Source organism: Odocoileus virginianus, chromosome 23, assembly GCF_023699985.2.
Source record: "Odocoileus virginianus isolate 20LAN1187 ecotype Illinois chromosome 23, Ovbor_1.2, whole genome shotgun sequence".
Lineage (NCBI taxonomy): Eukaryota > Metazoa > Chordata > Mammalia > Artiodactyla > Cervidae > Odocoileus > Odocoileus virginianus.
Window position 1 is genome coordinate 45,884,135 of NC_069696.1, and position 230,971 is coordinate 46,115,105.

The 230,971-nt window shown below is 40.6% G+C and overlaps 3 protein-coding genes, 1 long non-coding RNA gene, 3 other non-coding genes and 1 pseudogene across 14 annotated transcripts; 6 read left to right on the top strand and 2 right to left on the bottom strand.

Annotated features, from left to right (window-relative positions):
- Positions 1-4,525: 4,525 nt before the first annotated feature.
- LOC110145311 (large ribosomal subunit protein uL6-like) lies at positions 4,526-53,480 on the bottom strand (annotated as a pseudogene).
- Positions 5,552-5,623, top strand: TRNAA-UGC (transfer RNA alanine (anticodon UGC)). Its single transcript has one exon. It is a non-coding gene; the product is annotated as a tRNA-Ala (tRNA).
- LOC139030734 (U6 spliceosomal RNA) lies at positions 29,114-29,220 on the top strand. The gene has a single exon (XR_011483137.1). It is a non-coding gene; the product is annotated as a U6 spliceosomal RNA (small nuclear RNA).
- On the top strand, positions 49,531-49,637 carry LOC139030742 (U6 spliceosomal RNA). Its single transcript, XR_011483144.1, has one exon. It is a non-coding gene; the product is annotated as a U6 spliceosomal RNA (small nuclear RNA).
- A 23,194-nt stretch (positions 53,481-76,674) lies between the features above and the next one.
- Positions 76,675-93,178, top strand: LOC139030639 (uncharacterized). 2 transcript variants are annotated; one of them, XR_011483041.1, is made up of 4 exons: positions 76,675-76,816; positions 79,536-79,977; positions 80,390-80,509; positions 80,805-81,996. It is a non-coding gene; the product is annotated as an uncharacterized lncRNA (long non-coding RNA). The 2 variants fall into 2 exon arrangements; XR_011483040.1 differs by lacking the exon at positions 80,805-81,996 and adding an exon at positions 92,779-93,178 and having other exon boundaries at positions 76,676-76,816.
- A 12,041-nt stretch (positions 93,179-105,219) lies between these two features.
- Positions 105,220-122,307, top strand: NFYB (nuclear transcription factor Y subunit beta). Of its 3 annotated transcripts, none has more exons than XM_070454034.1 (7): positions 105,220-105,353; positions 114,707-114,800; positions 116,184-116,314; positions 118,261-118,458; positions 119,700-119,781; positions 120,482-120,561; positions 121,172-122,307. In XM_070454034.1, the coding sequence occupies exons 2-7, from the start codon at positions 114,707-114,709 to the stop codon at positions 121,202-121,204; spliced, it is 618 nt and encodes a 205-aa protein (XP_070310135.1). In that variant the 5' UTR covers positions 105,220-105,353; the 3' UTR covers positions 121,205-122,307. The 3 variants fall into 3 exon arrangements, with proteins under 3 accessions (XP_070310135.1, XP_020761197.1, XP_020761200.1); XM_020905538.2 differs by lacking the exon at positions 105,220-105,353 and adding an exon at positions 107,942-108,029; XM_020905541.2 differs by lacking the exon at positions 105,220-105,353 and adding an exon at positions 107,942-108,029 and having other exon boundaries at positions 120,736-121,201.
- HCFC2 (host cell factor C2) lies at positions 110,617-178,722 on the bottom strand. Of its 4 annotated transcripts, none has more exons than XM_020905536.2 (16): positions 178,523-178,722; positions 176,674-176,822; positions 175,135-175,295; positions 163,554-163,762; positions 162,736-162,820; positions 160,565-160,671; positions 160,268-160,456; positions 153,846-154,013; positions 153,246-153,298; positions 147,233-147,410; positions 144,297-144,500; positions 143,677-143,750; positions 141,663-141,800; positions 139,975-140,160; positions 137,247-137,532; positions 110,617-111,043 (listed from the first exon to the last, which is right to left on the bottom strand). In XM_020905536.2, exons 1-16 carry the CDS (start codon positions 178,683-178,685, stop codon positions 111,027-111,029), a joined length of 2,367 nt encoding a protein of 788 aa, XP_020761195.1. In that variant the 5' UTR covers positions 178,686-178,722; the 3' UTR covers positions 110,617-111,026. The 4 variants fall into 4 exon arrangements, with proteins under 4 accessions (XP_020761195.1, XP_020761193.1, XP_070310133.1 ...); XM_020905534.2 differs by lacking the exon at positions 110,617-111,043 and adding an exon at positions 122,362-123,167; XM_070454032.1 differs by lacking the exons at positions 110,617-111,043; positions 178,523-178,722 and adding exons at positions 122,362-123,167; positions 177,774-178,194.
- A 145-nt stretch (positions 178,723-178,867) lies between these two features.
- GLT8D2 (glycosyltransferase 8 domain containing 2) lies at positions 178,868-229,532 on the top strand. Of its 2 annotated transcripts, none has more exons than XM_020905529.2 (10): positions 178,868-179,480; positions 212,081-212,127; positions 213,430-213,522; positions 216,689-216,860; positions 221,417-221,534; positions 222,923-223,007; positions 223,602-223,714; positions 225,980-226,146; positions 227,135-227,247; positions 228,936-229,532. In XM_020905529.2, the coding sequence occupies exons 2-10, from the start codon at positions 212,109-212,111 to the stop codon at positions 229,106-229,108; spliced, it is 1,053 nt and encodes a 350-aa protein (XP_020761188.1). In that variant the 5' UTR covers positions 178,868-179,480; positions 212,081-212,108; the 3' UTR covers positions 229,109-229,532. The 2 variants fall into 2 exon arrangements, with proteins under 2 accessions (XP_020761188.1, XP_020761187.1); XM_020905528.2 differs by lacking the exon at positions 178,868-179,480 and adding an exon at positions 194,020-194,638.
- Positions 229,533-230,971: the final 1,439 nt, after the last annotated feature.

Sequence of the window (230,971 nt, forward strand, 5' to 3'; positions counted from 1 at the left end):
CTCTCTAGGAACCTCCAAATAAGGTCCAAAGTCCTCAATTGTACTGACTTGGCAAGGGCCACCCTTGTTAAATCTAGATATCCACATACTCTGTACCCTACTTAACCAGAAAACACAGCTGAAGAAAACAAAGAAATTAAAAGTAATTCCACTTTAAAGTCAAGGCCACTAATCTCAATGTGTCTCCAAAGCTGCCCAGCAGTCCTTTGTATCACTGATATATTTGTTTTCCCAATTTCCAGAGTGACTCTTTCATACCAAACCTATAACACACTGTGAACAAAGGAAAATAAAGAGCATTACTCAAGTTGGGGCCCAGGTTACGCCACCCCAAAATGTGCCTCAACACTGATTTTTTTTTAACTAATTACTTAAGAAATGGCCCCAGGATTTCCCTGGTGGTCCAGTGGTTAAGAATTTGCCTGTCAATGCAAGGGACACGGGTTCAGTCCTTGATCTGGGAAAATCCCACATGCTTTGGGGCAACTAAGCTCATGAGCTGCAACTACTGAAGCCCACGCACCCTTGAGCCTGTGCTCTGCAACAAGAGAAACCACTGCAAGAAGAAACCCGCGCACCACTAGAGTAGCCCCTGCTCACTGAAACTAGAGAAAGCCTGTGCAGAGCAAAGAAGACACAGCACAGCAAAAATAAAGAAGTGGCCCCAGTGCAAGAAGGACACTCTGACCCTCCTTTCTGTCTCTCTGAGAGCAAGAAATAAGTCACTCCTGCACCTGCAGGCAGAAGGACACCCTTATCACCAAAGATAGGGAATGTGGGGCCAGGACACCTATAGAAGCAAACCTGTTTGGGCATCACCGACTCATGGACATGAGTTTGAGCAAGTTCCAAGAGTTGGTGATGGACAGGGAGGCCTGGTGTCCTGCAGTCCATGGGGTCACAAAGACTTGGACACGACTGAGCGACTGAACTGAACTGAACTGAATATACCCCAAGACCACGCTCTGTTTGTATTTGCCACTAATTGGGCACCGAGAACCTCAGTTTCTTTGTCTTATCAGTTCCTCACAAATGTACTGTTTCTTTGTCTAAAAAATATAAAAGCTGCCTCCTTTGGCCACTTCATGGATTCCATTTCTATGGGTGCTCCATGGACATGAATTAAAATTTGTTTCTTTTTCTCCTGTTAATCTGTCTTGTGTCAATTTTATTATTAGTCCAGCCACAAAGACTCAAGAGAGTCAGACTGGGACATTTCCCCCTCCTCAACACTCAACACCCAGTTCTGTAAGGATTAAGTTGCAACCCAATTCAACTGCCCACAACGTGAGAGGAATTCAGGATGGAAGCAGGATGAAGCATTCTATGCTTTGAATAAACAGGTCCTTAAACAGTTAGAGGCATGTCTCAGGAAGAATTTCAATGACCCCAGATTTTTGCATCTTCCCATACTCATTAAGTTGAGATAGCTGTCCTTTGTGATTAGCAGTAATCTTTTATCAAGATGTATGCTTGACTTCCTCGGCTTTCCTGGTGGCTCCCACCTACAATGCAGGAGACCTGGGTTCAGTTCCTGGATTGGGAAGATCCCCTGGAAAAGGGCATGGCAACCCACTCCTGTCTTCCTGCCTGGAGAATTCCATGGACAGAGGAACTTGGCAGGCTACAATCCATGGGGTCGCAAAGAGTCGGACACGACTGAGCGACTAAGCACACACACACATGCTTGACTTCCTAGCCGAAAGGAAAAAAAAAAAAAAAATCATGAGCACTGTCTCTGGGCTATAGTTCTCAATAAGATCCTGAATAAAACTTAATAAACTCCACCTCTTGTGTTTTTCTTTAAGTCAACAACACCTACACTTTGCCATTGTTTCATGACCTGCTTTTTACTTTAAGAAAATAGTATAACCAGAAAGAACCCCCACCTATTTCCAACACAACCACCACGCTGGCATATTCCCTGCCTTCATCCTTGTTTTAATGAAGGCCAACCTCTCCACTTGTGTTCAGATTTTCATGTTTTCTTGACTTCTCAATCTTCGATAATTTCACTCCTCAAATTAGCCTTCTTCTCTGGCATCATCAGCTTTTTGTTCCCACCTGATCATTCCCATCATCACAGAAACACACTGTAATGTTCCCATTTTTAAAAATCTCCCATGACCCCATTTGCCCAATCCCTGCAGTTACCAGCCTAACTTCACTGCTTCCCTCACAGGAGGGGAAAAAATAAACAACTTTTTGGAAAGAATTCTTTGTACCCTGAGAATAAAGTAGGGTAGAGAGGTCAGGAAAGATCTAAATATTCGGCACTTGGGCAGAGACCAGAATGAAATGAAGGAGCAAGCCTTAAGAGAGAAATCTTTCTAAGCAGAGGACACAGGGTATGCTAAACTCCTAAATGGGGAGACTGCCTGATTTGCCTGCAGATCTGCAAAGGAACCAGTGTGAGTGAGGGAGAAAGTGGTAGGGAGGGAGGTCAGAGAAGTAGCCAGGGGTCGGATCCCAAAGGCCATAGTCAGGACTTTGGACTTCATTCTTAATGTCATAAGAAGCCAAAGTGTCACAAGAGAGGAGAGAGAAATGATCTAATTTGCACCCTTACAGGATTGCTCTGCTGTGTGGAGAACAGACTAAGATAGAGGCTCAAGAGTGGAGGAACGAAGGCCAGTCAGGAAATTGTGGTGCTACAAGCTGAGATGACAAAGGTTTGCATTAGTGAGGTGAGACTGTGTTATCTGAAGATAATGCTAATTAGTTTTACAAATGGATGGAATGAGGAATGTAAAAGAAAGAAAAAAAAATCAATGATGACTCCAGGGTTTTGACCTCGGCTGGTAGATGTGGGTACTCCTTAATTAAAAGCGGGGACGCTCAGGAGGAGGAGAAAAGATGGGCGAGATGGAAAGCAACAGTTCTGGACAAATCCATGGTGTGGTTTGAGACCTACTGCTATTCACATAGAGAGTTCTGAGTAGGCAGTTGTTACGCAAATCTGGAATTCAAGGGAGAAGTCAGGGTTAGAAATAAAAAGTGGAAGTCAAATATAAAAGATATTTAAAGCCATGGATATAGAATTGTATATAATGTCGGATTCTCCAGAGAAACAAAAGCAACAGAGACAGAGAGAGATGTATTTGGCTCACAGGATGTCGGAGTTGGCAAGTCTGAAACCTATAGAACAGGCCAGCAGGCTGGAAACTCCAGCAGTCTTAATGTTGCCGTCTTGAGCATGAAGGCTCAATTTTTTTTCCTCTGCAGGAGACCTCAATCTTTTCTTGGAGGGTGTTCAGCTGATTATAGGAAGCTTTCTTACTTTATGGAGAGTAATCTGCTTTACTCAAAGTCTATTGATTTTGATGTTAATCACGTCAAAAAAAAAAAAAAAAACACCTTCACAGCAACATCTAGACTGGTATCAGTCTGATCAAACAACTGGGTACCATAAAATCAGCCATCATGGGACTACATGAAATTACCTAGTAAGTTAATGTATTTGGAGAAATGAAGACAGTCTAGGACTGAGCCCTGGCAAAGTGCAAAGGAGACGTGTCCAGCAAAGGAGGCCGAGAAGGAGCTGGAGGGCAGTGAAGGAAAACCAAGAGAATGTGGTAAATCGAAAGCCAAGGAAGACGTGCTCCAAAAAGGAGGAAAATCAGTTATATCAGGTGTTGCTAAGAAATCCTGCAAGACAAGCATTGAGTCAGCAAAGTCACTGCTGACTTTATTGAAAATGATAAGGATGTGTGAGGGAGAGGAAAGCCTAAGTAGAGGAGGTTCAACAAGAAACAGAAAAAAAACAAAAGAGGACATGGAGGTAACGCATGTGTACTCAGTCATGCTGGCAACCCCATGGACTGCAGCCCACACCAGGCTCCTTTGTCTATGGGATTTCCCAGGCAAGAGTACTGAAGTGGACTGCCATTTTCTCCTCCAGGAGATCTTCCTGACCCAGGAATTGAAACTGAGTCACCTGCATCTCCTACACAGGCAGGCACATTCTTTACCACTTGAGCTACCTGGAGGTAATAAGTACAGCCAACTCTTTCAAGGAGTTTTGTTGTAAAAACAGAAGAAGGAAAAAAAAAAATGGGAAAGTGGCTAAAGAGGGATATAGGAAGGTTTTTTGGGGTTTGTTTTGTCTAAGAAGCAAATTATTATAGCATATTTTTTGCTGAAGAAATAATCTAGGGAAATTTGGTGATTTCCAAAGAGGAAAGTAGCAAGATGAGATCTGTAAGTTACAGAGGTAAAGTCCTTTGAATATACCTCCATTATGCAGCACAGACTTAAGTCAAATCTGGGTTCTATCACTGATTAGAGTCAAGTTACTAAGCCTCTCAGCTTTCTCACCCTTTTTCTACAGGGTCTTCTGTGGTCCTTCTACCTCTTTAGAGAGTCACCCAAATCTCTCCATCTCTATACCCTAGTCATTAGCCTTCTTTTAAATCTCTTTCCCGCCCCTCAATCAAAAGAGCTTTTATTGCATCTTTAAATATCACAAATGAGTCGGAAAAACCATCTGGCATCTTGCTGTTTCTGTAGCCAGACCACTCAGATCTTATTCATCAGCTTGCTGAACTGTTCCTTTTCAGAAACATAGATCCCATTCAAATATTTTCTGATATCCTTGTTTGTTTAAAATAATAATTTTTTTTTTTTACTGTGCTGGGTCTTAGTTGAGACATGGGGGTGTCTAGTTCCACGACCAGGGATCAAACCCAGGCCCCCTGTATTGGGAGCAGGGATTCCTAGCCACTAGACCACCAGGGAAGTCCCTAATATCCTTGTTTTCACCTGTTATCATTTGCTGAATGCTTTGAAACAAGCTTAGTGTTGTTTCCTTCAAGAATCAACTCATCTTTCTGGGCTTGAGATACTGAACAAGCAACACCTTGTTTCATCTGAACCCCAAGGGGATGTATTTTTAACCTTCCCAAATTTGGATTTCAACATGAGAAACATTCTTGACATAGATAGAGAAGCGAGCACACACAGACCTCATCATGTAACAGAAGTCCAGTGTTACACACTTGATCATGTTCCGTACATGATTGCAAGTAGTGCAAACAGTCGCCAATTCTTTTCTATTTCCCCACCATCTATCAACCTGGAGCCCGTTCTTTTTCTTTCCAGGGAGAATGAGCTCTACATGGATGTGATTGAAGTCCCCCCACAGGGTGCCTTTAGGACTCTTCACAATAACTGTGCGTCCCTTCAAAGTAACATTGGCATTTTCTGGAATAGTCTGATTGCTGAGAATGGTTCATTCCCACAGTAGATGTAGCAAAGAAAGTTCAATCTCTTTAATTAATCTAACTATAGGCTTTGCTAACTCACTCAACAAATCTTAGTTCAAACATGTCTTGACAAATTGCCCTCTGAAATGCTATGTCACCATGTATTCTTTCTGATTGGTACTTAACCACAGTTGCAGTTATATTTTCATGTATGGATATTTGATCAATGTCAGCTCTGAAATAGCTCAGTTCAATAGAACTTTCTGTGATGATGCAAATATTCTGTATCAGCGCTGTCCAACTACCACATGTAGTTACTGAGCAAATAAAACACAACTAGAGCACTTGGGGATGTAGCTCAGTGGTAGAGCACATGCTTTGCATGTATGAGGTCCTGGGTTCAATTCCCAGCATCTCCATTTGATTTCTCCCTGTTTAATGCTCAGAAAATATGACAAGTACAGATGTGAGTTTTAAATTTCACTTATTTTTATTCATTTTTATTTTATTTATTTATTTATTTATTTAATTCATTTATTTTTAATTAATTTAAATGTAAATAGCCACATGTGGCAGAGATTATTTATGTCCCCCCCAGTCTTCCCAGCACTTAATTCAGTGCCCACACGTAGTAACTACTCCATAAATATTTGTTGAATGATTTCCCTGGTGGTCCAGTGGCCAAAACTCAGTTCTCCCAGTGCAGAGGGCCCAGGGAACTAGAGCCCACATGCTGCAGCTAAAGATCCCATGTGCCCAACTAAGATCCAGTGCAGCCAAATAAATAAATTAATATTTAAAAATAATTATTTGTTGAAAGATTCAATCTGTACAATAGGGATATGACCAGTTAACTTGTAAATTCAATCTTTTTCTAAGAGGAAAAGGGGACTGGGGAGTCTGTACATGACAGGGTCAGCTATCAAAGATTCTCAGTCCTCCTATAAAGGTGAATTTGACCTTTGAAAATTTGATCAACCCCAGAGGGTGGCTGGGATAGTAAATAAGAACATATGGGGTGATCTGGATAAAATAACACCTGCAAAATGCCTAGAAAGTGTACCTGGAACATGTGGTGGTCCATCAACTTCACAGAGGGCAAGTGAATGAAGGTGTAGGGAAATTGAAGAAGACTTCACAAAGCAGGTGATATTTGAATCATACCTGGAGGAATAATACAGGTGGTAGGAATGGGAGTGGGATGAAGTCCTGAGAGGTTTTCAGTGCTTACCATGTACCAGGCATAGACTTGGGTTTTTATATGTCTAATTTAATCCTCACAATAATCTGATGAGTGAGATACCATTATTTTTCCCATTTTACAGACAACTGAAAAAACTGAGGCATAGAGACAAAAATCAACTTCCCATGGTCACCTCGCTAACGAATGGCAGAGCTGAGGCTGATACCTAGCCCTTGGCTCTCACCATGATGCTCTTCTACCTCATGAACTGAATTTTTCTTGGCAGAGGGAATCACGTATAAAGACACAGTAGTAGAAAAGAAATGGCGTGTTTTTGCATGAGATACAGAAATGTAAGGGGAGACGAAACAAAAAATAAATGCTAGGGTCAGTCTGGGGCTCCCAAGGCAGTTCAGTATATGGCTCTGCCCCCTACATTCTCAGTTAATCCTCACAATAATCCAAGTATTACACCATATTACAAAATAAGAAACAGAAAGTCCAGGAAGTTAAGAATCTTGCCAAAGGTCACAAAGCAGTTATGCTGAAGTTGGGACATAAATCTAGGTGTGCCTATTTCTAAGTCTACTGTTTGTCTTACTATTCAGTAATGTATCGTGAGGTTTAGGCTGAAAAAGAGGCCAAAGGAACATGCTCTAGGGATAAAAGAATGGATGAGTTTTCTGACAAGAATCAGGTCAGAATTCATCCATGAAAGATCTACCTTGAAAACTCTGAAATCCTGGTTGGGGGACCATAATCTCTGTGAAGCCTTCTCTGATCAAACACGGCATTAGTCGCTCCATCTTTATTTCTTACGTCACTACATTAACACTTTCTGTTTATGTAGCTGCCACTCTCAGAACTGTCGCTTACTGAGCACCTCTCTGGCGGGAGCTTCACATGTCATGTTCTCATTAATCATCTTAATAACCTTCTGGGAGATGTATCATCACCTCCATTTGCAGATGAGTAAACCAAGGATAAGTGAGTGGCCAAAGGTCTGATAGCTAGTCCAGGACACATGCCCCGTGTTCTTCTCTCCCCACCACAGTCTTTTTCACTCCGGGGCTGGTTTTTGCACCCCTACTACCTGGCTCAGTGCCTCCCCCATAGCAGGCAGGCATTCACTCGAGGTTTGAATTCACCTGGTAGGATGGCAGGCTTTCAAATGTTAGTGAAGTAGAGAAAAGAGTCTAAGGTGTCCTGGGAAACCAGCTTTGGATGGTAGTGGGGGGAAGCCCTCATTTGGAGCATTTGCTAATTTCCATGGTATAAAAACCCCCACTTAGGCTGATTTCAAGCTACCGACTTGCTTGCAAAATTCCTGGGTGTTTAACCGTGGTTCTCTTGACCTAGTAAGAGCCAGTTCCAGCACACACCTGAATGTTCAAGGTCTTCAGGTACAAAGTACTTTCCCTCCTACAGCTCCTCTGCACAGCAGCTCTCTATATCCAGACTTCTTTCCAATCTCAGAAGGGTAGAGATTTAACAGTAAAGCTCACCTTTACCACAGCCCCATGACCTATTCTAATTCCAAATGGTCCAGGGAACACAACATCCCTTAAACATCGCCTCCTTCTCTTGTATCCAGGACTATTTAATATTTAAGCACTTTCGCCTTCAAATGTGCCTCGGTCTCCTCTTCAGTGAATATCTGAGCTGGTCCCGTAGCCTCAGACAGCTTTCTACCGACAAGCAGTACAGAGCAATAGCTATGAGAGCCTCCTCTGACGCCACACAACCTGGCATTTCTGCTGACAAGTGACATGCCCTTAGGAAGGTTCCATCACCTTTGTGTGCCTCAGTTTACTGATCTGTAAATGGTGATTTTTTTAAAAAAAAGAAACAGTACCTGCAGTTTATGTCACAGTTGTGGAAATTAGATGAGTAAGTAGACGTAAAGGGCTCAGCATGTGGTGAAGTGAATGAAGTAAGTGAAGTCAAGTCGCTCAGTCGTGTCCGACTCTTTGCGACCCCATAGACTGTAGCCTGCCAGGCTTCTCCCATGGGATTTTCCAGGCAAGAGTACTGGAGTGGGTTGCCATTTCCTTCTCTACAGAATGTGGTATAGATATTCAATATTTGAGTTGTTTTTATCATCATTATGTCCTTTAGGCATGGCACAAATCTAGGAAGGTCTCAGTGTTAGGATTTTCCCACAGTAACTGTTTAAAATGTGTTACACTAAAATAAACAAATAAATAAAATGTGTTACACTAGACTCTGTATAAAACTTAATTCAAGGGGGTAACCTATTCATCATTCTTTTAATTAGCAGTATAAAGTTAAGCATGTCATTTTTCATAGTCATCATGGCTCAGAGCTTGTTTTTTCCCTGGTAGAAGAAAAACATAATTTTCTCAACCAACTTAGTAAAAGAAATGAAAAGACATGAGGAACTTAAAAAAAAATAATAAAAATAGTACACGCATTTTGTATTACATGGACATACATGCATACTGTACAGACACTAGAACAAGCACAAACATTCCCTTCCTACACCCCATTTGTTTTAGGTCTTATGGTGTCCCATTTCAATTCTAGAGGAAAGAAAACATTTTTAACCTAGAAAACAACTGGCCAGCAGAACCTCAGGAGGAACAGGCTTTACTGAAGTCAAGTCTCAGATGTCTCATTTTTTTTTTTTTTTTTTTTTTTGACTGCATAGCATGTGGGATCTTAGTTTCCCAATCAGGGTGTGAACCTCCCCCACTGTACTGGCAGCACAGAGTCTGAATCAGTGCACCACCAGGGAAGTCCCTCATACGTTTCATCTTGTAAGACTAGAGATCAGTCACCCTCACCACCAGCCAAGGGGTCATGTGTTAATTAACAGTTGTAAACAGCTTTTAGATCTTACAGATCAAATAAGTACTATACACTTTATTATCATTATTAATCCCAAGACAGTTGATGACCAGTCATTGGTGGAGGTGTGTGGTCACCCATAAAGCAGCCTTGAATCTTCCTGATTGGCAAATGATACTCCAGAGCCTGATTTGAATTAAAAGTGACCTACATCTCATTTATAACCTCAGATGTATTAAGACCAACTTTTCCATTTTAAGGATAGACCAAAGTATTTCTGAACTCTTTTATCTACAGGTTTACAATTGTCAGCTAATCTTTCAATAATCTCAGCAACTCTCTTGAGGCTGTGTTGCAATAAAGGAAGCTAGATGACCTACTCATCTTGACAGGGTTCAACGTTAACCATTAAGTGAGTTTACTAGGCCTCAAGTTCAATGTTTGGTCATTGGCCTTTCTAAGAAGACGAAGTATTTTCCACTTGACCTCAGTATGGTGCCTCATGATTGAAGTAGGAGATTAATGTATATTTTATATGGAAATTATTGTACTAATTCCTTCAGACAAACAACCTCAGCTTTTCCACAGGCAAAACCTAGATGTTACTAGTATCACTAACTAGATTCTTGATTTTTAGCTCCCCAAAATAACGATTTCATTTCCCCATCTTCTTTCAACAAATATATGAGTAAGTGACTATGTTATGGCCTATAGGATGTAAGTGAACTGTCAGGAGCAAGATTCAGAAATCGTTCTCAAACGGAAAGGACATGTCGTCCTTCAACTCTTCTTCCAACTGATGACTGGAGTTGGGGCACTCATCTCGGGACGTGAGATAGAAGACAAACACTCAGGTCTGTGGAACACAAAGACAGGAGGACTCGGTATTGTCTCCAACACGATAGAGTACCACCTAAGCCCTGGACGTACTGCTTCTATCTAAACTTCTCTTAGGCGACAGAGAAATAGGCTTGGATATACTTTAAGCCACTGTTGTTTTAGGTCTGCTGTCACGTGTGGCCAAACCTTATTCTAATCAAAATACATTTGCATTATAGGAAACACACTGACATGGTAGGAATTTTTAAAATGAATAAAGCAAAGGAAGAAAACAAAATTATTCGAAATTTCACCGTCTGTAATCAAAACCTAACTGTCATGTCACTTTGCAAACTTTCCCTGAGTGTCTGCATCTATCCTCACAGCCTCAAACCTCACCTGGCGAGTAAGCCTTCCCTGTCTCTATCTCCTCCTCATCTAGACTCACACACCCACGAGCCTATATACATCCACGCTGTACAATCACAATGCGTCCAAAACAAAAGTCATCATGTTCGCTAGTCTAAAGTCCGTCCCCTTTCTCGGTGACCGATACCACTGTCCCCTCTCTTCACGGCAGAGGTCAAGGCAGCTTGCCTGATTTCTCCCTGTCCTTCAGCCGACACTGGACTGTGATCATCTGTCTCCCCTACGAAAAGGTTCCCCCAGAATAAATAAAATGTTCCCCTAAGAAGAATCAGCACTTATTCAGCTGTGTTCCCTCAGTACCTTGAGCATGGCAAGATAGATGCACAAATATTTGAGTGATTATTCCCATTTTGTGAATTTCTTTCTAGTCTTTTCCTATACTTTTTGAAGCAGGATGTGACTATTCTATAAACACTACTTTAAACTCTATTTTTTCATTAATCATTATAGTACAGAAAATTTTCCCTTACTATTATTAAAAACTCTATGTGAGTTATCTTTAATGGCTGCGTAATATTATATGAACTAGCAGCTACTACTAAGCACTGACTATGTGTCAGGAACAGTATCGGCATTTTACATACAATCTCACTACATCCTCACTTCATAGATGAAGAAACAAAAGCTCAGAGAGGCAGAGTCCTCTACTTATGATGACTGATGACCCACAACAGACCATGAGCCCACGAAAGGCAGAACTTACATCTTTTATGTACAAGAGCAGGCCCTCCAACATTTGTTGAAAGAATTAAAAGAATCAACTATTAAAAAAAAAAGAATCAACTATTTACAAGAATGTATATCTGGCAATTAAAAAGAGATTTACTTGCCTTATAAAAAGCTTAATCTATCCTTTTCATATCTCAGCACATTAAGAAGAGGACATTAATTAAACACCATGTTAGATGCATTACAAACATCCTATTTAATTCTAACAACTCAGAGGAGTAACACCATGATAGGAACCCAGGCTTGCATAACACAAAGATATATTTTCTACTTCCTACTTAAAGAGAAATTCTTTTTTATAAACTGTGTACATTGTTTTCTTAAATGGATAGTCAGCTTCCCTACTTGCATTCATTCCAAGACAGAAATTTACTTGAATAGAAGTTATATAGGTATGCATTCTGATGTGAGTTCTATACAACCATCAGTCTCCATCCTTTGGTCCATTTATATAAAAGCAGAGCACACATAAACAGCCCAATCAAAGCAGTGGTTATTTCCGAAAATAGTGCTAATACAGGAGTAAAAACTGCCCTGGTGTGTGAGATGTGCATGAGTGTGTGTGTGTGTGTGCATGCGTGTGCATAGAAGTGAGTGGGAGAACCATGACCAATAAAAGTGTAAGCACAGGTTAGATCAGAGAGCACATCAGCAAGGCCTGGCCTTTGGAGACCTTCCCTAGTGTCAAGTTCCAGCTCTATCACTTGCTGTTTGTATGACGTTGAGCAAGTTCTCTAACGTCTTCGTGTCTTAACTCCTTAGCTGTGAAATGGAGATAACAGTAATATTTATCTCACAGAACAACAAGACTAAATTAGTTAACGCCTGAAGTGCTTACAGAAGTGGCTCATAGAAATTGCCACATAAGGGTTTCCTGAGAAATATCAGCAGACAATTCAGATAATATAATAAAACACATGGAGAATTTTTTGCCACATTAATAATCAAAGAAATACAGATTGAAATAAAGACATATTTCTATCCCTCAAATTGGCAAAAACAAATTTTTTGAAGGTAAAGTGACATATTTATTACAGTGAATACTACTGCTCCCTCACCACCTATCTGTAACAACTTATCTCTAAGCACAACACTTTCAGCCGAGCTTTTGATTCAATTTTAAATCAAAACCAGTATTACAATTTCAGCATATCAGAGATATTAAGCCAATTTTCTTTACACATATACTACAGTTACAAGTCAATAGGAAAAGACCAATAATTCAGTTAAATAAAAATGGCAAAGAATATGAAAGACTTACAAAAAAGGAACTACAAGATAGCTCACATACGTAAGAGATATTCAATATAATATCATCACTATGTTACTGCAACAAAAAAAGAATTTTAAAGAAACTATTAATATTATTTCTTAATACCAAGTACAGGGAAAACTCATTGAACTTGTGGTTCATTTCAGTTCAATTCAGTTCAGTCGCTCAGTCGTGTCCGACTCCTTGCAACCCCATGAACCGCAGCACACTAGGCCTCCCTGTCCATCACCAACCCCTGGAGTCCACCCAAACCCAGGTCCATTGAGTCGGTGATGCCATACAACCATCTCATCTTCTGTCATCCCCTTCTCCTACTGCCCTCAATCTTTCCCAGCATCAGGGTCTTTTCAAATGAGTCAGCTCTTCGCATCAGGTGGCCAAAGTATTGGAGTTTCAGCTTCAGTATCAGTCCTTCCAATGAATATTCAGGACTGATTTCCTTTAGGATGGACTGACTGAATTTCCTTGCAGTCCAAGTGACCCTCAAGAGTCTTCTCCAACACTACAGTTCAAAAGCATCAATTCTTTGGCGCTCAGCTTTCTTTATAGTCCAACTCACACATCCATACATGACTACTGGAAAAACCACAGCCTTGACTAGACGGACCTTTGTTGGCAGAGTAATGTCTCTGCTTTTTAATATGCTGTCTAGGTTGGCCATAACTTTCCTTCCAAGGAACAAGCATCTTTTAGTTTCATGGCTGCAATCACCATCTGCAGTGATTTTGGAGCCCAAAAAAATTAAGTCTGTTACTGTTTCCACTGTCTCCCCATATATTTGCTGTGAAGTGATGGGACCGGATGCCATGATCTTACTTTTCTGAATGTTGAGCCTCAAGCCAACTTTTTTACTCTCCTCTTTCACTTTCATCACAAGGCTCTTTAGTTCTTCTTCACTTTCTGCCATAAGGGTGGTGTCATCTGCATATCTGAGGTTATTGATATCTCTCCTGGCAATCTTGATTCCAGCTTGAGCTTCCTCCAGCCCAGCATTTCTCATGATGTACTCTGCATGGAAGTTAAATAAGCAAGGTGACAATATACAGCCTTGACATACTCCTTTTCCGATTTGGAACCAGTCTGTTGTTCCATATCCAGTTCTAACTGTTGCCTCCTGACCTGCATACAGGTTTCTCAAGAAGCAAGTCAGGTGGTCTGGTATTCCCATCTCTTGAAGAATTTTCCACAGTTTATTGTGATCCACACAGTCAAAGGCTTTGGCATAGTCAATAAAGCAGAACTAGATGTTTTTCTGGAACTCTCTTGCTTTTTTGATGATCCAGCAGATGTTGGCAATTTGATCTCTGGTTCCTCTGCCTTTTCTAAACCAGCTTGAACATCTGGAAGTTCATGGTTCACATGTTGCTGAAGCCTGGCTTGGAGAATTTTGAGCATTATTTTACTAGTGTGTGAGATGAGTGCAATTGTGCGGTAGTTTGAGCATTCTTTGGCATTGCCTTTCTCTGGGATTGGAATGAAAACAGACCTTTTCCAGTCCTGTGGCCACTGTTGAGTTTTCCAAATTTGCTGGCATATTGAGTGCAACACTTTCACAGCATCATCTTCCAGGATTTGAAATAACTCAACCGGAATTCCATCACCTCCACTAGCTTTGTTCGTAGTGATGCTTCCTAAGGCCCACTTGAACTTGTGGAGTTACTAATTAATACACATTATTTAAAAAACTCTAGAACTTTAGAAATGTTCATACTCTGACCCTGAAATTAATTACAATAATCTATCCTAAGAAACTAATTCTAAATATTCAGCAAAAATTTTATGCCTGAAGAAAAATATTTTCTAACCTATTATTCCATAATAGCAAAAAACTGGCAACAGAAAATGTCCAACCACAGTGGAATGGCTAAATAAAAATATTACATGGAATATAACAATGGAGAAATTATTAAGAACTTGTAATAACATGCCAAATACTTTAATAACAAAACAGTACACAGGATACATAAGAGATACACAAAAAATGTTAATAGTGGTTATCTCTGGATATAACTAAATGTAATTTTTGTATTTTATTATACCACAGTCTCTTAAATTTTCTAAAATGAACATTTCTGCAGATAAAATTTAAGCCTCATTCATAAAAAAACAAAACAACTTTGCATAGATCCCCACTTCCTGTATGATAAAGTCTCTTTACTTTTACACTTTAATCTCTCATCATTCTCTCCATCAGACCCTCCTTAGTATAGTCACTCTAAATGAACAAGTCATGATGTTTTCTGACTTGTTTTTGTTTATGGTCTTGAATTTCTTCCTATTTTTTTCTACCAGGAGAACACCTATCCAACACCCTATCACAGGTACTCTGTGATTCCACAGCCTTCAGAAAGAAGACAGAAACCAATGAGAAGAATGACCTTAAAGAACAACACTGTGGGACTTCCCTGGGTGGTCCAGGGGTTAAGAATCTGTCTGCCAATGCAGGTGACAGGGGTTGGAGTCCCGATCCGGGAAGATCCCACGTGCCGAAGAGCAACTTTGCCAGTGGGCCACAACTGCTGAAGCCCGTGTGCTCTAGGGCCCAGGAGCTGCAACTACTGAGCCCAGCGCCTAGAACCTGTCCTCTGCAACAAGACAAGCCCCCAAAATGGTAGGCCTGCAAACCACAACAGAGGATGCCCCAATCACTGCAATCAGAGAAAGCCTGCATGCAGCAATGAAGACCCAGCGCAGCCAAGAATAAACATAAATAAATAAATGTTAAAAAAAAGATTACAAGAGACAAAGAAGGATGTTATAAATTTTTTAAAAAAAGAACAATATTGTGTCTCATTCTCTCCTCTCCTGCCAGGGCTTGGCACGTAAACAGGTGCCTGAAACACATCTACTGAACAAATAAGCATCAGGACCAAAGTGGTGAGACCTGAACTAGCCTGGGCACCTCTGCCTGTAAGGGGCTGGCTTTATTTTTGTTTGTTTTTGGCAGCATGTGGGATGTTAGTTCTTCAGCCAGGGATCAAACCCACACCACCTGCATTGGAAGCGTTGAGTCTTAGCCACTGGACCACCAGGAAAGTCCCTGTAAGGGGTTTTTACTTGTTAAAGGAAAGCCATCTCTGAAGCAGTGCATGAGGAAGCAGACAGGCCTAGGCTTGACATGGCAATGGTGAGCAAGCTACTAAAATGCTGAGCAGCTGCTTCCTCACTTGCAAAACAGAATTAAACCAGCAGACTCACAAGGGCATTGTGAGGATTCAGTGAGAGAGATGCGAAACACTGGCATGAAAAGGGAATGCTAATTCATCGATACAACTCAAATGCTAGTTCCTCTCCCTTCTGCTGAAGGCATTAAAGCCATGCTTCCTGTAAGCAGCCTGCGGACAAGGGTGAGGCATCTCAGGACCCCTGGGCTAGTAACATACAGCGTCGAGACCCACACTTGTGGCAAACTGTCACTCATGTTCTCAGGCTTTCTATCTGCTTTCTACATGGATAGCTAAAAAACGGCAGCGGCTGCCAGAGCAAATTAAGAGGATTACTTTGACGCTGTCTGCTACACAGATCAGAGCCGCTGGGCAGACACCCAAGACCAAGATGTAAGACTGAGATCAGTGAGCCCTGCTCCCACACAGGAAGAGCCAAGGTACGGCTGTCACGGTGGCAGGCCGCACAACCTCCGGTTACAACAGCGCCTTCACATCTAGGAACGCCTATCATGATATCCGTACTATGAACACCACGCACAAGGCAGGGAGCGCGAGTCACGAGAGGTTCTGAGGAGGGAGGCAGAGGAAGCAGACGGGAGGGGTCAGGAATTACCAATGTGTCAACTAGCAAGTCAGCTGTCCTCTCTATCAATACTTTTCTGTGCTTGGCTTCCTCTTCATATGAAGGTGGTACCACTGCCCACCTCACAGACAGTATTCTGAGGATGAAACAGGAGAGCATGCACGAGCCTCTGGCACAGGGAGGGTGGTATTTGTGACCATCCCCACGGCCCACACACAGAGGTCAATGTCGTGCCTGCCCATGCTGAGCACCTCTCTCCAATACCAATCCTGATAGATCTGAGTTCACCTTGACAGCTGTTCCCAAGTAACACCCTTAATTCATCTAAAAAAAAGTGAAAGTGTTAGTCTCATGGCAGGTTCTTTTCAACACCAGACACTGTAGCCCACCAGGCTCCTCTGTCCATGGGATTTCCCAGGCAAGAATACTGGAGAGGATTGCCATTCCCTTCTCCAGGGGATCCTCCCTGCTAGCACAGCCTCCGTTCTTGATTGTCTTTGAGAGCTGATAGTACTGCAAACACCAGAACTCACTCTATTACCAATCCAGTTAGACGGTACACAGCACTGGCTGCCACAGGCCCTCAATTCTAAAGGAAGATTAAGGGCGTTTTCTGGGGAAAATAAAAATAAGTAAATTTCATAAGAACAGATAACACACCTGCCTGGTTCCCTACTGTATTCCCAGCGCTTAGTATAGAGTCTGGCATGGCAAGCATTCAGGAAACAAGCTGGATGAATAATGCACCCATCTGATTCTATACCAAATACCCCGACTACCAACTGGCCCTCTAATTATTTGAGAATCTACTCTTAATTCAGGCACTCAGGGGTTAGGGAGCCAAGGCCAGTGTGAAAGGCATGCCTATGGCTCTTAGTGGGGTCAAGTAGAAACAGATAAGCTGTATCTTTTGAAACCAGCACTTAATAGATCACATCAGCAATTTCAGCTCCATAATCACAAGCTTCTCAAAGACATGAACGAGATCACATAACTCTCCCGTGTGACTGGTTCTGAGCCCATCCCTTCCCAACATGTTGGACCGTGTTCCTCCTATGCTGCAGACAAGTAAATCTCACAGAATCCAGACTGACTGACTGGATTAACACTCACAATTCCTCCTTGCCTTGGAACACATGACCTTAAACTCTGGGCGTCAATACCCCTTTACTTTCTTAAATAATTGTTGAGGATCCCAAAGAATTTTTGTTTATATAGGTTACATTTATCAATATCTACTCGATTTAGAAATTAAAACATTTAAAAAATATTTATTCTCTTAAAATTAATAATAACAAACCCATTACATCTTAACATATTTTAATTTAAAATAACTATATTTTCTTAAATATAATGAGAAGATTGGCATTATTTTACATTTTCTGCTATTTTTTTAAGTGTCTGGTTTAAAAAAAGATGATTCTCATATCTGCTTCTTCATTCACTACATTGTGATATCTGTTGTTTTGGTAGAAGTGTATGAAGAAAATCCAACCTCACAAAGACAAGTAGTTGGAAAAATGAGAAATATTTAACACATATATTTTTTAGATAATTGTGGATATTCTTTTTTGATATTACATCAAAACTCAATGAATGGCGACTGATTAAAGGTTAGTTGCAAGGTGGAATCAGAAACTGTGTGGATGATGTCTTTATCACATTTAAACCCATTGGTCTTACACTTTGAAAGGCTCTGTTACCCATGAGTGACTTTGTACGGTCATATATTGATCATTAAGAAAATATTCATTCACTAAGTTACACAAATCTTCCAGATGTTGGCATATTTCAACACAGAATATTTTTTTAATAATTATATTCATAAATAGTACCACTAACCTCATCAGGAAAGTCTTTTTTAAAACTTTTTCTTTTGTCTTGGGGTATAGCCAATCAATGATGTCATAGTTTCAGGTGAACTTCAAAGTTTCAGCCACACATACACATGTATCCATTCTCCCCCAGACTTCCTTCCCATCCAGGCTGCCACATAACATTGAGCAGAGTTCCCTATTACACTTTTTTTGGGTTTTTTTGGCCAAGCTGCATACAGTATCTTAGTTCCCTGACCAGGCATAGAGTCCCTGAAGTGGACGTGCACGGTCTTAACCGCTGGACCACCAGTAAGTCCCAGAAAAATCTTTAAGTATTAAAAAGCTACTGAGTTCATATGGCAGATACAACTTCCCAAATTCTAATATTCATGTGAAAGCTCAGTTTTACCATTGGCAACAAACACTGTCAATTGTTATCCTTGAAGAGACAGACTCATTTTATTCATTTTGGGGCCAATGTCTGCCAAGTACTCAGGTCTGATAACCATAGTTTGACTGTCAGTTATTTTTTCAAGTATATATTGTGTTCCATGAAAAAAGCTGCTAGTTCAGTTTGCAACTCAAACTACTAATCGCATAAGTGGCTTCTCCTTGAGAAAATCATCATACTTCATGTAGCAGAATATGCATACTTTCCCCATCACACAGAATATTGAAAAGATCTATGCTCAAAGGGTTGAGATTTAATAAAGTTAATAATGTTTATGACTCCATCAAGGCTAGTCTTAAGTAAAATTGACATTTCTTTCACTGTGTGTGTGGTAGTGGTGAAGAATATGATATAAACTAGTACAGTTTGATATCCCTAGTTTGATTCACGCTAAACCATCAGCAGTTTTACCCACTATTGCTTTGCACTATCAATGAAAATGTCAAAACATAAAAATGGTAAATAATCTCAACATTACTATGAAAAAAGTTTTGACCTTGAGGACCACCAGAGTTCACAGGTACCAACAGAGGTCTGCAGACCACATTTTAAGAATTGCTGACTTTACAAATTCTGATTAGTTCCTGCAAGCTGCCCAGACTGTGAAAAAGAGAAGGACGATAGCTTCTTAATGTGTGACAAATTAACAAGTGAGGACACAGAACACCATCCAGTAAGAGGTTCCCATTCTTAAATTACAGTTTCAACATATCCCAATTCACATACTTCAGATTTTCTCAGACAGGACTTTAGCAAGGGGTGAGTGGGAACTCCCAGCAGGGATCTAGAGATCTATTGCCACTTATACAACAAAAGAAAAGAGCTTCTGTCTGATTAGTGGCTCCAGAATTAAAATTTCAGAGTAGTTGAAGCTTGCCTTAACTGATCCCCATCCACCTTTTCGCACGCTCGCCAATCTCCCTGCCTTCCAACTCCTGCCCCCTAACCACTTGGTACATCCAGCCTGCCCATCCACTTTCAGTGTTACCTCCCTTCTTTTCCCATCCTTAATTAATGTGTTCATTTGCTTTATCTTGTTGGTGTAATTACTTTTTTCTAATTCACACCAAGCTGCAACTGACTTAACTTTTCCAGAAAACTTTTATTTTTATTTTTTATTTATTTTTTTTTACTTTTTTTTTTTTTATTAGTTGGAGGCTAATTACTTTACAGCATTGCAGTGGTTTTTGTCATACATTGAATTAGCCATGGATTTACATGTATTCCCCATCCTGGTCCCCCCTCCCACCTCCCTCTCCACCCCATCCCTCCGGGTCTTCCCAGTGCACCAGGCCTGAGCACTTGTCTCATGCATCCAACCTGGGCTGGTGATCTGTTTCACCCTAGATATACATGTTTCGATGCTGTTCTCTTGAAACATCCCACCCCCGCGTTCTCCCATAGAGTCCACAAGTCTGTTCTATACATCTGAGTCTCTTTTTCTTTTTTTGCATATAGGGTTATCGTTACCATCTTTCTAAATTCCATATATATGTGTTAGTATACTGTAATGGTCGTTATCTTTCTGGCTTACTTCGCTCTGTATAATGGGCTCCAGTTTCACCCATCTCATTAGAACTGATTCAAATGAATTCTTTTTAACAGCTGAGTAATATTCCATGGTGTATATGTACCACAGCTTCCTCATCCATTCATCTGCTGATGGGCATCTAGGTTGCTTCCATGTCCTGGCAAAACTTTTATTTTTAAAAGGCTACTTTGGGGGCTTCCCTGGTGGTCCAGTGGCTAAGAATGCAGAGGACACGGGGTTGGATCTCTGAGCAGAGAAAATCCCACACACCATGAAGCAAGTGAGCCAGTGCCCCACAACTACTGAGCCCGTACATTAGAGCCACGAGCCCCGACTGCTGAAGCCCCCGTGCCTACAGCCCCTGCTCCGCAACAAGAGAAACCACTGCAGTGGGAAACCTGTGCACCACAACAAAGAGTAGCTCCCGCTCGCCTCAACCAGAGGAGGCACACATACATCATTGAAGACCCGGCATAGAAATAAAGAAATTAAAAAAAAAAAAAAGGCTACTTTTTGGCAAAAATGAAATTTTAATTACTGAGGTTTCCTTTCATATACTATGGAGTGTTTAGGGGCAAGAGTCTTCCCTGATGGAGGAACAGAAAGTCATGCCAGGAGAGACAGACAACATGGTATTACGGAAAGAACATAGACTTTGGAATTACACAGACCTGTGTCCAAGTTACAGATCTACTTTTATGATCTGGGGGAAGTTACTTGACCTCCCTGGGACTCAACTTCCTCATGTGTGAAATGTAATGTAATAACGTCCTTGCAGAGTTCCTGTATCAGTGACTTTGTGTATGAACCCAGCAGTCTCTGTGAGACAGCAGGCACTCAGTAAGTGACAGCTATTTTATCTGGTTCTGTGTTAGGGAATTTGTCTTTAGAAGCATCAGGTAATAGTGTTCTGCCCCACCACTACCTCCTGACCCTAGAAATGAGCTCTCTATCCTAATTACCATGTCTCTCTCTAGCTGAGTCCCTTCTCTGCCATTTTATTCCTTTGGAGACTGGCCTGAGACTATAAATACCTAGGACTGCTTCCCCAAGCTACTAGGAATGAACGTTACCTACGTACACTTCCTGACCTGGAGGAATCCCCATTTTACAACAGAAATGGTGATGCTGTGCACTTGATCAGATTCTTCATAATGCTTGACTGCTGAGTCTTTGGGATTTTCTGACCCATAAACAAAAAACTGAGCACCATGGTCCTGGGAAGAGGCTACTTTACTCTACCTTTCTTTCCTTGGGATTTCTAGCCATATGCAACTATTTTCCAACGGCCCCTTTCATGGATCTTTATCATTAATGGTCTTTACATGTTCTTACCACAGTTTCTGAATACATCTCAATTTATATTCAGTTAAAAATATTATTTGGTATGACTTTCCAGGAAGGAGGCAAATTTGCAAAAATAATAAAGTTACCATAAAACTAGCATATACTGTACTTGTAACTAGACTCCAGGTTAGTAGAAATAATGATTCCAACAATAGGAAACTCAGAGTAATACCTAAACAATAATAAACTAAAGACTAAAGGTAAATAGGATTGGTCCTTGTGGAAAGCCCTGGCTAAATGAAACTAAAAGGTAAGAGGAATCAACTGGTAAGAGATTACTGAACAACAAAAACTTCAAGGAAGAAAAATAAAAGCCAGATAACAATAGATTACATGAAATGTACAGTCAGCAGATATAATTTACATATTAAACAGAATCTTACCTACCTGACCAAGTTCAAGCAAAAAAATAAGGAAGAGATATAGATTTAAATAACTTCTTTACCTGGAAGAAGTTGAAAAACAAGGGGGAAAATGTTAAAAAAAAAAGTTCTAACCAACAGTAGAGTCTCTTATCTTCTTTGTTACTTTCCTTCTCAAGCAGCCTTCTCCTTTGAACACTTTTCAGTCTTTTTTATGTAACCAACAAGATTCTCCCTGTTGACAGTGAGATATTTAAGAGTATTTGAAGTCTGTTCATTCTATTCTGTCCTCAGTGATTCACCTGTGTGCCTTCATAAAACATATTCTGTATATTTAGTGACTCAGTCTACTCCACAATAAAATGGGCTTAGTACTAACCATGTTTAAAAAGGCACTGGAATATTTCATGTTTCCAAAACATTATGTGCAAACCTGAGGAAACAACACATCCTACTATGGTCAAAGTATTCTTTATTTTTTGGTCAAGTAACTTAACCAGCAAATCTGTTACAAAAGTCATATGAGCAAGATTACATAAATTACAATGGCAAAAACTTAAAATTTTACATGAAGAATAAGAGTTACATGTGCCAAATTTATAATGCTAAATAACTTTGGGGGGCATTTTATTAGTTATTTTAATTCTTTAAATAGTGCCATAAAATTGGTGTCACTGTTGCAATTTTACAGATAAAAATTATGAGCACTTGTCCAAACAATGTTAACAGAGTCTGGAATCAAGTTCAGAGCTTGCTGTTTCCAAGGTGCTTACATTTCACTAGGATTTAAAATTACCGCTAAATAACTTTGAAATTACTGAATAAAAGAGAGTTTAAAATTACATTTACATACAAGTTACAAATAGCCTGTTATTAATACTTCAGACAAGTGTAGAACCACATTCCTCCAGCGCATACAGTAAAATGAAAAAGGCCGGCACTTCTGCCTGGAGTTCATAGAAATCATCAAGGAAGAGAACATCTTAAATTAGAGATGTTTCCGGCTGCTGGAACAACCAGAGCACAAAGCACGCGGTCCGTCCGAGGCTGGCTTCAGTGCACGTGTACATTTAGGCTAAGAATGACTAAGCAAAACCCTGCCTCTGCCTCGGCAGGCAGTCCTAGTGGGAGCTGCAAAGGGCGCTTCTGTGAGTTTGAACACTTTCCTGAAACTGATGGGGGATGAAGGGTGAAGAGGCAAGGACATTCACATGAGACCACAGGTAAAGACAGCAGCTGAGAGGCTCTTATGGCCCAGGTAAGGCAATGTAAGGGTTTGGAGAAGAGGACTTGTTTTTTAGATACTATCTGTCAGTCTCCATTTTTGACCATTTTTTCCAATATAAAAAAATAAACTGACCTACTAAAAAAAAGAGAGAATGTCTTCTTGTCCCATTCTCACTTAACTACTAAAACAGTAGGCTTTCTGTTATACATTTAAAGATGTCTATTTAAAATGAATTTTAAATGAAGTACATTAAAATGAATTTCAAATGAATTAAATGAAGTAATTTAAAGATGTCTATCACTTCTATAGGACCAAATACATCATTTTGATAAAAATGAGAGAATGAGTTCGTTCACACAACCTCAGTGGCCTTTCTCGTACACTTCCCTGGACAGCACCTGTGCCCCAGTCTGAATCCGGCTTCTCTGGCAGCATACATTTAAAAAGACAAAAATCCTTTCAAAGAATGATGGGGTGTATAAAGAGGGACTTAAAAGAAAGGGCAAGGAAAGCTATAGCTGGAAGACTGACTGGACAAAAGTTAATTCATACTCTAATGCTCATTTTCTAAGACTAAAAATAAAAAGTTTATTACATAAAAGTACAGACTCTTAAGACTTCCTTATGTGCTTGGTTTTAGAAGTAAACCATTTACAGTTTGTTACAAAAACAACAACAAAAAGTTTTCCAGATTTAGAAAGCAAGTTCTAAAAGTAAATTATCAAAATTCTAAAATTATCAAAACATGATATGCGAGATTATAGAATACATACTCTCTAAATTTCAGAGTACACATGACCCCACTTCAAGAAACTATTTTGGGACTTCCCTGGTGGCACGGTGGATAAGAATCCACCTGCTAATGCAGGGACACAAGTTCAAGCCCTGATCCAGGAAAATTCCACATGCCATAGAGCAACTAAGCCTGTGCCCCACGACTACTGAGCCCAAGCTCTAGGGCCCCATGAGCCTGTATGCCACAACTACTGAAGCCCGCGTACCTAAAGCCTATGGTCTGCAACAAGAGAAACCACCATAATGAGAAGCCCTTGTATTGCAATGAACAGTAGCCCCCACTTACCCCAACTAGAGAAAGCCTGTGCGTAGAAAAGACTCAGGGCATCCAAAAATAAAGAAAGAAATTTTTTTAAAAAGAAACTATTTTGTAAGTTATTTTAACCCTGACTAAACTTAAGCATTGTTCCTCAGTATAAGATTAAAGATTTGTATTGAATATCAGAAGTGCCAGTTTCTAGGGTATTCTTATTAATAAAAGTAGAAAATGATAAAATTTTGTCTGTAAAATAACCACATGGGAAAATGGGAGTGAATCTAGACAGCAAGCAGTGGATAAATTATAATGAAACATCATTTGCTAATTCCAACTGCATACTTCTGACTCCCCACTGAAACAAAAATCACATTTTCTAAAAAGGTTGGGGGGGCAGTGTATCTATAAAACCCACACTTCACAGTAGGATTACAGTAAGGATGTGTTTGCAACAAGCAGGAAATGAACTTCTACATAACTTCATGTAGAATTTAATTTCCTTGTGGGTATTTCCCCATTTGAATTAATGCAAATTACATTACTCACCCTAGAGAGAAATATGAATCAATCAGGCCAAGTACAAATATAAAAATGAAGTTTCTCCACTCTGACTCACTCACATCACAACTGTCAAATGAGATGATAAAAATAAAAACTGAAGAAAATAACCTGGGGAAATACTATTGCAAGGCAAACGTTTTTAAAATAAATGTGAACAGCCAAGTATATAAGTTGTACCCCCCTCAAAAGAAAGTCACTGTTTTTACCAGGAGAGGTACACAACCATCCTTCACGGCCAAAGACGTTGAAAATTAATTTCCATATTAATTGGTGTGAATATGAAAACAGTTTATATATTATATATATTCTAAAAAGCTAAGGAACTGGTATTTGTCAAGGTAAAACCAGAAGGTATTTGTCCAGAAGGCCTGCTATACTCAGAAATTATTCAGATAATGACACTAATAAGTATTTCCACACTTATTAAAATGTATAATTTTATTTAGGGCTTCCTAATAAAAACATACTTGGTAGGTTTCCAGGTACTTTTACATAGACTTGAAATTATCCGGGCCTCAGAATGAAGCCGTGTATTTTACGGGCAGAGTAGATAAGGTGGCACTGCCATCATCACCCTGTTGTCGAGGAAACTGAGATTTACAGAAAGAGAACCGAGGTGTTTTTCACCCAGCTGTTGCTTCTGCTGTACCAGCATGAAGATGGAGCTATGAAGGGAGAGGCTAGATTAGAATAAGAAACCAGTTTTTAATAGGGTCAGTTGTGCTTGGAGTAGAGACTGATATTTGTTGATTGCCATCTTCCTAAGATTCAGAATTGACCAAAGCAAGATCACCATCCCAGGTCTTAAGTCTTGACAGGAAAACAGGAAGAGCAAATAGTTCTCTGGTAGCTCAGATGATAAAGAATCGGCCTGCACTGCAGGATACCCAGGTTTGAATCCTGGGCTGGGACAACCCTCTGAAGAAGGCAATGACTACCCACAGTATTCTTGCCTGGAGAATCCCGTGGACAGAGGCGCCTGGTGGGCTACAGTCCATGGGGTCAGAAAGAGTGAGCGACTGAGCAACTAACACTCTCTTATTTAACCAGACTTAACCAGATTTATTTAACTATGTGACACACACATAGTGTGTCAGGCATGTCCTATGGCTTTTACAAATATTTATTAATTTAACCCTCACAACGAACTTCTGAGATAGTACTTATTATTACCCATATTTTACAGATGAGGAAACTAAAGCACAATAGGTAAATAACTTATCCAAGGTCACATGGCTAATAGGATATAGAACCAAGAACCAAACTCTGACTTCAGAGTTCAGGCTCTTGACCATTATTTGGTAACACAAAAGGTTAGACAACCCCGTCACCTCATAACTAAAAATCATCTTGATCATCAACTAGTCTCAGCTCTTCATTTTAAAGGTTAAACAAGGGAGAAGAATCTCAAAAGATCACCAGAGCTTGATAACTGAGCCTCCAGAGGGCAGGAATCATACAACAGATTTCTAAGACCCGGTCATTTTTAAAATTCTCTACCATTTACTGCCTATACTAATCATTTAGAATGCATTAATAGCATGGATTATCTTAGATCATCTTTCTTTCTAAGCCTATGTTCTGCCTTCTCAGTTTGAATAAACCCTCTAGGAATGGGACCTATGCCTCCTACCTCTGGGCAACCCTACTCCCGATATATGTCCCACACAAAGGGCATCAGATGGCATCAGTAGGGATGAAGCCTCAGGTGACAATGAAGCAGACTAAGGTGAAGAACAAAGATGAAAGGTTCTGCCTACTTTAAATGTGTCCACTGCTTGCCCTCCTTCCCTTTGTTTTTGTTTGGAAAAAGAGAACACACACACAATCAAAGAAGCCTGTCTCTACATAAGGCTTCCAGAATAGAAAGAGTTCTGAATTCAATCTCTCTGAGAAGTGGAAAATAAGTCAAGAGATAGATAAGATGAGGGAAAACTGAACTTAATAAATTACCCGCACAGATGGCCAGTTACCTTTACTTAAGAGCCCACTGTATCTAATCTCAGAGCTACCCTGAGTATAATTTAAAGCTAAACTGCAGTGATATTTAAATGCCCTCAACCTTCCTGTTAAGCACCTGACCAAGTCTGTCTTTAAATTATCAACTTCAATCTTGGTTAAATTGAGGAGGATTAAACCAATCCTCCCCATGGCTGTGATCACTGACCTTTTCTAATAATCTAAGATCATGAACCAAATAGGAAGCACAGTTCATTCTTTGTCCATAAAAAACCAGAGCATAAAGAGATATTTATCCAAATTAGGAGTACCTTCAATAACAATTCCATAGGAAATATTCCCTACGACAAGCCTAAAAGGGCAGCAAATGACCCAGTTTGGTTAACTCCCCCACCTTATGCTCCCTGACCTCGACTACCTGACACCACCTAGGATTTTGCAAGAGCTAAGAAAAAGATTACTGAAGCAATATTTTGTTCTCAAACCAACACTCTCCAAGTACTCTGAAGCAAGTTACACCTACACATACCCGCTTCCTAAGGTGAAATCCAATTTTTACACCTGAGCTCAAATGTCTGTTGAATTTCTCTCATTCAACAACCTGTCACCACCCTCTGAGGTTAACGTCTTACCTCAGTCTAGCATCTGTACGTGGACCTGCTGAAGATGACCACAGGGTGGCTGTGGATACAGGCCCGTGCCTGGGCTCTGGGGTCCTCGAGGGCCGTGCTGGCGGACCCTGGGGGGGGCCACTCACCACGACGGCTGAGCTTTTTGGCAAGATTTGACTAGAGAGATGATCCTTAGCTACAAGTAATAGAAGCAAAGATGGTAATTATCGGAAAGAAAAACACGATGATGCAGCTTCTAATATTAGGTTTACTCTACAAGCCTTACAATTTTAGCCCCAGGAGCCAAAATAAGGACTCTAAGGAAGGACTCTACCATGGATTACATCTTTAGTTCTGTCATCTGACTGGAGACTTCCGTCAGTTCATTCAGTATTCCCCACTCATCTCACCATATTCAGAGTTAGTTCTCAGGGGATCCTGACAAATGATAGCAAGAGCCTGAACCATCCCTGGAAGGTAGAAGAGTTAGTAAGAGGCTCTGGACACTGAGAGCCACGTGTACCCGACCCTCACTCGCGCTGTGTTTGGCACACAGAGGCCCCAAATCAGACATCATGTCCCCTTCTCACACAACTTGCTCGGGGACACAGGCACAGCCAGCTCAAACCAAGCCTTTCTCCTTTCCCTCCAGCTACATCTTGGATGAGCAGACACAGGATCTTTAGGACACAGAAGCAGCCAATTTAAAAAAACAACAACAACAACTTTTTTTCAGCATCTCTGTTTCCTCCCCAGACTTCGCTGGGGCCCAATCTGGCACCATAACCAACATGATTCAGCTGAATGGTATGTGATCCCCACACAACAGCTCTGTCATCACGTGCAGCATCACCAGCCAAACCCACTGAGAGATTGCTACCTCCAGCTTGTAAATGTCTAAACGAGCCGTCTTCTCCAGGGCTCACACACAGACCAAACTCAACCCTGCCCTTACTATGAATACTTGCTCTGCGAATTACTTCTTCTCATTTCTGCTTGTCTGAGACCTAACTGTTCTCCAATCTCTTCATCATCTTCATAGTTCATATTCATGTTTACTAGAGAGGGAGTGAATATCTAGATGCATCATCTCATTTAGTGTTTACAAGGATACCATTAGGCAGACTCTGCTATCTCATCACCCCTATTTTGCAAATAAGGAAACATTCAGAGGTGGAGCAAACTTCCCAAGGTTGCACAGCTTACAGTAAGTGATGGAGTTAAAATTCAAATCAGGGCTATAGTTCTCTAGAACTATACTTCGGCAAAATTATAATAAGCTCTGGTTTTCATCTTGTCTTTTCCATTTTGCTTATTTTAGAAGGCAAAGTGGATACAAGGATTCTTAGTGGTAAAATCCTCATAGAAAGAGAATCACAGGATATGAGCATGGGAAAGACATTTGGGACCCCTAAGCTAACTGATTCATTCTACTGATAAAGAAACTGAGGTACAGACAGGTAATTAATCGGCGTTGGAGTCAGGGCTACCACACACGCTTCCTATCCCATTATGCCTTACTGCCTCTCTTGACTTCATGGGATGACTGATTCTAAAAGAAGGTGACAATTCCTTACTTAACATCTATGCTAAAGGCCCCACCCTCCTATTAAGCTCAGATATTTGTCAATACACAGAATACAGTACTAAGTGCCATGGATAGGAAAGGAATATCTTCCATAATCAAAAAAGCTGCAGTCTTACTGGGGAAAGACTATTCACCACAAATAAAAATAAAACAAACAAATAGATGGGTAGGTAAATAAATAAATATCAAGAGATTGCCCAAATAAACATAATCATCAGAATTTTTCCTTAAATTCCACCTCTAACAAAGGCAAATACAATTTATTCATTTTATCATTTATTTTCAAAATTTCCCTGTCAATTTTGAAATAAAATTTGAAGCAGCACTGAAAGAAATATATTAAGTAAATGTTGCAAGAACTACACAGAACCAGGTGGTCAGAAAAACCCACATAAAATAATGTTTCTTTGTGCTTGCTTCGGCAGTACATATACTAAAATTGGAACGATACAGAGAAGATTAGCATGGCCCCTGCACAAGGATGACACGCAAATTCGTGAAGCATTCCATATTTTTAAGAAATTTAAAAAAAAATTAATAATGTTTCTTCTATTTTGCCCCAACTCTTCTGCCTGAGATCAATTCATAATATTTTGATCCATCATGTATCTACTATCCACGTACAAAAACTCTAAAGCGTAATAAAAAAAATACTCCATACTTAAACATCTATAAGAATTATTAACATCAGTAAAAGAGATTGGATAGCCCAGAAACAGACAAATATGGAATAATTTATAATAAAATATATCACAAGACAACAAAGGGAGAATGTATTTTTTATACAATATAGCAAAGACGACTTGATAATTTGGAAAAAAGTTTTTTCCCTTATCTCTTACTATATGACAAAGCATGTTAAATGGAACTTTACCAGATCTCTGAGGCAATAACTTCCTAAGCTTAGAAGTAAATACAAATGAAAAGAGCAACAGATTATACTGCAAAATAATAGTAATAACAGCAGGGTTTTTAAGGCAAAAGAGTAGCTTAGAGAAAATATTTACATTTAAAACAAAGCAAAATAAAAAAACAACCAGCAAGTTGGTGAGAAAACAGCACTACCATAATGATACAATGAATAAAGAACAGAAATTCTTTAATTTCTTAGAAATAAAAGAGCAAACCTAGAATAAAAAGTGTCTATTTATTTTATTTCATAATCAGAAATTCAAATTAAAACAATGAAGAATCATTTCTTACATGTTAAAAATGGAAATTCCCATTGGGGGTAATTGTGCACTGAGGACAGTCCATGGAATATGAGGGGGTATGTAAATAAACTATTTACATATATATATTTTAAACATACATAGTTTTATATATTTTGTATTTTATTTTATATTATGTATAATTTATATTTTATATTTATTATTTTTATATAATTTTATAATATATAAAATTATATAATTTATATAATTTATATTTGTTATATATTTATATTTTATTTAATATAAAATATTATATTATATATATATTTTAACCCAGCATTCTCACCTGGGTTATTATCTTAAAAGAAATCTAAAATAATGAAAATATTACACTGTATTCACAAAAATGATCCCACTTACTAGTCTCATAAAAGCTTTCTGTAGATTTTATTAATATAACTAGCATCACCTAGTAAATGGAAAACTTCCCTTTTCAGTACAAGTTCTATAAATTCAGGAGTAATCATGATCAGTTCAGTTCAGTCACTCAGTTGTGTCCAACTCTTTGCGACACCATGGACTGCTGCACACTTGGTTTCCCTGTCCAGCACCAACTCCTGGAGCCTACTCAAACTCATTTCCTTTGAGTCAGTGTCATCCAACCATCTCATCCTCTGTCGTCCCCTTCTCCTGCCTTCAATCTTTCCCAGCATCAGTCTTTTCCAAGGAGTCAGTTCTTCCCATCAGGTGGCCAAAGTATTGGAATTTCACGTTCATCATCAATCCTTCCAATGAACACTCAGGACTGATCTTTACAACGGACTGGTTGGATCTCCTTTCAGTCCAAGAGTCTTCACCAACACCACAGTTCAAAAGTGTCAATTCTTTTGGCACTCAAGTTTGTTATGGGCCAACTCTCACATCCATATATGACTACTGGAAAAACCATAGCTTTGACTAGATGGACCTTTCTTGGCAAAGTAATGTCTCTCTTTTTTAATATACTGTTTAGGTTGGTCATAGCTTTTCTTCCAAGGAGTAAGCGTCTTTTAATTTCATGGCTGCAGTCACCATCTGCAGTCATTTTGGAGCCCAAAAAAACAAAGTCTGTCATTTGTTTCCATTGTTTCCCCATCTGTTTGCCATGAAGTGATGGGACTGGATGCCAAGATCTTAGTTTTCTGAATGTTGAGCTTTAAGCGAAATTTTTCACTCTCCTATTTCACTTTCATCAAGAGGCTCTTTAGCTCCTCTTCACTTTCTGCCATAAGGGTGGTGTCATCTGCATATCTAAGGTTACTGATATTTCTCCTGGCAATCTTGATTCCAGCTTGTGCTTCATCCAGCCTGGCATTTCACATGATGTACTCTGCACAGAAGTTAAATAAGCAGGGTGACAATATACAGCCTTGACGTACTCCTTTCCTGATTTGGAAGCAGTCCATTATTCCATGTCCAGTTCTAACTGTTGCTTCCTGACCTGCAAACAGGTTTCTCAGAAGGCAGGTAAGGTGGCCTGGTATTCCCATCTCTTGAAGAATCTTCCAGTTTGCCGTGATCCACACAGTCAAACGCTTTGGTGTAGTCAATAGACCAGAAGCAGATGTTTTTCTGGAATTCTGTTGCTTTTTCAATGATCCAATTAATGTTGGCAATTTGATCTTTGGTTCCTCTTCCTTTTATAAATCCAGCTTTAACATCTAAAAGTTCACGGTTCACATACTGTTGAAGCCTGGCTTGGAGAATTTTGAGAATTCCTTTACTAGCTTGTGAAATGAGTGCAATTGTGCAGTAGTTTGAACATTCCTTGGCACTGCCTTTCTCTGGGATTGGAATGAAAATGGACCTTTTCCAGTCCTGTGGCCACTGCTGAGTTTTCCAAATTTGCTGGCATATTGAGTGCAGCACTTTCACAGCATCATCTTTTAGGATTTGAAACAGCTCAACTGGAATTCCATCACCTCCACTAGCTTTGTTCGTAGTGATGCTTCCTAAAGCCCACTTGACTTCACACTCCAGGATGTCTGACTCTAGGTGAGTGATCACACCATCATGGTTACCTGGATCATGAAGATCTTTTTTGTATAGTTCTTCTGTGTATTCTTGCCATCTCGTCTTAATATCTTTTGCTTCTGTTAGGTCCATACTATTTCTGTCCTTTATTGAGCCTATCTTTGCATGAAATGTTCCCTTGGTATCTTTAATTTTCTTGAAGAGATCTCTAGTCTTTCCCATTCTATTGTTTTCCTCTATTTCTTTGTACTGATCACTGAAGAAGGCTTTCTTATTTTTCTTGGGGATGGTCTTAATCGCAGCCTCCTATACAATGTCAGAAATCTCCATAGTTTTTCAAGCACTCTGTTTATCAAATTTAATCATAGTTTGGCCTCAGGCCAAACAATAGGGAGGGAACACAGCCCCACCCATCAACAGGAAATTGGATTAAAGTTTTACTGAGCATGGCCCCACCCATCAGAATAAGACCCAGTTTCCCCTAAACTCAGTCTTTCCCATCAGGAAGCTTCCATAAGCCTCTTATCCTTATCCATCACAGGGCAGACAGAATAAAAAACCTCAATCACAGAAAACTAACCAAACTGATCAGGTGGACCACAGCCTGAACTCTATGAAACTATGAGCCATGCCATGCAAGGCAGTCCAAGACGTATAGGTTATAGTGAAGAGTTCTGACAGAATGGGGTCCACTGGACAAGGGAATGGGAAACCACCTCAGTATTCTTGACTTGAGAACCCCATGAACAGTATGAAAGGCAAAAAGATATGACAGTGAAAGATGAACTCCCGAGGTTGGTAGGTGCCCAATATGCTTTTGGAGATCAGTGGAGAAATAACTCCAAAAAGAATTGTCAATTACAAATTGGCACTTACCAAGGGCATTGACAAGGAGTGAACAATAAAGGCATTTGCCATCTGCCTCTATGGAGATGGGAAATGGCAACCCACTCCAGTACTCTTGCCTGGAAAATCCCATGGCCGGAGAGGCCTGGTAGGCTACAGTCCATGGGGTTGCCAAGAATTGGACACGACGGAGTGACTTCACTTCACTTTCTATGGAGATTGAACCCCATGCTGCTATAGCTGTTGATCTTCAACAACCCTGGAGGGAGTTTAGGGTGGAGTGAGGCAATCTGTGCTCCAGGGAATCTGGTGGGACAGGTCTTTAGATAGTTTGGTATTTGTAGGAGCAAATTTTATGATCTTAATCCATGCATCTTGTCATATCTAGAGAAGCACTAAATCCCTTCATGGTGACATCAGATCCTCATGACTGACAAAAAACCTTTTGTAAAATGAGTGCTTCATGGTATTGAATTCCCCCTTCACCAAAACCTTATATATTGACCTTCCACACTGAATGGCAAACCACTTCAGTATTCCTGCCTTGAGAATCCCATGAAAAGTATGAAAAGGCAAAAAGATAGGACACTGAAAGAGGAAATCCCCAGGTCTGCAGGTGCCCAATATGCTACTGGAGATCAGTGGAGAAATAACTCCAGAAAGAATGAAGAGACAGCCAAAGCAAAAACAACACCCAGTTGTGGGCGTGACTGGTGATAAAGCAAGGTCCGATGCTATAAAGAGCAAGACTGCATAGGAACCTGGAATGTTAGGTCCACGAATCAAGGCAAATTGGAAGTGGTCAAACAGGATATGGCAAGAGTGAACATTGACATTTTAGGAATCAGCAAGCTAAAATGGACTGTAATGGGTGAATTTAATTCAGATGACCATTATATCTACATTATATATATATCTACCATTATATCTATTGTGGGTAAGAATCAGTTAGAAGAAATGGAGTAGGCATCATAGTCAACAGAAGAGTCCGAAATGCAGTACTTGGATGCAATCTCAAAAATGATAGAATGATCTCTGTTCATTTCCAAGGCAAACCATTCAATATGACAGTAATCCAAGTCTATGCCCCGACCAGTAATGCTGAAGAAGCTGAAGTTGAATGGTTCTATGAAGACCTACAAAACCTCTTAGAACTAACACCCAAAAAAGATGTCCTTTTCATTATGGGGGACTGGAATGCAAAAGTAGGAAGTCAAGAAACACCTGGAGTAACAAGTAAATTTGGCCTTGGAGTACAGAATGAAGCAGGGCAAAGGCTCATAGCGTTCTGCCAAGAGAATGCACTGCTCATAGCAAACACCCTCTTCCAACAACATGAGAAGACTCTACACATGGACATCACCAGATGGCCAACACTGAAATCAAATTGATTATATTCTTTGCAGCCAAAGATGAGAAGCTCTATACAGGCAGCAAAAAGAAGACCAGGAGCTGACTGTGGCTCAGATCATGAACGCCTTATTGCCAAATTCAGACTTAAATTGAAGAAAGTAGGGAAAACCACTAGACCATTCAGGTATGACCTAAATCAAATTCCTTATGATTATACAGTGGAAGTGAGAAATAGATTTAAGGGGCTAGATCTGATAGACAGAATGCCTGATGAACTATGGATTAGCGGTCTGTGACACTGTACAGGAGACAGGGATCAAGACCATCCCCAAGAAAAAGAAATGTAAAGAAGCAAAATGGCTCTTTGAGGAAGTTTTATAAGTAGCTGAGAAGAGAAGACAAGCAAAAAGCAAAGGATAAAAGGAAAGATATACCCATCTCAATGCAGAGTTCCAAAGAATAACAAGGAGAGATAAGAAAGCCTTCCTCAATGATCAGTACAAAGAAATAAAGAAAAACAATAGAATGGGAAAGACTAGAGATCTCTTCAAGAAAATTAAAGATACCAAGGGAACATTTCATGCAAAGATGGGCTCAATAAAGGACAGAAATGGTATGGACCTAACAGAAGCAGAAGATATTAAGAAGAGGTGGCAAGAATACACAGAAGTACTGTACAAAAAAAGATCTTCATGATCCAGATAACCATGATGGTGTGATCACACCTCAAGCCAGACATCCTAGAGTGTGAAGTCAAGTGAGCCTTAGAAAGCATCACTATGAACAAAGCTAGTGGAGGTGATGGAATTCCAGTTGAGCTATTTCAAATCCTAAAAGATGATGCTGTGAAAGTGCTGCACTCAATATACCAGCAAATTTGGAAAACTCAGCAGTGGCCACAGGACTGGAAAAGGTCCATTTTCATTCCAATCCCAGAGAAAGGCAATGCCAAAGAATGCTCAAACTACTGCATAATGGCACTCATCCTACGTCCTAGTAAAATAATGCTCAAAATTCTCCAAGCCAGGCTTCAACAATACCTGAACCGTGAACTTCCAGATGTTCAAGCTGCTTTTAGTAAAGGCAGAGGAACCAGAGATCAAATTGCCAACATCTGCTGGATCATAGAAAAAGCAAGAGAATTTTTAAAAAAAAACCTCTATTTCTGCTTTATTGACTATGCCAAAGCCTTTGACTGTGTAGATCACAAATGTGGAAAATTCTGAAAGAGATGGAATACCAGACCACCAGACCTGCCTTGTGAGAAATCTGTATGCCGTTCAGGAAGCAACAGTTAGAACTGGACATGGAACAACAGACTGGTTCCAAATAGGGAAAGGAGTATGTCAAGGCTGTATATTGTCACCCTGCTTATTTAACATATCTGATGGGTTCAATCCAGGTCACTCGCTCAGTCGTATCCGACTCTTTGTGACTCCATGAACCACAGCATGCCAGGTCTCCCTGTCCATCACCAACTCCCAGAGTCCACCCAAACCCAGGTCCATTGAATTGGTGATGCCATACAACCATCTCGTCCTCTGTCGTCCCCTTCTCTTCCTGCCCTCAATCTTGCCCAGCATGAGGGTCTTTTCAAATGAGTCAGCTCTCTGAATCAGGTAACCAAAGTATTGGAGTTTCAGTTTCAGCATCAGTCCCTCCAATGAACACCCAGGACTGATCTCCTTTAGGATGGACTGGTTGGATCTCCTTGCAGTCCAAGGGACTCTCAAGAGTCTTCTCCAACACCACAGTTCAAAAGCATCAATTCTTCAGCACTCAGCTTTCTTTATAGTCGAACTCTCATATCCATACATGACTACTGGAAAAACCATAGCCTTGACTAGACGGACCTTTGTTGGAAAAGTAATGCCTCTGCTTTTTAATATGCTGTTTATGTTGGTCATAGCTTTTCTTCCAAGCAGTAAGCGCCTTTTAATCTCATGGCTGCAGTCACCATCTGCAGTGATTTTGGAGCCCAGAAAAATAAAGTCAGCCACTGTTTGCACTGTCTCCCCATCTATTTGCCATGAAGTGGTGGGACCAGATGCCATGATCTTAGTTTTCCGAGTGTTGAGCCTTAAGCAAACTTTTTCACTCTCCTCTTTCACTTTCATCAAGAGGCTCTTTAGTTCTTCTTCACTTTCTGCCATAAGGGTGGTGTCATCTGCATACCTGAGGTTATTGATATTTCTCCCAGCAATCTTGATTCCAGCTTGAGCTTCCTCCAGCCCAGCGTTTCTCATGATGTACTCTGCATAGAAGTTAAGTGAGCAGGGTGACAATATACAGCCTTGACATACTCCTTTCCCGATTTGGAACCAGTCTGTTGTTCTATGTCCAGTTCTAACTGTTTCTTCCTGACCTGCAAACAGGTTTCTCAGAAGGCAGGTCAGGTGGTCTGGTATTCCCATCTCTTTCAGAATTTTCCAGAGTTTATTGTGATCCACACAGTCAAAGGCTTTGGCATAGTCAATAAAGCAGAACTAGATGTTTTTCTGGAACTCTCTTGCTTTTTCGATGATCCAGCAGATGTTGGCAATTTGATCTCTGGTTCCTCTGCCTTTTCTAAAACCAGCTTGAACATCTGGAAGTTCATGGTTCACGATTTGCTAATGCCTGACTTGGAGAATTTTGAGCATTACTTTACTAGCGTGTGAGGTGAGTGCAACTGTGTGGTAGTTTGAGCATTCTTTGGCATTGCCTTTCTCTGGGATTGGAATGAAAACGGACCTTTTCCAGTCCTGTGGCCACTGCTGAGTTTTCCAAATTTGCTGGCATATTGAGTGCAGCACTTTCACAGCATCATCTTTTAGGATTTGAAACAGCTCAACTGGAATTCCATCACCTCCACTAGCTTTGTTCGTAGTGATGCTTTCTAAGGCCCACTTGATTTCACACTCTAGGATGTCTGACTAGGTGAGTGATCACACGATCATGATTATCTGGGTTGTGAAGATCTTTTTTGTATAGTTCTTCTGTGTATTCTTGCCACCTCTTCTTAATATCTTCTGCTTCTGTTAGGTCCATACCATTTCTGTCCTTTATTGAGCCCATCTTTGCATGAAATGTTCCCATGGTATCTTTAATTTTCTTGAAGAGATCTCTAGTCTTTCCCATTCTATTGTTTTTCTCTATTTCTTTGTACTGATCACTGAGGAAGGCTTTCTTATCTCTCCTCGGCTATTCTTTGGAACTCTGCATTCAAATGGGAATATCTTTCTTTTTCTTCTTTGCTTCTCGGTTCCCTTCTTTTCACAGCTATTTGTAAGGCCTCCTCAGACAACCATTTTGCTTTTTTGCATTTCTTTTTATTGGGATAGTCTTGATTCCTATCTCCTGTACATTGTCACGAACTTCCACCCATAGTTGATCAGGCACTCTGTCTAACAGATCTAGTCCCTTAAATCTATTTCTTACTTCCACTGTATAGTCATAAGAGATTTGATTTAGGTCATACCTGAATGGTCTAGTGGTTTTCCCTACTTTCTTCAATTTAAGTCTGAATTTGGCAATAAGAAGTTCTTGAACCGAGCCACAGTCAGCTCCCGGTCTTGTTTTTGCTGCCTGTATAGAGCTTCTCCATCTTTGACTGCAAGGAATATAATCAATCTGATTTCAGTGTTGACCATCTAGAGATGTCCATGTGTAGAGTCTTCTCATGTTGTTGGAAGAGGCTGTTTGCGATGACCAGTGGTTCTCTTGGCAGAACTCTATTAGCCTTTGCCCTGCTTCACTCTGTACTCCAAAGCCAAATTTGCCTGTTACTCCAGGTGTTTCTTGACTTCCTACTTTTGCATTCCAGTTCCCAAAATGAAAAGGACATCGTTTTAGGGTGTTAGTTCTAAAAAGTCTTGTAGGTGTTCATAGCACCATTCAAATTCAGCTTCTTCAGAGTTATTGGTCAGGGCATAGACTTGGATTACCATGATATTGAATGTTTTGCCTTGGAAACGAACAGAGATCATTCTGTCATTCTTGAGATTGCATCCAAGTACTGCATTTCAGACTCTTTGGTTGACTATGATAGTTACTCCATTTCTTCTAAGGGATTCCTGCCCACAGTAGTAGATATAATGGTCATCTGATTTAAATTCACCCATTCTAGTCCATCTTAGTTCACTGATTCCTAGAATGTCAATGTTCACTCTTGTCATCTCCTGTTTGACCACTTCCAATTTGCCTTGATTCATGGACTTAACATTCCAGGTTCCTATGCAATATTGCTCTTTATAGCATTGAACCTTGCTTCTATCACCAGTCCCATTCACAACTGGGTGTTGTTTTTGGTTCGGCTCCAACACTTCATTGTTTCTGGAGTTATTTCTCCACTGATCTCCAGTAGCATATTGGGCACCTACTGACTGGGGAGTTCCTCTTTCAGTGTCCTATCTTTTTGCCTTTTCATACTTTTCATGGGATTCTCAAGGCAGGAATACTGAAGTGGCTTGCCATTCCCTTCTCCAGTGGACCACACTCTGTCCGACGTCTCCACCATGACCCGACATGGCATGGCTTCGTTTCATTGAGTTAGACAAGCTGTGGTCCATGTGATCAGATTGGCCAGCTGTCTGTGATTGTCGTTTCAGTCTCTCTGCCCTCTGATCCCATCTCCGTGCCTACCGTCTTACTTGGGTTTCACTTACCTTAGACACGGGGTGACTCTTCACGGCTGCTCCAGCAAAGCGCAGCCACTACTCCTTACCTCGGATGAGGGGTAGCTCCTCTCAGCTGCCGCTCCTGACCTCAGGCTCGGGGTAGCTTCTCTCAGCCACTGCCCCTGACCTCGGGTGCAGGGTAGTTCCTCTCGGCTGCCGCCCCTGACCTCGGGCGCGGGGTATGCCAGGCTGGATGAAGCACAAGCTGGAATCAAGATTGCCGGGAGAAATATCAATAACCTCAGATATGCAGATAACACCATTCTTATGGCAGAAAGTGAAGAAGAACTAAAGAGCCTCTTGATGAAAGTGAAAGAGGAGAGTGAAAAAGTTGGCTTAAAGCTCAACATTTAGGAAACTAAGATCATGGCATCCAGTCCCATCAGTTCATGGCAAATAGATGGGGAAACAGTGGAGACAGTGGCTGACTTTATTTTTGGGGCTCCAAAATCACTGCAGATGGTGACTGCAGCCATGAAATTAAAAGACATGTGCTCCTTGGAAGGAAAGTTATGACCAACCTAGACAGTATATTAAAAAGCAGAAACATTACTTTGCCAACAAAGGTCCATCTAGTCAAGGCTATGGTTTTTCCAGTAGTCATTTATGGATGTGAGAGTTGTACTATAAAGAAAGCTGAGGGCCAAAGTATTAAAGCTTTTGAACTGTGGTGTTGGAGAGACTCTTGAGAGTCAAGTCCTGAGTGTTCACTGAAAGGACTGATGTTGAAGATGAAACTCCAATACTATGGCCACCTGATGCGAAGAACTGACTCGTCTGAAAAGAACCTGATGCTGGGAAAGATTGAAGACAGGAGGAGAACGGGACAACAGAGGATGAGATGATTGGATGGTATGATCGACTCAATGGACATGAGTTTGGGTAAACTCTGGGAGTTGGTGATGAACAGGGAGGCCTGGCATGCTGGTTGCCAGGGGTTGCAAAGAGTAGGATATGACTGAGCGACTGAACTGAACTGAACTACCACTTTGGAGCAGTCTCTCAGAGCTATCTGAGATGCTGCCTCCTGGGCTACAGTCCTCATTTTGCCCCAAAGAAAACTTAACTCACACAACTCTCAAGTTGTACATCTTTTTTAGTCGACAGAATGAAGAGATGGAGCCAAAGTGAAAACAATGGCCTTGTGGATGTGACTGATGATGGAAGTAAAGTCCTTTGCTATAAAGAACAATATTGCATAGGAACCTGGAATATTAGGTCTATGAATCAGGGTAAATTGGAAGTGGTCAACAGGAGATGGCAAGAGTGAACATTAACATTTCAGGAATCAGTGACCCAGGAGGGATGGGTCACAGTGGAGAATTTTGACAAAACATGGTCCACTGGAGAAGTGAATGGCAAACCACTTCAGTATTCTTGCCTTGAGAACCCAATGAACAGTATGAAAAGTAATCATGATAACTTCCTGTAAAATCCAACGGGAACAAAATAGGCCATTGACCTAACTAACTCTCTTTCACTCCCTACCTCCTGAATATTTATATCACCTTTCTAGAGACAGAGACAAAGTTATATCTTGTTTCAGCTGCCTTTCTCCCTCCAAAGGCTATATTACAAAGATTCTCTCCCTGCTCTCTAGCCTACTTCACTTCTTTCTACTCCCAGTCTCAATTCCCCTCTTTTTGTCTAACTATTCCCAACAGTTTAATCACAGTATAAACAATATACTATACAGTTAAGTTTTAAAAAAGTAGAAATAACAGATGTCTTACACTAGCACAATGGCTAAATTACAGCAGCTCTCTTGTTCTTCAATAATTTTAATGGCTGCATACTATTTAAGACTCAAAACAATATGGAAATGGTTTGACCTAATGGTAACTGAAAAGAAACGGTATACCAAATCCTATGTACTGTAGTTTTGCAATTATGTAAAACTCTGCCTGTAGATTTTTTATAGTCTGAGCCACCAGGGAAGCCCTAACTATTGATTGGAAGGACTGATGCTGAAGTTGCAATACTGTGGCCACCTGATTCGAAGAGCCAATTCCTTGGAAAAGACATTCTGGGGAAGACTGAAGGTAGGAGGAGAAGGGGTCAACAGAGGATGAGATGGTTGGATGGCATCATCGACTCAGTGGACATGAGTTTGAGCAAACTCCAGGAGATGGTGAAGGACAGGGAAGTCTGGCATGCTGCAGTCCATGGGGTTGCAATGGATCGGACACAACTGAGCAACTGAACAACAGGGGCCTATATAAATCGTGAAAATGAATCTGTAAAATGGTCATGTAAGTTGTTCTGGCATGATAGGATTAGGCATGGCTTTTTCTCTCTTGTATTTCTCAAACTTAAAACTTTTTTTTTTTTTTTTGCAAAGCATAACTGGCCACAAATTGCTACATATAATCCTTAAACAGAGCCTGGAGTCAAAGACACTGAGGAAATTTTACTACGGACTTGTGCTGGATGATATTATCATATCAACATTAAGCCCAATGGGTTTCTGTAGAAGAGTACTTCTTCTTTAGAGACATATCCTGATATACTTAGAGTGAAAAGTCATAAGGCCTGCAACATCCCAAATGGTTCAGGAAAAAAGTGTGTGTGTGTGTGTGTGTGTGTGTGTGTGTGTGTAACGAAGGAAAAGAAAACAAATGAAGTGAAATATGAATCTCGTGAATGGAATATGGGTAGTTATATTATTCTTTCAACTTCACTGTTGACCGGGGTGAATTGTTAAGATTGCTGGGTTAGTAGTTTTTAAAATTTTTGTATAGAGTGCACAATAGTATATTTCTGTTTGGATTTGTGAGGAAAGTCTGGCTATTCATCTTCATCCCATCACCTTCAATGTTGTCCCATCACTAAGGGTGGCCTGCATTTGAAAAACTCAGGAAATTTCAAGTCAGCTAACCCTAGAGAAATTAAGAAGCTGAGAAGCAATCCCTGGGACTGATTTCTTGATTTCCTTTGTTCAGAAAGAATCCCAACAACTTCTCTGGTGTAAAATAAACATCTCTAAACAGTGGCCCTCAACATGTGGTAGGCACACTTTTAGAGGTCTCTTCACCTTTTTAGAGGTGAAACTATATTAATAATAAGATATATTTGTCTTTTTCACTTTTGGGGTCCTTAATAATGTTTAAGAGTAAAGACCTGAGACCAAATTTTTGAAAACTACCAACCTTGACATTTTGAAAAGCTTGAAAGAAAGAATATGTGAAAAGTGGAGTTTCATCAGGACCCCAAATTTTAATCTAGTATTGTAAAACAAACAAACAAGTTCTTCTCTTAAACCTAAGAGAACACAGGGTGGTTTCTCTTTCAAAGCCCCTAAAACTAACTGGAATAAGGCAGTCCTCTAGGCCTCTTTTTTAAAAATTGTTGTTGGTGTTGTTCTTTTGTTACGAGCTCTAATTCCAGGACACTTAAAACGAAGAAGGGGGAGGAGAATAAGGACAAGGGGAAGGAAGAGGAGGGGAGGCAGGGGTGGAGAGGGGAGGGGAAAAGGAAGTGCAAGAGAAGAAGTAGAAGCAGCAGAAACAGCCAGACTGTAAGGAAGAGGTCCTCCGCTTTTCTGGACCCTTAATCATTGCATGAAGGCGCAAAGGCCTGTGTTTCTACCTCGTGTTCATAGCAACTAACAGAAAACCAGCTGCTCATTGGGAGAGCTGACTGATCAGAATTTTGAAGGGACCAGATCAAGGTCAAGAGGTTTATACCAATCAGAGAATAAGAGAAGTAAGCTAAGAACTTCAAAGCAGGGAAACATGGGGGAGGGCACAGAAGAGCCCAACAAAGAAAGCAAAATGGCAAGGTTAAACACAGGCTGGAACTGCCACTTGTTAGAACTTGAATTTTTGCCATTAATTAGCAACATGATCACTTCAAATGTGATGATAAAAATTTTACAGCTTTCCACTTTGCCTGCTGTCATCACTTTCTGGTTTGTGGGTTTCTCACATGAGTGTTTTTAACCTGTTGCCTGTGGTTAAAAGCATCTGGATGGAAGAGCTCTAAAGAAGTCAACGATTTCTGCAGATCCCATAGCTTAACAAAACTTTTTATTCAGTTCATGTGCAAAGACCACAAATACACCACCACCATCAGATTTTTTAAAAATAAATATATAATTTTAATAGTATTTTACTCAAACAACTTTTATTCAAAGAAACATGGAATATCATTACACTTGGGTAACAGGAAGGAAGCTTAAAGGGGAAGCATATATGATCTACAAAATGAAGAAGACAAGATAATTATACTTGTTTTTTAAAGTCTGCAGGGTATGAGACATGCTAGAAAACTAAAACACAAGTATTTGTGGAAACACAAGGAAGACTAGAAACTCTTTAATGGAACATGCTGATGACTCTCTGATGCTGAACGTAATACTGAGTCAGCCAAAGAGTTCATTCAAGTTTTCCATAAAATCATCAGAAAAACCCAAATGATCTTTTTGGCTAACCCAATACAGCTTAGTTTTTAGTACTAGTTATTTACCAACTTGGAAAGAAAAAAAAAACACTTGGATGATTTTCAGCTTTAAAGGGAGATTTTAGTTCTTACAAAGAATTTGCCATATGAAATACTAATTATTTTAGAAGCAAGCTGTTACACAAAGGCAGATGACATCCTGGACATAGCTCCTCTTGTGTGTCCTTCAAAGGAATCTTATTAGGAGGTTAAAATTAAACCTGGGTTGTGGTGTGGTTCCTTGCCTAGAAGGAATTTCCCATTTGCCTCACTCCACAACTGTATTTGAATAATATGCATGTCCAGGATTCAATGGCTATATGAACCTGAGAATATACATTTTGAAAAGAAATATCTCTTCCCCAAAGGACTGGTTTATGATAAGAAAAATAATGTCAGAAGATCAAGAATGTTGTTACTGCAGCAGACTGCGTGGGGGCGGGAGTAAGGTTGGTCTTGGTTTACCAAATCACTCAGCCCAAAGATTATCCTGTCAGGGCTAGGATTTACCACAGGGGACTTGGAAGGGTTGTTTAAGAGCTCCCTAGTGGCTCAGATGGTCAAGCATCTGCCTGTAGTGCGGGAGATCTGGGTTCGATCCCTGGGTTGGGAAGATCCCCTGGAGAAGGAAATGGCAACCCACTCCGGTACTCTTGCCTGGAAAATCCCATGGACTGAGGAGCCTGGTAGGCTACAGTCCATGGGGTCACAAAGAGTTGGACACGACTGAGCAACTTCACAGGCCAGGCTAAAGAAAAAAAATATCCAACTTTCTCCTAGTTGGTAAATTTCATACTGATACTGTTAATAAGAGAAGAAAATCACTTTGAGGGCAATACTATAGAACTCCTTATGTATCTGAAATATAAACACTTAAAAATATTACATGAAAGAATAAAAGTTTAAAGTGTTTCCTAGTATATTTTCTAAATGATTTAAGAAATCAGATTTTTCTCATCTATGATGGATATATCCTTGACTTAATAATGCCCTCTAGACCTTAATTTCTTCATCTGTGAGATAACAGTTGGTCTAGATATGTGCAAAATTTCTGCAAATATGTCTTTTCTGAACATAAAGCATATACATGGAAGAAAGTGTAGGCGCTGCCTTTGTACAACACACCCACTACAAAATCTGAATTACAATCATTAAGATCATGAACTCCTTATTGCCAAATTTAGACTTAAATTGAAGAGAGTGGGGAAAACCACTAGACCATTCAGGTATGACCTAAATCAAATCCCTTATGACTACACAGTGGAAGTGAGAAATAGATTTAAGGGACTAGATCTGGTAGAGTGCCTGATCAACTATGGATGGAGGTTTGTGACATTATGCAGGAGACAGGGAGCAAGACCATCCCCAATAAAAAGAAATGCAAAAAAGCAAAATGGTTGTCTAAGGAGGCCTTACAAATAGCTGTGAAAAGAAGAGAGGTGACGATGGTGAAAAATTGAAAGCATTTCCCCTGAAATCAGGAACAAGACAAGGGTGCCCACTCTCACCACTACTATTCAACATAGTTTTGGAAGTTTTGGCCACAGCAATCAGGGCAGAAAAAGAAGTAAAAGGAATCCAGATAGGAAAAGAAGAAGTGAAACTCTCGCTGTTTGCAGATGACATGATCCTCTACATAGAAAACCCTAAAGACTCTACCAGAAAAATTACTAGAGCTAATCAATGAATACAGTAAAGTTGCAGGATATAAAATTAACACACAGAAATCTCTTGCATTCCTATACACTAACAACGAGAAAACAGAAAGAGAAATTAAGGAAACAATACCATTCACCATTGCAACAAAAAGAATAAAATACTTAGGAGTATATCTACCTAAAGAAACAAAAGACCTATACATAGAAAACTATAAAACACTGATGAAAGAAATCAAAGAGGACACAAACAGGTGGAGAAATATACCGTGTTCATGGATTGGAAGAATCAATATTGTCAAAATGGCTATACTACCCAAAGCAATCTATAGATTCAATGCAATCCCTATCAAACTACCAACGGTATTTTTCACAGAACTAGAACAAATAATTTCACAATTTGTATGGAAATACAAAAAACCTCGAATAGCCAAAGTAATCCTGAGAAAGAAGAATGGAACTGGAGGAATCAATCTGCCTGACTTCAGACTCTACTACAAAGCCACAGTCATCAAGACAGTATGGTACTGGCACAAAGACAGAAATATAGGTCAATGGAACAGAATAGAAAGCCCAGAGATAAATCCACGAACCTATGGTCACCTTATCTTCGACAAAGGAGGCAAGGATATACAATGGAAAAAAGACAACCTCTTTAACAAGTAGTGCTGGGAAAACTGGTCAACCACCTGTAAAAGAATGAAACTAGATCACTTTCTAACACCATACACAAAAATAAACTCAAAATGGGTTAAAGATCTAAATGTAAGACCAGAAACTATAAAACTCCTAGAGGAGAACATAGGCAAAACACTCTCCGACATAAATCACAGCAGGATCCTCTATGACCCACATCCCAGAATTTTAGAAATAAAAGCAAAAATAAACAAATGGGACCTAATGAAACTTAAAAGCTTTTGCACAACAAAGGAAACTATAAGCAAGGTGAAAAGACAGCCCTCAGATTGGGAGAAAATAATAGCAAACGAAGCAACAGACAAAGGATTAATCTCAAAAATATACAAGCAACTCCTCGAGCTCAATTCCAGAAAAATAAATGACCCAATCAAAAAATGGGCCAAAGAACTCAACAGACATTTCTCCAAGGAAGACATACAGATGGCTAACAAACACATGAAAAGATGCTCAACATCACTCATTATCAGAGAAATGCAAATCAAAACCACAATGAGGTACCATTATACGCCAGTCAGGATGGCTGCTATCCAAAAGTCTACAAGCAATAAATGCTGGAGAGGGTGTGGAGAAAAGGGAACCCTCTTACACTGTTGGTGGGAATGCAAATTAGTACAGCCACTATGGAAAACAGTGTGGAGATTTCTTAAAAAGCTGGAAATAGAACTGCCATATGACCCAGCAATCCCACTTCTGGGCATACACACCAAGGAAACCAGATCTGAAAGAGACACGTGCACCCCAATGTTCATCGCAGCACTGTTTATAATAGCCAGGACATGGAAGCAACCTAGATGACCATCAGCAGATGAATGGATGAGGAAGCTGTGGGACATATACACCATGGAATATTACTCAGACATTAAAAAGAATTCATTTGAATCAGTTCTAATGAGATGGATGAAACTGGAGCCCATTATACAGAGCAAAGTAAGCCAGAAAGATAAAGACCATCACAGTATACTAACACATATATATGGAATTTAGAAAGATGGTAATGATAACCCTATATGCAAAACAGAAAAAGAGACTCAGATGTATAGAACAGACTTGTGGACTCTGGGAGAAGGCGAGGGTGGGATGTTTCAAGAGAACAGCATCGAAACATGTATATTATCTAGGGTGAGGCAGATCACCAGCCCAGGTTGGGTGCATGAGACAAGTGCTCAGGCCTGGTGCACTGGGAAGACCCAGAAGGATCGGGTGGAGAGGGAGGTGGGAGGGGGGACTGGGATGGGGAATACATGTAAATCCATGGCTAATTCATTTCAATGTATGACAAAAACTACTGTAATGATGTAAAGTAATTAGCCTCCAACTAATAAAAATAAATGGGAAAAAAAAAAGAAGTAAAATACTGACATACACTAAGAAAAAAAAAAAAAAGAAGAGAGGTGAAAGGCAAAGGAGAAAAGGAAAGATATTCCCATTTGAATGCAGAGTTCCAAAGAATAGCAAGGAGAGATAAGAAATCTTATCTCTGAGGATCACTGAGATCCTCAGTGATCAATGCAAAGAAATAGAGGGAAAAAATAGAATGGGAAAGGCTAGAGATCTCTTCAAGAAAATTAAAGATACCAAGGGAACATTTCATGCAAAGATGGGCTCAATAAAGGACAGAAATGGTATGGACCTAAGAGAAGCAGAAGATGTTAAGAAGAGGTGGCAAGAATACACAGAACTATACAAAAAAGATCTTCACGACCCAGATGATCACAAAGGTGTGATCACTCATACTCACCTAGAGCCAGACATCCTGGAATGTGGGCCTTAGAAAGCATCACTACGAAAAAGCTAGTGGAGGTGATGGAATTCCAGTTGAACTATTTAAATCCTGGAAGATGATGCTGTGAAAATGCTGCACTCAATATGCCAGCAAATTTGGAAAACTCAGCAGGGGCCACAGGACTGGAAAAGGTCTGTTTTCATTCCAATCCCAGAGAAAGGCAATGCCAAAGAATGCTCAAACTACCGCACAATTGCACTCATCTCACACGCTTGTAAAGTAATGCTCAAAATTCTCCAAGCCAGGCTTCAGCACTATGTGAACCATGAACTTCCAGATGTTCAAGCTGGTTTTAGAAAAAGCAGAGGAACCTGAGATCAAATTGCCAACATCTGCTGGATCATCGAAAAAGCAAGAGAGTTCCAGAAAAACATCTAGTTCTGCTTTATTGACTATGCCAAAGCCTTTGACTATGTGGATCACAATAAACTGTGTAAAGTTCTGAAAGAGATGGGAATACCAGACCACCTGACCTGCCTCTTGAGAAACCTGTATGCAGGTCAGGAACCAACAGTTAGAATTGGACATGGAACAACAGACTGTTCCAAATAGGAAAAGGAGTACATCAAGGCTGTGTATTGTCACCCTGCTTACTTAACTTCTATGCAGAGTACATCATGAGAAACGCTGGGCTGGAGGAAGCTCAAGCTGGAATCAAGATTGCCGGGAGAAATATCAATAACCTCAGATATGCAGATGACACCACCCTTATGGCAGAAAGTGAAGAACTAAAGAGCCTCTTGATGAAAGTGAAAGAGGAGAGTGAAAAAGTTGGCTTAAAGCTCAACATTCAGGAAACTAAGATCATGGCATCTGGTCCCACCACTTCATGGCAAATAGATGGGGAGACAGTGCAAACAGTGGCTGACTTTATTTTTCTGGGCTCCAAAATCACTGCAGATGGTGATTTGCAGCCATGAAATTAAAAGATGCTTACTCCTTGGAAGGAAAGTTATGACCAACTTAGACAGCATATTAAAAAGCAGAGACATTACTTTGCCAACAAAGATCCATCTAGTCAAGGCTATGGTTTTTCCAGTAGTCATGTATGGATATGAGAGTTCGACTATAAAGAAAGCTGAGTGCTGAAGAATTGATGCTTTTGAACTGTGGTGTTGGAGAAGACTCTTGAGAGTCCCTTGGACTGCAAGGAGATCCAACCAGTCCATCCTAAAGGAGATCAGTCCTTGGTGTTCATTGGAGGGACTGATGTTGAAGCTGAAACTCCAATACTTTGGCCACCTGATCCGGAAAGCTGACTCATTTTAAAAGACCCTCATGCTGGGAAAGATTGATGGCAGGAGGAAAAGGGGATGACAGAGGATGAGATGGTTGTATAGCATCACCGACACAATGGAAATGGGTTTGGGTGGACTCCGGGAGTTGGTGATGGACAGGGAGTCCTGGCGTGCTGCGGTTCATTGGGTCACAAAGAGTCAGACATGACTGAGTGACTGAACTGAACTGAACTGAAGATACAAAAGGGATCTGTGGAAATGATTAAACTGATCCCTCACACACACCTACTAAATACCACTTAAAACCTAACTAAAAGAAGTTCTCTGTCCTACACTAGACCATTCATTCACAGGATTTCACTAAACATGCTTCAAATGTACGTATATATACAATACATACGGAAAATATTTCACATTTCTCATATCCTTTATGTTACCTAATGAGTATTAAAAATAGCCAAAAAATGGAAAAATAATAGTACACTAAAATGTTTAGCCAATATAACCAACATTAGACCTTTAAAGAAAGTCTCAATCTTTCCAGTTCTCTCATAAGGTTTAGAAATAAGAGATAAGGTTGCATTGTGTTTGAACAGACTTTCTTTCAGGGGCTTAAGAGAAAACTGTAGAAAGCAGGAGTATTTAGAAGTTCCTCTGATTCAGCAACATTTTCACATGTGTAGAATATCAGGAGAAAAAAAATTAATAAATATACCAATCTACACAAGATACCAATTTACACAATCTTGTTCAGAAAATACAAGAGGAGGAACCATTTTCCAACCCATTTTGTGAAACCAGTATTACCCTGATAGTCAAACTAGACAAAGCCAGCACAAGTAAACCGTAGACCAATATGCCTCATAAACAAAGACAATTCCTAAACAAAATAATGGCAAATTAAATCCAACGATAAATAATTATATACCATGAGCTAGTGGGGTTTATCTTGAGAATGCACGGTTGGTTCAACATTAAAGAAATCAATTGGTGCTCGCTTCGGCAGCACATATACTAAAATTGGAATGATACAGAGAAGATTAGCATGGCCCCTGCACAAGGATGACATGCAAATTCGTGAAGCGTTCCATATTTAAAAAAAAAAAAAAGAAATCAATTGATGTAATCTGCCATAATAATAGTTAAAAACAAAAACCACATGATCAATCATATGCCAACCAATTAGATACCCAACATGAAACTGAAAAATTCTGAGAAAGACATGACTACCCAAACTGACTTTTGAACAAATGAAAATCTGAACAGACCTATAACAAATAGAATTAGTACTCAAATCTCCTACAAAGAAAACCTCAGGCTCAGGTGCCCTCACCAGTGAATTCTACCAAACATCTACAGCAAAATTAATATCAATTTTTCACAAACTCTTCAAAAAATAGAAGAGAGAATAGTTCCCAACTGATTTTATAAAACCATTACTGCCCTGATATCAAAACCAGACAAGGACATCACAAGAAAAGAAAACCACAGACCAGGGAATTCCCTAGTGGTCCAGTGGTTAGGACCCCAGGCTTTCACTGCTGAGGCCCAAGTTCAATCTCTGGATGGAGAAGAAAGATCCCACAAGCTGCACAGTGTGGCCAAGAAAGAAAAAAAGAAAAACCACAGACTAATATCTCCTATAACTTTCTGGATAGAAACTTATATCGTATAACTTTTGGATAGAAAATCCAAAAATCCTCTACAAAATATGAGAAAACCAAATTCAGCAACATTATACAACATATACACAAAGAAGTAAAGAATTTATCCTTGGATAAACTTTACACAGGTTGATTTAATATATGAAAAACCAATCAATGTAGTATCTCATGTTAACAGAATAAGGGACAAAAACTACATGATAATCTCAATAAATTCAGAAAAAACATCCGCCCAAAAATCCAACACCCTTTAATGATAAAAACACTCAACAAACTAGAAATTGAAGGGAACTCTACTAACCTGATTGGAGAAGGAAATGGCAACCCACTCCAGTATTCTTGCCTGGAGAATTCCTTGGACAGAGGAGCCTGGTAGGCCACAGTCCAGAGGGTCGCAAAGAGTCGGACATGACTGAAGCGACTTAGCACTGCTACCCTGATAAAGTCTACTATGAAAAAGTCACAGCTACCATCATACTTAATGGTGAAAGACTGACTGCTTTCCCCCTAAGATCAGGAACAAGTTAAAGATGTCTGGTCTTGCCACTTCTGTTCAACACTGAACTGGAGGTTTTATCTAGGACAATTAGGCAGTAAATAAAAGTAAAGTTATCCAAATTTGAAAGGAAGTAGTAAGACTAAGTGTTCACAGATAGCACAATACTGTATGTAGAAAATCCTTAGGAATACACATACATACATACAGCCCTCTTAGAATGAATGAGAAAATTCAGCAAGTTATAAGATACAAGGTTAATATACAAAAATCAATTATATTTCTGTACACTAGCAATGAGCCATCTGCAAATTAAATTAGACAAGCATTTTCATTAACAGTAGCATAAAAAAGAACAAAATACTTAGGAAAAGGTTTAACAGAAGCAGTGCAAGACCTATACATTGAAAACTACAGATTATTAAAAGAAAGAACTAAATAAATGGAAAGACATCTCAAATTCATTGACCGGAAGACATAATATTGTTAAGATGGTAGTATTTCCCAAATTAATCTACAGATTTGATACAATCCCTATCAAAATCCTAGGCTGTCTTTTTGCACAAATTGACAAGCTGATCCTAAAGTTCACATGGAAATTCAAAGGACCCAAAATTGCCAAAACCTGAAAAAACAGAACAAAGTAGGACTCACACTTCTTAATTTTCCAACTCACTACAAATCAACAGTAATCAAGACAGTGTGTTACTAGCATATGCACAGACAACAGACTGATGCAATAGAATTGAGACTCCAGAAAGAAACCAGTATATTGATTTTTGACAAGGGTGTCAAGACAACTCAAAGTGCAAAAGTAGTCTTTTCAACAAACGGTTAACAATTGTATATCTACCTACAAAAGAATGAATTTGGACCCCTTCCTCATACCATATGCAAAGATTAACTCAAAATACATCATGGAACTAAATGAAAGAATAAAAACTATAAAATTCTTCCAAAAAAATAGAAGTAAATATTTGTGACCTTGGATAGTTTCTTGGATATGACAGCAAACTAGATATCACATGCCACAACTAAGAGTTCACTACTGAAACTAAAGGTCCTGCATGCTACAAGGAAGAACAAAGCAGCCAAATAAATAAATATATATTTTTTAAAAACCTATAAAACTACAGATGCATGAGACAAGTGCTCAGGGCTGGTGCACTGGGAAGACCCAGAGGGATGGGATGGAGAGGGAGGCGGGAGGGGGGATCGGGAAGGGGAACACATGTAAATCCACGGCTGATTCATGTCAATGTATGGCAAAAACCACTACAATATTGTAAAGCAATTAGCCTCCAACTAATAAAATGGGAAAAAAATAAATAAATAAAAAAATTTAAAACCTATAAAACTGACAACTAAAATGTCAGTTTTACTTATGGATTAATTTTTTTCCATTTATTTTTATTAGTAGATTATTTTTTTAAATAATATTTTAAAAGAGATCTCAAAAGATATACTCATTTACTAGGTACTTGTCATTACAAAAAAAGAAAACAAGACTGCAGCAGAGATCATACACACAGAACAGGGACATGAGATAAAGGATCATTCCTTTCAGAGAACCGCTTCCAGAAATGTACTCGGATTTATGCAAATCTCTCTACTCAAATCTTTTCCAAATGCAATTAAGACATTATTTTGGATTTTATACAGTTGGATTTTAATACAGTTATTATTTTAAAGCAAGTTCTTTCCTGCTATCTCAGGAGTTGCTGACTTGTTCACATAAAATGAAGTGAATGAGTTAAAATCTTAGTAGTTATTCAGGTATGCATTCCAGGAGCCAAGACAGGAAAACAGACATGTCTGAGATAATATATGTGAAATTACCTTGCATATTGTGGAATCCTATAAAATGCTAGGTATTTTTGTATGAAATTACTACATGTTCTATGCATTTACTTTTTTTTGGCCATGCTGCGAGGCTTGTGGGATCTTAGTTCCCCCACCAGGTATTGGACCTCGGCCCTCTGCAGTAGAAGCATGGAGTCCTAACAACTGGACCACCAAGCATGTCCCTACGCTTTTTTCTAGGAGACAGATCCTCAGAATTTTAAGAGCTGGAAAGGATTTAAGGTTTATCCATTCACTTTCTTTTGCAAATGAGGAAATCAAGGCCCAGAAGTGCCATGGAACTTGTCTCAAATCACACAGTTCATTGATGGTAAAACAGAACTAGAACTCCTCTCAGCTCTGGTTCTCCTTCCACTTCCCCTCAAGTGATTTGTGGAGCCACAGTCTAAATAAGTACCTGTCAAATATAACAAGAGCTCTCTGTAATGATGGTTCTATACTGAGATCAACCTTAGAAGCTAAGTGTTATTTATCAGGATCTTCCGATTCAAGTATATGTTCCAGGGACCCAACTGACCTTGTGGATGTGAAGTGATGAAGGGACTATACTCTGCTTTGCAGGCAGGATCGGTGAGCTCACACGCATTCAGCATTCACCACCTAAGCGGGACATTTTTAATCGTATTCAAGATTTCTATGACTCATTTTTAGTCTACCTGTCCTTAAACATAAGGTTAAACTGTCCTGAATATGCTCCTCTTCCCCTTCCAGGTACTGGCAATCCTCCAGAAAGTTTTAATTCAACTGCTTGTTTTCATGGGAACAAAATATTTCACTTTCAACTCTTATGAGGGGATGAACGACGGAGGTTCTCATTAGGTTAAACCTGGCTCATCAATCTGCTGAGTGGGCGAGAGATCACCAGCTGCCCCCTGGCCCCACGGCCTGCTGGCTGTGTGCCCTGTACGCCTCTCCATGCCCGTCTTCATCTGGTTGTTGCGATAACTGAATGGGTTAGCACATGTAAAGCACTCAGCACAGTGCCCGGCTCAGAATGGGCATTCACAAATACCACTACTTTTCATAAAAAGTCTCAGACGCTACATATCACTTCAGCAAACAACCTCATATGCGCACATTTGCTCATATTCCCAGCCCTGACAATAAGGCCTAACATCTAGAAGATGGTGAGTAGGTGTTAAGTGAGTAGATACAACCCAACTTACAAGATTACCTTAGGAGCTGTGTGTGTGTGTGTGTTAGTTGCTCACTCGTTTCCAACTCTTTGCGACCCCGATGGACTATAGCCCACTAGGCTCCTCTGTCCTTGGAATTCTCCAGGCAAGAGAATACTGGAGTTGGTTGCCATTCCCTTCCCCAGGGTATCTTCCCAATCCAGGGATTGAACCCAGGTCTCCCACATTACAGGCAGATTCCTTACCATCTGAGCCACCAGGGAAGCCCACCTTAGGCGTTACCCTCGCTTTCAAAAAACTACACTATTTGGAACTACAATATCCCATATGGAATGCTGGAAAAACCACTCCTTTTCCCTCATGACAAGGCCAGTTTTACCTGTCTGAGCTGTCTCATTTGTAAGATTCCAAAGAGTCAGAAGCAAGAGAACTAGATAAAAGAGGTTTCCAAGGGGGGAAAGTGATTCTTCAATTAAGCAAAGGTGGGGGAGAAAATTAGACAGGAGAGAAAACCTTGACTCACTTTATTCAAACATTTACTGAGCACCAACTATGTGCCATGCACTATCCCAAACAGGAAATTTAACTCTGAACCAGATAGTCTTGCCCCGAGAACTCAGTCTAGTAGAATATAGTACACAATACACTATATGTCCTACAACAGAAATGCGAAGGGGCCTGGGTGTTCACAAAAGGCAATACTAACTCTATTTGGGGAATCACAAAACTGTCACTTGGACTTGGTCTTGATGCGTAAGGAGAGTTTGCCCAAAAAAGAGAAGAACGAAGCATATTCCAGGCAGAATAAATCAAACATTCAAGAATAAAAGAAGTGAGGGTGTCAAGGTCAAGGAACAGAAAAAACAAAACAAAAAAACCCCAGAAAAACAAAACTCTGTCAAATGCAAGACAGGAGGGCTTTAAAAGAGTCCTAAACCTGTCAAAAGTTCTTAGCTCTTAAAAAAAAAAAAATTCACCTGGAGTTTCAGCATTGACCTTATCCAGTATGACTGATCATTAATTAATCAGTGCCCAGGCAAAAAGAAAAGGACTTCCCTGGTGGTCAAGTCGTTAAGAATCTGCCTTTCAACGCAGGGGATGTGGGTTCGATCCCTGGTCAGGGAAACTAAGAGAGCCCTTGTGCTGCGACTAACGAAAGCCCACGCAGCAGCAACAGAGACCCAGAGCAGCCAAAGAAAGAAAAGATCTCACATGCAAATTCCTTTAAAATCTACCACCTCCCCTTCCCATACTTCTCTGCTCACACCCAGAGCCAGAGAAGTGGACTGGGTTTTGTTTTGTTGTCGTTTAATACAAGTAACACTACTTAGCAAGCCTGCCCCAACGGCTGTCCCCTAAAACAAGCTGCCAGACACACACCTGCTCAGGCTTCCCTCCTGCTTGCCCCTACCTTCAGCTGCCTCTTAGCTTAAACCCTGTGCTTGACTGAAGGCCCAGTCCCAGTTCACTTTCCCTCACATTCTGCTTTGACCTGGATTTCCCTCTCTCCCAGCCAGATCAGCCTAGCCAAATCCTGAGAATTACCAGTCCAGCAGATAAAACCATACCCTGGAAGATACCACAGAGCCCTGCTTGCGGCAGATGGGTACAAGGAAACAAACCATGCTTCCTGCTCTCCCAACACCAGGACTGTTTAGCCCAGTATTATATTTCCGACAAGCTTGCCTCAGGGGCTGCTTATTGAGTTTCAATAAGTAGGAGAGGTGCTTATTGAGTTTCAGTTCCTTCTACCCCCACTTTCTTCCTTGATCTCACTGCATACATAAAGGAAAAAAAAAAAATCTAGCCTCTTGCTCAATTAGGTAAGATTATTTCTGTAAACCTAAAACAAACATGATGAATAAACGTGATGACCAATAGTGCTGTGCCCACCTCAAAACAGATCTTTGTGATAAAGCACTCAATGGATCAATTATTAACTGGATATGCGGGGCGGGGCGGGGTTGGGGGTGAAGCCTTCAATATGCTTACAGTGGATACACCTCTTCAGGGTGCTGGACACACTCGAAAAAGTAGTCGAATAAGGGCAGCACAATTTGAGAAGAAATGCAAAGAAATAGACGAAAGCAATAGAATGGGAAAGACTAGAGATCTCTTCAAGAAAATTAGAGATACCAAGGGAACATTTCATGCAAAGATGGGCTCAATAAAGGACAGAAATGGTATGGACCTAAGAGAAGCAGAAGATATTAAGAAGAGGTGGCAAGAATACACAGAAGAACTGTACAAAAAAGATCTTCATGACCCAGATGATCACAATGGTGTGATCACTCAACTAGAGCCAGACATCCTGGAATGTGAAGTCAAGTGGGCTTTAGGAAGCATCACTACGAAAAAGCTAGTGGAGGTGATGGAATTCCAACTGAGCTATTTCAAATCCTAAAAGATGATGCTGTGAAAGTGCTACAGTCAATATGCCAGCAAATTTGGAAAACTCAGCAGTGGCCACAGGACTGGAAAAGATCTGTTTTCATTCCAATCCCAGAGAAAGGAAATGCCAAAGAATGCTCAAACTACTGCACAATTGCACTCATCTCACACCCTAGTAAAATAATGCTCAAAATTCTCCAAGCCAGGCTTCAGCACTATGTGAACCGTGAACTTCCAGATGTTCAAGCTGGATTTAGAAAAGGCAGAGGAACCAGAGATCAAATTGCCAACATCTGCTGGATCATCAAAAAAACAAGAGAGTTCCAGAAAAACATCTAGTTCTGCTTTATTGACTATGCCAAAGCCTTTGACTGTGTGGATCACAATAAACTGTGGAAAATTCTTCAAGAGATGGGAATACCAGACCACCTGACCTGCCTCCTGAGAAATCTGTATGCAGGTCAGGAAGCAACAGTTAGAACTGGACATGGAACAACAGACTGGTTCCAAATAGGAAAAGGAGTATGTCAAGGCTGTATATTGTCACCCTGCTTATTCAACTTCTATGCAGAGTACACCATGAGAAACGCTGGGCTGGAGGAAACACAAGCTGGAATCAAGATTGCCAGGAGAGATATCAATAACCTCAGATATGCAGATGACACCACCCTTATGGCAGAAAGTGAAGAAGAATGAAAGAGCCTCATGATGAAAGTGAAAGAGAGTGAAAAAGTTTGCTTAAGGCTCAACATTCAGAAAACTAAGATCATGGCATCTGGTCCCATCACTTCATGGCAAATAGATGGGGAGACAGTGCAAACAGTGGCAGACTTTGGTTTTTTTTGGACTCCAAAATCACCACAGATAGTGACTGCAGCCATGAAATTAAAAGACACTTCCTCCTTGGAAGGAAAGTTATGACCAACCTAGACAGCATATTAAAAAGCAGAGACATTACTCTGCCAACAAAGGTCCGTCTAGTCAAGGCTATGGTTTTCCAGTAGTCATGTATGGATGTGAGAGTTGGACTATAAAGAAAGCTGAGCGTCAAAGAATTGACGCTTTTGAACTGTGGTGGGGGAGAAGACTCTTGAGAGTCCCTTGGACTGCAAGGAGGTCCAGCCAGTCCATCCTAAAGGGTATCAGTCCTGAGTGTTCATTGGAAGGACTGATGCTGAAGCTGAAACTCCAATACTTTGGCCACCTGATGTGAAGAACTGACTCATGTGAAAAGACCCTGATGCTGGGAAACATTGAAGGCAGGAAGAGAAGGGGACGACAGAGGATGAGATGGTTGGATGGCATCACAGACTCAATGGACATGAATTTGGGTGGACTCCGGGAGTTAGTGATGGACAGGGAGGCCTAGTGTGCTGCAGTCCATGGGGTTACAAGCAGTCAGACATGACTGAGCAACTGAACTGAACTGAAAACAGCTTAAAATACCACTAAATAAGTGAACAATAATTTTGAGGTAGTCATAAATAAGGTATAACATAACGATCTTAAGAAAACATATCCAAAACTTGGAAATAAATGAAGGGATGACCATGTTCTTTCAATGTCATCCTGAGGCATTGTTTAAAAAACCCACTCAAGGCTCATTTAACAGTCTAAGAGAATGTACCTGTACAATTTACTATTTATTAGAGTCTAAGAATAGATGTTTCATATTAACTTGTACATTTCTGTCCAATAATACCAAAGGTTACAGTTTTATTGACCAGTTTATTGACCTGTAGAACATTAATCAGTTTTGTTATCATTAGCAAAATCCATTCAGCAATTCTTTGATTATGTAGGTCTCTATTCCTTGAATTCTCCTTTAAATCAGCTTTGCTACCTTATTGATTCCTTCATTAATTGATGCATTCAATATATTTTTATATGGGTTCATATTATCTGTGTTTTTAACTTTTTGAAGATCATATTTTGATAACAGTCATTACACTGCTCAGTCATTTCTCTGCATTGTATTCTATCTAAGAAAAATTACTTTCTGCCCTGGCCATGCCTTTTCATATATTCAAAAGACACATTTTTCTTTCAATGTGTGCCAACTTGACATTATTTTACACAATCACAGGCCATAATTACCTGCAGTCATACAACCATAACTTGTTTGGCACTTATTTAACTGTTTTTGTTTTGTTTTGTTTAACTCAGTTATTGCTGACATTTACAAACTGGGAGTCACAAAAATAATAAATATGGATTTCTAGTTTCGAGAAGTCAGAAGTTCTGGCAACACTATTCTCATCTTGGCACCCAATGGAAGGGTATCTGACATTGGGTAGACACTGCCCCCTTTAGAGCAATCTCCCCTCAATCTGCTGCAGTCCCCACCACTCCCTATTGGTTACCACCTGCCTGCTTCATTCATTTGTGTTACTTGCTGTCCCTATAGATATTTGGGTCTTAAACCTCTCAACCTGGCCTTTTAATTCTTCTCATAATAAGTTATTTCTCCATCTATACCACTTCCCACCACCTGCTGAGTTCAGTTTTTCATCTAGCGGACACTTGACATCTGAAGTGCACTGGTCTGCATGTATGTATATACAGCTTACACACACATGGGTGCACACACACACGGGCACACATACACTGAACTATAGCAAAAAATAATTTTTACATATTGATCAACAGTTGGTAGCACACCCATGTGAAAGTTTCAACACACTTGAAAGCTGAAACCCACTGAACTATCACTTGATCCAATAGGTAACAAAGAGCTCATTTCTAAAAACAAAGGGTGATTTTGATGGTGATTTATAGCTGTACACATGTGGTCTAGTTTCTCCAAGCTACAGAACTGAAAACCAAGATATAAGGCACATCCATGAAATACTCAGAGATGTTCTATGAAGGTTGACAAGGTGGGGACATACAGATTAAGGTCTTCTGTCAAGAACTTAATCCACGACTTCCCTGGTGGTACAGTGGTTTAGAATCCACCTGTCAATGTAGGGGACACGGGTTCAATTCCTGGTCTGGGAACATGTCACATGTCTCAAACCCACTAAGCCCCTGCGCCACAATTACTGAGCCCGTTCTCTAGAGCCCAGGAGCCACAACTACTGAAGCCTGTGCACCCAGACCTGTGCTCTACATCAAGAGAAGCCCCACACCGCAACCAGGAGCAGCCCCTGCTCTCCACAACTAGAGAAAGGCCCCGTGCAGCAACAAAGACCCAGTGCCCGAAAAATACAAAAGAGCTTCAGCCAACTCTAAGTCCAAAATTCACATTTTAAAAACGACTCAACAATTTAAAAGCTTTCAATACTCAGTACACATGAGTACAAAGAAGTGAATATTCAAGTGTGAAGATCCAAATAATGGGCAAAGGTTTTATTCAAATTATCTGGCTGAGACTTTTCAGGTGGTCCAGTGGTTAAGACTCTGTGCTTCCTATTAGGGGGCACAGGTTCAACCTCCGGTCCAGGAACTAGAACTACACAGGCTTCAAGGCACGGACGAAAAATAAACAAATTTTTAAAAATTATCTGGCTAATGTAGGTGAAAAACAAGTTTTCTGTTCAATTATCTAGTAAATCAGGCAACATTAGCTTCTAATTGCAGATTCCTAGCATGTCAGCCAAGATGATCGTTGGCTCACAGCTTTCAGTTTCCTCTTCCTCCTTCTGACTCACTCTATCAGCCTCAGTGATTTGCAGAGGCTGCCTTCACCCACATCTAGCCCCACTGCTGAGGACAAGAACCTATTTCAGGAAAAGATGGTCTGACTCTGGCCCAGACACCTCACTGCTGCATTCTCAGGCCTTGGTTCTAACAGAATCAAGCCTCCAAAAGTGACGATTCCTGGCCTGATACCCTGAGACTGATTTAGTAGGCCCAGGGTGGAGACCAGGAAAAGGCGCTTTTAATCTCCACATCCCTTATGTGTATTAATTCTCTTGCAGGTGGTTGTAGGATAACACTTGGAGAAACACTGCCTCACGTAACTAATTCTTACACACTTAATTCCCTCGCAGGTGGTCTTAGGACCACAGAAACTCTTGTCTCCATGCCTCTCTGAAGAAGCTGGTCAGCATGAGTAATACCGGCTTATGAAAAATTCCTCACTTAAAAAAAAAATTTCCCCTGGGCTTCCCTGGTGGCCATGTGGTAAAGAACCTGCCTGCCAACGCAGGAGACACGGTTTTGATCCCCGATCCTGGAAGATGCCAAATGCCGAAGAGCAAATAAACCCGTGTGCCACAGCTCGAGAGACTGTGCTCCAGGGCCCACAAGCTGCAACTACTGAAGTCTGCAGCACCCGAGAGCCCACTCTCTGCAACAAGAGGAGCCACGGCAACGAGGAGCCTGCGCATCCCAACCAGAGTAACCGCTGCTCACCACAACTAAAGAAAAGTCCACCAACACAGCCCCTCACTCCCACCCCACCAAAAAATAAAAATAAAAACATTAAATAAATACATCCTTTTAAAAATTGCCCTTTGCCATATGGACACATTTACTGACTCCCAGCTATCTTTAAGGTGCAATGCCAAGGACTGCAGGAAGTGCAATAATGAACAAAATATGTTTCAGATCCTCAAATATCCAGCAGGAAAAAGAAATGTTTACAAGTTAACTAAAATAGAATCAACTATGTGTCATGGCAGAAATACAGATTAAAATGCAAGCTCCCAAAAGTTAAGTCTTTCCACCATTTTTCTCAAGTGTCTTGTACCCATCCACTTTTATGATTACACATGATGACATAGCATTTTTCTGCATTACTCCTCTGCACTAGACCGCAGGTTCAAGGGCTGAGATCATGCCTTATTTACTCTGCTTTCCCGAGTGCCTGATAAGAAATAGATGTCTGCCTGAAGAGTCATCCAACCCAGACATTCTTCATCATTACAACTTGGGCAACTCACGACTGTGAGATGCTTCACTTTAGATTCTGGCTGCTCATTTAAGAAATCAGTTTCTTGAAACCTAGCCATATAATTTTATAGTGGGAGGGAACTTCAAGAACATATGATCTAACATTTCACTAAATTTGCAGATCACTGGTGAGGCTCAAGAAAGGTAACTTCAAAAAAGAGAGAAAGGTAACTTCTAGAATGATTATAGCTGATACATGGGAGAACATTTTTAAAGTTCAACAGGATGCATATATGTATGTGTATAGAAAAATGTGGGCTTCCCTGATAGCTCTTCCCTGATAGAAAAATGTGTAGAACAAAGCAGTGCTTCCATAGATTAATGCTTAAAAAATGCTAAACTTGTTTTGAAAAATAAATGCAAAGGTGAAATTTTTATGCTATTAGAAATAAACAAAGGGAATTCTCTGGCGGTCCAGTGGTTAGGACTCCATGCTTCCACTGCTGACAGTCTCGCTTTAATCTCTGGTGGCAGAACTAAGATCCCTCAAGCCTTAAGGTGGGGCAAAAAAAAAAAAAGAAATCAGCAAAGTGGTTGCCCTTGGTGTGGTGGCATGAGAGTAAGAGGCATGAGGGGGTTTCTGAGGTACTGGAAAGCTTGTTTCTTTAGCTGGGTGCTGGCTGGATAGGGTCGATCAGTTTGCAAAAATAATTGCACTTTTCTGTACGTACGGTATACTTCAATTAAAAAGCATTTCAGAAGGTGACATAATTAAAGAAAAACAGATCATAGTACATGAATATGGGGAAAAATTCTGAAACTGGTACACGGAAAGCAAATTTGGGACACACGGACTCAAACTCCTTCATTGTGTGGATGAGAAGAAACTCCAATGGTCACCTAAACCTAACTAACACTACCCCTAACCCTAACCTGTGTGGCCTTGAGCAGCTACTGCCACCACTCCACCTTCTCTCACTCTTCCTTCCCCCAATTCAAGTCTTTAGCACCTCCAGACTGGTCTTATCAGCAGCTCCCAGAGCAAGAACAGTCTTTCTCTGTGAGATATCCCCGCCAAATCCTTACTCTTAAGGGAGTTGCCGTCCCCACTTGGCTGTTTCTACCAGTCCTCGTAGACCTTCACCACATGCTGCCCTAACTAAAAGTGAAGTCTCTGAAAGAGGCAGACCCTACAGCATTTAACAACTCCACCGGCTGGGCAGGTTACAATTCACACAACATTGTAAATCAACGACATCTTGGTTTAAAAAAAAATTTTTTTTTTTTAAAAATCAGGCAAGTTACTTTTGTGGGTCTCACTTTTTACACTTGTGAAAATCAGAGGTGAGAGGTGGAGTACAATGGTGAAGACCTGGGCTTTGGAACCAAATTGCCTCAGCCATGTTCTACCACTCATCAGTTGTGGAACTTTGGGCGGGTTTTGTAACCTCTGGGTACCTCAGTTTCTGTATCTGTAAAACGAGGGGCGGGGGGATGTATCGCTGGTAAAATGACCCAAGATTGTCCATGTCAAGTGTTTGAAACAGTGCTTAGCAACTGTTAGCCATTATGGCCATTACCTGCAAAGTTGAGGAAATACCAGTACCTTTCTCACCTCAAAGAGTAAGTGAAAGGATAAAGCGGGGTGATGCACCAGAAACGTGCCGAAGACTCAAGGGAGTGGGGGCAAGGGGTACGATCTGTCTGATAAGATCGGGGATAGATGTCAAGAGGGTGTGGGGGCCCGAGGGTACATGCGCCTCACACAAGACCTACCCAATCAGAATCTCCAGTTAAAACTGGTGTAAAATTCCCTCTGGCGCTTTGAGTCTGTCACTCTCAACCCAGGGTCCTGGATTCCTGAGTAAGTAAGTGTTCGTCGCTCAATCAAGCCCAACTCTTTGTGACCCCATGGACTGCAGCCCACCAGCTCCTCTGTCCATGAGATTTTCCAGGAAAGGACACTGCAGTGGGTTGCCATTTCCTTCTCCAGGGGATCTTCCCTACCCAGGGATCGAACCCCGGGCTCCTGCACTGCAGGTATATTCCTCACCGACTGAGCTACAAGGGAAGCCCTGAGAGGGGAGGGTAATTACCGGGGGTAGTAAGTTCCCCTCCTTCTTTGGGAACGCGGTGCTTGTAACAAGGGTGCACCTTCCACACCCCGCGAGCCAAAAAGAAAAAAAAAAGGCCAGTAATTCTCCATAAGTGGACTCTGAACACTCTTCGCAGGCCCGGTCTGCCGGCACCTGCCTCCGACCCCCTTGAAAGCTACAAGCCGGGCGGCCCCCCGCCAGCTGCCACCTCCGAGTCTTTCGGTGACCGGGTGTGTGTAGGGGGCTGGGGGTCGGGGGGTGGCCTTTCACCGCTGCGGGGCGTCGCCGGCGCCCGCAGCCGGGCAGGCCTCGCCCGTTCTGGATTCTCCAGCTTGGCGCCCGTCGGGCCCGCGACGACTGCCAAAGGCAACCCGGTCGAGGAGCCTGGAGCACGGGGCCCCAACCACAGAGGGCCAGCGCCGGCCGTCTGGAGGGTCCCGGGGCCGCGCCTCCGCCCTCGGTCGTACCTGCCATGCGACCGCCCGGGTCACTCTTGCCCTTGGCCTTCCGCTTGGCCGCCCGCGCCTCCTTGCTCTTGGCGCAGCCCATGGCGCGCGGGGCCCTGTGGGAACTCGAGGCCGAGCGACGCCGAGCGGGGGGCGCGCGCCCCCTGCCGGCCGCCGCCGGAGGGACCTCTTTCAGTGTTTAACATTAAAATAACGCTCGCCGAGGATGATTAGGAAAATGCAAAGCGGAAAGAAGATGAAAAAGCATCATCCAAAATCTTCCCTTACAAACTACTTTTGCTGCATTTATTACTTCTTCTGAAGACCTTGATAGTCCCTTGGACTGCAAGGAGATCCAACCAGTTCATCCTAAAGGAAATCAGTCCTGAATATTCGTTGGGAGGACTGATGCTGAAGCCGAAACTCCAATACTTTGGCCACCTGATGCGAAGAACTGACTCATTTGAAAAGACCCTGATGCTTGCAAAGATTGAAGGCTGGAGGAGAAGGGGACAACAGAGGATGAGATGGTTGGATGGTATCACTGACTCAAATGGACATGAGTTTGAGTAAAATCCGGGAGTTGGTGATGGACAGGGAGGCCTGGCGTGCTGCAGTCCATGGGGTCGCAAAGAATCGGACAAGACTGAGCGACTGAACTGAACTGATTACTTCTTTTCAGCTTTCCCCTCCCACACATACACAATGCATAGTTTTGCATCCAGCTTTTCACTTAATATTAGCATTTTCCCTCTTACTACGCTGTCCACCTGATAAATCCCTGGCTTCCATCGACACTTAAGAGTTTGCCAAAGAATGAGTCTTATACTGCCATTGTATTTTACACAGAAGCCTGTTCAGACCACCCTCACCCCTTACCTTATTCTTTTGTTTGTGTAGCCTGACAGCCTTATAACTTGCCCTATTTTCTCCGTCTCAGGCTATCTCCTCTCTCCTCCTAAAATGTACTGTTGTTGTTGCATAGTCCCTTGGTCTTGTTCTCTCTTTGCGACCCTGCTGTAGCCAGCCAGGCTCCTCTGTCCATGGGTTTCTCCAGCCAAAATTACTGGAGTAGGTTGTCATTCCCATCTTCCCAACCCAGGGATCAAACCCATGTCTCCTGCATTAACAGGCAAAGTCTTTACCACTCTGCCACTAAGGAAGCCCTAAAATGTATAACCCAGCAGAATAACTTCTTAGCATGTTTTCTTCCCCTTTGTTATACCCTAACAGTCCAGAACAGTGCCCAGGACATTACAGAAATTCAATATCAAGAGGTGTAAGAGAGGAAACATATCTTTAATAATCAGCAGCATAATAGTGCTTCCAGTAAAGCTAAAGTACTAGGCCTCCTCGGTTCTCTTCATTAGACATTTATTTTCTTGCTTATTTTAAAATATGAATAATGTTGCCATGAATATCTTTGTGTTTACAGCCTTAAGGCTCTCCTTACACATGGCCAAATTGCTTTCCCAGAAAAGCAGTCCTTGTTTGTACTCCCAGGAGTAATGAATGAAAGTTTCATACTCCCTGAGAGTGGTTTTTTAAACGCCAAACCCACATTGTACCACATCAAGTTGGGGGCGGGGAGAGGGGGCTCACTGTTCTCAGTGTATGCTTTATTTTCCTTTCTTCTGGTTGATTACCATCTGTGAAGCATCCAGCCCATATCTGACTCTGTTCTAGAGTTACAGGGTGTCTAATACAAGTTTCCTGCTCTTGAGGAACTTCCATCCCAGCTAGATTCAGGGAACTTGTCTGGTCACCAGATGTGTGACAAAGCTGCAGGCTCTTGTTTTTTACCTGGGTTTGTGGGCAAGCTTGTTACCTGCTTTTCTGGGAAGCAACCCAGAATTAAAATGCTCTTGGAAAACACTGGGTATTAAAAATAGGCACTGCCCCAAGCCAAAGTGAATCCTAATTAACCTCATGTTTGCAGTCCATCACAATAGTAACTAAATACAACTAAGCCCGCAACCTTCTAAAGGCAAAGGAAAGCTCCCTCCCTCTGTGAACCAAGTTTATTTCCTTTGTTCAGATGGAGTGATTGTTTCAGAGATTTTTTAAAAAAATTATGCTTGTTCAACTTATGCTAAAACTATTTTGTCAGCAAAATTCCAATTGTGGTTGTCTTTCTCTTTCTGTATTTAAACCACACATTTAACTAAAATGAGTTGTTCAGTCACTCAGTTTTGTCCAACTCTTTGTGACCCCGTGGACTGCAGCACGCCAGGCTTCCCTGTCCTTCACTATCTTCTGAAGTTTGCTCAAACTCCCGTCCACTGAGTCAGTGATGCCATCTCACCATCTCATTCTGTCACCCTCTTCTCCTTCTGCTCTCAATCTTTCCCAGAACCAGCGTCTTTTCCATGGCTTTCCCATTAAAAAAATAAATAAATGAAAGCTAGCAGAAGTAGCTGACAGTCTTATGCTTGAGTCATCCTATCATATATCAACAATTTCTTGGGCATCCAGCTTAGTCTTTTTCACACAGTACCTCAATGTTATCTGCATGAGAGCCTCACATGGTAGGGACTATTATTCTTCCTATTCTATAGATGAGAACCCTAATGCCAATCTAGTTCTCCTAGCTCCCAGGCCTCTGCTCTTACCCACTCATCTCTCTAATCATTGTGATAGTGCAATCCACTCAGCCCTATGCATGAAAAGGACTCTTCCCTGGGAAATATTTTGAGCTTGTCCTCACCACTCCGCATGCAGAACTTCCCTGACTAGGGATGAAAATGGTTCCCCCTGCAGGGAAAGTGCGGAGTCCTCACCTCTGGACCACCAGCAAAGTCCTTCCTTCATTTTTAAGCTTTCCATGAATAAAACTCTTCAGAGTAACATGAATCAGCATTTCATCAAAGTGAAGCTAATGTTTTAAAATCTTTAATTTTATCCCAATGGTTATTGACAATTTTTATTCATATTCCAGGTGGCGTTTATATATTTTAATGAAATGTCATGCTCATTAGTGAGTGAAAGTTGCTCAGTCGTGTCTGACTCTTTGCAGCACCATGGACTGTAGCCTGCCAGGCTCCTAGATCCATGGAATTCTCCAGGCAAGAATAGTGAAGTGGGATGCCATTCCCTTCTCCAGGGGATCTTCTCGACCCAGGGATTGAACCTGGGTCTCCTGCATTGCAGGATTCTTTACCAGCTGAGCTACCAGGGAAGCCCATTCTTATTATGATGACTTATAAAATATCCCCTCAGTTTTCTTATGCACCAAAATGTTCCTCTATTTATAGTAATGGACAAACTCACGGTTCCTAAAAAGTGAATTAATCATCATAGATATATTTATTTCAGCCTGCCTGAGTCAGTGTTGCTATGTATAAAAGGCTGCATTGGCACATGTTGCAAAAACTGCAAGCCTATCTCAAGAAATTCTCCCAGTGGAGCTGGTAGCAGAGGGAGCTTTGGGCAAATGAGTTAGCATCTGGCCCCTGCCTGTTTTGTTTTATAGCTTTCTTCCAGTTTTATTGAGATATAGCTGATGTACAGAACTGTATAAGTTCAAGATGTATGGCCTAATAATTTATATACATAGATCATGAGATGATCACAATATGTTTAGTGAACATCTGTCGTCTCATACAGAACCAAAATTCAAGTAAAATTTTCCTTGTGATGAGAACTCAGAATTTACTAATCTCTTAAAAACTTTCATATAAAACACCCAGCAGTGTTAATTATATTTATGTTATACATCTCATTCCTGGGCTTTCCTGGTGGCTCAGATGGTAAAGAATCCGCCTGCAATGCAGGAGACCAGAGTTCAATCCCTGGGTCGAGAAGATTCCCCTGGAGAAGGGAATGGCAACCCACTCCAGTATTCTTGCCTGGAGAATCTCATGGACAGAGGAGCCTGGTGGGGTACAGTTCATGGGGTCACAAAGAGTCGGCCACAACTGATTGATCAAGCTCACACACACACACACACACATTACATCTCTAGTACTTATTTATCTTATAACTGGAAGTCTGGAAGTTTGTACTTTTTGATTGTCTTCATCAATTCCCCTCTCTGTCAACCCCCCACCCCTCTGTCTCTGGTAAATACAAATCTGACAAATTTGATCTTTTTCTTCCCCCAGTCACTCCACATATCATGTGGGATCTTAGTTCTCTGACCAGGGATCACACCCACACCCCCTGCACTGGAAATATGGAGTCTTAAACATTGGAACACCAGGGAAGTACCCTGATCTCTTTTTCAATGAGTTTGTTTGGTTTTGAAGTATAATTGATCTACAGCATTCTGTTAGTTCCTGTTACACAATCTGTTACACATGTGTGTGCATGATAAGTCGCTTCAGTTGTGTCTGACTCTTTTGCGACCCCATAGACTGTAGCCTGCCAGGCTCCTCTGTCCATGGGATTCTCCAGGCAAGAATACTGGAGTGGGTTTCCATACCCTCCTCCAGGGGATCTTCCTGACCCAGGAATTGAACCTGCAACTCCTGTGACTCCTGCCTTGCAGGCAGATTCTTTACTGCTAAGCCACCGGGGAAGCCCATAGTTATTCAATATTTCTATACATTTCAAAATGATCACCAAGATGAGTCTGATTATGTTATGTTACCACTCAGAGATATTACATTATTATTGACTATATTCTCCACACTGTACATTTCATATATGTGACTCATTTATTTTGCAACTAAAAGTTTGTGCCTCAGTCTCCCTCACCTATTTTCCTTCTCCCTCCCTCTGGCAATTACCTGTTTGTTCCCCACCTCTGTGATGCTGTTTCTACTTTGTTGTTTGCACACTTGTTATTTTTTAGATTATATATTTAAGTTAAATCATACAGCATTTGTCTTTTCCTGTCTGACTTAAGCTCACTTAGCATACTATCCTCTAGGTTGATCACAAATAATAAGATTTCATTCCTTTTTATGGCTGAGTAATATTCTTCTTTGGGCTTCTGTGATGGCTCAGTGATAAAAGATTTTATCTGCCATTGCAGGAGACGCAGGTTTGATACCTGGGTCGGGAAGATCTCTGGAGAAGGAAATGGCAACCCACTCCAGCATTCTTGCCTGGGAAATCCCATGGACAGAAGAGTCTAGAGGGCTTCATAGTACATGGGGTTGCAAAAGAGTCAGACACAGCTTAGTGACTGAACAACAGCAACAATATTCTTCTTTATCTATTCACCTATCAATGGACATTTAAGTCACTTCCATATCTCGGCTATTGTAAAGAATGCTGCAATAACATAGGAATGCATATATCTTTTCTAATTAGTGTTTTCTTTGGATAAAATCCAGGAGTGAAATTGCTGGAACTTATGGTAGTTCTATTTTTAATTTTTTGAGGAAACTTCATACTGTTTTCCATAGTGGCTGCACAGTCATTCGATTTTTATCATTTTCTTTGAGTCTCCAGGGAACCCAGTGAGGTTCAGAGAGGTAAGGTGACTCACTCAAGAGCATGTAGCTGATGTGAGGCAGGTTGGAGACTTCAACCTCCATCTTCTGCCTGCACATCCAGTGCCCTTTCCCTCTGACATGTCTGCAAGGGCTAGAGATGAGGACCTAAATCCTTGAATAAACTCTTCAATTGCTGAAGACTGATAAAATGCTGGGACTCCACATCTGTGTTCATAGAAGCATTATTCACAAGAGCCAAAAGGTGGGCCAATCCAGGTGTTCACTGATGGGTAAATGGAGGAACAAAATGTGGTCTATACCTGCCCTGGGGCATGGACTGCATGCTAAGTGGCTCAGTCGTGCCCAGCTCTTTGCGACGCTATGGGTTGTAACCTGCCAAGCTTCTCTGTCCATGGGATTCTCCAGGCAAGAATACTAGATGTCTCCTGCATTAACAGGCAGATTCTTTACCACTAGTGCCACCTGGGAAGCCTGCAATGGGACATTATTCAGCCTTAAAAGGAAGGAAATTCTGACACACACTACAACATAGATGAACTGCGAGGACATTGTGCTAAGCGAAATAAGTCAGACATGAAAGAACAAATATGCATGATTCCATTATATGAGATATTTAAAGCAGGCAAATTCATGGAGACACAGAGTAGAATGGTGGTTACCAGAGACTGTGGCGGGGAGAAATGGGGAGTTAGTGTTCAATGGGCCCAGAGTTTCGGTTTGAGGAAACAAAGAGAGTTCTGTGGATGTGTGATGGTGGTGGTTGCACAACAATGTGAATGTACCTAATTCCGCTAAGATGGACACTTGAAAATGGTTAAAATGGTGAATTTTTTGTTCTGTGTCTTTTACTTTTGTTTTTCTTTGACTGCACCAAGAGGCAGATAGGATTTTAATTCCCCATCTAAGGCCTGAACCTGTGCCCCCTACAATGGAAGTGAGGAGTCTTAACCACCAGCCTGCCAGTAATTTCCCAGATCACAATTTTTAAAAATTAAAACGAAGGAAAATGCTGACTCCTTTAACTGACTTCATGAATATGAGGTAAATTAGTATTAACTCAGGTCAGAGGGCAATGCCTTTGTTGGAGTATGCTCACCTTGACACTTTCTGAGTTAACGTGGTATGTACTGTGGACATCTGGCCACATGTGACTACCTAGCATCCCATCCCTTCCCCTGGGAAACAGAATCCATCTTTTTTTGGTAGAGTAACACATGCCGTGAAGTTCAAGGAGACCCAGACCAGACCAGTCACATACTTCGTCACTTTGGGCACTGGCATTTGAGCAAACAGAACTTTATGTCATTTGAGCACACAAACGCTTAGAGAAATTAAGTGGTTTTTATTAGAGTGTCTTCCTACTTCAGTTTGAATGCAGAGTGATTTTACAGCATGTTTACAAATTTTTTAACACTAGTTCCTTCAAAAGGTGGAGACTAATATCCCTGAGTATGAACAGGACTCAGTGACTCACTTCTAACAAAGAGGATGCTGCATAAATATGAGTCATCTGTGGCCAAGTCATAAATGACCTGTGCTTCTCACGAGGGTGGGATGGCTGGTTCTGGGGGACACTGGCTGCCATGTTATGGCAATGCTCAAGCAGCCCTCGGGAGAGGTTCACGTGGTGAGAAGTTAAGGCTTCCTGCCAACAAGCAGTGTGAACCCAAGGCCTCCAGCCAGCAGCCATGTGAGTCACACGGAAGGATCTTGGAAGCAGATTGTCCAACCCCAGTTAAGCCTTCAGATGCCTGTGATGACTGCAGCCCCAGCCAACATCTGACTGCAGCTTTATGAGACCTTGAGCCAGAATCACCCAGCTAAGTCGCTCCTAAATCTCTTTTTTTGGAGGGCCACACTGCAGCATTTGGGATCTAAATTTCCCAACCAGGACTCAAACCTGTGCCCCCTGTAGTGGAAACACAGAGTCTTAACCACTGGACCATCAGGAAGTCTCATGCTCCTAAATTTGACTCACAGAAATAGTGAGACAACAAAAGGTTGTTTTTTAAGTGATGTAATTTACTTTTTAATTGCAGTAAAACACACATAATATTTACCATTTTTTATGTGTATAGTTTGGTGGTGTCAAGTACATGCATATTGTTGTGCAACCATCTAGCTTCAGAACATTTTCGTTTTTGAAAAAATTCAGACTTCACCTGCATCGTCAGCAATTCTGGGTCTTGAGACTGCTCATCCACACAGCTGATTTTGGACTTACCAGCCTCCATAACCATGTGAGCCAGCTCCTTATAAATTTCTTAAATCTTTTTCTGTATACAAGCATACACATTCTGTTGGTTCTGTCTCTCTGGAGAACTCTGACTAACACAACACTGTATGTGAATGTGCATTCAAAACCAGTCTGGAAGTGCCTGTAGTCTTAGAAACGCTCGGTCTGCAGCCTCACATGTCACCCCATTTAAGAATCCTGTAGGCAAATTCATCCCAATCCTTTGTGCTTTTGTGACACCTCTCCATCAAGTGTTAGTCCCTCAGTCGTGTCTGACTCTGCAACTCCATGAACTGTAGCTTGCCAGGCTCCTCTGTCCATGGAATTCTCCAAGCAAGAATGCTGGAGTGGGTTGCCATTTCCTTCTCCAGGGGATCCTCCTGACCCAGGGATCGAACCCAGGTCTCCCACATTACATGCAGATTTTTACCTTGTGAGCCACCATTGAAGCCTCTCCCTGACTGGCTGGAATGGCAGCATGATTGTAACTTCATTTCCTCACAGTTGTAAAGAAGAAAGAACCGAAAATCAAAATTCTTGACATGTCCCAATGTGCATCTTTAATGTTCACATTATCAGCTTACTGAATAACACATTTGTAAAAGCATTCAATTTCTTCTAGATTGCTCTATATTGTTGAGTGTTTGAAAAAGCCATTGTACTGCGGGGTGTACATGTGAATATGGTCTGTTGTTTAGCTCCTAAGTTGTGTCCGACCCTTTGCAACCCCATGGACTGTAGCCCGCCAGGCTCCTCTGTCCATGGCATTTCCCAGGCATGAATACTGGAGTGGGTTGCCATTTCCTTTTGTGTGATATTGTGTAAAAAAAGATACCGATAGATCAATCAACTGATCTAACATCTGTTTATCTATCTGTTCATATATGTCCATGTTTGCATATTCATGAACCTTCTCTGGCAATTCACAAATGAAACTGATAACATTGGCTGTGTCCTGGGACAGGAACCATAAGATAGTAGGGGGGAAATGTATGGAGAGTTGATTTAAAAATGACATGAATGTATTCCTCACATTTCTGGAGGCTGGAACTCCAAGATCAAGGCACCAATAAATTTGGTGTTGCATGTAAGCACACTTCCTTGTTCATAGAGGGCCATCTTCTTGCTGTGTCCTCACCTGGTAGAAGGGGAGAGGGATCTTTGTGGAGTCTTGTAAACACATCTTAATCTTTATAAACACATTAATCCCATTCAGGAGGGCTCTTGAGACTGCCGATAAGCAGTGTGAACCCAAGGCCTCCAGCCAGCAGCCATGTGAGTCACACGGAAGGATCTAATCACCACTCAGAGGCCTGGTTCCTAATACCATCACACTGGGCATTAGGATGTAACATGAATTTGGGAGAAATACAAACATTCAGTATATAGCATCCAGCAAGAGGGGACCATTTAAATAAATTATATTGTTGCTTAGTTGCTTAGTCATGTCCAACTCTTTTTCAACTCCCTCTAGACTGTAGCCCACCAGGCTCCTCTGTCCATGGGATTTCCCAAGGCAAGAATACTGCAGTGGGCTGCTGTTTCCTTCTCCTAGGGATCTTCCCAACCCAGGGACTGAACCTACGTCTCCTGCATTGCAAACAGATTCTTTACTGCTGAACCACAGGGGAAGTCCAAATAAATTACGACACATCCATAAAATGAAATGCTTGGCCTCCATAAAAAGAATGAGAAAGCTTTTATGTGCTAATATGCACAGTCTCCAAAATAATTTTTAAGTAAAATAAGCTAGAGCAAGGTATATAGCCACATGAATAGCATACTACCATTCTGTTTTTTGTTTCAAAAAAAGAAAAGAGAAAAAGAATCTATACACATACTTGCTTGTAAGTACAGATTCTATCTCCGTAAGGATTTACAAAGTAGTAACTATAGTTGTTTCCAGTGAGGGACTAGGGAAGTGGAGGCAGAGGTGGGTGTGACTTCGGCTGCATATATCTTTTGGTATCTCTTGAATTTTGAATCATGAATGCAAACCATATTTAAAAAGAAACTCCTTTTAAAAAGTTAAGGGGACTTCCCTGGTGGTCCGGTGGCTAAGAATCTGCCTTCCAGTGCAGGGACTGTGGGTTCAGTGCCTGGTTGGGGAGATAAGATCCCACGTGCTGCATAGTAGAAAAGCTCAGCAACAGCTGAGCCCCTGGGACACAGCTAGAGTCCGTGTGCCACTATGCACCACAGCGAAGGATCCCGCATGAAGAGAGCAAGATCCGACGCAGCAACATAAAGAAATACATAATTCTTTTTAAATGTGTTAATTTAAAAACAGAAAAGTGAATTTGGAAGCAGGTTTTTCTATTGATCCTTCAGATGAGAACTCAGCCTGGCTTATCCCTGGGTACTAGTCTGTGAGGTGGTATACAGCACATGGTTGTAAGCTGCCAAGTTTGTGTATTGCTTCATAAGCATGGACCCAAGGTAAGTTTCAGGGAGATTACTGCCAGCCTTGTTTATTTTTTTATTTTGGCTGCACTGTGTGGCATGCAGGATCTTAGTTCCCCCACCAGATTGAACCCACGAACCCTGCATTGGAAGCGAGGAGTCTTAACCACTGGACTGCCAAGGAAGTCTCCTAGCATGTTTATCAATAGCTATGAGATGGAAGGTTTGCACCTGATCTCAACGAGAACCTCTTGAAGGGGCTCACCCGGCAGTGATCTCAAGGTTACTACACAATAAAAGAAAAGAAGGTCAATGAGCAAGCCACATATAGCTTGTGTTCCTGGCCTCCTGTACACTCCTTTCTACTACCAGCTTTTCATGGACCCTTTTAGACAAGCTGTCCTCCAGTGAAAGAGTCCAGCTGGTTGTATTTGGCAGGCATGTCACCTGTGCTCCTTTCTCAGCAAACCGCCCCCCATCCAGGGGTCCAGAGGCCTCTTTTGAACTGCCAAGAACAGTTTAAAAGCAGATTTTTGTACTAGTTGAGTTTTGTCACTCCTGCCTCTTTTACAGTTTCTCTTTCCAAAAATGGCCCATAATTTTACTAAGAACCTCTAAAGAAGGATTCTCCATTTGGAAGAAAAAACAAAACCCTTTGAAGCTCTGTAATGTGGAGAGATCTTAAAGTAGGAAATGGCAACCCACTCCAGTATTCTTGTCTGGAAAATTCCAAGGACAGAGGAGCCTGGCAGGCTGCAGTCCATGGGATTCCAGAGTCTGACACAACTGAGCCACTGAGCATGCACCCACAAGCACCAACTGGTTCCCCCAAAATGTGTGAGGGCTTTCTCAAGCTTCCTATTATTTCTATTCAGCAGCCGTGATACACCTTCTGTGCTTGAGATGGACTTTGACAGAGGATCTAGGAGTAAGTGCTCATTTTAGATTTTTTTGAACATTAATAAGAACAAACTTCATGGCTTGTGAAAATCACTGGGAGCAGGGGGAACAAGGAGGAAAGGCCCATGGCTTTAGCACTTGGAGAAGGAACATCAGGTTTCTTATTCTTCTTTTAATCTACTTACTTGGCAGTGCTGTTTCAGGATCTTTAGTTGTGGCATGTGAACTCTTGGTTGCAGCATGTGGGATCTAGTCCCCTGACCAGGAATCCAACCTTAGCACCCTTCACTGGGAACTCAGAATCTTAGCCACTGGTTCACCAGGGAAATACCAAGCACCAGGCTTCTTAACGCAGACATTTTAAAGTGGCCATACGGATAGTATCTGCAACAGTAAGAATGTTAACCATCCAATAGAGAACTAAGCCAAAAAAAGCTAAACTTGGGCAAAGGAATGAATTTTGGTATTTACATTTGGAAATGGGTTTGCCTGATTTCTTGCACAACCAGACAAGAATGAAGCTGCTCTGACCCAAGACTCTGCTCTGACTCACAGAAACTGACCCACGAGAGGCTAGAGAGACCCATAGTTTCCTCACCCAAAGATTCTGCCTCCTACTGATGTTGTGAGAGCAGTGCCTTACTTTTCATGTTTAATCCACACTTTCTCTGAGCAAAGGTGAGATAATAATGAAGCATTTTTATTCAAAAAATAAAGTAATTGGGGACTCTTCCAGGTGCAATTGGCATAAACACCAAAGTAACTAGATTAAATGAAAAGACAACTCATTAACGCATAGGAAGGAAAAGCTGTTGGCTTCAGGCACATCTTGATTTAGGAGCTCAAATGATGTTATCAGGACTCCCTTTCTGCTAAACAGGGCTTCTTTTCTGGAGAATATAATGATCACTGGCAGCTCCAACTTACATCCTACCCACTTAGTCTCCTCAGAGGCAGGAGAGCATTTCCCCAAACCCCATTGGCAGAAAAGTCTCAAGGAAGATTTTTTTTTTTTCAAGGAGGATTTTGAATGGTATCATTTGGGTCATGTGCCCAATCCTGAGCCATTCATTATGTCTGCGGACATAGAGGCCCTTGGGAGCTGGATATGAGCAAAACCATGGTGGCTCAGTTGGGAGAAGAATCTGCCTGCAACGCAGGTGACCCGGGTTCAACCCCTGGGTTGAGAAGATCCCCTGAAGAAGAGAACAGCTACCCACTCCAGCATTCTTGCCTGGAGAATTCAATGGAGAGAGGAGTCTGGTGGGCTACAGTCCATGGTGTCACAAAAGTCGGACACAACTAAGCCATTCACACACACACACACACACACACACACACACACACTCTTACAGTAGATGGGCAGGTTTTCCTACAAGGAAGAAGGATGCTGTTTCCAGAAGAGGGAAGGGATGTCAGGCAGAGAATTACAACAGATATTCTCCACAAAAGGCCTCCCAGAGTAACTTATCCAGCCTAAATAGAGAGGCAGAAGGAAGAAAGAGGTCAAGGATGGGATGCCAACTGTGGAACACACTTTTTTTTTTTCCCCTTGTCTAATTTCTTGTTTTCCTCCTTCCTTCAATCATTTTATTCAACGAATCTCCTTACTTGCTGGAAACAGTAGAAACTGGGATTGCAGACTTACAACATCACATTCGAGGGTTTTAATAGAGACGTGAACAGTGGAGGCTGGACAGACTTCCTGAGAATTTAATTCTGAGTCAGGTCGGAGCAGTGATAAAGGAGATCATTAGGTGGGGGAGGAGAGGTGAAGAAATGCCAGGTCAAGGAGACAGCTGGCATCAAGTTACGGCCATTCTGCCAGGGTAGGCACATTTATTCAACACTGGAACATTCCCCATGGCTGGGGCAGGCATGGGAGGAAGGAGGGCCGATGATGTGCGAGGAGCCAGGAGAGGGACCTCAGGACAGACTGTGAAGCACCTTGAACCTCACGCCAAAGCGTTCGGACTTGATCTTATCTCTAGGTTTGGGGGAGGCTTTCACCCGATAATTAATTTTTCAAGTATTTTTATGATGACGTCTCTGGCGGCTGACAAGGAGGTGAGGTGGGATTGGGCAAGACGGCTGGCAAGGAGCCCAGCTTGGAGGCTAAGTTGGGAATCCTGATCAGAAGTGACAAAGCCCCCAAAGGCAATGGTAGAAGGGAGGGTGGGAGGCAGCGCTCAGGTTGAGCTCAGGTAGAATCCACGGACTTGGTTCTGCCACAGTTCAGAGAACTGGCTCACAGAAGAGGTAGAGGGAGACCAGAGTTTAAAGTAAGGAGCTACTGCCCTCCCCTGGCAAATTATTGACAGGATGAATCATCCATTAAGAGATGGGAAAGGTCACTGTAGTTTCAGAACAGAAGATGCTTTTTTCTGGGACACATCAGGAGGTATGTGCTGCATTCGTGTGGATTTTCATTTCATTCGCTTTTCAAAATTTTTTAAATATACTTATTTATTTACTTTTGGCTGTGCTGAGTCTCTGTTGCTGCACATGGACTTTCTCTAGTTTGGAGAGCAGGGGCCCCTCTCCATTGTGGAGAGCAGGCTTCAGTAGTTCTGGCCTGTGGGCTCCGTAGTGGTGGCGCATGGCCTTCGTTGCTCCTGCGCGTGTCGGATCTTCCTGGACAAGGGATCACACTTGTGTCTCCTGAGTTGGCAGGCAGATTCTTACCCACTCTACTACCGGAGAAGTTCCCCAAACTTGTACATGTCTTTGTTTTTATTCTTGGCCGTGCTGCATCTCAGTCGCTTTGCGCAGGCTTTCTCTAGTTGTGATGAGCAGGGGCTACTCTTCGTTGCAGTGCATGGTTTCTCACTGAAGTGGCTTCTCTTGCCGCAGGGCACAGGCTTTCAGACGCATGGGTTCGCTCATGGGCTCAGTAGCTGCAGCTCACAAGCTCTAGAAAGCGGCTCAGGCATTGTAGTGCATGGGCTAAGCTGCTTCGTGGCATGTGGAATCTTCCCGGACCATGGATCGGACCCTTGTCCTCTGCACTGGCAGGTAGATCCCTACTCACTGTACCATCAGGGAAGTCCATCATTTCATTCACTTCTCAAGAAACATTTATTAGGTCCTGTTATATGCCAAGTCCCACGCTAGATGCTGGGTACAAATTAGGAGTGAAACAGACATCGTTCTTGTCATCATGGAGCTTTCTATACACTGTACTAGAGGAAAGGACGATAAACAAGTGTATTATAGTTAAAACGTACAAACTCTTTTAAATGTATGAAGACAATTGATTTCAGGTGCAACGAAAAGAAATGAAGGGAGCAGAGAAGCTCCTAAGATGGGTGGTCAAGATGAGACTAGATTCTGAATGGGACTGTCCACATCACCTTTCATCTGAGGAGGGTGTTTCTAGCCAAGCAGATGTCAAACTAATGACAATTTTGCTATATTAATAAATTTCATTTTGAGTTCAAAACCACTCTTTTCTCCAAGTATTGTGCAGTTTTAAAAGTACTTTGAGTAACTTGCTTTACTTACCCTCAAGTTTTATGACTATAACTCATTTAGAATTTAGAATCTGCAATGATTCTCTGCATTTGCTGACTGATTTATGTGCTGTTCCTTGGGCAGATTGTTACAATAAGGGCTCCCACTCCATCACCGTTTCCCAGATCCAGTCTCTTGGGTAGACCCCTCCCACACTGACATGTGTTATAGTCATGGGACTTGCTTTGACCAATGGAATATTAGGAGACGTGATACAAGCAGGGGCTTCCCAGGTGGCTCAGTGGTAAAAAAAAAAAAAAAAAATGCACCCGTCAATGCAAGAGACACAGGAGACGTGGGTTCAATCCCTGAGTCAGGAAGATCCCCTGGAAAAGGAAATGGCAACCCACTCCAGTATTCTTGCCTGGAGAATCCCATGGACAGAGGAGCCTGGCAGGCAGCAGTCCATGGGGTCGAAAAGAGTCGGAGTATGCACGCACAACTCGGCACATGATACAAGCAGAGAATTAAAAGTGCTTGAATACCGGGCTTGCCCTTTCTTACTCCCTGAGGATGACATGTGAGGAAGCCTGAGCTAGCCTCCTGGAGGATGAGTATCCCAGCTGAGGCCTCAGAGATCAGTCAGCTCTCAACCAGATGACTGTCACCACAGGAGTGAGCCTAGATAACCAGCAGAAAATCCATCTACTTGAGCTCAGTCTAAATGAATAACCCAAAGAATTGTTGAGGAAATTAAAGAATTGTTGTTTTAAGTCTTTTTTGTTGTTGTTTTAAGTCATTAAATTTCAGGGACTTTTTATGCAGCAATAGACAACTGATATGGTGAAATCTTTAAACAGCTTAGTTATTTTTTAAACAAGAAAACTAAAAAACAGCAAAGGCAAATGATCCTACTAAGATTGCATCAGAGTTTGGGGGTGTATCTGAATTCTTACTTTACATCCTAAAGACCACTTCATTTCTGCAAGACCCAGTATCTTTTGGAAAATATCTAAACCTAAACCCACTAATAAATCAAGATTCACCAGCTTCCTTGTTTTCTTAGCATATCTTAAAGTGATATTAAGATACTGGGCTTTCATATAATTTTAAATGACTAAGAGCCAAGATTATATTTAACTGTATGACTAAACAGAACGAAACTGATCATTTTCAAAACAGCCACCGAACTTCATAATCAAAGTTTATAACCTTCTGAGAAATACATTATTCTATCTATCATTCTAAACAGCAAACAAATTGAAAGGAACTAGAAGGACCTTTTACTCAGCTTTTTAAAAATAAATCATTGTGACTTTTTTCCTTTGTGCTTATAGAAGAAATGTATTTTTCCAGTTCTTTGAAATATTAAAACAATAACTAAACCTAAAGTGGTATATAACATATATTTCTGAATCTTTAGATATGGAATAATTTATTTCCTAGGACAAAAGAGAAACCTATATCTGTTTAATGTAGTCTACATTTTTTAAAATGTGACAATCACTTTCAACTTTTTAATAATAATGACCTGAAGATGTTAAGTTACTTGCCCAAGACTGCAGATTATAAGTCACAAAAATGGAATCAAATATTTTTCTTTTTGATGCTAAATCCTACTCTATCATTATACAAGTAATACGTGCTCACTTTCTTCTTCCTAACAGAAAGAATATTTTTGCAGTTTCCCGTCTTCCACCCAACAGACATGCTTCTGGGGAGATGAGCACTTGACCATCTTGAAGGCATGGTCTTTATTGGTCTATCTTTATCAATCATAGCGGTCTCAGCTGGTTTACACACGGACATGTGATCCATGTAACACATAGGGAAAGTCTGTTGGGGCATTTATTCCTAAAAAGAGAGAATGCTTTTTCAGCTCTCCAGCTACAGGGACCCTAACTGACTGACAGTCTCTGAGCACCTGAGGCTTTGCTTCCCAAGGCGGCTTCCAGCCAGTGATGAGTACGGCAGGGATGCTAAGACAGACATGCTCCTGGGAGACTCCCCTGACAGGTGAAGTTTGATCAAAGGTGACTTTCACTTGGTGACTTTGGCCTCCTCTGCTGAGGATTCAAAGTATGGATGCTTCTCCTGAGACTGCTGCAGGTAAGCCCCTTGAGGGGGAGCTGCCTGAGAACAAAGCCTGCTCCCAGAGAATGGCAAGGCAGAGAGATGGAAAGAACCTAGGTCTCCAGTGGCGTTCTGACCTGCTGAACCGATCAACCCCAGGGTCCCCCTTCCCATGAACTTCTTGTTTCGAAGGCAATATATTTCCTTATTGTGTGAGTCACTAAGGTGAGGTTTTCTTTACTTGCAGCAGAAAGCGTTGTCCAGGATAGAATTATTCTCCAACCTCACTTCCTAGAAGAAATCTCTGATAACATTACTAGGAACTTTTCCAATACATTTACAAACATGCGCAGCATTTTGCAACTTGATTTATTTTGTAGTCATCAATATGCTATACACATTCTTCCATATAGGCACCAATAGATCTATCTGTCTTTCTTTTTCACAGCCACACAGAATTCTACGTGGGTATATGCCCTCATCAAGGTGCTTCTGTGTACGATCATTCATGCCTGCCCTTCTTCTGAGTCAAGAGACTTGAGAATCCCCGGCGGAGCCTTCTTTAGAGGTCAGATTACTATGTTCCTCCTCTTTCCATCCCAGCAACGGGGCCGCTGTCAATGCAGGGGAAAATACACTTTCTAATGGACACCAAAGTTAGTCTGAGCAAACAAGTCAGACGTAGGAACCAGAGAGGGCAGACGTTGAGTGTAATAGAAGACAGACCTCCCAGCGAGACCTGGCCACAGAGATGCAGCCTGAGACTGTGCGGAAGAGAGGACGAGTATTTCAGATTATTCTAGACATTTTTCGCTCCTTCACTCCGCCGGCCTCTCTTCTTTCTCGGCTGCCTTGTACGCCAGGTTCCGGGGGCCGCGAGAGAGAAGAGGAGTGACGGGGCTTAGACGGACGAATCATCCCGCGGGAAGAGCCTGGGCTGCTCAGGCTGAGCTCGGTAGGCTAGCAGACACCCACCGCAAGCCCCCCAGCCTCGACAGCTTTCCACCGCCCTCGCCCGGCGGGAGCCCGACCACGCCCCCTAAACAGTCAGACCCCGCCCCAGCCCCACCCACAACTCACCTGCGGCCCCGCCCCGCCCCGCCCCCTGCTGGCCGATGGGCTTCTGGGTCTAGAGTCCACCGCTCCCGATAAAAGGGGATGTTTTGAGCCGCAAACTACAAACCAAAACAGCACAGAAAGTGTTCAGGCTAAGGTGCTGTTTTTGTGAGTCTCATTCCCAGGTGCTGTATTTGTTAAGAGTCAAACAGCTAATGCGGTCCACCTAATGAGATCTTTTATCTTACCTTCTGAAAGCCCAAGCCCTACACAAAGGTCTGGTGTTGAGGACAGAACTCTGCACCGAGATCCTTTCCACGAAGCTTCCCACGTTCAGCCGGCTGGTTTCAATTACTCTATGCACCTCAAGCTGGCCTGGTTTAGAGATGGATCTTATCTGGTTGGAAAGATAAAAGCAGCGGTCTTTTTTTGTTTTTTTTTTAAAGCTTTTGTAGGCCTGCTTGCTTATTATAGCAAACATTAAAATAGCACCACAGCATATATTAAATATACTTTTTAAATTTTTGCTGTGTTATTTGCTCAAGATAGAGAAAAGAGGGTTTAACATGCCGATGTTTATCTAAAAAGAGGGAGATACAAATCTTTATGTATATTTACTTATTTGGTAGAGAAAAGGACAATGGGAAAATATACCATTAAAATGAACAGTTACCTATAGGGAGAAAAAGAAACTGATTGGAAAGAATAGAAATAAAAGCTAATCGTTGAATGTACCTTGTTTTGCAGATTCAAGGGATCATATGATAGTTTATATAATTAGAAAAATAATGTTAAAATAATGTTAAATTAAAAAATAATATTTAACAGTGAAAGCGAATTTTTAAAAAAGAAAGACGTTAACTGTATATTTAATTGTAATATAACCATACTGTGAAGAAATAACTGTGACCAAAATAGCAAACAACCCTCTACTGGAAGATGCTGGAGAACTAAGTCATTGTTCTGAAAACTATTAATAAAGAGAAAGAATCAAACATTTACCTTGCCTCTTTTATAAAATTATGCTTTGGGGTAACTAATTAATTGATGAAGGAACATTTCTTTTTTATAGTATTCCAATTATTAAAAGAAGGAATGATAAAATTAGAATAGGCAATAGAAAACATAAAAAGATCTGCACATAGTCAGCTTCAAACTGTAGTGGTAAAGAAGACTCTTGAGAGTTGCTTAGACAACAAGGAAGTCAAACCACTCAATCCTAAAGGAAATCAACCCTGACTATTCATTGGAAGGACTGATGCTGAAGCTGAAGCTCAAAGAGTTTGGCCTTCTGATGTGAAGGGCCAACTCACTGGAAAAGACACTGTTGCCAGGAAAGATTGAGGGCAGAAGGGAGCAGCAGAGGATGAGATGGTTGGATGACATCACTGACTCAATGGTCATGAGTCTGAGCAAACTCCAGGAGACAGTGAAGGACAGGGAAGCCTGGGGTGCTGCAGTCCATGGGGTAGCAGAGAGTTAGACATGACTTAGTGACTGAGCAACAACAGCCTATGAAGTTCTCCAATACTGGATCCTCTGACACTGTTTTATTTGACACTGTTTATGGGACCTTGGGATCCCTCATGCTCTCAGTCATCTTGTTGTGCATCTTATTTTTCCACTTGTGTCTGTTCTTTGCATTTATTTTAATATCACTTAATCTGCCATAAATGTTTGGTGCTGGGAGGAAGGAACAGAGTGTAATTTGTCCTGGGCCCTCACCTGCTAGAGAACTACTAGCTATGAACCCTCCCTAAAGATAACTTTGAACACAGGATAAGCATGCATTCCAAGCATGATTTAATAAGTCTGCAATGTATCAAAAAATATAAGGATAAGCATAGACTGACTCAAAGATCAAAAAAGCAGTAGAACTTTGAACTTATAAATCAATTTTTCCTTCAAAGCATATGTTTAAAAACATTTATTGGCAGCAAACCTGAAGGATTTTGGTTTTGTGGTCTCATAGAAAAGCAGACAGTTCAGTTCAGTTCAGTTGCTCAGTCATGTCCGACTCTTTGCAACCCCATGGACTGCAGCACACCAGGCCTCCCTGTCCATCACCAACTCCCAGAGGCTACTCAAACTCATGCCCATTGAGTCGGTGATGCCATCCAACCATCTCATCCTCTGTCATCCCCTTCTCCCGCCTTCAATCTTTCCCAGCATCAGGGTCTTTTCAAATGAGTCAACTCTTCGCATCAGGTGGCCAAAGTACTGGAATTTCAGCTTCAACATCAGTCCTTCCAATGAACTAGTCCAGAACTGTGCTAGGCAAGAGGTTTCTAAGCAGGGTGGTGGTGTGGGATGGTGAGGATTTGTTGAAATGGAGAACAAGGTATGACAGGTGTATGGAGTGAGTCACCATGTTGTACAACGACAGAGGACACAGTTCATTATAGACCAAGTCAACCGTGTCTCTGGCATTGGTCCGTGTGCCCTCGGGATCTAGGAGAGTAGGGGAGCCATTACCTCACTAGTCCAGCCGAGTGATGCCTTGGCAAACAGGCTGATAGTCCTTTCCTATTTGTCTAACCAGTGAGTAACGGCTTCTTCACTTTTCAGAATCTGTTTCATTGTCTGCATCCTCTCTGAGGGTTTCCTAACACTATATCCTGCCCTGAGAGAGATATTCCATCTCTCCCCCAAACACAATTTCTTCACTGCACATTCCACCCTGAAATCATAAGAATTAGGTGCCATCTCCCTTGCTGGATCACTTTTTGAAGACAAGAAACATTGTCTGTTTTGTTCATGTTTGTAATCCTAATGCCTGGTACATAGTAGGCACTCAACAAATATTTATTGAACTACGCCAAAAGCAAAGGGTGGTTTCCTCATCTCTTAAATTCTAATCTAGAGACCCAACAAACATTTCCTGAGGTGTGGACCCCAGCACAGAAGTCCCAGAAAAAAAGCTTTTCCAAAGAGGGTGAACATGGCAACCAAACCGTCTCCTCATGAAAATCACAGTGCATATTACACAGTACAAGCTTTACAAAGTCCTGAAATTAAAAAAAAAAAACAAACACATTTTAACTTCATTTTGAATGCAAAATTTCCAAATTCATTTGAGCATAGGATCCTTTCCCTTCCTTTGTGGTAGCATAGCATTTCTACGGACACTTAAGAAACACTACTAGGGTATTTTAATGTCCATTAACCAAGTTGTATTGACAATTTGCAAATCCAACCTGCCTTTTTAATTCACCCATGGGAAAAAAAACTCATTTTATTTATTTATTCATTTGTGTATTCACTTAAACTAACATATATGAAGTGTTTATGGCTCATATGCCAAGGATAACAAAAGACGTCTTAGCCTGCCAAAAATTCATAGCCAAGACAAGAAGACAGCTAAACAGATTGTTGCAATACATACAACTCAATGTTTGTCTGAAAGAAATAGCCCCTGCTTCACACCACACTGGGCTGTTATTCACCTTGAAATTTAGATCAACTGGGAGGAGGTGGAGTGAATTCACCTGCCAGGGTGTCTCAAGCTCTTTGGGGTGAAGAACCAGTTGGTTTTGTGATATTGTGATTTACAGTAAGAAAGACATTTGGTCTTCTGAAAGTTCTTAGAATTTCCTATTAAGGGGATAAAGGTATCTTCATATTTATAATAAACTCTTTTCAACTACACCTGAGTTTATGTCAGTGAAGCAATTTTCAGAAAGCTCCTAAGGATGGGGGGTGGTTGCCAAGGGAACCAACCAGGTGTTTAGAGAGTTGGAACTCTCGGTCCTCCCTGCTCCTCCCCTCCACCTGCCAAGAGAACAGAGGCGCTAGAGATTGAGTTCAATCACCAGTGGCCAATGATTCAATCAATTGTGCCTATGTAATGAAGCATCCATTAAAACCTGAAAGGATAGGGTTCAAAGAGTTTCCAGCGGAGGAGCACTTTGAGATTTGGGGAGACTGATACACACGAAAGGGCATGGGAGGTCCAAGCTCCTCTCCACGTACCTTACCCTATGCGTCTCTTCATGTGGCTGTTCATCCATTTCCTTTATGATACCCCTAGTGATAAACTGGCAAACATAAGGAAATATTTCTATTTCTGAGTTCTGTGAGTCACTCCAGCAAATTAACTGAACCTGAGGAGGGTGTTGTAGGACCCTCTAATCTTTAGCCAGTGGTTGGAAGCACAGGTGACAGCTGTCTTGAAGTGGGATGCAGGGAGTGTATCCTGTAGGTGTGAGCCCTTCTCCCACGGGAACTGACACTATTTCCAGGTAGATATTGTCAGAATTGAATTGAATTATAGGACACTTAGCTGGTGCTGGGAAAGATTGAAGGCAAAAGGAGAACGGGATGACAGGATGAGATGGTTGGATGGCATCACCAACTCAATGGACATGAGTTTGAGCAAGCTCTGGGAGACAGTGAAGGACAGGGAAGCCTGTGTATGCTGCAGTCCATGGGGTCACAGAGAGTCGGACACAACTGAGCGACTGAACAACAACAGCTGATGTTGGCACATTTCCTTTTGGTGATGGGGGAAAAAACCCAACAACAAAGTTTTTCTTTTTCAGTCCATTGTGATTTGATACCTTTGCAAAATACATTTAAAATGTATTACTAAGGTAGTGTAATACTGGCATTAAGAAAGACAGATAGATCAACAGTAGAGATACAAACCCTTAGATTTATGGTCAGTTAATTTTTAACAAAGGTGCCAAGACTTTTGCTGAAAATCAATTAATTTAATGGGGAAATAGTACTCTTCTCTTTTCAACAAATGGTGCTGAAAAAACTAAATATCCATATGGATATTTAAGAGAATAGAACTGGATTCCTTCCTTACATGGTGCACAAAAATGAACTCAAAATTGATCACAGACCTAAATGTAAAACTTATAAGAAAACATAAGAGCAAACTTTTGGAATCTTGGGTTAGGCAAAGCCTTCTTAAAGGATATAACACGAAAAAAAAAAAAAAAAAAAGGATATAACACCAAAACACTAGAGAAAAAGAATAAATATAGAATAATTTTAATAATATTAAAACAAAAAACTTCTGTGCTTCAAAGGACACCATCAAGAAAATGAAAAGAATGAGAGATAATATTTGCAAAACATACACATCTAGTAAGAGGCTTATAACCAGAGTAGACAAAGAACTATTGCAATGCAATAATAAACAAGATAAATAACCCAACTGTAAAATGGGCAAAGGGTCTCAATAGACATTTCTCCAAAGAAGATATACAATGGCCAAAGATGTGAGCAGGATTTGTAAATCAATAGGAGACACTGTGGGTCCCCCAGGGTTAGCAAGACCAGGACATCATGAGAAATGAAGGAGCAATGGGAGGGAATAGCTTCCGAATCTATGGAGAAGGATGCCCCTGGTGGTGTAGTGGTTAAGAATCAGACTGACAACGCAGGGGAAATGAGTTCGATCCCTGGCCCGAGAAGATCCCACACGCTGGGGAGGAACTAAACCGGTGTGCCACAGCTGCTGAGCCTGTCCTCCAGGGCCTGTAGCAACTACTGAAGGCTGAGCACAGCAACGAAGTCCCGGCACAGCCAAAATAAATGAATTAAAAAAAGAATCTATGGAGAGGAGTGGAAGGGAGAGGGCTGCCCAGACAGGACTGTGGCCTTTGGTAGAGAGACACAGCAAATCCACTGCTTCCAGCAAGAAAGTAGTCAGGAAAATAAACACCCCAAACCCACTCTCTTCCTGCCTTTGATTTCCTTCCCCATTGGCCAAACTCAGGAGTAGAGCTTGCATCCCCCAGGTGGAACCCCAGTGGAATTAGGGTGAGTATAGAATAGGAAGAGGAAATAGAGCTGTGTATGTAACTTAGGGAATAGAAGACAGAGGGGAAATTTATGCATGGGAAGGAAAGTCAAAATGAAAGAAAAACCACGGTGAGTATCAGGGCAGGAACAAGGAAGGTGGGGTGGGAACAGTATATACTGTGGATTTAGATGTGATTAGGCTGCCTGTGGAGTGTCAGGATGTCCTCTAAGGGGTAGAACCCAGGGGCAGTTGGGCTTGCAGCAGAAGTGACCTAAAAACTATTGTTTCCTCACTTCTGTTTGGAGCATTGTCCTGGGCCAGAGGTGGTTTTTCTCAAAGGGCCAGATGGTAACTTTTGTTTTGCATCACAGTTACTCAACTGCCATTGCAGTGAGAAAGTAGCCTCAGGCAATACATAAATGAGTTGTTTGGTTGTGTTCCAAGATAACTTTATAAACTACAGAGCTTTACAATCTGCGGGGCTTCCCTTTAGCTCAGACACTTAAGAATCCACCTGCAATGTAGGAGACCTGGGTTTGATCCCCAGTTCAGGAAGATCCCCTGCAGAAGGGAATGGCAACCCACTCCAGGGAGAATCCCAAGGCCAGAGGAGCCTGGTAGTCTAGAGTCCATGGGAAAACAAATCGGACACGACTGAGCGACTGACACTCCACACTTATTTCTAAACACAGCAAGCCTGAAAGCTATAAACTCTTAAGAATTTTTTTTTATCATTTTGCCTTCAGGTAGACTTGCGGTGTATCTGTTCAAATGATCTTTCCCAGTTCCGGCTTCTGACAGACAACAATCTGGACTTCTTTTAGTATACCAGGAATGAATGAGTCAGTAGATTTTGCCTTAATTCCTATAGATGTCTAAGAAAGGAAGCATGATTATCTGACTAACCACTAACAAGGGATGTGTAGCAGAAATTTCCAGTGTCCAGTCTCCAATGTCTTCATTTCAAATATTTTCCTACAAATAGGTGAGACTAAAGGAAGGAACTCTGGGAGATAGTGAAGGACAGGGAAGCCTGGCCGTACTGCAGTTCATGGGGTCGCAAAGAGCTGGACGTGACTTAGCGACTGAACAACAAAAGGAAGGTTTGCTTTTCATGCCAGGAACATACTCTAGTCTGGAGAAATGAAGATGAAACTTGGAAATCACACAGACCTGAGTTTAAAGCCAGTCACTTACTGGTTGTTTGACCTTGCTGAGCCAGCTTTCTCATCTGTAGAATGGAGATAATCCTTACCTCATAGGTAGCAATAGCTGTTATTATTATAAGGAGCCACAAAATATTGGGTTGGCCAAAAATTTCCTTTTGGATTTTCCACATCATCTGATGGAAAATCTGAACGAACTTTTTGGCCAACCAAATATATTCCTGTTTAGAGCTTTTTTCTCTCTTACTCTTTTCTACTGCCCTCTTGAAGACTATTGGTTCTGAAAGTTTGTTCCTAATCTACAGGCTTTTCTCTTAGGTTCTCTGATGCTCCCTGGGCAAATAAAAAATAGGTCTCAGGCAATTTATAAACTGATGGAGATCCTTTGTTTTGTTATTTTTTATCTTATTTTTTCATGGAAAGGCATTTTATTTTCAATATAAGCGTTGTGTACAAGTCAATCCCAAACTCCCAATTTATCTTTTCACCCCCTGCCCCTGCAACCGTAAGTTTGTTCTCTAAGTCTGTGAGTCTGTTGAAGATTCTTTGATTATAGCAATGGAAACTGAATTCAAACTAATGTAAGGAGAAAAAAAAAGAAAGGTGGGGTAATTTATTGGATCCTGGAGTAGTTCTCCAAATTGAAGCATAACTATTCAGCCTCAGGAAAGCATGGATTTTAGGAACTGAACTCATATTCTCTCTATTTTCTCTGCGTTTCTTATGTGGATGAGTATTTTCTATAACTTCAAGAGAGGTGCCTGCTGAGAACTCTGAGTCAGGTCACAGCTTCACCACCTATGAGGAAAGGAGAGTTCTTTGCCTCTTCTTCCCCCACAGCTGTATTTCAAAGCCCCATGAAGGGTCCGGCCTGTCCTGACTTGGGTTGGCACCCACTCCCCGAGCTCCTCGCTCTGGCTCTGGAGGTGAGGCCCTATGACCTGCTGAGCTTGTGGCCAGCATCCACAGCACCTGGCTGGCCACACCCACTCAGACCACATGGTCAGAGTGGGGGACAAGCGCTTGTCACTAAAGGAGGTGATGTTACCTGAAGGAGGATGGGGAGGTGAGCTCAGCAGAGAGATGCGTGCTATATTCACAGGCCACATCTGCTCTATTCAGCATGTCGACGCAGCGAGTTTTCCAAGTGCCTGCCACGATTACAGTGCTAAGATCCTTAGAATAATCTATAGGACAAAGATGAGCACATGATTCCTGCTCCGTTGTTGGTGGAGTGGTGGGGGGTAGTTGTCAGATGAGAGAGCTGTGAATAGGACATCTAGGATCAATTTAGTGTAAGATAGAAGGTGAGAGATTGTATTGACTAGTTTTCCAAATGATCACACTAGACCCATTAAAGTTCAACTCTAGTGCCGTAAATTTTTTTTCAGTTGAAAACTTGAAAAATGAAAGTCCAGTTCCCAGTGTTTCTCTTTTTTGATTCCTCTGGCTGTTTCTTTTTTTTTTAGTTCTACCACTTTATTGCTACCAACCCATCTCCCTCCACCCTCCTGCACACATGCTCAGTCATGTAACCCCATGCACTGCAGCCCGCCAGGCTCCTCTGTCCGTGGACTTTACCAGCCAAGAATACTGGGGTGCGTTGCCATTTCCTTCTCCACCTCTGGCTGTTTCTTTCTCTGTACTTGCCCTGTCCCATGGCTCTCTCCTGGATACGATGCCTCCCTAATTATGAGCTTTGTGATGATTTCTTTTGCATTACATATCACCTGGGGTGGTAGAGAGGTGACTGTATATATTAACTCAGATGAAAGGAGCTGGCAGGCAGTATTACAAAGAACAAAATCAACATCCCTCTGTGGTTATTACCTCTGAGACCATACTAGACACAGGGTGTGTTCCTCAGGACTTAACTTCAAGGGACAAAAAGCGGCTAGTACTAAGTGAAGTAAGTCAAACAGAGACAGACAAATATTATACGATATCATGTATATGAGGAATCTGGGCTTCCCAGGTGTCTGGGCTTCCCAGTGATAAAGAATCTGCCTGCCAATGCAGGAGACACAAGAGACGCGGGTTCGATCCCTGGGTTGGGAAGATCCCCTGCAGTAGGGAATGGTAGCACACTCCAGTATTCTTGCCCGGAAGATTCCATGGAGAGCCTGATGGGCTACCGTCCATGGGGTCACAAAGACTCAGACACGACTGAACACACACACAGGAATCTAAAAATTTGTATGAATGAACTTATTTGCAAAACAGACTCACAGACATAGAAAACAAACTTATGGCTATCACAGGGGAAGGAGCGGCGGAGGGATAAGTCGGGAGTATGAGATGAACAGATACACACTACCGTACACAAAACAGACAAACAACAAGCACAGAGAACTACACTCAATATCTTGGAATAAACTATAATGGAAAGAATCAGAAAAAAAAGAATGTACATATATACACATGTGTGTATAATCGAATCACTTTCCTGTATACCTGAAACACAATATTGTAAATCAACTATACTTCAATGAAAAAAAAGAAATAAAGAGAAAAAATAAGAAAAAAAAAGAACCAGCTAGTACTAAGCTGATGACGCGTACTAAGTTGGCAAAAAGTTAGACAAATTGGTGAACCAGAAACTAGAACCCAGCTGAGACCTTCCTTGGCTTCTGTGTTTGTGTATGTTGGCTGTCTCCACGGGGCTGGGGGTCAGGCAGTTGCCAGGCCAGTTCCTCCCAGCTTTGACACCAGACAGAGGTAGACATTTGCTCTCCTTAATGTCAAGCATTCTTACTCGGGATAGGTTGAAGGTTGAAGGTTGAACTAGCATCAATTACTGATACCAAGACCTGTCCTCAGAGGTCAGGCAGGTCACAAAAGGTAAGGAATAGTCTGGTAGAAGCCAGGACTTGGTGGGGCCTGGGGCACGTGAAAGAAGCCATAGTTCCCAAATGACTTAAATTTTTCCCTCCCCGCTCCAAGCTCCAAATCGTGTACCAGTCAGTCAGTCGTGTTGGACTCTTTGAGACCCCATGGACTGCGGCACACCAGGCCTCCCTGTCCATGACCAACTCCTGGAGTTTACTCAAACTCATGTCCATTGAGTTGGTGATGCCATCCAACCATCTCATCCTCTGTCATCCCCTCTCCTCCCGCCTTCAATCTTTCCCAGCATCAGGGGCTTTTCAAATGAGTCAGTTCTTCGAATCAGGTGTTTAAGTGACATAAAAGTATGTGTGCTGCCTCCAGAGACCACACTGGCCGGGTAGGAGTTTGCAATCTTGGAGCTAGAAGGCATTAAGAATGTCTTCACAATTGTGCAAATGAATCTGTAAGTTTGATTATCAGCAAACACAAGTGGGAGGAGTCTTTGCAGCCAGGAAAACCCTATGTCCCAGAAGAATAATGAAGATAGGGGAGGTGCCAAGTTGGGAGGAGCCGCTAAGCATCCTTCCCTTTACATTTCATAAAACTCGGTGATTTCCCAGAGGGTAGTCACAAATGCCTTAAAAAAAAAAAAAAAAAAAACCCTTATCTAGGTTCAGAAAATTTAGTTACGTTGGTTCAGTCTTAGCTCATAATTGTGTATCCTTTGACTGAGTTGGGTTCTCCCTGGACTGGGTCAGAGTCAAGTCAAAGGCATGGTGGTGGAAGGGTCTCTGACTCTGAGGCAGGAGAATTTCAAGGGTCCTGGAGTCCCATCAGAGTAACCTGCACAGAGCTGGCCTGTTAGCTTTGTCCAGGGGCTTGTTAGCGGTGAGGGAGTTTGGGGAGGGGGGAGGTGGTGAGGTCACTCATTAGATAATCTGTTCATTTAGTAAACTTCCATTCAGCTTTGAGCCAGGCACTGTCATAGGGTGCAGAGATGAACAAGGTGGACGTGGTCGGGCTCTCGCAGAATCTACATTCACAGGAGGTATATTTAGATGAATATAATTCTAAGGCTTGGACTTGCAGGATCAGGAAGGTTTCCTAGAGGGGGTGATATCTACACTAAACTCTGGAAGATATGCAAGCAGTAGCCAGGCAAATGTCAATGGGTGAGAGGTCAGTGGGCTATCTTGGTGGCTCAGTGGTAAAGAATCTGCTTGCCAATGCAGGAACCAAGGTTGGATCCCTCGGTAGGGAAAATCCTCTGGAGGAGGAAATAACAACCCACTCCAGTATTCATGCCTGGAGAACCCCATGGACAGAGGAGCCTGGCAGGCTAGAATCCATGGGGTTACAGAGAGTCAGACACGACTGAGCATGCATGCAGGGGAGGTCTGTAGCCCAAACTTCCCAGGTGGAATGAACCATTATGCATACCGAGAACGTGCTTAAGGACCAGCAAAACAAGGATATCAGAAAATGAAGGGAAATATTTTTTGGAAAGAGTTTAATATTGAAAAACATCCCAGAGTGCCCATTTGGGAGAAAGCTAAAACTCTGTGGGATTTCTATCCATGTATTTTGCAATAAAGTCTCCTTTTCATTTTGAATTAGATGTGAGAAACAGGGCATCATAATCTTTTCGATGCTTAGGGCCACTGAAAATCCTCGGGAGCTGTCCTGCACCAAGAGGAGGGTGGGAGGTCTGTGGTTCCCCATTTTCTCCCCCTCAGGGTACCTCCCCCAGCAGGTCCTTCCCCTCCAGGGCCCAGCCGGCTTCATCACACCTCTCCTGTAGGCCCACTCCCTAACATGCCTATTAAAATTCACCGCCCTTTTAGTCCTTCGCCCAAGCACCTCGAATTTACAGAGACATGGGTGTTAGTGATCACACAGCATATAAATTACTCCCATAACTGAGAAGACTAGATAACATTTAAAGATGGCCACTGTAAAAGAAAACATTAATAACTGTCGATTATACTATGTACTCATAGTTATTCTTAATTTTGATTTCTTTCTCAGTCATCCCCATCTCAATAATTGTAACAACAATGACTGGGCTTCCCTGGTGTCTCAGGGGTAAAGAATCTGCCTGCCAACGCAGGAGACACGAGTTTGATCCCTGGCCAGGAGGATCCCACATGGCCCGGAGCAGCTAAGCCAGCGTGCCACGACTACTGAGCCTGTGCTCTGGAGCCTGGGAACTGGCACTATTGAGTCCACGTGCCACAACTATTGAAACCCTAGTTTCAGTGGGTCCTACAGCCTGCGTGCTGCAACAGGAGACGCCACTGCAATAAGCCCGCGCCCTGCAACGAACATTAGACCCTGATCACTGCAACTAGAGAAAAGCCCTTGTAGCATCGAAGACCCAGCACAGCCAAAAATAAAGAAATAAAATAATAATGGCTAATGATGTTGACCAATCTTCATGTCAGGCTTTGTTCTAAGTTCTTTATACTAACTCATGCCCCCCAACTCAATCTAAGAGTTAGATTGCTATCTCTAAAATGGAGAGAAAGACATCACTCTGCAGATAAGGAGACTGGGGCACACAGAGGTTATGTAGCCTGTGCCTCCAAGGTCACTCAACTGGTGGTTATTACACCACGATTGCATACCAAGCAGTCCTGCTCCAGAATCCTCCCCTGCTACCCAGGCCAGCCACCCAAGAGAAAATTCTACTTCTTCATATACATTTTTGGCACCAAAATGTTTTATTCCTAAAATGTATCTGACAATCTATCCACTACTCTCTTTCTCTCTATCTCTAGCATAGAAGAAACCTACATGAGCTGTCTCATCAAGCATGTTTCAGGAGAGCAGTGACTTGGTCTTGTTCCCTACGAGGGCAAGATGTTCTCAGGGCTGGCGGGCAAACTGTGATATTCAGTAGAAATGAACTGAATGAATGATTCCCTAACTGAAATCCACATGCATGTGAGGAACAACTATTCTGTTTCTCAGAGAAAACTGTTGACTGTTAACATATTCGCTTGCAGGTTTTCCCTGTAAGTGTTCATGCAAATATAGACTTTCCAATTTGGAATCATACTGTATATCTTTTTGGAGTTTATTTCTCAACATTGTATTCTGAACATCTTCCTGTGTTACTAAAAATTCTTTAACAGATGTTTAACAGCAGTGTAACATACTATTTCACCTACTTTAAGCACTTTCAGCCTGTTAGACAATGAGGCTGTATGAGTTATCTATTACTGTGTAACAAATTAATACCCTACAAGTCAATGGCATAAAACAGCAAACATTTTCTATCTCACAGTTTCTATGGGGTGGAAATCTGACAGTGGCTTTGGCTCAGGGTTCCCAAGGTGGCTGGAGAAGGAAATGGCAACCCACTCCAGTACTCTTGCCTGGAAAATTCCATGGATGGAGGAGCCTGGTGGGCTACAGTCCATGGGGTTGCAAAGAGTCAGACACGACTGAGCGACTTCACTCACTCATTCACTCTCAAGGTGGCAACCAAGACAGCTGGTGGGCTTCAGTCATCTCAGACCTCACCTGAGGAAAGACCCACTTCCGAGCTTACAGAGCCAACGGCAGAATTCAGTTTCTTGCTGGCTGTCAGCTATAGACATCAGTTTTCTTTCTCTCTCTAGGTAGATAAATATAGCTATAGATATTGATATACAATGGGCTTCCCTGGTGGTTCAGACGATAAAGAATGTGCCTGCAATGCAGGAGACCCAAGTTCAATCTGTGGGTCAGGAAGACCCCCTGGAGAAGGAAATGGCAACCCACTTCAGTATTCTTGCCTGGAGAATTCCACGGACAGAGGAACCTGGTGGGCTGCAGTCCATGGGATCACAGAGTCAGACATGACCAAGTGACTAACACTTCCACTATTACTTTTCATCTATATACAAACCTCTCTATATTTACTATTTATATGTTTATCTATGTATCTCTGTATGTATTAGAAAGAGAGAAAGAGTGGAAATCAGTCTTTTTGTAATCTAATTTTATCTGTTGTACTCTATTCACTGGAAGCGAATCAATAAATCCAGCCTACAATCTAGGGGAGGTTAATTTTTAAATTTTTTGGCTGCACGTGGGATCCTAGGTCCCTATCCAGGGATCAATATTTGTCCCCTGCACTGGAAGCTTGGAGTCTTAATCACTGGACCATCAGTGAAGTAAACAGGGGAGCGAATTTTGCACAAAGGTGTGAATACCAGGAGGTAGGGATCATTGCAGGCCATTTTATGTCTTATTCTTTTGTACTATAATTTATCACTAAAGATTGAATCTAGTTCCCTATGCTATACAGTAGGATGGGGGCCACTTTAGAGTCTGCCTACCACATAGCTTTTCCCCAATTTTTTCTACTACTGACAGAGCTCTTCTGAATCTCTTACTACCTAATTATTATATTAGATAATAGAATATAACCTGCATTACAAAATTATTATACTAGGTAATATACTATTACTTGCATTATGAATTATTTCCTTATGATTCATTTATTGACTAGAAGGGTAAAAGCATCTTAAAGTCTGCTAATGCACACTCACTAATTGCTTTCTAGAAAGTTTCCTATCATCAGTGTATGGGAACACTCATCTCATCACATCTTCATCTTTGTTGTACAATTCTTAGCTTATTTGATTGTTGTTCAGTCACTCAGTCGTGTCCGACTCTTTGAGACCCCAAGGACTGCAGCACACCAGGTTTTCCCTGGCCTTTCCCAACTCCTGGAGTGCGCTCAAACTCATGTCCATTGAGTCAGTGATGCCATCCAACCATCTCATCCTCTGTCATCCCCTTCTTCTCCTGACTTCAATCTTTCCCAGCATCAGGGTGCTTTCTAATGAGTCTGCTCTTCGTATCAGGTGGCCAAAGTATTGGAGCTTTGGCTTCAGCATCAATCCTTCCAATGAATATTCAGGACTGATTTCCTTTAGGATTGACTGGTTTGATCTCCTCGCAGCCCAAGGGACTCTCAAGAGTCTTCTCCAACACCACAGTTCAAAAAGCATGAATTCTTTGGTGCTTAGCCTTCTTTATGGTCCAACTCTCACATTCATACATGACTACTGGAAAAACCATAGCTTTGACTAGACGGACCTTTGTTGGCAAAGTAAAGTCTCTGCTTTTTAATATGCCGTCTAGGTTTATCATAGCTTTTCTTCCAAGGAGCAAGTGTCTTTTAATTTCATGGCTACAGTCACTATTTGCAGTGATTTTGGAGCCCAAGAAAATAAAGTCTGTCACTGTTTCTATTGTTTTCCCATCTATTTGCCATGAAGTGATGGGACCAGATGCCATGATCTTAGTTTTTCAAATGTGGAGTATTAAGCCAGCTTTTTCACTTCTTCTTTTGATTTGAGGGGAAACTCCCCTCCCCCAAGCACCATATGTTTATTAGCCATTTGTATTTCTCTTTTGCGAGTTTTCTATTTTATGTCCTTTGCTTGTTTTTCTGTTGGAGATATGTGTTTTTCTTATCAATCTGTATGTACTTCACACACAAAGATATTAACAGTGGGTAGGATTTTTTAAAATAACAGTTTTATTGGGATGCTGTTTACCTACCATACTATTTAACCATTTAAAGTGTACAATTCAATGGTTTTCAGTATACTGACAGATTTGTGCAACTATCACTGCAATCAATTTTAGAATATTTTCATCACCCCAAAAGAAACCTCATGTCTTGTAACTGTCACCCCTTACTCTCCCATCTCCTCCTGGAGTTCTAAACAACCAGCTGACTTTCTGTCTCTATGGATTTGCCTCTTCTGTACATTTACTATAAATGAAATCACATACTCTATGGTCTTTTGGGTCTGCCTTGTTCAGCATAGATGTTTCCAAGGCTCATCCATGTTGTAGCATGTGTCAGAACTTTATTCCTTTGTATGGCTGAATAATATTCATATACCTCATCTGTTTATCCATTTATCAGTTGATGAACATTTGAGTTATCTCCACATTTTGGCTATATGAATAATACTGCTATGAAGCTTCAGGTACAAGTTTTTGTGTAGATTTTTTTTTCTTTGCATTTTTCTTAGGTATATACTTAGGAGTGAGGTTGATTGTTGGGTCAAATGTTAACTCTATGTTTAACTGTTTGAGGGACGGTCAGACTGTGTTCCCACCATAGCTGCACCTTTTGCATGCCCACCAGCAGTGTATGAGGGCTCTGATTTCCCCACATCCTCAGCATTTGTCATTAGCTCTATTTTATGATAGCCAAACCAATGGTTGTGAGGTAGAATCACACTGTGGTTTTCATTTGCATTTCCTTTATAATTAATGGTGCTGCACATCTTCTCACGTGCTTACTGGCCATTGAAACATCTTCATAGAGGAACGTTTATGCAGATCTTCTAAACAGGATTTTTATGAGAGATTGGGGACAGAATGAACTTGCAAAGGGGTGAGACTAAGAGGACGTCTTAGACTTGGCTCCCCCACTTACTAGCTGTGTCATCTCTGGGTTTCTTAAACTCTGAGCCTGCTTTCAATTCTTTTAAATGGGAATAATACTTACTTCAGAAGGTCATGGTGTGACTAAAATGAGAAAACATGTGTGAATGACTAGAGTACCCAATATGCAGTAAACATGCTGTAAGTGGGAACTATTGTCATGATTTTTAAAAGGTAATAACATGGTAATACTTGGGTTACAGGAAGATTAATCTGAACCTGTCATAGTAAATAGATCAAAAAGAGACTGTAGACAGGGTCACTCATTCAGAGAAGACAACAATTTAAGCGTAAGCAAACAAAATGAGAAAAAGTTGTTCTCTGGCTTTCTTTTCTATCAAAGACAATTTTTCACTGGTTCTTGGCCTGGGCAGCCCTAGAACAGAGAAAGATCTTGTTGCTTTTTTAGATGGATCTAGGATGTTTTAATCATCTTCATATATTAATTCATCTAATCCTTACAGAACTAGTGATGAATATGTTTTGAATATTTGATGAACACTTCATAGTAACTTGAGAAATTTTAAATATGATTATTAGCTTTGTTTCTCTGGAGATAAATGATACATACGACTTTGGTAATTTCAGGGTCATTTATATTATCAATTAAAATGCAGATCTTCCTTGATTTATATGGGGTTACATCATTACATCCAGATAAATCCATAGGAAGCTGAAAATATTGTAAGTTGAAGTGCATTTAATACACCTTACCTACTGAACACCACAGCTTAGCCTAACCTACATTAAACATGCCCAGAACATTACATCAGCCTTCGTGCGTGTATGATAGATTGCTTCATTGGTGTCCGACTCTTTGTGACGCTATGAACTGTGTAGCCCACCAGGCTCCTCTGTCCATGGGATTCTCCAGACAAGAATACTGGAGTGGGTTGCCATGCCCTCCTTCAGGGGATCTTCCTGACCCAGGGATTGAACCCATGTCTCCTACGGCGCCTGCTTTGGCAGGTGGGATCTTACCACCAGCACACCTGGTGAAGAGCACCCGGGGAGCCCTTACGTCAGCCTGTAGCTGGGAAAAACCATCTAACACAAAGCCCATGTCACGATAAAGTGTTAAATATCCCATGTAATTTATTGAATACTGTACTGAAAGTGAAAAGCAGAATGGCTGTGTGGGGACAGAAGGGTTGTGAATGTACCGGTTTTTACCCTCATGATCTTGTGGTTGACTGGAAGCTGTGGCTCACTGCCACTGCCCAGCATCCTGAGAATATGAATATCATCAGTCTGGAAAATGATCAAAACTCAACATTTGGTGGATTCCCTGGTAGTCCAGTGGTTTGAGATCCATGCTTCCATTGCAGGGGGCATGGGTTTGATCCCTGGTCAGGGAACTAAGATCCTGAAAGCTGCACAGCCAAAACAAAAGTCTCAAAATTTAAAGAACAATTTTTTATAGACTGTATATTGCTTTTGCATCATTGCAAAGCTGAAGAACAAAAAATCGAATCATTTTAGGTTGGGGGCCATCCATGTAGTGTTATCCAATGTCTGCTCATTCACTCATCCCATACATATCTCTGGAGCACCTCCTATGTGCAGACACTCTTCCAGACCCTGACTATACAGCAGTAAACACAAGGTCTTTGCACTCAAGGAGTCTATATTGTAATACAGTGAAACATTAAAAATCCATTCACTCAATAAGTATTTTTGAACACCTACTATGTGCTTGGGATGCATAAAATAAGCAAAACTTCTTGTCCTGGTAGAGGTTACATTCTAGCAGGAAGAGACAGACAAAACACAAACAAAATAAATAAGGAAGCTCTATAGTATAAGGAAGCTCACCTCTTTATCAGAGGTGATAAAGTGTTGCTGAAAAAAAAAATAGAGCAGTTAAGAGAGAGTGGGGGAAGGGAACTGGAATTGCATTTTTAATATTTATTTATTTTAGCTGCATCCCCAGGGCATGTGGGATCTTGGTTCCCTGACGTAGGATCGAACCCATGCCTCTTACATTGGAAGTGCAGAGTCTTAAACACTGGACCTCCAGGGAAGGTCCTGGTATTTTTAGATAAGAGAACAGGCTGGTGTCACTAAGAAATGGAAGGACGTGAGAGAGTGAGCTGTGTGGTTATCAGAGGGAAGCACGTGCTAGGCAGATGGAATAGCAAATGCAAAGGCCCTGAGGTAGGAGTGTTCCTGCCATAAATAAAGATAAAAGGAAGTGGAGTGAGCAAAGGAGAAAATAGGATATGAAAGTTAGAGGGGGAATAGAGAGGAAATCTGGTCCAATCTTCATGAAAAGTGAAAGTGAAAGTCACTCTGTCGTGTCCGACTCTTTGCAACCCCATGGACTATGGAATTCTCCAGGCCAGAATACTGGAGTGGTTAGCCTATCCCTTCTCCAGGGGATCTTCCCATTCCAGGGATCGAACCCAGGTCTCCCACATTTCAGGCAGATTCTTTACCAGCTAAGCCATAAGGGAAGTCCAAGAATACTGGAGTGGGTAGCCTTTCCCTTCTCCAGGGGAACTTCCCAACACAGGAATTGAACTGGGGTCTTCTGAATTACAGGTGGATTCTTTACCAACTGAGCTATCAGGGAAGCCTGATCTTCACATCTGACAAATAAAAAGTGATGAATATATTTCTGGCTAAGCAAAGGACAGCTGTATTATAAGGCAGAGCATCTTTGAACAGAGAAGTCTATGGTCTTATACAGTGCTCAGGAAGTGCAGGGTTCAGAGACTGGAACTTTTAGAAGCCACACTGATCAGAGATGAACTGGCCTCCAGCTGAAGAAGGAAGAGGATTAGTGGAGTGTGCCTGTTGCCGACTGGCTAACTTTCCGATGTTAGCAGCAGCCATGACTGGGAGGTTCTCACTGATTGATTTAGAAAGATTCTGGGTGTTGCTTGTTTAACGGCCAAAGAACAATTAGTCTTTCCCTTTGTTCAACTTGAAATGTACAAACTTGTCACTCTCTGCTTGCAAGGCCACTGTAGAGTCTTTTGTCTTTTACTCTGGGGAAAATAGGGGGTACTGGAGGATTTTTGAGCAGAGGAGGGACAGAATCTGACTCCCACTCGGGTGGGATCACCCCGGTCGCTGTGTAAGGCAGAGCAGAAGCAGGAGACAAATCAGGAGCTCACTGTAGCTGCCTCGGTGAGAGGAGGCGGGGAGAGGCATCCCCAGCTTGGGTATACTGGCAGACAGCAACCAACCAAGGCAATCCAATGAGGCTAAGCATATTGGAATGGAAGTAATATTGTTATGATATGACGGGGTGACTCTGTGATTATAGAGAGTAACTGAGCGGGGTTTTAAAAGAGGTCGATGGTGAGGGAAAACCCTGAAGAGATGAAGCCTCAAAGATGAGAAGGAGCCAGTTAACACCTCAAGGCTAGAGCCTGTGAGTGTGTGTGAGTGTGTGTGTCCGTATGAGTGTGAGTGTGTGCGTGTGTCTGTGTGAGAGTGCGTATGAGTGTGTGTGGTGTGTGTGCACGTGTGTGTGTGTGAGTGTGAGTATGAGTGTGTCTGTGTGTGTGCGTGTGTCTGTGTGTCTGTGAGTGTGTGTGAGTGCATGAGTGTGTGTGTGAGTGGTGTGTCTATGAGTGTGTGTGTGTGTGCACGTGTGAGTGTGAGAGTGTGAGTGAGTGTGTATGGGTGTGTCTCTGTGTGTGAGTGTGTCTGTGAGTGTGTGAGTGCATATGAGTGTGTGTGAGTGGTGTGTGAGTGTGACATGTGTGTGAGTGTGTGCATGTGTGTGTGTGTGCACGTGTGTCTATGAGTGTGTGGGTGTGTATGAGTGTGTGTGAGTGTGTATGAGTGTGTGAGTGTGTGTATGAGTGTATGTGTGTGTGCACGTGTGTGTGAGACTGTGTGTATGAGTGTGTCTCTGTGTGTGCGTGTCTGTGTGAGTGTGTCTGAGTGTGTGTGTGAGTGCATGAGTGTGTGTGTGAGTGGTGTGTGTGACTGTGTGCGTGTGTGCATGTGTGTATGTGTGTGCACGTGTGTGTGTGAGTGTATATGAGTGTGTCTGTGTGTGCGTGTGTCTGTGTGAGTGCATGAGTGTGTGTGACCATGTGCGTGTGAGTGTGTGCATGTGTGCATGTGTGTGTGTGTGCATGTGTGTATATGAGTGTGTATGAGTGTGTGTGGGTGTGTGTGTGAGTGTGAGAGTGTGTGTATGAGTGTCTGTGTGTGTGAGTGCATGAGTGTGTGAGTGGTGTGTGAGTGTGACTGTGCGTGTGTGCATGTGTGCACGTGTGTGTGAGTGTGTATGAGTGTGTCTGTGTGTGTGTGTGAGTGCATATGTGTGTGTGACCGTGTGCGTGTGTGTACATGTGTATGTGTGTGCACGTGTGTATGAGTGTGTGGGTGTGTCTATGAGTGTGTGTGCACGTGTGTGAGTGTGAGTGTGTGTGTATGAGTGTGTCTCTGTGTGAGTGCATGAGTGTGTGTGAGTGGTGTGTGACTGTGTGCATGTGTGTGTGTGTGCACGTGTGTGTGAGTGTGTATGAGTGTGTCTGTGTGTGCGTGTCTGTGTGTGTGAGTGCATGAGTGTGTGAGTGTGACCATGTGTGTGTGTGTGCATGTGTATGTGCGTGTGCACGTGTGTGTATGAGTGTGTGGGTGTGTCTTTGAGTGTATGTGCGTGTGTGTGAGTGTGTGTGTGAGTGTGTGTGAGTGTGTGTGAGTGCATGAGTGTATGAGTGGTGTGTGAGTGTGACTGCGTGTGTGCATGTGTGTGTGCACGTGTGTGTGAGTGTGTATGAGTGTGTCTGTGTGTGTGCGTGAGTGCATGAGTGTGTGTGACCGTGTGCATGTGAGTGTGTACATGTGTATGTGTGTGCACGTGTGTATGAGTGTGTGGGGGCGTGAGTGTCTATGAGTGTGTGTGTGTGTGAGTGTGTGTGTATGAGTGTGTCTGTGTGAGTGCATATGAGTGTGTGTGAGTGGTGTGAGTGTGACTGCATGTGTGCATGTGTGTATGTGTGTGCACGTGTGTGTGAGTGTGAGTGTGTATGAGTGTGTCTGTGTGTGCGTGTCTGTGTGTGAGTGCATGAATGTGTCACCATGTGTGTGTGAGTGTGTGCATGTGTATGTGCGTGTGCACGTGTGTGTATGAGTGTGTGGGTGTGTCTGAGTGTGTATGTGCGTGTGTGTGAGTGTGTGTGTGAGGGTGTGTGAGTGTGTCTGTGTGTGCACGTGTGTCTGAGTGTGTCTGTGAGTGCATATGAGTGTGTGTGTGACCGTGTGCATGTGTGCATGTGTGCACGTGTGTGTGCACGTGTGTGTATGAGTGTGTGGGTGTCTATGAGTGTGTGTATGAGTGTGTGTGTGTGTGTCTGTCTGTGAGTGTGAGTGCATATGAGTGTGAGTGGTGTGTGTGACTGTGCGTGTGTGTGCATGTGTGTATGTGTGTGTGCACGTGCACGTGCGCACGTGTGTGTGTGTGTGTGTGGGTGTGTCTGTGTGTGCGCATGTGTCTGTGTGAGTGTGTATGAGTGTGAGTGTGTGTGTGTGTGAGAGAGTGTGTGTGTGTGTAGCAGAGCTGAGGCCAGTGTGTTTAGAAGGTGATGAGGTGGGAGTGGGCCTAGAGGGACATCAGAGGTGGGAGACGGAAGCGGAAGCTAGACCCTTCCAGGCCGTCAGCGCTAATAATGGATGGAGAGGATGGGGCAAGAGTAGACCGGGAAGCTGAGAACAGAGACTACAGTAGTAATACAATAGATACTGTCATCATGGGGATTTATGAGGTCTCATTAAAGCAATAAAGTAAAATCCAACTGAGGAGTCTTCATTGAGCCAGGGATTCTGTTTTAATGTTTGCCGAATTATGACTCATATATGGTGGGATAAATAAGGGGCAGCTGTGGTACGGACTAGGAAAGTACGTGCACGCTTAGTCGCTCGGTCGTGTCTGACTCTTTGCGACCCCTTGGACTGTAGCCCACCAGGCCCCTCTGTTCAAGTGGATCTCCAGGCAAGAATATTGGAGTGGATTGCCATGCCCTCCTCCAGGGGATCTTCCCAAGCCAGGGATCGAAGCCAGGTCTCCTGCATCGCAGGCGGATTCGTTCCCGTCTAAGCCACTAGGGAAGCCCCTGGACTAGAAGAGGAACGAAGTGAAACTACCTGTCCTTTGGCCTGCAGTACAAAGTCAAGATTAGCCCAGAGGTCTTTTCCCAGGCATTCAATTGTGATCCACATCCTCTCTTTCACCGTGTGATCATGAAACATGGTGGGTGTTCATCGGAGGCTTCTGGAACACAGGTTTTAGAGGCACAGAGAACACAGGTCGTTAGGCTGGGTAACTAGTTGGCCTTCAACTGCAGAGGGGGTGTGGCCTGGGTCTCCTGTCTCCCAATGGTAGCTCCCAGGGAAAGACAGTGCTTTATTCACCTTTGTAGCCCCCACACTCCTAGCACAGTGCTTGTGGACAGTAGGAGCTGGACAGTCTGTTGACTCTGAATTAAGTATGTAGATTATATCAGTGGCACTGAAATAACACCATAGGAATTCAGGGAAAGTAGTCAGTCATCTTTGCATCTTTTGAGTCATCATCCAGTGTGTGGATTCATCATACTTCCAGTTCTATTCTTCCTTTTTTATATTTTCTACCTTTGAGTACATGATTTCACTCCTAAAACTCCACTTTATGGAAATCATAAAGGGAGGAGATAAAACATAGGCCAACTTTACTCCTTTTTAGCAAATAACAGTTTAAAAAAATTTAATGGAGGGGACTTCCATTGTGGTTCAATAGTTGGGACTTCACCTTTCAATGCAAATGGTGTGGTTTTGATCCCTGGTAAGGAAGCTAAGATCCCATATGCCTCAGGGCCAAAAACCCAAACATAAAACAGAATCAATATTAAGAAATTTGGCCAGGATCACATGCCAGTAAGAGGGGGAGTTGGAATTCAAACCAGATTGTCTGATCCCAGGGTGGTATTGCTTACTTACTTCTCTTGGAATAATTTGGAGGCTTTCATTTGTCTTTGCTTCCTTATTTGCTCCAGAAATGTGAAAATATGCAGCCCAACAGTAGGAGCTTTATAAATAAAACATAGCTATATATTTTTAAATGATTAAAGCTGGAAAGTTTAATGTGGCACGGAGCCACTTGTTTAGTGGAAGTAAAGAGAACGCGATTCCCGGCCCTGGTTGCAAAACCCTGCGCGCTTTGCAGCGAGTGGTGTCTGGCTCGCCGCCCATCTGTGATGGTGGCGGTCCACGGAAGACCGGTCCAGACTGCACTCAGGGAAAGACAGCGAGGGAGCTTGCACCGAAGCAAGAACGGGCCATGGATTCTTGCAGCCCAAATGTCATCTGGTTGGGAAAAGCCACACATTGGTGGTGCAGTATTTTAAGGGATATGCAATATTTTAAGCTGGGGTGAAGGCTCACTAGCCTGACAACTTGTTAAACATGAAGGAGAGGATTGTATCTTTAGATGGAATCTGAAAAACTAACACCGGAGCTCGGTGGTCGACTGAGAAGGACCGCTGTGCTTGTAGCAACATTTACAGCGACACAAGGCGAACACGAGTTACTCTCAGCACCAGGAGGCAATCGCCGCACAGATCCACCTTGTAGCTCGGATGTCGCCCTGCCCGCGGCTTCTAACCTTGGTTTACCCTTCTTAAAAATCGAGGCGCAGGCAGGCTGCACTCAGGTGGGTGAGACGCTTCCACGTGGGGGAGGGAGGGGATTAAAAAGAGGGCGGGCTGAGAAATCACCCTTCTCAAAGCCTGGGGGAAACACCGCGGGAAGCAACTCCGCAAAGACCTCAGCAGCAGCTCGCTCGAGCCCTAGTCCCTGGAAGCCTCAGCCGAACGAGGAGGCCACTGGCCGGCTCGGGCAGCCCCGCAGGACCTGCCCGCCGCAGCCTGCAGCCGGCTCTGCAGGCTGGCGGAGCTCCGGCTGCCGGGCGCGCGGGGCGGGGTCGGAGGCGGGGCCGGGGCCGGGGCGTGGCCGTGCCGGGAGGGCGCGCGGGAGGCGCGGAGGGAGGGTGTCGCGCCGAGGGAAGCGGCCCGCGGCGGAGGGAGGGGAGGCCGAGTCCTGGAAGCGGAGCTCCGCGCTGGGACTGGTTCCTTCGCAGCCATTTTCTGTCCAACCAAACAGCCGATTGGAGACGGGAGCCAACCAGGGCTGCATTGGAGGTTTGTGTCTCGCTTCGGCCAATGATCGCTCCTAAACCGACTCCACTTTAGCTCGAATGAAATGTCCGTCTCCTCCCGGCGCCGTCCCCGCCGCCAACGCCGCCGCGGCCGGGGGCACTCGCCTCCCTTCTGCCCGCCCGCCCTCCCGCCTGGGCCGGGGCCGGGGCCGGGCGGGCGCCTGCGAGGCCTGTCCCGCTGCGGGCCCGGTCGGGGAGCGGGCGCGGGGCCGCTCCTCGGCTCTTTGTGCTCCGGGCCGAGGAGCGGCGGGACGCGGGCCAGGCCGCCTCCTGCTAGCCGCCGCCGAGCTCCGGGCCCGAAGCCGAGGAGGGGGCACCGGGTCACCATCGGGCCCGCTCTCGGCGGCGTCCCGAGCGGCTCCATTTTGTGCGGAGAGCCGGCCGTGGGGGCGGGGGACGCGGCCCGGACCCCCGGCCCCGATCCTGCCCCCACCCCCGATCTGGCCCCCTCGCGGGGGTTCCCGGGGGCGCCCCTCTTCCGCCTGTCCGCCCGCCCGCGGGGGCACGGCGGGGCCGGGCCGCTTTGTCTGCTGCCCCGGCACCCCGGGCGCCGCGCGGCGGGCAGGCGGCGGGCGTTGGGCGCGGGCCCGGGCCTGGGCCGGGCGAGTCGGGGGGATGCGCGCCAGGGTAGCCCGCGCGGCGCGGGCGGGACTGACAGGTCGGACGGGCGGGCCGGGGGGCCGGGGCCAGCCCGCTCACCTTCGTAGGGGAGGAAGCCAGGTCCCCGGGAGGAAGGAATGGATTTGGTTTCCCCGCAGTCTGGTTTACGCGTAAAGAATGCAGCCATCTGGCGGCTTGCGGTCCCTGGACTTGCCCCGAAGGTGGGAAGGAAGCTTTCCGGATTGGGCTAAGGTTTTAATCTTGGGTGGGAGGCAGGGAGGATGTGCCGGGCCTTAGGAGTAGTAGTCTCCGAGAACAAAGAATTACGGAGCACCCACAAGTCGTAATCTTGCCCAGAGTACTTTAATGAGATGATTTAAGCAAGGTTAGGTAATGTATGACTTAAAAAAAAAAAAAAAAGAATAGCATCCCGCTTAACCTGCATGGACTCTACCGTTCGTGCCACGAATTGCTGGGAAGGTTTCCGCTCTCTGATACGGAAACTAATCAACAATATGAAGTGATGAGGTAACCTGATCAATGTAAGTGGCATTAACAAATAGGAATTTTATTTGTAAAGTAAAAAGTTTAACCCCAATACCTCAAAAGGCAATTATTCCTTCTTCACACTGCTCCTTTAGTTTAATTTAGGGATTGCATTGATGCAAAACTCGGGTCTTGATGCCAGAGACTGGAGGGTGGAGGAAGAGTCTGCTGCTTTTCTTGGATACAAATTTGCATTTCTTTAAACATTAAACAGATGTATGCATTCCCTTGAGCTTTCACATATATCATAACCTGGCTTTAAGAAAATATATACCATATGCGGTCATAGTGTTTTTAATATACCAAGTCTAAATATATACTGACAACTATTTGGGTGAGCGATTGTAGTGAGGTGTGCACCCCCTCCCCCAGCAAAATACATAAATGCATACAGCTCCTACATTTTAAGTATTCTGAAGATTCTCCCCCGCCCCCCCCAACCCCCTCCAGACACCCTTTGAAAAATAACACTTAAAGCTACAAGGAAGGAATTTTCTGGGCAACTATGGGTTAGAAAGAGGACGTTACCTGAAAAGAAATTAGAAATTGATTTTAAGATGATAGCAGAGTAGACAGTGCCAGCCAGTCTTGCTGCCTAGACCCTTGTAATGGCATTTTAAAATTCAATTCAGTGGTTTACAATTTTTTCTGCTATTTACTAGATTTCCTGCTTGAATGCATATCCATATTTTTTAATCCTTTAAAAATTAACACTGAAAGGGTATATTTTTGTTCCCCCTACTCTCCATTTAGTTGTTTTACTTGAGAAAAGGAGATTGTAACATTGTAATTGATGCCAGTTTATTCAGCTATTTATGCCTTACAGTGAGAATGAAGTGCTTTCCAGATGCAATTTTAGTCCAACATGGTGGTATCTTAAAATGATAAATAAAGGTCTTAATTGATTTTGCTGTTCTCTGGGCAACATTCGTCTTCTCACTATAATATGAGATGTTTAAAAGCATTACATTCTGAGATAAATTTGTTTCCCCTTTGAAAAGGTTTTGGACCCTAACTCTCACTCTAAAACAAAGAAAACCCTTACCAAAAAATTAAGTTGATAAGTCTGGGTGTTGGTATTTTAAATAGTTTAGATACGTGATGTGATTTTTTTTTTTTGTCTCTTGCATATTATATAATTTGGTGTGTTGTGATGAATATTTATGATGAACATGACTAAATATATGTTGGAAAAGCAATATCTCTCCCCAGTGGCATTAACTTTTTTGTAAGTTTTCCAAAATATATCTTCCAATTTAACAAACATTTATTGGGTGCTTGCATTTTGCATCATTTTATTGCTGTATATTACATTAAATAATGGCAGGTAAAATTATACATGCCTCTAAAAATTTTACTAGAAGGAAAGCCTATGGGCTATGCCCTTTTTTTTTTTTAAACTACTAATAGATGTTTATGTTCTAGGTTGAAATTGGGCAGAGATTAGACACCTTTTTTAGGCAGGTGTTCTTAAGTACCACTGACAACACGGTTCTCAGCGTATTTCATGACAGTAAGTATGTTTTATCATTCTGGTTGTTAATTAGATTTGAACTGTAATTAACTGAAAACAAAATTATAACTGGTTTATACTGTGGAGAAGCTAATGGCAACCCCACTCTTGCCTGGAAAATCCCATGGACTGAGGAGCCTGGCAGGGTGCAGTCCATGGGGTCGCTACAAGTCAGACACGACTGAGCGACTTCACTTTCACTTTGCACTTGCATGCACTGGAGAAGGAAATGGCAACCCACTCCAGTGTTCTTGCCTGGAGAATCCCAGGGACGGGGGAGCCTGGTGGGCTGCCGTCTGTGGGGTCGCACAGAGTCAGATGTGACTGAAGCGACTTAGCAGCAGCAGTATACTGGAGATTCCTGCTAAAATGAGTGCCTTTCCAGGCCAGATAGTACCTCTCCCCATTCCTTTGTTCCTTCTTCTCAGTGACCTGCACGTATTAAGTATTTCCTCTGGGCTGCAGGTTTGAAAGCTGTCCCATCTCAGGTGGCTGGCTGTTTAGCTGGCAGGGCTTTAGGCAGACTGAATACTGAGAGGCAAGTTATGTGTGGAGCAGAAAATGCTGGTTCTCAGGGTAGCACAGTGAAAAGAGGAGAGGTGTGGTGGGCTGGGTAGTTGGGAATGTGACAGAAGGAGCTTGTGGGGCGGGATCTGAGCCTTGGAGGGCGAGTAGGGGTGGATACTGTCACCAGAAGTTGAACCCTGAAGGCAGGGCTGCGTGACCTCTGTTGGTGGCAGGGAAGTGGGTCTGCATGGTGCCACTGGGGACCTCACAGGGTAAACTAGTGAGGAGATGCCACTTGGCCTGTCTGAATACTTTACTTTTGAATCAGATACTACGATGTCTGTGACATGAGGCATGTCACAACTTCCTTGAGACAGGATTACCTCACTCCTTAAACAAAAGAACTGTACCTGGTGATCCCTAAATAAGGTTTTTTAGCCCTGAAGAGAGTTGAAAACCAGTTTTCAACTGGTTTAGTTTAGTTAGGTTTAACAATGTAATCACTCATGCAAAGCCATGAAAACTAGGTTTGGATTTGATGTGGAAGACTTTTAGAACCATCATAGGTTCAAGAGTTATAAAAGCAATGTTTCAGCAAGATTAGTCTTAAAACATTATGTACCCAAGTAGGTTGGATTGTCATCTAGTGGAAGGAGAAAAGGAAGGGCATATCCAGGAAACATTTAAAAAGAGGTCGCTGGTTAGGTAGAGCTTGGGGGAGATGGAAGAACCTAAGATGACGCTGTACAATTAGCCTGGAGGAGCAGAGAGATGGCATTGTTCTTAATGGAACAGTTCAAAAGGAGCTCCCCTCCACTACCTCCCTACAAGGGATGGGGAAGGTGAATTTCCATTTTCCAGTATCTTAAGTTTCCAGTGGCGGGATAATCAAACATATCCTACAGGCCTGGCTTGCATGAGTGGCAGTCACAATATGGTTGTAGATGTAGGATTTATGAGCATAGAAGTGATATGTAATGAGTTTATTAAGAAAGTAAGGGAAGAAAGAGAAAATGATTGTTGGTTAAAACTAACAGTTAAGCGGGATGGGGTGTGGGGGGAAGAATACTGCTTTGGAAATGAAGGGAGAATTCCAAGCATAAATTTGGGATTAGCAGAGGCCAGCACTATAAAGAATAGTCAAGTAGGTTGAAGGCAAAATCTCTGACAACTTTTGTGAGCAGTTTCAGTATCCTGTTGGAATGGAAACGCACATGTTATGGAGTTTCAGTTGGAATGAAGAGGGTGTGTAAGGACTGTCAGCATGAGAATGAACCAGAGTGTGTAACAGAATTAAGGCTGTAGGTGTCTGTGTCCTTCAATGTGTTTAATGAGGGAGATTAAGAATGTTTAAAGAAGAATGAAGAAGCTGGTATCAGAGATGAGGAATCATTGTATTATTCCTTATCTACAAAGAGATAAGGAATTGATCCAGAAAACCAGTGAAAGGGGTTGTGTGAAAGAGAAAAGACTTACGCCTGGGAAGAAGATGAGAACTGTATTTGAAGAGACAGTAATAGTACTAGGTTACATTTGTTGAGTTCTTACTGTGTATCATGCATTTTGCTAAGTGCTTTTTATACAGTACTTCACTTTTCATAGTAACTTCCTTTTGAAAATGGGAAAGTTAATATTGTCTTTGCTTGAGGAGTATCTTTGAATGTTTTCAGTATACAGTCAGTAGACTCAGAATTTAGAGGGGGCAAATTAAAGATACAGGCTTAAGGACTATTTGAAAACCTATCAAACTAAATAAATACATGAAAGAACAAGTAATAAAAAGACCTTCTAATAAAAAAAATTAAAAAAAAAGAAAACCTATCAAGAACAAATAACTGTACAGTACTTGGCATATGAGACTCCAGACTTCACGCCCATTTAGGGTGCCACCTTTGGCAAGTCATTAGCCTCATATAACCTGTTTTCTCACCTGTTTCATTGGGTCATGAACATTGCATAAGATATTTAGAAAGTGTTCAGTAAGTGTTAAATGTATTAAAAAGGGCACTATTTATGCATTTGTGCAACAGATTATTAGTATAGTTAAAATACTGCCACATCAAAAAATTACAGAATAAAATTTACTACTTAATCAGCTGGCCATTTATTGCACTTAATATTTTAGAGAACAATATTAACAGTTCAACTAAATACTTTTAGGATACTTAATTTAATGGGATTTAACTCCTTGTTGGTATTTCCCAGTTCCCTTGGATCTAATGATTGATCATTCTTACCAGTAGCCCTTGTGTTCTTTCCTGTTTGCTGTCTGGATGGAATCCACCACTTTAGCTTCTCTGTTCTTACCAGGCTTGTAAGTATCACAGCTGGACCTATCGGCTCCACTAGACGTGCCTGGCCACCAGCCTCAGCTGGGCTCTCGGCATCACCCAGCTCTCCCCTCTCCTTGTGCATTCTCCAGGGAAAGCCATCTGTCTCGCCAGCTGTAGGAATCCCAGCGTTATCCTTGGTCTTTGCTCCAGCTCTTCATCAGTCAGCCACCGAGTCTGTTGATTTTACCAATGAGAAAGCTTTACAGTCTCTGCTGCTGCTCCCCAGCGCTGCTTCCTCATCTTGCCTGAACTCTTGCCCTAAATGCAGCAAATGGTTCTTACGGGTCTTCTGACCCCATTCTTGCTCCTCTTCCAGTTAACTGTCTACGGGACTATAACCAGAGTGATCTTTTTAAAAGAAATTGGGCTGGCATTCTTCTGTTAAAACTCGACTTTGATTTACTCTTGTCCCCAAGGCACTGCTTGACCTAGCCACTACTTAGCTCATTCCAGGCCACCAGGACTGTGCCTCAGTTTCCTTTGCCTGGAACATTCTTGTCCTGTCTTTGTCTGCCTGATTGCTGTTCCTCTTTCAGTCTCGGTGTAAATGTCATCTTCTTAAGATGCCCTTCCTTGATTGAGGTCCCTTATGGAGTCAGCTGCAAAAGTGTATCATAAAACATCTTTGTTTTCCTTAGCATTGGGCGCTAGCAATTAGTTAATGATTTATAATTATTTAATAGCTATATATAACATTTACTGAGTACTCATTGTACTATGCTCATCCCACTTGCCAGTTATTAGCAGGGAATTCAAATCAGATGATCTGATTCCAGAGCCTGTGCCTTGGAAATGCTAATGGGCTGCGCTCCCCACCCCTTCCCCTTGCCCCCAGTTTATGTAATATTTGTCTTCTCTACAAGACAGGACAGAGACCTTGTCTTTGTTATTGATCTGTGAGGTCGTCAGCACACGGTACAGACTTGATAAATACTAGGTGCTTACTTGGTAAATATTTATTCACTGACTGACTTATGCTGTACAAACTATTTTGAAATTTTGATAGGAAGTTTTAGAACTGGAAAAAACTTTTGAGATGTATCTAGCAAGTTACCCCCCTCATTTTTTATATGTATAAGTAAGAGAATAGCTAGCATATTATAGGCATCAAAGAAGAGGCTAATATGTGGAATTTTCGAGCCTTGGGGATTCCAAGATGGAACACTAATTTCTGGCTTACAGAATAGGGAATAGGGTAAATCATATTCAGGAAGATGGATGAACGCTGGGATTAAAGTTATCAGGCAGGATTTTAATGGTAGAAAAATAGAGGAGAGAAAGACAGGAGTGGTGAAGTGACAGAAAAGCTAAGGCTTGCAGAACCAAAGCCACGCACAGCTAAGCGGCTGACGTGTGGCTCATCTTCAAAGGAGGGACAGTGAGACCTGACGTCTCCTAAGTACACTATGTGCCAAGGTCCATCCTCAGCAGGCTTCTGTTCTTTTTGTAATTCTAACAACTCTGTGAAATACTTGTAGGAATATTTTTTAGAAGACTGAGGTTTAGAAGCTAATGCTATTAGTTCCAGTGATAATCTTGCTCCTAATTCCAGTTCAGGACAAGATAATGTGACTTAAACTTCTTGACTTTAATACTTTTTTACATTGTATTTGAAAATTAATTAATCTCCTAGACCATCATTATTTCAACAGTCTTGCTCATCAGCTAATTAAAAAACCCAGGCTATCTTGTAGACATTGACTTAGCAAAAGATTTGTTACTGCTTCATCCCCCCACCTTCCTAAAAAAACAAACTGGATTTGTTTCCAGTTGTACACTCTTAAACAACCACTTTGATCCTGTCTCTGGTACCCTGATCTCCCCTCAGTTCAGTTCAGTCGCTCAGTCGTGTCCGACTCTTTGCAACCCCATGAATTGCAGCACGCCAGGCCTCCCTGTCCATCACAAACTCCCAGAGTTTACTCAAACTCATGCCCATCAAGTTGGTGATGCCATCCAGCCATCTCATCCTCTGTCATCCCCTTCTCCTCCTGCCCCCAGTCCCTCCCATCATCAGGGTCTTTTCCAATGATCTCCCCTAGGGCATTGTAAAAACCAGTCAATTCACAGCTATCCTAATTGAACTTTTTCATGAGTAATAAATCCATCATCATAACTATTAAAGGCTATTCTCGTAGTATCTTTTTAGCACTTTAGGATCAAAATAGCATTTTATATTTGGGTAATATTTCAGGCATATATTAGCTGTCTTAAGATGGGGAAGGTGAAATTATTTCCATTTTATATAGAAATACATTTAACAGGTAAGGATGCTTGTTTTTGGGGATCAGTGAGAGTCTCAACCCAAGCTCACTGACCGTTGTTTACCTCCTCTTAGAGGGCACTAAGAAGCATCATAAATAGGTACCCTGCACTTCTACAAATTATTAAAAGTAGCTGAATTCTTTTCTCTGCCCCTCATCAGATGCATCAAATGCCATGTTGTTGAAGGCTTGGAAACTAGCCTGGTGTTTTAGTAGTATTTAATAGATAAAAATCCAACAGAGATGGAAAAGAGGTATTGCATAAGGGCTCGAATATTGCAGTTAATAACATCAAGTTTGTGCTAGGTCATGGACCTTGATAAACATTTAGGAATTTTTTATTCAGATAATACATTCAAAAAATTTCTACCCACAAATAGCCAGTCCCTTATTGTTTTCAATAGTATTATTTGCAAAGCAGAAAGACTTCCAGGATTTGCCATGTTGGAATAGAGACAGTTCAGGGCTTATGGTTTTCATTTTTTTTTTTTTTCCAGATTCTCCTTCTTTTACTTCTGAGCAAAGTTAAGCAGGGTTCTTTTTTATTTTGTCTTGTTTGAACGTTTTATTTTGAACTGGGATGTAGCCAGTCAAGTGTTGTGGTAGTTTCAGGTGAGCAGCAGAGGGACTCAGCTGTGCGTATAAATAAGCAGGGTTCTTTTAGCTTTATTTTGCTACACTGCATGGCTTGACGAATCTCAGTTCCCTGACCAGGGACTGAACCAGGGCCATAGCAGTGAAAGCGCTAAATCCTAACCACTAGACCACCAGGGAACTCCCAGGGTTCTTTTAAATACTCATTTTAACACTCATTTTTGTCTGTGGTTGTAACACTTTCATATTTTTATATGCAGATCTCCAATCTCCCCGACCCCTCTTTTTGTTTTTCTCTGTACAAGTCAAAAGTCGGGAGTAGGGGTGGGGGTGGAGAAAATTAACCTTTCAGTTAGAGGTGATGAGCTTGTTCAAAATGTGGGTGTGCTTTTGGGCTGCATGGGCACAGAATTGTGCAAGGAATCCATGTTTCTTATACCAGACAATAGTTTGAGCCAGGGCATTGTCTCTGTGGAACTTCTGAGATAGCAAAGAAAGTCTGCAGCAAGAGCAAAGATGCTTGTGTAGGAGTATGCCTGGCTTTAGCAGGAGAGCTGAACATGCTGGATATAGGTGACTTCCAGGCGACTTACTGACAAGCTGATTGTGGCTCTTGTTATTCCAGGGATAAATTAGGTTGTAAGTCAGGCTTGCCTGTATGGTATTTGAGGATTATGCAATTGAAAAGAAAGACGTGTGTTTTAGATTCATTTCCTTGTAGGCTTATCACTTACGGAGGGTAGGTAGGAGAATCTTGAATCATTGGCAAATTATTAAAACATCTCCAAAACAAGAAGTGGAAATGTTTTCTTTTAGTAAACATTTTAGTAAATGTTTCTTTTAGTAAACATTCCATAGCTTAGAGCTATGGAAAATGTAACTGACTCATCCTATAACAGTTTATGAGCACTGAATCTATTAATGTAGTTTTTCAGACAAGTTTTGTTGAAGATTATTGAAAAGCTTTTTTTCCTTGTAGATGGATGGTGACAGTTCTACCACAGATGCTTCTCAACTAGGGATTTCTGCAGACTATATTGGAGGGAGTCATTATGTTATACAGCCTCATGATGGTAAGAAAGCCACAATTAGAAACACATTCACAAGTAGGAAAAAATGAGAAAGTGGAAATTTTGTTGATGTGATGTTCTAGGTTACTTTTGTCTTTACAGGAAAATTTGAAATCTTTTGTCACAGTTGAGTGTTCGTCTAAGAGATGTACTTGCCTATTTTTATTAGAAATTAGTTTTCAAAAGAATGATGGGTTTTAGAAAAGAATTTTGTAAATGCATGCCTTTTTAAAGCTGGTACAGTTTCTTTATAATTTGTTACTGATTCCCTACTTAAGTATTATATATGGAAAATTCTTATTCAATTGGTAGAATAAACTAGTTCTTTAGTGGGTGGGTGCTAGCTGTTATATTTCCAGTACTTATGAACAGATGTAGTTTTATTTTTTATTCAATATCAAGTATTAACTTTGTATTAGAATGGCAGCATTATGTTGGCCTGTCAGAAATAATTTGCTTTTGTGCTTTTGATGAGTAGAATTAAAAAATACTAAGATGAAGGTAGTTGAGGGTGGGTAATTGATTATCTACTTCATTTTTAAACAATTCAAACAAGTTAATTTTGATAACATCATTTTAAACACATAAAAATATAAACTGAATCAACTTAAGTACCTTTCTTATGTAACATATATAAAAGAATGGGAAGTTTACTTTCAGGATACTGCATTTAATCATAAAAGGATACTTGTACTGTGAACGCTTCAGTTATATCTAAATCTATATAATTTGAAAATTTACTTTTTGTAAGAACATTACCGCTATAGCTTTGTTCAAAAAACATTACTACCTTAGTAATACTGCAATTGGGTCAGTAATATTCAAGTCCAGTTTTTTCTGTTCTATGTAAACTTGGCTTTGAATAAACATACATCCTCTTAATCTAGCTATATGCATGGAGCCATAGGTCAGTCTCTTATGTTTTATAGCTAAGTTATGTAACAAATATTTATTTGTTCAACAACCTGCTCTGTTGAAGCTGCTATACCAAATGGAAGAACATAAAGCTGATCCCTGGCCTCAGCCAAAAGCTAAGAGGAGAATGAGAAATAAGAATTACAAAATGTGTTAAAGAAGAGACAAAGAAGCACATGTGATATTTTGTGAAAGAGAAATCGCTTCTGAAAGTGCAGGAGAGACGTATTTGAGCTTTTGGGAGAGTTAGTAGGCAGAGTTGAGGATAAAAGTATTCTAGGCAGTGGATTTGAAATTAATGAGGACATTCAGTTATGGCCCTGGGAAACTTAAGTAAAGACCTGCCATTTTAATCCTGAAAAATTATTAGGAGATGAATCAGAATGTCACTTATCCTAGATTGTTTCAGGTAGTCTTCTCTATCTTAAAGTAAAAATTATGAGAACCTATAAACCTGTTGTTTTCCTTTAGATACTGAGGACAGCATGAATGATCATGAAGACACGAACGGTTCAAAAGAAAGTTTTAGAGAACAAGATATATACCTTCCAATTGCAAACGTTGCAAGGATAATGAAAAATGCCATACCGCAAACGGGAAAGGTAATGCAGAGGAGAGATTTAAATAAGTTTTATTTTTCAGGGGTGAAGAGGGGGAAAGTAAAACCACATGTACACATAGTGCATGAATGTAGTTAGCTATTGATTTCAGTCATTCAGCCTTTCAGCAGAATACTTAGTTCAGTGGCACACACTTGGTTACTGAGCAGTGTTCCAATCTCAGTTCTCTTATATCCCCCAAAGCTCCCCTACCCCACTTGCTGGAAGGAGATAAAACAGAATTAAGAATTGTTTTAAAAATAGGTACATTGCTTGGGGCCTGTGAAGTTGTAACTTCTAAAATGTTGTATCAGAACTGGATCATGTTGGACTAATGGATATTCCACCCAAGTCTATATATCTGGAAACTCTGTCTGTAATTGTAAATGTTAATATACATTTAAATTCAGCTGGCATGATATTTTTACATTTTTATTTATTTTTGATCATGCCCCATGGCATGTGAGATCTTAGTTCCCCACCAGGGTTTGAACTCATGTCCCCTGTGGTAGAAGCCTAGAGTCTGAACCACTGGACCACCAGGGAAGTCCTTGGCATGATGTTTCTAAGTTGTTTTGTCTCATAGAGAAACAACCATATAAATAGTTAACCTATAACAGCTTTAAAAACTTATTGTCACTCTGCTTATCACTTGGTCTGAAGTCCACACTTTTTATATTGTTTTACGTTGCATAATAAGTTCCCTCTCATTTTATTATAGCTTAGAAAATACTTATGAAAGTAATAAAGCTAACAAGGAAGTATATTATTAAAATATATCATTAAGCCTAGATGTTGCAGTTTGAACGGTCCTCCTGTGTTAGGGGGAAGAGGCACACTGCTGCTCACTGCTGTCTGGGCAGGCCTGCGCCGCCGGCTGTGGCGGCCACTAGCCACCTGTGGTCACTGAGCACTTGAAATGTTGGCTGGTCTGACTTGAGATGTGCTGTAAATATAAAACATGCCCCAGATTTGGAGGGCATAGTTTGAAAAAAAAGGATAAAGATATCTCAATTTTTAAAATGTTTTTTATTGAGGTATACTTCAACTTTTAAATGGATTCTATGTTTAAATGATAATATTTTGGATTTATTAGTTTAAACAAAATATATTAAAATTAATTTCATCTTTTTTTTTTTTAGTGTAGCTGCTAGAAAATCTAAAGTCCTGTATACAGCTCACATTATATTATCTTGCTTGACTGCATTTATGCAGTAACTCTTGTTACTTTTCTCCAGGATGTAAAATAGGCATGGAGGTGAAAGTGTGTTTCAGCAAGGATTTGGTCATTCCTGTTAGACGTGACTTTGGAATTGCATGGTTTACTCTGTTACAGTTTCACTTTGAAACCCTAGATCATTGAGTGAAGAATTGTTTTTATAATGGGATGACAGGTGTGTGCTTCTTTTGGTAGGCTTTTTCATAAACTCAAAACCCATTCCTGACAAAGTGTGTCTTTATTAATAAAAATGTCACTCGATGTCATTATTTCACTCCCTTGTAAGCCTTACACAAACTTATTTGTTTTTAAAATCTTTCTGGTGTCCTCACTGGTGGAAGTGCCAGGGCAGAGAAGCGGGACTTGAGTCTAGCCCACAATACACTCCAGACATAAGAGGATTGATTTTCTTGGGCACTTGGTTAGTAAGAATTTTCATCTTTATTGGGTAATAGAGTCATCTAGTGGTTGTTTTTATACCTAAATTCTGTTTTCTGTGAATAGCTGTCAAAGCCTCTCTCCTTGTATTTGAGTTTTCAGTCTCACTCTGGGGGTTCGAATTTTGATAGCATACATTATTCAGTGTTATCAGCAGATATTTTTAAATATTAAAGGTTAACAGTCATTAACTGAAATTTATATTCTTCTGAATAGCCTTTTATTTTTTTCAGTTTGTTAGGAAAGTGGTGATTATATTCCCTGCAGATTTACCTTCGATTTTTCTCCTCAGATTGCAAAAGATGCCAAAGAATGTGTTCAAGAATGTGTAAGCGAGTTCATCAGCTTTATAACATCTGAAGCAAGTGAAAGATGCCATCAAGAGAAACGGAAGACAATCAATGGAGAAGATATTCTTTTTGCCATGTCTACCTTAGGCTTCGACAGTTATGTAGAACCTTTGAAATTATACCTTCAAAAGTTCAGAGAGGTAAGTGTCTCCCATTATGCTTTTAAGAAAATATGGTACACTATTTGCTTTAACTTCTTAAACATATGAATCATTTCTCAGAAGTATGTAATCACTTATATTACTGAACTTAAATAGTAAGTCCTTTCTTCTTCCCTTTGTTTATTACTAATGGCAGCATAGTTATGTAATGACTAAAAGAGCATGGACTCTGGATTTACACCACCTGGATGCTGAACTCCGTGACCCTGGGCAGACTATTTAAGTACTTTAGGCCTTGGTTTCCTGATCTGTAAAGTGAGGCTAATAATAGGACCTACCTCACAGAGTTACTGAGAAGATAAAGTAAAACAATCCATGTACAACCCTTGGCCTAGCACATACTGAGTGGTCAATAATGTCATTAATCGCACATGCTGTTGTTACTAATTTAAAAGAGGTGGTATCTCAGAGCTTGGGGCCGCTTCGATAAAAAGATAGGGAACTACAACTATATCCTTTTCTTACATTAATTAAATTTTTCTACATTTCGTTTGGTTTTTCTTTGCCTATGATATGAATTTGTGAAAATGAATTAAGATCAGCATACTTTTAAATTCTATTCTCTAACTTGGGTGTCAGATTCATACTACTTTCAAAATATTTCTTAATGTCTTCAGTGTTAGAATCCCATTAACTTTGTGATATCTGTACAAAATGACTGGAGTAGGAAGAGAATGTGTTAATTCTTTACAGGACTTTTCCAGATCTTCAGCATCATTAGATTACTAGAACCTGAGTGTTGACAGACATTGAAGCGGTCTTTGATCCAAACTGTAGTCCTGATTTAGGAATTTTAAACTCCCAACTGTCTGCCTCAGTGCTGCCCAGTTGGCCAAGAGATGTGTATATAGTTAAATGATACTGGGATCATTTTGTAGTAGATTTGCAAGCTGAGTATTTATAATATTTTGCAGACTACTTCATCTGTAATTAGACTTTTCTTTTCCTTTTGACATAGTGTCGAATTAGAATAACTTTTTACTTATAAATATTTTACATTTTATAGGTCATTACTGTCTTGTGATGACCACTGCATATATAACAGTTAGCATTTTGAAGGACCTCCCCGTATGTTATTAACCAGAAGTGTTAATAGTTTTATAGTAATAGGAGCCTCTAATTCTAGGAACGAAGCAAGCATTCTCATTTAGGAAGCAGGTTTTTGTCGCTGCTGCTGCTGTTTTGAGTGCCAGTGATGACTGTTTCGTTTCCTTCCCCAGGCTATGAAAGGAGAGAAGGGGATCGGTGGAGCAGTCACAGCTACAGATGGACTAAGCGAGGAGCTCACAGAGGAGGCGTTTAGTAAGCGGTGTTACCATACATTTGTGCAGCTCAGTTGTTGGCAGTGATTAGCAGGATATGTCTTTAGTGGAACTTTTGGAATATTAGCACTGTGTGTTTTGACATAGCACTGTTTTGAATAGCTCTTACTAGTTCGTGCCCTTATATTTGAAGTCTGTGAGGGATAAGTGTATAAATTTTAATTCTGCAGAGATTATAATCTTTTACCAATAGTTCTGATTTCCATAGTCCCTAATTTATTATTTAAGATTCATGAGATAGGAATATTGAGAATTGTTTATAATATTAAATCTTGTGATTTAAATAAATTTGAACTGAAGGTTTCTTAAAAATTGAGACATTAGGCATTTGTGAAATAAAAGGTCTATGGTGACTATATTTCTCATATAAAATTTATATGTATATATTTTATATTTCTCATATTTAAAATACATCTGCTTAGTTATGTAAGTGTTGTTCTCAGCCAAGCCTAAGCCTAGAGTTTAGGTGTATTTATGAATCAGAAACTTAACCCATCTTTTATGCACATGGGCAGTTAGCGAAAGTACACTTCAGAAAATTGAAAAAATGCTATAGGAAAAAATGTGCTTTTGGGGAAACTTTTTTTAAATGGAAAATCACCCAGCCTTAAGATTCAGGTCAAGAAAGCAGATGCACTTCTTTACCTACTTGAGCATTTGTTTGTTTGTTTGTCTTCTAGCTAACCAGTTACCAGCTGGCTTAATAACTGCAGATGGTCAGCAACAAAATGTTATGGTTTACACAACATCATATCAACAGGTACCGTACTTTCTCTGTATTTTAAATTACTTAAATTATATTCATTGATTTTTTTTTTTTTTAAATCACAGGTAGTTAACGTCAACATAATTATTAAAAACTGGATAAAGAGGGTTGTTAAAAATTGTTTTCTCAAAATATATAACTGTGTATAGTATTCTCTTATGGTTACAGATATGTACACAGATGTTCATTTAGCCTGTCCTTCATATCCACGGGTTCCACACCATGGATTCAACCAGCTGTGGATCATATGCCGTCTCCAGTCCGTCATTGCTTGAATCCGCAGATGGAATTTGCAGGTGCAGAACCCATGGATACTGAAAGCTGACTAAAGGACTTGAGCATCTGTGCGTTTTGGCATCCACAGGGCATTCTGGAACCAGTCCACTGTGGATATTGAGGGAATGTGTGTATTCACATAGATTTCTGTAAAGATATACAAGAGATTATTGAAGTAGCTCCCTTAAGTAGAGAGAATGGAAATTTGGGGTGGGAACTAGTCTTACGTTTCATTGCCTTCTGTTTTTATTCTTTGAATGTTATAGTATACATGCTACTTTTAAACTTTTTTCTTTAATTATGCCCAATTTAAATGTTCAAATCTTAGATTTCTGGCGTTCAACAAATTCAGTTTTCATGATCTGAAGAAATGATGGAACGGAGAGTATAGAGAACCAAGTCTGTATACAGATTCTGGAACAGAGACATTAGAAGGAACTGACTGGTGAAAAGATGTCTCTTTGTATATTAAATAGCTGTAATGTAGCTTCCCAATGCTTGACTAATTGAGGTGTTAATCCTGACTTGAGAATCTTTTTCATGAATGATTTTAAAGAAAAATTTGGATTTTAAAGGTATTAAAATATTTTTGTTTTGTACGAGAGTTTGTTGCTCTGTATGACTCCTGTATGCATTGTATATTGCAATTTATTACTGTCAGAGATTTGTAGACAGTTTCTTATTTTCATATTGAATCATGTTACTTTTGTAATTCAAGTAAGCAGCTGGGTTAATTCATGATGTTTGCCCTTTTAATAAAATATAAGGGTAGAGTTCATTTTGAATGCAAGTTGCCTTTATTATAAATTTGAGTTTGTCTTGGTTATATAATATCTTGCATGATAACCTAGCTAGATTTTTAGCATTTGCCCTATTTATTAAAAATTAACTTTTTTTGTAAAACATTCATAGCTTAAACAGTACCATTTTTTTTTAGAAGTAATTGAGAGATTAAGTGTGAATGCAGAAGCAAATATTGTCTGCCCTATTCAACTTGGTGCCCATTAACAGTGTTTACACTGTTCCTTGTGCCTGGTAAGATAGTTTTAGTTTATCGGAGCTTTTGGTAAGACAAGATTTGTTTCCAAGTTACATTATTATGAGTGTTGGGATTCATAAGTTTACTGTAGTCCTAGTGCTCTTGAAACGGTGCCCCTTTCATTTTGTGTATGATTTTTCCAAAGCGTATCTTCAAATACTACATAATACCCTCTTCCAGAAGAGGAATTTTAGTCTGATGGTAAATGTCCTCATTTTACCTTTTTAATTGAAATGTCAAGTTTCCTGTTATACTGTGGGAACCAAGAAATGTCAGACATCATTGTGTGTGTACAGACCTTTTTTGCACGGGTGAGTGAATGAAATGAAGAGCAGAGTGAGTGCTGCCAATGGTATGAAAGAGAAGCTGCCAACTTCTAGTGTGCTGTCTTGATCTTTGCAATAAACTAAATTTAGATAATGTAACTTTGTATAATTTAATAGCACTGCACTTGGGTTGTTGCTTTTTTAAAGTGAGGAGATTTGTATTTTCTCACCTGTTCTTTTTGGTGATAATTTTTTAATCAACAATTGCTCTTGTATAGTTTGCCTAAAAGACACTTTGAGTGACTGTCATCTTGGAAAGACACTCAGATTTACAAGGGAGAAGCAATTTCCCAGATATGGGCTGGAGAGAAACATTTTCTTTGCCAGAAGGAGCTTCTGAGGGCACAGCTGGGATAATCTGAAGTTAATAACTCCCTCTTTACCTTCCCATTTAAAGAATAATCTTCATTACAGAAAATTCAAATAGGCAAAAAAGTGTGGCTAAGCAAAATCAACCATCATCCTACAATGTTAAAAGTAACCAGTGTTAATATTTTGGTAAATATTTGTCCTTTTACTTTGCTAAATATGTATATTTTTATAAAATGGGCTCATACTTGCATACTGTTTTGTAACATGCTTTTTTCACTTAACAATATATTGTGAACATCTTTCCCAGGTCATTACGTAAATCTTCTACTTTAATTTCTTTATTATTCTGTTGTATAGCTGAAACATAATTTATTTAATCTTCTGTTGGACATTTTGACTATATACATCTTTTCAGTTATAAACAACACTTCACTGAATCTTGTGTACATCCATGACTGTTTTCTTCAAGTTAATTCTTTTAGCAGAATTGTTGGTTTAATAGATATGCAAAATTAAGGCTTTTGATGCATATATAATTGTATTTTTGAAATATCTTCTATTTGATCCAGGCAGTATGTCATTATATAACTGATAAAAGCACTTGATCTTTGGTTATCAGCTTCCTTCTCTAAAGTTTAAAGATTGGGCTGTTTAAGAATCAAGATAAAAAAGGAATTAAACAACTTTAAAATTTACATCAATATATACCAAATTTAATAATTCTAAATTTAATATTCTAAATTTAATAATTCACTATTAGTACCGAAACTTGAAGAGGTAAAATTGGTCAACTTTTGGTTATATGGGCTTCAGACTCTGAAAGAACGTTGGCCATCTACATGTGTCAGGTCCATAGTCCCCTCTGCTGCATGTGAGAGACAGTATTGCCTGCTCATCTGGCTATGTTGCATGTAATTGAATGTCATGTTTTCTCCCTCCCTGGAACTTCTGAAATATATAATAAGCTCCTTCTCCAGGGGATTTTCCCAACCCAGTGACTGAACCCCAGTCTCCTGCACTGCAGGCAGATTCTTGACTGCCTGAACCACCAGGGGAGCCCACAGAAGCTCTTCCATTAACCTAAGTAAGTGTGTACATACTGCTTTATGAGTGTCTGAGAGACATGGGTATCATGACTCAGTCATAGAAGAAAAGACTTAAGTAGCTTCTATATACCCTCACTACCTCACAATGGAGATGCTCTGGAGTTTTTTTTAATGCTACCTTCCTAGTGTCATATGCTTGGGTATGATGATGTTTTAAGTTATTTGTATTTCTTTTCCTCTTACTGTATACTGCCTATGCAGTATTTTCCTTTCTTCAAGTTTTCTGGATTGCCTTACTGGGTCACAGGAATACCACTTAACCTTTAATAATGCTAACTGAACACACCTATTATGAAGGCCCATCTAAAAGGATTTCACAGCAGTATCAAATAGGCATGAAAATTTTTTAAAAAGTGTTTTTAAATAGTTTCTACCATTCACCAAGAATGAAATCTTACAGTGTAAAATTTTCTTGGAAAATATATTTTCTCTTAGGGAAACCTGTTATCAGCTGTCTAAAACAAGACAATTATTTGTTGATTTATGTAGTAAATTATGCTTCTGAGTCACTTAAATGTTATTGGATGAGATTTCTACCAAAAGCCTAGTCTATTTTACTGAAAAAAAAATTTTTTTTAATTTATTTTATTTTTGGCCACACACACGGCTTGCAGGATCTTAGTTTCCCAACCAGGCCCCCCTGGCAGTGAAAGCACCAAGTCCTAAACACTGCCAGGGAATTCCCAAAGCCAGTCAATTTTAAATGTATATTTTTGGTCTCTCTGAATTTGACTATTTATATATTAGTTTATGTAATAATTTACATATACATATATAGCATTAAACTTATAAGTCATACAGTGTGCTCTTGAGTAAAAAATAGAACTCTACTTTGTTTCTCAAAGGGCTGTACTATACTGTCTAAAAAATACTCAGTTTTAATTGACGCTTTCTTTCAGAGCTGGAAATGTTACTTTGCTTAATTTCACCAAGCTGAGCTTCCTCTTGCCTCATTCTCTTCTGCCATTCTGGCCCGCTGACTCCTTGTGCCCTGTTCCTTGATCCTTCCCACCACCCTGCCATGGCTTTAAATACATCAACTTCCCTCTGTCTAGAACATTCTTTCTCTTCCTCTGCCTAAGGCCTACTCATCCTTCAGATCTTAGTTTAAACTTCATCAGGAAAGCCTTTAAAACTTTTGTAAAAACTGTACTAATCATCACAGAAAATAGCACCACCCAAGACTGGATTGTAATAGCCGATATGCTGGCTGCTATAGACTCCTGAATGTTTCTTTCAAGACTATGCTGCTTTATATACCTGATTTTAAGAATTTTAAAACCAGAAGACAGAATCCTTTCAAATCATGGACCACAGACGGCACTAGGATAGATTCATATCGCTGGCTTCTGGGTGTCACATTTTGAGATATAAGCTTGCCTATTAATATAGTTACAGCTTTCCCTGACCTTACTCCAAAGACAGTTTCCTTTTGCACTGCATATCAAATAGGCACCAGTGCAAGGCAGTGTACTGGAAGAACTCCTTTGCCAAGTTTAATGCCACCAAGCATGCCAAATAAAGTCAGTCAAGTAAGTGCTGGGTGTGTCTATAGAGACCTAATGGCTATGTATTGGTTTTAGGGGCAGAAATTACAAGTTAATAGGTAATGCTCCATCTTCCAAAAAAAATAAAATAGATTAAAAAAACTCTGACACTACAGCATAAGTTTTTGCCTCTTTTAAAAAGGCATAATTTAGGTCTTCCTTTAGTGTACCCTTAAGTGCAAATGGTAACAATTTTGTGTCTTACTTTTACACCTCTTTTCCAGGGCTCAATTTCAAAGCACATCTGAAAAGACAGTCCTGAACCTTTAAGCATTGGGTAATCGGTGGCTCAGTGGTAAAGAATCCGCATGCCAAGAAGGAAATGCAGATTTGATCCCTGGGTCGGAAAGATCCCCTGGAGAAGGAAATGGAAATCCATTCCAGTATTCTTGCCTAGGAAATCCCATGTACAGAGAAGCCTCCTGGGCTATAGTCCAGAGGGTCACAAAAAGAATTGGATACACCTTAGCTACTAAACAATAAATTGGTTGAAAACAAGTTGCTAGGAACAGACAAGTCATAACAGATAGTGCCTTTCAGCCAGGACAGGTATGTCAAAGGCCCATTCATGCATATATAATGCCCATTATTAGTTTTATAAGAAACCGAATCCTTTTTTCCAGACCAAAGCAATCACTAATCAACAAAGTAATATTGGGGCTAATAGCCATTTAAGGAACTGGCAGAGCCATTCTTTTTTTTTTTTTTCCAGAGCCATTCTTTACTGTGGAGGTAGAGTATGACTAAAACAATAGTTTTCTATACAATTCTATACCATAAAAGTGCTATCTCACAGGACAGTACAATGGAGAGAACAAAGCATCCTGTAGTTCTGAATAGACTACAACCTATTATATTTCCTACTTATATTACAGCAAAGGAAAGCAAATTTTAATTTCTACTTCCTTTCTGAGAGTAAGGCAGTCTAGATACCTTCAATAACCCCTGCTTTAAAAAACCAAATGCTGAAAAAAATGTAAGAAACAATCTAAAGTAGTATTAAATAATATATTTAAAAAAAATGTTTTATCACTGACTTGGCATGAAAGTAGAAGGCATCTGCAAAATGCCAAAACTGAAGTGCAAACAGGAAACCTGTAAGGGAAGCTAGCACAGAAGCCCGCCGTTGCCATGATAGCTCTGTTGAACTCTGGAGACTGGAAGCTAGCAGTAGCTAGGGGACTAGCTGTAAAGCCTGAGGCTCACTCAGGCCAGAATCTGGCTGAGCTACAACTTGAGAAGTGGGCAGGAGGAACCTGGCTGTTTGGTGCTGGTGGCAGGGGGCTAAGTCACTACCACCCTCCAATTCATCATCACTGGTGAGCCCTCAAGGTCTGTGAGCTGAAATCACAGAACCTTCAAGGCCATAATTGAAATTGGTCTCAGTGGCCCCTAGGTGTTTGGCAGAACAGACAAATTCTCTTGAAGATCTCAATTTCAGTCCATATTTCTTGTAATTCCTATTTTTCCCAAGGAAAACAAGTTTCGGATATCACAAAACAAGGGTAAATGGCACCATAGATGAAAAATGACAATTTATACAACAGACAGTACACTCACCCACAATGAATATTGGTATCAACACAAGAAAAATGAATGATGTATTGATATAAAGGAATAGAAGCATGGAAAATAAGAATAAGGAGCAAAAGATTATACAGAAAAAGAACAAGTACATTTGTAAAACAAATAGAACTCATAAAAATATAATAATTAAAAAACAGGAGGGGGAAAAAATGAAAGATAAGGAGAAGTAGACAAAAATTTTAAAAAGATGATATGAGAACACAAAAATAGAAATCATAGAAATAAATTCAAATTATATTTGTAATCACAGTAGATGTAAATGTATCAAACTATTTGAAGTTTTCTGTGGTCTTGTGTATCAAAATGTGAGGCTAAAGAAATATCTAAGATACTCAGATAAACACTAACCAAAATATTGCTATAGTAAGTAAAGGTAACCAAAAAAAGATGAAAGCAACAGCATTCACAGAGTTGCTACATAATTATAAAAAATTCAATTCACCAGGGAGATGGAAAAGGTCTAAGTTGGCCTTCCCAGTTGGCACTAGTGGTAAAGAAACTGCTTGCCAATGCAGGAGACATAAGAGATGTGGGTTCAATCCCTGGGTTAGGAAGATCCCCTGGAGAAAGGAATGGCAAGCCACTCCAGTATTCTTGCCTGGAGAACCCCATGGACAGAGGAGCCTGGTGGGCTATAGTCCATGGGGTTGCAAAGAGTCAGATACGACTGAGTGACTAAGCACTCATGCATGCATCTAAAAATAAATCCCAAAGAAAAAGCAAACACAGCTTCAAGAGAAACTGAGAAATCTGCTAATAATGAAATCTTGAGAATCTTCAGTAAATAAACCAAGTATAAGATAAATCAGTAAAGAAAATCTGCACAGCACAACTAACAGATTTGATCTAATGGACACTATATTCAACTGAGGAATATACACTCATCAATGTACACATGGGACATGTATAAAGACTGATCATAAATCATAAAGTTAGTCTCAAATTTCAGATCTTATAGCTCATATTCTCTGGCAAAATGACATTAGATATAAAAACTAAGACAACTATAACCCACCCAAGCATTTGGAAATACATTTTTAAAATGACTAGTGGGTTAACCAGTCAAACCTCTCAAGGATTAATGATGAAAAAAAAAACGAGAAGGCATAAATTAACAGGAATGAAAAACAGTCATAACTACATATGCTGTGGAAACTTAAAAAGACAATATGGATAACAATATCAAGAAGTTTTAAACTATGATGAAATGGAGAAATCACTAGAAGAATTTAAATAAATTTAATAAAACTGAATTGAAAATAGTAAGTCTTAATGATGTTATAACCCTCAAAGAAACAAATCAACAGTTTACATGCTCTTAATGACCACTGGCTTTTAAGACTAGTTCCAATCTTAAACTCTTCCAGACTGTTGAAAAACTCATTTAGTAAGATTGGTATAACCTTAACACCAAAACAGACAATGCAGGACATAAAAGGAGAATTATAAGCTGATTTCACTCATGAAAGCAGAGGCAAAAATCCTAAAGAAAATATTTGCAAGTTGAGTCCAACAATGTATTAACACACATACACACCAGGACCAAATTGGGTTTATCCTAGGAGTTAGAGATGGGTTCAATATTAAAAAATCAACCATCAATTTAATGCAGTAACATTGAAACAATTCATCCCTTTAAATAAATTAGAAAAAAGCATTCAATAAGATCCAACATTCATTCGTATTAAACTATTAGCAGGGGACCTCTCTGATTTAAGAATCCACCTTGCAATGCAGGGGATGCAAGTTTGATCCCTGACTGGGGAACTAAGACCCCACATGCCACAGAGCAATTAAGCCCACACACCACAAATACAGAGTCTGTGCCGCAAAAGATCTTGGACGAGGCGAGGAAGATCCTGCAAGCTGCAACAGAGACTTGACGAAGGTAAATCAATAAATATTTTAAAAAATAAAACTATTAGCAAACTAGAAATAGAAAAGATCTCCTTAATCTGAGGACAGGTCATTCGTGGGAAAAAAAAAAAACATACTCAACTGAAATGTTAAAAGCATTCACTTTAAACTGGGACTGAGACAAGGATGTTCATCATCAGTTCAACATTGTACTACAGGTCCTAGCAAGTACAGAATATAATAAAATTTTTTAAAGGGAGAAAGTTCAAGAAAAGGAAGAAAACTGCCACCATTTCAGATGATGTGATTATATAAAAGATATCTAATTACATTATAATTACATTATAAGAACTAATAAAAATTTAGCATGGTTGCTGAATGCAAAATCAACACATAGCTACAATATATCTATAATCAGTAAGAACCACTTAGATTAGAAAGTGTAATTTTAAGAAATTTACCACAGCATTAAAAAATACATAAAACTCTAGAAAGAAAACTAATATAAGACGTGAAGGCCTTTATGGAGAAAAATAGTTAAAGTTTATTGAGAGTTTTTTTTAAAAAATGAAGAAATACACATTTTTTTTGGATGGGAAGACATTATTGAAAAGACACCAATTTTCTCCAAGCTAATCAGTAAGTTCAATACAATTACAAAAGATAATACATATACTGGGAGAAAATACATACAACATATTAAATGACAAAGGACGGGGATTCAGAATATATAAAGAAATTGTATAAATCAATGAAATAAAAGACATCAACAGAAAAATGGGTAAAAGACATGAACAGATATTTCACAAAGAGGAAACACGTTTATATATGAAAAAACATTCAATTTCATTAGTAATCAGGGAAACACAAATTAAACCCACTGTAAGATACTATATAATCGCCACCCAACTGGCAAATATAAAAGACAGTCAAGATTAAGTGTTTGCTAAGATCTAAACGTTTGCAATGACACTCAACCACTGCCAGTGGGAGCATAACTGGTACAAATGCTGCAGAAAACAGTTCAGCATGACTAAGTAAAACCTGCTTTCTGGAGCATCAGTTCTCAAATTTTTACTCCAGAACCTCTATACAGCCTTAAAAATTATTGAGGACCTCAAAGAGCTTGTTGTTCATGTGGCTTATACTTATCAAAATTTACCATATTAGAAGTTAAAACAGACATTTTCAAAACAAAAATATACAGGTACACCCTTGATAAGCTGTCAGAGTGATGTCATCACATACCTGGAAAACATTTAAATGTGAAAAATGAGAGTGAAGCAGACAAATAATGTTTTAGCACTCTTATGAAAATCTTTTTGCCTTCACAGACTCCCCTCTGAAGGGGTGTCAGGGTCCTCAAGAGTCCCTGGACCATATCTGAAAACAACTGCCCTAAAGAACTCTTGCACATGTACACCAGGTGACATGTACAAGAATTCACTCATTCCTCAGATATTTATTAAGCATCCAGACATTGTGAACGTGTTAGACAAAATCAGATGAAACGAGACAAAACCCCTGCCCACATGGAGCTTACACTGTAATTGGCAGAATGCTCATAGCAGTGTCATTCAGAATAGCCAAAACTGAAAACAATCCAAACCTCCATGAATAGGGGAACAGATAAATAAATTGTGTCACAGTCATACAATGGAACACTATACAGTAGTGAAAACAAATGAAATACACTTACATGCATAAACATGGATAGGAATCTCAAAAACAATGTCAGAAAAAGTCACAGAAGAATATATAAAGCATGATACCATTTACATGTAAGTAAATCTAAATAACATATTATTAGGGATACATAACATAGAATGCAAAGCATAAATAAAAACATGAGAGTTGTTACCAGATAACCCAGAATGATGTTCGCTTCGTGTGGTGTGTGTGGAAGGAAGGCAAAGTAGAGGAGCTGTATGCATCTGAGGGTATTCTAGTTCCTAAGCTGGAGATGTGTGATCGTTTTATTCTCAACAAACATTTCAAAAGAAAAAAAAGGTTATGTGATACAATTTCACCAACAAAGAGAGGGGACATCTGATATTTCAGCCACTGTTCTGCATTGCAAATTAGCCAATTATTGTAACTGGTGGGGAAGAAGTACACAGTAATAGGAAGAAAGGAAGAAAGGAATAAATATGCACTATTCTTCACAGAAGTTAATTATGTTCCCAGAGAGTCGGAAGCTAATGAGATGGCAGTATTACAGTTCTGCTCTGCCAAGTTGGTTCAGCCACTGGCATGATTCTGGTTAACCGGTTACTTTGTTCACTGGTTATAATTATTTGTATAAGTGGAGAATAAAATGATAAGTGATGCAAATCCCAAAATAAACTGAGAAAGACACTGACTCTCCTGAATTCTGTTGACTTTCAAAAGTACAAATTCCCTTTGGCATATTCTCCTAATAGTGCATTTATGTATTAAGCAATTGAAAAATAAAGTGCATGGTAGCTACTGGCTGTTTCTCCACACTGGTCAATAATAGGTGCCCGAGTTGGTCACAAGTGTCATAACAACTTTGCAATCACGTCTCTGCCAGGGTCATCACCAGCAGTGCCATTTTGCAAATTAAACAAGGCACAGTTAGAGTGCAATTTAATCTGATTGAGGGGATTAACTATACATTTTGGTATTCAATCTAGAAATCTGAAAGAAAAAAAATCTTGAAACACTGGATCTATGCCTTGTACCCAATAACACAGGCCAAAGTTATTATCTTGGGTTAGGGAGTTGGTACAAGAGGTGAACTAGGCCTGAAAGCAAACAGCTGGAAATGGAGAGCAGACAAGAGTATCCTTTAGGTCCTATTTCCCCAACCAGGTTCCAGTCATTCAGAAAGTTACAGACATCACTATGCTATTTTTAAAATCCTAGGCTGCTTGCTGCAAGACCCAAAATCTTACCCATATGTGAACCATATGTGAACTGGAATGGACATTGCCACCAGGAAGTGCTAAACTGCAACTGGCAGCAGGATGATTTTGGACCAAGCAGTTGACAAGACCTCCAGGGTCTCACCCACTCTCTTCTATGCTATGCTGCCTTAAGTGGCACACCCACACCTTTGTTAAACCAGATGTAATTATTATACCTGTAGCTTTGCCCTCCTCTTTCAATAAGAAACAGAGAAATAGGGAGGGGACTTTCCTCAAGCTCTTAAGGAACTTCCACTCTGTCTTTTCAGAGAGGAGGAGGAATGGATAATTCCCTAGGTCAGAGCTGGACAGACATTTGCTGGACCATGAATTGCTAGTGGACAGATTACTCTTTGTTCAAAATAAACATTAGCTGCTGCCCTATACAGTTACAGAAATAGAAGATACAGAAATCTATTTTGAATGAGACTGGTATAGCTTTTTCTTTCATCGTTCAGTTTTTAGAATTAATTTTTCCTCCCCAGAATGTTGTAGTTCATGTTTTCCCAGGCTTGATTTTTAAAAAGTCTTTTCTGAATTACAGAAATGCATAACTATATGAGAACTCCCAAGTATAACTGGGAAAGCTGGGAGGAAGGTGTGCCCCTGTCATCTTATTTTCAAGTAAAACCCTCTGTCCTGTGAGCTCAGAGGTGACAGCAGTGACCGTACAGACTCCAGTGCGGCACTAATGCTGGTGCTGTGTCCTTCGGCAGCTCCCCGTGCTTACATATTAAATAGGCAGGTAGCTGTTTCTGGACAATTGCCCACGGCTTTCCTGTGTGGAAATCAGAGAGACTGACTTTGGAAATATTTTTAGCTCATTTTCCTTATCATCCCAAATCAACAGAAATCCTGATCATTAAAAATCATTATCCAGTAATGCACATATCCAGTAATGACAGATTTCACTAAATGCTCAGATCTTTCTAGATCAAAGAATCCCTCTTGATATCTATACACACCCCTATTAAATCCTTTTTAGCCTAATAAGTAAGATATCTCTTCCTTGCCTCTTACTTCCCTTAGGAGCCTAAGTGACAGCAGGGTAGAGTAAGACAAAGGTGGCGCTTGTGTTTCCTCCAGAAGCTTATTAAACCTGCTAAAATCTCTTCACCTTTGAAAGCCTCCCATGCACTTTGATGCAATTTGAGAAGAGGAGGGGGAGTAGGGAAAGAGACATAAAGGTGACAATTTTCTTTAATCATTTGTTAAAATATTTAAGTACCAGCTAAATGGCTGATATGGAAGAGAGATAAAGACCCAGTCTCTGCCCTAAAGACCACCACCTGGCAGAAGGAGAGGAACAATGCTGACAAGTAAGGGCACAACAGCTTTTAGGCTGCTACGACAGAAGACTGGACGAAGGGCAGTGGGGGCACAAGAAAAAGGAGTCAAATCTTCCTAGAAATAAATTACATCAGGAAAAGCTTCATCAGATTGGCAACATTTACGTGAATCTCTGGAGACAGGTGGAAGTAGAAGAGAGGACTGCAGACAAAGGAGGTACATAAGATGACAGAGGGCACAGTTTGAAAGAAGCTTAAAAAAGGTGAAAGTGTCAAGTTTAAAGCATTAAAGTTTCAAATGATAAGATTAAGTACAATGAAATAATTCACTGGGTTTGGGAAATAAGATGTTATCCCTGACCTTTGCTACACCCATTTTGATGGAGCAGCCTGGACAGGAGACGGGCTGCTATGAATTAAAATGAAAAGCACAAAGAAAAAAATATTAAAAGTAAACAAGACCAAAAAAAAAAGAAAAGAAATGTGACAACTAGGTTAATCTGTTTCTTTGAGCCATTTGCTTTTTCACTTTCAAGCATACTAGTTTAGCTACAATAAAGGTTAGAGAAGCTTTATATTTATATCAGAAAATGACTCCCATACACAATCCACTAACTCATAAACAAGTTTTTAGACACATTTCATTCTTTATGTGCGAAAAAACTGATGCTTTTGAATTGTGGTGCTGGAGAAGACTCTTGAGAGTCCCTTGGACAGCAAGACCAAACCAGTCAATCCTAAAGGAAATCAACCCTGAATATTCACTGGAAGGATGCTGATGCTGAAGTTCCAATACTTTGGCTGCCTGATGCAAAAAGCTGCCTCACTGGAAAAGACCCTGATGCTGGGAAAGATTGAGGGCAGAAGGAGAAGGGGACGACAGAGGATAACATGGTTGGATGGCATCATCAACAGAATGGACATGAGTTGGAGCAAACTCAGGGAGATAGTGCAGGAAAAGGTGTGCTGCAGTCCGTGGGGTCGCAAAGAGTTGGACACGACTTAGCGACTGAACAACTAACAGCAACATTATTTACAAGATTGCCTATATCGTTTTAAGTGATTTATACAAAATCAACATTTCTACAGATTTACTACGCCATCACTAATTTTTCTCCCATGTAATTCAAAATAAATAACACCTGTAACTGGTTACAGTAGAGAAGGTGCTTTATTTTACATGTCACTGGTACACAGTACATAAAACTGTCTAAAATTAGTCTTGGAAAACATAACTGTCAGTTACTTATACCTTCAATGGTCAAGGACCAAGTCTATTTTGTAACCTACTTCATTTAAGATCAGACGACTACAATACTTTTAAATATGAACAATCTCTTCATATCCAATGTGACAAGTTATTTTTATGCTACAAGTGCTGCAATTTAAAAAAATATCTCCAGTTATACAGACCATATCTCTGCAACAAACTCTGCTAGTCTACAAGTCTTTGAAATAATGGATCAACAGTTTGACCTTCTTACAGATGATTATATTTATGTGATTGGGTTAGAGGGAGCAGGGGCTCATACATGCAATCAGATTATTTCTGTTGTTTGTTTTTTTAATGTGGATAAAAGTGAGTTTATAATACCCTACTTCTAGTTAAGTTGCCAAAAAGTTTACTAAACTAAAATGAAGTCAGTACAATACTTTAGAAAACATAATTCTAAGAGCGTGCTACAGAAAAATCTTTTTACTACTATGTGAACCAAAGCTGCAGAGTCCAGGAGGACTGTGGCACAAAGACTTGTACGTCTGAATGGCTTATTCAGCTAGGAGGAGTAAAGAAAGTAATTTACCTCAGTGTAAATCCTCTTACGAGAGATATTTGTATGTTATAACCCATTGCAACACCAGAGGATCTTCACTTAGAAAATGTGCAAATCATAAGCAGCTAAATGCACTTCTATTATTTATCCCCATCCATTCTCTTCATAAACATACAGCTCAATGATCTCTTATTAACTATTAATGTCAAAGCCACAGAGATTCCTCTATGGCATCTTTCAGTCACCAACCATTTATCAAAGGGATAAATGTGACTAGAAGTTAATGTACAATTTTAACAAAATGTTAAGAATTTGGGCTAATTCTCAAAGTAAATCCCTTGGTATACAAAGACTCCCTTTCTCTCTAGAAAATAAGACATATTTTAGAACCACAGGTTCATATTCACCTGCTAGTCTGGAACAGAAGAGGCATTTAAGCAAAGTAAACTAAAAAACAAAATACTAAATAGATAGAAATGTACACACTCAAATATTCTGTTCTTTGCTTAAAGTCAACTTATTCCTTGTCATTAAGAGAAGTGCTTCAAGATGCAAACTGTTAATGAAGAGAATAAGGGGTAAAAGCCAGACTTTTTCCTAATAAAGCAAGTAGATTATAAAATGGGCTTGAAATATATACTTACTGTAACTTTCCATTCTTACTCTCTTTATAACTAAACACACACACATACACAACAAACCCTAGCATTTAATATGTGCAAAATTGCTTACCATTTATTTTAACTTTGGTTAAGTACTTCTTTAGCCTATATCAGACATATTATGGAAGCTATACAAATGATTACAAACAAAATAATGAGGTAAGTTAAAATTCTACTAGTGCAAAAAGCAAGCATATGCCAAAAGCAATGCATATGAGTTAAACAAATGCAGAATGAAGCTCTCACCAAGGCAGGTGCTGGGCTAACAAACCAGAGCAGCCCTTGTAAACACTGTTTGTAAAGTACACGTTTAGAGATCAAGGATTCATATAGCCACAAAAAGGGATGCTAACAACACCACAGTAGTGCATTTATTTTACCTTTAGAGTTTGGGAATCTCTCAATACGTGTCTAACAGTTTGCATATTTTCTTCAAGAGAAACTTAATTAGTGAAGACACATTAATTACAAATACTGTAGTATAAAAATCCCAGTTCTTTACAAAAATTATATATTAAAATATTCTATACACTTTAAATTAGTAACTGGAACATACATACATATCAGTTCTGCACAATTAAGTCCATCTTTGCTGGGAGTATTATACATGAAGTCTGAGGACACAGCTACTCAGTTAGCCGAAACTGGCAAAAGGTTACACAGTATAAAAAGGACAGACCTGTCCTCCTGCAGCTACTGCAGCTTGGTCTGAAATGTCTTTTCTGCAATTATTGCTCTATATATTTATTCTGGATTCGAATAGGCAGTGGAACCATGAAATTCCTAAAAGGTTTAAAATAAGTCACCTGTATATGTATATGAATATAATATAATGCCTATATGTTATCTTTAAGGTTATAATGGAACCTGAGGAAGCTGTCTAATGCTTATATTTCAGTTGTAAAAAAGTTTATACAATTTCAAGGTAAAAACAATGCAAAAATAAAACATTTAGAGCATTTACAAAAATCTTACAAATGTTTAAAACACTATTTCAAAACTCATGTCCTGTTAAGGTGCTTCTTTTTTTCTGTGATAAGGAGGACATAAAACTCTGAATTTTAAATTATGAACATTTTAATTTCAGCAAAAGCAAAATTAGATCCATTAAGACAGATGTTAAAATATTTAGGGATAAACTTCACTTCTAATAAACATACTGAATTTAAGTGCTGAAAGGGACCTTAAAGGTAAACTTTTTTTTAACTCCCTCATCTATTAATCAGGAAACTGAGGGCCAGGTAAGTGCTTTGGCCAAAAATATATTCCAATATATTAACCCGGTATGAATCAAGAAAACCCATTAATCTTTTTGTATGTTGCCATGATTCTTGGAAAATGATAAAAATTCCAAAGCAGAGTTTCTGAACTTGCTTCTTTTTTTAATGTCTTAAGCTCTGTGCTAACTGTAGATAAACAAAGAAATGAATCAAATGGCTACTAAAATCAGTATTACAAATATTATCCAGTAGAAGATAGTTGCTAGAGGACCACTGCTCATATAGAATAAAGTGAGAGGGAGTACTCCAAGACCGGACCTTTTCAGGGTAGGGAACATTTACCATATAAGACAGCACAGTGTACAACAGCCAGTTACTAGAATCATCTCAATAACTCTAGGATGACTGAGTTACATGGCCTTTGTAAAAGATATTGGGGTAATAAAACTTTCTAGCTTTTATCTTAATTTTACTATTTTTCTTTATAATAGAGCTATAACTGTAGGGAAGAATTCATATACTGATTTTCAGAGAGGCTTTGCTTCTTTTCTACTTTTATTTGGATCTAGAATTGAGCAAATACATTTTAAGAACAACTTACAAACTCAAATTCATAACTGCTAGAAATACAGTCAGAGAATACTCTTTTAAATGACAAATCTCCAAAACCAGTTACTAATAAATAATCATCACAATAGCTTCAGTAAAAAAAAAGAAAGAAAGAAAATCAATTTAAAGGTGCTTTTTTATTGTTACCTTGAAGCCATCGAACTTGTGTAGCTGGTCCATATCCCTTTTCATTCTTTGCTGATATCCTGAACACAATGGCAGGCCTGGATGTATAATCAATATGTGCATTTGCAAGCTGCCCAGCAGTTACTATACATGATGTCTTAAGACCACAATAAATCCTCATAAACACAAGTTGACTTGGATTATCTTGTATTTGTGCTGTGCGGATAGCCAAGTAGGCTGAATATTCCAAAATATTTCCAGAAGGTGAAGTTGGAGGTTCCCAGGAAAGATGGATGCCCTCGACATTCTTGAAGAGAGCAGAAAAACAAAAACAGATAAAGGTTCTGAAGTTTTCTCTAATAGCACTTATTATGTTATCTTTAGAACACAAGATGCTTTTCACTAAAGTAACTGTATCAAATGTTACAACTTTTGTTGCTGATTTTTAAAACTTTACCTTACCTGGATCTGTAACATTTAATTTATGCCCTTTTAAAAAACATAACTAGGCTTAAATGTCTGCCTGTAAACCCAAAGAAAGAGATCTTTCTTATCTGAAAGCAGAGCTTTTCTTCTCTAAACAGAGGTATGATCTTAGGATAAAATATAATCCAATTAAATGCCAGGTGGCACAATGGTGAAAATCTGCCTGCCAATAGCAGAGACGCAAGAGACACAAGATCAGTCCTTGAGGTAGGAAGATCCCCTTCCCAACTAGGAAGGATAGGAAATGGCAACTGACTCCAATATTCATGCCTGGGAAAGTTCAGGCATGGACAGGGGAGCCTAGCAGGCTACAGGCCATGGGGTGGCAGAGAGTCACACATGAATGAGCGACTGAACATACACATTAAAATTCTCTAGCATAATACTTTTCATTTCTATAACAAGAACAAAATTAATATAAGGAGCATACACAGATCTCCCTGACTTTCCAAAATTTGGATGCTGTAATTCTGCTTGAAATTTGGGTCCTTAAAGATACCATGCCCAGTAGTGGAATTGCTGGATCACATAGTAGTTTTATTCCTAGCTTTTTAAGAAATCTCCATGTTGTTCTCCAAGAGGCTGTATAAATTTACATTCCAACCACAAGTGCAAGAGGGTTCCCTTTTCTGCACATCCTCTCCAGCATTTATTATTTGTAGATTTTTTGATGATGGCCATTCTGACCAGTGTGAGGTGATACACCATTGTGGTTTTGATTTGCATTTTTCTAATAATAAGCAATGTTGAGCATTTTTTTAATTCCACTACTGGGCATATACCCTGAGAAAATCGTAATTGAAAAAGACACATATACCCTAATGTTCACTGCAGCACTACTGACAACAGCCAGGACACGGAAGCAACCTAGATGTTGTTCATCGACAGATGAATGGATAAAAGAAGTTATGGTATATGTGTACAATGGAATATTATTAAGCCATAAAAACGAATGAATCTGAGTCAGTTTTAGTGAGGTAGATAAATCTAGAGCCTGTTATACAGAGTGAAGTCAGAAACAGAGAAACAAATGTCATATATTAACACATATCTAAAAGAAATCAGTCCTGAACATTCATTGAAGGACTGATGCTGAAGCTGAAACTCCAATACTTTGGCCACCTGATGCGAAGAACTGACTCACTGGAAAAGATCCTGATGCTGGGTAAGACTGAAGGTGGGAGGAGAAGGGGACAACAGAGGACGAGATGGTTGGATGGCATCACCAACTCGATGGACATGAGTTTGAGTAGGCTCCAGGAGTTGGTGATGGACAGGGAGGTCTGGTGTGCTACAATCTATGGGGTCACAAAGAGTCAGACACGACTGAGTGACTGAACTGAACTGATGGAATATAGAAAAATGGTACTGATGAACCTATTTGTAGGGCAGGAGGAGAGACTCAGACATAGAAAACAGACTATGGACAGAGCAGAGGAAGGAGAGTGTGGGACTAATTGAGAAAGCAGCACTGAAATATATACATTACCATGTGTAAATCCAATAGCTACTGGAAAGTTACAGGGAAATCAGCATGGAGCTCTGTGATAATCCAGAGGGGTGGGATGGGGTGGGCAGTGGAGAGAAGTTCAGGAGGGAGGGGACATGTGTATACCTATGGCTGATTCTTGATGATGTATAGCAGATACCAACACGACAATGTAAAGCAATTATCCTCCAATTAAAAATAAATAAATTTTAAAAATATCATGAATGAGGACTTCTCTGATAGCCCAGTGGCTAAGACTCTATACTCCCAATGCAGGGGGCCCAGGTTGATCCCTGGTCAGGGAACTAGATCCCACATATTGCAACTAAGACTCAGCAACACAACTACTGAGCCAGCACTCTAGAGCCCACGAGCCGAAACTACTGAGCCCATGTGCCACAATTACTGAAGACCCTGGGCCCTAGAGCCCATGCTCCACAATAAGAGAAGCGATCACAATGAGAAGCCCGCTCACGGTAATGGGAGAGTAGCCCCCACTCACCATAAATAACAGAAAAGCCCATGCAGCAACAAAGACCCAGCACAGCCAAAAATAAATAATTTTAAAAAAAGACTCAGCACAGCCAAATAAATTGTTTTAAATAAATATATATCATGAGTGATTAGCAAAAAATATTAAAAAAATTTTTAATCCACCCCTTTTAGATATCTCTCATTTCATTAGACACTAAAAGGAATCTCTAAACTGATAGTTTTACTTCATGTACAAAGTTTCACTAATTTAAATCATTAAGTCTTGACCTGATGTCTCACCTTTGAAATTCTGACTGCAGAAGGAGCTCCAGGAAAACCGGGAATACAAGTTTTAAATTCACTGATTTTGCTGAAAGGGCCTATTCCACAACCATTGATGGCAGCAACCCTGAATCTGTATCCTGTGCCTGGAACAAGATCTTGTTTCTTAAGTAAACTGTAGTCAGGTACGTCTGCATTTCCTATCTAAAATGTAATATATGCAAAAGTCAAAGAAAAGATGCAATTAATTATTTTTCATTGAATAACAAAACTTTTAAAGAATGAATTAAGTTTTAGGGTTGTAGTGCACATTATTTATTTTCTTCTTTCATACATGGAATGAACCCCCTCAAAACAAAAGTAAATAAGCCCATAAATTGGTGATTCTCATCCAGAGGAAAAGTGCCTTTCCAGTTGAGAGTCACTGGTTATAAAAAGAAATATAAAGGTATTCTGCACATCAAGAATACAGAGAAAAGAGAAAAAAACTAACCACTATTAACAAACTAACAACTAGCTCCATGTAAATTTAACTTGGAGTAGAAATCTCAGAAGATTTACTGTCAGTCTAGCCAGGAACGACACCTTTTGGACATAGGCAAGCAAGCTTGATAGAAAAGGAACAACTAGCATGCAGCACAGAGCATTTTAAAAATTAATATTCAGCAGATACTGAATAAATATTAAATTAAATAACCAGATTGCATACTCCAGGTGGGAAGCTCATAACACCTACAACTTTCAGTTTTTACACCACTACATCACTGTGCCAAAGTTTCATCCCATTTTTAAGGGAGTTACTCCATTTCACAGATGAGGAAACTGAGTCTCAGTGAGGTTAAACAAGTGATTTGTCCAAGGTCACACTGTCAAGTGCTGAAACTGATGAGTCAAACTCAAGTTTACTAGCTCTAAATTTTATGTTTCCTTCTTTTGGGAAAGACAGATAGCTACCAGGCCCTTAGATACAGATATTTCCATATATATGAAATCAAACTACAGTCAGAAATTTTGTTAGATATAATACTAACACAATATTAACCAGGATGTCTATTTTTGTTAGGAATTGGAAGATTCAATATGTAAAAGTGGGACACCAGAAAATAGTATTAGAGAAACTAAAATATAAAGATAAATTTCGAGACATTTCGAGATCTTTGGGAGATTCAAACCTGAATATCCATTTTGTTGGCAATTCCCCCTCTGCAATTCCCATTCCAGAAAAAAATTAGTTCAGTATGCTTTGGAGCTGTTATCTATTTCATAATTCTTAGAAGGTTAATGTCTCATCTATATATATAAGGTCCTAACTGTATTCAATAGTGTTAAGGGCTTTACATTTCTTAAATTATGAAATTGGGACTAACAAAAGTTCTAAGTAAAAAAAAAAAAAGTTCCGTTCTAAACACTCCAGGTTACAACATTAGAGATACTTCAAGAAATCTTTATCTGTACTGGCCAGACTGTATCATTTATGACTCAAAAATCCAACCCAATGAGTGTATAAGACTTCTTAAAATAACCTGCTTGTGATATATTCTATAAACAGAGCCTTAAAAAAGAATAACTATATATATATATAACTCTCAATTATAGGTAGTAAACAGATCCCAATTTCACTCATTCAAATGTCCTGAATCAGGATTACTTAAAGTTCCATGTTTAAGGCTTATAACTAACAGTGTAGAAAACACATCAATAGCTACCTTTGAAATGCTTTGCTTCCCTTTTGGCAGCAAATAAAACTGGCTCACCAAAGCTGTATTATTTTTAAAAATTCCTACGTCACACCACTGTCGTTCTCCTGCTTTCACCATGGCCACTGGATTTGAAGGAGTCTCTTTCTAATTTCAGAGAAAGAAAAATTTATTAAGACTCTTACTGAATATACAAGAAATGCCAAGATTTAATAACTCCATGCAGTGATCTACAAGTAGGTATATGGTAAACACCACAACATTAATAGATCATAAGTAAATAAACTCTTAACAGATGAGGTCAACTGACAGTGAGACAGGGATGCCAATTCAAACACAGGGAGTGACAGGCATTCTCCAAATCAGTAGCTCTGTGCTATCAACCTAGCTGGAGTTAGCATGCTTTCCAATCAGTGATACATTAAAATGCCAGTTATTTTATAGAACATTGTCATTTCAGAGACTCTCTCAGAAAATGTAATAATCCCTTTAGTGTGACATTACAACTCGCTCCAAAAGGAGCAAATAAGGAAAAATTCATGGCAAGCTGGCTTATTTCTAGATTCAAAAACAACTAGCAGAAGTTCAGTGATCTTTGCACTTGAAATACCTGTGATTCTCCAAACCTAAAAGGAGAAAAAATGTTCAAACTAAAATGCAATTTAAATATAATTTAGCATACACTAAAGAGGAGCAGATTAAACAGTTGACATTTTTATTTTGCTTTAACAAATAAACTTCCTGTACCTTAAACTACTTTTAGTGATAAGTGAATTATACTTATCCTTTTTAAGCCATCTTCTTTATAAACGAGACACTGTTTCCAGAAGCTCTAAACAAATATGTACTTCAGTTATTTATTTCTGTCTTAAATATATAATAGCAGAGGTACATGCTTATAATTCACAGTACTTGTTATTGAGGCTATCATACATGACAAAGTGAGCTAACCAGAGAGTCTTTAAGGTTTTTAAAAGAGAAATAGCTTTAAACTTGTTAAAACGGTCTTCAACAACTTTTATAAAACAACTGGCTCCAAGTGCAACTACAGATACCATTCCAATTGATGCACTGTAAAACAGATTTAAGAGAAAAAAATCATTTTGATAATTCTTCTTTGAGAAGAGTTATTAGACCACTAGCGCTTAACATTCTGGAAAGGTGAAAGCTGATGAAGGTAAAGATATGATCAAAATCCACAGAATCATGACTGAAAGAAAACTGAAACTACAGACTATTCTTGAAGGTTCTAAATGGTAAATGTTAGGCTAAATAAAAACTCTTGCTCATAGCAATAAAGTTGAAATGACAGATAATTTAAAAATATACAAAACCACATATATGTATTATCCTCCTGTTCATCCACTTGAGACAATCTTATATTTGTGAGGCATATTCCTGGCATTTAAGTTTGGTACCAGGCAGACTAATTCTGACCTTCCACCAAAAAGTCCAATGTTAGAGATTATTAGGATATGCTACAGGTATGTCTGACTCAAAATTGCAATATTCTGTTGCTCTCCTATTAAGCAGCCAGCAATAAAACCATTTAAGTTTTATGTTCTATAACATGTCCTTTTATTCTTTAAATTGTTAAGTAATTTACATATATACATATATCTCTGTATATACACACATTTCCAATTATGAAAGTTAACATTATAGAAAAATACTGAAAACATAAAGAAGAAGTAAAAATTATCTTTGGCCCCACAACCTGAAGAAAATCATCTAGCACTGTAGTGTAGATTTGTGTGGACTCATGTGAGAGTGTGAATGTATGTACTGTGTGTTTTTAACAAAATTGGGAATGCACTATATATATTATTTCTTTATCCAACTTTTTCCACTTAAGATTATACTGTGAACAGTTTTCTCTTTAACCCTCCATTTTTCAATCTGTGTCAAGTAATTACTAAGAGGATACCCAAGAGCCTTTTCCTGAACTTAGGTTGAAGTTGCTCAGCATTTAAAGCATATTCAGTCATCAGTAAGCAATCTCATCTGCAGGGCACATACTTACAGAAAACGGCACCATGGCAGCATGTGCCTCCACACGGCTTATCTTAGTTGCAGGCAGTGCACACGTTTCATCAACTAAAAATCAAACAATTCATCAGATAAGACTTATATAGTCACTGAGCAAACAGATACATTAAAATGTAACTTATAAATATGCAAAAACAGCCAGAGAGAGAAAAAAAAATCACAACAATTAGAAATACGGACCCTCTAACTTGAACTAATTCACAAAGCTCAGTTTTCAAGGATTTGATGACTAGCTGGAACTTCAGAGAATGTTTGTCAAACATGAAATACAATTCCTGTTGCAAAATCATAAAATAAGAATTTACAAAATCAGAAATTGATCAAGCTATAAGAACTGTTAGGCCATAGCATAGAACTAATCTTTTCTAAGGAAAAAAAATTTTGCTGAATAAACTCATGGTAGGAAAGATAAAGTCTGACTGTATTACAGTGCAGCAGAGAATATATTATATAATGATTTTAAATGAAATGCCTTTATCTTTTTATATTCAATTCAATCCAAGATGAAATGCAATTCCCATCTAAAACAAATACATTTGCTGAATTTCTATACAAAAATGGCTCAAAATACAGTATGTGAAACACATTTCAAACCTTCAGCTTTGGTACTGAATGTTGTTAGTGAAGTTTCATCTTTAACAACTGCCCCATTTGTACTGGATGATTCAGTTTTAATGGTCTGCTGGGTTACCATAGTTTGTGCGCTGGAAACAGTACTGGATACAGAAGTTTCAGGGATTACTGTTCTTAAGTCCAGGCAACTACTTAGAACACCTATATCTGCTGAAGTGTGAGGACCTAAAATTAAAGGGAAAAGATTAACTATTAACAAATGAATATCTGCAAGAAATTGCTGTATCTTAGAGTTCTTGTCACCCAATTCGAGGCATTTTCAATTTTAAAATCACTAAACGTGAACACCACAAATGTCAGCCATATGACTTAACCATTAGGCATAAAATATCAAGATTTAGAAAAATAAAATGCATCATATCCATGGATGTCCAACTTTTCAGCTCCTTCATCCATTCTAAACCCTGAACCACTGCTCTTAAACTCTGCTCAACCATAGATCAAATGGCTGTCCTAAACCAGAAATGTATTTATGACTCTGCCCAGTCCCTCTGTCTTCTCCTGCATTCCAGAAGATGACCTCTCTCCTAAGGTAAGTTTAATCTATTCTCTTGTGCTCTTGGACCCACTCCTTCCCCTGTATTTTGGGATCCTCTCTTATCAATCATTCCTTTCTCTTCAGGGTTATTTTCAAATTCTTCTGCAGAAGTTTTGGCCCTCAGTCTATACATATTATCAAGTCTTCTCCAGTCACCATCTTCCCTCGCTACTTTCCTTCAGAGCAGTCTACTTTCTTGACCACCCCAATCTGATTGAGCACACCACTCTAAGGAAATGGCTCTGACAAATGTCCAGGGATACTTAGCTCTAAGGGATACTGATCAATTTTCATTTACTTGACCGCTCTGAAATATAAATAATGCTGACATACTTTTTTTGAAGTTGTTTCTGTCTATGACTTGTATTCACTCATGTATGCATCATAAATGTATAGTTATAAACGGTAATACCTACTACAGAGGTAAAAAAAATATGATACCAATTTTTTTGTTTCTTTGCCTAACCTTCTTGGGAAGCCTTTTCAATCTCTTTAGCTGACTTTTCTTGTTCAAATGACTCTTTAAATGCAGGTATTTTCCAAGCCCTATCTTGTCTCCCTTTGCATATTTCCCTGGTGCTCTAGCTACCATTTACGTCTCTCAACTATGTATGCCCAAGGCACAGTGTCAGGTCCTGAGAATACAGCAGTGAACAAGTCAGAGAAGGTCCTTGTTCTTGTGGATGTTAGATATTGTTAACTCTGAAATTTATATTTCCAGCCAAGAACTGCCTTCTAGACTCCAGACCTAAGTATCCAACTGCCCATTAGAAATCTTTACCAACATGTTCCTTAAGTGCCTCAAAAACAGCAAGTTCAAGGTTGAACCTACCTTATTCCCAAATCTGTTCTTGCTTCTGTAGTTCTTATCCTAATGAAGGGTATCATCATCCACTGAATGTTCAACCCAGAAAACTGGGAGTCATGTTTGACTTGTTTTCATTTCTCATATACAGCCAGTTTCCTAGTCTAATAGGTGCCACTTTCTAAAAGTCTCTGAACTAATATATTCTCTCCTCTCCATCTCACCCACTGCTTTAGTCTCTATGCATCTCTTTAAGTCCTAAAAGAACCTTCTAACAAGTCTCCCAAACATCTCCTATAATAGCTCTTCCTGATGGTGAGGCTAGAATGTCCTTTCCAAAATAAAAAACAAAAACTAATCATGCCACTCTTTCACTTTTGAAAAATACCAGCTACTCCAACCTACAGAGGAAAAGTCCAATCTCCTCTTGTTAACCTGAGACTAGCTAGCCATTCATTCACATATTTGAATATCTACGATGTGCCAGATACTGTCATTGTATAATCACTCGTTTCCCCATTTGCCTAATATTAATTTTATCCAAACTGCCTTATAAGTAGGATTTAGAGTACATTAGGACCCTAAAATCTCAAAGGTCATATTTGTTTTCAAGAGTGTAAACTTCTTTACATGATGGCCATAGAAAATCACTATAAAAATTTAAACTGATATCTAGTACCAAGCTTTTATAATTCTGACCAAATGATTCCCTTACATCAGCAAATCAACAAAACAAAGTCTCTCCTCTCCCACAAGTAATGAAATCAGAAAAACTATAGGAAACTATTTTTCTTGAATATTTTTATCTACCATGGGTTCTTAAAGAAAAATGGAAATCAAAAGAATATGTCTTGTTATTTACCAAAGAGGGATTAGCTTTTTATTAACTGTCACAATTTTTTCAAATTAAAAATGAAGCCACATATTACTATGCCAGGGATATATCAGAATAAGATTTATAAAGTAATTTTAGATACTGAAATCACAGGTAACATTTAATATATCACAAATGATATCAGAATATTCAAATTAAAATCTTTTAAATATAAGAGCCATCAAATTATAAGCTGTTCCATGCATTCAACAGGCTAATCAAGAGTTCTCATAAATTAACTATCCTTCTAAGGATAATACAGTTATTTGCTAAACAAATATTTATTTATTTATTAAGTGACTACGATTTGCCAAGCATGGATCTGGGTGCTGGGGAAATATATGTGAATAAGACAGACAAAATCCTGACCCAAAATAAATAATTACAGATAGTTATAGGACAACAGAATAATGGAAGAGTGACATTGAACACACTGGCCAACCTCAAATGGCATACAAGAGCTTGCCTCATTTAAATTCTGTAGTTAATAACTAATCATCACTATTTAGGTGAGTTCTTGCTTGGTATCCTGACATCATTTTAATTAGGGTCAATATGGTAAGTATATATCATATTTTGAAACTAGATCCAAACTATGTAACATTTACTTTTTCAAAGACTCTAAAATTCTCTATCATTATAAAAAGCTTTAGCTTTATTTTAAAATGCCATCTTTATACCTTCATTTTTCCTTAGCATATCCACCACACAACTATTATGATTAGAAGCATTAGCTGCCAAAGATGAATGTGAAGAGGCATTAGAATCAGTTGATGCTTTGAGATCTGGTTTGTTTTTCACTGAAGTTCCTTTCATGGCTGTATGTTCAGATTTTACACTGTTCACTATTTCACTGATCTACAAGAAAGAAAATAATTTATTGCAGCAAGTAATGTCCAATTATATAGACATATATGTAAAAATGAGCAAAATAATTTACAACTTAAAGGCTTTTGAAAATAAATTCTCCAAAATATAAAACAGCTTATAGTCTTATTTTGTATAGTATTATTCTTTAAATTTTATAATAGCTTAAGAAAACAATTTCTTTCCACTTAATATCCATTCTCAAAAGATTAGTTCTGAAGGGAAAAGGAACAGTAAATTTTGAGGGAATAAAATTTATATTTTATAAGTGGTAGCTAGTATTCAAGTAAATATGGACAAGCTAGACCAACCTAGACAGCACATTAAAAAGCAGAGACACTACTTTGCAGACAAAGGTCCCTCTAGTCAAAGCTATGATTTTTCCAGTAGTCATGTATGGATGTGAGAGTTGGACCATAAAGAAGGCTGAGCACCAAAGAACTGATACTTTTGAACTGCGGTGTTGGAGAAGACTCTTGAGAGTCCCTTGGACTGCAAGGAGATCAAACCAGTCCATCTTAAAAGAAATCAGTGCTGAATATTCTTTGGAAGGACTGATGTTGAAGCTGAAACTCCAATACTTTGGCCATTGGATGCAAAGCACTGACTCCTTGGAAAAGACACTGATGCTGGGAAAGATTGAAAGTAGGAGGAGAAGGGGACGACAGATGATGAGATGGTTGGATGGCATCACCAACTTGATGGACATGAGTTTGAATAAGCTCTGGGAGTTGGTGATGGACAGGGAGGCCTGGAGTGCTGCAGTCCGTGGGGTCTCAAAGAGTCGGACATGACTGAGTGACTGAGCTGAACTGAATAGGTGACAACACCCAAGGTACTGAGTTTAACATTCTGGTCAAATTTTCTTCTTTTTTTCAAATTTTCTTAACAAGATTAGACATGTATACTAAAGATGTTATGTGTGTGCTAAGTCACTCCAGTCATTGCCAACTCTTTGCAACCCCATGGACTGTACCCTGCCAGGCTCCCCTGTCCACGGGATTCTCCAGGCAAGAATACTGGAGTGGGTTGCCATGCTCTCCTCCAGGGGATCTTCCCTACCTAGGGATCAGTATCTCTTACGTCTCCTGCACTGGCAAGCAGATTCTTCACAACTATAGCATCCCCTGGGAAGCTCTTACTAAAGATCTTATGACTCCTAAAAGAAAAATCTGTTACGTGAAACCTTCAAGCATACAAATTATTTTGTATGACTGTTTTCCATATAGGCATCAAGATTTAATACACACACATATCAATATTCTTCACCATTAAACATTTTAGATAGCAATCTTCCTAATAACCTGTTTATTTTCTTAAAGATACTATAATAAACACATTTAAACCTTTCGATAATTCAAATCACCAATTTACACTGGTGATATCAGTTCAGTTCAGTTCAGTTCAGTTGCTCAGTCGTGTCCGACTCTTTGCAACCCCATGAACTGCAGCACGCCAGGCCTCCCTGTCTATCACCAACTCCCGGAGCCCACCCAAACCCATGTCCATCGAGTCGGTGATGCCATCCAACCATCTCATCCTCTGTCATCCCCTTCTCCTCCTGCCCTGAATCTTTCCCAGCATCAGGGTCTTTTCAAATGAATCAGCTCTTTGCATCAGGTGGCCAGAGTATTGGAGTTTCTATAGCAATAACTATAGGTCTACTGAACCATAAAAGTGATCTGGCTTCATTCAAATACCCCAATATCACCTGCCTCTTTTTAGTTACCTGTTTTTTGTTACTTTTCTGTCTCCATCTTTAATGTCAATTAGAACTATATTGTCAATTACAATTTCTCATGGCTCAAAGGATACTTGTTCATAATACGCCCTCTGTGCAGTGCTCAGTCACTCAGCCATGTCTGACTCTTTGCAACCTCATGGACTGTAGCCCGCCAGGCCCCTCTGTGCAAGGGGATTCTCCAGGCAAGAATATTGGAGTGAGTAGATATTCCTTTCTCCAGGGGATCTTCCCGACCCACAAATCGAGCCCAGGGTCTCCTGCTTTGCAGGCAGATTCTTTACCAGCTGAGCTACCAGGGAAGCCCAATACACACACTACCTCCATTCTAATTGAGGGTGATTATGCTATTGTTAATAAATGATGATGATGATATCCACAACCATTAAGGACCATTATACTACCTGATAGGCCCCATGATACATATTTATAAAGTCTGAATCTCACTTAATTTTCACAAGAATTCTATAAATTGGATATCACCCTAGCTTATAGATGGAAAATAACAAGACTCAGAGATCTTAGATAACATACCCATGGTCAAGTAGCCAGCAAGCAGCAAAACGAGAATTTGACCTCAAGTTTATTTCTCTATGAACTTCCCATGTCATACTATCTGAGAGCATAGTACAGTGAAGTGCAAAAAATGAGGCATGCCTTTATAAAGCAGAAAAGGCTGAAGCTAAGAGCCTGTAGGTGTAAAGTCATGGACAGGTGAACCATTTTTGCTAAAGAGCCCAGAAAGGCTTGGAAATTGGAGGCATCAGGTTCTTTGGAGGCTGAAGTACAGAGTGCAAATAAACACCAGAGGACCATCATATGGAACACTATATAAAAAGTGGTTGTATGGGGAGGGAGGTGGGAGAGAGATTCAAGAGGGAGGTGACATATGTATACCTATGGCTGATTCATGTTGATCGTTGGGAGAAACCAACACAATTCTATAAAGCAATTATCCTTCAGTTAAAAAATAAATAAATTTAAAACTAAAAAGTGGTTGTAGCCCCAGCTCTGCTCTTCCAGTATACAAAGGCAAACAAATGCCACACCTCGATTCTAACTGAAGAAGGGAGGTAGGTACAAAGATTCAAATGGGAGGCTCTGGACTGTGGTACAGTATCTCTCTGGAGAGGATGGAGAACAGGCAACCTACTGAAAATGGGGATTAAGTGAAAGTCTGTACACTGAACAGAGAGATACCACTTACCCTGCATTAAGCCCTAGGCTTAAAACCCATAAGCAAGAGGTTGGAGAAGGAAACCAGGGAAAACCCATTGGTCCAAGAGAAAAGATACTAGTATTTGTGGAGTCTCACCCAGAAACCCTCATTAAGGTCTACTAATAAAACACGTCCATATGCATAGAGCCACTATGGTCTGAATATTTGTGTCCTCCGCAATTACATGTTGAAATCTAACCCCCAAGGTAATGGTATAAGAAAGCAGCACCTTTGAGCTGTGACTAGTGCCCTTATAAAAGTGGCCAAGAAAGATCAGTTGTTCTTCCATCATGTGAGGAGGATACAATGAGAAGTTAGCAGTCTATAACCCTGCAGAGGTTCCTCACCAAAACTTGACCATACAGGCGCCCTGATCTTGGACTTCCAGACTCCAGAAATGCAGGAAATAAATTTCCCTTGTTTATAAGCCATCTAGGCTGTGGTATTTTGCTAGAGCAGGCCAAATGGACTAAGACAGCTTCCAAGCTCCTTTTTAATGCCTCACTTTAACACATGAAAGGATACCAAGCATCACCAGACATTTGTTGATAGGCTCTAATATGGAAGTCTAAGATCAATTTTTTTTAAAGGAGCTTGAAAAAAAGAAATAATGCTGACAGCAGAATATAAGTCCACTCTTTTATTAAAAAAAAAGCAAAATTCTTGAAGAGATAAGAGAGATATTATATTTTTGAAGCAAAAATAAAATGCCATAAAGGAAAGAAAGAGTAGGATCAGGTTTTTAGAGAGTAACTATGTGGCTGAATATATTTAAAAATTGAATAAAAGATTTATTCAAATGAAGAAACTGTTCAGAAAGCAGACCAGACAGAAGAAAAGATAGAAAATGAAAAGTTAAATCAGAGGATTAGTTCAGGAGGACCATCATTCAATAACAGGAGTAACAAAGAAAAGAATGTGGAATATAAGAAATAGTCAATAATGAAAGCCATTAGTTCCCAGAATGACACAGTCCACTGAATGGACAGCACAGTGAATGAAGCAAGGACATACACTGTAAGGTACATCCTTGTTGAAATTTCTGAGAACTGAGGATTAAAATGAAACAATTAGGTCTCATGTAAATGATCAGGAATCCAAGTGGCATCCGACTTCTTAACAGCATCACTGAATGCTACAAGACAGTAGGAAAATGCCTTTCAGTTTCTCAGGAAAACACTTCTAATATAAAATTCTATAACCCAGCCAAACTACCAACCAAATGTAACAGAGGAGAGGCATTTTCAGACATGGAAGATCTTAAAAAGTTTACCTTTCATACTCCCTTTTTCAGGAAATTATTGGAGAATATCAAAAAAAGAGAATGACATGAGATCAAGAAACACAGGCTCTAACACAGAAAAGAGATAAAAGCAGCTTACAATAAAAAACCAGTGGGGACTTCCCTGGTAGCCCAGTGGTTAAGAGGTGTCTGCAGGGGACACGGATTTGATCTCTGGTCTGGGCAGACCCCACATGCTGTGGAGTAACTAAGCCCATGTGCCGCAGTGACGGCGGCGGCTGCTCTTGCTGAGAAGCACTGGCCCTAGGGAGCACAGGCTTTGGTAGCTGTGGTGCGCAGCCTTAACTGCCCTGCAGCACGTGGAATCTTCCCAGGCCAGGGGTTGAACCCACGTCCCCTGCATTGGCAGGCAAATTCTGTATGACTAATTCACACAGTTGTACAGCAGAAACCAACACAACATTGGAAAGAAACTTTCCTCCAACTACAAAATAAAATAAGAAAAAAGGGGAGGGGGAAAAACAGTCCATGCACCACAACTACAGAGCAGCCCTTAATAGCCACAACTAGAGAAAGGCTACATGCAGCAAAGAAGACCCAGCACAGCCAAAAAAATAAAATTTCTTTTTTAAAAAAGAAACAAATGGAAATTTTAAGAGTACAGCTGAGTAGCAGGCTTAGAGAAGAACTAGTACAAAGGAGAGCATAGGACAGAGGTTTCAGGAGGGATGGTTACTGGGGCAGGGGTCGTGCAGAAAGAAGAAAGAAACTATATGTTTGAACATTTTGAGAGTTTTATTATTTTATTGGAAAATCAGAGTACGAATTAATGATAGGCAAGAAGAAAATAAAGCGAATGAAAAAGTAAGGCAGTTAACAATGCCAAGAAAAACAAAAAATTACATGAAAAAGGAACAGTGTTCATAGCACATTACAGGGCTCAGCTCTGAGTATGTCATCATCACAATGTAAATATCACATAATGATTCAACTAAAAATACTATAAGTGCCTGGGAAGGGAAAGAGGAGGAAACAGCAATATTTTAAGAGACAAAAAAAGCTTCATCATCTTCCATTATTGAAGAAACTGATCTAAAACTAGAAAGTCAAGAAGTGGCAGCACAAGGATTTTATTTATAGGCACAAAGGTAGATATAGAAGAAAGATAAAATATTAGAAAGTAGTAGTTTCTAGAGAGGCAGGATCAAGAGCAAATAGGAACAGAGTAGGGAACTGTTACTCTTCATTATAAACCTTGTAGTACCACCTAAATTTATTTTTTTAAATATATATGGTGTGTATGCTTGTGTGTATATTAGCCTCTGATACTATGTGCAATGAGACTTCAATCTCCTAGCCAAGGGTTCTTAATTCAGGCTACTGTCACAATGATATGCAGAACTTTCCTTAAAAACAGTTACCTGGTCATCATCTTAAAGATTCTGCGTCACTGGATCTGGGGAAAGGCATGGGAACCTGTGTGTGTTTGTTTTTAATCTCAGAAGTGAATGTGATGTACAGCCATGGTTGAGACTCCCTATCCTAAGGTAATATGAAATATTAATAAAAACTGGCACTATAACCATAAACATTCATTTACCATTTTACATTTTTTCAACTTACACTGTTAGGAATGATGCTATTACTGCCTTGTCTGTGAGGATCCATCCTGACTCCTGTAGGAATAGGAAAGTTCAGACTGATATGCTATAAATAAACTTCAAGAAAATATATTACAGTCAAATATTTTTAAAAGTTACATATTAAAGGTTTAAAAAGTAGTATCTTTATCAAAGTTTATCTGTTTTCTTAATAGTCTGCTAAATAGTTGATTTAAATCCTTTTTGGAAGAATATGTAAAATTAAATTTGCTTTTACTTTCCTACTGCCTGTTAGTTAAAAATATTTTTGAAAGCTGAAATATTTACAGAAACTAATTAAACAAGTCAAGTATCATGTCAAATTAAGAAAGCATATCAAAATGAACTACAAAAAAAAAATTCTACCCTACATATCTATGTGTTGTATGATGGTATAAGTCATGATACCACGATGGTAATACAGTCAAGTTTCAGAGTTGAAACACAACATATTTGATTTACCAGGAAGGAAACATCATAGCATAACATTTCTTAAACCAGGCCTAATCACAGGCTTTTCTATAGCATCCTTTTTCCGTAAAGCACACGTGCATACACACTCTGAGTGTGAAAATTACGCTACCTTGCATGTTTGGTGATGCCGAGGAATCTGATGATGCGGCTTGGTATGGCAAGTCCGTGTTCAGCTGCAAAAGGTAGCCCTCGACTGTCGGCACTTCATCCCACTTGACATGGAAAGAGTTGGTGGTGGCTTTGATCAACTGTACTTGTGATGGTGCTGGTGGTTTCTCTAAAGAACAAAATGGGTATTAAGTATTTAAGTTTCGCATGTATCAACAGTTTCTCTATATAGTTTGTGCAGATCTGGAATTCCGAAAACATTAGCAATGAACATTTCATCTGTTTACTAAGGGAAACAATTTACTCAGATAAGCAAAGCTATAGCAGGTCAAATGAAAATAATTTAGAGTTCTGATTCTATGTATTTACCTAATTACTTATGGAAATAAAACTACAAACAAAATAATCCAGGTCTAAACTGAGTCACCAAATTAAAAAAAAATTTAATTCTAGAAGAGGGGGGAAAACCAAGTACTTGACAGTTACAGCTACACCATTTTACCTTCTTCAGGAGCTTTTAATTTTATGAGCCAATTTTAAGCCAGGAGAACACATGTTAGAAATACTGTTAATGTTAGCAAATATGATTTAGAGCTGATATTTTGGAAAAACATAACTTCTTTGAAGTTAATACCTTCTTATCAAAACTTGTACTACTCAAAACAGGTAATTATTTGGCATAAAATATTACCAACATTTCTAAAACAAGTAACAATCATAGACTCTTAGAACTGGAAAAAAGTACCTAATATTATTTCTACAATATCCCAGTTTTCTTTTTGCTTACCTACCAAATTAGGGAACGCACAAATCCCAGGGCAGTATATTCTATCTCTAGACAGTTACATAAGGAAAATCTATTCTTCATGTGAGCTGAAATTCCCTGGTGGCTCAGATGGCAAAGAATCTGCCTGCAGATTCTTCCTGCAGTGGAAGACCCACGTTTGATCCCTGGGTTGGGAAGATCCCCTGGAGAAGGAAATGGCAACCCACTCCAGTATTCTTGCCTGGAGAATTCCATGGCCAGAGAAGCCTGGTGGGCTACAGTTCATGTGGTCACAAAGAGTTGGACACGACTGAGTGCCTAACAGTTTCAGTTCAGTGAGCTGAAATCTGTAAGTTATAATTTAATCTTTATATAACAAGTCTAATATCTATCTCTTTTTATCTTTTAGAATAGGGGTCAGCAAAAGCAAACTATGACTCATAGGCCAGATCCAGTTTGTGCCTACTTTTGAAAATAAAGTTTTACTGAAATACACCTATGTTCATTTGTTTATGCATTGTCTATGAGTCCAGTTTTTGGGCTTCCCTGTGGATTTGAAGGGAAGGGAAGGGAAAGGGTAGGGAAGATCCCCTGGAGAAGGAAATGACAGTTCACTCCAGTATTCTTGCCTGGGAAATCCCATGGACAGAGGAGACAGGAGGGCTACAGTCCATTGGGTTGCAAAAGAGTCAGACAGGATGAAACAACTAAACAGCAACGTGACTCCTTTTATGCTACACCAGTAGAGTCGAGGAGCTGTAACAGAGATCACATGGCCCACAAAACGTACAATATCTACCCTCTGGGTCTTTACCAAAAAAGTCTTATAACCCTATTTTAGAGGATAATTAAGCCAAGTTCCTATGTAAATTCCTCCATGATCCTATTCACAACTCAGTTTATTTATGCTTCTCAAAGTAAGGCAACCCATACCTGAGAAAAAGCAGACAAATAGAAAGACAAGTCCAGAAGATACACCACCCACATAACAGAAGTTACATGAAGAAAAATAGAGAAAACAGCAGGGTGTAAATCAGTGAAATAAATCAAGAAAATCCCTACAACTGAAGAACATGAGCTTCCAGACTGAATGGGCTCACTGAGTACTCAACACAAGGAATTAAAAAAAGACACACAACACACATCATAAAATTCAAGAACAGCAGAGACAAGGAAACAATCCTAAAAGCTATTAAGCATGAGGGGAAGTTCACATTTAAAAGGACCAAAAATCAGAAGTGGTTTAGATTTCTAAGCAAAAACACCCGAAGTCTGAATACAATATGACACCTTTCAAAAAATATTTTCTCCAGCTTCCAAACTTCTGAAGGATAATGACTTCCGATACACAAATCGGTTTCCTCTCAAACTGCCAATTTGGTGGGGAGGAATGCTGAATGTATTTTCAAGCAATGCAAAATCTCAAAATAAATATATCACCTATGCACCCTTTTCCTGGGATGCGTTCTACAAAAAACGAGGAAGTAAACTAAGAAAGGGGAAAATAAGAGATCCAGGAAGCAGGGAATCCAGCACAGGTGAGAGGCCAAAGACACCCTCAGGAAGAAGACGAAGGGAGACTCTAAGAGGATAGGTGTGCTCAATTTGTAGAAGGCAGAGTTCCAATATACCCTTTACATCCCAGATTGGAGGAGGAGAAATTTCTTCAAGGTGAGGAAATCTGATAGAATATCTGATGCATCTAACCATAACGAGAGAAGATTTAAACAAGAAAGCATAGATTGAATTAGTGGTAAATATATACCAATCTAAAACAAGGTGACCATTACTAATCCATAGCAAATAAAGAAGTTGTACAAGAGAGATAATCACCTCTCTAGATATTCTACATAGCTCACCTGTGAATATGTGTATATAGTTAAAGGTCGGTCTGGTCAAGGCTATGGTTTTCCCAGTGGTCATATATGGATGTGAGAGTTGGACTGTGAAGAAAGCTGAGTGCAGAGAATTGATGCTTTTAAACTGTGGTGTTGGAGAAGACTCTCCAGAGTCCCTTGGACTGCAAGGAGATCCAACCAGTCCATCCTAAAGGAGATCAGTCCTGGGTGTTCATTGGAAGGACTGATGTTGAAGCTGAAACTCCAATATTTTGACCACCTAATGCAAAGAGCTGACTCATTTGAAAAGACCCTGATGCTGGGAAAGATTGAGGGCAGGAGGAGAAGGGGACGACAGAGGATGAGACGGTTGGATGGCATCACCGACTCAATGGACATAGGTTTGGATGGACTCCGGGAGTTGGTGATGGACAGGGAGGCCTGGTTGTGCTGCGGTTCATGGGGTTGCAAACAGTCGGACACGACTGAGAGACCGAACTGAACTGAATGTAAAACACTGAACTCTCGTCTAACAAAATGATGGTGTAATCATAATCAGTCAGACAGAGAGTAGGGGTTAGAGAAGGTGGTGCATAGGAGAGAGGTAAGGAGTGCTGGAAAGAAGTGAGAAATCCTTGACTTCCATGACCTCCACAATCTGAAAAATGAGCATGTTATGACTAAATTGAAAAAAAGAGTAATATATTCATGTTATATGGAGATATGAAGGTAAATACCATAGGAACTGTCTAACAGAGCTGAAAGCACATGCTTGTGAAACAAGGAAGATGGGAGGAAAGTGGGAGCAAAAGACTGCTGTTTTTCATTTTTTAAAAAGACTTATAGAAGTATACTAATCTTTATATGTTCTCAAGTGAACAAAACTTAACTAAAAGTTTTCAAAAAAGGCAAGATGAAGAACCTTTATATCCTTCCCAACCCAAACTGATGCCAAGTTAGCAAGAGAAAAAGCAAAATCTAAATTTTATCTTCATGATAGTTGCCATGATTACTTTTAGATAGATATTCCTGTCTATAGCCTTTTATGGAAAGGTTTATGAAAAACTGGACATTCAGAGACAGTGATTTCTAATCTTTTAAAAGTCTCATCTCTTGGAGAATCTTGTTAAAGTAACATAGTTGCCACTGGAAAAAATTTATATGTGCACATTTTTCTTCTAATCTTAAGAGACTGATTAGAATCTCATCCTTAGACTTCAGCTCATAATTCCCAACTTTAAAGATGAATCACTACGTTCAATTTTTTGTATTTTTTTTCCTACCTCCTAGCCTAATACACTCATTTTTCTACTTTTTGCATAGAAAGCATTTAGTCTCTAACTTAATTGTTCCATTTATTACTTTTTCAAGTATCTTGAAAAATTTTTTAATCTTAATTTTAAAATTAAACTTTCTACATTATAAAAGCAACACATGTTATTGTAGAAAATACAAATAAGAGAGAAAATCTTTTTTAAAAATATATAATCTCACCTCTTAGCTATTATTACTTTGGTATACAGTATATCCTTCCAGATTTTCCTGTTTATACACTTAAAAGAAAAACTAGAATCATAGGTATGTTTTATAACTGCTTTTCAAATAAAACAACATATATTATGTCTCCAGATCTGATTTCTCTACTGCCTTCCAGATTTCTTTATTCCCTCAACTGCTTAACTGATCTCCTTATTTCAAACTTAGCAAGGTTTAAATGGAACTTTTCTTTTTCTCCACAAGCCTGTTTACTCCACAATCTTTCCCATCTCAGTAAATGGAAATAACACCATATTATTCAAGGTAAAAACTTCATCCTTCTTTTCTCTGTCAACTGCCACACCCAACTCATCAGTCAGTTCTGTTAACAAGAACTGCAAAATACATTCCAAACTTACCCACTTTCTCCACCGCTAGAGTTGAAGATTTCTTTCACAACTGCAAAAGCCTCTTTTTGTCTCTGTGTGTCTACTTTTGCCCCCTACAATTTATTTTCCACACAAGTTCACTGACAATTCCAAAATACACATCAGATCATGACACATCTCTCCTCCAAACTAATAAATCACTCTACCACTGTATTTTAAAAACAATGTAATCTTTACCATGATGTTCCAGGTCCTACATGATCTGTCCTGTGGTCATTGCTCTAATCGCCATGCCTACACTCTTTCACTCAGCTCAGATCTGTTGCCAAATGTGCCAAGTGTTCCCATCTCAGGGCCCTCATACTTGCTTTTCATTCTTCCTGCAGTGTCCCCTCCCTGCCCCACCCCCTGGCTTTTTACATGGATAGCACCCTCTCATCATTTGGTGCTGTGCTGTGCTAAGTCGCTTGAGTCGAGTCTGAATATTCGCGACCCTATGGACTGTAGACTGCCAGGCTCCTCTGTCCATGGAATTCTCCAGGCAAGAATACTGGAATGGGTTGTCATACCCTCTTCATTTGGATTACATCTCAAATGCCAGTTCACCCTTTCCTGACTACCCATTCTCAAGTAGCCACCCCACTTCACCCCATTCCTAGTACCTCCCATTACTATCTTATTGTTCTATTTTACAGTCTTCAGATACTTACCCAAAGCTAAATTTATTTTATTTCTCTGATTACTGGCCATCAAACTTCTGTCCTCACACTCTCTTATAGAATATAAGTTCTTTGACAGGACAGACGTTATCAGTCTTATTCACTGAAGTATTCTCAGCATTTAGAACAGTTCCTACTCACAGCTGTCAACCAATAATTCAATAAATATTTACTGAAAAATGGATGTGAGTTCTATACTAAAAATTGTTTTTTATTATAATATTTCTTAAAATATATATATAATATATATATATTAAACTATATATATAAACTATATATAATAAACTAAATATATATAAAAAAACTTTTATTTTGGAATAATTTTAGATTTATAGAAGAATTGCAGAGTTCCCATATACCTTTTACTCAGTATTTCCAAACGCTAACACACTTGTTAAAACTATTAACTCTGGAATAATAGTATTTATCAAGGCTTCCCTGGTGGTTCAGTGGTAAAGAACCCACTTGCCAATGCATAACGCACGGGTTCAATCCCTGGGTCAGGAAGATACCCTGGAGAAGGAAATGGCATCCCACTCCAGTATTCTTGCCTGGGAAATCCCACAGACGGAAAGAGCTGGACATAACTGAGCAACTAAACAACAACACTATTTATTAACCAAACTACAGACTATTCAGATTTTACCTGGTTTTTGTTCCAGGATAACCTTACATTTAGTCATCATATCTCCTTAGTCTCCTCCAACCTGTGACTATTTATTTCTTAATCTTTCCTTGTTTTTCATCACTTTAAACTTTTGAAGAATACTGTTCACATATCCTGTAAAACATCTACAATATCCCTCAGTTTGGATTTGTCTGACATGTTCTCATATTTAGAATGGTATTATGCATTCTGGGGGAAAGTCCCACAGAGGGGAAGTATCTTCTTATCACATGACGGGAGGCAGGGACTATCTGATGCCAACGCAACTTATCACTAGTGATACTGACCTTGACTACCTAAGGTGACGCTTGCCAGGTTTCTACACTGCAAAGCCACTAGTTTTCCCTTTGCATACTCTATCCTTCGAAGAGAGTCACTAAATCCATTCTAAACTCAAGGAGAGGGAAATTAAGAAACTCCTCTAGGATGGAAAATATCTACACATATCATTTCTTCCATTCATTTTTCATTATGAAAAAGAGAGGCAGTGACATGACAGAAAGCTCAAAAGATAGATATTACTTGATTATTTATCTAAAGAAAAACTTTGTTAAGTACTCTTACCTACCAGTATCAAGATACCAAAGATCCTTGCAGCAAACTTGACTATTCAGTGCTTTTTTGTAGCCATCTCTTCCACTCCAAAAATATAATCGAGTGCCAATTGCAACAGCACAGTGTCCAGCTCTTGGTCTTGGTCTTGAATTTTTTTTATCTTCCTGAGAATCTGATACTAGAGTGGTCCATTCTGCTGTATCTAAACATAGAAATATCCATGACTGATCAACTTCTCTTAAATTATAAAATAATAAAAATTATTTTATTAATAAATTTTATTTTAGTAAATAATTCTTAAAAGACTCACCAAGATTCAGGTAAGAAAATGAACTGGTACACCTCCATTCACAATCATGAGGTGAAGTCTCAATATTCTCCCCCTTATGTGGAACCCATCCACCAAATACATACATCCTGAACAATAACAAAAGGAAAACATAAAGCAGTTGGTTTTCTTCTTAAAATCACTTATCACTGTCAAGGAAATGCAAATACGATAATGAATAAAGTGGTCTTCATTCTAGAGTTTATAATTTTATGAAGCCATACAGAATCAAAATTATTTCTCTCTGGTCAGTTATTTAAAGTAGGAAACATTTCAATTATAACACATTTGAAAATCAATATTATATGCAATATACTAAGGGGTACCTCAGCCAGAAGCATGACATTCAAAGTCAAATTCAGAATTGATGTGTATAGTAACCAAAGAGAATTCAGTTTCATATAACTTTGGTCACTGATATCATCAAATAAAAAACATTAAACTATGTTCCTCAGAGCCCTAAAGGTTCTTGAGACATGCCCAGTGGTTACTGAAGAGGTAAGACTCATCAGGCAGAGCTTAGGCCATGTAGCCTCACGCCAACCAGAGTTCTATTTTTTAAAATCTGTTTTCTATATTACAGTTCCAGTAGAAAACCACACTTTATAAAAGAGTTCTGCTGTTTAAAAAAATGAGTATCTTATTAGATTTTGCTTATGGTTACTTTCTGAGAACTAATGAGGTTCTAAATTACAACTGTTGTCTCCTAAAAGATTACCTTTTAAGATCAAGTCTCTACAGAGATAAGTACTTACTTAAATTCTACTTAAAACAATATTCCTAATCCTGGCTCAGTGATGCATAAAAAAGGGAACTTGTTGATGACAGTTAACCTTGAGGGAGTGCTCTTTATGTACCAGGCACTGTTGGAAGCATTTTGTATGTACTGATTCATTCGGTTCTCATGGGAGCCTTATGAAGGAGGTTTTATTGTCATCCCCATTTTATACTCGAGTTGGTTTAAAACTCAACATGCAGGAAACAAAGATCATGGCATCCAGTCCCATCACTTCATGGCAAATAGATGAGGAAACAGTGGAAACAGTGGCTGATTTTATTTTGGGGGGCTCCAAAATCACTGCAGATGGTGACTGCAGCCATGAAATTAAAAGATGCTTACTCCTTGGAAGAAAAGTTATGACCAACCTAGACAGTATATTGAAAAGCAGAGACATTATTTTGCCAACAAAGGTCTGTCTAGTCAAGACTATGGTTTTTCCAGTAGTCATGTATGGATGTGACAGTTGGACTATAAAGAAAGCTGAGCACTGAAGAACTGATGCTTTGAACTATGGTGTTGGAGAAGACTCTTGAGAATCCCTTGGACAGCAAGGAGATCCAACCAGTCCATCCTAAAAGAAATCAGTCCTGAATATTCACTGGAAGGACTGATACTGAAGCTGAAACTCCAATACTTTGGCCACCTGATGCGAAGAGCTGACTCATCTGAAAAGACCCTGATGCTGGGAAAAATTGAAGGTGGGAGGAGAAGGGGAAAACAGAAGATGAGATGGTTGGATGGCATCATGACTCAATGGACATGAGTTTGAGTAAACTCTGTGAGTTGGTGATGGACAGGGAGGCCTGGCATGCTGTAGTCCATGGGGTCACAAAGAGTTGGACACAACTGAGCGACTGAACTGAACTGACTGATACTCGAGTAATCTGAAGTACAGAGAGATTAAGTTTCCTTGCCACTGAACAGACAGTACAAGTATCCAAGCTGAGATCTAAATTCAGGTAATCTGGTTACAGAGTCCTCCTTCTATCCATAATGCCATCCAAAGTACAATCACTGAACACAGAAGCTAAATATACACCTGAGTATGAATCAAGCACTATCAAAAACGTGTAAGAAGAAACAACGTGTGTCAAATCTATTGATGGAGGATAGATAAGTTTGACATCACTCTGCCTTACCCTTATGTAATACCTACTCTGTGCATGACGTAAGGAATGCAAAGAAGCAGAAGGGGGAGTATGACAAGAAAATGCTGATATTTTAGCTCCTGTGCACGTATTATTTTGGTTTCAGTAAGTGCAATCAAGCATTATCAAATCATCTTCAAGAAACTAGCAGCATCACTCTTCATTGTACATATCTTAAGTTTGTTAAAAAGAAAAAAGGACCAAAAGACAAAGTAACACCGTACTTATTTCCTATAACACTGGCTGTATGAAGGCTTCGTGGAAGCGGCACTGTCCCTTTAGTTTCTGGTTTTGACCATGACATAGTTTCTAAAAATAAAAACAAGTATATTAGCAACTGAATCTAATAATAGCGAATTACCTCAACTTCCAGAACTTTTTTAAAAAAGGGACCTACCAAAATGAAGCTAAAATGTTTCAAAACCATTATTTGAATTTCATCTTAAACATTTCCAGCTGACACAAATTATCAATCACAGAAATCTATTTATAGTGAATGTTAGTATTTGCAATGGAGAGGTGTATTTAGAGTGCAAACAATTTTGAATTAAGACCAGATTAAGGTTTTTAACATTTTAAGTAAGAGCACACTGTGCAGAAGACAGTCAGAAGTGACAGCACATGTATCTTCCAAATATTCATTCCTATGGTCCCTTAAAATAGCTATGCAGGGTTTTTTTTTTTATCGACCAGCTGTAACATTACTAATGTCACAATTACTGTAGACAGGGTAACCACATAAATTCAATCATCCTCAACCGGGCCACTTCACAGAGTGAGAGGAGGTACTGCTGATAATTACATGGGACAATAAGCATAAAACAGGACCATTAAAGGCAAACCAGAACATATGGTGACCCTACTTACAGGGAGCCCAGGAGTGTTACTATCATAAATCAAACATTCATTTGTTCAACTCGACTCATCAGCAACCATTCATATTAAATCTAAGTACAACTCAATACTGTAATAAAAATATTTTTCAAGGCAATTTTTATATTTGCCTTTATCAATTTCTGAGCCTGAATCAACATAAGCTTACCTAAGTCAAGCTGCCATAGATCATCCAGGCGAGCACCACACATTCCACCAAAAACATACATTTTAGGACTTCCAGAATCTCTTTTACAATATATAACAGCTGTGTGGGATTCTCTTGGCGAAGGCACAATCCCTTTAGTCACTGGAATGCTCCAACCCACAACACCAGAACCATGCTGTAGCTCCAACTCATAGAAGTCATTTAAATATCTAGGATATAATGAAAGAAATTAAAACATTAATATAATATATACCTTTCATTTGCTTTTTATTTCTATTTATAAAAATAATATATGCTTACTGTGAAAAAGTCATACAGTACAGAAAAATATTAGGAGAGCAGAAAGCCCATGACTCATTCATTCAATGCTATTTATCAAACATTACTGTGTACCAGGCACTCTTGTGGGGATCACCAGTGAACAGAAGAGATTCAAAAAACCTGCCACCATACAGCCAACACGCATGTCCATGACAATACTGTGATGGTTTCAAAACACAGCCTCAAATTCCCTGACCTTCTTCCCTACAGGAAGTAGGTTTTATGTCCGCTCCCCTTGGTGCTGCGTAGGTTGTGACTGCTTTAACTAATAGAGGACAGTGAAATGACACTATGTGACTTCTGGGGCTGAGACACAGAAGACCAATGCAGCTTCACCAGTGACACCTGCATTCAGAATCCTGAACCTCCATGAAAGTTCAACTGTCACAAAACCACCATTTGAACAGGACACATGTAGGCACACAGGATGACAGTCATAGTTGAGTACATCCTTCAGCCATCCCAGCTGAGGCATCAGACATGGGAGTGACCATTCAAGCCTTCCCATCTGAGGGCCTAGCCAGCACTGCTGTGTCCCGTATGAATTTTCAAAGGACAGAATCCAAGGACACAATAAAACGGCTGCTATTTCCCATCACTAACTTTTGGGGCAATTTATTATATGGTACTAGATAACCGGCACAATCACTACTGACACTAATCAGTAAACACCCCTCAGACCTCTGTCTCTATGGACAGCTACATACGTATGAGCGAGGCATACTACAAATGCTGCTTTGCAACTTTTTTTTCTTTATAAATTTTCACTCTATGATGTTATAGCAATGTCCTACATAGCTTTTTCACTCTAGAAATTAGCATTAGACTTCTCATCTATGACACGGATGTTTTCTATGTTTGCAGCAAAATGACTTTCATAGGAATCTATTTCTCTGAGTAATCAAATTATTACTCAAGTATGAAGGCAAAATTAAACATCTCAGAACATATAAAACTTCAAAGTTTAGCCATATAATTTGTTTTGTGAAAAAATGATTCTAGATCATCCAGGAAAAATAAAAAGAAATCCAAGAAGGAATACACTGAATAAAAGAAATGATTGTACAAATAAAGTAGTAATTTATAATTAAATTTAAATTGATGTTGATAACTGTGGTTGTGAGGGCTAAATAATCACTGAGAAAGACTAATCAAAAACTTAATTTCTTAACATTATTGTCATTTGGAATAAGATTCACAATTCTACACAACAGAAAAAAAGGGAGTAAGCAAAAAAAGGCTACAGATAAAGATAATCTATTTCCAAAGATGAAAAGGCATCTTTGGTTTAAATGTGTGGGATAATTTCCAAGCAACAAAAGGAGGCACAGAAATAGCATGTATAATTTTCAAATCATTTGAAGGAAAGAATGAATCAGAGAAAAACAATAAATCAAGAAAAATGAAGATAGAAAAAAAACAAAGCATAATCTATAGAGATAGGATAGGAAAAAAAACAACTATGAACAGTGTCAAAAGAGAAAAGAAAAACTGAAAACCATTTAGTATACATCACAGAAAATAAATCAAATTTTCTTAATATAAAGACCTATAAAATCAAGAAACCAAGATAATGACCAATCACACAATAGACATAGGTAAAAGGTATAAATAGGCAGTTCACAGAACAGGAAATAAAAATTATATAAATACACAAATATTCACCCTCATCACAACTTTTACAAATCTAGCAAAGGAAGAGAAAGGGGTATGGAGAAGCAACAACAAGCCAAGTTTATGGAAGACAAAATTACATGGGCAGGAAAAAACTTCCCTATTATAAGACTAAGTCTCTTCAAGGTAGGGTGTGTGTAGGGGAATCAAAAGAACCCCAAATCCAGCTCTAAGTTATTAACAACAAGTGCAAGTGAAAGCTGCTCAGTCGTGTCCAACTCTTTGTGACCCCAAGGACTATACAGTCCATTAAATTCTCCAGGCCAGAATATTGGAGTGGGTAGCCTTTCCCTTCTCCAGCGGATCTTCCCAACCCAGGGATCAAATCCAGGTCTCCCACATTGCAGGCGGATTCTTTACCAGCTAAGCCACAAGGAAAGCATAGCAAGGATGATAATAAAACTATTTAACAACTGATATGGCACAGATTTAAACAGGTCAGAAGAATGCTAGCCAGTACGCTCTAACAGTTCATACTAATTAACTGTTAGTCCTATTTACCAAAGGTAAGTCTGTAACAAAATAATATACACAGGTTGAAATTATATATAAGGAACAAAACACAAATTCACAATCACACTGGGAGATTTTAACATGTCATTCAGAAGTTGATATGACCAAAATCTACAGCATAAAACAGTTTTGAATAATAATTTAAGACACTGATTTAATAAAGAACCTTTTACAGTCAAGAACTCATGATCTTATGAACAACTATGGAATAGTTACAAAAAATGACTGTGAAATGGACCACAAAAATAATCACTAAAAAGAAGGAACTCCATAGACCATATTTTTTGAATTCAGCATAATAAAACTAGATATTAGTGAAAATAGAAAAAACTTTCCATTTGAAAAATTTTAAAAATTATGCTCAGCATACACTTTTGGTTAAAAAGAGAAAAAAAATGAATTATCAAACTACAGATTTAAGAAAACTTCCTTATATATAGGAAATTAAAAAAATACAACAAACTACTAAGTATAACAAAAAAGAATCAGACTCACAGATATAAAGGACAAAGTAATGGTTACCAGCAGAGAGAGGGAAGGGAGGAGGCATAGAGGGAGGGGATGAAGAGGTACAAACTATTAGGTATAAAATAAGCTACAAGAACATATTGTACAACACAGCGAATATAGCCAATATTCTATAATAACTATAAATGGAGTATAACCTCAAAAAATTGTGAATCACTATATTGTACACCTAAAACTTAGATAATACTATACAACTATACTTCGTAATCCCATCCACAGAGGAGCCTGGCAGGTCACAGTCTGTGGGGTCAGAGGCGGACACTACTGAGCACAAGGCACATGACATGATATTTCACAAAGAAGTATGGAACTGGACATGATTCAGTGACTGAACAACAACATACTTCATATGTATATGTATATTTAATTTTTTTAAAAAAGCTCCCTTAATCTGACCAAAGGCATATAATGGAAACTTGAAGCAAACATCACTTAATGATAGGTAAATATTAAGTATATTAATGAAACAGAAGAGTTTAGAATAAAAGCTGATAATATTTTTCTATAAAGAGCTAGACAGTAAATATTTTAGGCTTTATATGTCATAAGTTCAATTCTACTCTGTTCTTTTAATAAGAAAGCAGCCAGAGACAACATGTATATAAACAGGAATGGCTGTGTTCCAATGAAACTTACTAGCAAAAACAGGCAGTAAGCTAAATTTTACATACAAAGAGTAGTTTGTAACCCCTGGGGTGGAGATACTAGAAAAAGACCCATTTCTAGGAGAATTAAGATATGATAGAGATGAGACTTCAAAACAGTGGGGAGGTGGAAGAAGATTGGCTTATTTAACAAATGGTTGTGGGAGAACCGAAAATTCATTCAGAAGAAAAAGTAAAAAGCTACAAAAATATATTGCAAGTGCATTAATATTTTCAACATAAAAAGAAAGCTGTGAACATACTAGAAAAAAATGATAGAAAAATTACTTTTATAGTTTTGGGATAGGAAAGTCTTCTTAATAAGCAGGACAGAAAGCCAGAAAGCCATTAAAAAAATATATATCATCATACTTGATAAAGGAAAAAGGAAAACTCTTAAAAGGGGGGGAGCAAACAAAAGACTTGGAAAATATTATTTAGAAAATATAAATATTCAGAACATATAAAAAACAGTAATAAAAACTGTAATCCAAGAAAATATGATTAGAATAATAAAATCTTGTCACTGGATGCAAGATTAATATACTGGTTAAGATCAATAGAGAGAGACCAACTTTATTTCTATATGTTAGCAATGAACAATCCAAAAATGAAATTAAGAAGCCAAATCTAGTCACAATGTCATCAAAAAGAATAAAAAATTTAAAATAAATTTAACAAAACAAGAGCAAGATTAGTACACTGAAAATCTGAAAACATTGCTGACTAACAAACTAAAGAAGATCTAAATAAATGTAGAGACATTCCAAGTTTATAGACTAGAAGACTCAATGCTAATAAGATAGAAACTTCAAATATTGATATATCCAGTCAACACATTCCCTATCAAAATCTTAGAAGAACTTTTTGTGGAAACTGGCAAGACGATCCTAAAATTTACACAGAAATGCAAAGGATTCAGAATAGTGAAAACACTCTTCAAAAAAGAATAAAATTTGAGAACTTAGTAAATCATTTCAAAACTTACTACAAAGCTACAGTAATTAAGACAGTGTGGTACTGGCATAAGACCAGAAATATAGATCAGTGGAACAGAATTAAAAGTCTAAAAATAAACTCTTACATTTATGGTCAATTGATAGTCGACAAAGATGCCAAAACAATATAATGAGAAAAGGATAATCTTTACAACGAATAGTGTTGGGAAAATTGAATACCCAAATGTAAAAGGATGAATTTACTCAGTTACTTTAGGCATTAAAAATTACCTCAAAAAGAACCATAGATATAAATGTAAAGGATAAAACTACAGAACTTTTAGAACAAAATAGAGGAACATACCTTTATAACCTTGAGATAGGCAAACAGTTCTTAAAAAGGATGCTAAAAGCATAATTCATATTAGCAAATCATATATTTCATTTTTTTAAAAACAAACTTGTATCTATAATACATAAAGTCTTACAACTCAATAATAAGAATACAAGCAACTAAATTTTGTTTTTTAATTTATTTTATTGAATATAGTTGATTTACAATGTTACATTAACTTCTGCTGTACAGCAGAGTGGCTCAGTTACACACATCTACATACATTCTTTTTTATATTCCTTTCTATTATGGTTTATCACAGGATATTGAATATAGTTCCCTGTGCTACACAGAACCTTGTTTACCCAGCTCTATATGATAGTTTGCATCTGCTAATCTGAAACTTTCAATCCATCCCTCACCCATGGCAACCACAAGTCTGTTCTCTGTGTCTGTGAGTCGATTTCTGTTTCATAAATAAACTTGTATAATATATTAGATTCCACATATAAGTGATAAATGGTATTTGTCTTTCTCTTTTTGACTTACTTCACTGAGTATGATCACTTCTAGGTCTACCCGGGTTATTGCAAACAGCAGTATTCCATTCTTTCTATGGCCTAGCAGTATTCCATTATATATACTCACCACATCTTCTTTATCCATCTGTCAGTCTATGGACATTTAGGTTGTCTCCATGCCTTGGGTATTGGGAACTGTGCTGCTATGAACATAGGTGTGCAATGTATCTTTTTGAATTACAATTTTTTTCTGGAAAAATGCCCAGGAGTGGGATTGTTGGATCATATGACAATGTTTAGTAGTTTGAGAAACTTCCACACTATTTCCCACAGTGGCTATATCAATTCGTATTCCCATCAACATTGTAGGAGAGTTTCCTTTTCTCCATAACCTCTCGAGCATTTGTTATTTGTATACTTTTTAATGATGGCCATTCTGACCAGTGTGAGGTGGTACCTGATTGTTATTCTGATTTGCATTTCTCTAATAATTAACAAGGTTCAGCACCTTTCCTTGTGCCTGTTGGCCATCTATCTCAAACAATTTAATTTTAAAATGAACAAAGATTTGAATAGAAATTTCACCAAAGAAGATATATAAATGGCTAAAAAGCTCATGAAAAGAAACTCAACATCATTGGTCAATAGGGAAATGCAAACCAAAACCATAATAAGACATGACCTTATACCCACTAGGTTGGTTACAGTCAAAAAGACAGACAGAAACGAATGTTAGCAAGGATGTGGAAAATGGAACCCTTATACACTGCTGGTGGGAAGGTAAAATGGTAGTCACTGGAAAACAGTCTGGTAGTGCTTAAAAAGTTAAATACAAATTTCTCACATGACTCATCAGTTCTATTACTAGGTATCTAATCAAGAGCAATGAATACATATCCATAGAAAGACTTGTAGGCAAATGATAACAGCATTATTATAAAAGGCCCAAACTGGAAACAATCCAAATGTCTATCAACCGATGACAGATAAATAAAATGTAACGTATCAATACAGTGGAGTTTTATTAAATAATAAAAAGCAAAAAACATTTGATACATGCTAGTATGGTGAAACCTCATTACGCTAAGTGAAAGAAGATAAATGCACAAAATCACACATATATGAAATGTTCAGAAAAAGCTAATCTACAGAGACAGTCTGGTAGTTACATGGGTATTGGTATGGGAATGAGGACTGACTGCAAATGAATAAGAAGTTTCTTATAGTAACTCATATATATGGAATCTAGGAAAGGAGTACTGGTAAACCTATTTACAGAGAAGAAATGGAAATGCAGATATATAGAATGGACTTGTGGACACAGAGAGGGGAGGAAAGGCTAGGAGAAACTGAGAAAGTAGCATTGACATAGGTACACTATCATGTGTAAAACAGGTAACTAGTGGGAAACTGGTAAATAACAAAGAGAGAGCCCAGTCTGGCCTCTGTGATGACCTAGACGAGTGGAATGTGGGGCAAGGGAGGCTACAGAGTGAGGGGATATATGTATATATATGTATATATATAATTATGACTGATTCGAGCTGATATACAGCAGAGACCACCGTCTGAACCACCTGGGAAGCCCATAGAGACTACCACAACACTGTAAAGCAATTATCCTCCAATAAAAAAAAGTTTCTTTTTGGAATGATGGAAATATTCTAGAATTGGATTGTGGTGATGGTTACACAACACTATAAATTACTAAAAATCTATGAACTATACATATAAAAAGGATGAATTTTATGGTATATTATCAATTTTTAAACAAAAATAAACATGGACCTAAACAATTTCAGAGAAGGAATTGTAAATATTCAATAAGCACTCTTAATGAAGCTCATTTCTAGTTTAAAATTAAATCAAAATAAACCTATGAAATATATTTCACCAATTAAATTGGCAAAAATTACAAAGAGTGAGATGATTCAGTATTGCCAGGCATGTAAGGCACTTTTATATGCTGCCATTAGGAATATAAAATTGTTCCAGCTCTTTGGAGGTTGATTCAGGAGTACCTAACTAGAACTAACACCCAAAAAAGATGTCCTTTTCATTATAGGGGACTGGCATGCAAAAGTAGGAAGTCAAGAAACACCTGGAGTAACAGGCAAATGTGGCCTTGAAGTACAGAATGAAGCAGGGCAAAGGCTAACAGAATTTTGCTAAGAGAACACACTGGTCATAGCAACACTCTCTTCCAACAACACAAGAGAAGACTCTACACATGGACATCACCAAATGGTCAACACCGAAATCGGACTGATTATATTCTTTGCAGCCAAAGATGGAGAAGCTTTGTAGTCAGCAAAAACAAGACCGGGAGCTGACTGTGGCTCAGATCATGAACTCCTTATTGCTAAATTCAGACTTAAATTGAAGAAAGTAGGGAAAACCATGAAACCATTCAGGTATGACCTAAATCAAATCCCTTATGATTATACAGTGGAAGTGAGAAATAGATTTAAGGGACTAGATCTGATAGAGTTCCTGAGGAACTATGGACGGAGGTTCATGACACTGTACAGAAGACAGGGATCAAGACCATCCCCAAGAAAAAGAAATGCAAAAAAGCAAAATGGCTGTCTGAGGAGGCCTTACAAATAGCTGTGAAAAGAAGGGAAGCTAAAAGCAAAGGAGAAAAGGAAAGATATACCCATTTGAATGCAGAGTTCCAAAGAATAGCCAAGATAGATAAGAAAGCCTTCCTCAGTGATCAGTGCAAAGAAATAGAGGAAAACAATAGAATGGGAGAGACTAGAGATCTCTTCAAGAAAATTAAAGATACCATGGGAACATTTCATGCAAAGATGGGCTCAATAAAGGACAGAAATGGTATGGACCTAACAGAAGCAGAAGGTATTAAGAACAGGAGGCAAGAATACACAGAAGAACTATGAAAAAAGATCTTCACGACCCAGATAATCATGAGGGTGCGATCACTCACCTAGAGCTAGACATCCTGGAATGTGAAGTCAAGTGGGCCTTAGGAAGCATCACTACGAATAAAGCTAGTGGAAGTGATGGAATTCCAGTTGAGCTATTTCAAATCCTGAAAGATGATGTTGTGAAAGTGCTGCACTCAACATGTCAGCAAATTTGGAGAACTCAGCAGTGTCCACAGGACTGAAAAAAGTCAGTTTTCATTCCAATCCCAAAGAAAGGCGATGTCAAAGAATGCTCAATACTACTGCACAATTGCATTCATCTCACATGCTAGTAAAGTAATTCTCAAAATTCTCCAAGCCAGGCTTCAACAATCTGTGAACCGTGAACTTATTCCAGATGTCCAAGATGGTTTTAGAAAAGGCAGAGGAACCAGAGATCAAATTGTCAACATTCGCTGGATCACCGAAAAAGCAAAAGAGTTCCAGAAAAACATCTATTTCTGCTTTATTGACTATGCCAAAGCCTGTGACTGTAGTGGATCACAATAAGCTGTGGAAAATTCTTCAAGAGATGGGAATACCAGACCACCTGACCTGCCTCTTGAGAAACCTATATGCAGGTCAGTAAGCAACAGTTAGAACTGGACATGGAAGAGACTGGTTCCAAATAGGAAAAGGAGTACGTCAAGGCTGTATATTGTCACTCTGCTTATTTAACTCATATGCAGAGTACATCATGAGAAACACTGGGCTGGATGAAGCACAAACTGGAATCAAGATGGCCGGGAGAAATACCAATAACCTCAAATATGCAGATGACATCACCCCTATGGCAGAAAGTGAAGAAGAACTAAAGAGCCTCGTGATGAAAGTGAAAGAGAGTGAAAAAGTTGGCTTAAAGTTCAACATTCAGAAAACTAAGATCATGGCATCTGGTCCCATCACTTCATGGCAAACAGAAGGGAAAACAGTGGAAAACAGTGGCTGACTTTATATTTTTGGGCTCCAAAATCACTGCAGATGGTGATTGCAGCCATGGAACTAAAAGACTGCTTACTCCTTGGAAGGAAAGTTATGACCAACCTAGACAGCGTATTAAAAAGCAGAGACGTTACTTTGTCAACAAAGGTCCGTCTAGTCAAGGCTATAGTTTTTCCAGTAGTCATGTATGGATGTGAGAATTGGACTATAAAGAAAGCTGAGTGCAAAGAATTGATGCTTTTGAACTGTGGTGTTGGAGAAGACTCTTGAGAGTCCCTTGGACTGCAAGGAGGTCCAACCGGTCCATCCTAAAGGAAATCAGTCCTGGGTGTTCATTGGAAGGATTGATGCTGAAGCTGAAACTCCAATATTTTGGCCACCTGATGCAAAAAGCTGACTCATTTGAAAAGACCCTGATGGTGGAAAAGATTGAAGGCGGGAGGAGAAGGGGACAACAGAGGATGAGATGGTTGGATGGCATCACCAAGTCAATGGACGTGAGTTTGGGTAAACTCCGAGAGTTGGTGATGGATAGGGAGGCCTGGCGTGCGGCAGTTCATGGAGTCGCAAAGAGTCAGACACGACTCAGCAACTGAACTGAACAAACTTTTTTTTTTTATCTGAACAAACTTAAGATGTATCCTTTGGTCACCACCATCTCCTTCCCAATTCCATTTATAAGTATCAATCCTACAAAAAAATTCATATTATGCAAAAACTATAATAGCAAATGGAAATATTTAAGTGCCCATCTGTAGGGGAATGGTTAGATAATTTGCAAAATTCAGGCTACTTTTCCACGGTTAAAAATAGGCCAATCCATGTCTACTGCCAGGTAAAGATATATTATTAAAGGTAAAAAAACAAACAAAAAACCGAAAGAAATAAACACCCAAAGTCATGAAACAAGAGGAAAGTTCTCACTTATATTTAAAAAAAAAATGAGTAGAATCAGATTAATATTCCCACGTCCCTTCTCCCAGAAAGCAGAACATGTATCCTTGCATCACCCACTCAGGTCTTGGCCTTACAACTTGCTTTGAACAATGGAATGTCAACAGAAATTAATGTGCTGGCTTTAATAAGCATCACATGTATCTAGTTATTCTCTCAACCAGCATAAACTTGAGAAACTTACCTTTAACACAACAAAAACTGACTAATACAATGTGTTATATGAAAAAGTTCCCAAAACATACACATCAAATTGAATTATGTGTGGCTGCCTATGTTGGGGAACAGGGATCCTGTGAGAAGAAACTTTGTAAATTGTCTAATTCCTTGAATTTCACAAGTCAGTATCTCAAAAGAAATCTGTTTAATGGAAAATGAAAAAAGACATGTACTAAAAGTATCTGGATTAGTGTGGGGGATACATTTTTTTCCTCTTTTTCTCTAGTTTCCAAATTTTCTATGTAGTTTTAGCATGTTATTTTTTTAACATAGGGGAGAAAAATGGTAAGGCTCTAAAATCAACCTAATATAGGTAAAAAGATACATTATAATGGTGACGGCAACTATTGATATTGCTGATGGCAACTGGAAAGTGCTTTGAAAATTATGCCAATAATCTTATTTAGTAATCACAATGACCCTGGAAGGTAGGTAATTAATCACTCCCATTTCACAGTGAAGGAAAACAGGCTTAGATTACTTCCACTAAAGGACACATACATGGTTAAGCAGTGAATCAGAAAACAGTCTTATGGACTCTAAACCTCCAAATTCTGAATGCTATCATGACCATGTGATCAAAACATTATGCAAAAAGAAAAGAGGCAGTGATTAATTGTTTGAAAAAAGAAGAGGATTGGTTCTAAAGGTATTTGCTTGTGTGAACCACTCAGCTTCCTATGTGAAAAATGGAAATGATGGCCTTCATTTGATATTCAGATTTTTGTCACCAAATTCCCAGAGAAATATAATTTGTAAATAACCATGTTACTTTTCATTATCACTTACAACATTATGGCTCAACATATACAATATAACTGCCACAAGCAGTTATATTAATACCAATTTAGTAAGATGATTTGATTTAAAAAGGCACAGTTTTTAAAATTGATATACTCCAGGGACTAAGGAAAAATCACAAATGGACACAAATTTTTTCACTGTTAGGTTCAAATGCAAAGGGATAAGCTTCATTGCTTTTAATAATTAAAGATGGAAGAAATTATATGTTCTTAATCTAAATCATAAAATAAACATTTGATCTGAAAAAGTGTTGGCATACCTGGGAACATTATTGTTTGAATCTTCACTTTCATTTGCCAGTCCACCAAATAAATAGCATTTGTTACCATATAAAGAGAAGCTATGTCCCAGCCGAGGACAAGGAGGTGAACCAGAAGAAGGGGGATGGGGTTTCACTTTTTTCCATAACCAACGACTTGCCTAAAAAAAGAGCATAAATACACTTAGACAAAATCATGAAATATTCCTGTTAAAATACTAAAATATCATACCAATACATTTTAATCTGAATCCAATCAGAAGGCTTCAATAAACTACTTTGGGGATAAATGACAAATAACCAGATAAATTCTGAAATTAAAATGAGTGTTCCAACAGAAAATCAGTCTTGTCTTCCATATTCACAGCTTTCCACAATGGCAAACTAAGCTAATAATCATTAACACTAGTAATCATAAAACACTGGGTTGGCAAAAAAGTTTGAGTTTTTCAGCAACACATCATGGGGAAACTCAAACGAACTTTTGGCCAACCCAATATTTTCCAATTGAAGAATTCAAAATTATTTACAACTTTAAGATTACATGTAATTTATGCACTCTCACCTTTTGAAATTAGTTAATCCATGAATGGTATATATTTTAATCTTTAAATAAACATAAAGATCATAAAAACCAATTTTTTTTTTCTTGGCCACACCACAGGGCATGTGGGATCTTAGTTCCCCAACCAGGGATAGAACCTGTGCTCCCTGCCATGGAAGTGCAGAGTCTTAACCACTGGCCTGCTAGGGAAGTCCAATGTAAAGATCATTTAACAAACCAAACTCCAAAACTTACTCTCTAGTCATGGATTGAAATTTTTTGAAAAGAACTGCTTATAAACAGGCATAATCCATCTATATCTGCCAACTACCAAATACGCTCATGATCACAGCCTTAGGAATATAAGCACAGTTTAGGAATCAAAATTAGTCAGGGCTGTCACCATGAGCTCTGAGTCCGGTTCATTGGAGAGTCAAATTTGGAAGGCTATCTGAAACTGTTACCTCTTTTGTATGTATTGCCAGCAGTGGAGGGGGGGGTGGGGTGGTGATAGTGAGTGTTAGAGGAACAATTTTTATAACTAAGGCAGATGTTTTCCAAAAGGTATAGTCTGGGGATCAGCAGCAGGTGTGAATTTAGTAGGAATGCAAATTCTCTGTAGACAATACTGATTAAGAAACTCTGAGGGCGAGGCTCAGCAATCTGTTTTCACAAACCCGCCCCCTGCTTCTGTTGCAGGTTAAAGCTTAAGAAAGACTGCACTAAAATACAAAAGCCCAAATATAACTTGTACAACTGATGCTAAGTAACAGATATCTTAATGTTACAAATGTTGCACTGGGTATTGGAAAAAGAATTACATTAGAAACTTTGGCTTTGTAGTGAAGTGGAAACGTTTTCCTTGAAGTTATAAAATGTGGAGCTCACACTTATCTTCAGCATGTTAATGAAATATTTTGCAATCTTTCAAAGAATTAAGAGCAATATCATTATTAATATTTCAGTCTGAGATAATAAATTTGAAATACACTTACTTGTAACTCATATAACTCATTGCTGTATCTTCCATACTCAACCATTCCCCCAAACACTAATATTCTGGTGCCATCACAGACAAATCCATGGGCGGCGCAGCCTGGCGGGATGTCTCCTCTAACAGCTGGTAGAAACCACTGATTTGTAACTAGTTGCCAAAATAAAATGAAAACCAATTATAACAAACAGTTATCATAAACTATGAGTATGTACTTTTATAAAGATCGTTTATATCAGTGGTTCTTAACTGGAAATGATTTTGCCCGGTCAGGGACAAATAAAAAATTTTTAGCTGTCCTAAGCGGAAGGGCGGGAGTACTCCTAGCAGCCAGTGGGTAGAGGACTAGGACTGCCAAACATCTTACAATGCACAGTATTCGTGGGCTTAGTCGCTCAGTCGTGTCTGACTCTGCGACACCACGGACTGTAGCCCGCCAGGCTCCTCTGTGCCTGGGGATTCTCCAGGCAAGAATACTGGTGTGGGTTGCCATGCCTTCCTCCGGGGGACCTTCCCAACTCAGTGACCATCCCAGGTTAGGGTTAGCTCCGCATTGCAGGCCAATTCTTTATCGTGAGCCACCAGGAAGTCCAATGCACAGTGCAGCCCCCTAAAACCAAAAATTATCCGGTTCAAATATCAATAGACATGCTGCTGAAAAACCTTGATCTATATATCATTTAACTTCTCAACAAAAACCCTACTTGGGGAGTATCATGCTCTCCATTTTACAAGTGAAAAATCTGACACTTAGGTTTACTTGACTTTAGCGCTGATCCTAAGCAACTGGCAGAGCAAAATTCAAACTGGGTCTGACAACTTCAAAGCCAAGGTTTTCATATTCTACCCAAGTACTGACTAACCTTTCTAACTTTTTAGGCTGGGGTGCCAGAAGGAGGAGAAGGTGAGAAAATAAAAAATTTCTCCTACTCCACCATTTTATTCATTTCTAAATGACCACTACGGTTAAGCTATTCGGCCAGAGAAAAGTTATGGATCGCGACGTTGATCTGAAACTCATTAATTAACGTTACACCAAGAAAACAGCTTCCTTATGACAGCTGGCGCATTTACAAGTGGGAAAAAAAATGAAATTCCAACCTCCCTTATATTCCACAGAGGTACTCAAGGGCAAGGGCCTCCGCGGCCCGAGGCATTTCTCATCCGCAGCGGTGCTGAAGCCGACGGCCCTCCCCGATCGAGCGCCGAACGGCTGAGCTTGGGCACACACACCCAACTGCGCAGACCCAGGCGCCGGTCTCACCCACGAACCACTTCCCCGCCAATTAAGAGCACTGAGAACGGGGTAAAAATCCCGACTGCCACCTGCCAGATACGGGGCTCAGATGGGGGTGAAAGTACCAGAAGGCCTTTTCCTTTTCCCTCCTCATTTCCCCTATATTCTCTTCCTACGAAGGAAGGAAAGCAAAGACAAGAAAGGCCCCGAGGAGCGCTCGTTTGGAGTTGAGTTTTGACAGGGAGGGATCTCGGGGCACCGGAGTGGGCGAGACTTCGGGAAGAGGCCCAGGCGGGTGGAAACAGTCTCTCTCGCCTACGTCCGCCAGCAGCGTTGGCGCGGGCCGGGGGGGAGGGGGGGTCCACGACCGTCTGCCAGAGGGCCGGCTCGCCCCGCTCCGGGGCCGGTTCCGCCCCAGCGGAACCGGGGAAAACGGAGCTACGGCCCGGGACGCTGCGGGAGCGGGCCAACCGGCCGAGCCGCACTCCCCGCCGCCGGTCGGAGAAGACAGTGACCCGGCGGTGACAGCTGTCAGGGCCGCGGCCGCCGCCTCGCCTCCCCTCCCCCTCCGCGGCTCCCGCAGGCGGGGCCGAAGAACCGCCGCAGAGCCTACCGGTGTTGTAGACGTGCAGCTCGTCCGCGATGCCCTCGTTGCCCCCGCCAAAGATGATCATCAGCTCCCGGATGGCCACCGCTCGGTGTCCGTGCCGGGCGCGGGGAACCGGCCCCGTGAAGGAGGAAACCCGCCTCCAGTTCAGGAGGCTGGGAGCCGCCATCTTCCCAACCCCCGCCCCTCTGCCCACAATGCACCGCGCCCGCTCCGGCGCCGCTGCTCCCGGGGGAGGGCGGGGACCTGCCTCCAGCTGTGCGCTTGGGGCGGGGCGGGGGGGGGGTACCCCAAGGTGGGGATGCTGGTCACGTGACCGTGGGGTCCAGGGCGAGGCTGGAAGGCTGTGAGAAGCGGCGCGGGACGGGGGGGGGAGGGGCCGGGGGGTGGGTGGAGGTCCTGAAGGGAGTCCGGCCCCTACCCCCGGGCGACGTGGCTGGTCTTGGCACTCGGGGCAACGGATTTTAGGATGCAAGGAAATTTCCTGCTGACCAGTCTCCCCTCCCCACCCAGTACCTCCAGTTCTGTGTTTGCAGGAGAAGAGAGAGCGTTTCCCTTTACGGTCACTTTAATTGAGCATCTAGGATGTGCAGGCGAGTCAGACCCTTTAAACAATGACAGCACACCAAGAGAAAAGCTCGCTTGGAGGTTTTGAAGTGCCGGGAGCCGGGCGAGAGGAGAGGGAAGTCGGTCTCCGCAGAGGGCGTGACACATGTGCCCAGGCGCCTCGAGGGCGGCGAGGATGCCCGCGAAGGCGGGAGCATGGGGGGAGCCGGGCGTGGGTGATCGGGCGCGGGGAGTGGGAGGAGCCGGTCTGCGGGCGGGAGGGAATCTGGACCGCGACCGAGCGTCTGCGAGCGCCGCGTGCCCGCTGCAGCTAACTCTGGAGGGAAGACCGGAGCTAAGCTTGCCAAGACAAATCAGATCAGATTTGAAGGGTGCCATGCCAAGGAGTTTAGGAACGGTGAGCCGCGAAAGTTGTTTTGTTTAAACAGGTGGGAGGTTATGTATAGATTTCTGTTTTATTGTTGTCTGACGTTTGAGGGTGTTTCATTGACAAGCACTGTCCTCCTTGCCTTGTATGTGTTAACTCATGATTCTCCCAACAATCCAGTGAAGTGGGTACTGTTTTCTCCCTTTAGTGAATGGAGAAATGAGGCACAGAAAAGTAATATTCTCGTGGGCCCACAGCAGAGAAGAATTAGGGCCAGGATTCAAAGGCAAAACTTCTGATTCCAGAGTCCCAACCCCTAACCACTATAACATACTTCCTCTGAATGCAGTCATAAGTAACCCTTTAAAGTCTGGGCTGCCTTGTGATCTGGTCCTACAAAGAATCACACTCAAAGTCTGGGGTGAGGGGGAAGTGTTAGGGGGTTGGGGGGGGGAACTAAAGCAATTTAAATCCCTACCTCACACTCTTAAGGTATCAAAGAGGGAATGCACATAGTGTAGACCAAATTTCCTAAAATTTCATTTTCCTCATCTTATTGTTTTCAGTTTCTTTCGTGCCTAGCTCATCTCCTGTCCCCAGCTTTCTCAAATCTAGCATGCCTTTCCCACCTTCTCATTCATCTAAACTTCCTTTTGAGAGGTCATTCTCTTCCTTTTAAGAAGGAATTCTTACTATTCTTTACAGCTCCTGCTTCTCAAGTTTTTACTCTCGCTGATTAATGCCTGAACTTCATAAATGGTCAAAGAGATCTTGGAATAGGAAGATGGCTGGAAACAAAGAAAGAAACCTATGAATGTTTATGTACTCATTTCTTTTTTGGTTACTTTCATACCATGGGCTTTTAACTGTTTTGGTTATATATTTTTTATCTGAAACAATACTGGAAAAGTTGGGATAGAGCAATGACTTTTTCATAAAACATTAAATATTTCATTTAAAGAACTATACTTTATTCTGAGAGTTTAGTGTTAAAATGCCCTAGCTTTTATAAATGATGCTTGTTAGTGAATGGTAGTTTGTTTTTGTTTTGTTTTAATGTCCTTATAGCAAAAGACTAAGGGTAAAATTAAAATTTGCAAACCCAGTGTTGATACTCAGATTTTAAAAAATCCAAACTGGTGTATGATATTTGAAAGTCTGAAAATCTCTGAACTAAGGGAAAGATGAAGGCAAAATGTTAAGACAGAAGAGATTACAAGTGATAGCCACTTGCTTAGGTAAGGAGCTTCTTCAGGATGGTGGGGCAGGTCTGTATTAGTTTCCTAAGACTGCTGTAATGAAGTACCACAAACCATGGGGATTAAAACCACAGAAAGTTACTGTCTCACAGTTCTAAGGTCTAGAAATTGAAAATCAAGGTATCAGCAGGGACATGATCCCTCTGAAACCTGTAGGGAAGAATGCTTCCTTGCCTCTTTCTAACTTCTGGTGGTGACTGTCAATCACAGACCTTCCTTGGTTTTAGCTGCATCACTGCATCTTCTGCCTCCATCCTCATATTGTGTCCTCCCTGTGTCTGTGTCTCTTTTCCTTTTCTTAGAAGTTCATTAGTCATATCGCTTTAGGGCCCTCCTGCTGACCTCATCTTAACCTGTTTACAGCTGCAAAGACCTTGTGTTCAAATAATGTCACAATCATAGCTCTTGGGCATTAGAACTTCAGCATACCTTGTTGGGGGACACAGTTCAATACATGACAAGATGCTTAATCCACTATGAAAGATATTTTAACAGAGTTCCTATGACTCAGCTCTGCTTAAGTGAGAAGTCTAGAATAGGTCCCCATTTCTCAAGAAAGCTACCTTCCATCTTTGAAACTTTAAGAATGCAAGTTGCGGACAGACTCTGCCAGACCCTGCAAACACCCTCATCTGGTCATTCTCTCTCTCTCTCTCTCTCTCTCTCTCTCTCTCTCGCCGACTCCGTTCATCCTGCGTTATCCCCTGGATCCTGCCGAGGCTGGACCCCAGCAAGTGGCACCACGAACAGGGAACCCGAAGGTAATCCCCCCCCATTGTTCAGTCTTCGGGACGGCTAGGACCCCACTAGGGCGCCGCGGGCCCCCCTGCATAAGATAGGTAGGGTAAGGAAAGTGGGTAGGCTTCAGGTTTTAGAACCCCACTAGGGCGCTACAGGCCCCCCTACATAAGAAAGGTAGGGTAAGAAAGGTGGGTACGTTTCAGGTTCTTTCCTTCTCTAAATTAAGCCTCTTCCTTTTTTCTCTTTTTTTTTCTTCTAATTAGTAACAAAAATGGGTAACAGTGAGTCAAAAGAAAGACAGCTTTTTATTGGAATCATAATGCAACTCCTTAACCACAGAGGAATTAAAGTTAAAAAGACCTTTTTTCAGTCCTTTTCTACCTTTGTCCAAGAGCAATGTCCTTGTTTTTCAGAAGAGAGCAGTTCTCCTGGGTTCCCTTCCCCTCCTGCTCTCCACCCCGTGCTCTTTCCAAAAAAGAAAAAGAAAAAAAAAAGAATGCCAGTTGCCATCTACTAGAAGAGTGTAGAAAGGGAAGAGAAGAGTGAGGCAGAATAGCACCCTAAAGAAACCAACTTCTAAGTGGTAAAGACAGAAGGAGGCTCTCATGAACGAAATGGGGAACAAATAGCCAGAGAAGTCAAAAGAGAACTGGGTGAGGGCGATGTCAAGGAAGCCGCAGGCAAAGGGGCTTTCACAGAGCGGAAGTGGTTATCAAAGCCAAGAGCCGTAGAGAGGTCAGATAAGAGAAAGACCAAGAAGCAGCGTCTGCTGAATTTGCAGACTAAGAGGTTATTAATGGCCTAGATTAAAATACTCAGTGGAGTGGGAGGAGGGAAGCCACAGAAGATCGAAGAATGAATAACAAGTGAGGCTGCACAGATAGCATGTATACTTCTCACACAGACTTGCCCCTGAAAGGAAAGAAAAAACAATGGCTGGAGGGGAAAAATGGCTGGGTACAGAGCAAGCTGTTCTTATTCTTTTCCAGGGATGAAACTTGAACATGATTGTGGTCCTGAGGAAGAATAAAGATGAAAAGGTTAGAGATGTCTTAGTCGGTTTAGGCTACTATAGCACTACACTACAGGCTGGATGGTTTCTAAACAACCCATTTTATTTCTCACAGTTCTTGAGGCTGGAAGATCTAGGTGCGAGCATGGTCAGATTCTGATGAAGACTCTCTTGCAAGTTTCACATTGCTGACCTCTCACTCTTTCCTATCTGGTGAAAGGCATGAGGGACCTTTCTGGGATCTCTTATAAGGGCATTAATTCCATTCATGAGGGCCCCACTTTCATGACCTTAGATCAAGAACAGAGGTTCTACATCCTAGCACCATCACTTTGGGGTGTGAGGATTTCAACATTTGAATTTGGACAGGGATACAAACATTTCAGTTCAGTTCAGTCGCTCAGTTGTATCAGACTCTTTGTGACCCCATGGACTGCAGTACGCCAGGCTTCCCTGTCCATCACCAACTCCCAGAGCTTGCTCAAACTCATGTCCATCGAGTTGGTGATGTCATCCAACCATCTCATCCTTTATTTCCCCCTTCTCCTCCTGCCTTCAATCTTTCCCAGCGTCAGGGTCTTTTCCAGTGAGTCAGTTCTTTGCATCTGGTGGCCAAAGTATTGGAGCTTCAGCTTCAGCACCCATCCTTCCAATGAATATTTAGGACTGAACTCCCTTAGGATTGACTGGTTGGATCTCTTTGCAGTCCAAGGGACTCTCAAGAGCCTTCTCCAACACCACAGTTCAAAAGCATCAATTCTTTTGTGCTCAGCTTTCTTTATGGTTCAACTCTCACATCCATACATCAGTTCAGTTCAGTTCAGTTGCTCAGTCATGTCTGACTCTTTGCAACCCCATGGACTGCAGCACTCCAGGCCTCCCTGTCCATCACCAACAAATATCAGCATTTTCTTGTCATACTCCCTCTTCTGCTTCTTTGCATTCCTTACATCATACACAGAGTAGGTATTACATAAGGGTAAGGCACAGTGATGTCAAACTTATCTGTCCTCCATCAATAGATTTGACACACATAACTCATTGTTAGTTCTTACACATTTTTGATAGTGGTTGATTCATAGTCAGGTGTATATTTAGCTGCTGTGTTCAATGATTATACTTTGGATGGCATTATGGATAGAAGGTGGACTTTGTAACCAGATTACCTGAATTTAGGTCTCAGCTTGGATACTTGTACTGTCTGTTCAGGGCCAGGGAAACTTAATCTGTCTGTATTTCAGATTACTCGAGTATCAGTCTGTTCAGTTCAGTAGCTCAGTCGTGTCCAACTCTTTGTGACCCCATGGACTACAGCATGCCAGGCTTCCCTGTCCATCACCAACTGCCAGATTTACTCAAACTCAGTCCATTGAGTCAGTGATGCCATCCAACCATCTCATCCTGTGTTCCCCTTCTCCTCCCACCTTCAATCTTTCCCAGCATCAAAGTCTTTTCAAATGAGTCATTTCTTCACATCAGATGGCCAAAGTATTGGAGTTTCAGCTTCAACATCAGTCCTTCTAATGAACACCCAGGACTGATTTCCTTTAGGATGGATTGGTTGGATCTCCTTGTAGTCCAAGGGACTCTCAAAGGTCTTCTCCAACACCACAGTTCAAAAGCATCAATTCTTCTGTGCTCAACTTTCTTTATAGTCCAAATCTCACATCCATACATGACTACTGGAAAGACCATAGCCTTGACTAGATGGACGTTTGTTGGCAGAGTAATGTCTCTGCTTTTCAATATGCTGTCTAGGTTGGTCGTAACTTTTCTTCCAAGGAGTAAGCGTCTTTTAATTTCATGGCTACAGTCACCATCTGCAGTGATTTTGGAGTCCAAAAAAATAGTCTGTCACTGTTCCTTCTATTTGCCATGAAGTGATGGGACCAGACGCCATGATCTTAGTTTTCTGAATGTTGAGCTTTAAGCCAACTTTTTCACTCTCCTTTTTCACTTTTATCAAGAGGCTCTTTAGTTCTTCACTTTCTGCCATAAGGGTGGTGTCATCTGCATATCTGAGGTTATTGATATTTCTCCAGGCAATCTTGATTCCAGCTTGTGCTTCATCCAGCCCAGCATTATAGCCTTGACGTTCTGCTTTCCTTATTTGGAACCAGTCTGTTGTTCCATGTCCAGTTCTAACTTTTCTTCCTGACCTCCATGCAGATTTCTCAAGAGGCAGATCAGGTGGTCTGGTATTCCCATCTCTTTCAGAATTGTCCACAGCTTATTGTGATCCACTATAGTCAAAGGCTTTGGCATAGTCAATAAAGCAGAAATAGATTTTTTTTAATTCTCTTGCTTTTTTGATAATCCAACAGATGTTGGCAATTTGATCTCTGGTTCCTCTGCCTTTTCTTAAACCAGCTTGAACATCTGGAAGCTCATTGTTCATGTAGTGTTGAAGCCTGGCTTGGAGAATTTTGAGCATTACTTTACTAGCATGTGAGATGAGTGCAGTTGTGCAGTAGTTTGAACATTCTTTGGCATTGCCTTTCTTTGGGATTGGAATGAAAACAGATCTTTTACAGTCCTGTGGCCACTGCTGAGTTTTCCAAATTTGCTGACATATTGAGTGCAACACTTTCACAGCATCATCTTTTAGGATTTGAAATAGCTCAGCTGGAATTCCATCACCTCCACTAGCTTTGTTTGTAGTAATGCTTCCTAAGGCCCACTTGACTTCACATTCCAGGATGTTTGGCTCTGGGTGAATGATCGTACCATCATGATTACCTGGGTCGTGAAGATCTTTTTTGTACAGTTTTTCTGTATATTCTTGCCACTTCTTCTTAATATCTTCTGCTTCTCTTAGGTCCATACCATTTCTGTCCTTTATTGAGCCCATCTTTGCATGAAATGCTCCCTAGAAAAATGAAAGCTTTGACTGCATGGACCTTTGTTGGCAAATTAATGTCTCTGCTTTGTAATATGCCGTCTAGGTTTGTAATAGCTTTTTCTTCCAAGAAGCAAGTGTCTTTTAATATCATGGCTGCAGTCACCATCTGCAGTGAATTTGGAGCCTTTTGAACACAAGTGTTTAAATCATAGCAAAAGAGTATGTCATTTGGAAATGCTGTCTGTTACAGGTAGCATAATATCCAACACAGTGTGGCTAAATGATATGACAATTATCTTGCGCAAGAAATCTGGGGTAGGTAAGTCTAAGGTTAGTTTAGCAGTTCCACAGTGTTACAGTTCCAGGTAGCATCTCTGAGTTTCTCTCAATCTTTCCTTTGTGGTTAAAAGAAGGTTGTTGTAGCTTTGGACATTGTATCCCCACACAACCAATGCCCAAAGGCATGAAATAGGACAACATCCAGGACAAGGGACTAGAACTCTCATTTTACAAGGAGGAAAAGCATCTTACTCAGAAACCACCCAGCACACCTGCCCTTAGGTTTCATTGGCCAGAACTAGGGCATTTGGTATATTAACATTACATTAGCTGGGGACTTCCCTCGTGGTCCAGTGGTTAAGAATCTGCCTGCCAGTGCAGGGCACACAGGTTCAGTCCTGGTCTGGGGAGATTCCACATGCCACAACTACGCTGGTAAACCATAACTACTGATCCCTGGTGCTGCAATAGAGCCTGGTCTACAGTAAGAGACGCCCAAGCTCCACAGTGGAGAATAGCCCCTGATCACCAGACCTAGAGAAGGCCCGAGCGCAGCGATGAAGACCCAGCACAACATCATCAAAGTGCAAAAAGAATTAAGTCTATACATTTGGAATTCTAAAAAGACTTTAAGAGTCAAAGAATAATAATAATAGCTATGTGGTCTCAGTCGAATTATTTTCTTTGAGCTTCAGATTCTTTGTCTATAAAATGGGGGTGATGATAGCATCTATTTCTTAAGGTTATTTTGAAGATCAAATGAGATAATACATGTAAAAGTACAGGCTGTTCTTGCTCGGTAGGAGAGTGTAGTTCAGTGAAAATGACCACGGAAGTTGAAACCCTGCAAAGAGATCTTAGGCCTTCCCAGCGACTCGGACAGTAAAGAATCTGCCTGCAACCAGGAGGCCAGTGTCCAGCCAGGAGACCCAGGTTGGATCTGGGGGTCAGGAAGATCCTCTGGAGAAGGGAAGGGCTACCCACTCCAGTATTCTTGCCTGTAGAATTCCATAGACAGAGGAACCTGGCGGGCTACAGTCCATGAGTAGCAAATAGTTGTGATGTGTTGGGGCTGCTCTCCAGTTGGGGTGTGTGGGCTTCTCGTTGCGGGGCACAGGTTGTAGGTGGGCGGCTCAGTAGCTGTGGCTTGCAGGCTCTGGAGTGCTGGTTCAGTAGTTGTCTTGCACAGTGTGGCATAGGGGCCTGGTTGCCCCGAAGCATGCAGAATATTAGTGCCCAGACGAGGGATCGAACCTGCGTCCCTTGCATTGGCAGGTGAATTCTTAACCCCTGGACCACCAGGGAAGTCCCCATTTTTGTCTCCTTTGCTAACTTTTTTGTTGGCCAATTCTGTTATCTGTTTTTGCAGATGTCACATGAGTTTATTACTGGGAATTAAGGAAGCAATACAACTACATGCTTTACTATCTGTACATAAACTGAATAACCACAGTCCAGTGACCAATCACTTATAGACTGTAAGAGAAGTAACATGATTGATCACTGATCATGCTGTTATCAACATAATAATTTTGTGGACTGAAAAGCTAGTGGAAAAGTTTATACTTATCCAGTTACTCACAGTTGATATACTGTGGTAATAGTTTTGAACTGTGTTGTAGGGGGACTGATGTTATTAAACTACACTGAAATGTGTAGTTTTTGTATATGGTGCCTGAAATGTGGGCGACACCGTGCACAAGGAAAGTGCTGTGTGTAAGCAGTGCCTGGCATGTGGTTAGCACATAGTACATAATAGATTGTTTTGTTTCTATCATTTTCATTACATTACTACTGTTTCTACTCGGCCTGAGCAATAGGCCACTGCAGAGACAGCCTAAGAGGGAGGGGCTGATGCTGAGAGGTGGCAGACAGTGCAGTATTTTCAGTTAAGAGTGTAAAATTGCCATGTCCAAGGGACACCTCAATCTCAGTCGAGGACTCAGGCCAAGGGCTTACTGGCAGCAGTCTGAGCAGGGTTTTGAGGAGCACCAGCAGGTGGGCAGAGCTCAACAGCAGAGAGTGTGGGCAGGCGCTGTTCCCACCATGAAGGAGGCAGATGGTGTTTGAGAGGTGTGCCTCCAGATCACAGGACTCCAGCCGTGGCTAGAGCAGCAGCCAAGGCATGGAGACGGAGGGCACTGGCAGGATCAACACAGGGCTCCAGGCTGGGCAGAGCCTACACCAATGACCGAGTGAGAATCTGAAACAGGAGCCCGGGAGGAAAAGCGGTCATCTCATGGGGGAGAAGGGGACCCCAGCGTGCTAAGAGTCAAGCATCGGCGTGATTGCTGCAGCTTAGGGAGTAGCAGAGAAGAGACAGAGCGTCTGAGCTCCAGACGAGGATATGACCCATCCCTGAGCCCCCGTCAGCCAGGGAGACGGAATTGAAGCCCTCAGAGTCGTATTCCTGCCCCCATGCAGTTGATCTTGGAGCCCAGCCCCGGGAGACCGAGGCAATAAATAGAGCTCGTGAGCCTGTCCCAGGGCAGCAAGTCACTGCTACTGCCCAATGCCGCTCCCTTTCCTTCCAGCCATGTTTATCAGCTTTTATAGACTTTATCTTACCTACTTATATACAAAGTAAAACATTCAGCCAAGGCAGGCTCATTGGGTAAAAAACGATAAACATTTGGCTTTCAACCAATAAGAAATAAACATGGAATAATAATAAGTCAGATAATTGGAGTTGTGTTGACTAATGACGGCACAAATCGAAAATGCACATAGATTGCATAGGGCTGCATTCAAGCAAGTAACTGAAACCTGACCAGAGCAACTTAACTGGATCCAGGTTTGTCTTCCTCACATGGTTATGTGCTCCCTAAATAGTCAGCTCAGGCTGCTGTGGTGACTCCCAGAGCCGCCAGCACTGAGGCTGCTCCTGTGTTCCTTCTTGTTCTCTTGTTCTTGTTTAGTCGCTAAGTCATGTCCAACCCTTTGCAGAACCTGTAGACTGTAGCCTCCCTGGCTTCTCGGTCCATGGGGTTTCCCATGCAAGAATACTGGAGTGGGCAGCCCTTTCCTTCTCCAGGGATCTTTCCAACCCAGGAATTGATCCCATGTCTCCCAAGTCTCCTGCATTGGTAGGTGGATTCTTTACTGCTAAGCCACCAGGGAAGCCCCATTCTTGCTCAGTTCGATTCAGTTCAGTTCATCAGTCGTGTCTGACTCTTTGCAACCCCATGGACTGCAGCACACCAGGCTTCCCTGTCCATCACCAACTCCCAGAGTTTGCTCAAGCTCATGTCCACTGAGTCAGTGATGCCATCCAACCATCTCATCCTCTGTCGACCCCTTCTCCTGCCTTCAATCTTTCCCAGCATCAGGGTCTTTCCAGTGAGTCAGTTCTTTGCTTCAGGTGACCAAAGTATTGGAGATTCAACTTCAGCATCAGTCCTTCCAGTAGGTATTTAGGATTGATTTTCTTTAGGATTGACTGACTGGATCTCCTTGCAGCCCAAGGGACTCTCAAGAGCCTTCTCCAGCACCATGGTTCAAAAGCATCAACTCTTCAGTGCTCAGCCTTCTTTATGGTCCAGCTGTCACATCCATACACTCTTGCTGTCCTTCTTAATTACCATGTTCAGGACCACTGAATCACACAGTGCCAGGTCACAGATATGTTCCATTTGCTCATTTGGATCTATACTCCTCTTTAACTTGCTCAGTGCCCTGAGATTATCCTAAATGTATTGCATCACCTCAGCTTTCCAGGTCTCTGGCTTCCAGTTGGGTTTGGCCAATGGAAGGCACTACCCACAGAAAATTGTAAGCTTGGGGTAATGAACCTCCTCATCCCTTTCTTGGGGTGAACAGAGGCTGCTCCTCTCAGGCAGCCCTTCCCCGCAGCTGTTTTCTCTAGTGGTCCTGGGAACCACTCCCTTCTCCTGCCCACAGGACTGGAAATGCTCCTTGCATCGCCAACCCCAGGCTACAGCCTTGACTCTTAACAATGTTTCCTAACACCGACTGCACCTTTGCAAACAATACCTGTTTTCCAAGTCTCCACCAGCAGCTGTTTGGAGTGAGCCTTGTGTGTCCTGTTGGGACCCTGGCTGATTCAACATCGCGGTCTCTGCGCAAGCCAGCAGGCCCATAGGCAGCAGCACACGGTGGTCCTTTCAGCCACAGGGTGTTGAGATGGCTACTCCACCTCCAGGCTCCAAGGTTGGATCTCAGACAGGAGGAAAGGGCAAAAGGCACCAAACAGCTCTTTGCCAGGAAAACAGTAGCTTTCCAGGAAGTCCCAGACAGCCAACTTCAGCTCACATGCTGCTCTGGCTGCAGGACCTTGGAGGAGGTGTGAGTACTTTTCACTGGACAATCGCCACTTCAAATGAGTGTTTCTATTAGCTGGCCAAAAAGTTCCTTCAGTTTTTAAGTAAAAATAAAAGACACATTTTTCATTTTCCCCAAGAACTTTATTGAACAACATATTCCATGTAGGTTCATTCCACTCCCTTGTACCATTTTTCAGGCAAGTTCATAATTCTATCTTCCCAAAACTTTTTATATTTGAAGGGAAGAAGCATAGGTTAGTAAGTAGTACCAGGCTACCAGTATTGGCAATAGCATATAACTCAAGTGGACTTTAAAACAAAAAGTCTCCAATCACTCACTGTTACAATGTCTTTCTTTTGTTCATACTTTGAGGTGTCTTCCTGCAACAACACTAATAATAGCTTACATCCTAGCCCTTGCCCTTAGTGATGTTTTTTAACCCTCACAAGAAGCTTCTTCACCTTATAGATGAGGAAACTGAAAGTGGGCTTTTTAGGAATGTGTAACACCTGAGCTGACATCCAGATCTCTGTCTGTCTCCAGAGCCCAGGCTGGTAACCACTGCGCTTCTCAGGGTGCTCCTATATCCTGCATCTCTTTCTATTCTCATTTCTCCTGCAGGGGAGAATCTGTGCATCCAGTGTGGAAATCCAGGTCATAGATAATAAGCCTCTTGCATCCTCAGAACATGGCCCATCAGAAATAAAGGAGACTCTGCCGTTGAAGGCGGTAAGGGATCAGGGAGAAAGTGTACCAGGAACAATGACAGAGAGATTTGGGTCCATATGGAGGTTAGTATGATCAGCAAGCAGGGTCTATGAAACAACATAATCATTATTTTGTTTCTGAGTCCCCTTCTTGGGAGCTTTGTTCTCATACTCTCTGAACCTCCTTATTCACCACCTCTTCCACTGGGTCAGGCATTTTGCTAAGTGGATGAGAGATGGGAAGGAGAGAAAAACTCAGCCTTTGGAGAAAACTGGACTGGGTAGGTGTGGAGCTTGGAGCTTCTGAAATGGCAGTGGCCAGCCCTGAGCCCGGAAATATTGGTATTTTGTTCAGGTAGTTGCAGTGAGGGTTGGAGCAAGAGTACTTAGCCCACAGCACCCCAAGTTATCACCCGGAACCTTCTGACTTCCGGCAGGTGATCAATATATAAAATGTATCTTTACTGCAACCAAAGATAAATACCTTACAACTACACCTGTTAGCTGAAACATTGAGGAGAGTTGTGGTTTAAAACAGGTTCCTGGAAGTAAAGAGAGAAGAGGAATAGCGTAAAGTCGAGTCTGCGCCAAAGAAAGCTGACACAGTTGCAGATGGTATAAAGGCTCTCTGTTGTTGTTTACTGACTAACTCCTGTCTGGCTCCTTTGTAACCTCATGGACTGTAGCCCACCAGGCTCCTCAGTGCATGGAATTTTCCAGGCAAGAATACTAGAGCAGATTGCCATTTTCTACTCCAGGGGATCATCCGAACCCAGGGATCAAAACTGGGTCCTGTGTTTCCTGCATTGGCAGGCAGATTCTTTGCTGCTGAGCCGCCAGGGAGGCCCTAGGATAGGGAATACAAGAGAATGACACAGGGCTGCCATCATTCTCTGCAGTGCTTCTGAAGGGTGACCTTGTTGGCTGTTTTTTGTGTTTTGTTTGTTTTTTTAAAATTTTTGGCCATGCCATGCTGCCTGCAGGATCTTAGTTCCCTGGGCCTTCGGCAGTGAAAATGCTGAGTTGCAACTACTGGACTGCCCGGTAATTCACTTGAAGGATGACCAAGTGAAGAAATAATTATGGATACAGTTTAACCGCAGAGTTATAAAGAAAGCTGAGCACCGAAGAATTGATGCTTTTGAACTGTGGTGTTGGAGAAGACTCTTGAGAGTCCCTTGGACTGCAAGGAGATCCAACCAGTCCATCCTAAAGGAGATCAGTCCTGAGTGTTCACTGGAAGGACTGATGTTGAAGCTGAAACTCCAATACTTTGGCTACCTGATGCGAAGAGCTGACTCATTTGAAAAGACCCTCATGCTGGGAAAGATTGAGGGCAGGAGAAGGGGATGACAGAGAATGAGATGGTTGGATGACATCACCGACTCGATGGACATGGGTTTGGGTGGACTCTGGCAGTTGATGATGGACAGGGAGGCCTGGCGTGCTGTGGTTCATGGGGTCACAAAGAGTCGGACACAACTGAGTGACTGAACTGAACTGAACTGAACTACTGCCCCAAAGCCTAGTATTTGAAACACTCCTCAAGTAAGAAACAGTTGCAAAGTGCTGAACAGAAATTCCAGTCCCTGCTTCATTACTATATTGCTGTGGGAACTTGGACTTTAACTAGCTCAAAGGCTCAGCTTGCTTATCTGCCGACTGGGGCAAAAAACATCTGTTCAACTTACCTAAGAAGAATGTTATGCAGATAAAACAAAATAGAAGATACGAAGATGCTTTGTTAGTGTTCGAAGTTCTATACAAATGGAAGCTGGTCTAGATACTCTGACTCTGCAAGTTCAAGTCTGAAACCAGTCCCCACTAAATCTTTCAGAGCCACAGTGTTCATTACAGTAGCCACTGGCAACACTGGCTAGTGAACTTAAAATGCGACTATTGCCACTGAGGAACTGAATTTTAAATCGTTCCCAGTCTTAATCAATTTCACTTGAAAAACTGATTCATGATCCAGTTACTGGAAAAGTTTGAAGTGTGTTGGGAGCAACCTGAGCACGCAAACCTGTTTTTTAAATCGTAAATTTTACAAAATCTAAATCCATGTCAGTTGTTTCTGATGAAATTTAGTGTTGGAATTGAGACGTGTTGCAAATGTAAAAGACACACCAGATTTTCAAGGCTTCACACAAAGCAAAAAGTGTAAAATGTCTTGTTAAGAAGTCTTATGCCACTTAAATGTTGAAATAATATTTTTAATATATTGAGTTAAATAAAATGTATCATTAGAATTAATTTGACCTCTTTGTGTTTTTCTTTTTTGTGAAGGATTTTTTTTAACGCTTTATTTTTAAATGGCAGGATAACTGCATTACAGTGTTATGTTCGTTTCTGCTTTGCAACAGTGCAAATCAGCTATACGTACACATAGATCCCCTCCCTCTTAGACCTCGCTCCCACTCCCCCGTCACACGCCACGGCTCTAGGTCATCATAGAGCGCCAGGCTGAACTCCCTATGCAATGTGGCAGCTTCCACCAGCTGTCTATTTCACACATGGTAGTGCCTCTGTGTCAGTGCTATTCTCTCAGTTCATCCCACCCTTTCCTTCCCCCGCTGTGTCCACAAGTCCGTTCTCTACGTCGGCATCTCTATTCCTGTGCTGCAAATAGGTCCATCAGTGCCATTTTTCCAGATTCCACATATATGCGTTGTTATACAACATTTGTTTTTCTCTGACTTACTTCACTATACTTTTTTAAACTAAGAGCTTTTGTTTTTTGATTTACTTTTAGTTGGAAGATCATGGCTTTGCAATATTGTGTTAGTTTCTGCTTTACATCAACATGAATCAGCCATCAGTATACGTATGTCCCCTCCCTCTTGGACATCCTTCCCACCTCCCATCCTACCCCACCCCTCTAGGCTGTCACAGAGTACCAGGTTTAATACAGCAAATTCCCCTTGGCTATCTATTTTACATGTGGTAATGTATATTTTTCGTTCTTACTCTTTCCATTTGTCCCTCCTCCACCTTCCCCCACTGTATTAGCGCACATACATGGAATCTGGAAAGATGGTACTGATGAACCTTTTTGCAGGACAGAAGTGGAGACGCCGCTGACATAGAGAACAGACTTGTGGACACAATATTTTTCTTAAAGCGACTACTGGAAAATTTTAAATGGCAATGTGGCTTGCGTTACATTTCTGTTGGGCAATATCATTTTAGACAGAGGCAGTGAGCAGAGCAGAGACAGACTCATTTCCTTGTAGGAACTAGGGAGAGAAGCCACTGCCGAATACATTCCATGATCCCAGGCAAAGCGCTGGCACGGTTTCCTGGGTTTCTGAGAATAAATGGCAGGAACGCAGGACAGCACAGAACTGGGTGGGGTTGACGCACTGCCTGATTCCTCTCCATGTTCAGGCGCAAAACACGCCATCTAGAAACTTTCTGTCACCATCATTGCCTTGGCAGAGGAGACCACAGTTGTTATCTGGGTTTTGACTTGGAGACGAAAGCATTCTAATGACGAGGGCATTTCAGGCGAAGCTAGTGGTCGTGAAAACAGTCTTAAAATTGGTATGCACTTAACTTCTTCACTTCTGCTCTCTCAACATTTACCTGAGACCCGATGTATGGTGGAAATTCACCCTCCAAGCTTCTGCTTTTCTCCAGTTTTGCATCTTTACCTCCATAGCAGCCTTGTTTTCAAAATGATTTGCGGGCTGCCGGAGGAGGCTGCAAAAGGAAGTCTGGCCCATCGGAGCCAGCCAGCCAAGCACATCTGGAAGTGGTTTCAGGGGCCTCCTCACTCGGCCAGCACAGCGCCTGGATTCCCAGCTGCTTGGAGCAGGGGTGGAAGAAACCCGACCCGCTCCAAAGTCGACGCAAGCAAGGGAGGTGCAGTGGGGGAGCAGGACTCTCTTGGAAACGGAATATTGGCCTCGAGGCTCTCCAGCCCTGTGAGATTTCCAATGGGATCTTAGAAGCAGCTGAAGCACGATGAAGGGCAGTACCCTGGGGCCAGCCACGATTTGAACGCCCTGCCCTGCAGCTCTTTGGACGGAAGAACCCAGAACCCTGCCCTCACTGCTCACCAGGTAAACAGAAATTTACAACAGGGGGACAGCCTGTCTATTTCACTCTGGCCTGCTGGCAGCTATCCTTTATTTTGCTGTAGATGCGAGAAAGTAGATCTGAGGTGGACTGTCCCATGCAAACCGCCTTCAGGCACCCCCAGCTGATGTTTGTAGCATGCCAGCGGAATCTTCATTTTTTTGCCATCGCCGCAAATCCAAAATAGTGTGCAAGTTTTTCACATCCTGCATTGCTTTTCCAGACCTGGATTTATCTCCATCTCCCTATCTGCCAAAAAGTGTTGATTTACTGTTTTCCTCATATTTTCAGTGTAGAATCAGCTAGCTAATCATCGGTTAGCTAGGACTTGATAAATGCTAGCATTTAAGGCAGGTATGTTTTTGAGCCACAAAAGATTTAATTGAGTTATGAATCATGTTTTCGGAATCCGTCCTAGGAAGCTGTTCTGAGGGCCCCACGCCGCCCCCCCCCCTTCCCCACAAAGTACTAGTAATCATATGAAATCTAAATAAGTCTTGTTGTAAATACAGTAGTCATAGTGTTCAGGCTGAAAAATGCTTTTTAATGTTCAAAAAATGTCGTCTTATGTTCACTTTATGAGCAAGAATAATACATTGGCTAAGCCTGATAAAGACTGATATGTAACTTATGACATAAGTTAAGAAGGGATACTTAATATAAGAGGAAAAAGAGAAGATGAAAATATGGTATGCAAACATCTGCATGTGCTGTGGAAGAGGCAGTCCCTAGCTGTTTGGGCCTGTGCAGCCAAATATCCCAAGCGGCACTGGTTTGTTTTTCTTTTCCTCCGAATGTTTTGGTGTTGCATCCATACACGGAATGCTTTTGCATGCTGCATGATGGAATTCTGGGTCTCCCTCTCACTCAGAGCTGTGCAGGGCAGTGGTGAGAACATGGCTCTGGGGTCTGACTCACAGAGACGAGTCTGCACTGCCGCTTACAAGCTTTGACTCTGGGCAGCTCTTCCTATTTGTAAAAGAGGAATTAAGCGACATCGTGTGCGTGAAGGTGTTGTGTGCTCCGTCTCTCAGTTGTGTCCAATTCTTTGTGGCCCCACACGCTGTCCATGTTCCTCTGTGTGTAGACTTTTCCAGGCAAGAATATATTCCAGGGCATCTTCCTGACCTGGGGATTGAACCCATGTCTCCAGAGTCTCCTGCACTGGCAGTCGCTCAGTCATGTCTGACTCTGCGACTTCATGGACTGTAGCCCGCCAGGCTACTCTGTCCATGGGGTTCTCCAGGCAAGAATACTGCAGTTGGTAGTCATTCGCTTCTCCAGGGGGTCTTCCCAACCGAGGGATCAAACCCAGGTCTCCTGCATTGCAGGCAGAGTCTTTACCAGCTGAGCCAGCAGGGAAGCACCAGAGCTTTGTCGAGTGACAAGTGACTAACACTTCTACTTTCGTGTGTCTGGAAGGACAGAATGCGGGATCCGCAGAGTAGTGAGCCCTCGGGGGTGGATGGAAGCTTCTCTAGTGGTGCTGATGATGATGCTGAGGGTGGTGAAAGTGACCACACATCCTGCACTGGGCCATAGCCCCGCTTTGGATACACGGTTCCCCCCAGTAGTCCAGTCGCCAGGTGTTCCTCACATCCACCCAAGTTGTCTCTCCAGGGCCCAGCATTCTTCCTTCTCTTCGAACACCTCTCCTTCTTTCTTCCACTCGGCCTGTCTTTAGTTCTCCTGCCTCTTCCCTCACTGAGAGAAAGACATGCTCATCAAGCCACAGCCCTCACCGTTTCATTCCTAGTTCCCAGGGTGCTTGATTCTAAAGACGTCTTTTATTTCAGCATCTGCCAAAGAATGTTCCAAAGAAGATAGTCCCATGAGGAAAATATGTCCTGTGAGCCATATCCTTCTTTCAGCACGCTCAAGTCATGATGGCATTTTAAAAGTCCTAAGAAGCTCCGCAGAAATCTGCTTGTTTGTTTAACACTGTACTTCCCAGTTGATGCTGAGCCATTTTATCACATCACATAGCTTAACATGTTATTTCTCTGCAATATACTATTTTTTAATTTATTTTTTTATTTTGGGGCCATGCCACATGGCATGTGGGATCTTAGTTCCTCGACCAGGTATTGAACCTGTGTCCCCTGCAATGGACACATGGAGCGTTAACCCCTGGACTTCCAGGGAAGCCTTGCAATATCCTCTTCTGCCCACACCTGTTTTTATCTCGCTTCCTTTTATGGATGTCCTACTTCCTACCTCCCCTGGCGAACACCCAGGATGATTGGTCATACCTGACATATGGATATGTACAAAGTCTGGCCTAAGATGGGCAGCAGGAATCAGCAAATGTTCATTGCAAAGGGCCATATAAGGGGCTTCGCAGGCCAGGTGGTCTCCATCACGATGGCTCTGTTCTGCGGAAGTAGTGTGGAATCGGCCATGGAAAAAACATCAAACATCAACATCAAAGAATAAGCCTGACTATGTTCCCACAAAACGTTATTTAAAAAAAAAAAAAAAAAACAGTGATGGGCAGGATCAGTCCTCTGCAAAATGAAGACTTCCCTACCCAGTGTATTTTGGTGGATCTGGAGTAAGACCTTCATGCTCCAGCAAAATGTAAAAAGGTCAGAGGTGTCTTGTTGAAGGTCAAATTCCTGAGTCCTGGTTTTGTCCTTTTTCTCTTCAAGTGAACCCATGCCCCTGTCCTGTTGATGACTCTGAGCCTGCCTGGTTTAAGCTGAATTTTCCTACCGACTGTGTTTTATGCACCTGTGAACTTCAGAGTCGAGTCTTACAGAATTCCGTGAAATCACAGATCTTCTTGGCAGGTCTCTTAACCTCTCTGAGATTCAGTTTTCTGGGATAAACTGGGAAGAATAAACTTATAAGGTTGTTGTGGGAATCAAATTAATTTATTTACATGCAAAGGTCTTAGAGCAATGTCTGGCTCATGGAAATTACTATGTAAGTGTTTCCTATTATCTTTGTAATGCATTATTTCATCTAATCTGCAAAACAGTCCCATTTCACAGATTGGGTTTTGTAAATTGCCCAAGATTACACAGTAAGAAATGAGGCAGAACCAGGATTCAAAGTCACAAAGCCTGTGTTGTTTCCACTCAGGTATATACTCTGCTGGATTTAAGTCATTCAAAAGTACATTTTAGGAGCCCTCACTTTTATCTTCCTTTTGATTCCCAGGTCCTTTCCCATTGCTCTTTACCTAAACCCATGTCAGACATGATTAATCAATTACAGTGCTCTCTTTTTCTTTCTTTCTTTCTTTCTTCCTTCTTTCCTCTCTCTCTCTTTCTTTCTTTTTCTGAGTCTGGTGATGGCTTTAGACGCCATCTCCATTTATCAATTCTGAAAGCTCCTACCAACTGATTAGAGTTGGCATGTAAAATAAAACTTTTGGGCTCTGATTTTTGGAATACTTTTCTGGAGTCCTTCCCAGTTTTGCCTTTTCTTCCAAGGCAGAGCTAATCCCCTTAGCAACTGCCAGGTCTCAAAACATTCTTTCCAGATTTGGCCGCAGCCCCAAACTCTGGCATCTGGTAAACAACTCCCCATGCAAGATCCTCCTTGCCACCATTCGGGGCCTTTTCTAGAGATTCCCTCCTTCCAACACTGGCAGTGAGGTGACAGCTGCCTCTTTCTTGCCATCCTATAGTCAGGCCTATGGGCTCTGAATGCTCAAGGCTTGACTAGTACTATAGGGAAACCACAACACAGAAGTCCCTCAGTCTAGGAAAGCTCACAGAGGTGCAGAGGATAAAGTTCTGGGTGTCCTTGTTGTGAAGGTAAGAGAAAGGCCGAGCCTAAAAGCAGAGGGCTTGGGTCTTCTTCTTGGCCTTTCTCTTATTTTTCTTAGGTGTGATAATGGCATTGTGATTATACAGGAGGATGTCCTTGTCCTTAAGAGATGCATGATGAAGTATTTAGGGCTGAAGAGCTGTGTGTGTGTGTGTGTGTGTGTGTGTGTGTGTAAGGACGGAGGCAGGAAGTGGGGAGAAAGAGAGAAAGGAAATATGGTAACATGTTACCAATTGGTAAATCTGGTGTAGGGTATTTGAAAATTCATTCTTTCTGCTTTTTGTAGACTTGAAATGTTTCAAGTGATAAAGAAAAGTAAAACCAAACTACTAAAGCTGAGTGTATGCTTCCAATTAATTTGATATAATTATTAAACAATAAAAATAGTCACTGACAGCTGTACCAGGGATGGATTGGGGAAGGGGAGGGAGCAGAGATTCCAGAGGTAGAAAGTCCAGGCGGGAAGTTCCTGCAGAGTCAATGAGTGAAATGAGGCGGGATAGAAAGAAGAGGGATTGAGAAACACGAGGTGAAACTGTCAGAATCAGAGGTTGGTTGAATGCGGGATTGGGAGGAAGCAGAGGAGGATGCTCAGAGAACACCAGAGGAGTTTCTGTGGGGCAGGTGCTGATTCCAGGTGAGAACAGGTGATGTTTGATGTTCTTGTGCAGCTTCCTGGAGGAGAGGGCCACTTGCTCATCCCTCCAGTCTGTAAATATTTTTGAGAGTTTATATCTCCGGGCACTTGTGTTGGGCATATGGAGATGAACAAAAACAGACAAAATACCCTACATCTACGGAACTTGTAGCCTATCACTGGATGTTGGTGGTTTAGTCACTAAGTCGGTGTCCGACTTTTGCGACCCCATGGACTGTAGCCTGCCAGGCTCCTCTGTCCATGGGATTCTACAGGCAAGAATACTGGAGTGGGTTGCCATTTCCTTCTCCAGGGGATCTTTCTGACCCAGGAATCAAACTCAGATCTCCTGCATTGCAGGCAGATTCTTTACCAACTGAGCTACGAGGGAATCCCCTACTGCTGGGGGGGCAGGCAGACAATAAACCAGTGAAAAATGGGCAGTATGTTGGATGGTGGTCATTGCTGAGAAGAATATAGACTTCCTTGGCAGTCCACTGGTTAAAACTCTGTGCTCCCAATGCAGGGGGCATTCAGTCCCTGATTGGGGAACTAAGAAGGAATATATGTGTTGCTGGGGTTAGGGGGTTTTGCCTGAGTCTGAGCAAAGTGAAGAAGTGAGCCCCGTGTGTATCCGGGAGGAGTATTCCGGGTGAAGGCAACACCAACCCAGGTGCCAGGAGTGTAAAGGGCTCTGAGGCAGAAGAGTGTCTGGCAAGGAGGGCAGTGTGATCAGGTAAGATCTAATAGGACACTGTATGGACTTCAGCTTCCACTCTTAGAGAAATAGAGGGGCCTTGGAGAATTCTGAACAGAAATCTAATATAAAAAACAATCAACTAAAGGGGGACAAAGGATGATGCTGATCAGGCCAGGGCAAAGGCAGTACAGGTGGTGAAGATTCTAGATGTGTTTTGAAAGTGGAACTGACAGGCTTTGTTGTCAGTCCATCTGTAGGGAAGGAGAAACAGAGAGGAGTCAAGGACAAAACCAAGCTTGTTTTCGTGGAGCAATTGTAAGAATGGAGTTGGGGAAGATGATGGTGGGGAAACATCAGGAGCTAAGATTTGGACGTGAGGATGCCTCCAAGTGGGCATCCACTTGGCCCACAGACACTTGGCTTTAGGAGTCTGGAGTCCACATGAGAGAAATGGGCTGCAGACAGTAATTTGGGAGTAATCAGCATGTAAATGGTATCTCAAGCCAGGAGGGGCTTCCAGATGTGAGGTGGTAAAGAATCCACCTGCCCATGTAGGAGACGTGGGAGACGCAGTTTCAATTCCTGGGTTGGGAAGATCCTCTGGAGAAGGAAATGGCAACCCACTCCAGTATTCTTGCCTGGGGAATCCCTTGGACAGAGGAACCTGGTGAGCTTATAGTCCATGGGTTTGCAAAGACTCGGACATAACTGAGCTACTGAGCACACAGGCATTCAATCCAGGAAACAGGGTGAGACTGCCTAAGGCAAGAGTTTAGAGAGAGAAGAAATAAAAAATTGAGTCCTGAGTTGTTCCACCATTTAGAAGTTCTGGAGATGAGGGAATAGCCGAAGAATCTGAGAATGAGTGATCACAAGTGGGTGGGAAAGCAGGCAAGTGTGGGGTCCCATAGGCTACACACAGGATGTGTGTAGAGTAGGAGAGAGCTGGCAGGCGGTCTGCACGGCCGTGCCCTGGGTCCTCGTCCGTGTAGGAATGAGTCTTGTGATGCATTTCCTCGCAGGCAGGAGCCATGATAGCTCAGAAGAGCTCTCTCAGCCTCTGCCCCAGTTTCTCTTGGCCCCAGATCTCTGCTTCTTACTCTGTGTCTTAAGGTATCCTGCAGCCGTTCCCTCAAGCTCTTGTCCCTGATCTCTCCCATCGTTCTTCTACCTCTTTACACCTCTGCTCCCTCTGCCAAATCCACACCATCAGCTCCTCTCTAGAAGATGCAAACATCTCTTGGGCACCTACTTAATTAGGATGCTTTTGCCTGCAAGTATTGGAGACACCACTTTAAGCAGCTTAAATGGAATGTGCCACCATCAGAGATGAGATGAAATTGTAAAGAGAGGGAGAAAGATGCCAGTCAGGCATACTGAATCTCTGTAACAATCTCATATTCTTTTAAAAAAGTAAACAAAACAGCTTTTATCTTGGAAACCTTCTCAAGAACTCCTCTCAGCCTTGCATTTCAAAATCACCTTAGAAGTTTTCCCATAAGAATTTGTTTGAGGAATTCCCTTCCTTGGCTCACCACTGCTGTGCCTTGCAGTTAGATGTGCCGTATCTGGTTTCTGAAGCCTCTTATTTTATCTTAAACAGAGTTTAGAGTTGACAACATGATGGACAGGGAAAGATAGCACCCTTTTCAGATGCATCGACACTTACTCTTTGGCGTGACCTTAGTAGTTAGAGTAACCGAGCACCAAGGGGAAAGTGGACCAACTTCCCTGGGAGCTGTGAATTTCATCAACACACAGTGACATCTGTTACCCAGAGCCCACCTCCCCTGCCTCTGGGGTAGCCAAAATAGCTCTTAAAGAGTCCTGTGGTTAAAGAGCATCAGCTTTGAAGTCAGAAAGCCCTAATGTCAAATCCCTGTCCCACCATTTAAATACTAGCTGTGTGATTTTGAGCAAGCTATTCTCTCTGAGTCACAATTTCCTCATTTGAAAAATGGAATTAGTAATATATCCATCTGAGTTTGTTCATAAGAATTAAAGGAGATAATAATGTACCTAAATGGTCAACATAGAGCTGGGTGCAAATTAAGCTCTGTAAATGGTAGCTATTATTATCATCTGGCCCCTGCAAGCTTCTCTCTATATGTGCACACTGTTTTGGTTACAAGGAATGCCTTTGTTTAAAGATCCTTGTTTGCAAGAAATGGAACATCATTTCAAAGCTGTTTAAGGAAAAGACGGGAATTTACTGGGTTGGCTTACTGGGATATCCAGGGAGGAGCTGGCCTCAGGAATTCAGAGCCCAGAACCTTCTGGCCTCCCTCTCATTCTCCCCCATGGTACTAGATGGTCTTTGGGATGGAACAGACATGTGGCCAAAGACTGTGTTAGGTTGACATCTCCTCAAAAAGTTAGCTTAACTCACCTCAAAAAGTTAGCTTAACACATATCATCTAGAATAGTAGGTGGATAAAAAGTACCTGAAGCCAGTCCCAGGAGAATCATAAATAATGTGCTTTTTGACTCAATTCTTCCCCAAGTTCACGAGGAGGAAAGGAAAAGGGCCATCGCCAACGCACTCAGAGCTCCTGGGTGTACAGTCTAAACCCCGGGGAAATGAAAGAGGCACTGCAGCCAGTTGCTTACAGCGAATTAAAGGCTTGAATCAAATCCCTGTTGAAGAGTTTCCCCGGACCACTGCCAACAGGTTCTCACAACACTTTGGTTCATAAGGAATCCCTGGAGTACTATGATGCCTTGCCTTTCCTGATTTCATCCCTTGGGGTGTCTCTGTCCTGTTGCTAATTCCTAAAGGTTAGTAATCTTGGTTCACCGACTGTTACCTCTGGTCAAATGTCAAGTTCAGAAGTTCCTGAGAAGGAAAAGAATTAAGAAGCATCAATTTAATTTTAAAATAAACTTTGAGTTTTCAAGACAAATTGTTATTTATGGCAAATTAGCTATTTTTCTTTCTCTCTCTCTTTTTTTTAAGATAATCAGTTTTCAGGTTCTGGAAAATGCCACAAAGAAATGGTTGAATATGTGACAAAATTTAATTTTAGGTTTCCAAACTAAAATGAATTTTAAAATCTAAAATTCTAATGATTATACTTCATGCTTTTACATCAAACTTACCCTGCTATCTTCTGCTTCTCTTAATGCCCACTGCTTCTTCTAATGAACATATAAGATATTATGATAAGCGTATAGATCAATGGTGAACTGAGATAACCGGGAAGCAGAGTTATAAGAGGTATATTTTGAGAGCACAGAGTTTGTTAGCTCTCTTGAATTTTCAGAGCACAGATAAAATATTCCAGAATATTGTGCAAAGATAGAATGGATTTGGCCAAATGTTTGGTTGAAACTTTTTAACAATGTATCAGCCCTTTTCCTGTCTCCTTAAGCTTGGTGCTACTTGGAAAATGTTGTTAAATCTTTATTTGATGATATAAGTTACTTTTTAGCCACTGATTGTTATCCAGAGCTATAATTCTTGTAAAACACATAGGAGAGAATAAGAAATCTTTAGAACACATGTCATCCTTTAGATTCAAACCTTGACAAATTAAACATTAAAGAAAAAAAATCAATTCAAGGGAAAGGATAGTCTTAGCAAATGGTCCCAGAGCAACTGGACATTTATATGATTAAAAATGAACTTTTACCTATACCTCATGCCGTATAAAAAAATGACTCGAAATGGAAATAGAAAACTACAAAACTCTTAGAAGGAAATGCAGGGGAAACTCATCATGACCTTGAGTGAGACTAAAGTTCTCAGATATTACATTGAAAGCATGATATAAAAAAGAAAAAAATTGATGAAATGGACATCATTAATATTAAAAACTTTTGCTTTGCAAACTTTGTTATTAGAAGAATGAAAAGAAGAGCCATCTGCTGGAGGAAAGTATTTGCAAATCACATATCTAAGAAAAGACTTGTATCCAGAATATGTAAAGAACTCTCAAAACTCAAAAATAAGAAAGGGACTTTCTTGGTGGTCCAGTGGTTAGGACCCTGTACTTCCAGTTCAGGAGGTGTGAGTTCAATCCCTGGTCAGGGAACTAAGATCCCTCATGCCACAGAGTGTGGCCAAAAAAATTAAAAGGAACAAATTATGGATACATACAACAGCAAGTGTGAATCCCAAATGTCTCTTGCTAAGCAAAAGAAGAGTTTCAGAGACTTCCCTGGTGGTACAGTGCATGGGAATCCATCTGTCAACGCGGGGGACACAGGTTTGATCCCTGGTCCGGGAAGATTCCACATGCCGAGGAGCAGATAAGCCAGTACACCACAACTACTGAACCTGTGTTCTAGAGCCTGAGAGTGGCAACTACTGAGCCCTTGTACCCTAAAGCCTGTGTTCCGCACCAGAGAAGCCACTGCGTTGAGAAGCCCACACACTGCAACTAGAGAGTGCTCCCGATTGCCACAATTGGAGAAAAGCCCACTCAGCAACAAAGACCCAGCACAGCCAAAAATAACTACCCAAAGAAGAGTCTCAGAAGCCCAGAAATAAACCATGCACCTATGGGTACCTTATTTTTGACAAGGGAGGCAAGAATATACAATGGGGAAAAGACAGCCTCTTCAATAAGTGGTGCTGGGAAAACTGGATAGCTACTTGTAAAAGAATGAAATTAGAACACTTCCTAACACCAAACACAAAGATAAACTCAAAATGGATTAAAGACCTAAATGTAAGACCAGAAACTATAAACTCTTAGAGGGAAACATAGGCAGAACACTTGATGACATAGATCAAAGCAACATCCTCTGTGACCCACCTCCTAGGGTAACAGAAATAAAAACAAAAGCAAATAAGTGGGATGTGATTAAACTTAAAAGCTTCTGCACAGCAAAGGACACTATACTCAAGGTGAACAGACAACCCTCAAAATGGGAGAAAATAATATAAAATGAAACAACTGACAAAGGATTAATTTCCAAAATATACAAGCAGCTCATATAACTGAATGCCAGAAAAACAAATAACCCAATCAAAAGTGGGAAAAAGACCTAAACAGACATTTCTCCAAAGAAGACATACAGATGGCTAACAAACACATGAAAAGATGCTCAACATCACACATTATTAGAGAAATGCAAATCAAAACCACAGTGAGATATTTCACCTCACAACAGTCAGAATGGCCCTCATTAAAAAGTCTACAAACAATAAATGCTGGAGAGGGTGTTGAGAAAAGGGAACCCTCTTGCACTGTTGTTGGGAGTGAAACTGATACAGCCACTATGGAAGACAGTATAGAGATTCCTTAAAATTCTAGGAATAAAACCACTATATGACCCAGCAATCCCTCTCCTAGGCATATACGCTGAGGAAACTAAAATGGAAAGAGACACATGTATCCCATTGTTCACTGCAGCAGTATTTACATGAACTATTAGTATTTACATAGCTAGAACATGGAAGCAAACTAGACGTCCATTGACAGATGAATGGATGAAGAAGTTGTGGTACATATATGCAATGGAATATTACTCAGCCATAAAAAGAGTGTGTTTGAGTCAGTTCTGATGAGGTGGGTGAACCTAGAACCCACCTATTATACGGAATCTATTATACAGAGTGAAGTGAGTCAGAAAAAGAAAGATAAATATTGTATTCTAACACACATATACGGAATCTAGAAAAATGGTACTGAAGAATTTATTTACAGGGCAGCAATGGAGAAACAGACATAAAGAATAGACTTATGGACATGGGGAGAGGGGAGGAGAGGGTGAGATGTATGGAGAGAGTAACATGGAAACTTACATTACCATGTGTAAAATAGATAGCCAGCGGGAATTTGCTGTATGGCTCAGGAAACTCAAACAGGGGCTCTGTATCAACCTAGAGGGGTGGGATGGGGAGGGAGATGGGAGGGAGGGTCAAAAGGGAGGGGATATGTGTATACCTATGGCTGATTCATGTTGAGATTTGACAGAAGACAACAAATTCTGTAAAGCAATTATCCTTCAATAAAAAATAAATTAACAACAACAACACAAAGAGCTTCTTTCCCTGTACAGGTGGGCTCTAAGGACTTGCAAAGAAGTGAAATTTTCAATCCTCAGTCTGCAGCCTCTGCCGTGCTCGGCATCTTCTAATCCCCACCCTGCCTCCACACTGCTTTCCCCATGAATCTAAAGACACACGCTGCTGTATTTGAGAGGAATCAAGGGAAGAGGGCACATTCTTTATTTTGAACATGGAGGGTGGGAGAGAGAAGCAACTGATCTATAAAGATCTGTGGGTAGTGGACAGGAGAAAGGAAGCCGTCAAGGACTGGTATGAAGTTTGGAGGGAATATTGCATCAGGGAAAGGAGAGTTAATTTCCTTTGAATTTCCAAATAGATGGTAGATGGCTAGAATCTTAACTTTTTTTTGACACAAATATCTTGGAAGTTTGGTGACTCCTACAGATCTCTTCCCAGAATAATATCTTTAAAAGCTTAAAAGGTATATTGTGTTACAAAGAAAATGAAAGATAAAATTTTAAAGCAAGCCATCAGAATATTGGGGGAAAAAACAAATTTATGAGCTACCAACAAACATACTTCTTTATTAAATAACAAGGAATACTAGCAGGTAGAATACTTACTGTAACTTGAGGTAGTGATGAGATTTAAAAAATGTGAGAAATTTGTAACAGCTGTAATGTAATAGGAAAACATCTGATTTATACTGATGATGAAGTCACAGGTACCACAGTTATTTTTGTGGTTTTTTTGCCTATATTCACAAGGGAAGGAAATGCTCAATTTCAATGAAAGGTTAGTGAAATTAAAGATTCATTTTTTCTCATCTAAGTGCCTGAGGAAATGAAACATACCTATGGACACTTTAAGCATCTGCACATCTCAGGTTAAAGATTATAGAATCTCTGGGGCTGATTGTGTGTGTGTATGTGTATGTATGGGTGTGTGTGTGTGTGTCTGTGTGTGTGTTTGTGTGTGTATATGTGTGTGTGTGTGTTTGGGTGTGTGTGTGTGTGTGTCTGTATGTTTGGGTGTGTGTGTGTGTTTGGGTGTGTATGTGTGTGTGTGTGTTTGGGTGTGAGTGTGTGTTTGGGTGTGTGTGTGTCTGTGTCTGTGTGTGTTTGTGTGTGTGTGTGAGTGTGTGTGTGTATGTGTGTGGGTGGGTGTGTGTGTGTGTTTCTGTGTGTGTGTTTTTGGATGTGTGTGTGTGTGTGTGTGTGTTCGGGTATTTGGGTGTGTGTGTTTGTGTCTGGGCATGTGTTTGTGTGTGTCTGTTTGTGTGTGTGTGTCAGGGGATGGGGGTCGGGTGGGGAGGAGCTGAAGGGTGGGCTATTTTGCGCTGCAGAATGAGAAACTGTCCCAGGCAAACAGTAGGAGAGGAGCAGGTTGACTCTCAAGGTAACTGCCAGGTGTGAGGAGGAGCACGAATGAAAAAGAAAGCCCTCAAAGGAGGGCTGGAGGCATGCCAGAGACTGATCTGGGATAAGATTTGCCTGTTTTTCATAGATGTACACTGCCAGGAGTAATTACAATATCCATCTTTTCACAACTTCATATAGACCAGTGTTGAAACACCTTCTGCCTCTCCACTGAACATTATAGAAAATAAAAAAGGGCCCAGGACACAAAACAGAAGGAGACTTTTCACTTGGTGATCTTACAGGACTTACTAAATAACCAATAGGGCTCTTGACACCAATCAATTAAAATGGGCAACACTGATGTCCCACTGGTCTGTTCTGACTGATAAACAGAAGCCTTGGCACCCATAGAATGTTGAATGACACAAATGCATTATCTACTCAGTCAAATCAATAGTTAAGCACAAGAGAAGCTAAACACACATGCGCACACACACGTGTGTGCACACACACACACAATGAAGAGTAGCTGTCACATCATTGACCATCCTCATTTTCTCCCAGAACAACTTCTTACTTCCTTTGCTTGAGACAAATGCATAGCAAATTCCAAGCCATCTATCAACTAGATATATTACAGGAACAATTTCTTCTAACAGGAGAAGCAACTACCTCTTCAAAGAATAAAGCATTGGCCTTATAAGAACTATTCTGCCAAGACCCTTGAATTATGTTGACAAGGTCGTTTCTTTGTAGTGTCCTATATTTCCATAAATTTCCTATTGTGGACTTCCATAATTAGAAAGAGTGCTTCACTCAGGGAAACACAACTGGTGACATATAATAAAAATTCAGTATATTTGCTTAAAAAAAAAAAAGGCTTCCTTCTTGTGACATGTCAGTGATTAAAGGCATATCAGGTCAACTTCAAAATTTGATTTGTTGATTTTTTTTTAATGTTTAAATTTTTACATATAGTAGAGTATCATTCTGTGATTCTTAACACATGCATAAATTCTTGTGATAATCCCAGCAAATGCAATAAAGAACAATTCCAGCACCTCCAAGGAATTCCCCTGCACTGCCCTCGCAGATGGACTCGACCTGACAACCATCCCCTGGTAAACCCCTGACCTAGTCTCTGTCCCTATAGTTTTGCCATGTCCAGAATGTCATATGAATACACAGTTTACGATTTTCTATCTTGTTCCGTTGGTCTATATTTCTGGTTTTGTGCCAGTACCACACTGTTTTGATGACTGTAGCTTTGTAGTATAACCTGAAGTCAGGAAGGTTGATTCTTCCAGCTCCATTTTTCTTTCTCAAGACTGCTTTGGCTATTTGGGGTCTTTTGTGTTTTCATGTGAATTGTAAAATTTTTTGTTCTAGTTCTGTAAAAATGCCATTGGTAATTTGGTAGGGATCACATTGAATCTGTAGATTGCATTTGGTAGTATAGTCATTTTCACAATATTGATTCTTCCTACCCAGGAACATGGAATATCTCTCCATCTGTTTATGTCATCTTTGGTTTCTTTCATCAGTGTATTATAATTTTCTGTATACAGTTATTTTGTCTCCTTAGGTAAGTTTATTCCTAGATATTTAATTATTTTTGTTGCAATGGTGAATGCAATTGATTCCTTAATTTCTCTTTCTGATTTTTCATTGTTAGTGTATAGAAATGCAAGTGATTTATGTGTATTTGTTTTGTATTCTGCAACTTTGCTAAATTCACTGATTAACTCTAGCAATTTTCTGATACTATCTTTAGGGTTTTCTACGTACAGTATCATGTCATCTGCAGTGAGAGCTTTACTTCTTCTTTTCTGATCTGGATTCCTTTTATTTTTTTTCTTCTCTGATTGCTGTAGCTAGGACTTCCAGAACTATGTTGAATAATAGTGGTGAAAGTGCACACCTTTGTCTTGTTCCTGATCTTAGGGGGAATACTTTCAGTTTTTCACCATTGAGAATAATGTTTGCTGTAGGCTTATCATATATGGCCTTTACTATTTTGAGATAGGTTCCTTCTATGCCCATTTTTTGAAGAGTTTGGATAATAAATGGGTCTTGAATTTTGTCAAAGGCTTTTTCTGCATCTATTGAGATGATCATATGGTTTTTATCTTTCAATTTGTTAATATGGTGTATCACATTGATTGATTTGTGTATATTGAATAATCCTTGCATTCCTGGAATAAACCCAACTGGATTATGGTGTTGAGCTTTTTGATGTGTTGCTGAATTCTGTTTGCTAAAATTTTGTTGAGGATTTTTGCATCTATGTTCATCAGTGATATTGGCCTGTAGTTTTCTTATTTTGTTTTGTCTTTGTCTGATTTTAGTATCAAATAGATACTCATAGTTTCGAAGTGTTCCTCTGCAATTTTTTGAAAGAGATTTAGAAGGATAGGCATTAACTCTTCTCTAAATGTTTGATAGAATTCTCCTGTGAAGCCATCAGGTCCTGTGCTTTCGCTTTTTGGGAGATTTTTGATCACAGCTTCAATTTCAGAGCTTGTAATTGGGTTGTTCATAATTTCTATTTCTTCCTGGTTTAGTCTTAGAAGATTGAACTTATATAAGAATCTGTCCATTTCTTCCAGGTTTTCCATTTTATTGTCATATAGTTGTTCATAATAGTCTCTTATAATCCTTTGAATTTCTGCATTGCCTGTTGTAACCTCTTCTTTTTCATTTCTAATTTTATTGATTTGATTCCTCTCTCTTTTGTTCTTGATGAGTCTGGCTAAGGGTTTGTCAATTTTGTTTATCTTCCCAAAGAACCAGCTTTTAGTTTTATTAATCTTTACTATTATTTCTTTCATTTCTTTTTCATTTATTTCTGCTTGGATCTTTATAATTTTCCTTCTACTAATTTTGGGGTTTTTTTTGTTCTTCTTTTTCCAGTTGTTTTAGGTGTAAAGTTAGGTTGTCTATTTGATGTTTTTCTTGTTTCTTGAGGTAGGATTGTATTGCTATAAACTTCCCTCTTAGAACTGCTTTTGCTGCATCCCATAGGTTTTGAGTTGTCATGTTTTCATTGTCATTTGTTTATAGAAATTTTTTATTTCCCTTTTTATTTCTTCAGTAACCTGTTGGTTATTTAGAAATGTGTTAATAAGTTCTAATGGGTGATTGGCAGCTCCTGTCCCAGGATCTTTCTACACCTTACATGCTGTTCTTTTTGGGCTGCTGCCAAACCACAGGATTCCAGCTCATCATTTACTCTTAGCTTTCTTCTTCTCTCACCTCTATCCATCCATCTATGCATAGAAAACCTTGATTTCATAACAAAGAGTTTTCTCTCCAAAAAGAGCTCTTCTGACAATGAAAGGAACTGTTTTCTTTTCAGATATTTTTGTACTGGTTTACATGAATTTAAAGGTAAAACAAGAAACTTGTTAGGTATTTTCAACTTACTGTGGATGACTGTGAATGTCTGCTGTCCTTTGTCATCAGAATTTCTGTGGGGATGTTTGATGAGAAACATTGCTTTAGGGATTTAAGGAAGACAAAGGTGGATGAAGGGGGTCCATACCCCTTTACTGGCCCCCAAAGTTTGTCTTCAGCCTCTTCAGGTCAGTCTCTCCCTTGGCCCACTGTGTTCCAGCCACACTGAGCTTCCCGTGATGCTTGGGATCTGCAGCCCCAGGGCCTTTGCACTTGCTGTTCCCTTTGCCTGGTATGCGCCTCTGCATTCTCTCCACTGGCTCCTGCTCCTTCTCCTGATAAAATGTCATCTCCCCAAGGCTTTTCCTGATTTGTCTTCAAGATGCTTCCCTACCTCCATTCATGTTTATTCTAGCAGCTCTGTTGTATCCTTTATGTCTGATTATTTTATTCATAATCTACTGATAATTATTTTGTTTGCTACATTTTAATATCTGTTTTTTTCCCACTGAAAATGGCTCCATGTTAGGGACCAGGACTGGTTTTTTACTGCATCCCCAGGACATAACACAGACTTTTAGCAGGATCTCAGTAAATGTTTACTGAATGAATGATTGAATGGGGTGTAAAGTGTCCTCCTCTGAGGATGGTTCTGTTTTCTTAAGGGATTCATAAAGATGTAGAAGTGTCCTTATCAAAGGAAGGAAGTTATGATAGCAGAGGAAAACACATGGAACTGATATTTTATATCAAGGAAGCTTTTTTATGTGACATTTCTTTTAGCTAGTGCCATCTGACCTGCTAACGCAGGGGACTCACACGGCTGTTCTTTTTTTAAAATTTTATTTCTTTTTATTGGACGCTAATTACTTTACAACATTGTAGTGGTTTTTGTCATACACTGACATGAATCAGCCATGAGTGTACATGTGTCCCCCATCCTGAATCCCCCTCCCACCTCCCTCCCCATCCCATCCCTCGGGGTCATCCCAGTGCACCAGCCTTGAGCACCCTGTCTCATGCATCCAACCTGGGCTGGTGATCTGTTTCACATGTGGTAATATACATGCTTCAGTGCTGTTCTCTCAAATCATCCCACCCTCGCCTTCTCCCAAAGAGTCCAAAAGTCTGTTCTTTACATCTGTGTCTCTTTTGCTGTCTCACATATAGGGTCATCATTACCATCTTTCTAAATCCCAATATATGCGTTAATATACTGCATTGCTGTTTTTCTTTCTGACTTATATCACTCTGTATAATAGGCTCCAGTTTCGTCTACCTCATGAGAACTGATTCAAATGCATTCCTTTTAATAGTTGAGTAATAAGTTGTGTATATGTACCATAGCTTCTTGAAGAAGGTAAAAGATTACCACTGGGAACCTTTTGCACATTTTTTACAACCAGAGAAATTGATCTGGAGAGGTGAGATCTACATTCACAAAATAGTTTCCAAAATTCTAAATTCAGAACAGTTAAGAATGATTATAAAATTTGCCATATATCAAACAGTCAAAGACATAGTCCTTAATAATTGTATTATGACTTTTGGGTTGATTATCTATTAAGCAAAGTTTTATTCTTTAATCCACAGGTCACAGTTTTTATCCACGTGAACCCACATGGCTTTGTTACGAAAAAGTAAGATTACAAACTTTGGAAAGTTATGATTAAAAATAGATATTTTGGAGGACTGTTTTGATGCTGGGTCTTATTCTTTGTCTTCTTCCTTTATTTATTTATTTATTTTTGAAATTTTCTTTGATTTTCGTGGATAGTTTTTCCAAAGGCAATTCTTAGCCTGTTTTGTTCAGGGGTAGGTTTTTCATGAGAGTGGTCTGATGGTTCTATAAAAGTTGCAAATATGGTTTATTTTCTCATTTTAAATAAATATTCATGTTCCTGTCTAATTTGTAATTTGTCTTCTTATTCTTAAAGAGTCACCCCAAATTATTTACTTTTATGACACCATAAAAACCTGGATTTGCCTCTGATTTTATATCCAGTTGTTTGTGAATCTAGTGGGAAAATAATAACCCAATTGTGTTACTGTTACCCTCAGGGTAGAGCTGCCCAGTGTAGCAGATAAAAAGATAAAATATCCAGTTAGATTTGAATTTCTAATAAACTATGAATAAGTTTTTAATGTAAGTATATCCCAAATACTACATGGGACATACTTATACTAAAAAAGAGTCAGATAGTAGAGGCATTGGGCTGCTTCCCCAAACTGGCTGTGGGATGGGAATGTTAATCAGTTGTATTGACAAACTCTAAACTTTGTCTCTTCTCTTCTGCTTCTCTGTATTTTTGTTTTAAACTGAGTATAGTATCTGCTTGTCTGTCTGAATCTGATAACCCAGAAAGGCAGAGAGGAAATGGTGGATGTCAGTAAGGCAGAACAACTGAGCTTTAGGATGTAGCTCTGAAAGGCATTCATGAAGACTGTCCAACTCCTTCCTTTTACAAATGTGAGGACATATGCCTAGGGGCCAGAAAATAGATCAGTATGAAGCCAATAAGTATGAATATCTTGATGCACAAAAATAGTAAATAATACATAACAGTTTTAAAGTCTTTATTGGGCCTTTATTGGCTTTGTTAACTCTCAAAACACCCCTGAAAGGTAATGATTATTATTACAATCCCCATTTAACAGATGAGCAAACTGAGGCTCAGAGAGGTTAAGTAATCTGTACATCTGACTGCCTGGGCAGAGCCCTGTCTCCCCTTAAACTACATCTGGTATCGTTGAGAATCACCAGTGTCACAGATTAACCCTTTACTCCGCATGCTGTCTACTTGGAGAAAGGTTCTAGACCTCTACTCCTGTGTATGTCAGAAATGTCAGGGAGCACATGTGTTCACACTGGCTATTCTAAACTTAATCCACAGTTTCAGTTTGACAGGTTAGACTTGAACATGTTTCTGTTTTTATTTCAGTTAACCAGGTGCTGCTGTTCCTTCTGATTGTGACCCTCTGTGGGATTCTCTATAAGAAAGTTCACAAGGGGACCATGCTCAGGAATGAAGCAGGTATGATAAGTGATGCAAGCCAATCACAAAAAGATGAATACTGTGTGATTCCACTAATATGAGACAGAATAGTCAAATTCATGATGACAGAAAGCACAGTGATGACTGCCAAGAGCTGAGTGGGTGGGGGAGGGAATTATTGTTTACTGGGTATAGAGTTTCTGTTTTACAAGATGAAAAGTGTTATGGGGATGGATGATACTGATAGTTGTACAACAGTTGTGAATGTATTTAATATTATTGAACTGTACACTTAAAAATGGTTAAGATGGTAAGATTTTTTGTAATATATTTATTTGGGTGCACCAGATCTTAATTGCAACATGTGAATTCTTAGTTGAGGAATGTGGGATCAAGTTCCCTGACCAGGGATCAAACCCCAGCCCCCCTGCATTGGGAGAACAGAGTCTTAGCCGCTGGACCATCAGGGAAGTCCAAGATGTTTTTTTACGTTGCATATTTTACTACAATAAATATAAATATAGAAAAGAATGAAGCAGGTAAGCAGGCAGGTAGTCCACCAAGAAGAGATATCTAATTGGGACTTCCCTGGTCCAGTGGGTAAGACTCTGAGCTTCTAGATGCAGGGGGCCTGGGTTCAATCCCTGGTAAGGGAACTAGATCCCACATGCCACAACTAAGAGTTTGCATGCCATAACTGATGATGACTTAAATGAGTGGGATGGGAGAGGTGGTGGGAGGGAGGTCCAAGAGGGGATACATGTATACATATAGCTGATTTGCTTTATTGTACAGCAGAAGCTAACGTTGAAAAGCAGTTATACTCCAATAAATAATAATGATAAAATTTAGATTCTGCATGCCCCAGCTAAGACCCAGGACAGCTAAATAAATGAATGCGTGAGATGAAATACTTAAGGACGCATTTTGAGTCCTTTCAATAGGTAGGTTCAGAGACAAGCAAAAATTTGCTCAGTTTCCAAGGACTTGTTTGTAGAAAACCCACCAAGACTAACATTTTAGTTGTGTTCTAGAGTTATCGCTGCTACTCAAACTTTAACACTTATAAGAACCACACAGAGGATGTGCTAAAACACGCTCCTGGCCCAAGTTTGTTTGGCTGGTTTTTGTTTTTTTCCCAATCTATCTTTTTAAAATTAATTAATTTATTTCTGGCTGTGCTGGGTCTTGGCTGCTGTGCAGACCTTTCTCTGGTTTCTCGTTAAGTGCGGAGGCCCCCCTTGTGGCAGAGTGAGGGCTCTGTGCTGGCTTCAGCAGTTGCGGTTTGAGGGCTCAATAGTTGTGGCACACAGGCTTAGCTGCACCACGGCGTGTGGGATCTTCCTGGACCAGGGATCAAACCTGCGTCTCTTGCATTGGCAGGTGGATTCTTTATCACCGACCCACCAGGGAAGCCCCATTTGTCAATTTTTAATCAGCAAAAATAGCCTCATTTAGGGCTTTCCAGGTGATGCTAGTGGTAAAGAATCTGCCTGCCAATTCAGGAGATGCAAGAAATCACTGGGTCAAGAAGATCCCCTGCAGAAGGAAATGGCACCCTACTCCTGTATTCTTGCCTGGAAAATTCCGTGGGCAGGGGAACCCGGTGTTCCACAGTCCTTGGGGTCGCAAAGAGTTGGACATGAGTGACTGAGCATGCACAATGGCCTCATTTAACTTAATACTATGGGGTTAGGGCTCCAGCATTATGCATTTTAGGGATATACAATTCAGTCCACAATAGTACAGAAAGAATGACTCAGTAAATTGCTTTGAGAAAGAGAGAAGGTCATATAAGGTCAAATGTTGTTTGAACTTCGAGCTCTTTACTCCTCACGTTTCACTTCCTGCCCATAAGCCAACACATTCAGCTGACTGATCCCACTGCAAACTCCTTTCTCCATGGAAAGAAATGAGTTGCTTTTATAATAGCTGTTAAAAGAACTGTTAGAAAGCACATATCCTGACTAATTAACTGGCCATATATTCATATGTGATAAAGTGTTTGGACCACATAAATTTATCCAATAGCACATTTTTATCCCATTCAGTGTTAAAATTTTAAAAAGCAATCAGTGGTATGAAATAGTGCCCAAAAGAACACAATATTGATATCAAAAGATGGATATCTGTGGTATGTTACATGAAAAAAGAAAGTTACAGAGACTATGAAAGTATGATTTCATGTTGGTTTTAAAATAATACATCAAATTTCATGTAATATTTATACGGTGTGTAGTTTACATGCTTTGGGTGTACATTAAGAAAGGTTTGAGAGACATACACCCAGCTGGTAGGAGGTCTGCGTTTGGAATGGAGGCTGAGACGGCTGCAGAAAACAATCACCATCTACTGGATCCTCTTCTGTTTGGGCTGGAGTTTTGCGAGAAGTGCATGTTGATTTTTTAATAGACTTTACTTTTTAGAGCAGTTTTAAGTTCACAGCAAAACTGAGCAGAAGGTACAGAGACTTATCCCATTCCTCCTTCCACCACACACATACACACACACACACACACACACACACACACAGATAAACACACACATACACACACATGCACAGCCTCCCCCACTATTAACATCTTGCACCAGAGTGGTACATGTGTTACATTCCATGGACTTACATTAACACATCATTATCACCAGTGTCCATAGTTAGTTTCTTTCTTCTTTTTTTTGGTCATACTATGAGGCATGCAGGATCTTTGATCCCTGACCAGGCATTGAACCCCTTGCAGTGGAAGCTCTGAATCTTAAGCACTGAACTTCCAGGGAATCCCCACCAGTGTCCACATTGGGTTTACCCCTGGTGTTATTCATTCTTTGGGTTTTGAGAAATTTATAATGACATTTATCTACTATCATAGAATACAGAATAGTTTCACTCAACCACTTAACCAGTGTACCACCAGGAAATCCCCACATTCTTTTTAAAGGCAAACCCAATAGTTGCACATATACTGACACCAACATCTCACTGATCAACACTTGGTCACTTAGAGCGGCAAGGGAGTCTAGAAAAATATTCTGAGTGGTTGGCTATGTGCCAGCTATATTTCCAACGTTCTGAGAGAAGGAAAGGTTGGATATTGGAGAATGATGGACAGTCCCTTCCCCATTGTGCCGTCCTCCCCCTGGAGTGGGGAAGACAAGCCGGACTGTGAAATTCCTTCATGTTCCGAGACTCTGGTTCTGATGTTTTCAGATGATGACTCTGAGACCCCAGAGGAGATGGAGGATGAAATTCCGGTGGTGATCTGTGCAGCAGCAGGCAGGATGGGCGCCGCCATGGCCGCCATCAACAGTATCTACAGCAACACCGACGCCAACATCTTGTTCTACGTAGTTGGGCTCCGGAACACTCTGTCCCGAATACGGTAACATGTGTGCTGTAGACTTTGGAGTTTTCTACTTCCTTTTTTTTTTTTTTAATCAACTTGTTTTTTTAAAAACGTGTATTTATTTTGGCTGTGCTGGGTCTTCGTTGCTACTCCTGGGCTTTCTGTAGTCGCTGCGAGCAGGCTGCTTTTTGGTGCCGTGTCTCCTCTCGGGGCTGAGCGCGGGCTCTCGCCCTGCAGGCGCGGCAGCCGCAGCCCTAGGCCGGGCGGCTGTGGCTCAGAGTTGGTTGCTCTGAGGCATGTGGAGTCTTCCCAGACCAGAGATCGAAACTGTGTCCCCTGCACTGGCAGCTGGGTTCTCGTCCGCTGCACCACCAGAGAAGTCCCTCTACTTCCTTTTAATTGTTCTCATCTTTCCTTACGTGGATTCTCTTCTTTCTTGGGTCTAGCAAATGTCCTTCAAGTTAATGAGAGGATAACCTGAGGTTTACCTGATGGCCTGACAAATACATTGCCTCGCTAAGGAAATTTCAGCAAAGCCTTGTTAATCTGATAGGGCAGTGCATTGTTCTACAGAAGTGAATTATTTAATGCATCAAGGAAACCCACTCCTTAAGCCATTTACAAGAGTCTTTCTTTCTCAAAGTTTCTCTTTTCTCTGCTTTCTTAATCTGAGAGGCTATTAATGTAATCATCTAAGATGGCTCAGAATCATCACTAATTATAATTCATAAACTGCAAAGTCACTTCTTTCCTATCACACACCATACTAAACCATAAATTGAAGTTGAATTTAGAAGAAATAAACAGGAGATAAAATTCTAAATATATTACTAAATTGCAGGATAGTTGTATAATTTTGGTATGGTGAGTGACTCCCAGACCCCAGGCGAAAAAAATGGACAGATTTGACTGCTAATATTAAAAAAATTTTAACTGATGAAAAACACTGAGTGAAACTGATCACACAACTGGTTAGGAAAACTGTCTTCAACAAGTATTGTAGACAAAGGATTACTATCCAAAATGTATAAAGAATTCTTACCAAAAAAAATTTAAAAAGACAAGCATATAGTAGAAAAATGAGCACAGAATGCAGACAATTCACAAAACAAAAAACTATAAATGGCCAGCAAACACAAAAAGATGTCCCATGTTACTAGTAGGGAAATACAAGTTAAAACAATGACATATAGTTGTCTACTCATCAGGATGGTAAATCTAAATAGGACATCACCATCCTGTGCAGGAAAATGGACATGCTTTTCCTTGTTTGCACAATGTATGCTTTATAAATTACTAAAGCATTTTGAGAGGACACTATGGAAATATCTAATAGAATGGCATTGTGTATGTATTTTGACTCACCATTCCATTTCAACAGCTGGGAATATGTACCACAGAAATTCTAGTACATACTACCAAAATATATGTACCACAATGTTAATTTCAGCATGACGTGAAATAATTAAAAAAAAATTGCAAAGTGCTTAAATGTCCATCATTGGAAGAATATTTCAATGAACTATGGAATATGATCCAGCTATTAACAAAGAAAGAAGGCATAGAAGATCCCCAAGGCATATTATTAAGCAGAAAATACAAGTTGCAGTACTCCTCATATACTGACCCACTTTATGAATGTCTTCATTCATTTGAGTTGCTGTAACCAAATGCCACAGTCTGGATGGTTTGGCTTAAAAACAGGAGAACTTTTATTTCTCAAGTTCTGGAGACTGAGAAGCCCAAGATCTAGGGGCCAGCAGATTCATGTCTGGTAAGGGCTCACCTCCTGGCTCAGAGCAGGCTGCCTTCTTGCCGTGTTCTCACATGGAGAAGGGATAACAGAGGTTCACCAGGGTCTCTTTTATAGGAGAACTAACCCCATTCATGAGGGCTCCACCCTCAAGACCTAATCACCTCCTAAAAGCCACACCTCCAAATACCACCACACTTGGGATTAGGTTTCAGCATACAAATATGTGGAGGACACAGCATTCGATCTGAAGCAACGAAATGAAAAGCCCCAAACTATAAATGTGTACATGTACTTGTATGTATTTCTGTAAGGAAAAAAAAAGAAAAAAGACCCAGAAATACCCCCAGCTCTAAAAAGTAATTATTTTTAAGGAGGATGAAAGAAGTGGAGAGAACAGTGATGAAGAGAAGTTCAGGTATTTCAAGTATTGTTTCTGTCATTTATAAGGAGAATGTATTCATGTTTGAGTTTTATAATCAGATTTCTTTTTTGTAACAGCACCACAGGAGGTACTAAGATATAAAACACAATTTCTCCTTGTCTAAACGGTCCTTGGCTGTTGTGGGTTTTTCTGTCTCATTTCTCATTCTTCTTATCATTTATTATTTCAGATTGTTCACTTAGCACATTGTTAACAGCTCTTTAATTATCTGTGGGTATGAAAACCAGGCTTCCCAGGTGGCTCAGTGGGTATAGAATTGCTTGCAATGCAGGAGACATTCGACTGAACCCCTGCAGTGCAGTAGGCTTGATCCCTGGGTTGGGAAGATCTCCTGGAGGAGGACATGGCAACCCACTCCAGTATTCTTGCTTGGAGAATCCCATGGACAGAGGAGCCTGGCGGGCTACAGTCCATGGGGTCATGACGAGTCGGACATGACTGAAGCGACTGAGTGCAAACGTGCACGCGTGAAAACCAGATAACCAAACCCCAAACCAGATCACCAAACTCTTCTTATCACTTCCTGTTGCAGATTGTTCACTTAGCCCGTTAACAGCTCTTTAATTTTCTGTGGGTGTGAATACCAGATAACCAAACCAGAAGGATGGCATGTGTAATAGGAGTGAGGTTTTGTACTTGAACCAGAGGGAGGCATGAACTGCAGGGCTTCAGGACGTTTAAGCAGGGGCTGTTTCTCAGCTCTTGGTTGTCATCTCCACCACCCCATTTTAAAATATTTTAAAAATTCTTTTTTTGGACATATAGCACACAAACAGAGAATTGTATAAACCCCATGTACAGCTTAATGATCATCTTTGTGGATCCTTTGGTAAACACGCCCCTGTAACACCTGTGCTCGGCCTGGTCAGTCTTTCCAGCTTTGCTGTTCTGATGGTGTTCGGGGATATTGAATTCTGGTTTTAATTTGAGGTTCCTTGATTTCTAATGAGGTTGAGCGCTTTTTTCCCACATGTTTCCTGGCCATTTGGATGTGCATGTTCAAGTGTCTGGCCTATTTTTCTGTTGGTTGTCTCTCTTTTTCTTGTTTACATGACTTTTTCTTCCCTAGCTTTATTGAGATATATTTGATATATAACATTGTATAAATGACTGATTCTTATGTTTCAAATTTTGCAGGTCTAAATTTTGTTTGGAAGATTGAGTCCTTCTGTCGAGTTTCCAAAATAATGTTATTTATTGATTGATTTTTGGCTGTGCTGGGCCTTCATTGCTTTGTGTGGACTTTTCTCTAGTTGCAGGTAGTGGGAACTACTCTTTGTTGCGGTGAATGGGCTTCTCATTGCAGCGTCTTCTCTTATGTGGAACATGGGCCCTAGGTCGCACCGACTTCGGTAGTTGCGGCATATGAGCTCCGTAGTTGCAGCTTCCTGGCTCTAGAGCACTGATTCTGTAGTTGTGGCACACGGGCTTAGATGCTCCTCCACATGTGGCATCTTCCTGGACCAGGGATCGAACCTGTGTCTCCTGCCTTGGCAGGTGGATTCTTTTACCACTGAGCCACTAGGGAAACCTGTCTTGTTGATTTTTAATCAGCAAAAATGTTACCATGTGTAGTTTTAAAACGTGTGGCCCACATGAGAAATAAAACTGGAAATTTAATTTTGAAATGATTTCTATGAAGAATCGTATTACAAATTGGATAAAAGATAGGCAGAATTTCTGTAAGACCAAGCACACTTAAGTGGAGAGGGTAGAGAAGAGGAGGTGAAGGTGGGGAGCAAAAACAGATGATTGAAAGGTAAAGGTAAATTCAGGTCATCCTTGGAGTCCAAACAGCAGAGTAAACACGATTCAGTCAAAGGATGCCCTGCCTCCTTACAGGGCTCTTGGCCCATGGCAAAGAGAACACCAACAACTACAGATGCTGCTTTATAAGAAAGAAGGAACACTGGGACTTCCCTGGTAGTCCAGTGCTAAGAATTGGCCTTCAAATGCAGGGCACGTGGGTTTGATCCCTGGCTGGGGAACTAAAATCCCACATGCTGTTGAGGAACCAAACCTGCATGCTGCAACCAAGATCCAATGCAGTCTAAATAAATAAATAAAGTGTTTTTTTTTTTTTAAAAAAGAAGGAACACTTATTGTTTTTCCAGTTTCCTGCGGAGATATTATGAGGCTCTGGGGAGATATTTGGTTATTACTATTTTGCTTCATTTCCTTTGCAAAAGGAGTTATGTGAATGAAAAAAAATCAAAGCTGAACCAGATGGGGAAAAAATCAGAAGGATTTATAGACTAGAATTGACTAAGGTTACACATGTCGTATTTTTAATTTTCTAAGGAGGCAAGACATTGACTCCGAGGCAATAGGTGTATTGAGGCAAGGTTGGAGGTATGTGCTAGATGCTGTTCTTTGTTTTTGTTATCTCTTTAGGAAATGGATCGAACATTCTAAACTGAGAGAAATAAACTTTAAAATCGTGGAATTCAACCCTGTGGTTCTTAAAGGAAAGATCAGACCAGACTCCTCGAGGCCTGAGCTGCTCCAGCCTGTGAGTAGGGGTTACACATGTAGGGGATGGTTCTCGGTGAGACGCTTGTTCGGGGTGGAGGGCCATCCACTGGGGTACACATGAAATGTTTCTGAAGCCTCCCAGTGTAGATCTCCACCAAACTCTGCTTTGGTCATTTATAAGGCAACTGTTTCAGAAAGGATGTAAGATGGTTTACATAATGAAGCTATGAAAGAAGAAATGAAGCATAAGAAAATGTAGGATCCTTTTACATGTGTAAATATACCTAAGGGGTGGTTGGGGTGCCAAGTAGTGAGACCAGGAAAATATATTCCCCACCCACTGGCAGTTGTGTGTACTGTGATTGGACATTACATTTAGCTCAGAGTATCCTAGCAACTAAGGGAAAACTGTAACAAGATGGGGTATTTACCTCACAGTATTGACTAATATTTTCAGGCGACATTAACTTTTTCTCTGGCTCTAGCAATCTTGAAGTGTTTCACTGCAAGAGTTCTTACAAGAAGGACACTTTCCTGCATAAAAAGCAGTGTTTTGATGGCAGGTTTACAGAAAATTCAGCTTCCTTCTAGTATGATTATTACTTAAATACATCCTTGAAAATTTACTAAATTCTAAGCCTTCTAAATGATATGATCTTTTCCAAATTCCAGGTATTTATTATCGAGAGTGCTCACTACGTTTGGACTTTGCATTATAGATTATTATAGCTTCCCACATAGTAAAGAATCTGCTTGCCAGTGCAGGAGATGCAAGGGTCCTGAGTTCGATCCCTGGGTCAGGAAGATCCCCTGGAGGACGAAATGGCAACCCACACCAGTATTCTCGACTGGGGAATCCTATGGACAGAGGAGCCTGGCCCACTGTGGTCCACAGGGTTGCAAAGGGTCGGAACAGCTAAGCAACTGGGCGCAGCACATTAAACTGTTAAGACACCCATCTTCAGCCCATGCATCTCTGGCTTTTCTCCGGTTCAAGGAGTTAAGACATTGAGCTTGTGTGTGTGGTGTGATGATGTGAGGGACGATGCATGTGTGTGTGTGTGTGTGTGTGTTTAAGGCTGTTTCAGTTGACCGGTGTCAGATTACTGAATATAGAGAAAGGCAGGCAATTTGTGGCCAGAAAGATTAATAGCCTCTGTGCCTTCCATGGTGGCAATTCACAGCGATGAAAATAGTGACAGTCTCAGCAGTGGGGGGCAGTGATTGGATCTAGAAGACCCTCTGATGGGTGCTGATTTCAGTCCCAGGGCCGCAGGTAAACCTCACTAGGAAGCTCAGGCAGGCCTCTCTGCAGTCTTGTTTTATTCTGCTCCAAACCTGGAGCTGAGCCATGGTCATGCTCAAAGCTGACCCACTGGAACTTCTGTCTCTTCCTCACCATCACTTCTTTTCTTGTTTTAACAGCTGAACTTTGTTCGATTTTATCTCCCTCTGCTTATCCACCAACACGAGAAAGTCATCTATTTGGATGATGATGTAATCGTCCAAGGTATACTTGCCGATGCCAAGAATACTCAGAAAAGGAGCAGCTGATAAGTAGAATGCCCATCTCTGTTCAATTTTGAAATATCTAGTGGCTCAGTGATTTTCATGGCTTATTTAATTTGGGAGTATAGTATTATAAAAAATGAGAGAATATTTTGAAAACAGAGGTTGATATTCACTTTCTGGGACAATCCAGTTGACTTTCTGAGAGCCACTCCCTGTCAAAGTCTGTAATAGGTACCCTGCAACCCTGAAACACACAGGGATAAAGCCTCACTGATGATGTTAGAAGCGAGCTCAACTGTAGCGTTAAATGCTATCTTCTCTCTTTCCTGCATGCAAAATAAGATGAGCATTGGTGAAGTGCCTACAAAGCCACAGAAATAAAGAAATCTGACCAATGCAGATCGGAGCTTATTATCAAGTGGCTTTTCATATGATATGAACTATTCTTATCAAGCAAATTGCCAAACCACTTGAAACCACAGATTATATATTTTTCCCCCACAGCAAAATCGGGGATTGTTTATGCGCTAAGCTCTAGCTAGTCCTGGAATGAGTGCTATACTATTGTAACTGCTGGTGTTTGTTAATTCAGGAGACATACAAGAACTGTATGACACCACCTTGGCCCTGGGCCACGCAGCAGCTTTCTCCGACGACTGCGATCTGCCCTCCTCCCAGGACATACACAGGCTCGTGGGGCTGCAGGTGGGCACCCATCTTGGGAATCCTACTTTCACTCCTTCTTCTCCTGGCATCTCAGAGCAAGTGGCATCGTTACCTTTGAGAAGCCGGCCAGCCGGGCAGGACTGATGGGCAGCACACAGCCAGGGGTCTGGGTTGCCCAGTCACATCCCCGCTCTGCTCCCAATGACTCTGGGCCAAGTTACTTACTTCTGCAAGTCCTTTCCTTATCTGGAACATGGCAACCATAGCACCTACTTGGTCGTGTTTTTGTGGGTTGTGATGGGATAACATGATGTCAAAGTGTCCACTGAATGCTCCAGAAATGACGGTTGTTACTTAAGTCACTCGTAACCACACTCTATGGCAGAGACTGGTGTTTTCTCTAAGAGACTCCCTGAAACTTTGGTTCTGTTTTCAGAGTTTTGACTGTCTCTCCCCCCATCTCCTTTCAGTAGAGGAAAATATTGACTTTGTTCCAAGGTAAAGAATACCCTTGTAGAAATGAAGGCAGTCAAACCCAGATGTAACACTGAAATCAAAAGAATGGCTTTAAAATACAAGATACTATTACAAATTGAATGCTGTTCTTAAAAAAAAAAAGTTCCAGGAAATAATGACATATGTGTGACATTAAAGTGTGACACATTTTAAGGCCTAGGCCCTGGGCCCAGACCTGCCTGTCAAAATCTTGGCTCCATCACTCAGGAGTTTTGTGACCTTGGGCAAGTTACTTAACCAATCATTTTCTCCCTCACTTGTCAAATAGTGGTAATAATAGAACTTCCTGGTAGGGTTATTGGGAGAGTTAACTTAGTTAATACATGTAAGTTATTGCATGCAACTAATGAGCTTAAGTGTGTGAAGTTCTTAGAACGGTGTCTGCATGTAGGAAAGTGCTCAGATAGTTCTATTATGTCCAGGTCTTTTGAGCATCCCCTGAGGTGGATTATGGCAGCCTCTGTGGGTGAAATAGTGTGTATTGCCTCATGTTACATTCACTCAACTACCAGTTATGCTATGTGCCCGACACTGATTTAGGTGCTAGTAAGACAGTAACAAAACTAAAATTTGTGCCTTTGTGTAGCTTCCATTCTAGTGGGAAGAGATGGTCAACAAACAAGTGAAATATTGAACAGAGGAGAAGAGGAGGTGGGGTTGAAATTTAAGTTGGGTGATCAGGGAAGTTTTTGTGGAGGCTGTGTTTCTGAGCCTACACCTGAAAGACTTGAGGCAACTATCTTCACAGATATTTAGAGGAAAACATTCCAGGAAAGGTAACAGCAAATGTGGAGCCAGGGGAGTATTTGGCATATTGAAGGAGCAAGGAGGTCAGTGTGGCAGAGGGGTCACAGGGCGAGTAATAGAAGATGGAGAGGTAACGGGGACAGGGCAGACGGTGGAGGGCACGGCAGGCATTTTAGGGAGCTTGGATTTACTCTGAATGATGGGCTTTGAGCAGATGAGTAACACTGAGACAGCAGGTTGAAAAGGGTGGACGCAGGACACAGGTTGGGATGGGCTGGCAGAAATCCGGTGAGTGGTAATGATGGTCTGGACCAGGCAGGTAGCAGAGACGGTAAGAAGTGGTGGCTTCTGGGGAATCCCCTGGCAGTGCAGTGGGTTAGGACTCCTTTTCTCACTGCTAAGGGCCCGGGTTCGATCCCCGGTGAGGGAACTAAGATCCCACAAACCACATGGCAATATCCCACAAGCCATATGGAGCGGCCAAAAAAAGAAAAAAGAAGTTGTTGGCTTCCGACTATATTTTGGAGGATGGGGCCACAGGGCTGCTGAGACCTATATGGAAAGTGAGTGAGGAGGAGGAGTCCAGGGTGGCCTCGTGACCCTAGGTTTTCTAACTGGAAGGATGGAGGGGCCACCAAGGTGGGGCAGGTGGTGGCAGAGCAGGTTTGAGATAGGACTGGGGTCTGTTTGGGGACCTAAGGAGGCCTGCCTTACCAAGCAACGGGACAGACAAGTTGAGTTGGCAGATACAGTGGAGCTGGAAACCCAGAGAGGTCCCGGATGGCTGCATGGAGAGATTTAGAGCCAGATGAGGCTGTTGGGGGAGCTCGTGCTGGAGAAATGAGCAGATGCCAGACATGAGACTAGGGGCACCCAGCTTTCAGCGGTTGGGGAACCAAGAGGAAACTGGGAAAGCACTTGAGGAAGTGGCCGGTGCCCAGGAGGAAGCCCAGGTACTGCCTAATGGTCTCAAGAAAGTGGTTATTTTCCAGAAACAAAAGATTCCTTGGTCAAAAGCACGTGTATCCTTTTCTTTTATAGAACACATACATGGGCTATCTGGACTACCGGAAGAAGACGATAAAAGACCTTGGCATCAGCCCCAGCACTTGCTCTTTCAATCCTGGTGTGATTGTTGCCAACATGACAGAATGGAAGCACCAGCGGATCACCAGACAGTTGGAGAAATGGATGCAAAAAAATGTGGAGTATGTGTGGGCCTCTATCATTTTTTCCATGCTCGGGAACATTATTCCATTAATTTTCTATGCATAGCTCAGGGGTTAGAAATCTGAGGTCAGATTTTCTTACAGAGGCACTGTTGAGAAAAAAGGGATCAGTGGATGAAAAAGCTATTCTCAAATGATATGTCAGAGGCAGTGAGATCCTGTGCAATCCCTTATTAATATAAACATTTTCTAATATATTGTTAATTAATGTGATTTTAAATCTCCTAGAATGCCAGTGAATCTTTTCAACTACAAATCATTTATCGTAGTAGAGCTTCTCCTTACACAGATTTAAGAATTATTTTATAAAGTCGACTTTTTAAAGGATGAATTTATTAAATCATTTTTCATTATCGAAATTTTAAGAGATTATTATAACACAACCACTGTTATCATGGCAGTGTATATCCTGTCCATATTTTAAATCTGGATATTTTTAGTATTATCATAACCTTGAATTTGTGAGTAAAGTCATTCTAAATAAGGTAGGATCAGAATTTGGGATCTTCTTTGTTTGCTATAAAAGAGCCTGAGAAGTAAAATGGCAAAATATTAACATTCTGTGAATCAAGGTAAAGCATATAGGAGTTCATGGTATTCTTACAATTCTGGGTGGGTTTAACAAATTTCAAAATAAAAAGTTGGAAAAAAATCAAAGACCATAGGCTTATTACACAGTGAGGGATCCTCTTGTGCGTGCTCAGTTGCTAAGTCACGTCTGCCTCTGCGGCCCCAGTGGACTGTAGCCCACCAGGTTGCTCCGTCCATGAGATTTCCCAGGGAAGAATACTGGAGTGGGTTGCCCTTTCCTTCTCCAGGGGATCTTCCTGACCCGGGGGTTGAACCCATGTCTCCTTTTTGGCAGGCAGATTCTTTACAACTGAGCCACACCTTTTAAAATGATTAGATTCCACTTCATCTGAGTCTGTGGGACTCCAGGCCAACTGTTGCTTTTCTATTCTCTTAGGGAAAATCTCTACAGCAGCTCGCTGGGAGGAGGGGTAGCCACCTCCCCAATGCTGATTGTGTTTCACGGGAAATACTCCACCATCAACCCCCTATGGCACATAAGGCACCTGGGTACGTATTTTAGAACACCAAGGTACATCTTATAGATGTGGTGAGGACCAAGGTGAAGGGGAGTGTGCTATTATACCAGCTTCCTCAATTCAAATCCTCCAGGTGACCTGGGATCTCACCTGGGACACATTATTTAACCTTCACTGCTCAGATTCTGTAACTGCAGCTTATAAAAAATGACCTGAGAGATGTTTCTAGGAAAAGCACTTCAGGAAAAGCCAATCATGCTTAGCGTATAGTATGCGCTCAATAAACACGAACTTTTGTTGAGATATTGTGTTCACTGGCAGAACTTTTCCACATACCTTTATTGCTCTCTCGCAGTAACTGATAGTGGACAGAACCAAATGAATAGCATAATAGTTGATGATAAATTTAGATAGCTGGCAATTTATCTTTTTTTTTTTTTTTACTGTGTCGGGTGTTTGTTGCAGGGCACGGGCATTCTCTAGTTGTGGTGTGTGGGCCTCTCATTTTCGTGGCTTATCTTGTTGCAGACCATGAACTCTAGAGCACGGGCTCGGTAATTGCAGTCAGTGGGTTTAGTTATTATCCTGAGGCATGTGGGATCATAGTTTCCTGACCAGGGATCAAACCTGTGACCCTTGCATTGCCAGGCAGATTCTTAACCACTGGACCAGAAGGCAAGTTCTATAATTTATCTTTTAGGAAAAAACTGCTTGCTGACTGTATACTATGTGAGTACCTCAAGTCTTTTATTCACTCTTCACGACAGGAGTACAGGCTCTAGGGTATGGACTGGAATCCCAACTTTGCTATTATCTAAGACCTTAGGCAAGTTACGCAAGCCCTTTGTGCCTTAAGTTTCTTCACTTGTAAATGGAAGCTAATATTAAGTTTTTACAAGGGATAAATTACCTAATATGAGTAAACTGCTTAGAACAGAGCCTGACACAGAAGACATTCAATTCTTTCAAATGTATGGCCACAGCCCGTTTGCCACACCCACTGGGTCAGACCTGTTTAGAAATTCAGAAAGGTTCTGAAATTTTAAAAGGTAATGTGCACATACTTACATTATGCAATACACTGAGGGGGTTCTAGATGTTGCTACAAAAGAAGTTATTAAAAATCCTTTCACTTTCAAACATTTGGGGATTGATTAGTTTAGAATTGGAGACAATGGATTGTGGACATAGACTGTCAAGCCCTGGGCTAGGCTCTGGGGGTCGATGTGAGCATCACTTCTCTCAGAACAATCCTGCAAGATGGTATGTCTCCTACTGTCCCGTGTAAAAGGAAGGTCACACAGAACTGTGGAAATGCATGACTGTCTCCTCTTTATGATGCTGCATAAATAGTTCCTGGCTCACTAGCATCACCCCTGATTTTCCTGAACATCTGTATGCACAGTATGAACACTGATGCGGGGATGCTGAGGACACTAATATTTCATTTGATTTGCTTTATAATGCCGAGCCCACTGTTAGGTCAAGTGGTGATGAGTGGGGAGAAAATCCCATCAAAGTAAAATAGCTATAAAAATATGTGTAGGAACAGTGATGTGGAGCTTAGACTGGGTTAGAGAAAATCAGTGTTGGGGTAAATTCTTCATTGTATGCCCATCAATTTATCCAATTTTTTTTTTCAATGAACTTGTATTCAATTTTTAATATAAAATTTTCATTTTCTAATGAACCTATCATTGTCCCCTAAACACAATCAAGGCTGGAATCCAGATACCAGATATTCAGAGCATTTTCTGCAGGAGGCAAAACTACTCCACTGGAATGGAAGACATAAACCGTGGGATTTCCCGAGTGTCCACAATGACTTATGGGAGAGCTGGTTTGTTCCTGACCCGGCAGGGATATTTAAACTCCACCACCCCAACAGCTGATGTAACTCGACATTTAAAATATTTCCTGTACAAATATGCAGAACTGTCCATGTGTACCCTATTATACCATTGTTCTTTGTGAACAGGACCTTTGATACAAATGATCCACAAAAACAAAAAACCCAACTGTGTACAAATAGTACCTTGAACCCTAGAGGTATTGATTTAGTTCCTTAAATACAAGTGACAATTATAGATTCTGTGAGTGAAATATGTTATTGCAAAGAAATAAACCCAGCTAGGTTTCAGCAATTTGCTTATTAACTCTGAATGAAAACTACAGCCATAAATGTAAAAAATTTCTAAATGTATTTTTTACATGTAGATATTTTTTTAATGAGTTGCCCATGTTGTCTTCTGTAGAACAATATATTACATTTAAAACAGGAATGTCTAAAAAAATAAAATATTCATAAACTTTTAATGATTTTCATAATCTATTACTCTACATGTTAAATATAATAGCAGGTAAACTGATCTCAGATTAACAAGGGAAAGAATACCAGAGTCTTGCTACAGAAAACACTACAATTTAAGGATAATCATTCTCAATATTTTTTATTATAAAAAAACAATCAGACTTTCAAATGATTTTTAAAACTTTTTCAATATTATTTAATGAACAAGTCTCATATTCTCATGTATAGTGTATATCAATATTTACTATTCATCTGCCATATTTAATGAAAAACATCATTATTGTATGCTTGGAAAAATCCTTAAACCCATTCTCTAGTGAGTGTCCACCATAATTTAAAGGATATTTTCTCCACTCAAAAAAAAAAAAAAAAGAAAAGAAAAAACTATGTGAAGACTACAATCATTAAAAACCAAAGCAATACCTAGTTACATGCTTTACATAATCCCATGAAAAAATAATTAAATTGTTCCTAATCCCTGACGCAAGGCACGTAAAAGCACCCGCACAAAACATCCATGTAAACAGCAATACGGTACATGATTTAAATAACATGAATGACTTTGACACGGCTTGACCTAGACTAAAGGAAAAATAAAATCCACTGTGGCTACAGCTAAAAACCATGTTAAAATTCACAAGAATCTGTATCTCTTGTTATAAAAAGAACAGGCTATATCATCTTTTAGAAAAAAAAACTTCATAAATATTTTCATATTGAGAAACAACATGCTCCCTGGGTAGGAATAAAATCAGAATATTCAGATGTGATCAGGAATAAATGCAAATGGCATTTCAGAATACCCAGCTTTGATATTCACCAGGCCTAGTAGTCTGGACTATTTGTAGCACCATGGAAAATGCATTAGAAAATCACAAAAGTACATTACTTCAAACTAACCTTGAATGAGGTTCACTTAGTCCACAGTAACAAACAGCAATGATGCAGTTAACTTTTTTTTTCAGATAATTTTTAAAAAATTACTGGCTTACTTGATTTATCTAGCAAGAAAAATTCTGTATTATTTATTTTAGTACATCTCATGTACATAAAGCACCAGTTTAAATAAGATTATCAAACAACCTCTAGCCTCTTGTTACTCAACCTGAAAGTTCATTTCTCATCATTTCTATGTTACATGCTAAAAGTCAAGGAGGATAAAATTAGAATGGTGATAGATACTGAGAGAGAAGTTCAGTCCCCTTCCTTTCAAATGTTATGTCTCTCAAGTAAAACACAGATGAAGTAGCGAAATTTAAAAGGTTTTCTGCATTCTCTGGAACTTACCATCTCAGCAGAATAGTTTCTTCCTACTAGAGGATCAGCAGATGGGGGTGAGGACCACAGGGCTCATGCCCTGGCAGGTAAGGCCGGTTAACCTTGCTGCTGCGAGGCCATACTCTACATTTCTACTGCAAAACAACCTCACCAATGCTCACCACTG

Bases quoted from the DNA above. Each gene is read 5' to 3' on its own strand.
- GLT8D2 (XM_020905529.2), top strand. The intron at 226,147-227,134 runs GTATGTGTGGGC...CTATTCTCTTAG, and splicing joins TGGATGCAAAAAAATGTGGA to GGAAAATCTCTACAGCAGCT. The intron at 227,248-228,935 runs GTACGTATTTTA...AACACAATCAAG, and splicing joins ATGGCACATAAGGCACCTGG to GCTGGAATCCAGATACCAGA.
- NFYB (XM_020905538.2), top strand. The intron at 114,801-116,183 runs GTAAGAAAGCCA...GTTTTCCTTTAG, and splicing joins TGTTATACAGCCTCATGATG to ATACTGAGGACAGCATGAAT. The intron at 120,562-121,171 runs GTACCGTACTTT...TTCAAATCTTAG, and splicing joins ACACAACATCATATCAACAG to ATTTCTGGCGTTCAACAAAT.
- HCFC2 (XM_020905534.2), bottom strand. From the start codon at position 178,685: ATGGCGGCTCCCAGCCTCCTGAACTGGAGGCGGGTTTCCTCCTTCACG. The intron at 160,672-162,735 runs GTACGGTGTTAC...GTTATTGTTCAG, and splicing joins GCCAGTGTTATAGGAAATAA to GATGTATGTATTTGGTGGAT. The intron at 140,161-141,662 runs GTAGCTATTGAT...ATTACATTTTAG, and splicing joins GGAAGCAAAGCATTTCAAAG to ATAGGAAATGCAGACGTACC.